The sequence below is a fragment of the Antennarius striatus genome, chromosome 13, assembly GCF_040054535.1.
Source record: "Antennarius striatus isolate MH-2024 chromosome 13, ASM4005453v1, whole genome shotgun sequence".
NCBI classification, from domain to species: domain Eukaryota; kingdom Metazoa; phylum Chordata; class Actinopteri; order Lophiiformes; family Antennariidae; genus Antennarius; species Antennarius striatus.
In genome coordinates this window covers 20,358,175-20,646,532 of record NC_090788.1, presented here as the reverse complement: position 1 = coordinate 20,646,532, position 288,358 = coordinate 20,358,175, and the positions used below count along the sequence as shown (strand labels likewise).

At 41.6% G+C, this 288,358-nt stretch overlaps 8 protein-coding genes and 1 non-coding gene across 23 annotated transcripts in view; 6 read left to right on the top strand and 3 right to left on the bottom strand.

The window, feature by feature from the left end:
• The window catches only part of LOC137606160 (organic cation/carnitine transporter 2-like), a 9,372-nt gene extending 296 nt beyond the window's left edge, over positions 1-9,076 (bottom strand). The window contains exons 1-10 of the mRNA XM_068331274.1: positions 8,597-9,076; positions 8,101-8,204; positions 6,890-7,044; positions 6,370-6,541; positions 5,337-5,463; positions 4,833-4,930; positions 2,751-2,965; positions 2,471-2,653; positions 1,051-1,186; positions 1-113 (exon numbers count right to left, since the gene is read on the bottom strand). The exon at positions 1-113 is cut by the window's left edge and continues 296 nt beyond it. Of these exons, the coding sequence (XP_068187375.1) occupies positions 29-113; positions 1,051-1,186; positions 2,471-2,653; positions 2,751-2,965; positions 4,833-4,930; positions 5,337-5,463; positions 6,370-6,541; positions 6,890-7,044; positions 8,101-8,204; positions 8,597-8,992 (1,671 nt within the window). The 5' untranslated portion in view covers positions 8,993-9,076 and the 3' untranslated portion in view covers positions 1-28. The remainder of the gene's footprint in view (positions 114-1,050; positions 1,187-2,470; positions 2,654-2,750; positions 2,966-4,832; positions 4,931-5,336; positions 5,464-6,369; positions 6,542-6,889; positions 7,045-8,100; positions 8,205-8,596) is intronic.
• Positions 9,077-14,175: 5,099 nt separating this feature from the next.
• On the top strand, positions 14,176-18,947 carry LOC137606300 (solute carrier family 22 member 4-like). Its single transcript, XM_068331504.1, has 10 exons — positions 14,176-14,565; positions 14,668-14,771; positions 16,063-16,217; positions 16,344-16,515; positions 16,652-16,778; positions 16,944-17,032; positions 17,153-17,367; positions 17,628-17,810; positions 17,956-18,091; positions 18,414-18,947. Exons 1-10 carry the CDS (start codon positions 14,176-14,178, stop codon positions 18,499-18,501), a joined length of 1,659 nt encoding a protein of 552 aa, XP_068187605.1. The 3' UTR covers positions 18,502-18,947.
• A 6,203-nt stretch (positions 18,948-25,150) lies between these two features.
• On the top strand, positions 25,151-34,345 carry LOC137606267 (organic cation/carnitine transporter 2-like). The gene is made up of 10 exons (XM_068331447.1): positions 25,151-25,558; positions 26,922-27,025; positions 27,101-27,255; positions 28,067-28,238; positions 28,505-28,631; positions 31,320-31,420; positions 31,619-31,833; positions 32,464-32,646; positions 32,806-32,941; positions 33,536-34,345. Exons 1-10 carry the CDS (start codon positions 25,151-25,153, stop codon positions 33,621-33,623), a joined length of 1,689 nt encoding a protein of 562 aa, XP_068187548.1. The 3' UTR covers positions 33,624-34,345.
• Positions 34,346-45,792: 11,447 nt separating this feature from the next.
• irf1b (interferon regulatory factor 1b) lies at positions 45,793-50,032 on the bottom strand. The gene is made up of 10 exons (XM_068330844.1): positions 49,902-50,032; positions 49,256-49,348; positions 48,734-48,833; positions 48,463-48,630; positions 48,280-48,320; positions 48,038-48,164; positions 47,726-47,836; positions 47,571-47,599; positions 47,244-47,361; positions 45,793-46,604 (listed from the first exon to the last, which is right to left on the bottom strand). Exons 2-10 carry the CDS (start codon positions 49,340-49,342, stop codon positions 46,513-46,515), a joined length of 873 nt encoding a protein of 290 aa, XP_068186945.1. The 5' UTR covers positions 49,343-49,348; positions 49,902-50,032; the 3' UTR covers positions 45,793-46,512.
• A 6,955-nt stretch (positions 50,033-56,987) lies between these two features.
• On the top strand, positions 56,988-80,863 carry acsl6 (acyl-CoA synthetase long chain family member 6). Of its 2 annotated transcripts, XM_068331478.1 has the most exons (22): positions 56,988-57,164; positions 57,272-57,400; positions 66,281-66,501; positions 67,409-67,523; positions 67,680-67,744; positions 67,870-67,971; positions 68,064-68,163; positions 68,292-68,470; positions 68,650-68,682; positions 68,920-68,971; positions 71,094-71,167; positions 71,329-71,406; positions 73,738-73,872; positions 74,157-74,291; positions 74,755-74,850; positions 75,374-75,446; positions 77,523-77,611; positions 77,777-77,893; positions 77,988-78,131; positions 78,275-78,376; positions 78,791-78,862; positions 79,042-80,863. In XM_068331478.1, exons 2-22 carry the CDS (start codon positions 57,355-57,357, stop codon positions 79,180-79,182), a joined length of 2,169 nt encoding a protein of 722 aa, XP_068187579.1. In that variant the 5' UTR covers positions 56,988-57,164; positions 57,272-57,354; the 3' UTR covers positions 79,183-80,863. The 2 variants fall into 2 exon arrangements, with proteins under 2 accessions (XP_068187579.1, XP_068187580.1); XM_068331479.1 differs by lacking the exons at positions 56,988-57,164; positions 57,272-57,400 and adding an exon at positions 57,456-58,323.
• A 585-nt stretch (positions 80,864-81,448) lies between these two features.
• On the top strand, positions 81,449-85,606 carry LOC137606630 (uncharacterized). Its single transcript, XM_068331970.1, has 8 exons — positions 81,449-81,608; positions 82,384-82,469; positions 83,025-83,289; positions 83,380-83,496; positions 83,897-83,927; positions 84,040-84,095; positions 84,596-84,627; positions 84,730-85,606. Exons 1-8 carry the CDS (start codon positions 81,518-81,520, stop codon positions 85,117-85,119), a joined length of 1,068 nt encoding a protein of 355 aa, XP_068188071.1. The 5' UTR covers positions 81,449-81,517; the 3' UTR covers positions 85,120-85,606.
• Positions 85,607-85,981: 375 nt separating this feature from the next.
• On the top strand, positions 85,982-119,193 carry fnip1 (folliculin interacting protein 1). 8 transcript variants are annotated; one of them, XM_068330591.1, is made up of 18 exons: positions 85,982-86,154; positions 99,096-99,225; positions 99,547-99,594; positions 101,584-101,684; positions 101,944-102,018; positions 102,315-102,406; positions 103,388-103,471; positions 104,990-105,061; positions 106,580-106,715; positions 107,684-107,885; positions 108,236-108,321; positions 111,397-111,543; positions 112,950-113,119; positions 113,787-115,503; positions 115,590-115,755; positions 115,894-116,094; positions 116,219-116,334; positions 117,060-119,193. In XM_068330591.1, the coding sequence occupies exons 1-18, from the start codon at positions 86,063-86,065 to the stop codon at positions 117,136-117,138; spliced, it is 3,714 nt and encodes a 1,237-aa protein (XP_068186692.1). In that variant the 5' UTR covers positions 85,982-86,062; the 3' UTR covers positions 117,139-119,193. The 8 variants fall into 8 exon arrangements, with proteins under 8 accessions (XP_068186692.1, XP_068186693.1, XP_068186695.1 ...); XM_068330593.1 differs by lacking the exon at positions 85,982-86,154 and adding an exon at positions 91,550-92,819; XM_068330596.1 differs by lacking the exons at positions 85,982-86,154; positions 99,547-99,594 and adding exons at positions 91,554-92,819; positions 93,879-94,449.
• A 1,250-nt stretch (positions 119,194-120,443) lies between these two features.
• LOC137605804 (rap guanine nucleotide exchange factor 6-like) lies at positions 120,444-226,194 on the top strand. 7 transcript variants are annotated; one of them, XM_068330585.1, is made up of 33 exons: positions 120,444-120,831; positions 143,470-143,540; positions 144,212-144,268; positions 147,530-147,613; positions 156,076-156,145; positions 160,811-160,954; positions 162,600-162,617; positions 187,945-188,076; positions 191,486-191,666; positions 192,518-192,654; positions 194,508-194,666; positions 195,172-195,324; positions 196,844-197,008; positions 197,993-198,100; positions 198,410-198,613; positions 199,967-200,075; positions 200,158-200,401; positions 205,001-205,158; positions 206,958-206,972; positions 209,153-209,393; positions 211,850-212,017; positions 212,100-212,315; positions 213,556-213,767; positions 214,347-214,470; positions 215,511-215,534; positions 216,916-217,136; positions 218,021-218,194; positions 218,294-218,440; positions 218,560-218,679; positions 220,038-220,296; positions 221,657-222,183; positions 222,597-222,938; positions 223,393-226,194. In XM_068330585.1, exons 1-33 carry the CDS (start codon positions 120,757-120,759, stop codon positions 223,413-223,415), a joined length of 5,082 nt encoding a protein of 1,693 aa, XP_068186686.1. In that variant the 5' UTR covers positions 120,444-120,756; the 3' UTR covers positions 223,416-226,194. The 7 variants fall into 7 exon arrangements, with proteins under 7 accessions (XP_068186686.1, XP_068186685.1, XP_068186687.1 ...); XM_068330584.1 differs by having other exon boundaries at positions 221,654-222,183; XM_068330586.1 differs by lacking the exon at positions 206,958-206,972 and having other exon boundaries at positions 221,654-222,183.
• A 51,936-nt stretch (positions 226,195-278,130) lies between these two features.
• On the bottom strand, positions 278,131-278,231 carry LOC137606776 (U6 spliceosomal RNA). Its single transcript, XR_011037921.1, has one exon. It is a non-coding gene; the product is annotated as a U6 spliceosomal RNA (small nuclear RNA).
• Between the last annotated feature and the right edge of the window lie 10,127 nt (positions 278,232-288,358).

Here is a 288,358-nt window from a genome sequence, read left to right as displayed (position 1 = left end):
TTAGCAGGGTATCGCTGGTGTTCGTGGTTCAGGAGACAACAGGAGACTTCCTTTCAGCACCAGTTTCCGCTTCCTCAGTTTGTGTGAGTTTGTAAGGCGTCTTCTGACAACATCTAAAGTCAAATAAAAAATATTTTAAACATTTAAACAATGCACAAAAAATGTCACAGTCTGTTCTTTTTAACATCATCAAGCTGTTAACAAAAAAAAACAAAACAAAAAAAGGATCCATGAATGTTAAACTATACATTAGAATATCTGTCATTGCACTTTCCACCACAGGGTGTCAGTTGTGGTTTGCTGTTAGACTTGTGACTTTTTTTCTATATATGAAAACAAGAACAGACAAATAAACAAAAAGACAGACACAGATTAGGAAATAACGCTCTAAAAATGATCTACAGAAAGACTATTAATACTAAAGAAAAAAAACATAGATACTAGTTAGGGAAGATAAGTGTATATGTACATTTATGTTTAGCTTTTAAAACAGTTCTGGATACAAAAAGGCATCTTTTATCCCTTCCTATGGATTTTTTATTTTTTGGGAGACTTTATGAATATGGATGGCACACATTTTAAAAATGTCCACCTGCTGCATTGTGTTTATTGTCCAGCCAAACCACAGTACATAAGCCACTTGGCTGCCATCTAGTGGATTAATTTATCTAGTGAAGGATCGCAACTCTACAAATTAACCAAACATTTTTGCATGCATTTCATCTTGCATCATCTTAAATTAAATTATTCATGTAAAACAATGTAGAAATGACATTCATGGAGCACAAAATAATGTTATTGGTTTTGTTTTGTTTTTTAAATCAAGTACCACAAGAAAACGGTAAGACCTTGAATAGAAAATTGTCATTGACAAAATCAGGAATAAGAATATATGAAGACCTAACATTTTGAAAGGGAGGATTTTAATTCTTAATGATAGAAAATGGAACCTCAACAAACTTACTCGAACCAAAGCAAGGAAACATCACATCTAAAAAGCAGTAGAATTGGTTTGTGGGATGCGTCATGACAGAGAGGATTCAGTCTTACCCAGGAAAGTCTTGCATGTGAGTGATTGTATCAGGAAGAGGCATTCCGTAGCTCTCGGGCAGCAGGAGACTCAGCAACGCTGACAGAACTGTAAGGCTTCCAATGAGGATGTAAGGCAATGAAACCGAATAGCTTCCTGTGGCAACACACCAAAGCAGGAGGCGGTGAAAAACAACTCCGGCCACAATGGTATCGTAAAGCAGTTAAAAACTAAAGCTGGGGAGACTTGAACAAATTTGATGTTGCCGTGTTGGTCATTTAAACCCTAGCGACTTGATCGTAAAATAAACTTTTCATCTTTTCAATTTCAACTGAAAGCTTTTGGATTTTCATCAACTGGTCTGTCCAACCTGATGCCTGGGATCAAGACTGCTTTTGTTTGTTCTAGCATGTTCTGTTCCTGTGCTTTGGATTCTGTAGAAGCACCAGCTTCTAGTCAGCCTCTTGTTTCTGACGCTGTGTTACTGCACGTTTTTCTTAATAGTGCGTCAAATCACTTCTTCCACCTGCACAAAGTTTTTTATACTGGATGCCCTCCTTGCAGCATCCCTCTGCATTTATCTGGGCTTGGGACCGGCCTACAGTTGACACTGACTTGTGCCCTCGTAGGGCTGCAGATGCCGGGAATTAAAGTGACAAACTACTGATATTGAGGAAATCCAGATTATTTCATGAGTGAAACACTGAAGCTTCAGTAGCTACATAAAATATAGTTTTATTTCAACTAAACGGATCTCTTTTTCATTTATGTGCCATCACTCTACATTATAAGAATATAAATCTACACATAAATGTGTATAAAGGTAGTTATAGCTAGTTCACACATTTGATGTCTGACTGAAATATGGAATTAATAAAAGGCCATTTGTTCAGAGATGAACGCCTGAGTCCGAAGATATCATGGATGCATATTGTAATTAAAGAAACTAAAGTAAATCAAGAAGCAGGTGTTCCCACAGCACCGCTAAATGTGATCCACCTCCCTCAAAAGGCAATCTCTTTTATATCAGCGAATTAAGTTTATCCTGCAATAGTATCTTCAGCACTTTATGAGTACAATGAGTATCTGATAAAGATAGCAAAATACTTGAATATATTTATAGCTGATTGAGGATTATCCACTATGAGGACATCACATTCATTTTTCTCTGAAACAATATTGCAACTTCTGACAGAAAAAATAATTCAGCAAACTCATAACTTAATCCACTTAATGATTTAATGATTAATCATTGATTCTATTTATGGAAACAGATAATACAGCTTACTGAATTGATATAGAGATTGGTACAGTATGTTCCTCCATCCTCAGTAAAAAGGTAGACAGTGAGCTGCAGTCAGGTATTTGTAGCTTTGCCTGCATGCAGCCCAGAGTCATGAGAAACATTTGAATAATGTGTGTGCAGAAGAGCATCCTTACTTAGATAAATGATGTATGGAGCAATGATGCTGCCTATTCTGGAGGCCATGGAGCAAGTGCCCAACGCTGTGTTCCTCAAAACCGTCGGGTAGACTTCAGCCGTGTACGCATACATGACAGAAAAGGCTGTAGTCACTGAGAATTTCCCGATCATCTCCAGCATTACGGCGATATACATCAGATCTAGAGGAAATACAGCAGCAGAAAAAATAGGGAAGGTTAGGGGCAAGTGGTCGGGCTACGGGGGAGAACTAGGACTGGGTTTTATCAGGTGTCCTACTTGCTGGTATTATCTGTGTGAGAAGTATAACCAGTCCTCCCATGAAGAGGGTGGAGAAGAGGCTGAGTCTTCTGGAGCACCAGCGGAACATGACCCATGACAGCATGTACGCTGGGATCTCCACCGCAGCAGACAGGAAACAGTTGAAGTACGCGTTACCGTGAAGGTTGGCCGTGTTCAGGGACAGGACGTAGTAGCTGATGGTCAAGCTGTTCCTGTGGGAATAAATATCAAGCATGAAGACATTTATTCTCTGCCACTTGTATTTATGTACCATCATTATGTCAGTTATAGTAGATTATGGTGAGGTACCTTCATACAAAGGCTTTGGTTTTAAATGGCGGTATAAAAAAATTGACTTTGACCTGTTGTAAAATAAACAACCTTTAGAATGAAAGCTACATATAAACTGGTGTGTATATAGAACTTATTAAAACAAAGTACAAAAAGCTTCACAGAGGAAAAAAAAAGTCTGATAAAATTAAACTATTCAAAGGGACAGAATTTGAAAATGTAATGAATATTATAGAACCTTAACTAATTTAAGATTTTTAAAAAAACATGAGACGTCCTCAGGCAGGTCATTCCAGAAATTCAGCGCCCTGATAGCAAAGCTTTAACTTCTTTCTCAGGTCAAAAGCTTAGTTGGGAAAAAGGTTTAAATACTTTAAAGGTGTTATAAAAGAAAACAGCTTAGATGTAATTACAGTGTTTTCCGCACTATAAGATGCACCTAAAAGTCTTTAATTTGCAGTGCGCCTTATATTGCAGAAAACACTGTATCTGTGCAAGTTGTGGTGGATTATAGATATCTACACAACCTTTCACACTCATAGTGAAGAAGACACTTGAAAGTCACTCCCTTCTTTCAGCTCATTTTGGATTTCTGAACTCCAACACGACCGTTCATTCTCTTGGTGAACTTAACCCTTTCAGACGGACATCAATGTCTGTTTCAAAGCTGTTACTGCCCCCACAGGCATCGCAGAGGTGGAGCAAGCTGACATCCCATGATGACCTCCCTGCTGTCAAATGGACTTTAAGGGTGTATATAAGCACTGAACTGCTTCCACACCACTCAGCTTCTATCTGGGCGAAGCTCTGCCCCAGAGTAGAGATGTGTTCTAACAAGTGTCTGAAGTTCAGTGACTGGGTCTAAATGACCCACCATGACCTCTATGACTGGAACTCACCAACAGCAAAACATAACCTTCTCCCATGTTTGTTTGTTGTTGTTTTTTGTAGTTTTGGGGGGGTTTGACTATAGAAAATTGGGATAAACTTCAAAAATAAGGACAACAAGCGGCTGAGCCTTTCACCAGAGGAGCAGCTCCCGCTCATGATTTAATTGAACGAAAAAAATCCTACAATTGCTTAAAAAAAAAAAACAACTCAAGACAGGGAACAGACCAACAGGAAAAGTTCAAGAGAAAAAACAAAATACAGGAAACACTAGAAATCTAAAAAGCCCAACAAACTAGGAGCATCGGAAGTGTAGAAAACAATCTGCATTATTACCACACGAAGCCAGTTGAGGATGTTCATCATAAGACTGACCTGTGTGCAAAGTTCGCATCGGCTAAACAAGAGAGACTAGCATCCCAGGCCTGTCCTTAAATAATGTAAAATTCAAAATACTAAAAGGCATGTCTATGGGATATGATTGAAATACATACAGAATGTATAGTTTGAAAATCAACTTGGTACTTATCTGTTCAGTCACATCAGTTATGAAGGGTTAACACAAATCCTACTATAAGACTGAATAGAAGTGTTTCTTAACCAAACACAACTGAAACTGTGTTCAGACTTGGCAAAGAAATGAGAAGGAGAAAAGTACAGGCATGCTGTGAAGTTACATAAACCTGATTTGGGCCTTTTTTTCATACTTCACAGCACATGACAGGTCATTATTTGTTGTTAGTGTGATGGACTGAAATTCGGTCGAAGGTGATGTGTGAACGGGCTGAAGCTGTGCTGCGCACTTGCAGCACGTCTGCATATGTATGGTTAGGTGTGTGTTTGTGTGTACGCGGGGTCACTGTCTGAATGTGGGGGTCAGCAGGGACAGCGGGGACTCACCAGACGACCCACAGTGTGAGAGACAGCCAGCGGATGTTTCCAGTCCGGAGAAGGTCACAGATGTTGTGGGCCTTCCTCCTCTCGGTTTTATGTTCTTTCTGTGGGACAGCAGAGCGTGACAAACAGAAAAACACTTAGCGAGCACATCCGTCATAACATTTAGCTATCAGACATCATCTGATGTGCTAATTCTTGTTTCTTACAAAGCATGCTGAAACATCATTTTAAGAAAATTACTCTTAAACTACATGAAAACCAATCAGTAACACAGAAATGCAACAAAAATTAGATTTAACATAAAATACTGTAACTTTGTGATGAAACTAGTAATCCGACTGCAATCTGAAGTCGCTCTTCAGATTGCAGATGCTATCCAGATCACCAAAGACCTAAAGTCTAATTTATTTTATAACCCCAAACAAATGTTACCACAATATACAGCAGGGTGCACAACACCTTTGTGTTTCTGCACTTGCAGAAGGACGACTTTCACTGATATCTCACATGCAAAGGACCAAAGATGACTGCAGGCGGCTCAGTTCGGTTCCTTTTGGCAGCCTGTTTCACGATGGCCTCCGCCTCCTCGACTCTGCCCTGAGACAGCAGCCATCGAGGAGATTCTGTGACGCACCTGTCTCGTTATTATACAATAGGGAGAAAATGTTCAGACTCATGGGACAGAAGAAATCCTGTGCAACAGAATTACATCTAGTTTTCTCTTTTCATTATCTCCTTATTTGAAACATATGAGATGCAAAGTCTTGATGAAGTTGCAACAGGTTGATGCTGTTGCGGTCAGACTGTTGCAATCAGTGTTAACTTGTTTATTCACACGAAACATTTTAAAAATAACGTCAGGAGTTTCCATCTGACTGTAATTAAGAATTGCTAGTGGTCATACAGCATGTTCTCTATTAATACATTTAGATAATGAACATAAATAACAACCAGATAAACTACTCTGTACAGTCCTGACAGTGCAGCATCACACACACACACACACACACACACACACACACACACACACACGATGAGTACCTGATGCGTGTTTGCTGCTTTGTATTTACTGATCACATCCTTTTCTACTGCTACCATACTTTTTGCTCATGAATCTTTTAATGTTTTACTGCTGAATCATTTGAAACATAAATGGAGAGTAAATAAGACGTTACTTCTGCTACAGATTTTGATTTTGGTGAGAAACTGGATCAGAGATAAAGACACTATATTTGAACGGAAGCATTGCAGACATGGAAACATTGAATAGATCACATAGTGTATGCAGCAGAGCTCTGCAGCCTATTGCTGATTGTCAGATATTCAGGCACATTCAGAAGGGCCATCTATATGTTTAGTCTGTAAAATGTGTATGAATAAAGATTTGCGGGAAATATCCATTCAAGTATTTTTACAACAGTTTGTGTTAAAGCTATTCTTAGTGTCGTCACTACAGAGGCCTCCATGGAAGTGTGTGAATTCAACCCAAGATAATGAATATTAAAATAAGACCCACACAAACAAACACAAACCCACCTACCACCAGAGAGGCAGAAAGAATACGCCTGGCAGGGCGAGGCCTAAGAGAAGCATCCTCCATCCTCTGATGAAGAAAGCCACCAGTGGCAGCAGCATGTACCCCACACAAAAGAAAAGATTTATACCCGCAGTGGAGAAAATTGTCCGAACACGTGGGGATAATATCTCTGTCCCTTAGCACAACAGAACATAGAACAATTCAAAATAAAATAAATCAAATACACCATCTTTAGCATTGTAATTACAGTATTTTCCGTACTATAAGGCACACCGGATTATAAGGCCCACCATCAATGGATAACCTATTCAAATAAATAAATTAACAAAATGTCATACACATAAAGCGCACTGGATTAGAAGGCGCACTGGATTAGAAGGCGCACTGGATTAGAAGGCGCACTGTTGGTTTTTGAGAACATTAAAGGCTTTTAGGTGCGCCTTATAGTGTGTAAAATACTGTAACTAGTTAGTAACTAAATACACCAGAGTAAGAACAAGACAGGAGGGGAGAGGACGAGTACCAAGCACAAAAGCAGATACATATCGAGAGACTTGTGCCACTCCTTGAGTAAAGAAGATGACACAGAACATGGCCCAGGATGAAGAGAAGACCTGGATGAAGGCGAACACTGTCTGGACTCCAATGGCAAAGAACAGCACAGGTTTTCTCCCAAACCTGTAAAAGATAGAGTGCAGGTAAATGTGGCTGATATGAAGGTCACCAAAGTGAACCTCATCCTTTCTGCCCTCATTTACCACCTCCCTCATTCACACAAACAGAATATTCCAGTATTTTTTCTTAGGAGTTAGTTAAATATCCACATCCAACTATTTTAAGCACAGCAGGAGGTTGTCTGCTGGCATATTAGCTGTTTTAGTGTTATTTGTAATTTTTTGGGGGGCGAAAGATTTCTTATCCAAATTCAACCAGTAGAACCAGAATGACCTATTTTACTTCCTACTAGCTCTTGACCTCTGCTGACCTCAAGCAGAGCTGAAGCGTGAACCTGATCAGCTCACACACATCATCTTCAAACTATGTCAGAAAACTCTTCCTGCTAAATGAGAGTTGTGAATTCTCTGAAGAATCGTACCTGCATCAAGCCCATCCCAACAACAGATTTACATTTTACAGAACACAGATGTTTACCCCCCGGCTTCTAACACCTCCTGTCTTCCAGGCAAGGTCGTCACCTCCAATGATTGATCCTTTCTAGGGTCAGTGTTATGTCCCTTACTGTATTAACAATGTAAAATCATGTCAGACCCCCAAAAGGTACAAGGACTCAACTTTAATGCACACTTATTTATTGTTTATTTATTAATTTTTAATTAATTTACTAATTTATTATTTTTATTTATTTGAGTTCCCATTTAACATCATTTAGGATTATGCAGCGTCAAGGCAAAAGTACAGCTAAGTAAATTCTGGAACGCTGGAAGCTGCTATTTGGATTTTACTGAATCTTCAAATACAGGACATCTCTGGAGAAGTTACACTAAGACGTAAATCAAATAAATCAAATCATGCTGTCTGAATGCCCACGCTACACTTAGTTAAAACTTTTACCAGGTAAATATCATGGTCATTCACAATGTGAAAGACTTGTTGCCATAGCAACAGGATTTGATGGTTAAAAATGCGTTAAAAATGCGTTATAACCGAGTACGTGCATGGATATTTTGCTTTGATAGAAAGAAAGATGTGATGAGAACATCATCTGTTCTTTACCTGTCAGACACTTGTCCTGAAATTAAAGAACCAAGGAGAACACCACAGAAGAAGACGGAGGTAGACATTGGTGTCTTCCATGTTTCATCACATACCAGGTCCCACTGCAAGACACACACACACACACACACACACACACACACACACACACACACACACACACACACACACACACACACACACACACACACACACACACACACACACACACAAATAGTAAATCCTGAACTACATCACATTCTTACAAACTGTACATGATAATAAAATAATATAAAAATACTAAAAATAAAATAATAATAATAATAATAATAAATGTAAAAATAATATGAAAACTCAGTGTTTTATTATTATAAAAATAAAATTATAAATTAACAAAACAATAAATAATAATAAAAATGATATAAAAACCATTTTATTATTATAAAAATCACAATAAAAATTGTAAAAACTCTGTTGCCTTCACGGTCCTTGAGTGTTGCGTTCAGGCTCCACAAACCTCTGTGCTGATGGTGGACTCGTAGGTCGTCCGGTCGAACTCCCACCCGTCCACGCAGCCCTCTGTCGCCACGCCGGACAGGTTGACGTCCACGCCGGGCAGCAGCCCCCTGTCCGAGAAGCTCTGGACGTCCCGGAGCAGGTACCTGCGGCACTGACTGGGTACCAGCGCGCCGCGGCCGTCTTCCTCCAGCGGGATGCTGCTGTTCCTCCACGCCGGGGTGAGGTTGACGTCTACGGGGATGAGGCAGCGGTGAGGCGGGGTGTCGGCGACGAACACGATGGAGAGGCTGACGAAGCCGTTGGGGATGACGGTCAGACACAGCAAGAAAAACGTCTGCTGCTGAAAACGTCCCCATTCCCCCAGGAAGTCGGTTTCTGCGTCAAAGTCCGTCATCTTGTCGGGTCTCTGATCGCTAAATGAGAAACAATCAGAACCACAAACCAGGGGCTCAACGTTATCGGACAAGCAGCCATATATGGGAACTTCCGCTGGCTTTAAAAATGGCGCCCACACGTCTCTGTATGAAGTAGCCTAACTGAGTGACTTCCTCTAGCCAATCAGAGAAGGTCAGAGAAAAAAATGTGACTGCTTCGGACCAATCACGAGTCAGATAGTCTCAAACTTCCTTGTTCACCTAGAATGGGTGTGTCAAACTCATATTCACCGAGGGTCACATCAACATCACGGCGGTCCTCAAAGGGCAGGTTGTAAATGTAACTACTCCTTAATGTTAAATCACTGAATTTATTACTTATTCAAGTTACAAACATCACAGTTACACAAAAAAAATGTGTTTCTCTGTTACAATAAATTCTTTTAATTTGTCAGGTTATTGAACCCACAGAACTCCATCAATCAAAGATCAAACTATTCAAAAGAATAAAAAAAACATAACATCAAACACAAGTTAGGACATTAACTTAACGTTTTTGTCAGTCAAAATGGGCTGAATGACTGCATTGTGGGAAATATAGTTTTGGTTAAAGTACACTTTTTTTATCTATTTATTTTTCTTTTATGCTCTCGTGTGCCACATAGAATGATGTGGTGGGCCACATTTGGCCCCCGGGCCTTGAGTTTGACACATATGACCTAGAAGGCAAGAAATGCTATTTTGTTCCTCACCTGGATCAATTACTTGAGCCCATGGTGAATTTCTCACTCACTCCCATAGGTAATTTTAGTTTTTCGAGGGTGGTCCTGGAACACTTTAACCGCGAGTAATGAGGGATTACTGAATTCCTCCAATTAATTTCCTTGACGAGGTTTCAGTTATGACCATCTTTTCAAATTGCCTTATTGGGTGAGAAACCGTATATGATATCTTCTGTGACCTTGATTCGTTGCCTAAAAATGTAACTTTCTTGTAACTATAATGTAACTTTCTTGTAACTGTAACTATAATTCTCCAGAAAACGATAGTTATCTTCTGATCATTCCTACTACTACGACGAAGACTTGTTGCAGCTCAATTATGTTAACCCATTTTCCTGGTTTACACATATATTTGACACACATTAAATCTCTACTAAGTCAAAAGACCTCAATACAACAGATAGAATAAACATCTAACTTTTAATGGCAAGTATTTTTCTTGAATTCTTAAGTGGTGTAGGTTTGATGACTGTCAGTAAATCCTACAAATTATTTTTATAACATCACGAAGGCTTTGTTACACACACTAATAAAATTTTTACAGGTTTTAAATTAAAATAATGGAAAATAAGTTAAATCCCAACACAAGGAATCCAAAATTCTAGTAAAATCAATTTATCAGACAATGCCAGTACTGTTTTGTTTTGTTTTTTTGTTAAATAAAGACCTCGATAGCCACGCACATTTATCAGGAGCTTTACTTTGTCAGCTGTTGTGGTGAATTTTAAAATCTTTAAAAATAATACTCTGTACATAGTGCTTGTGTCTAACTCCACACTGCTATCTTTGCTGGTTTCATCATTATTCTCCTTCATTCTTTATATTTTCTAGCTCAACTCCTTTCTTCTCTCATTCTTATTTAGGCTCTTTTGTCATTCTACTTTTCCTTCTTTCTAACAGATATGCTGTCTTTCCTTACAAAATATTCCAGAAAAAGTGAAAGGAACCCACCTTACGCAGCGATCTGAAATCTGACCATCAATGATTAAAGTTGAGTTGCATCCATAAATATGTTTGGACTTACAGAACCTACTTTAGTGCAAGGTAAAAGTGAAAACCGGGGAAAGTGAACTGTGTGAACTGAACTGACTTGATTTAGTGTTCTAAGAAAATGCACCAATCACAGTACAGTTCATTTTAGTGATTTTAAGATTGCCATAATGTTTACCTGCAGAGGCCTTTATCTCTGGAATGAGAACTAGGGCAAAAAGTCTTTAGCACAAGGTTTGAATGTAAAGCACTCTATCTGGAATTTTATTATTTCTGTCAGTGTTTCCTTATTTCCTCTCCAGACATGCAAACTGAAAGTCATACATTTACTGTGAGATTATATGAAGCAGCGCTGCAGAGTAAAGGGTTAATAAAGGTTCTGTGGTGTGTACAGGGTCATCATGAGCAGACAGTGGGTGGTGCAAAACGAGGAGGAACTTGTAACTGAGTAACTTAAGTGTGGCTCAGGTGACTCACATCAAATCAAATTATTTTTTTAAAGTCATCGCTGATTATTCTAGCGGTGATAATAAGTTGTTGTTCTTGAAATGAAATGGCGAATGAAGGCATCATAAATGAAATAAGGTTGCTGTTCCCACAAAAGACGGCAATAAAAGTTATAAATCTTGTCGTATGAACATAATAACCAATTAAAGATATGTTTAAATGTAATACAGCTACCTACAAAAGTCAAAAAGTAATGAAGCCAAACAGGGTCCAAGTTCAACCCATTACAACAATAGACTTCAATGGCATCAACATGTCTACCTCAAAGTAGCCCAATCTTGCAATTCTCAAAAAAGTGGAAGAAAATTTCTGAATCCATTCTTTTATGCGGATGCATAAATAGTAATTCTGATTCTGATTCTACCAAACCCAACACCTTGAGCCCCACCGTGCAATTAAACAACACTCTTTACATTTCCCATCTTTGTTCTGCTTCTCCTTCCATTAACATCATCATGCTTTTACTTATAATTTACCAACCTTCCTAGGAGGTGAGTCCTCTCCTTTATTTACCACCTCACCATTCACTTATTCCTTGTGTGCCATGACTCCAGACACCTACTGTACTTTGTAAGTTGTCTTAACTCTTTGCTTTGACTGCCACTTCCAGTGATTTTAGTTTCTGCGTCCTCCTGTGGATTCTGTTTGCTTTTCTTGACTGTTTTATGATCTCTTTATCATTTTCAGTTTCATTGAAATGGTGATATCTTCAGGCATCCCAGAATCCACTTGAGTAATCTGCATTTGGGTCATGTGATTCGTTGTTGTTTACGTGTTTCAAATCCTTCACACATGATCTCCTCGGTGGAGTTAATCAACTCTTTGCTTGTTATTGGCTTGATAGCATAACTATGAAAAAGCATGGTGGATGGAGGGTCGAACATCTCCCCAGGTCCTTCAGTCAGGCCCAAGGATGAACAGTTGCTGCCCCTGGGAGGCAAATGTTAAACTGATAAACAGAATCGGACGCTCACTGAAGCCCCTTTCCTCCTGTCGTCACGACGAGCAGGAATGGGAACCAGGAGACAATCATCCATACTTTAATCAAAAGAAAATCAAGGCAACACAAGCAAAGCAAAAACAACCTGGCAAGGAAAAAAAGAATAATCCGGCTGATAAAGCCTCAGATTTATCAATCTGATCCAGGTGTGGAGACAAGTGACAGGTGTGGAGACCAGGCTCCGCCCGTAAATTCAGCCCCACCTCCTGCTATGCCCCAGCACAGTAGATCAACACCGAACCGTGACATCTGTCTGACAGAAAAACAAAGACAGTATTATTTTATTAATATCAATTCATTCCTCTATCTATAAGTCAACTTTTCATCGACTGATCATCAGCTTCTCTTGACTAATAGGACTGAACTAAGGAGGATTTACTCAGCATGGACGGCTATTTTTTCGCAGGAGAACATCCTCACAAGACTTTATTATCACACATCTGCTGTGGTTAAAATCTTTTTTTTTTTTTAATTTATTGAACAGGTTTGTTAATCATTTGTTAATCATTTATTGTATGTGAGCCTTAATCCCAACTGGTCAGCAGTGTTCCAGCCGACATTTATGTATAAGTGCATTTTAATTAATTTTATTTTACGTGAAAACTCACTTTTCTTGATGTTTTCTGCAATTTAAAACATATCACCAGACCTTTTAAAGTGAAATTGTGTTTGCAATGAGTCAGTTCCACATTTAAACAGAAGGATAATCTACCAAACAGCTTATCTTATCCGTATACAAATAAATCAAAGGCTCAAAGTCTTAATTCTGTTGTGAATATTTAGCTGCTAATTATCTACCACTCTTTGGTCATGTAGTTGCACAAACACATCAGCTCTACACAAGCACACGTTGTTCCGTTCTGTGCAGACTCTGCGCCAACTGATCAATTATTAGTAATCTGAGTTATTAATTGTAGAACTTAATGATGGAATGTTACTGTAATTTATTTGGTGTCCCCAAAGATAAGACCCCTGACCCGATGATGCATCGACCACCTTTACCCACATTGTAAACATCAATGATGGTTTTGCTGAAAAGAAAGTAGTGATTAAAGGATACTGATAGTGCATGACCTATGGACACACTTTTGCATGTCCCAGTTTTGTCCCAAGATATACTGTAAATATGGTCATTCTTAATGTTAATGGTACCATACACAAATGGTTATAATAAAAGATTTAGAAAAGTAGAAACACCAAAGTATAATATTACTGTATAGTGTTGCATTCAAATGTAACTGAAGTGACAAAATAAATTCATCAAAAGTGTATTTCGGTAATTTTCGTTGGCTAAATTCCAACAGTAACTACAGGCGTATAATGAGGACATTTATCCCACAGTGTAAATGTGAAGCCAGGCTCACAGATTATCCTAATACAATTCAAGAACTACATAAAGTGTAATGACATCTTGCTTGTACACTGTGGCTCATAAATATTCCAATGATTTAGAGTGCTTCTTAGCAACATTTAGAGTACATGCACGTGAAGGTCTTTGGGGGTATTTAATAGTGTGGAATGTGCTTTAGACCACACTTTGACCACAGTGGTGAGGGGGTGGGTGTATAGATTGTTCACTCTCAAGCTTTATGTAATTTTCTTTGAGTAAATTATGTCACTTATAGATCTCTCAATTGCTGATATCAGTTAAGTTACTTCTCTGTCTCTTAATATACTCAGACATGATGAATCTAGCTGTAAGAAACTTCTAAGAAAACAAAAGGAGATTGAATTCTTTCTCTGGAATTAAAACTGAACTTTTTCCACTGTGACTCCATCCCACCAAGGGACCAGTTCAATCTGTCCCACAGAGAGCTCAACCCTAAAACTCTGAGGACTTGAAAAGGGAACCCATATTTCACAGTCAAAGATTTCACTGGATTTTTCTTTCTTCTTCTTCAAGATCTTTTGTTTTTCTACAAAAATGGGAGACTATGATGAAGAAACTGCATTTTTAGGACAGACAGGTCCCTATTTCTGGACCACTTTTTTCCTCCTTAACACAGTTTTTGTGTCAACTGGATTCAATGGACTTTACATGGTCTTTGTTGGGGCAGTGCCAAAGCACCACTGTCTTATCCCAGACTCTAACTTAACTGAGGACTGGAGAAATGCCATAATTCCCATCACACGAGTGAACGGTGAGGAGGTGCAGAGCAAGTGCAGCAGATATAGACTGGATGTGGTGAGAAATCTCTCTGCAGCAGGATACGTCCCCGGTCGGGATGTCAACCTCACCAGCCTGGAGCAGGAACGCTGTCTAGATGGATGGAACTACAGTAAAGAGATCTACCAGTCCAACATTGTCACAGAGGTTAGTATGAATGGTTATGAAAATTTGAATTCAAAAGGTTTTGTAATGTCTATTTTAATGTGCATAATACCCCCTTTTTCATATATGTATATATATATATAGTGGGATCTTGTTTGCGATAACCAGTGGAAAGTTCCCTTTGCTTCCTCAACTCTCTTCGTGGGGTATCTCTTTGGTTCCCTCATCTCCGGCCAGTTTTCCGACAGGTATGTCAGTCTTTGCTGAATGTTGTTCAATGTTTGCTTTTAAATGTAGAAATTGATCAACCTAATGAGGAGTTTTCTGTAGTGAATGTAATCGGAGCACAGGACAGATAAGCTCTTGGCTCCATCTGCTGTTGAAGCTGAAGAATCTTTACTTTCTGGTTTACCCACTACTTTGACAGGAATTGTTTCTTAAACAGTCAATCCTTTCTGTTTCCGATAAATGTTCTAGAATGAAACAAAATTAAACCAAGAGAGTAGTAAAAAACAGATTGCCCATATCTGTGTAACATAATGATGGATGATGATATATATGCTCAAGATTATCATCTGGTAGTTTTGCTCAACTAATGAAATTTGAAATTCAAATTCTCCTCACAGTTGTTTTTATAATTCAGCTATATCTCTTGCTTTTTTTGTTTGTTTTTGTGCGTCTTGCCCATGGATAAAACTCAAGTTAGCTTGTTCAAAGACGCAGGACATTCAGTGGGGACTATTTTATCACTAATTCCTGTGACATTAAAAAATTTTTTAGAGTTAAGAGTACTTGGTGGGTTAGCGCCGACAGACATGTCTGTTGTGTGTCTTTGTTGTGTAGCTGGATCATAGCTGAGCAGGGGTCTGCACAGCAGTGTGGAGATGGTGTGTGTTCAACTGCTCACATCTTTACAGCTGTGAAAACCCTCTGGTTGATGGTTGGGAATGCAGGATCATGTTACAGCTTTTTAATCACGTGTCACATGATTTTAAAGATGGGAGTGATAGTATATTGTCTGTATATATACGTATATATAATATATTTGTGTAAATATATAACTTTTTTTGGTATATTTGTAAAATGTCTATTTATATTGGTCTATTTTTAATCTACTTCTATTTTTCCTGCTGTTTTTCTTTCTAATACTTCACGTTTTTCTTTGCACAGAGCTGATCAGTGCCACCAGTGTTCAGTCAGTTTTGCTTCCATAACTTATCATGAGCAAAACTTGAAGAAACTGCACTTTGAAAACTATGAAAATATGTTGGATTACAAAAAGTCACTTGATCAGAAGACAAAAGTCACCACATTGGATCTCAAGTGAAACTGCTTTACAGTGCTGCCTCTCAACTTGATTTTGAATAAATGATTTAAACAAATTAAAAAGAATTAAACCCATGATACCTGAACAAACATTCAATATTTGCTTCTTCTCTGCTGGTGCAGATCTGTAGATGTTGCTTGATGAGCTCTTATCATTCAGTGCAGGCTTTCCTGAAACAGTCAGTCACTGGTTTGTGATTGTTTTCCACTCAGGTTTGGGAGGAAGAAGGCTGTTTTCTTCTCTCTGGCGGCCCAGTGTGTCTCCGTTCTGCTTCAGTCATTCTCTCAATCATGGAAGATGTTCTGCATCATGTACCTCTTTGTTGGAGCTTCCCAAATTTCTATGTACATTTCTGCATTTGTACTAGGTAACCAAACCTCATTCTATGTTTTTAAGACTTTTTATAATTTTAATTTGGCTTTTTAAGTCTAGTTTATCATTTTTGGTCAGATACTTATCACTAAACACATGTATATAACTTTATCTTGAATAGGAACAGAGTTGTTAAGTAAAACTATGCGAGTGATCTTTGCAACTCTCGGAGCTTTTCTCTACTACTGCATCGGGTACATGACACTACCCTGGATTGCATATTTCATCAGAGAATGGAGGACTTTTCTTGCCGTTCTGTCCATGACCTCTGTGGTCTACATCCCATTGTGGTGGTATGTTGACATGAAATCACTTTTCAAGTTGTATTTTGTGCATGACTATATTCATCTTTCCCAGACGCACTCATGACCTAGTGGGTGTGACGATACACACTTATTTTGTTATGGTTAACCCAATGTGATTGTGTAGGTTCATACCAGAGTCTCCTCGCTGGCTCGTCACTCAGGGACGGGTGGAGGAGGCCGAGATCATAGTGAGACATGCTGCAAGGAAAAATAAAGTCACCGCCCCACCCATCATTTTCACAGGATCTTTGGTAAGGTTTGGTTTTTGTATGACCATAATTATAGAGATGAATAGGATTTTGTTTCCAAAACCCTTTCACACCTGCATCAAATATTTTCTGGCTAAACTGAAACGTTTCTGTTTGGAATTCTGGGCTGAGTCTCCACATGAAATCAGTCTTGGTTTTACCCCACAGGCAATCTCTCCAAATAGGAAATATACAATGGTTGATATCATGAAATCCAACAACATCAGATGCATCACACTGATGTGTCTGCTTTTATGGTGAGTGTCTTCTTGTGTGTATGAAAGAACAAATTGACTCACTAGAACAAACTAGCGCAAAAAAATATGTCACAATGACAAAAATGCTCCTTTTATCTAAATTTGGTTTTATTTTTTTAGGATGGCTATTAACATTGGGTATTTTGGATTGTCCCTGAACACCTCCAACCTTAGCGGCAACCCCTTCATGAACTGTTTTCTGTCAGCTATTTCTGAGGTCCCTGCTTATATTATTTCAACTTGGCTGCTAAAGAAATGCCCAAGAAGGGTATTACTGACTGTGTTCCTGATCATTGGAGGGGGGGTTCTTCCTCTCATCCAGTTCATCCCTAAAAGTAAGTCCTGTTATTTAAACTACAACGTGACCACATCAAGTGCATTTCATTTACATTTAAATAAATATGTACAGTATGTTGTGCTGTATTTTGGGAATAAATTTGGTTAGGAAATTCTGATTGCATTTGATCAAAATTATACATAATGATTTTTTTCACTAGTAATAATATTTTCTTCTCCATGACTGCTTCATTTTTCTTCACCAGCACTGAAGTCCTTTCATAACTTAATCCAAATAGCTTCTATTTTTCCTCCTCAGCGCTCCACTATGTGGCTCTTGCACTGGAAATGACCGGGAAGTTTGGCTTCACCATGGCTTTCGGTGTCGTCTACGTCTACACTGCTGAGATTTACCCCACTGTGCTGAGGAACGTTGGCATGGGAATGTGCTCATCTGCTGCACGTATTGGCAGTATCACAGCTCCTTATGTCATCTATTTAGGTAGATAATGTAAAGGACATTGGTTATTCAGTGCATATTACCTGTGTATAAATATATTCTCTAAAAGAAAAATCCTCATTGATACATAGATGAATATTGTGAGTGTTTGAATTTCCAAAGTAGAATTTGTTTCCTTTATTTCTAGGGACTTATAATAAGGTTCTGCCTTATGTCGTCATGGGAAGTATCACACTCGCCTCTTCCGTGGTGAACTACTTCCTTCCAGAGACCCTCAATAGAGATCTTCCTGAAACTGTGGAGCAGATGCAAGATTGTCAGCCGTAGGTCCATTTAATTCAGATTACAGTATTTTTCATAATCATCAGCACTGAATTCAACAAGATGATGTTGCTACCTCAGTTATATGAACACATCCTTGAAAGAACATCACAGGAAAAAAAAAATTCTTTGGATTCTGTATTCTATCGATATCCTATTCTGTTTTTCTGCCTGCATGTTTTGCTGTGAATATCTTCAGAAACATAATATATCATGATAGAAAGATGACTAGTTTTCACTGGGCAGAGCAAACTGAAAGAAATTAATTGTTTCTGTGGTATCTGTTTCTTGTATTCTATATTTTTTTATGGGTTTACTTTGCAGGTTATGCTCTGGACCAAAAAGGAGGAAACTGATAATAAATGGAGGAAGAAGCGACTCTCCCCTACAAGAGAACAAATCGGAGATTTAAACATGATGTCTTTAATGCAGAGAGCGGGACATACCTCGTCATTTCTTGAAAGATAAAAATTCAAATCTGGAAAATTAAATCCAAAACATTCACAGTGGATTCCTCAAGTCATCTGTCAAAAACTGTTGGGTTTTTCTTTTTTTTAAATAAACATTTTTGTTTGTTTTTTTATTTTTTTTTACTGACTAGATACTTGCTAATTCAACTTTTCTCCAGAAAGGTTGGGAAAAAATGCCATATTTTTGATATTTTTTATGATATTAAAATGTTTCTTATGTCTGTCACACAAGAAATGTTAAAAGAACAATGAAACATGCTTATAAACATCCAAATTTGACGTCCTCTTTTAATTAAAAATAAAGGTCTGTGTTATCATGGTCTGAAAAGCACCCGACACCCATTGTCTTCACCAACTAAACTACTTTAAACTGCGTGTTTTGCTTCCGTTGTTCCATGAGGTGAATGGTTGGGATCCGTGGTGCACTTCACAGCGGTACACACTAGGTGGCAGTAGAGTTAATTAAGCCTCTCATCCAACAACCCAACCTAGATGTAAGTGCTCTTTTGAATTACAGGCCTATCCCCAAGCTTCCCTTTTTGTCTAAGGATGTGGAGAAAATTGTCGCCAGACATATAAATTTATTCTTACAGGATAACAACCTGTTTGAGGAATTTCAGTTCAGTTTCAGAAACAAAGCAAAGAAACTGCACTTTGAAAAAATAAGGCCTCTGGCCTCTGACAGAGGTCTCCTCTCCATCTTAGTTTTTTTAGACCTCAGTGCTGACCTTGATACAGTCGACCATAACATTCTTCTGAAGCAGCTAGAGAATGTTGTGGTTATCAATGGACAAGCTTTAAATTGTTTTCACTCTTATTTATCAGATAGTTTCCCATTGGTTCATATAAATAATCACTCATCAGAATATCATAAGTTACACTATGGTGTACTTTTTCCAAAGGTCCGTTCTCGGACCAATATTATTAAACATGCATGCTGCTGCTGGGTAACCTCGTTACAAAGCATAACATTTCCTCTCATTGTTATGCTGACGATACCCAGACTTACTTATCTTTCAAACCTGACAATACTCACGAGCTAGTTAAATTACAAATGTGTCTAAATGAGATCAGATCAGATAAAAATATCTCCAAGACAGCATTTTTCCATTCATGAAATATTGCTAAAATTAGAAATTTTGTACATTTTGCATGTACACTGACTAAAACTGGGAGTAGAGAGCACAGCACACCAGTCCTGGCAGCTTCACACTGGCTACCAATAAAATTCAGAATTTAAAATTCTCCTGATTGCTTATAAAACTCTTCGCATCCAGGTTCCTTTTGACGTTGAAGAGCTTTTTGTACCTTATTATCCTCTTAATGCCCTTTTCTCTGAGGATTTGGGAATTTTGGTTACCCAGTAAGTCTCTAAAAATAGATCAGGAGGTAGAAGTTTTCATTGCAGAGCTCCATCACTATGTAACTGTCTTCCTGCTGCAGCAAGGAGGGCAGACATCATTAGTTGATTTAAGGCTAGATTAAAAACATTCTTATTTCATACAGTTTACAGTCAGGAACAACCCATTAACAGTACAGATGCAATAGACCCAGACTGCTGAAGGACTTTGTTCTCTCCTGTTCGCGGGAGTCCACTTAGGGGCAGTCTGGAGCTTCTTGTCCTTTACCTTCCTTTGTACTTCCACCCAGAAAGAAACCTCTACCCACTGCACAAGCCATAAGAATACAGATATTTGTTTGTTAGGAAGATGCAGTCTAGAGAGAGAAGTGCAGAGAGTGCTTCTTGTCGTCATTGTTGCTGCATGTTGTATATTTACGGTACAATGTTTCTGTTACCAGTAGCCACAAGAGGACACAAGCCAGTGTCTTATTGTGCCGGTCCCAAGCCCGGATAAATACAGAGGGTTGCATCAGGAAGGGCATTCGGCGTAAAACTTTTGCCAAATCAAAGATGTGAATCAAACCTATGACTTCCATACCGGATTGGTCGAGGCCCGGGTTAACAACGACCGCCATCGGCGCTGTTGACCTACAGGGCGCCGGTGGAAATTGGATTACTGTTGGTCGAAGAAAGAGAGGAGGAAAGTGCGTTCGCTCGAATAAAGAGAATAGGAACACCAAGAGTATAGGACTGAGAGTAGGGACGTTGAATGTTGGAACTATGACAGGAAAAGGTAGAGAGCTGGTTGACGTGATGCAGAGAAGGAAGGTAGACATACTATGTGTACAGGAGACCAGGTGGAAAGGTAGCAAGGCTAGAAGTTTAGGAGCAGGGTTCATGTTGTTCTATCATGGTGTAGATGGGAAGAGAAATGGAGGAGGAGTTATCTTGAAGGAGGAGTTTGTTGGGAATGTCCTGGAGGTAAAAAGAGTGTCAGATAGAGTGATGAGTCTGAAGCTAGAAATAGAAGGTGTGATGTTCAATGTTGTTAGTGGGTATGCTCCACAGGTAGGATGTGAGCTGGAGGAGAAGGAGAAATTTTGGTCGGACTTTGATGAAGTGATGCAGAGCATGCCTAGAAGTGAGAGAGTTGTCATTGGAGCAGACTTCAATGGACATGTTGGTGCAGGAAACAGAGGTGATGAGGAGGTGATGGGCAGGTTTGGTATCCAGGAGAGGAACGCAGAAGGACAGATGGTAGTTGACTTTGCAAAAAGGATGGAAATGGCTGTAGTGAATACTTTCTTCCAGAAGAGGCAGGAACATAGAGTGACCTATAAGAGTGGTGGTAGGAGCACACAGGTAGACTACATCTGGTGTAGATGGTGTAACCTGAAGGAGATCAGTGACTGTAAAGTAGTGGTAGGTGAGAGTGTAGCCAAACAGCATAGGATGGTGGTGTGTAGGATGACTCTGGTGGTGAGGAAGATGAAGAGGGCAAAGGCAGAGCAGAAGACGAAATGGTGGAAGCTGAAAAAGGAAGAGTGTTGCATGACTTTTAGGAAGGAGTTAAGACAGGCTCTGGGTGGTCAGGAGGTGCTTCCAGATGACTGGACAACTACAGCTAATGTGATCAGGGAGACAGGTAGGAGAGTACTTGGTGTGTCATCTGGAAGGAAAGTAGATAAGGAGACTTGGTGGTGGAATGAGGAGGTACAGGAGTGCATACAGAGAAAGAGGTTAGCTAAGAAGAAGTGGGACACTGAGAGGACTGAGGAGAGTAGACAGGAGTACAGGGAGATGCAGCGTAAGGTGAAGGTAGAGGTAGCAAAGGCCAAACAAGAAGCTTATGATGACTTGTATGTTAGGTTGGACAGTAAGGAGGGAGAGACTGATCTATACAGGTTGGCAAGACAGAGAGACAGAGATGGGAAGGACGTGCAGCAGGTTAGGGTGATTAAGGATAGGGATGGAAGTCTATTGACAGGTGCCAGTAGTGTGATGGGAAGATGGAAAGAGTACTTTGAAGAGTTGATGAACGTGGAAAATGAGAGGGAACAAAGACTAGAAGAGGTGACTGTTGTGGACCAGGATGTAGCAAAGATTAGTCAGGATGAGGTGAGGAGGGCATTGAAGAGGATGAAGAGTGGAAAGGCAGTTGGTCCTGATGATATACCTGTAGAGGTTTGGAAGTGTCTAGGAGAGGTGGCAGTAGAGTTTCTGACTGGGTTGTTCAACAGGATCTTAGATAGTGAGAAGATGCCTGAGGAATGGAGGAGAAGTGTGCTGGTGCCCATTTTTAAGAACAAGGGAGATGTGCAGAGTTGTGGCAACTACAGAGGAATAAAGCTGATGAGCCATACAATGAAGTTATGGGAGAGAGTAGTGGAAGCTAGACTAAGGGCAGAAGTGAACATTTGTGAGCAGCAGTATGGTTTCATGCCAAAACAGAGTACTACAGATGCAGTATTTGCGTTGAGGATGTTGATAGAGAAGTACAGAGAAGGCCAGAGGGAGCTGCATTGTGTTTTTGTAGATCTGGAGAAAGCTGATGACAGGGTGCCCAGAGAGGAACTGTGGTATTGTATGAGGAAGTCTGGAGTGGCAGAGAAGTATGTTAGAGCGGTGCAGGACATGTATGAGGACTGTAAGACAGTGGTGAGGTGTGTGTAGGTGTGACAGAGGAGTTCAAGGTGGAGGTGGGACTGCATCAGGGATCAGCTCTGAGCCCCTTCTTGTTGCTATGGTGATGGACAGGCTGACAGACGAGGTTAGACAGGAATCTCCATGGACTATGATGTTTGCAGATGACATTGTGATCTGCAGTGAGAGCAGGGAACAGGTGGAGGAGAAGCTAGAGAGGTGGAGGTTTGTCCTGGAAAGGAGAGGAATGAAGGTTAGCCGCAGTAAGACAGAGTACATGTGTGTGAATGAGAGGGACCCAAGTGGAAGAGTGAGGTTACAGGGAGAAGAGATCAAGAAGGTGGAGGATTTGAAGTACTTAGGGTCAACAGTCCAGAGCAATGGAGAGTGTGGAAAAGAGGTGAAGAAGCGTGTCCAGGCAGGATGGAACGGGTGGAGGAAAGTGTCAGGTGTGATGTGTGATAGAAGAGTTTCAGCTAAAATGAAGGGAAAGGTGTACAAAACTGTGGTGAGACCAGCGATGTTGTTTGGTCTAGAGACAGTGTCACTGAGGAAAAGACAGGAGACAGAGCTGGAGGTAGCAGAGATGAAGATGCTGAGGTTCTCTCTGGGAGTGACCAGGATGGATAGGATCAGGAATGAGTATATCAGAGGGACAGCACATGTTAGAGGTTCTGGAGATAAAGTCAGAGAGGCCAGACTGAGATGGTTTGGACATGTCCAGAGGAGAGATAGTGAATATGTTGGTAGAAGGATGCTGAGTTTTGAACTGGCAGGCAGGAGGCCTAGAGGAAGACCAAAGAGGAGGTTTATGGATGTAATGAGGGAAGACATGAAGGTAGTTGGTGTGAGAGAAGAGGATTCAAAGGACAGGGCTAGATGGAGGAAATTGATTCGCTGTGGCGACCCCTGAAGGGAAAAGCCGAAAGGAAAAGAAGAAGTTTCTGTTACCAGTTTAACTCAATTTCAGTAACAACACTCACTATAGCTGCAAAGACAGAATCACACAATTCAAAAGCATTTGGTAGGATACTATAAAAGCAAGTAAAATGATTTTCTATGAGAATTTCCTGCTACATAGAATTATACCATATACCATAGTTCTCAGACTGTGTGCACTGTCCTTCAATTCACATGGGTATGAATGGTTACGTGCAGTGGCATATGTCCCTTCTATAGTAATGTAGGAAAATATGGTGTCAAAAAACATGTTTGGATCATCTTCATGTATTTATGTTGTTGGTGGTGTGAGTTTGTTGGTGTCACGGTTCTGTGTTTGTGTTGCTATGCTGGAGTGGGCCAGGGGGCGGGGCTGAGCCTGTGGGCGGATCCTTGTCTCCACACCTGTGCTTCATCTCCCGTCCCCACCTGTGGCTCCTCAGGCTGATTAGCCTGAGGCTTTTTAATCCAGCTTCTCCAGTTGGTCTGTTCCAGATTGTTTGCTAGCCTTCATGCTCTAAGTTTCTTGAACTTTCAAGACTTTTTTTTTTGTCCTGGATTTTGCTTGTCTGATAAAACTATGAATGAGAACTTGGTGTTCTGCATATGTGTCCTCACTACACACATGACAGACAGATAAAAAAAATCTTTATTACAGACTCAAGGTCCAGATTAAAAAGTAAATCAACAAATGTCATAAAACACTAAAATAAATGTATGATAAAACTTGACGATAAAAGAAAATATGAACCACTATATTTAAATATATTCATGTACATGTTATCACAATACACACAAACATCGGCACATATATACATACCCATGTAAACCTAACATATAAAACACTACATCAATGCCTTCACAGCCGTGATTGGTAAAACTTCATTCTCAGATTCATATAAGATAAGATAATCCTTTATTGTACCACAGTGGGGACATTTGTGAGCATCTAAAGGAGATTTCTTATCAATGATTTAAATACACCTGCTGACACAAACATTTCAATGGCTCTCACAGTGCAAGTTTTTTTTCAGTAATATTCTCATGGCATAATTAAATGCATATTGAATTCTCTGCAAACTTACTTTTCTGTCATGTGATCACAGATGTGCTGTCTATAATGGAAAACAATACAGGGACACCTTTACCCAGCTAAACACATACTAAACTTGTGTAGTAGAGTGTTTGCTCATGCATACATTTGCCAGTATTGTCTATATCATCATCATTTGACCTTCCAAAACACACCAAGGTCATTACCAGACAAGTGGAGTCTAGAAATTTTTTTGGGGGGGGGGTATAACATTTTAAAGCTTTCAAACCGCTACTGTTTAACAGACATTGTTGCAGCTACTTCCTCACTGTTGAAATCTTTTTTTTTTCATGCATGTACAATTTCTGCTTTATGACAGTTGCAATAATTCATTACAATTGTAAATGATTCACTCACATTTCAAGAAATTAAGCCAAGCTCAAGCGGTGTTATACAATGTTCAGCTTTTTTTTTCTCTCCTGATGTAACCACCCACTAGATGTGACGCTGTTAAGTAAAACTTGAGCTCAGCTCTGAGCAAGTGCAGATCACTCTCCCTCTTGTGCCCATGACAGCACTGACTCACGCCTTTTTTTCTAAACTCTTTTATAACTACTAAGGAGCTTTCAAGGTAATGACTGACCTAAAAATTAGAGACTATGACAGCATTACATCTTTTCTTGGATCTTGGGGACCCTTTCAAAGAAGGATCTTTTTGGCACTGGCCATCAGCATCTTACCAAATGGATTTATTGGTAACTATATAGTATTTGTGGGGGATACTCCACCTCACGAGTGCTACATCCCTGAAAACATCAACATCAGTGAGATGTGGAGAGATGTGACAATCCCACTGCAAACCGTTGATGGTATTTCAAAGCGCAGCTCATGCTCAAGACTTAACCTGGAAATGGTCAGCAACTATTCCCAAAATGAACTCATCCCAAACGTTGATGTGAACGTGAGTGAAATTCCTTTGGAGAGTTGTGTTGACGGGTGGATTTACAGCAAGCAAACATACCAGTCAACCATTGTGACAGAGGTGAGTGATAACTCATTGAAGGGTCTACAATCAATAATCCTAATCAGTCTGCCGTCATTTTACATCATCAAATCCAAAGAATTCCTGTCAGGGCTCCTCCCTGTGAGTAACGTAACTAAAGCTCGAAAGTTAGGCAACCAGGATTTGTCTGTCCTTCTGTCGACCTTCACTGCAGCAGATGGAGCAAATATGAGTCCTTTAATGATCCCTGTAGGTAATTTACTTTTTTTGGAGCTGATTAATAGAGATCTTGTCCAGAAATTACTAATACCTTTTTTTTATAATCTAAGATAAGATCAGATAAGATAAGATTTACTTTATTTATCCCAATCTGGGAAATGTAAAGAAATTAGGAAATTTAAAAATGTTTAAATATAAAGGGTGATGGCACAGTGGTGCAGTGGGTAGCGCTGTCACCGCACAGCAACATGGTTCCGGGTTTGAGTCCCGCTCTGTGCGGAGTTTGCATGTTCTCCCCGTTCTGCGTGGGTTCTCTCCGGGTTCTCCGGCTTCCATTGGGTGTATGTGTGTGTGTGTGTGTGCATGTTTGCCTGCGTCTCTGTGTCGCTCTGTGGTGCACTTATTACCATAAATAATAAGATAAATAGTTTGTCACTTTATTGTGGAATTTTGCTGTTGCGGGTTGGTTCCCAGAACGCATTAACAGGGAGGAACGAGGTATTACTGTACAAGCCAGTGTTTTTGGTAACAACCAACTCTGTTAGTTTGTGGGCTCTGAATCTTGGAGCCTATCCCATCTGGCTGTGGCTGACAGGTGGGGTCACCCCGGACAAGTTGCCAGTCCATCAAAAGCAATAAAAAAACCAAACCTGAATTGCCATGTTGTGTCCGTTTTAAACAATCAGCTCCACCCTTTTGCTAGTAAAAGCAAACATTTTTGGAAAATTTTCTAGTTTGGTTATTTAATGTTCCTTTTTTTAGCAGACCAGATGGAGAGTTCCAGATGTGTCATTTTTTAACCACACACAAAATACAATGGGAGGGAAAGTCAGTGTCACCAATTATATTGGTTATATATTACTCTCTCTCTCTCTCTCTCTCTCTCTCTCTCTCTCTCTCTCTCTCTCTCTCTCTCTCTCTCTCTCTACATATATATATATATATATATATATATATATATATATATATATATATATATATATATATATATATATATAAAATATAACTGGGTTATATCGTCAAAGTGGGGGCTGACCATGTTGCTGCCTCCATTCTCTTAAAAACAGTCACCAAATAATAATTTTGTTGCCTCTTCAGGGGTCCACATGACATAGACTTCAATAATATTTTCAATTATTTGTGGCTACAACTGGACTGATGAGGAAATGTGTTAATTTTGCAGTGGGACCTCGTATGCAAGAACGGGTACAAAGCTCCACTGACCACCTCTATGCATTACGTCGGTGTCTTTGTGGGGGCGTTTGTCTCAGGCCAGGTGTCTGACAGGTGGGTACTGAATGCATCTTCGTCTGAAATGTCCAACAAACAGAAATCATGTCATAAGTTCTGTTTCTTCTGCAGGTTCGGAAGGAGGCCAGCACTCTTCCTCATGATGTTACTTCAGACTGTGGCGATCACAGCACAGATCTTCTCCCCCAGCTGGGAGGTCTTCACCGTCACCCACTTCTTCGCTGGAGCAGGGGGCTTCTCAAACTATATCATCGCATTTGTGTTAGGTACGTTTTCCAGTACTATAGCATAGGATTTTCAGGATTTTCAGTGTTATTCTGGGTGTAATGTCACACAAACGTTCTGTGTCACCGCTAAAATAATGAAGGTCTTCACAGCCTCAGGTGCAATGCTGACATCTGATCCTGATTTCAAAGATACAGTTGCTTTTTAAATTCTCTACAATGAGAAGTGAACTTTCCTAATACAGTAGTATCTTGTCATACGAACTATTTGACGCATGAGTTTTTAGAGACCGTATTTTTCACAAATTTCCCCACTGTGGGACAACTCGTATCTTTTCGTTTGATACATGAGGAAAAACCTGAGATACGAGTTTTCCTCCAGGACACTCACTAGTTGGTGGATGGATACATCATCTGAGACCGGATCTCGTTTATTAACAGGTGTTGGCGGATGGATACAACATCAGTGAGATCGGATTTCGTTCTCGTTGGTGGAGTAAAAATGTAGTTCGTGTGTTCTTCTGATTTTTGCATTTCTTTTCACTCTTTATCATTGTTTCCATAACTTATATGTAATTAATTTTACACAGGTAAAGACTTCATGTCTATTGGTTGATAAAAAAAATATTATTTTTTTTCATAATTTAGCGAGTTTGGGACTTTTTCACAAGACTGGAACAGATTCAAAATTTCAAATTAATCAAAATTTGATTTCAGTTATTTTAAATGGATAAATGTTATTTGACGTGGAGCTCAGTCACCAAACGGATTAAACTCCTATCTCATCTGTCTAGCAATGTGTCTGTCTAATGTTCATTTTGATCAGTTCTCCATTGATTTTCTACACCAACAGGTACAGAAATCCTTGATCCAAAAGTCAGAGTGATCTTCTGTTCCCTTGGAGTCTTCCTGTGTTCTGCTTTGGGCTACATGATCATGCCCGCTGTGGGTTTCTTCCTCCGTGATTGGCGGCTGCTGGTGGCGTCAATGGCGGCCTCCGGCTTCATTTACATCCCTCTGTGGTGGTGAGAACTTTTAATGTCTGCACACTGACCAATCAAAAAGAAGCAATGACGTCTCGCTTGAAAATAAATTTAATAATAAACTGGTGACAACCTTCAGTTGAGGTCTGGACAACTACCTAGATAATATCTTTATTGAATACTGTCTTATAATAATTAGTGTTTGTCAGTCGTAAACAGTAAAATAATGTTACGGTCATAGCTGAGCATTCTGATTCTTCCTTACGGTCTCTTAAAAATAAAAGTGGCGTGGTGTTTCAACTGTCCAGGTTGCTTCCAGAATCTCCTCGCTGGCTCTTCTATCAGGGAAGGGTGGAGGAGGCTGAAGTCATATTAAGAAAAGCTGCCAAGACAAATAAAATCGAGTCTCCACAGGACATTTTTACACCAGCTGAAGTAAGTTTATCTGATGATTTTTGATGGATTAACATCTGTAAAGTACTCGTAAAACAAAAGAAAATTTGTGATTTTGGAGATTGTTACTGTGTTGTCATCATTTAATTTGTCAACGAATATTTTACCATCAAGAAGTCTACGTCCCTCTTAAACGGTGTCACGTCTGATCGGAACACGCATTTGTTTGGACACAACTTCAAGCTGGTGAGCCAAAGAATGTTTCTCTTGGCTCACGCCAAAGAAGCATTCTTTGGCGTGACCTTTGTACCATTCATGAACCATTGACCTGTGAACAAGTTCCACATAACAAGTGATGCCAGAGAGAGGTTTTAAAGTGGATATGGCAAAAGGATTCCGAGGTCTGCCACACTGTTTGCACTGATTTTGAAAAAAGCATGTGATGCCCTGGAACCTGTAGAGGATTACAACGTTCAGTGATGAACACGATCTGCCGTCAGCACCTGTTTTGATGTAGGCAGCGTAGTTGTGTAGCAGTAATCCCATATCTCCATAATCTGGCTCCATGCTCATTTAAATTGGCCACATATCTTGTCTCTGCAGATTTAAATCATCGTCCCACAAACATATGTTACTTAAAACTGTGGCGTCATTTAAATGGGACATGAACAGTCTTTCTAATGGCACCAGAGTTAGAACAGTGTAGTTTAATTCACGTTGCACAAAGAGGTTTGGAACTTTGCGAACAGCCTTCATGTTTTTCCCACAGGGCATCCTGTTAAAGCCCCTCTGCTCGTGTCAGACTGGCTTCAGTATTTTTAGTCCTCTGTGTCCCATTTGTAAAAACCAGAGCAACAGAAAATCCCTCTGTGAGTTTTGTTCCCTGACTTGTTTTTACAGCACATTTTCACACGCCGACTTGCTACACGTTGCATTGACCGATCCCTATGTTGTCCTGGATTCATTTCTTTAATGGTTTGTTCCCATGTTTTCACCAGGCGTCATAAATCCTTCACTGATTTATTACACTTTTTTTTATTTTCGAAATTTGATTGCGAAAAAGCAGCATGTCATGGGTTTTTCTTGAAATGCACGATGCATTTGATAAATATGATGTGACATATAAAATATAAGTTTTCCTAGGGGGAAAAATGTGCACGGATACCTCGTGATGGATTGAATTTGTAAATATAACAGATTACTGTAAACATCGAATTCATTCCAAACGACTGCTGAGAAAAGCATGAATGCAATGCGAAGAAGTTAAAGGACGTCGTCGCTCCTGCCAAGGCGAGGAACCCGATGAACCCACAGCTGCTCCAGCTGCCCATCCATCCAGTATTAGCATAATTACAAGCCCTTTGTATGTGTGTGTGTGTGTGTGTGTGTGTGTGTGTGTGTGTGTGTGTCTGTGTGTGTGTGTGTGTGTGTGTGTGTGTCTGTGTGCGTGCATGTGCAAGCTCCAGCCTGTATTTGTGTGAAAATATGTCCGAGTGATAAAAGAATTTTCCCTCAAGGGATTGACAAAGTCACGTTCTACAGTATTTATTAGGGCGGTAGTAGACGGTCTAGTAACAGGAGTAAGACTAGTAACAGTATACTGTACTACAAATAGTAAAGGCTGTAGTAGAATTACTGCCACAGAGACATTAGTTCAACAACTAAAGCTTGGATAGTACAGCCCAAGTTAAGACTGGAAATATTTTCTTCAGTACAGTACTGAAGATGAAAGGAATAGTTAAACGGTTACAGAAGAGGAATTGTAAAATTAAAATACTGTAGTTACACAACAGTTAACAGTTAAAAGAGTTATAGCAGGAGTAGTTCCTGTTGTATAGTTGTAACAGCCAACGCATGACTCAGTATCAAACAGATGAACTGAATTCTGTTTCAATTAAAACATTTAAAAAAAAATTAAAGCACCCTGACAACCACCTAAATGCAGTGGTGTTCCATTCATGTTAAAGTTAAAAATGACAGATGAATCTGTTTAAATGTGGCGTCCCCCAGACTATGGGATGAAAGTTAACAAATGGAGCAGATGAAGGGTGATCTTCATAGTAGGAAGTGAAGTTATGACAAACGATAAGTAATACTACTTATTTAGGTACACTTTTTTGCAATTTCCTGTTTCTATTTAAAAAAGAATTTGGTAAATTGTGGGGGTGGGGACAAGTTGTTTCTTGGTATGTAGAGTTTTTTTCTGTCACCTGTTCATTCTGAAAATGAATATATATTGTATATACCCCAGCATTAGAACCATAGATGCAATACACACCCATTTTTAAAAATGGCAAGAAATTTTATATAAATCTAAGATCTAATCATCGAAAAAAATGTAAAAGATGTCAAAAGTTGAAAAATATTTTTACCGATCCAAGTCTGGTAAATAATAAAGTTTGTTTTGTTTTGTTTTTCAATCTTATATACTCATTTGAAAGCAAAAAAGGCAATTTTTTAAATTAATAATAATATAATAATTTAAATATAGTAAGTTTTTACATTTTTTACTTTAAATTTCTTAAGCAATGAAGAAAGGCTGACTGCTATCTGCAGCCCAGAGCGTGAGGACAGGGATTTAATTTAAAGTGAAGTGGATGTGAAGGAATGTAGACTTCTCCAATCATTTTGACCTGACCTCGACGGCTCCATTCTGTGAGTTTGGGGTGTTTTGTGTCTGCAAAGATTCAGGATTTGATACTTCATGTTTAACTGTCCCCTTTTTCTCAGATTGAAGATGTGCTGAAGATGAAGGACAAGAAATACAACATTTCCATCCTCTTTAGCAACTTCAACGTGTTCTCTACCACAATAGTGTGTTCCCTTCTGTGGTACGTCTGCAGTTCCTTCAAAAATCCCATCAAAGCTAAGAGATTAAAAAATACGCACAACCTTGTGTCCCACATGAGACAGAACTCCTGATCAAATTAAATATAAATGGATTACATCTGGAGACACGATTAAACTGCACACAAATGTGTAGATTTTTCTTTCCCGTGTTTTTACTTTGTATTTTCATGTCTCTTCAGGATCATCATCGTCATCAGTTACTACGGTTTAATCCTCAATACTTCCAACCTGCACGGCAGCCCTTACATTAACTCCTTCCTGTCTGCCGTGGCCGAAGTCCCAGCTTACATCATCGCCATGTTGCTGCTCCAGAACTGTTCCAGACACTTCTGTCAGTCTTCTACTCTTTTCATTGGAGGAGTTATGATCCTCTGTGTGAATCTCATCCCAATAGGTAATGTCCAATGCTTTCAACTCCTGGGAGAATTTTCAGCACACAAAGTAGAAGAGTTTAAATTCACATCATGATCAGGGTGCTATTTGTTAGGGGGACACTTGTTGCATTCTTGTCTCCAATGATGCAACAAATCTGCAGCAGCTGTGTAAAGCTTTATTTATGATAAACGGTTCTGTCGCTTGAACGCAAACATCAGTATGCAAACATGGTCTAAATACTTGTCTCGGTTCCATGACTACCTTTATAAAGGGGCCACAGAATACATTACTGCTAAATTAAAACTCCTAAGCCCCCAAGTTAAAATATTGTCAGATCATTGCCGTTTGTCAGCGAGATGGAAACCCCAGAATAAGGAATTTGTGATTGGTTGAAGAGATGATGCCCTCAGAGAACGATGGATGTCCAAATCTTTGGAGCTGAACGTGTCATTGATAATAATGGATTAGATTTATATAAATATACAGTATGTTTATATTTAAATAGATTTATATAGATTTATATTCTGGACACTCAAAGACGCGTTACAGTGAATCCATCATGGTGATGGTAAACTACGTAGCTGGCCTGGGGGCAGACTTTAGTAACTATTATTTCACTATTAACTATATTATTCTCTGTTTTTCTTAGATGCACCAGAAGTGGCTGTGTTTCTTGAGATGTTGGGAAAATTTGGCGTCACTGCATCTTTTTGTGTGGTGTACGCCGTTTCTTCAGAGGCCTTCCCAACTGTTATCAGAAACACAGCGATGGGATGCTGCTCAATGGCGGCTCGTATCGGGAGCATCTTTTCCCCCTTCCTTATTTTTCTTGGTAAGATTTATTTAGTTTTCTATTTTGAGAATTTAACCAGAGACAATGTAGAGTATGTATATGTACTAGCTGAGTAAATGCAGACTCCAAGTGTTCTTTACATGATATATTGTAGTGTAATTGTTGCACAATTACCTGTGTTTTCCTTTTTTTGTGTAGGACAATACTACAAGGCACTTCCATACATATTGATTGGTAGTTTAGCCATTTTTGGTGCAGCTTTATGTCTGTTGCTGCCAGAAACATATCAGAAGGTTTTACCAGAGACCATACCACAAATGCAGCTGATGTGTGGGTGAGTGTGTACATGACACGGACACGTATGTTTATTGTTTCTTACCAGGAGCACAGATATAGTCACAGTAATGTTCGAAGCTTTCTTCTTTTATGTCAAATACTAACATTGTGTATTTTACACATTATTTGAATCTTGTTTCAATCTTGTTCTTCCTGCTAGAGCGCCCCCTGGAGGCCATTAGCCCCTAAAATTCTAAAGATGAGCAGCATCGTTGTTTAAAGCGTGTGATAAAAATAGAGGCTGACATTCTGGAATTTATGGTATTTTTGATGACGCTGTGGTTTAAAAAGAGCAGATATTTAAATGAAAAAGAACCACATTATTACTTTTTCAGCTGTTTTCAGCTGTCAGATGTTTGTTATACAGTTAACTTGTTCTGTCACTGCGACAAATCTTTTAATCCAGGTGTATCATCCAACCACAGTCAGACTGCTGAACCTGCACATCAGTGCACCAGCTACTGAATGTACACTGCAGACATTAGACCCGTTTAAATGGGCCACTGGTGCCCTTTAAAAGAATCTGATGACAAATCCTTTTTTTGATGTTTGTGTTTTTAAACTGTTGTTAAATGCATTTTCTATCTCACAGTTCCTGCAGGAGGAGAGGAAATAAAGAAAAGGAAGCAGAAAACGAAGAGAACGCCGCTGGTTATCAGTGCCAAGAATCCAGGATGTAGTCAGCTGTGCTCTTTGTGTGTTGCCTCAGTGTCTTGTGGGGCAATCTATTCAAGAAATAGATCTAAAAACTACCCAAAAACGGAAAACTCAAAATCTTTTCACAACTATTTTTACATATCTAGTTTGCAGACAAATGAAAGATTGTATTTTTATTATTATATTTCTACTCCAAGTAGAACCTGATATAAGTTGAAATCCATATTGGATGTGTTGAAAATGTACAACGGCTCCCTGGCAGACAAACCCATCTCACACACACACACACACACACACACACACACACACACACACACACACACACACACACACACGCACACACACACACACACACACACACACACACACACACACACACACACACACACACACACACACATCTCATTAGAAATACAAAATACTGGCAGCTGCTTCACTCGGGCAAAAGATAACACCTCATCTCGTAAGGAACAAGTCCATCTGATTTCGGAGTGCAAAGGCTCATGGGACTGTTAATTGTAAAAAGTGATGTTTTGGCGATGTTACATTTTTAGTTTGGTATGAAGGTTTCTAGATTTGTGTTTCTGGAACAGTGTTGAGTCTGAGCCCAGAGATTTGTTCCTAGCTTTCAGTCACAACAACTTGTGATTTCTATGGAAGCACAATAAGAGAGTTCCATTTTATTTCATCCGTCTACTTCATCCGTCATGTCTACTTTCTACCTGTATACAGAATTTAGGATCATTCCATTCAGTCTGTCCAATAAACGTTGTGATTTTCTGAAATCTTTGTCTTGCGGTATCTCTGGAACCAACAAACACGCTGTCAGGGTATCTGAGGTCCGGTGACATCTTTTATTCTAGGCCCTGACAGCGGTTACATTTTACTTGTTTCTGTTACAAGAAATGATGATGCACTGAAGTTAGTTAGAATATCGAACGCTCATTTCATGAAAACTCAAAAATCTTAAACAGAGACAATCAAAAACAGGGTGGAGCAGCAGGAGTGCTGCAGAAAGTCAAGGTCCTGTGAGGACAGTTGAAAAACAGACACACCAAAACCACCTCAAACAGAACACAGCAAACCTTGAAGGCACACCTTTAAAATCAGGAGCTTTTGTGATTCAAACATGAGTTTTGCACAACAACAATCACACGAGATCTTTAAGAGATAAGTACAAGACAAAACAGACTGAAGGGGGAAAAATATCCCTGATGCATCCTCAGTTGTTATGATCCGGCTCGTAGGCCACAAGAAATGGTGATGCACTCACGTTAGTTAGAATAATAAACACTTATTTCAGGGGGGTCAAACTAATTTTCACTGAGGGCCACATCAAAATAATGTCTGTCATTAAAGGACCAGATGTAACTAATAATTGTAACTAATTGTAACTCAGTGTAATGTAACATAAATGTAACTACTCCTTAATGTTAATAACTATAAATGTATTACTTATTCAAGTTACAAAAATCAGTTGCACAGAAAAAATGTTTGTTTGTTGCTTTGTTGTAAAAAAAAACCCAACAAAACTCCATCAATCAATGATCAAACTATCAATAAATAAATAAAAATAACCTCAAACACAAGTTAGGACATTAACTTTGTTCAAAACGTTTTTATCAGTGTTAAAATGGACTGAATTACTGCATTGTGGGAAGTGTAGTTTTTGTTCAAAGTGCACTTTTGGCCTTTTTATTTTAAGACACAAAATTTTTATACTCTTGCGGGCCACATGAAAACATGTGGAGGGCCACATTTGGCCCCCGGGCCTTGAGTTTGACACATGTGACTTATTTTGTGAAAAATCAAAAATCTTAAACCATAAAAACAGCTCTGGACGTAACACTTTAATTTATTTTCATTTTTGTCGTCCTTTATAAACGCTGTGAACTGAAGAAGCTGATCTGGTGTCAAACTGGTTTCACATGAAGCCTGAAGTAAAAGTGAAAGTGGAGCCTTCAGTCTGACGCAGAAGAGCTGCGGCGGATTCCTCCTCTGCTCATCCAGCGTTCGTTGCTTCCATCTGTGGTTGGATTTTATTCTCTGAACGCAGACACCGAATGGGATAGAATGATGTCATTTAAGGTGAGTTTTTAAAACACGTTAAACAGCTCAGATGGTTGTTGGTTCAAATCCCAGCCTGATACGTCAAAGTATACTGGGGCCAGATGCTGAAGTTGCTCCCAGTGGCTGTGTGTGTGTGTGTGTGTGTGTGTGTGTGTGTGTGTGTGTGTGTGTGTGTGTGTGTGTGTGTGTGTGTGTGTGTGAGAGAGAGAGAGAGAGAGAGAGAGAGAGAGAGAGAGAGAGATAGAGAGAGAGAGACGAGTCCAGAAGTCTAGTGCTTGTTGTATTTTCCATGGCACTACCTTAAAATGGACACTAGGTGGCAGTATTAGTCCATATCTAGACAAATGTGTCACGTTTGCCCAGTGGGTCAGACTCTGGTGGTGGGTAAAACGTATTGTAGTAGTTTTATACGTATTTTATACAATTTATAGTATGACTAAAATGCAAAGAGTAAAATCGAAGAAGAGGTGCAGCACTTCCCTCTTTTGCTCAAAATAGGAAATTCCAATAAAAGTTTGACAACTTCCCAGAGAGGGACGCTGATGGTCACATGCACACAATGAAATATTTAGAAAAAATTTTGCTGCAAGACTAAAATGTGCATTGATTTCATAAAAAGTTGACCCTCCGTTCTCTGGTGTTAAACGATGATAGTACATGCAGACAAAAAGCAAAGAAAATGTCTTTATGTGTTTAAGTGAGCCACAAAATAAAAAAGCATTTCTGTGCAGAGGTCAAAGGTACGTGCAGCGTCTCGCCAGAAGAGAGGTAGACGTTGTTCTAAATGCTGCGCTGTCTCACAGGTCCTTGACAGCTTACAGATAACAGAGCAGATGTCCTCCCTTTGGTATGCAGCTGCACAGTTTACATGGGCCATTAATTACCTGCATTGATTGATTACATGCAGTGAAAGATACTGGAAGGTCAAGTTATATCTCAAAGCATAAAACTTTCTGAATAGATTGTAAATATCTCTAACATAGAGGAGAGTAGGTCAGGGTCAAAGCCCGATGGTATCAGAACAGTGGCTTCATACACTGTTTTATGTGAAAAGATCATAAAACACAGCAACATTTCCTTTATGTAAACAGATTAGGATTGACTCTTCATGTTGTTTTTAAGCATGTTTGGATTATGTGCAAAATCAAGCCTTTGTGATGCGTTCACTTTTGATTAAAATCATGAATAAAATCAAAAATAATCAATAAATCAGTGGGCATTCGATCAATAGGGAGAGCAGTGGGTGGCGCTGTCGCCTCACAGCAAGAAGGTTGTGGGTTTGATTCCTTCCTGTGTGGAGTTTGTAATTTATCCCCACTTCCAAAAGCATGCAGCTTAGGTGAATTATTACTCCGAATTGACTGTAGGTGTGTGTTTGTGTGCGTGAACGAGTGTTTGTCCACTTGTGGCCCCGTGATGCCCTTAGCCACCTGGGACGGAAAAAACGTGGCTGAAGATCAGACGACTCGCAATCTTTTCATCTTCAAGAAGATGAATGAATGAAAATATGTGACGGATTAAGGTTTTACCTGTTATTCTTTTCATGTACAAAAGCATTCAGTTCATGCGGAACAAAAGGCTAAATTAGGAAACGTCTGGAACGCCCCCAGGTGACTTGTTTACAGGGAGTGGTAGAAATTTCATTTCCCACAACAAAGCAACGTTTCTCAGAAATGTTTAGCAGCCCTTTGTGGGCAGCAGCCCCACCTTGTGGTCAACAGGTGGAGCTGCATGTTGTGACTTCTGTTAAATCACGTGATTTATTAGAAATAGAGACTCCAGACCAGGTTGCAGAACAACTCGCCACTTTCATGAGTCAGCCGTTTCCTTTTTAAAGCATGAATTCTTTGAGTTTTATTTATTTTGGGGGCAATAGAACAAATAAAGCCTCTGTGACGGGGTATAAAACACAGGAGTCCATCTCTCAGGACTTTTTGTTTCACCCTGCATGAAGAGGGACTGAAGTGTTTTCTAAAGCCAGATGACCTTTACGAGCTTTACCTTTATTTATTTAATAAGATTTTTAAAAGTTAGCAGGTAAGATTAGAAAACAGTGTTAAAATAAATAATGTGAAGTTTGAACATAGAATGTTCCTATTTTATTGGAGGTTTTATGATGTCCAATGTTTTAATCATTGACCACATGTTGCATGAAGAATATCAGTGAACTGATGACATCATTAAAATCCAACCAGAGACCAAGGGTCATTGGTTTTATGTGGGCCTTATAGATAAACATTACAGTCCTGTCAGTACATTCCACTCATTAAAACCCCACTACAGTGGGTCACCCATGCATTGTCAAATTATTACTTTACACAAAGGACAAAAAAAGTCATGGCACTCTCAGAGAAACTCCAGAAAGTAGATGCTAGCCGCCTGATGCTATCTTTGGTGTTCCTGGTTTGTGACTGTAGGGCAAATGTGTCATTCATTTTCACTGAGGGCCACATCGGCATAACCACTGTCCTCAAAGGGCCAGATGTAACTAACAAATGTAACTAAATGTAACTCAATGTAATGGAAAATAAATGCAACTACTCATTAATGTTAAATCACTGAATTTAGTACTTATTCAAGTTACAAACATTATTCAAGTTACAAACATTATAGTTGCTTGCTTCTCTGTTTTAACATAAATCCTTTTAATTTGTCAGGTTATTAACTCCATCAATCAAGGATCAAACTATCAATGAATAAAGAAAAATAACATCAGACACAAGTTAGGACGTTAACTTTGTTCATAACGTTTTTGTCAAAGTTAAAATGGGCTGAATTACGGCATTGTGGGAAATCTAGTTTTTGGTTAAAGCACACTTTTTGAATTATTCATTTTAGAATTTTTATGCTCTTGCAGGCATTTTGCCCCCGGGTCTTGAGTTTGACACTTGTGCTGTCGGGTGTGGAATGACAGCCAGTCTGTCTGCTTTTGACCAGTTTCACATCTGTCGAATCATCAGGCATGATCTCCTCGCTTGACCTCATTCCACCTCCATCCTCTTAAAGCACCGAATAAAACACCAATCCCGGTTTCTGTCAACCAGAGGATTACAAATCTACAGAATGCCTTTGAACGCCTGAAGGTTCGGCGTCGCTACGCCTCCCTTTCTTCCTGTTTCCTGCCTGTGTTGTTGTTGCCGCGTCGTTGCATCTCTCACCATGACAGCACCTGACCGATGGCCCCGCCCACAGCAGACGCTTCCACCGTGAGGTTATCCGAGGTGAACCAGGGCAGTCATTTTAATTCAGACGACATGGAGTAGGACAGTTTTGCATGTTGAAACTTTATTTGTTTTCAGCGTTGCAGAGCGGCACCACCTCTTCTTAATGCTGACTCAGCACTGAAAGCAGAAAAAAACCACGCACTCCCTTACTGCACATTTTAAAATACTAAAGTGTTAACAAAATAAAAGTCTTTCATGTAATAAGGAGCAGGAGTGTTGCTGAGATGTTCAGGAGAAATCTTTGGTTTTTACCAACTGAGGCCGTAGACGTGAACCTTCAACCACCTGACATCTGCAGGGAGTTTCATGAAGCTTTGTGAGCATAAAGGAGGACGCATCAGCTGATGGCTACAGTGTCCCATGCTGACTTAGCATTCCACAGGTTCCCCATCGGTGTGTGAACGTCTCACCAAAAGCTCACCACAAAACCAGGAACCAATTTAATGTATATTTAGTCTCGAGCTCCACGGGTCGACCTGAGGAGGTTGGTGCTTCAGAGACGCCCCTACAGGAGGTGATTGGTTCAGAAATGCCCCTACAGGAGGTGATTGGTTTGCTTTAAGGAAAAAATAAGATGGATCAGAACTTGGAGGCTATTTATCCTCCACATTTTGTTTGTTTGTTTGTTTGTTTGTTTGTTTGTTTGTTTGTTTGTTTGTTTGCAGGATTACAAAAAAAAACTAGATTTCTGCAATATTTGGAGGAAAATCACAAAGTGGTTTCTGCTTTTGTATTCAGAGACTTAATTTTGGTGACGCCTCTTTGGCTGAGATCTCTGGTGTGAGGGTTGTAGTCATGATGAGGCTGATATTTGCATGCGATTCGTCTTTGATGCAAATTAAACCGCCGCCAGTTTAAAAGGTTCGTTTTTGGTTGGTTTTTTTTGTTCTGTTTGTTAAAGTGTTGTTGGCAATGTGGCAACCTGTGTGTGTGTGTGTGTGTGTGTGTGTGTGTGTGTGTGTGTGTGTGTGTGTGTGTGTGTGTGTGTGTGTGTGTGTGTGTGTGTGTGTCTGTGTGTCTGTGTGTCTGTGTGTGTGTGTGTGATCCTTCCAGTAATGAGACAACTCTACCAAACTGTCGTCTCCTTTCCTTTTCCTTTTCCTTTTTTCTTTCATAGGTTCCCACTGCCTGCACAGACAAACAAACACACACCCACACACACACACACACACACACACACACACACACACACACACACCCACACACACACGTCTACACAGCTAAGCAAAACTGGCTCACCAACACCAGACACGAGTTTGGTTTCCAGAAAGTCAGCTGATTTATATCCCTCCCTCTTCTTACTTTCTCAGCTATCATTGGTCTCTCTCTCTCTCTCTCTCTCACACACACACACACACACACACACACACACACACACACACACACACACACACACACACACACACACACACACACACACACACACACACACAAAAGCTCCCTCAGCTGTAGACTGCTTCACCAAAGGAGCTCTACTGCAGGTCTGTCCGTCCTGCAGCCGTCAGCCTGTATAACCAGCTCTGCTCCCAGCAGACCACACACACAGTCACACACACAGTCACACACACAGTCACACACACAGTCACACACACAGTCACACACACAGTCACACACAATCTGTGTCACCAGTGCAAGTTGGAAATTGTAAATAATTTTAAATTCTATATTCCTAAATATATGTATGTATGTTCGAATGTCTCTTCTACTACTGTGTCCTATTCTTCCACTCTCTCTGAATGCTGCTGCTCTGATCGCCTCAATTCCCCCACTGTGGGACGAATAAAAGATTATCTGATCTTATCTCATCTCATCTCATCTCATCTCATCTTATATTTTCTTATCTTATTATTGGATTTGAACATTATTCCTGAGGCTTTGACAGTACTGATGCTATAAACTGTATTTTTTCAGTTTTAGGTAGATGGTTTTAGCCCACATGAGTCAAACTCATGGCCTGGGGGCCATATGTGGCCCTTGACATCATTTTATGTGGCCCGGTTAAAAAGTCAGAGTGTGTAATAAATAAATAGGTCAAAAGTGTGCTTTGACCAATACTACATTTCCCACAATGCAGTAATTAAGTCCATTTTAAGTCTGACAAAAGCATTTCAAACAAAGTTAACGTCTGGACCTGTGTGTGTATATACAGTATATATATACACACACACATATATATATTATTTTATTTTTTTATTTTGTTTTATTTTGTTTTATTTTATTTTATTTTATTTTATTTATTTTTATATATGCTGTATACACACACGTTTGACCTACAACGACACAATCACCTACTCTGGCAACTGGAGAAAGCCTCAGTGTTTCTTGTAAATCTCATTAAAGTTATTGGTACTGTTACTATTGTTTTCACACACACCCTCACACACACACACACACACACACACACACACACACACACACACACACACACACACACACTTGACTCAGGCCTTGACTACCTGACAGAATTGCTCCAGCTGCTCCAGTTCAGTGATGGCCCTTAAAATGATTGAACAGATAAAACCCGGCTGACTGTCAGCCGCTCGACACTCCCGCCCATTGCGTGCTATCTCAGAATGAGAGTGACAATCTTGTGCCCGACCTTTGTCATTCACCGGTCCATCTCCTGCAGGAGGCCCTAACCCTACCCCGAACCCTAACTTTGACCTTTTCATTCCTACATTCTCTCATTCTGGCAAACATAACAGATGATATCACTTGTTGGCGACGCCCCTGGCTGTGCGTATCCGTAACGACAGAGTGGGTGTTATGGCGTACTGCTCCAAACCACGGTTGTGCACAGTCACAATGAAATTAACACATTTGCAGCAAATGATTGTTGGATTTGTTTTTGGGGTCATGAAACAGCAGGTTTGATTTTTATACCTGATGATTTAATTTTACACACTATGTAGTAGTACTATGAGGGCATCCAGCTCCACTGTATGCTGCTGGTATTCTTAAAGTGAACATATTTATTTACTTACTACTCATGAATCACGACTAAACTAGTTCCATAGTTATTCTAAGGATGCAATGTGAAAGTTGTGCTTTATTCTCATGACTTGTTTGGTTCAGATGACTACACATGTTCATGTGTGGGGATGAGGAACAGAGAGTGGATGTGGAAGGAAACATGAGACCGTCCTGGGTTGGGCCATAAACCACTATCATCCCAAATGATCATAACTTGTTGTGGATTCACATTCCACACGTGTTCACCGAGTATTCTGGTCACAAAGGAATGAAAACGAGGGCACGGCGAGGCACATCCCTGGATCGCTTTATTTTTAGTTTTCAGTCTAAATCTGAGTGTTTTTGTACAATAAATGGTTGAAAGATAAATTGCCGTTTTGACAGTGGTGTGTTAATGTAGAAAAGGGATATTATACACAAACAGATGTATTTGGAAGTGGTTGAATTTGGGTGGGAAGAAAGCAATGATGTGGTCACTGAATGCATTATGTGTCAAATCAAAACAGTGTTTTGTCCTCACCGACACTGTGAAATAATATATTTAAGAAAGTGAGTCTGAGTCATCTCAGAACTGACACAACAATGGCAAAAAGCCTTGCTAGCATTTGTATCAACACATTTTATCAATGAGGAGTGTATCTGAAAGAAAAATGCTCTAGTGCTACATTTAATATGGAGTTTGAACAGTCTATTTAAATTATGAACTGTTGACACAGCATTTTAGTTATTGTCATTTTTATCCATGAAAAACATATCTGAACACGTTTATGACTAATACATGTATTAATACAGGGTTTATGTCTATTACATGTATTGATACATGTTTAATGTCTAAAATATATTGTTATTATTATTATTATTTTGTATCAACACACATATTAGACTTTAATACATGGGTTAATACATGGTTCAATGTCTAATACAGTTATATCAGGTACTGAAATTTAGAAATACTTTGTTCACCGTACAGTCCTGCAGCCTTGTTAAAGTTCAAGGAAGTACAAAAAATCAGTAGATGACTAGTACTATTCGTTATAACCCCTATAACTTATTATTTTCATTCATTCATTTGTTTTCCAGCTCACATTTTTGTGGACTTTTTATAATGTTTTGTCATGCTTTTAATTTATTGTAATAAGGTATGCACAGCTTTAATAAAAATTGTGTTGCTTTAAAGGAGCAAATTAGAATTACCTTTTAAATTTTGGTCAGAATATTTGGTGAATCTTTTTTGACAATTTTGTGGACTATTCCTCGATGATTGTTTTTCTCAGCTTTTTATAATTATGTCTGTTTCTACATACTATACTGGACATATTTTGAAGGTCCATCATATCTGATCTGTCAGTTGTGTTTTGGGCAAACTGGCATTTCTTCTGATGCCAAGACAAACAATACGATACGATCCAGCCAGACTGGAAAAGCCGAAAATTGATTTCATACAAAAGATGAAGGTAAGATCTAACATGCACACCTTTTGTCAGCTTTAAATGTTTTATTCTGTTCGATGTCTCTTCACAGTGTAGTTAAAAGCGAGTAAACGGGTTTAAAATCTTAAAATCAGGTCTGGCTGCATTGGCAGTCGATGTCGAGAGGTCAGAATGGGTGTTCAACCATCCTATCTTCTGGTTTTTGTCAGGATTCTAAGAAAAAAGGCTGGTGACCCTAATAACATCACCATTGACCAGCAACACTAATGGATTGACTGATTCATTACAAATAAGAAATGCAAATTCCAACCCATTAATTTTTAACTATACTATTAATTTATTCTATGTGAATAAATGTTCATTTGACTTAATTATGTGTCATGCTGCATTAGGGGAACATGTCAGCTTGATATTTAATATTTTTCAAACTTGATGGATGTCAACCACGTATAAAAAAAAGCCTTCACAAAACATACCAGGGTGGCAGGAACGACACAGGAACCGAGTTTCAGGTTAGTGCATTTAAGGATTGTTAGTTTGTGTAGAAATAAAATGAGGATTTGAGATAAGCTGATTCAAGATTGAAGATCAATATTAATCATGTAATGGCAAAATTTAAGAATGGCAATATCATTCAAAATGTCTTTACTTCAAATGTATTTTATTTGATAAGTAACAGATATCTGGGTTGTTTTTTTTTTGGTATCAAAAGACAGAATATGTCACAAAATTACAAGTTTTATGTGTGATCTGTGCAAATAAATGAATGAGAAAACAAATTCCAAGTGATATCAGAGTCACGAGACGGGAGAAGTCAGGGAAATACCGGCTGGCTCGTCTCCCCCCTGGAAGCTTGGGAAACGCTCACAAGCACATTTCTGTTGTTTCACAACTGTTACAGCAGATCCTCCTTCTGAAGTCGCCGCGAGTAAGTTGACATAATGGGAAAGGTTTCTCAGACGGAAAGCACCTACCTGTACACACACACACACACACACACACACACACACACACACACACACACACACACACACACACACACACACACACACACACACACACCTTCTTTCACCTCTTGACATCACATCAGAGACGTGAAGGACAGTTTGCATTCACTTCACCAATTTAATGTATGTTTAATGTGTTTTAATGTACATTTCTTCATGTGTTTTGATAGAAGCCCCCCCTGACCTCAAGCCCTGGGACCCCCCAGGGCCTCAATGAGCCTCAACAGACCCCTGGGTCTCTGGGATGTCTGCAAGTGGCTGCTGTGCCTCAAATGCTGTGTTGAATACTGTAAATGTCCGTGTATTTTACTTTGATTTTCATTTAATCATGTATGCAAACTATTAGCAAACTATTCATGGATTTATAATGATATTAATGTTGTTTTGAGAAACGAGTTATTTATTTGTGTGTACCCCCAGTGTCACATTGACTATATTCTATGTAATACCCTCCCTTTAAAAGTCATTTTGGGGCAGTAAAGGCAGAAACCTGGAAGTTCACCTCCAGCACATCCATCAATCGTATCATTTTTTGTGGTAAATTAACATTTTCTTGAAGAAATACATTCCATGTGGTTAAAAATACACAACTGTGTTTTTAAAGGCAGTTTTTCTGGGTGGTTGATGTCATTTTAAACAAAAAGTCATATTTTTATTTTTCTATAACTTTCAACTGTTGACTAAAGTATTTTTTTGGGGGGGGGGGTGCAGTCAGCCTGCATTATGTTGAAACGGATTGCATCACCTCCAGCAGGTCTGGTCTTGTTCCACAACCTCAGCATCCGGTTCTCATTGTCTGCCTGATATGAATTAGTTTAACAAGGGGGCGGTCATCTTCCTTCCTCAACCTTTGGTCTGCAAACGTTGTAAGATAAAGAATTAAAAATGTCCAGCAGCACACACAGCCAGAGAAACTGATGGATAAAATTTAAACGGAAATGATGTGCAAATAAATAAACTCCCACCTGATGAGTCACAACAAGGTTTCAAGTTGTTTTTTTTGTCAGTCAAAATTTGAACTTATTTGTTACACATAACATGTAAACGGCATGCAGAGCTAATAGAAAGTCGTTTGTTCTTAGACGATGGATGCAGGAGATTATCTTAATGCAAATGTACATAAAATCCATGTCTCTGCTACACAAAGATATAAAATTTAAACATTTTATACAGAAATCACGTAAATCACCCTTTAAATAAATTAATTACTGTTTATTAAAATGAAGCAAGAGGGAGGAGAATAAATGAAGTCTATTTTATACATATATACTGTATACTGTATATATACTGTATATACATGTACATGAAATTATATGAAATCAATTTTAGCTTCATATACATATATGTATATACACACGTATGTATATATTTTCCAATAATTGTTTTAAAAAAAATAATTTTTCATTCATTTGTAGTGTCCACTCAGTTTATCTTCAAGACAAAAAAATTCTAAACATTGATGTAAACATGATATCATCATATACATTTTAAGAAAAGTTTGCCTTTTGTTCTCTGCATATTGTTAAAATCATGTTGATGTGTCATATCCAGTAGAACTTTTATTTGCCTTTGTATAAAAATATGCAATATTGCATTAAAAATAATGTAAAACATGATTATGTAGACCAGATATTTTCAACAACTCTTCAGAGTTCAATGCGTTACTCTCAGCCTGCAGTATTCCCATCACAAACACACAGATCAGACTGTAGAATTCACAGCAATTATTTTTATTTTAAAAAAACACCGAACATCTATTTACAGTAGTAATTTACAATAGCTCTGATGAAAGTGACGTGAAATTCTGAAGAAGTGCTTTAACCAGAAATTAGGTATGTACAAATTCTTATCCTTTACACTGATCTTCAATTTTGCATGTAACGGAAGAAAAGCATTAACTATTGTTGTATTTTTGAATATGAACAGAACAGATTATTGTGCTAGTGCAAACTCTAGGTCACAAAATAAGTAGCACCATAACACCTTATACCAAATGAACACATGCAAAAATGAACTGCAGCTGAGTAGTTTCCACACAGTAGTGTTAGGACTTGGTAATCAAGTAGGATCTCCAAACTGCTGCTGAGAACATGCCGGATGAATGATGGTGGTGAGTCCAACGAGAAAAACGATCGGAATAGAACTATGTCACACAGGAAGAGCTCCTATAGAGTCCAAAGTTTCACAGAACTGTCCTGCCCTCAATCCTCAGAGCAAAAAGCTCTTCCAAAGGTCGTCTGTGTGGTTTGTGAAGCCCGAGTTCAACGTCGTGTACTGAGGAATATCGTCTAGTTCGTCAACTGCAAAAGAAGAAGCAAATCCAAAGTGAGGACGGTGATGTAAGCAAAACATTTCAAAAACCAACATCCTGAGAGGGAGTCTGTCAGAGTGATGTCATCTCAGATTGGATGAGACTGTTCAGAGCAGGTTTAACACAACATGCTAATAAAGTTGTGGGTCATGTTTCTCTGCTTCCATTGCTGACAACACTAAAAGTGATGCAACAGCTTCAGTTGCATCCGTTTTGGACCGTCCTGTGTCCATCTGTCACTTCTAAGCCACCCAACTTTACAAAACTGTGATACTAACTTTACAAAGATAAAATTAAAGACACTAAAGATTTAAAGATACTAACTAAAAATACTAACGATTTCAAGATACTAATACTAGATTTAAAGATACTCACTTTCAATTGTGCAATTTCCTCTGGGATTAATAAAGTATCTATTCATCTATCTACTACATTACTAGAGCTCCTTGACTTCAAGACATAATATTTTCGGATGAATTGTGGAAAAACCAACATACATTTTTTTAGGTCTAAGAGAGGGGAGTTGTCTCCTTAGTGTGTTTCACCAGAAACAATTTCCAGTAGAAACACATGTAATAACATATTTTACACTTTAATTCTTTTCTCCCAGTCAGCTGACAACGTTTACCTGAAGACGAGTCGCTCCACTCGCTCCATGAACTGGTGCACACTTCATTGGACAGGAAGCCTTTGCTGCCCAAGCCGTCTGTCATCCATTCTGATTCTTTCTCCAGTTGCTCACAAATCTGAAACAGCAACACTGTACTGAGTATGATGTAATATTTTGCTTAATACATCACTAAACAGTCTGATCAATCGATTCTATTGATGCTTAATATAGTTATAGTAATTCATTGCTTTTTATTGGCCAAAGCGGCAGAATAGGACGACTGTAGGAATTCCTGCCAATGAAAAATGTTTGTTCTTGAGGTCAGGAGCCGGAGGCTGAGCTCACCTGTATAATGTCTTCTTCATAGTCGTGATCTAGAAGATCCCAGCAAAGAGAGACAAAGAGAGGAGCGGGTCATTACATAGTTCTGTCTCAAGTGGATTTCAGTCAGTCTTCCAACACGCATCAGCTTTTGCACGCCACATGTGTTGTTGTCTCACCAGGGCTGTGCTCCGGTGAAACTTCGAATCTGTGGCTTAGACAGACTGTTCCTGCAATATCCACCGACATGGACCACTCAGGAACCTTGGACGACTCCACAAACATGGGATCTGCAAATAAGGCGAACATTAGCCTCAAAAGAACTTGGTGCTCAAGCTTTCAACAGGAGATACATCCTAGGAAGATTATTTTGGCTTCTTTAATGATGATGGTGCCACAAGACGACACTTCCTGTTTATGTTTGTATATCGTGCCACAGGAAATTACATCATTATGATGTTTCTTCTGCAGCTCTGCTTGTTTCTCCTCACCTTGCTGCTGTGTGTTCACTGTGCTGTCAACTGTGTTCTCCTGAGTGAGCATGGAGTCTCCTGACACCGACTCATCCATGGAATACGCAGGAACCATCTTCTCTTCATGCATTTCAGCCGTTGGGCTCTGAAGGAAGACAAAAAAATTGCATGTGGTATAAATTAAAGAAACTTGTGACAGTGTGAAAAAACAGATAACACGACAGTCAGTATAAAAGTCATAAAATAAAAGATGAGACTACCTTCTTTCCTGACTTTATTTCCCTTGATTTTGTCCGCTTATCTGTTGAGTTAGAAGAAGACATTTTGATCACTTAAACATCTTAAGAAGAACAGGCTAGATTTAAAAAAATTTTTAAAAAAAGATCAACAGCTGTAAGATCTTCATTTAAAAATGCTTGTGTGCCTCCTGTCAAAAGTCTCACCTTTAGATTTAGGAGTAACGGGTAACATCCTGAAGACGCGCATGGCTTGGTGACCTTTGTTGATGCTCCTGTTTTTCACTTCCTCAATGTCAGCCAGTGAGTTCATGGCACAGCGGAAGTTGGCTTTCCATGTCTTTGGGTCACAGGGTTGACCTTTTATGTATTTCCCTGCAGAATACATTTTATTTAGTTTCCCACCTTCTTTAGCCCTAAAATGATTTTCTGCTCCTGGTTATAGTTTACATGTCTATATGCATCCATGTTTGCTCACCTGTGTGGATGGCCCACGCTTTGAACAGACTCGCATCTGTGTCCAGTTCCCATCCATGTCGAGCTGCGTGCTTCCAGGGAATCGAGAACATCCTCTTATCCTGCCAAGTTAAAAGAAGGAAGTCAAGTTGAAGCAAAGCCCACATGTTCAACTAACAATAGATTTTTTAAAAATGACTCAAAGGTTTTCAGATATCGCAAGAAACAGTGACTCAAAATGAGCATTTAACTTGTAAGTAAAAATATTAGGTATTCTGTCACGAAAAACATTTGCATTGCAGTCTGAATAGAAACAAATAAAAGTTCATAATAAATGCCAGCACTGAATGACAGAGCAGGATATAAAGGCCACGTGCAAAACTGCTGCAAAACTCCTTTTCCTCTGTAAGACTTGTTCTCTGATCCTACAATTAATACAATTCAAAATGTCTATTTCTTCACATACCTCCATAAATTCACTAAAAAATTTTGGTAAAAGTGTTTTCAGGTAAACATTTCAACTTGCACACAAGCAGTGTCTCACCTTGTCCACCCAAGTCAGACCCGAGATGGTGTTGGAGTCGATCATCTGCTCCAGCCATGGCCTCATCCTCATCCTTGTCACGGGCATGATGGCCTAAAATATTCAACAGAGGAAAGGAGTACAAAGTCTTTAGATGGTGAATGCTGTGAGTGATCATGAGAACAAATGAACACCCCCATCTGCCTCAGCTCAGGTTGACTGCAGCCTGCTGGAGGAGCAGAATGAGTTCACGGCCAGGGCAAGCAGCCCGAAACGGGGGCGTAACGCGTCGGAGTCACGGTTGTTATGAAGGTCACAGTAAATCAAAAATGGCCAAATAATTAGGAATTCTCAAATTAAATCAAGTCATAAATGCAGATTGACTACATTATGCAGTTCTAAAATGATCGTGACCATTATTTCTGCCTATGACGCGTAAAATGTGCGCGCCCAAGTTTCTCCCGACGCGGTAAAAGCGCACACCTCCTCATCCGCTGAAGGCACAAGGAGTAAGTTTGAAAAGCCATGAAACGGCTTTAAATACATAAACGACTGCACATTTCCACAATGAAAAAGTATTTATAAGAAACACCTGAAGGTAATAAAATGTTTAAATGTGAGCCTTTGCATTTCAGTAGAGGCGGTAAGTTAATATCTCATAACTTACAGGCGCTGCTTCGTATGATCCGTCAGAGAAAAATACAGAATATTAGTCCGGTAATAATCTGAAGAGACGCTTCTTCCCGTCTTGTACTTTCCACCTAATGTCTTGTCTTGATCGGATGTGTACTGACTGACTGACTGTTGACGCGCGTCGTCGTTTTAAGCCGTTCAGTGGGTATTCCCCGGTACGTGCACTGTAAAAAAAAACCTCCACGAAAACAAATGCAGCTCCTGCAGCGCTCTAACGCGTTTCTGAAAAGTCACTGTAAATATTTTCACATAAAAGCATCAGTGATCATTATGTTGCCTCTTTGTGTTCGCGCAAACTATGATAAAATAATAAAAATTAAAGTGTACATCACGGATATGGGTAGAAAAAAGGCAGAAACACCAATATGAGCATTTTTATATCTGAAATATTAAAACTACTTCATTTAAGAGACTGTAAGCGAAAACATATGGTTTAATCTTTGTATATCAATAAATTATTTACAACTGCATTAATTCCAAATATGATAGTAAAGGAAGAGAATTAATCCAAATAGAAAATTTAGTTCAGATGGGTATATTTTACAGTGCACTGTGTGCCCCTCCTGCCCCGTGGAGCAGCAGTCTCGTTTCCGAGAAATCATGCCTCTGAAAGCAAGGAGGAAGTTAATACTGTACCCACAGCAACACACACCGCCTCCAGCACACACTGATCACGGTGGACGGTAGCACGTAGACGCTCCGGCCTGACAGGAGTGTCATCACCATCATCATCATCATCATCATCATCATCATCATCATCATCATCATTATCATCATCATCATCATCATCATCATCATCATCATCATCATCATCATCATTCAGCTCTGCAGACCCCAGACTGAACATTTTACAGCTTTTAGGATATTTTGCGTTCACATAGAATGCAAAGCTGATGCAATTTATCAATAATTATTATAATAAACATATATTAAACTGCAGTAATAGTCCAAGAACAACAATAACAATAAATAAATAGTAATAAATTGTTAATAATGATGATTATAATAATATTCATAATAATATGTATTTTTCAGATTACGCAACTCCTTTTAAATGCATAAAATGCACTTAATTTTTAACTGTTGTGAAGCTCCCGAACACACACCCACACCCACGTCCACCCACCACATGCCAGACCGCGTGGGCTCGGCCGATTGTGATAAGAGGCAGCTCCTCTGAGAAGTCGAGCATTTCCCCTAAACGATGCAGCGCGTCGCCGCTAGGGGCAGTGTGGAGCCAGTATGGATGGGCAGTTTAGAGCGGTAGGTGCAGTGTGGAGCCGCTAGGGGCAGTGTGGAGCCAGTATGGATGGGCAGTTTAGAGCGGTAGGTGCAGTGTGGAGCCGCTAGGGGCAGTGTGGAGCCAGTATGGATGGGCAGTTTAGAGCGGTAGGTGCAGTGTGGAGCCGCTAGGGGCAGTGTGGAGCCAGTATGGATGGGCAGTGTAGAGCGGTAGGTGCAGTGTGGAGCCAAGTATGGGCAGTGTAGAGCAGTAGGTGCAGTGGGGAGCCGCTAGGGGCAGTGGGGAGCCGCTAGGGGCAGTGTGGAGCCGCTAGGGGCAGTGTGGAGCCGGTATTTCATGGAAGTAGGACTGACGGGAGATGACACTGCGAGAAATGGACCAGCTGTAAACGCACCGGACGGAGCAGTAAAGCTGTAAATAAATATAACGTTCTATTTCTGGAAAAAAATAAATTTTCTATTTATTGACAGCTTTACCTCACGCTGGATGAGAAATCCCGCAGGACGCGCTGAGCACCTGATAGATGTTTTGATGGGAGTTTGGGAAAACCCGCTCCAGTCACGTGTCTGTGGGCGCTGTCCAATCACGTGTCTGCGCGTCGTGCGGCGTGTGGGAGGGAATATCAGGGAGTTTTCCTGCAGCCGGTGGGAATCTCCGAATGAATCAGACCCAGGAGGGGAAGTTAACCGCCTGTTATTGTCGTACTTGTGAGCTGTGTCAAACACCAGAGTGCAGGATGTCCTCAGCGTGGAGACACGAACATGGTTCACCTCCACGAACTGAGCGGCTGACGCAAAACACGCAACTGCAGAAGCCGTGCCTGAGGTTTTATTGTTTATTATGGCTTAAAATCTTTCACGTCTCGATATAATATTTCATGTGATAACAAAACCAAAATGTCTGAAGCTACAAGAAGAGACTGTGAGGCGATAGTTACCGAAACCCCTTCAAATCGTTAACTAAATTCCCATTACAGGAGATGTGAACCAAGTTCAGACTGGGTGGATGTTTGAGACACACCCAGAAAGCCTGACCTTCTTCATTTACATTTCTTTCACAGGGTTTATGTGACTGTAAACTCCACAGGATGAGAGGTAAGGTGCTGTGAGGCAAAAACGGAAATGCTCTTGACGTGTTCTCTTTAAAAAAATAAAGTATTTATTCATTTATTTAAAAAAATTTTGTTCCCTGTTTGAGTTTATTTCTTTTTGTTTTGACATCTTTCATTTCAATGTTATATTGTAAAAAGAGCTAAAAACAAACTGCATAAGTCAGCATTTTTGATCATTGGTTAATACCGTTTGTTCTTTTGCATCAAGATATAGAACTTTATGTGTTTTATGTTTACGTATTATGTTATCTGTGTATTTGTGAATTACTTTTCTCGTACAGTAATTCTCTTTTTTTATGCTGGGAAATTATTATATATAAAGTCACATCCAGGATAAAATAATGAAAATCCAAGAATACATAAAGAATGTGGACTGCAGCACAAAAACAGGCTCTACTAGAGTTCAAACACAAGTTAGGACAATAACTTTGTTCAGATTAAGTTAAAATGGGCTTAATTACTGCATTGTGGGAAATCTAGTTTTTGGTCAAAGCACACTTTTGACCTATTTATTTTTTTGACACTCTGACCTTTTATGCTCTTGTCGGCCACATAAAATAATGTGGAGGGCCACATTTGGCCACCGGGCCTTGAGTTTGATACATGTGGTATAGGATGTTAGCTGGAGCAGCATACGATGTTATAGCATTACAACATTATGGAAACTGCTTTGTTTTCTTTGCCTACTTTATTCACTGGATTGCTGGTAATATGCCTGCATCTGTTTCTGTTCTGTTTGAATAATAATAATAAAAGTTTGATCAGGAAAAACTTTTTAAAACAATAGAACTTTCCTTTTTACAATGTGATAATTTTGTATGTGGTGATGGAGCCTATCCCAGCCGACTTGGGGCGTGAGGCAGGGGAGACTCTGGGCGTGACACCAGTGCACCGCAGAGCCACACAAACATGAACAACCTCACACCTACGGGCAATTCATCCATCCATTTTCTTGTAAAAGATTTAATTTAAATATAATTAAAGTTCACTAGTAATCCTGTTTTCTCACCTACAGTCCCGTACATTTACTCGATCTCGCATACCATGATGGTAATTCTGATTATTGAGGCCACCTGCAAGGATAAGACAGTAATTGGAGGCTTTGGGATGAGGTGGGCAGCTTGAGCATTCAATCTCCCCCTACACCATCTGCTGAGAGCTCAGTGACAATGGATCAAGTCAAAGCCCTCAGTAGTTAGCTTGTAATTGCACTCCAGTCCACAGAGGGTGGGGCAGTGGGAAGGTGTGAACAGCAGATATAATATTTTATACCTACTGATTAGAAATGCAATCAAAAATTTCCAGGTCAGCTTTAATTGGATTCACTGAAACCGTCCTGCTGAGTGTGTTTTTGTGAAGTGGAGACATCCCATCAGCCCAGAACATGAGACTAGGACTGGTGTCACTAATATCCTTCACTGAAGGAAAAGTGCTTGTACTAAACTGTATTCTGACACCATAAATAAATATTAATAATAGTGATAAGTTAATACACAAACAAAGCAGCATTATAGTGATGCAGCTTGTCAAATAGTGGGTTAAAGCTGCTCCGTTTGAAATTCAATATGTTTGTTTTAGAGGTGGCCAGTGTTCCATCTGTAATATGAGTCGACCATCGCTATAGAAACAAAGGAAACATGCATGTGAAGTCACGTTTAGAATTTCTCATCTTTATCTTATAGTACAGTGTTTACATCAGTTAAATAAGATGACATTAATTACTGGGGATGTCAGTAATTATGTCCCATAATTACTGACATCCCCAGTAATTATGGGATGTCTTTCTCATGTGGAGCTACTAACAAATCACAGACGTTTGAGAAGGACACAAGTGAAACGTTTCCTAAACAATCATGTTAATATTTGATTAATGTTTTGTTATTTTATGGCACGATTCAACATCTTTATTAAGATGATCAAGATTAAATATTGTCAACATGAATGTTTATGACACATGACAATGAGTTCTGTGCAGATATTAGAGCTTTTCATGACAACAAAATTATTGGTTTCAATCAGAGTGTCTGTAAAGAAAGAGGAAAGCAGGTAGTGGAGCTTTATTTTATTTATTTTATTTTATTTATCTATCTATCTATCTATCTATCTATCTATCTATCTATCTATCTATCTATCTATCTATCTATCTATCTATCTATCTATCTATCTATCTATCTATCTATCTATCTATCTATCTATCTATTTATTAATTATTGATAGTGAAACAGCTCCAGCTCCATCTTGCTCCCAATCTGTCAGCAAAATTTCAGTGTGGTTCTACCTCTCAAACTTGTGGGTTATGTTCACTACAATCAAATGTTCGGTCTATTTGAGGCAATAGGTTATTACAAATTGCTAAATGATTTTCGAAAATAATTACACCAGTCCAGAAGTCTAGCGCTTGCTCCTGTCCTACAAGGTGGACCTTCATCTTGCTGTAGAAAGCTGATGGTCCTCTGGTAAAGAAGTTCTACTAACTAACTAAAGCAAGAAGCTCAGTACACATTCCAGGAAGACAAGGATCATGTCTGCTCATTTCAAAAGACAAATGATAAGAAAGCAGGCCAGTGACATTGATCAATATTGATCAGCGGGGTCTACTGCTGGCCCAGGCAGCCCGCTCCTCTCTCTCCTGTGGTGAGACCTGATAGGTGAGGACGTTGAGGACGTTGGGTCCTCAATATTCACCTGGTTGGTACGTTTCAGGAGGAACGCCGTCGGCTGGCCTCCGTTTCTGAGTCCACCCGGTTGAATGTATTATAATCAAGGGTTTCAGCTTCCCTTTGTCCTTGTTTGACCACGCCCACTGATTTCCATTTCAGTTTGGTTTTGCATCTGAATCTTTTGCTTATTTATCATTTTCATAGAATTATTGGTTGGCTGTAAGGAACCCTAGGATTTTAGTATGGGCAGCTCTTCTTGAGACTTTCCCAGAGGAGTATTCTTCACTGCAAGCAACTAAACCTGTTTCTGATCAAAGTCGACACCACAAACTTGATTTGAATGGGTGGTAGGCTGCAAAAAAACAACAACAAAACATAACCACCCGTTGTCCAAACAACTAGATCTCAGAGCCGCTTATTCAGGAGTTAAACCACTAGTTCAACAATGTTTCAGGACTGATTTATATTAGATGAGGATTTTTCTTCTAATTAAATGTTTCCCATGCCAGAGGGCTATCTGTGGAAACTCCTCAAACTCTCCTCTACCTGCCTTCACATCACATCCCTGGATTGAAAATCACCACATCAGCCACCTGCATCCGAATTCCTAGCTGAGCTTTCTTTCTTTCTGGTGCCCAGGGTCTAAAAGGGCCGTTAGGTGAAACCCCCCCCCATTCTCATGCCAGCATCTTTAGCCATCATAGTTACACAGCAGGTTATACGTCCCTTGGACATTTAATTTTACCCTCTTATCTGATTACGATTGTTCTTACTCACCTGGAACCGTGTTATCAAAACTTTTCACATTATTAATCTGTATCAAAACATTTCTCATGTGGAACTGAGAACATGAGATGTTTTACTTATACTTGTGAAATACAATCTGATATTTCAGAAAAAACATGTGACCTTGGCAATTATGGAATTACCATTTTATTCCCAGAGTCTTACCTCTGAATGTTCTGTAGGGGCAGACTTTAAATAAATAATTCACCATTGTAATAAATAATGGGATTTTTTTTTTTTAAATTTGGCTAAGCAGACTTGATAATGGTAGGTGTTACTGCTGTAGGCATCAGGAGAGAGACCCTGAGGCCCCTCACATGAAAGCATCACGTTAAAACAGTGGTCAGGTCAGCCTGCCGTAGATACCTGCATGACGGTTAACCTCACACGCTGAGTCAGTGTAAATATTGTGTAAAGTGTAAATATTAGATGTGTTGTAATGCGGGATTGGGATATTTGTTCTATTTCCAAACAGGTGTTGCAGTGACGGTTTACTGCAGTCAAAAAATCTGCATCTGTGAGATTAAAAGTTTTGGAAGGGGTAGAATGTGTTGAGTGCAGGACTTTGCCCCTCACATAGAACAGATGTGTGTGTAGACTATTTTTTTTAATAACACATAAAATGGACAGATGATCTTAGATCTGTAAGTTTTCCAGGTAAATAAATCAGGATGGACTGTTTTTAGTACACTTTCCACATAGTGTCTTGCTGCCCACAGCATGCAGTGATGCAACAATTTATTGCTGACTGCTGTTGGCTGATAATCTGAGTGTTTTCCATGCACTCAGGCTCACAATACTAAAGATTACATCACTTTAAATGTGACGTCACAAGGTAATCTCAGTCTTGATTTCATTGTGATTTGTCTCATCTCTGCTGATACCAGTTGGAGTCTTTCTCGGGGTTACTTTAGTTCATAAGGGCGTGTCTTACTGCACCACGTGACTTGTGATGCAAAGTTACCCGGCGTCCAAACTGTGCTCAGCTGCAGGGACAGTCTGCATGGTGTGATGTTCCACGGACAAATCAACACAGAGACTATAAAGACTGTAAAAAAAAATTAAAAAATAAAGTGATATTTTAAAATATATACGAATAAAAAAAACACATAGGATGAATCACAAACAATCACATTTAATCTTTTTATGGTATAAAACGAAATAAAAATCCAAATGTATACTGCGTCTTCAGGAAAAACAAACAAACCCTGAATTGCATGAATATTTTACAATAATTATGTATATTAAATTAATGTCTCGTTTGCGTTTAGTGGAGCAATTAAACCTCCACACTCCTGGTGTCGATCGCATCTCTCGTCCGACCTCCACAGCCCGTCATTCCAGCAGGCGTGTCTGCGCAGCAGCCAACCGGGTGAAGGTGAGGCGCGCCGCAGAGGGAAGGAAGGCGCGTCTGCAGGTTGATCCGCGAGTTCCACGGTGAGCGTCACCCCCCCCGGGTGTCCAGCACCTCTTCTGTGGTCTGTGGTCTCAGATCTATCCTCACCCCCACATACCCCACCCCTCCTCTCTCCTTAATCTCTCAGATTGCCGGCCACTTGGTGCAGTCGATGCTGCAGTTGTGATCCGCTTCCTGCGCCGGGACCCCCCCTGACTCAATGAGAAAGACATGCTCGCATTCGTGTTGGTTTCTGGGACGCTCTGGATTATATTAGGTGAGTTTTTAAGGAGCTTCCTTTTTTCTTCTTCTTTTTTTTTTTTAGGTGATTTCAGTGTTCAGGGCTGAGATGGAAACCTGGGCTCCTGTCCGCCGGGTTCCCCACTACCGGCTTTTTCATTCATTCCCATCTTGAAGCAGCAATGCGTCATTCGGTGCTTTAAAATCACGGTAAAAAACACTCACTGTGCTTATGATTTTTAATAAGATTAGCGCAACCCAAGCGTTCAGCCGGCGTTCCGGTTGAGCAGGCTCAGCGCATTCCTGCTTTACCGTCCAGGACGCGTCAGAGCGCACGAAGACTCTTCTTCCTTTTCTGGTTCTATTTCTGATCAGATGGACGAGAATGTGGATCATCCCGAGCATCATTTTCCACGTCAAAGTCCGTGTTTTTACGCAGGAGATTCCAAACTCAAATGTCGCGTCTTTGCGCTCTTGGACACATAGACGCGCTGAAACGTGCGCATCTGAGGCCGGCCAGCTGCTAAGGTGGTGTGACATTGTGCGTAGAACCCGGACACACGTCATCTTTAAACCCTGTTAGGTAACGGCGTCTCTTTTGACGCCCCTCTGTGCGGCTTTTGCAGAAACCTGGATGTAGTGACGTGGAAACACCACCCGTGTTTTTATTAGATGTGTTACTGGATGTAAATGTGTGCCGGAACACCGGGGGTGAGACATTTTGTCTGTGGTGTCCTCTGCCATGGAGGGATGGAGGGAGGGCGGATGAGGCGCATGACGCGCGCAGATGGAGGCAGCCGATTGGACGGAGCTGTCCACGCGACGGGGGTGCTGAAATATTGTGGCCTACCGGCAAACCGGGCAGGACGGTGCGCTCCGGTTTTTACCGACGGCACCCCCCCGAACAGTGCGGGGTTCACCTAGAGGCACGACCTCTTATGGATTACCTTGGTTTTAATGGTAAATGGAACTTTTCTTTTCCCTCAGCATCTATATGGCTCAGCAGATGTTGTACATTATGGTATGGTTGCTAGGCGACGAGCAACCCCAACAGTTGGGATTTTAGTTGCTGCATTAATATTACATTGTGCTGCTGCATTTTTAATATCTGGTGCAGCCGGTGCAGAAGTGAAGCTCCAAACTGTTTAAAACTGACTCCGTGGTTTTATGTGAACCCCCGGCCCCCCAGAGGAGATTCATGACACCTCTTACCTGTCCTCGCATCCGCATCCTTGCTGCTCTTCATTATAAATAATTCATTTTAATCCCGTCTAGTGCAGCTCCTCATGCGGCGTGAACGGATTCTATACCCTCAATGTTTAATTAAAGGATAGTTGTGGCTTTGCCCCACTTTTAACCAAACTAATTATAGACTATTCTAGATATTTTAGGATTGTAAGGCCTCTGCTTGACACAAGGCCTTAATGAGAAATAATGACTTTAGTTTTAGTTTTGCTGTGTTGCCTCTGTGGCTGTTGGACAGGAAGTTGTGGGGATTGGCTAAACTTAAAGATGCAAACTTTCAAATTAAAGATACACTGCAGAGTGCACAGAGAAACAGGCTGTTAAATGTCACCTGACGAGTGATCGTCTGCTGTTGTGTTCGTGCGCTGAATGTTCAGAGGTCACGTTCTGGACAAACGTGGGTCACGATGCGGAGCTGCAGATCTACTCTACATACAGAGCGCTTTAAAGTCTCAGTCTTGATGCAATCAGCGATATCAGCCAATGTGAGTGCTCTCACGTCGACACGGCAGCTCTCCATATCTGTGCATTGTTGCTGTGTCAGCAATCATGTTGTACGATGCAGACCAGTAATGGTTTGTCTTGAAGTGCTGATACAGGTCTGCTGAGAAGGTTTACGCATTTCTCAACATCGACGCTTTTTTTTAATCTTCACTGTGAGTCTTTAAAATAAAAATGTCTTTTAAGGTTAAAGGTTTCAATTGAAGGGGGTCATAACTGTAATTTCAAATACAATTAATGTGTGTGATTAGCTTCAATATGTGGATGATAGTAGGATGAACAAAAGCATCTATCTTTATGTGTGTGTTCCTGTATGGGTATCATTTACTGAGGGGGAGGAGTGTCGCTGTGTGTTTAAGCAGGGGGAGGGTATGAGGGAGAGAGTGTGGTGGAGTGAGGACTGGTTGGGTGTGGTGAGAGAGTGCAGCATCCGACAAACCTGAGGGTGGTGTGATACGGTGGCCAGGCAGGCCCAAAATAGAGCAAAACGCATTTTGATGCCTCCGTCTTGCCTGCCTCAGCTTCATCGGGCTAGTAAGAAGGTAATCAGTGTATTGGACACACACACACACACACACACACACACACACACACACACACACACACACACACACACACACACACACCTCAGGCCTCGGCTGCTTTGACTCTTGCAGTTCAGTTACACATGTTTGTTTCATTCTCTTGCTCTGACGTGCTGAAGCTTCAGATTTATATTTATAATATAAATCTGTAAATTATTATAAAATTGTAATTTATAATATACATCTGCATTTATAATATACATTTATAATATCAATTTATTTATAATGTATAATATCAATCCTTTTATAATATAATATAAATTTAATATACATTTATTTATAATATAAATTTATATTATGAATTTATAATATTAATGTATTTTAAAAATTTATATTTCTAATATTTGTTGCCTGTCCTGTTTGAATATTTCCTTGTACTTCTTTAATCTGGTGCTTCTTCTTCTTCTTTTCCTTTCGGCTTTACCCTTCAGGGGTCGCCACAGCGAATCAATTGCCTCCATCTAGCCCTGTCTTCTGCATCCTCTTCTCTCACACCAACTACCTTCATGTCCTCTTTCACTACATCCATAAACCTCCTCTTTGGTCTTCCTCTAGGCCTCCTGCCTGGCAGTTCAAAACTCAGCATCCTTCTACCAATATATTCACTATCTCTCCTCTGGACATGTCCAAACCATCTCAGTCTGGCCTCTCTGACTTTATCTCCAGAACCTCTAACATGTGCTGTCCCTCTGATGTACTCATTCCTGATCCTATCCATCCTGGTCACTCCCAGAGAGAACCTCAGCATCTTCATCTCTGCTACCTCCAGCTCTGTCTCCTGTCTTTTCCTCAGTGACACTGTCTCTAGACCAAACAACATCGCTGGTCTCACCACAGTTTTGTACACCTTTCCTTTCATTTTAGCTGAAACTCTTCTATCACACATCACACCTGACACTTTCCTCCACCCGTTCCATCCTGCCTGGACACGCTTCTTCACCTCTTTACCACACTCTCCATTGCTCTGGACTGTTGAGCCTAAGTACTTAAAATCCTCCACCTTCTTGATCTCTTCTCCCTGTAACCTCACTCTTCCACTTGGGTCCCTCTCATTCACACACATGTACTCTGTCTTACTGCGGCTAACCTTCATTCCTCTCCTTTCCAGGACAAACCTCCACCTCTCTAGCTTCTCCTCCACCTGTTCCCTGCTCTCACTACAGATCACAATGTCATCTGCAAACATCATAGTCCATGGAGATTCCTGTCTAACCTCGTCTGTCAGCCTGTCCATCACCATAGCAACAAGAAGGGGCTCAGAGCTGATCCCTGATGCAGTCCCACCTCCACCTTGAACTCCTCTGTCACACCTACACACACCTCACCACTGTCTTACAGTCCTCATACATGTCCTACACCGCTCTAACATACTTCTCTGCCCCTCCAGACTTCCTCATACAATACCACAGTTCCTCTCTGGACACCCTGTCATCAGCTTTCTCCAGATCTACAAAAACACAATGCAGCTCCCTCTGGCCTTCTCTGTACTTCTCTATCAACATCCTCAACACAAATACTGCATCTGTAGTACTCTTTTTTGGCATGAAACCATACTGCTGCTTCTATCAGTGTCTAATTTTGCTCTTATCTGTCGGGGTGTGTGTTCAGTGTGAATGGGCTGTAACAGCATCTGTATACGTATGCAGCGGTGAGAGAAACAGGGAGAATTTGGGATTTGACTCCTCCAGGAGGGGTCTACATGGAGGAAGAAGAGGAGTGGCAGATATCAGTGTTTATAAGTGCTTAAAATCCAGTAGGAGAATTGGTCCTGATGATGGATGATGAAGAACTGAGGTTAAACTCAAAAGGAAGGAAACCTGAAAAAGACAGTCAGAGAAAGCTGGGTTGCTTTAAATAGAGAGTGAGGTTACTGCTGGTCATCACTCTCTGTGCTAATAGGCTCTAATCTCTCCATGCTGGGCTCTAATCGTTGGTGACGGCCCTCAGATGGCCTGATGGGGCGGGGCCAAAGGACGAACGGCTGTGTTTCCTCCTCGCTAAGCCTCAGAGGTCACAGGAAGTCTAAGCGGCCCTTTCAGGGGCCTTCATCCCCGCGTCGCTCTAGTGCTCACACTGAGGGAGGAAGATGAAGGTAACATAAATATAGAGAAGGAAGCTGCTTTAAAAAAGTGTTAACGCAGTGGTTTATTTGTGATTATTTGGATGGAGTGAACGAAACAATCCTGCGTGGGGAGCTATTACAGGTCCTCAGGGCTGTGACTGTTCAAAGGCACTTTAGATGTCATTTGTGAGGATGTGCCCCTCCCTTTTACAAAATACTGACACATCTGGGAAGCACGGAGCTTTTTATGAGTGGATAGAGCTGGAAATCCTTTATTTCTTGTACGGCACTGATTCCTGAGCCACAATTAAATTAATTCCTTTTGATTGTCATGAAATCCGATAAGATCTAGAATGATGCTGTGGTTAAACTCAGATTTGCAGCTGGTTCAGACGTGTGAAACACTTACATTTATGACAGATTTCATTGTCGTAGCTGAAACATCTCAGATCTCTGATAGTTTAGAGATGATGCTGATCAGCAAAGCAAAGCACCAAACCTAGATGTGTCAAACTGAAGGCCCGGGGGCCAAATGTGGCCCACCATATCATTTGATGTGGCCGGCGAGAGCATAAAAGGTCAGAGTGTCTAAAAATAAATCGGTCAAAAGTATGCTTTGACCAAAAACTACTTTTCCCACAATTTTAATCCTGAAAAAATAACATTTTGAACAAAGTTAACGTCCTAACTTGTGTCTGATGTTATTTTTCTTTATTCTCTTGAATAGTTTGATCCTTGATTGATGGAGTTCTGTGGGTTTAATAACCTGACAAATAAAAGGATTTATTATAACAGAGAAACAAACAAACATATTTTTTCTGTCTAACTGTGATGTTTGTAACTTGAATAAGTAACAAATTCAGAGTTATTTAACATTAAGGAGTAGTTACATTTATTTTACATTACATTGAGTTACATTTAGTTACATTTATTAGTTACATCTGGCCGTTATTGTGATGTGGCCCTCGGTGACACCCCTGGTTTATTACTTCATCAGCACCAGAACTACTGCTGAATGGATCCAAAGGTTGCATGATGGGTTTTCTTGGTGCTCACAGATTAAACTGGGAGGACTTTGAGTTCACAAACTGATAAAACTGATGGGGATGCTGACGTGCTGCTCCTCAGTCTGAGCAGCTGCAACAACAGCCTTTGTAGAAAAGCAACGGGATATGGCCCAAAAGAGAGGTGTGTGTGTGTGTGTGTGTGTGTGTGTGTGTGTGTGTGTGTGTGTGTGTGTGTGTGTGTGTGTGTCTGGGGTCCACAGAATACCAAACCAGGCCATAGCCTGCAGTGGTGACCCTGGAAACAGCTGGAAAAACAACTCTGCTTGTCAAAAAAACAATGAAATGAAAATGCGCGGCGTGATTTCAACTGTTGGTGTAAAATCAGAGCAGGATAGTCAGTCTGTCAACACCAATACAAAACATGTGACAAATAAGTCCAGGATTCTTCCCTTCATCACAAATGATGCTGTTGGAATCCATTTTTCCTTTGTCAGCCAGAAAAGAAGGTGATAAGTAAAGCCTGAGGCTGGTGTTAGTGTTTAAATACGGTAATGTTCTCGCTACCAACAACGTGGTAGTGAAAACATGCTGTTTCTTGATGGAAATATCTCAACTGTATAACATAGGGTGAACAATCTGCTGCTATGTTGTGGAGATCTGTGGTCCATAACAGTCCAGAACAACGGTGTTTGTGGACAGAAGAGTCTCTGCTAGAATGAATGGCCAAAGTTTGGAAGACAGCGGTGAGGACAGACAGGAGGGACAGATTAGAGACAGTGGTGATGAAAAGAAGACAGGAAGTGGAGCTGGAGGAGGAGGAAATGAAGATGTTGATGTTCTCTAGGAATTCCAGGTTGGATCGCATCAGAAATGAGTTCATCAGAGGAACAGCCAGGGTGAGATGTTTTGGAGACAAAGTTAGAGAGAACAGACTCTGATGGTTTGGACACGAGAGATGGTGAGGATGTTGGTGAAAGGGGGATGAGGATGGAGCTACCAGGAAAGAGGGAAACAGGAAGACCAAAGAGAAGGTGGATGGATGTAGTGAGGAAGACATGAAGGAAGTCGGTGTTAGAGAGGAGGATGAAGATAGACTAACATGGTGACACACCCATAATAATAATATTAATAACACTGATTTTCTGCCGCTGAATCCGCTGTAGCGGGTCACGGGGAGCTGGAGCCTTAAATCACGTTGATTCAAAAATGCCAAATTACAAGATAATCACGTTGACACAGAATCCAAAAGAGAAGAAGAAGGAGGTCAGACATATCAGATGACGCGATGTGAAATATTCACCAACCTTTATTTATTTGCCACTTTAAATCACTTTAAATGCTGAGACTCGGAGAAGAATCTTAGTTGTTGATCAATGCTGAGTCTTCAGCCTGAAGAGAGGAGAGGCTGATTTTTATTTACTGCTTCGGGGTTAAAGTTAAACCACACAGAAGCTCCAGTTCCGCCCCACAATGGTGTCAGTAGGTTATGAAGTGTTTCTATATTTAGAGCTGGCAGAGTGCTGCTTCCTCTCCTCTTTTCAATCACCAATTTATCTGCTGACTGTCGTCCCCGCGGGCCAAATTATCCACACAATACAACACAAAGACACAAGCAGTGAGCGACACACCATCACCGCGACACACCTCTGTCTGAGGAGAAGAACCAATCAGAGAGCAGATGAGGTGAGGGGAAAAACGCAATAAAGACCAGTGGCAAAACGTGTCCCTGACTGGGATTCGCTCCAGATGAGTGTGAAAAAAAACTGGTGATAAACACAATGATAAAAATATATTGGGTTGTAATTACAGAAGCTTTTCTCTTTGAATTAATTACATCTTAATGACTCAGAATCATGTTCATGGCCCAGTAGACCAGACAAGAAGATCATACTGGTGTGTGTGTGTGTGTGTGTTTAATGTTTCACAAAATACTGTTTTAACACTTTCCAGGGGGCTAAAAGTTAAATAAGCAAAACGTGTCAGCTTTAGATCGTTGATTTTTCAGTGTGAAGTCATTAAATGTCACACTCATTCCAGACAACTCCTTAAGAATACAAACTATATATAGAATTAAAATAATTATAAGATAATGTATGCAGAAAAGATCAGATCTGGTTATGTCTGTTTCTCCCATCTTTTTATATTTGAACTTTCTTTTTTTCTGCTGTTAAGAGAGTTTATGTCAGTCTTCTGTCTACTTCAGATTACTGAATCTACACTTTTACAGTACTATGTGTACTTATACTAATCTATATTAATGCTTCCATCTCTGTGCAGTACTTGAAAATGCAGCATGAGGATCAGACTCCAGCAGTGAGCAGTCAGACACACAGAATGATTATTAAGAGGTTTCTAGTACGTATTATAATACGCAACATTTCTCAGCATCTGAGCCCCCACACCCCCCGAAAAAAGTAAATAAAATCCTGGAAGATCTGAAAAAAAAAAAGACAACTGAGAAAGAGGAAATATATGAGCAGTGTTGAAAAAGAGAAGCAGGGAGTGTTGTGGTGTTCGACACTCAGAACAAAAAATAGTTCGTAAACCGGTTAATAACGTTCATGGAAAATATAAATAGGTAGGCAGCTTTAGGACTTTTAAATTAGTTTACATACAGTAGATACGTCCTTACAGTAAACAGAACAACAGCCCTGATCCAGTCGCAGAACAGAGGATGGAGAATCAGAGGAAGACGGAGAAGCTGAGGCAGCTTCAAAGCGTCAAAGCTTCAAAGTTTCAGAGCAAAGCTCAGAACTCTGTTCTGAAAATGACTGGCAGCCAATGAGTTAATGTCGTAATCAATCATTTTTCAGATTGACAGACTGCAGTGTTAACTGTTATTAATATAATCCAGATCCCTGACTGCTGGTGATTTGCCTCAACTTCTCTTTGAGTGAAAGACAGGAAGTGAAACGTGAGGTCAGATATTTTATTCAAGAACAAAAAAAAAAGGTATTAACGGGTTACTTTTATTCTGAACAACTGATTCTGTCCCAGAACATTAAAAAGTATAAAGTTTTTTGGTTTTGTTTTCATTCCTGGCAAAATACAAAAAGTTTCTGGTTTTCACTTTTTTTCCATGTACTGGTTCAGAGCCCTGGTTTAAGGATTATTTGTCTTTATATTTATATATATTCTTTATATATATTTTCTTCGTCTGTGTGAACAGCTCAAATGAGGGAATCAGATGGAATCAGATTAGCAGAGTAAACATAACCATTTGTTACATTTTGTTTTTGAATGTCGTGTATTCGACTTCCTGCTTTGAACAGTCAGTTCATACGATCCAGCTTCCATATGGTAAAAAAAAAGGAAGTCATCTCCAGAGAAATGAGGAAGTTGTGTTTCCCATCATCTCAGAGTGTTCCTCTACACGGCCTGTTGGCGTCTGGTGGGCCCCTCCCACACATGATCACCTAGGAAATGATTCTGTCTACTCCCAAAATGTAACGTAACCCCTTACCTTCCTGAGGTAAGGGGTTACATGCCTGGTGAATCGTGTCTCTTTGCCCCTCCAGCGCTGAGCTCCACCCTGATGGAGAAGATGCAGGCCCAGGAGATGATGGGGGGCCTGCGGGTGCCAGAGATGGGCGAGCTGGGTCACTTCTTCAGCTCCCTGCCCACCTCCACGCTGGTGGGCATCGGCGCCTTGACCGCCGTGCTGGCGTACTGGTTGGCCACCAGACCCCGTCCCATCAAACCCCCCTGCAGCCTGTTGCACCAGTCTGAGGAGGTGCCGGTAGGACGACACACACACACACACACACACACACACACACACACACACACACACACACACACACACACACACACACACACACACACACACACACACACACACACACACAAAGAGATGGGTCAGCAATAAATTAAGGCACCTTCGTTCACACCAAAGCTCGTTCTCCTCCCATCCGTTCTTGTCAAAATTAATGCAGCCCAACAATCCCGTGTTAATAAACGTGTAGAATTAGATTCTAAAATTCCATTCCACCTCTTGCAGGATCTTGGAGTGCTCCCCCTGCATTCATTACCAGCTTTTGTTTTTTTTAATTCTACTGTATACCTAAACCAGAAAAACCAAGTATCATATTTCACATGAGATTTTGTAACCTCTGCATCCTAAATCTGATATTTGAGCCGATGTTTACAATCTGACACATGTATTTGCCTTTTATAAAGAAAGAAAGAAAAGATAAATAGATAAATAAATTTAAAAAAAATAAATAAAATATATATATATATATATATATATATATATATATAAACACACATATATACTATATATATATATATAATTTTTATTTTTTTTAAATAAAAACTATTTAGTTCTTTTTTATTTATTGGTCAGAGGATTAAATAAACACTCCAGTTTTAAGAAGTTAAATTTCCTGATAATTGTTTCATGGTGCAGACTTTACAGACTGATTGATTTGAACGTGGGCTCTGAAGGTGCACCAGTCCACTCCGTGTGTATTTGGTTTTAAATTCAGTGTTGGGCAGACGACACAACACAACCACAGTATACATCTGTCTGTTTTATATTTACTCTATATTATCTGAATTTTCGAAAGCGATGCTATTAGACGTGAGAGAAACGAAAGTGATTTGTGACGTCACAACGTTCCTCTCTGTCTCCTTTACCACAGCATGAAGATGGAGGTCGCAGGTCCATGATGGGCGACAGCTCCAAGCTGCTGACTCATTACCATGACGACGCCAAGACCATGTACGAGGTCTTCCAGAGAGGCCTCCACATATCTGGTGAGTTTGGTTGTACACATCAACCTGTAATTCTGTATTCACCTTACAGTGTGTAACTATGTATTATATTTAAATGACATAATATTTAAAATTAAAGCTCTTCCACCTTGTTTTTATTTTACTTTACTTTATTTGATGTCTCTTTGTCTCCCCCAGGTGATGGACCTTGCTTAGGTTCACGACTCCCCAACCAGCCATACAAATGGATGTCTTACAAAGAGGTGAGTGTCAGGCGACAATTTATTTTATTTTATTGTATTTATGAAGTCATGACGTCATCTGTTTTCCTGGATGACTAGACTGTTTGGTGCTACCTGGTCCAATCGGATCACGTCTGTCTCCACAGGTGACGGACCGCGCCGAGCATCTGGGTTCAGGTCTTCTGCATCAGGGCTGCCAGCCAAACCCAAACCAGTTCATAGGAGTGTTTGCCCAGAACCGACCAGAGGTGACCCGCTGGTTTTCATGATGTCATCCATCAAACGTGTAGGAGTAAAAGTCATGTCTGACCTTTGACCCCTGTCTTGCCTGTGATCTTAGTGGATCATCTCAGAACTGGCCTGCTACACCTACTCTATGGTCGTGGTTCCCCTTTATGACACCCTGGGCCCTGATGCCATACGGTTCATCATTAACACTGGTAAGAACACACACACACACACACACACACACACTTGACCTCTTGTAACCATGGTGATCTGGCTTTCAAACAGTAAATATCAGTCTGACTGACTGATGACTGTTTCTGTCACATGACTGTCCCTCCAGCTGACATCTCCACAGTCATCTGCGACAAAGTGGACAAAGCCGAAGTGCTTCTGGGTAACGTGGAGCGGAAGGAGACTCCCGGCCTGAGAAGAATCATCCTGATGGACGCCTTCGACTCGGCGCTGGTGGAGCACGGCAGAGAATGTGGCGTCCACGTTCAGGCCATGGCGGAGGTGGAGGTGCGACAGGAAATCACTACCTGAGTGCTGTGTGAACTCTGATTTACGTAGTTTGATCAATCGTTGATGAAACGGTGTTACAATGACAGCTATAACGCCACATAACATACGTCCAAAAAAGTTTCAGTCCTCTACATGTTCATGACATTAATCAAATTTGCTCATTTTTTCTGTCACAGACTCAGGGCAGAGATCACCACAGAAACCCAATAGTAAGTACCCATAAAAACACACAGAGATGCTCAGATATTGTCGCTGTTATATTTAGTCCAGACTGAAATATCCTAGCAGAGACACAGTCTGCCAAAAAATGTTGCACAGGAGAACAAGTATTTGATCTCAGAAGATCGGTTCACTCACACAGAGGAACCGGTCAAGTCGTCTGGAGGTTGAAGTAGATTTTCTGAAGTCATGTGTCCGTCTCAAGCTGACGCAATATTTCTTCACAGCCACCAGCACCAGATGACCTTTCCATTGTGTGTTTCACCAGTGGAACCACAGGTAATCACCACGTCCGCCCACAGCCGGCTAACAGCACGGCTCATCCTTTAGTGCATAATGTGTCAAACTCAAGGCCCGGGGGCCAAATGTGGCCCTCCACATTTATTTATTTGGCCCACAATGCAGTATTTCCATTTTAACATCGATAAAACCATTTTGAACAAAGTTAATGTCCTAACTTGTGTTTGATGTTATTTTTCTTTATTGATTGATAGTTTGATCCTTGATTGATGGAGTTCTGTGGGTTTAATAACCTGACAAATGAAAAGGATTTATGTTAGAACAGAGAAACAAACAAATAGACATATTTTTTCTATGTAACTGAAATGTTTGTAATTTGAAGAAGTAATAAATTCAGTTATTTAACATTATGGAGTAGTTACATTTAGTTACATGTAATTTATTAGTTACATCTGGCCCTTTGAGGACAACCATGATGCTGATGTGGCCCTCGGTGAAAATGAGTTTGACACCCTTACTTTATTGATATGATAGTCAAAACTTACAGCCTCACTGATCAATACATGTAGTTTCTTCTCTGTTGTTCTGTGATGATTCACGTGCGTCTGCATGTCAATAATCCTCTGACACATCTTCAGTCTGCAATGGTTTTGTCTTCTCACAAAACGCACCGCAGAGACCTCTGCTGGATATTTGACCTGAATCCTGACATTCTAGTCAAGGGACTCATAATCAAGTAAACACTTTGTTTTCCCTTTTGTTTAAACAGACTTTCTTAGGGCAGCAGAGCACAGAGGTCAAGCAGGTCATCTTTAATTGTACTGCTATTAAATACCTATATGAAATTATGTTGGGGTTTTTTATAGAGACAAATACCAATATACTCAACAACTGTCTCATTCAAGAGTCTTTAGGGAAATATCCAATGCTGATTTCCAGGACTTGTCCATGGAATGGAGACAAAGATAGTGAAGTGGTGAAAGTTAAATACAATAAATATGCATTCATAACCATTACATTTCATTTAAAACTTAAAGTAGGAGTTCCAGAACTATTCTTCTTTATAAAAAAAGTTCCAAAAAAAATAAAAATAAAATAAAATCAAAAGCATGTTCAAAAAATATATTCAGTAAGAGTGAGAAGATAATTTCCCCAAGAGGGGCAATAAAGTGCGTTTGTTTTTTCCTCTTGTAGTGAACAGGTTAGACAGGACGGACACACACACACACACACACACACACACACACACACACACACACACACACACACACACACACACACACACACACACACACACACACACACACACACACACACACACACACACATGTATGCATATACAGTACATATGTGTGTGTGTGTGTGTGTGTGTGTGTGTGCGTCCTGTGTAAGTGTGCAGATTACACTGTCAAGACATTGAAAGGGTTGGTATTCCTTGTACCTGTCGGGATGGGAAGACTGAAGTTTACAGTAAATGAGCCAGAGGCTGAGCTCGTCCCCAGTTGCGGTGCCACCTGAGAATGTAGGCAAGAAGGAGCCGCTGTTGACTTTGACGGGACTATAACACGGTTATAACTGCAGCCCCACCAGAGTTCATCTGAGGACACTGGTGTCAGTTTACCAGCAGCTCCTGCTCTGTTCAGACAGGAAACTGTCGCCCCCTGCCGGCCACGAGCGACACGTGCAGCCGCGTCAACATGCATGCAGGCATTTCTTGAGAATTCACCTTGTTGCAACATCCGAACGATGATGTCACGTTGGGAAATGAAAAACGTTTGAAAAGCCATTGCTCCATAAAGACTGGTCTGTTTATAAATACGGTCTTAACAGTAAAAGAGAAATGATTTGCATTTCAGGGTTTTCTTTTTTTTTATGGACAAAGAGTTGTTTAAAATTGTGACATAATCGGTATCCTGAAATAATGAAGACATTTCAAAACATTTAGTTATAGGGATAGATAGGAAGTAAATTAAAAAAGATTTACATTAACAAATTATCATATATTGGAATTAATGAGTAGAAATGACATTTTAGGCTCACTTGCAAATCAATGAAAATTTAAAGTTTCCAAATGAGAAAAGAATTTAAACAGTGAAAACTTTTCTGTCTTTCCTTCATTAGAAATATACTATATTAAAAGCTGTTTTGTGTGCTTGGACAGGAAACCCAAAGGGAGTCATGCTCACCCATGGGAACGTGGTGGCAGATTTCTCAGGGTTCCTCAAAGTGACAGACGTGAGTGACCATGAATATCATTTTCTATTTTATCATGTTGACTCCTGGCTGTGAAGCAATTCTTCTATTATTTCTTCATTTTCCTTGCTTTTTTTCTTCGTCTTTGAATTAAACATTCCACATTCAGGTTATCTGATTGTTTTCCCTTCTGTTTCCTGCAGAAAGTCATTTGCCCAAACCAAGATGATTGCCTCATTTCCTTCCTCCCACTGGCTCACATGTTTGAGAGACTCATTGAGGTAAAGGATGCTAATCGAAACTAGTTGACCATAAGTATGAGATGGTTATTGGTTCAACATGTTTGAGCATGCTGGGACCAGAGGAGGGAGAAGAAAGGAAAGGTCATGTTGCATCAGGTTCTTGTTGAGCTTCCTTTCACACATGCTTCATGAGAACTCAGCTTCAGAGAATAAATGTCTCCGTGTGTTAAACCAGAAGTCAGGTGACTCCCCCATCCTTCTGTCCAGCTGATGAAATCCACTGGATTTTTCAGTTTCATTTTTAGTCAGGCACAAATTCCACTCGCCCCACAGCCCTGCAGGGTGACAGGAAGTGTCAGTCATGAACCAGAAAATCCCATCGTAATTTTTTTAATTATCTCCAGGCAAACAGGTTTCCCCGCATAAAAATCTAATTGTGACAGATCTGTCATCTTGGTTATTGAAACCAGCTGTGACTATTATGGGATATCAAGTTATTGTTTAAAACCACAACACACCGGCACTTTCCAAGGTCAATCTTAAAGAAGTTAAATGAACTGCTTTCTGGTTTTAGTTCCCCCCCCCCCCCCCCTCCATTCAAGGTTTAATAGTTTGCAAATAAAAAATAGCAAATACTTAAATTAAATAGATGAGAATATTTTTATTTCTGTGTTATTTGCTTCAGTTTTTCAGCTATTGTTTCCATCCTTGTTTTAACCATCATCTGACAGGAAATAGGAGATTTAGCCTCCAGCCTGTTGGTGAATGTTCAGTCAGTTGTCAGATTTGGATCATTTAAAAACATAAATACATAAATTATGAGGCTGAAGTTTTTCACTATGTGTCACGTGAGTGTGAGGCTGTTGGTCTGCTGGTGTCTGGCTCAACCTGTTTGCCTGTAGCCGTGTTGTTGTCAGTGTGAGGGTGTCACACAGGAAACCACCTAACGTCCCCGCGACGCAGATTATACAATCAGGACACACACACACACACACACACACACACACACACACACACACGCACGCACACACGCACACACACACACACACACACACACACACACACACACACACACACACACACACACACACACACACACACACACACACACACACACAACACACAACTTCAAATTCAATGGCATTTCAGGGACTTTACAGGACTGTTTCATGAAATTCAAGGACCTAACACAGCATAGTTTTAGATGTGGATCAAGATTAATTCCTGTGTAGTTTACACTTTGCACACTTTAAAATCTTCATAGCCAATAGTTGAACAGAGTGATACTTGAAGGTGTTAACACGCCCCTGATTGTGTTGTGTTACAAACAAGTCTGTTTTTGATTAACCATTGGTCCTGGAATTTTCCAGGCACAGCTCAAGGTTTACTCAGTGCTAGCGTTTCCTTGATTTTACAGAATCTGCATCAAATTTAATCAGTCGTGCAAGGTCGTTCATTAAGTCGTGACATTGCATGTCGGATCATGGCTGATAGAAATGCTGCGTTTAAAAAAAGAAAAAGAATTTTCATTCACAAAAGATATAGTTGGCTTTGTGACCCCAGACACAAGCTGCGTGTGTGGTGATCAGTTGTGTTTGTGGGGGAAACACCCAAATCAACTGTAAAAACAGTCAATCTAATGTTTGGACTGGATTTGTCAGTTACTGAAGTCAGAAATAAATCTAATAGTCATCAGGTTATGTGGTTTCTAAGTTGGCTGCTGGTGATTGAAGGCAGAAGCTTTGGTGGTCAGACTGGAAACAGTCACTGCTCAGGGTGTGTCGCTGTTACAATCATTAATAACAATAATAATTACTGTACTTTACTTTTTTCGACTCTACTTTTATTTATTCATCTTTTCCGCCGCTGGGAGGCGCTCTCTTCTTTAAGGCAGCCTGAGTCATAATAACAAAGAGTGTATGTTAATTTTCTTATTTTATTTGACTCTATTTTAATGCTTTATTCCTATACTTGTACTCTATGTATCCTTTATTTTCTAGTCCTGTAGAATAATTAATGCAAAAATACAGACCAGATTCTTGGAACAATGGTAATTTTTTTCAAATTTCATGCAAAAACAAATTTCAATTTAGTTCAATTTCACTCCTATTAGCTGTTTTGTGAACACTCAAACTTTCAATGTGTGCACATTGAAAGTTTATTTATTAGCTTAAAATAAATTTTAAAAAGTTATGTTTTAAGTTAATTTATTTACTTTAAACATAATTTTAATAATAAATGTCATAAATTAGTGTCTGGGAACATTTTCCTTGACATTTTTTACTTTGATGCTTTCATAAATGTTGCTGATAATCGTTCTTTGCTCACTGACACCTTGCTAAAGACATGGGATGCTTTCTGTCTCTGCAGTCGGTGGTGTACTGCCACGGAGGACGGATAGGCTTCTATCAGGGGGACATCCGCCTCCTCCCAGACGACATGAAGGCCCTGAGGCCCACCATTTTCCCAGTGGTGCCCCGGCTGCTCAACCGTATGTACGACAAGGTGAGACGAGCAGATGAACTGCTGGAGATACAGATGGGTTCCGGCAGCTGTGGGTCAGGGATAGAATCAAGTGTTTGTTTTGAATTAAATAATTCATCGAGTATTTTCATGAGGCATTTACGTTGTGTCATCAGAATAAAGCGAGAGAGGAGAAACTATGCATCACTGATGGGGTGTTTGGTGCTTCCTGTTGAATCTTGGGCAATGGAAATGAAGTAAATTTGTATGTTCTTAACGTGGATGACAAAAGAATGTCCCAAAATCAAACCTGGTCGACCCCACAGATCTTCAGCCAAGCTAACACCCCACTGAAGCGCTGGCTGCTCAACTTCGCTGCTAAAAGAAAAGGTGCTGAGGTCAGCAGCGGGATCATCCGGAGCGACAGCATCTGGGATAAAATCTTCTTCAGCAGGATTCAGGTGAACCGAGTCGCTGCCCCCTGACCCAAACAACACTTTGACAAATACACAGAAAAGCCTTTTTTCTTCTTCTTTTTTTCTCCTTCTTTTTTTACAGTGCGGTCTATTGAACTTTCAAATCCTCTTTTTAAAATCCTAAAGTCAGCTGATGTGAAAAGAAAGTTGTTGATTTTTACTTTGATGTCATGTTAGCACCACACTTTTTGTCATTTGTGAGGATTGTTCCATTACTACAGGCTTAAGGCCCACTCAGATGTGGTATTCCTCTGTAATAGAATGAATGTCTTACCGATTATTAACTACATCAGCAGAGATGTTAATAACTGACTGTCATCAGAGCCTGATGCCAGTGTTACCAAGTGGAACTCAGAAATATGACGTCACATTTTCATGTAAAATCACCAGTGTGTGAACATTTTTTAAATCATTAGTACGATAGGATTGATGTTTGTGCTCTGAACAGGCCAGCCTGGGAGGAAGGCTGAGGATGATTATAACAGGAGCAGCTCCTACCTCACCCAGTGTGCTGGGATTCCTCAGAGCAGCCCTGGGATGTCAGGTCAGACACACACACACACACACACACACACACACACACACACACACACACACACACACACACACACACACACATGCACACACGTACACACACACACATTACTTCTTATATTTTCAGTGCTCGATAGCTCCTCTCTGACGATTGGTCCTCACGTGACACCAAATTAATTCTAATGTTGTTCTGTAACTTCTGAATGAGAAATGAGAGAGGCGGGGTACACCCCAGTTAGGGTGCCAGCCAGCTCATCGCAGGGCCACACATAGACAGACAGCTACTCACGCTCACACCGATGGACAATTTAGAACTGCATACAAATTTAGAACTTGAATTGCCCACACTTTGCCCTACACTGCCCCCTAGTGGTCAAAGGGCGCCAATGTTAAAGCTAGGTGAGATCTATGGAGAAGTCTCCAATGAAGCCATCTCACTCAGAAGGTGAAATTTGTACAACACAATTTACAGTGTGTGTGTGTGTGTGTGTGTGTGTGTGTGTGTGTGTGTATGTGTGTGTGTGTGTGTACAGGTGTACGAGGCCTACGGGCAGACAGAGTGCACAGCCGGCTGCACCTACACCACACCTGGAGACTGGACCTCAGGTGAGATTCAGAGAGAATATTTTGTCTGATGAATTATCTGTGAGAGACTTTGTGTGTTTGAGTCACGGCTGTAAAGATAAAGGACTCCTGTAAAAAGAGAGTTTTTGATGTGACAGTAGATATTGTCACAGATTCTCATGTTTGATTGTCTCCACTCCCAGTTAAAGTTCACTTGATCCCACACAGTGGCAATGATGCAGAGAGAGAGTAAGGAGGAAGTTGTCCTATAAAATACAGTCGTACCACAAGATACGAGTTTAATCTGTTTATGACTGAGCTTGTGAATCAAACATTTATCCATTTAAAATAACTGAAATCATTTTAATATGTTCCTGTCTGTAAAAAAGCCCCTAATTATCAAAAAACAAAAGATTTTTATCAACCAATAGACATGCAGACTTCACCTGTGTATAATTAATTAGCGTATTTTCCGCACAATAAGGCGCACCTAAAAGCCTAAAATTTTCTCATAAACCCGTAGTGCGTCTTATAATCCGGTGCGTTTTATATATGGATTAATATTCATATTAATATTGGTTAAAAACATGATCGCTGAAAAAAAGCCGGCAGTCTGGGCGCCAGTCATGCCGCACTCCGCCACCAGGGGGCCCCCCTCACAAGGCACTCGGGCCCACGCCCCCTAACAACGGTAGTCAAGGGGCGTCACCAAAGTCCCGGCTCTGACTGAGCTGCTCTCAGACGGTAGAGCAGACTGTAGGAGCACCGGTGGTTACGTAGAGAAACATGAGGAACTTTCAACAATTCTATGAATAAAGTCTGACTGACTGACTGATCTCAGTATTTCTAACTATTTGGTGTCGGAAATAACCCACTTTAATCTGAATTGGTCTCAAAAAAATGCCATTGTGCTGGAATCTGGAATCTAGTGACGGTCCATTCTATTAGTCTGTGGAAACACACGGAGAAACTGGCATAAAGGTGAATGAAAGACCCTCAAAGCTGAAATTACAGCCTTTTCTGAAATTTCAAGAGCAGAGTCAGTTCTAGGAGTAAAACAGCGTCACGTTTGACAGTAAATTATCAGCCTGACATTAAAAACTAGTTAAAAAACTGTTTAGGACACACAGCAGCAAATAGTTGCACCTCAGCTCCGACTGGACTACCGATCGATCGAAACAATATTTAGTTAATAAAGGAAGACGAACGTCGGAGCTTAATATCTGCTTCGAACTTCAGATCAGGAAATAATCCGCTCTGTTCGCACTGACTGCACTCGTAATGAATTTAACCAGTTTTTAATGTCAGGTTTTTTAGTATGCGTGTTGATTTCTTTCTAAGATGGCAAAGTGATCAGGTTTCCTTGATGAGGCTCAGAATGGATTATTGATATAACAATAGGGGTCATTCAAAGGTAGTCAGGAAGTCATGAATGCAATCATGACTGTCTGAGCAGCGCGGCTCCATCTAGTGGACGGATTGCGCAACTACAGCCGCTGCAGTTTATCAAATACATTTTATTTATTTTTTTATTGTGTACACCTTATATTCCGGTGCGCCTTATATATGAAATAAATGATAAAACAAACAAATTATTAAGGGTGCGCCTTATAGTCCAGTGCGCCTTATAGTGCGGAAAATACTGTATATACTGTATACGTTACATAACAATGATAAAGAATTATGGTAAAGAACGAGATCTGGTCTCAGCCAACTCGCGTTGGTTTCCTGAAGCACGGCTCCTCAGATTTTGCTCGTAAGTCGAACAAAAATATAGACAGCAACGGCTCGTATCTCAAAAAACTTGTAGGTCGAGCAGCTTGTATCTAGAGGGGGAAAAGTTTGATTAATAAGGGAGGGAGAGCCAGTAAGTCACATTATATACATGATATTTTTTTTGTTTTTATTTATTAACTTCTGTTTTGATGGGGACCACTACTTAGAGCCGGATCTGTGCAGAAAAACATCAACTCCTTGATGTAATCACTAATGCACAGTAAAGTTCATTACAAGTTCATTTAATTTCATTGTGAAGTTGTAAATTATTAAAACTCCAACATTATTTGTTGGACGTCGTTCCAACTGTACGCTCAGTATTTGAGTTCTGATTGTGAACAGGTCACGTCGGGGCTCCGCTGCCATGTAATCTCATCAAACTGGTCGACGTTCCTGAGAAGAACTACTTTGCCTCCAAGGGAGAGGGGGAGGTAAGTGACGGGGTTTTAAAGACCACCAATAACATATTTAAATACCATATGTGTAGCAGCATCCACATAAAAAAGGACACTAGAGTAGAAAATTATCTTTGAGTATCTGATAGAATTAATTAAAATGTCAATAATGTATCCATACGTTCCTGTTCTTCTATCTAGGTTTGTGTGAAGGGACCAAATGTGTTCAAGGGCTACCTCAAAGACCCCGAGAGGACGGCTGAGACGCTGGACGCTGACGCCTGGCTTCACACCGGAGACATCGGCAAATGGTTACCAGTAGGTGTCCAGCTCACGTCACACGCGTCAGGATGTCAGGATGATGGGGTGGTGGATTGAACTTCAGTCTCTCTTTCACGTTGTTTCCTCATAGAATGGCACACTGAAGATTATTGACAGGAAGAAGCATATCTTTAAGCTGGCCCAGGGCGAGTACATCTCCCCGGAGAAGATCGAGAACATCTACATCAGGAGTCAGCCTGTGGCTCAGCTCTATGTGCATGGTGATAGCCTGCAGGTAGGAGCAGTGACACACACACGCACGCACGCACGCACGTACGCACGCACGCACGCACGCACACACACACACACACACACACACACACACACACACACACAAAACAATCATTAGTAACTCTAGTTTGTGTTTCCTCTTTCCAGTCGTGTTTGGTGGGTATTGTGGTTCCGGACCCTGATGTCATGCCAGAATGGGCCAAGAAACAAGGCATACTAGGAACCTACAAGGACCTCTGTAAAAACACAGTATGTGGAACACAAACACACACATAAAAAAGCCTCTAAGCAATACAGCTAGTCCTCTAATTATGAATACGATTGGTTCGGAGAAGTTTTTCATAGGTTGAATTGTTCATAAGTCGTCACTTATTGAATTTCAATATATAATCATCATTTGAGGTTATTTAAATGTCATTACTACTCTAAATACTAAAGTTTTATTCCCCAAGACTGACCAGAAATAATAACAGGACATAAAAACAAGACATAAACTAAACAAAATTCTGAATTACAATAAAGTCATTTACCTTTAGGCCCCAAATTTTTCGTAGACCCCGCATTTTCGTAATTCGGATATTGGTATCTTGATGACTACCTGTATTTATATTAAACTCTTCCAAAATATCTGAATTCTGAGAGTGACTTTATTCTTTGTCTCAGTTGTTAAAGAAGGCCATCCTTGAAGATTTGGTGCGTCTGGGCAAAGCCAGCGGACTCCACTCTTTTGAGCAGGTAGACAATTTGATCGTTTTTTAAAATTCCACTTGGAAAATATTGCATGACCCTAATGTTACAACACGTCATGTTTTCTGTATTAAATATACATTTTTCAAATATTAATGAATTGTAAAGCATATATTATTCTTACATCTTTCTGAAGCAATGACATTCTTCAAAAACTGCATTTAAAGGTGAAGAACATCTACATCCACAATGAGATGTTCTCCATTAGGAATGGTCTACTAACGCCAACACTCAAGGCCAAGAGACCCGAGCTGAAGGAGTTCTTCAAGGAGAAAATCGACCAGCTCTACAGCAGTATCTCCATGTGATGGCAGGAAAACCTCACCTTCCTTCACCACTAAGATCTGCATCCATCGCTGACCTGCAGTGAGATGACGATGCAACACCTTAGGATTAACATGCGAGCCAAACCAGGTCCTTCACCGGAAGATTCAAAATGCTCGAAAATCAAAAAAAAAAAAGAATCAAAATACAAAACACATAATTATTTGTTTGTCATTTTATACATAATTGTGTCATGATAGCATAAAGTGTTAAAACTTATTTCACTTTTTGCCTGAATTTAAAAAAAAAAAAATTGATATCAAAGTGGTGCGATTCGGTGTTGTCCAGCAGAGGGCGACACTCACCTGATGAGATTAACTATAGGGAGCGTCTATTCATTTTAATGGGTCTATGCAATGGAACTAGTTCTCCTTTTGAGATGAACACACTACAGTATCAAGGCCTAAATGAAATCAGTGGCTGATGTTAGCCACGACTCTCCTTCACATTAAAACATTTTTCTCATTGACACTGTTTATTCCACATTCAATCACACATGTACTTGAATATTTAAGGGATGGACTGTGCCACAAACAATCATTGTTGACGTCTGTATAAACCCCCCCCCCCCTGTGGCCTGAAATTGATCACATCACAATTTAAAAAAAAACAATTGAGAGGTAAAAGCTAAATAATGTAATCATTAATTTAAAATTTAAATGTTTTGAACAGACATATGACGTAATTTCATATGATTTTGTTGTTTAGGTTGTTTTCGCTGAAGCATTTTAAATCTTCCATGCATTGCTACTTGCTATCCACCCAAACAACCACCAACCTCAGACACCCATCACACCTTTAAGTTGAGCGGTCCATTCCTACTTCCTGTCAACCTCCAGCCTCCATCAGTGTAAACCTACCAGCCAACCAACCTGAAACCAACAGTCATACGACAGCAAGCGTGATGTCTTTGTTAGTTGTGTAGGAGATGTCTAGATCTGTGATCATGCTGACACCTTGTGGGTCAGAAACTGTCTCTGTCCCCGGTGGAAATCTGTAGATCTTCATCCGGGCTGCTGGCAGCAGTACCTTTATCGGGACCTGATGAATCTCCCCTGATTCAACACAGTTTTAAACATGCATGTTCGGGGTTCGCACTCCGCTGCTGATTCTTCATTTGCATCCATTTCAGCTCAAAGACTTTGTGGGATTAACATAAAGAGAGGTGATGCAGGTGCAGAGCTCAGGGCGGTGCATGCAGTTTGCCCTGTGATGCTGTGACATCACCATTCTCTCTTTGTGGCATTAATAGCAGGTTTTTTGCAGCTGCCCACGCTCACTGCTGCTGGTTCAAGGTTTTGTGATGAAGTCAAAGCTGATGGATCCACTCACTGAAGGAAAGAAGATCAATCATCAATGTTATTTGGTTTTTTGGGAGCTGACACGTATTAATACTGTATAGGCTTTTTAATTTGATTACTGTCCCCTAGCATAAACAATGTGAATGTACAGAAATGAGGACAGCTAGATGTAACCATACTTATTAAATCAAGGGGTTGAATGATTATTTTTTTCTCTCTTGGGTGTAGTCAGATGGATTGTACTTATTTATTTATCCACTCTGCTGTAAAAAGGAATCGGCACCATATCCTTGTAATGATTTAGTGCAGCAATGGGGATGATGGAGGGATGGGATCAGGACGTGGGAAATACAATAAAAGATGTTCTGGAATGATTTCAAACACGCGTGTTGTTTCTTCTTTTAGGGATGTAGTCAGTGATTTTGAATATGATAGAGAATGGTTTCCATAGGGCTGCTGTTTGAAATGAAAGTACTTGTGTCATTACGTGACAGTCCCTCATTAAACTCAGATGAAGTACCGACTACAGTAAGAAACATAAAGTTGAAGCATTTCAAAATTTACCAGTTACATGCAGTATATTTAGTATTTTCCATTATACTTATAAATTATTCACTGTCAATGGCCGGCTGTGTATTTTAATACAGACAGTGGGTACATGTATTATGTGGATTTTGATGATATTAAAAAGGTTAACAGGAAACTATTGCTGGGATGGAAAACCACACATGAGGGTTTTTAAAAAAAAAGTTTATTTCAACTTAATTAAACAAATCTTACCTTACATTACAGATTAAAAATATTAAACATTAAATCTCTTACTATTTATTTCCCCAGAACAGTTAACGGCGGACACGCCTCTGATTGGCTGCTGCTGATTGGCTAAACCGCCTGCAGCTGTTGTCGGTTGCGTCGCGCGGAGGTGACGTCAGTCCCAGCTGAAGTTTAACGGGAGCTGCACGGCTGTAACGTGGATGACATCATTCTGTTAGCCGGGGTCCATCCATCACACTGGGACATGAATCGGAGGAAGCGTGGAGGCGGGAGGGGCAGCGGACCCCCACGCAAACGAGACACCCCCGTGAAATCAGGGACGACCCGACGTGACAGTAAGAAACACCAGATCACGTGTTGCTTCAGAGCCCAGTTCACTGCTGCTACAGGATGTGGGTGAAACAAATCACCCACATCTGTCTGGTTAGAATATACCACATCAGAAAGCAGTGGTTTATTTTATGACCAACTTATCCAAATATGAACAAGGCAGTCAGAGACTGCAACATCCCGCGACGCCCCTGAATTCAAATTTTTACCTTGACCTACTTTCACCTACTTCCCCCAGAATTGTGCACCCTAAAAGATACAAAAGTGGTAAGTTGACATTGACCTAGTTTTACAAAAGTGGTCATCATGACTTTTTTGTGCCTGAAAATGTTTTTTGTTTTGTGATTATATCTCATCAGCTTTCAGAGATGTGTACCTAAAAAGGTATAAAAAGTGAAAATTTGACCTTGATTTAGTTTTTTCAAGGTTGTGATCAAATTTTCATCCCCCTGCCTCCATGAATATAACGCCTTTTGTTTCGTCTTTTTATCTTATCCGGTTCCGGAGATATGTGCCAAAAAATGTACAAAAGTTGAAATCTGACCTTGACCTAGTTTTCTCAAGGTCATCATCTCATTTTCATCCCCTTTGCTGCACGAGTAATGTGCTTTTTCTTTTATTGTTCTATCTGCAACGGTTGTGAAGATATTTCGTGGACAGACGGACGGACGAACACACATACACTGACAATTACATCACCGCTTTGCAGGATGCAACATTTCCTGGTTCTTGAAGCTAAATTAAACTCCATCAAAGTGTTTTTCCCCTTAAACTTGTCAGAATACAAGAGATTCGTGGTGAACCCGCGTCTTGGAGCACTACCAGAGGAACCTGAGGTGATGAGTGTGAAAACCAGCCCACTGGTGGTGAGCAGCAAAGATAATGGGGAGACATTCACTCACTGGAATGATAACGTTTATTGTTTATTTGGGTGGGGTGTGTTGGATTAAAATATTAAGCTTTTTATTTGTTTTCATTATTTATAATGCTAATTTTAATTTACTCAATGACAAAACAAAGACGTAACAAAAGTGTAATTTTAAAACCCTGAAAACCAGGGTGTTGCCATACTTCAGTGACCAAACCTTGGAGGTTGAGAACCATCATTAAACCTGTTCTACATATTGAAGAGATGTAGACATTATACACATGTTATTTTCTAATGCTATTTGCATACATCTGATTGTAAAATGAAATAATGGTTTACTCAAATTTGGCCCGAAACAGGAATACACTTCTAAATTGGTTTGATGCTGGCATGTGTGAACCCCCTTAAATTTGATAAAATACAGTTCAAATTCTTGGTGTATTTTTGTTTTGCTGTTTCAACTCCTCCAGTCTGTCGGTTCATTTTTCACATGTTTTGCAGAGGTTTTAGAAACATGTTACGTTCCCCTCATTTCCGTCTTTGTCCTCCACAGATGAGCAGTGAACCTGTCCCCGACAGCGAAGCCTTCCTCCCCGCTCCGCTAGCAGCTCACCCAGCTGTCCAGATGCCTCCCAACACAGAGGATGATGATGTTACAGAGGAAGAGCAAAACTCATCATCGACCCCAGAAAGCAACACGTCTTCTAGGATGGAGTTAGAAACAACTTTTATCTCTGATGATGATGATGATGAAGAGTCTTCTGACTCAGCAGAGTCCACTCTTCCCTCCCCGGAGATCTTCAGAAAGGATCATTATGGTGTGTGTTTGTGTGTGTTTGTGTGCACACGTCCATTTTTTGTGTGTATCCATGAGTTATTCCATTCTATTTGTTATCTTCTCTCACCAGAGAACACGGAGGAGCTGCGTCGTCTCCATCTTCACATCAAAAACTCCACCTTACTGGATGTGAGCCATGCTGAGAGCATCCGCATGTATCATCCCCCCAACCTGTCCTCCATCATCAGTAGGAGTGTTAGACACACACACACACACACACACACACACACACACACACACACACACACACACACACACACACACACACACACACTATCCAGACTTTTGGCCCGTATTGTATGTTATAAGTTGAAATATTTCCAGGAGGTAAGTTGTTTCTTTATTTATAGGGGATTCTGAGAAACTCAACTTTTTATAAATAAAATGTACACATGTATTTACAGTGTATTAACTAAACTTCATCATGGTGTGGTTTGTTTATTGTTCAACTTTATAAAAAATCTGCCGTATTAATGAGAAACTCATTTTTTCTGGGAAAATGTATTTTTACACCAGGAATAGCTTTAGTAGCTTTGTGTCTTAAACAGTCATTGATTGTCCGATACAAACTAAATCTCTGTCTATAGATGCCTCTACTGATGAAGACTGTAAGCGGTGGTGAGTTTTTTTGGTTTTACATATTCCGGATGAGTTAAGATGCTCCACAGCAAACATGCTCACCGTCTGTTGGACAGGCAGTCATTCTGTTGCTTTCTGTTTCTCTTTGAAGCCCACATGAAGAACCTGAACCTCTGACCAAAATACATACAGACTCATTCAAATCAGGTAAGCGTTTTATCTTGAACACGTAATTATCAAAAAAATTAAAACATAAAAGAAGTGTTTATTTGTAACGGAATTAAAGTTAAATGGTGACACGTTCACATATTTTAGATTTATTACATATATCTTTTTATTTCAGTCAGGGCTGACATCATGAAAATCAAAAATGTTGCATTTCAAAATATGAGAACATTTCCCAAAATCAGTCAAAAAATTATTTACAACACAGAACAGCCAAATGTCTGAAAAGTGCATTGATTTATGCACTGAATGCAATATTACATTTAAAAATTATAGTATAAAATTGAGTTTATACTATAGTTGTCACTTTTTAAAGTAACTGACCAAAAATGTGACTTTTCCTTGATAATCAATTTTAATTGGATCCAACAGTACGCTCATGTTGGACCCTACAATGTGGAAATGAAGGTTTTGCTTGAGATTGTATGAAACGTCTTTACAGTGAATGTTATTTAGAATATGGATTTTTCTTCACTCAACAGATAAAGACGTCAAGTGGAAAACGCCTCTAAAAGTAGGGAAGCCTCTGGCCCATACAATGTTATGTTTTGATTAATTTAAAAATAAAAGGGTTTGTGGTCAAGGTCAAATGTATTTTTGTCCCCCTCCCCTCCAGCTCACCAATAGAAGGCAAATTTTGCTCAAGAAGAAGGTTTGGTTCAAAAGCCCCGTGACTGTGGAGACCTGTGAAGCACACCGCACCGCTCCCACCAAATTAAACATCGACACGAACAGGCCAGTCCGACTGTCCAGTCCTGCTGAACGGATCAAACCTGATGTCGACACATCCAGAGCAGGGGAGACCAGTCCTGACGACGAGACGTCAAAACTAACGGTGAGGTTGAACAGGCAAGTCAGAAGGAGCCAGCCGACAGCCAAGTTTTTTGACTTCAACAATGATCATGAAAGAGATGCATTCTTTCAGATGATGGAGGAAAGGTGTGTCAAACTCAGAAGTGCTCCTTCATTTCCTCTCTCGTTTGCTAATATAGAAAATGTGCTGTGACATAGTAAACAGGAATGATGCGGCCCGTTATTTGGGTTTTGTCCTGAAAGAAGTTAAAATCTAGTAAAACAAGTGTGTGATGCTGTTTTAATATCTAAAAAGTTAGTTATTTATTATATAAAGAGTCTTCTATGTGGTTTCCCACAAACAGTTTTTGTGTTTGTGTGATCTTTTCTGTGTGGATGATTTATCTGCCTGACTCTTGCTATTACAGTGTCAACTGTATAAATTTGATCATTCCTGCTCGTTTTTGTGAAAAAAGTATTATGCTTTCACTCCCTCCATGCAGGCAAAGTGTTTTCTGGTTGTATAAATAATTAGACAAGTTTGGTGCGACACTACCACTAGATGTCAGACTTGCATTTTCTTAGGTAGACAGGTGTATTCTGAACATTTTTTTCATGTGAAATACACGTTGGTTATCTGTTTTTCTACTTTTGTGAGAATATGTGTAAACGTAATATGAACATGGAAAATAAAGGTGAAGTTAAAGTGCAGTTTTGGCCCTTGTGTTTTATAAAGCTTAATTTTCTTACTACATATCCAGAAAAAAAATGAATGTACAGTAAATATGAAAATAAACTTTTTTTTTTTTTTACGTCTTTCTCCTCTTTTCTCCTAGCTTGTAAAGAGTTTTTCCAATAACACTTGTATGATTTTCAGGGAATAAATTTCATGCAGCCACGAATCCCGACACAACATCAACACAGCGACTCCGGTGACCACGTGGTACCGAGACAAAAATAACCAGCCAATCAGAGATTTTGTAGTAGAAGCAGCGACTGGTCAGCCAATCAGAAAAATGTAGTGGGTTACCAAGCGGCTCCCGTGACTAATGCCTGTCATATGACTGTGACACCCATGGAGACAGTTACAAGTCTCGAGGTTTGCGCTTGGATTTTTAATTAAAGAGACCTTCTGTACCGACTTTTCCTGGTACAAAATGGCTCCGACTCTCTTCCACAAACTTTTCAACAAGAGAAACGCATTTTCTTCACCGCCTCCGAGATGTAGCAAAGAGGACCCAGCTTTCAGGTAGCTGTTGGTGTGTTTCTGCTGTGTGGTTGTTACGTTAACGTGTTCCGGACGTAGAATGGCGGCGTTTGTGTGTGTCTGAGGGAACGAATGTTTTTCAACTCGCAACCGCTTCTAAAACCGAACGCCGTCCTTCGGTTCCATTCGGAGCGGATGTGGAGGGACGGGTGATCCTGATGCACTAGCTAGCATGGTACTCAAGCTAGCTTTCAGATGTTAGCCGCTGGGTCACGCGCTCGCTCCATGGGTCACGCGCTTGCCGCCTTTCGGGACTCTGCTTTCCTCGTCGTCCAGCGCTTCTTCCGCGTTCCCGTCCAAACCCGTGGGGCTGTTTGAAGGGATGATACGCGCGGATTCCGCAGCGTGGTCCGATCGGCTCATCGGCTCCACCGCTCGGAAGTTGCAGCGAGCGGCGTCCCGCTTCTCCTTTGTCTCATCCGTGTCCCCGCTGGTTTCTGTGGTAACGGCGGCGGAGCTGTGTTGTTTGCTAGGAGCCCACAGACATTCGTGTGTGTGGGCTGCATGAAGCCGGTCACCACCGGCAGCTTGGATCGAGACGCAGGTTCGCTCGTCTCCTCCCTGCATTTGACTTCTTGCAGAGAGGACAGATAGCTGGATGAGCCACGGTGTCTCTGGACCGGAGCACCGACTGATAACCGGCCTCCTGCCTCCGGAGGCAGGCCGGTCTCGGATGCTCAGAACACTTCCGGATAGTCGTGTTTTCAAAGCTGCAGTTGAATCCATGAGGATACAAATGAAGAAGTAGTACAGTAGTAGACTTCATTCATCCCTGTTGGGAAATTGTTTTCCACTCTGTCTTTTCTATTGTCACACATGTGTGTATATGTACTGGCCCCTGCACACGCACACACACACAAGGGGGCCTGTAGGCATGCAAATGGTGAAAGCGTGGCCAGCTACGCCGTGTTGTGCCCGAAGAGAAAGTTGTTTGATTACCTTGCTCAAGGGCACCTCAGCAGTGCTTTGGAGGCGAACACTCATTTTTGGTCCACACGGGCCTTGAACCGGCGACCTTCTGGTTCCCGGGTCAAGACTCAGTGGACTGAGCCACTGCCGCCCCAAGGGTTCCAAGCATTAACCATGACGTCTGAATACTGTATTAGACTACGCAAATTCCACGACAGACTATTTACTTGATTTAAACCGGTCACACAAGATATTAAACTATCAGCGTTTAACACCAAACCAGGTGAATGTATCTGACATTTAACTTGAACAATGATTACTTTAGACAGTTCTTTAATTATTATCCTCAAAACTTTCATGTTCTATTAGGACTATTAGAATTTTAATGACTCATGATTGCATTGACGTGTTGTAAAGCAAATTTGATCCTGTAGTGACAGGTTAGGTTTCTGCTGTTTTTTTAAAATGGATTGATTGGTAAGAAAGTAGATTATGTGACAAATTTTTAAATATTTTTTTCTTTAGAATGTGAAGCTAAGTGTCTGAAGTATGACAACAGTATTTCTTCTAACACACATTGTGGGTCAGGGTCAGATGTTTCAGCAGGGGAGAGTACTCATATGTTTTCAAAGCACTGGAAAATATTGCCCTGGACTTGTCACCCAATGATGGATGTATTTATCAAAGGAGTGGAAAGCTCCCCGCCTTGTAATGGGACAGGCGCTTTGGTCCATATCTATGCCAGTGCATGTTTCATGCTTTTGAATTATATTGTGTGCCCAGCAGTATAAGCTCTCTGTGTGTGAGAGTGATTTCAGTGATAGATCTATACTTCAATCATAGAGAATGCTCCTCATGCCCTGGCATGACTGTGTGGAGGGCACAGAGTAAACATAGACAAGGAGAAAGAGGGATGGATGGGTTACACACGTGGGTGGTATTAAAAACAGACGAGGGCACATGACTTATTATAGTGATAAGTTTATAAATTATGATGGTTTCAGGGTGACTGAAGGTTGATTATTAAAGAGACGATTAGAGCATCTGCAAGTAGAAGTGAGGTTTTGAGAATCTTTTGAAGGTCTTGTTGGATGGGTAAGGGGAAAAGATGCAATCGAAATGGGGGTGGGGGGGTTGTTTGGTCAGACATCACACCAGCAAATTTAAACCCTTAAAGAGAGAACGGGATAAGTTTTGAAGGGCGACCAACAACAGAACTGGAGTCTGCAATATTCCATTAAGCCAAGATTGACTGTTTTCGTTTACACGGAGGCTGATCTACTTCTCTAGTTATTATCACTCAGGACCACTTGTGTGAGAGATGACATCATAAATCAAGTTTGGAATGGTGCTACGATTCTTCTGAAATACAAAATTGAAAACACAGACTTCATTGTCGTTGGAAGGTTGTCCATGTTACATAAAAAGGAAGTACTGGCACATTTTATTCAGAACTTCCTTAAGATTTGATCATTTCTCAGAATCAGGAGAGCTTTACCTCAGTATCTGAAGACCTTGTGCTATGACCCGGCATTCTTTGATAACTAATGGATCAGAAACGGTGCATACTCTGTCATCATGGAAATCACCGCTGTTATGTTATTTATACAGAACTGACTGATAGTATTCTGCAGAGCTGGGAGAGCAGCATGTAATGTGAAATATGTATTTATATTGTTTTTAGTGTATTTGAATTGCATCTGTTGTGAATCTAAAAAAAATTGCAGACAACTTTTTACAATCTAAATATCAGTGTAGTCATCAGCCCGGTGCTGTTGGGAGGTGTTGCCTTTATGTCATGTGCCATTAAAGTGGATTGCTGGTGATGAATAGTCTTTTTAGGGTCTTGTCCAGCAAAATGCATCTCCCAAAGTCTTGTCACGATCCAGCCAAGAGTCCTCCAGAATACCACATAGGGCAACAGGTCAACTGACCCTGGCAGGAAAGCCTAAAAAGCTTCTCCAGTTTCCCTGGCTGTAGGACCTGGTAAGGGACAGCATACTGTACATTACACCCAGAGCTCCTGGCTCAGCCTCCAGTCAGGCAGAGGCCTGATCATTAGCCAGGAGCTTTGTGGTCCCCACCCACAGCTTGACTGCTTGTCCTGGCTGATCCCTCTCTTTGCTGCCTGTTGAAAAAAATTCCTTCTTGACCTGTGCCATACAACTCAATATAACTGTGTTTGTGCTGTGTGTAAGCGAGAATAGAATATACTTTATTGTCATTGTATCAAATACTATGTGTGAAATACAACGGAATTAGAGAAAGAGGATGGTAGGAGGTGGTGTGTAATGTTCATGAGTTCACACATTATTTTGTATGTCCTCAAAGTCCAAATGAGGTTTTTCTTCTAAAATAGGAAAAGTTATTTTATATCTAATAACAGATGTTTTAAAAAAGTGAAAACAAGGTATTAGTTTTAAGTTGTGTCCCAACCCAAAACTCATTTTTTCCCCCCCTGCACATTGAGATTTCAGATCAATTTGAATTAGACACTTCCTTACCTGAAGCTAACACCTTGTGGAAACTCATCAGAATAATTTGTATTGACACTGTTTTGTTGGAAGTTCACAGAAGAAGTTGCGTCTCAGGTTCCTGATTGCCACGGCGCCCTCCGTCCAGTGCGCGCTTTCATAACTTGGTGTGTCATGTGAGGCCGCCATCAATCTCGTGCTGTCATGTTTGCGGGACGATCACATGGCTGCATTCTCATTCACTGGCATAAAGACATGAGCTGGATAAGTGGAGTTCGATAAGATGTGTGCGTGTGTCTGCTTGCCTTACACTCGGTATTTTTGAACTTGTGCATATGCAGAGCATCTCAGTGCAGTGGATTAATGCATATATCATATCTTTGAATTGCCTGGCAGCTTTCTTATGTTTGTGTATGAATACTGCGGGCCTGCCATGGTTCTATTAAGACAGCCGCTGTCATCAGGTTCCTATCTGGGCTATTTTAAGTGGGCGCACTCTGGCTTCTCAGAACTGCAGGGTCATGATAAAGATATAGTTTTACTTGAAAGTTGCACACACATCAAACACATGCGTCACATTCTGGAGAGTGCTATGTTAATGTAATGTCTAGATAGACCTGGATGTCCTTTTACCTTGTGAGGACGTCTGCTCAGATGCTGCCCATGTTAAGCAGACTTTGCAGACCTTTGGGTTGGTTGTCGTTTGTTGTATTGGAGTAAACTGATAAATGAACATATGTTGAGTGTCTTCACAACTTTTTAGCATTCACAATTGCTCACAATCAAGTTTCTTTTGTAATACATAAAGACAAACAATGATGTCTTGATTTGGCTCAAGTTTCTAATGTGTGTCTTTTGTCCCAACATTTATAGTGTGTTTGTTTGCGTTGGGTAAGGTAACTATGACGACAACCTTTATCATAAGTAATATGGCATATTGACTTTATTCACCTGCAATGTAAGAGAAATTTCTTGGAATGACGTGCAACCTTGCTAAGTAAATCACTAAACATTATTAGCACAGACACAGTGTGGGATAGAGTGTCCATGGATTAGCTGTAGGGTGAAGAGTTGGTCGTCTGGGATCCTGTGCGCTGTCTTAAAGTATGATTGCTTGAAAATTGAGTCACACCTGTCATGTGACGGTGTGATCCTTAAAATGAGCGAAGTTTGCTTTCATGTGTACTACTTGCCTCAGATGTGAGGGAAAATTGGACTTTCTGATTTCTGCGTAAGTGTCACCACTCCTGTTCAGTTTCAGCTTGATGATACCCTTGTGATTTTTTTTTTTTTTTTTGGTGTGCCAGTCATACACTTGTCACTGCCTTTCTGTCATGAGTTCCTTATTCAAAAGAAGTTGTTACACAGGAACGTTCAAACGTTGTCATCAGACACCGAGTGTGTCAGTTTCGCCCTCCTCAGGATATGTAAAGGACACCATTCAAAACGAGTCCCTCCAAAAACAGAACTCATTTTCTACATAACTATGTAAATATTATTCTATATCTTGTACTCTTTATGGAGTATTTTTGTAAGTATAAATTTTTTACATATATATTCGGTTATTGTACTTTTGCTTAAAATATCTTTAGGTTTGCCTATGTTGCAATCAGCAGGTACTCAGGTAGTCAGGTGCTTCTTGAGTCATGTGGGCAAGCTCCTCCAACAAGTTTTTGCTAATGGGAGTGCAGTATGATCTTGTGTCAGTGTGACTCCAGGTAAATAGTGCATTGTGTGTAACTACATAAAAATGTGTTATACACATTTGTGTTACACAGTCTATGATATATAGACTGAAAATAGGCCCCTATTTTCAGTATATATTTTCTATATATCACTACACAGGTAAAGCCTATCTCCAGATGGAATGTGTGAGGATGCTTTGTGCTGAAAATGTTTTTACCAGACTGAGCCCCCATAAGGCCACAGATATGAATGATTAGATGGTAGTTGGTGTTCTTATGTCACTCCAGTGATCCATATCTACCAGACTATTGCACCTTTTGCAGGGGACAAGTCATGCGGTGGCACAGAGCGAGCCACAGCTTGCATTTAACAGATCTAAGACTCTCAAACACATCTATTAATTAAATGCATGTAAACTTTAACACATCAGACATTTCATCAGGTGTCAGAGACCAGTGTGTGAAATGCGTAACTAAACACAACTTAGCTTTAAGAGAAGTGAAATATCGTTTTGGCAGCATCGCTGTGAAATGTTCTCTCATGACAGGTCACATCAGCAGTCATCAGTTACAGAGCAGACTTCCCACATGGAAGACTATCCTGCTTCATTGGTGCAAGGTGATAGTGATGTACAGTAGTACTGCTGGTAATGTGGGCATATAGCTGGTGTAGCCATAGGCTGCCTGCTGGTTTTAAGGCAGTTCTAAGAGAAACCACTGGCACAGAAACATTTAACCTGGATGGTGGTCAGATGTTCCAGTGGCTCTGGAAGGCTGATGTCAGACTCACTGCTTTTGTTTCTATTCCACTATTGCAGACGCCATGTCCCTTTGTTAAATTATTTTGTGTCATGGATGCAGGGATTATGAAATATAACACTCATGGTTGGGTTTCCCAGTACATCACAGTGGACACCTGATGTCTTGGATGTAATCTTTATATTACCCACGTATAATTCATGATCATTCTCTGGACACACAATTGTTGTTAAGGTGTTGTGTCTCTTTGTGATCATATGGATTTAATTGCTCTATGTTTGACAATCACGACTTGGCAACTTATTGATCAATTAGATGTTTGAAATCTTGCTCTCTTAGAGTGTTGGTACGTCCTACTGATTCACAGGTCTATATCTACTAATTGACATACTAACTCATAAAGGTTGAGTCTTGTTTGCACAAATGGAGTGAGTATGTCAAGGGAATCGAAATGGCTCATATGGCCTCTTTATATTAAAATAATCAGTCATTAAGTAATATTCAAATGATGCTGGAGCACATGGACACATGCAAATAAGGGGAGAGAGAACAAAAAGAGTGGGATCAGGAAACGGCACAAAGAACTCCCTGCTGTCGCCCTCTCATCACAGTTTATGCGTTTGGCGGTCCAGGCACGCTGCTGTTGCTGTGTCTGTGCTGTCCAGTGCGCACTGGGCTCCTGCGATCACCTGACAGTCTCATGTTGTTGTGTGAATTTAGTTCACTGCTATTCTTAGACCTGCTTTGGCTAGGAGAGGAGAAGAGAGAGGAGAAAGGGAGAGAGCTTTGGAAAGACTGGCAGACTCACAATGATACCCAGGTAGGAGTCGGTAATATTTAACCAGGTATGTGTGCATCCAGTGGGTATGTTAGTGTTGGGGAGACGAGACTTGCAGACAATTTTGTGTTGTTGTTTGTGTAAAATTTTGTCCAGACTACTAGGGTCTGTTGTCTGCTGGCCGTAGTTTAAAGCATCACGCATCGTGATGATGACCAAGATGATTTATTTCATTAGAGGTCAATGTTATGTACTGAAGAATGCTTGTTTGTGTGCAACAAAAAAGTGTATGGGAGATTTTGATTGTAGTTAGAGTCGTCGGTCAAATAGTTTTGTTTTTTTGTCAGAGCGAATAACCTGTAAGTCACTGAATAGCCTGAATACCTTTAAGACAGTGCTTATTGTCTTGAAATGTAACACGATGAACCGTTTCCAGGGATTTCCTGTGAGACCAGCAGGTGGTGGAGAGAAATGAATACATTTTTGGTTCAGACAATGGAGGTTAAAGAAGTAGTATGGAGTCATGTGCTGCTTTTATGAATGACTCCTCTCTTCTGTCAGCGCTGTGACTGTCACAGGCTCACTGATGGCATACTTCCTCCTTGACTTTCACCTCGTCTTTCTCTCAAAAGTGTATGGATATTGTTGTATTTCTCTCATCTCATCTTCATTCTCTTTGTTATCATCCACTCTTTAGTTTGTGCTGTACTTTCTCTTAATTTCTTCATGTATCCTCATTTTTTTGTTCTTTGTGCCAATTACATTTCTCTGTCAGAACACCATCTTGGTTTCTTTCCCTTACTTTTTAAAAGATTTTTCATTCTTTGCTATTTCTTATTCTAAATAAGTGTTCTGTCAGCTGTTTTGGCTTTCAGTCATGTGCTTATTCCTCCTTCCCAGCATCTCTCCCTCTGTGTTTTCTCTCTGTTTGGTTTTAAACAAAGAGAGCTCTGAACCTGTTGTCGACTTATGCAGATCTTCTGTGGCTTGAGTCTGATAACAAGACATCATTTTATTTTTGCATCAGTACATGCAGATTTGACCGGCTAATGATCAAGACAACGTAATGAGTACTGTTAAGATTATTTTCTCTGACCACAGTGTCAACCAAACCACACGATGATGCGCAAAGCTGAACACATTGAATGCAGGCAGACCACAAGTTACCATACTATGAGAACCACACCCAACAGAGGAGAAAAGGATCTGCTACACGATACTCAACAAAAGACCCCACAATTGGAAGAAAAATGATTTAGCAAGTTTTTGGTTTTCAAGTTATGCCAGATGTATTTCTTGTGAAATATTTGTACGAGCTTACACAAGCTGTCAATAGTGAATCCCACCTCACAGAAGCAAAACGTTTGTTGTTTACCACCTTTCTTAAGTGTCATTGAGGTAAAAAGACACTGCACAGATAATTGTTGAAAATGTTTGATTTGGTTTGATAGTGCTAGACAGTTGGCTTTCTTTGTTTTTTAGATACGTGTCTACTCCATAATATTAGGAAAGTAAAACCCCGGGAAACAGACAGTTAGAAATTTGTTTGGGTGACTCTTTGAGAGTGGTATCTGTGGTGAGAAAACCAGTAATATCCGAGGGATGCAGAGAGAACCTGCCTCGCTGGACTCCAACCAGACCCTGGATCATCAGCGTCAGTGTCCACCATTAGGTATGATTTTGTCGCATCCTGTCTCAGTCTCCTCCTCAGGCCAACCCATAGCCTAATATTTCTTACAAGTGGTTTACTGGGCTTGCGCTAGCCATTTGCCACTTCGCCATAGGCGAATTTACTTCGCCATAGGCGAAGTAAATTCCAGATTGGCAACGGGGTCTCACTGTGTAGCCACAGTGGCGTTCTTATTTTTACAGAAAAAAAGGCTAAAACTTACAACTTTTTTCCCGCTAGCGCCACTATTTCCGCTGGCGCCACTCGGTGGCGCCGCTATTTCCGCATGCCGATGGAATTTAGCCGAAGCATGCCGACGAAAATAGCCGAAGTGACCCCCGGACTCCCCCTTTGGGGGGGTATCCCCCCCCCCACACACTCCACGACAAGTGTGGTTTTATACCTCCCAACAATTGAAAACTTGCATTCACTATGTGTAAATACAGTCATACAAATATATTACTCAATGTTTACTTGTAAGCTTTACTTAATATTATAGCAAGCCGCTGTCTTGGACACAGAATGTGGCTTTTTGTGGCTTACTCAATTCTTGTACACTGAGCCACAGTGGCTTAGTCATACTAGCTCCTGGTGCAAGCCCAGGTTTATGATAACCCTTTGCCTCTGCATCTCCTCGGGAAGTGTTACACTGCTAATGAGATTCGCTCAACTGTTACCAGAAATGCATTTAATGCATTTTGGCTACTAATAAATGTAAAATTGAATATCTTCTTATTGCCTGAAATTTATATGAAACTTTTGTAGTGAATAAATAAATGTAATTTTAATGTGTTGTTTTTATTTTAGCTTTATTTAACCAGGAAAAAGTCCCATTGAGTTGTTACAACTCGTCTCCCAGGGAGTCATTTCCAAGACAGATGACAGAGTTACACAATACACGAAGGACAAGACAAGGCCACAAAATACACCATAAATGACATCCTGTACTACACACTCTGGAATACAGTAGATAAGACATAGGCATAGAGGTAAAACAGTTCAATTTATATGTCAGTGTTAATTTTAAAATGTTTTTAAATGTATGCAATTAATTCTAGATTTAAGGTGGCTTGAAGTTCATTCCAGACTTGTGCATATGAATAAAACACTGTTTTACCAAGTTCTGCTCTTGTTGTTGATGAGTTTAATAGTAATTTTTCTGATGACATAGTCCTTTTAGACTTTTAATGAACATTACAGCTTATTGGCAGCAGAGAACATCATAAAGAGATATAGTACAGCAGTGTGCACACAGCAAACTGCATTGATTACGAAAAAAAAATCAGATTGTGGTTTAGGTCCGCTCTGGCTGGTGGACCTTCTGCAAGTTGACGGTGAGCTTCAGGGCTGAATACTGGGAAGGCTTCCATGTGCCCCTAAAACTTTTTCAAACGATTGAATGCCTGTCAAGGCCTGGTATGACAAACGACTCTGGTTTTACAACTTCACACAGCAGCCGGTTGCAGCACATGACTCCCTCTCCTCCACTCCCCTGCAGATTCATTCTGAACCATGTCAGCTGTCGTACTGTGACACCAGTGTTTGGTAAATAGTAGCTGAATGCCTGTGGATGTACACACAGAAGCTGTGTGTCTCTCACCCTCACAGATGTACATATTTACGAGACCAGTGCTCGAATAGATCTACCTCACACGTAACCAAAGGATGGGACCCAACCCCCACAACAGAAGGATAGCAGCGCAAAACAGCAGGCAGTCATCGATTAAATAAAAATCTTTGTAGAAATCTCAAGTAAAAAATATTTAAAATACACCAGGGGCAAAATAATGACACGGATACCTAGTCATACTTACTTTTCATGAGGAAAAAGAGCCGGTCGGGTGGATAAATGTACAAGATACAAAGGATCAGGAGAGGGAGCAAACTACACGTTCCTTTGCTGAAACAACACGTGTTCTATTGAACATCTCCATATCTCTTGCTGTTGTCCATACCACATCCCCTACATGAAGAACAATCCCAGGATGTCACACTTCTGCCATCCTTATAAGAAAGAAAACAAGACACAAGCAGTGGCGTGTAGGCCTAAGGGAGCTGACCCTTCAGCGAGGTCCTGCTTCATATGTAGTGCACCATGTGTCCTCCTCTAACATTCAACAGCAAACAAAGATACATACCCAGAAAAACAATGTTAGCTTCACATGATCGTGTTGTTGTGATGATGTAGTTATCGTCACACCCTACACAGCTGAAAAAGATATCCTCGCTCCACCTCACTGAGACTCACCAACTATGTAAATGCTGTTTTTAAAGGTGAGCCTATGCTTGCTATTTGCTCACTAGTAAATGGACTTAACTGTTCCTTTCCCCACTCCCCATCAACCCATTTACTATAAACACTGGTGTTTAGGGAGCCTCCCTGCTCCCCAATAAAGGCTATAATTAGACCCAGCTCCATGCCCATCTGTCTGACCCATCTATCCATCAGATCAGACAAAAATCCTCCACTGTCTGTCGCTCAGCTCCCCTGTCATATTTATAGCCCCCACTAAATCAACAGTAGACAGTTACCCTAAACCAGGGGTGTCCAAACGTTTTGTAAGGAGAGCCAGAATTGATAATGTGGATGTGTCAAAAGGCAACAGCCCCTGACAACAATATCAAAAACAATTAAAGATGCACATATATATGCTGTTATTGAATATTTTCATATATGCAACAAACAATGAAATTACCAAATGTAAGCATTTAAATGAACACATCAGGACATAAAAAATTTCTGAACTTGCAGCAGTAATAAAAAGAAACTCTTTAAAATAAAACTCTGTGTGATAACAGATATGTTGCTCTGATAAGAACTCAGCAGATCAAGAGTGAACCTGAGGACTGGACCTCTACGTATGGCAGGTCTTGTGATAGGGGAGTGGTAGACATGCCTTGTCACGTAAGTGGGAGTTATGTAGTCTCAATCTCAAGCAATTCTTGTTCAAGTTCATAAGTCTGCTCACACAAATATGTGGAGCCAAACAAACTGAACACTTCCTTGGAAAATGTGTGCCTGTCTAGAAACTTGTCGTCATCCATCTGCCAGTAAAATGACACGAGAGGGCTGCAGGTGTTTCTGCATAGTTCACTGTCAGAGTGACAGTCCATCAGCTCTAACAGGGGAAGTGGAGTCTCATCAGGGTCCACGTTGAAACGAGAGGAGAATAACATTTCCTTTTTGATCACGGCAAAATCCCTGAAGTGGGCATTGAACTCACCAACCAGGAGAGCGATAATCGCTGCTTACCGCTTTGTTTGCTCACTTGTATGGCCTACCATGACATCTGAGTGACAAATGTAATTTCCCCTAGGGGATCAATAAAGTGTATCTTATCTTATCTTATCTTATCTTATCCTACAGAGCTCGGGTATGCGTGGTGCAGGATTCTGTTAGTGACTCTGGAATCATTGTAGCTTCGTGCAAAAGGCTGTGATATGTACAACTAGTTAACTCACTACTGCATCTTTTCCTTGAAAGCACATTCAGATGCTTTCTTTGTTGTTATGTCAACCAAAAAAATCCAATTCTACCATTCATTCGGTGTTTGACAGTTCTTACATCTTGTGGTCCTTTTCAGCCAAAAACTGTCCACTTTGCCCATTAAGGGAGAAAGTCACTGCAGTGTGGTTCTCCTACTGACCCACCTCACATCGTTGTGATGGATCACATCTCCATATCCAACCTGTGTTTGAGTTCCTTCAGATTTTCAGCATGGTAATTCTCAGATAGGTTGTCGTATGTATTGGCATGTACAAGTACTAACAGTATAGCAGACTATATATCAACTTTCAGTGAAAAAACTATTGTAATTTTCATCTTTCCTTGAAGCAGTTTCCTACATTGTCAACTTTAGATTTTGCACTTGCTGTAGCTTTGACAACAGAACAAAGTTAATTCAGAAAGCTAAGTGTGGGCTGCGAACACTTGCAGAGCAGTCTGGAGTGACAACCTCTCCCAAACAAGAGTACCGGCATCTCACAGCATGGGCTGTGATTGGTCTATTATTCTGTCTTCTTCTTTGATGGTTTATGGCAGTTGACAGACTTCTGTTACACCACAATGCGTCCATGAGTTGAGAAAAGGAACTGCTTGATCAATGTGTGCACCATATGGAGAGCCAAATATAACCAGTTTTTAGACATAATGCATGGGCTGTAAAAAATCCAATCTTGGGCCGCGATTGGCTCGTAGGCCAGACTTTGGACATGCCTGGCCTAAACAGTACAGTACACAGAGCATGTTGTAAACATGCCACATCCTTCACTGAATTGCAGAAGATGACCTGAATGAAACCACAAGTTACCAAGCAAGTGCTATAGAGCAGAAGTTGCCAGTAAGAGGAGCTTCACTGCTGGACTATTACTTAACCATGCAGCATATAAGTAACATAAGTGGTGGTTTATACATTTGTTGTGTTTAAACTGTAGACAAGTTTATTTCCCTCCTCTCCAAACTGTTTCAGAGCATGCATTGCATATCACATTCATCTTCTGAAACATCTTTTACACCTGATTGACCTCTGATCGCATAATTTGTTTGAATTTAATTGGATTGTATTATCTATAATTTTCTTCACCATGCCTGTTTTGCTTTGTCCACCGTGTGATCCCTCTCTCATCCGTCCACTGTTCCCTCCATGTAGCTGGCCGATCCCCCAGCTGGAGCCCAGTCAGATCCGACTGATAGTATACCAGGACTGCGAGAGACGCGGCAGAAATGTCCTCTTCGACTCCAGCACCAAGAAAAGGGTCACCGAGGAAACCTCCATAACAGTGAGTTTAGTGCTTGTTTTGTGCATTGTTGTTGTTGTGGACGATTATGAAGATGGAACAGTTGTTTAGGTTTTATCCTAATATCATTCAGCAGTTTCATGGCGTTCGAAGGACATGAGATGCACAGTAGCATTCCTATGGAATGGTGCAGGAAGCATGTCTGTCCTGGTGCATTTGTTGAGTTCCTTCTTATTCACTATTATTTTGACAGGGCAGTGGTCAATGAATTGATGGGATTTCTCTAAAAAGAGTTATGTTATCAAGTTAAGTTGATTTTTTTTCAACCTGTAAAACTAAAGGTCACTTCTCCAAACATGTCAGTTTTCCAGGCCAAGACTGAAGAAAGATATCACACTTCATGTCAAACAGGTATCCTCTTTGTGTTCCTCAATGATTGCATGACACCCGGCGTTGCTTCATAGTGAACACACCCCATACCAGTCAGTGAAACATGATCACAACGACTGTTTTACTACAGCATAGCTGTCAGTACAGCACAACAATAGCATTGAAACATATTAATGATGTGGTTTATCTACCAGCCTCGCCCAGCACTTATCCTGTCAGATTTCTTTTAATAAACTGCGTCCCGCTGTTTTCTTCGTCTTTGTTTTGAATGATGTGCCTGATGTTGTCATGATGCTGCTTCGTGTCTCTCGCCAAACCTGACCACTTTGTTCTGGTGCTCGTAAATCATGGCCTCAGGGGATTGCTCAATTATAAGCAAGCAACATTTTTTCTTTGTCACATGACCAATCTCACGTGACGACCCACTCCCTGTCCGTCATTCTGTTGGTTTCTGCTGGCTGTTCTCAAACATGTTTAATGTTTGCTGTAACCTTATAACATTTCCTTGTCGTGTCTCTTCTGTCTCTCCTGGCTTTTAAACATTTCTTTTATAAAAATTGTTCTGTAACTTCATCTTTCCTTTCTTTCTCTACCTTATTCTGTCATTACCTGTGTTGTTGTTTTTTTCTCTCTCAGCCCCTTTCGTGGCTCAGTTCCTTTTATTTCTTAACCGTCACTCCTTCTTCAGCTGTATTTATTCATTGATGGGTTTTTATTTCGTTGTTTTTATCAGTTCAGACAAATCAATTTAAGAAAGATTGTCAGGAACAGCTAAGCACAGATGGAGAGAGAGACGTAGCAATAGAGAAACAAAAAATGGACGGTTGCATTGGCTAGGTGAGGACAAAGTCCTGGTAAAGAATTAGCTAAATAGAGGAAGAAAGAAAAGGAGAAACTTCTGGTCCCGCAAAGAAATGGGGATGTGATACAGGAGAAAGAAAGCTGCAGGAAATCAAGAGCAATGAAGCTGGATTGCTGGAGGGAGCAGCAGAGAAGGAAGAGGAGGAGGAGGAGGAGGGTGGGAATGATTGCAGTGCTGTTTTGATCACGAGTTCTTGAGAGTCATATGACTGACAGTCACATGCTGCTGGCTTCTGTGTACACACCTCAAGTTGCACTGCGGCCTACACACACACACATACACACACATGCGCGCATGAGTACGTGTGTGCATGATTTGCACAATTACTCCTACAAGTGAGCAATTAAAGAACGTAAACAACAGCTTTGGAGCAGGAATGAAGCAACAATCCTGTTTTCACTCTGCTTCTTTTTCTCTGGTTTTCTTTCTGTTTTATACTGGAAACAACTCGGGTGAGCCATTAACACAGCCGAGTTAAAGACACACACACACACACACACTCACACACACACACACACACACACACACACACACACACACACACACACACACACACACACACACACACACACACACACACACACACACACACACCACACACCACACACACCACACACACACCCCCCACCCACCCCCCCAGATGCATTCCTCCTGAATAGTCTGCCAAGTTGAGGAGGCACATGACTCTGACTGCTTGAGCTCACATTGCTTTTAGTTTGCTGTTGACATACAGTAAGTGGCTCTGGGCTATTTGTATATATTCTTTTTCTGAATAATTCAACTTTATTTGTGTTTCTCTGTTAATAATTTTTCTTTCTGTTGAGATGTTAAACTGTTGTCATCATGGTGGAGTTAAAATGCCAAAGCCAAAGAACTATGGCTTATTAGATGTGCAAATTTGGGCTTTGGGCTTTTCTCTTGTGAGTGGACACAAATACTCCAGAACATTAAACGCAAAGAAGTCTGGATGTTTGTGTTTTTTCATGTAACTGTACAGAGTTCCATGTTTTCCTGAATGTCTGTTCTTCCAGTGCCATCAGAACAACCTTCTTCATTTATTGTTCTCTAAGGCCAGCAATTTTTAAGATGTGTCGTGTTGTCCTCTCCTTCCTCCTCCTCCTCCTCCTCCACCTAATCCTCCTCCTCAGGGTTCGAGGTGCTCTTCGGATGTGGTAATGCTGGGAGAAATGATGTTCGGTTCAGTGGCGATGAGCTACAAAGGTTCCACACTAAAAATCCACCAGATCAGGTAGAGATCGGGGATCATGCAAGACCTTTTCCTCAGTTGATGATGTTGATGTCCTTTGACCAGGAGTCTTATTTTATGTTTAGTTCAGAAATCTGACTTTTACTACTTGTCATGGGATTATTTTTCTTATTTGAGTAGCAAGATGGGTAAGGTGTAGCAGAGGAACACAGGAGCAGATTCTTTAGATGTGGGTGGAATAAGTTGAAAGTGAAAGACACAGAACTGATGATGTTTGTCCCCTGTGCTATCAACATGTCAGATCACCGCCTCAGCTGATGCTGAGTAAGGTCTTCACCGCCAAAATGGGAGGCAGTGTGTATGGCAGCCTCAACACGTAAGCACAAACACTCACTCATTCATTCACTCACTCACTCACTCACTCACTCACTCACTCACTCACTCACTCACTCACTCACTCACTCACACACACACACACACACACACACACACACACACACGCCTACCTTGCTCTAACTCCCCTGACTTCTCTATCCTCTATCTGTCTCAGATATAGGCCGTACTTTTTTGTTGCATTTATGTTTTCACATGTACATGTATTATATGAACATTATAAGTATATTCACAGTATAAGAAACTGGTGTTCTTGTTTCTACGCTTCTGTGTGTGCAGGTTACAGGACAGCCTGGAGTTCATTGGACAGGACAACAACACCCTGAGGCCAGATCAAAACACCGGGGCCAACAGTCTTCTAGGGAACATCGGTAACCACACACCACCCAACTGTTCAACCCTGTCATGAGTACACTGAAGAATCATAATCATAGGATGTGCAGTATATATTCAATCAATCGATCAATCAATCAACTTGTATTTGTAGAGTGGTTAATCACATAAGCAAACATTTCAAAGAGCTTTAGAAGAAGAAGAACAAGAAGAAGTATACTTTATTGATCCCCGCAACGGGAATTTACAAAGTCACTCGGTTAGACATCTGCTCTACCGCTGAGCCACTACCGCCCCTAAATTCAAGTGGAGATGCCAACAGACAGAAACCCAAAAGAACCCTCCAGACAAGCAGTAGCAACATGTTAAAATAGTTTATTATTTGGCACCAGTTCCTGTCAGTGCCTTTATGTTCCTTTGAGAATAACCTCCAGTAGAATCATGGAGGAGTTCTTGACTTTCATTGATCGCGTTGGTAGATCTGTTTGTTTCACTCTCACCATCAACTTTCCTGTTTGCATACAAACCACGTTGGATAGACTCTACCAACAGCTCTCCCTGACTGATCCCCCTGCTTTAAACCTTGTGAAGAGTGAACTGGCATTGCAAGCACAAATTCTCTCCGTGACTTGGCTCAATCAGCTACTGTCCTCTTTGTGGGAAGTATCTGCAGACCTGTTTTCCAGTGTAGTCTAGCTAAATGTTTGAAAAACTCCCAATATAAATTAGATACAAAGAAGCTGTTGTTAAATTCTAATCTTTGTGGTTATTCTTTTCATTATCATATAATATAAACCAGATGAATTTGTACAAATGAGAGATGTAAACTGTCTTTAGTTGCTCAGCTGTGTCTTCTGTGAATGAGACATCCCTTTCTCACCTGAATGACTGCTGACCTCCCTAGAGGATGGCCATTATTTCAGTCTAAAAATCCCTTACTAACTGTGGCTCATGTTTTTTTTGTCTCTTTTCTCTCTTCCCCCCTGTCTCCTTTTACATGACGTGTTTGTGCCGCACAGGATTTTCTCAGCTCTGCAGCCCTCGAAGGGCCTTCTCTGAACAGGGCCCTCTGCGCCTCATCAAGAGCGCCTCTTTCTTTTCAGGTTGGCGCTTAAAAACTGGCCATGACTAACGTGTGCCAGTTTGCATGCCTGTGTGGTGATGTTTGCACTAGTCGTAGTAATAGTAATGGCATGCAATTTCACAGCACTCATATAAAAAACTTGGGTCAGGTAGAAGCTGCAGACATAATTCCCTGAGATGGCTCTGGTGCTGGATCCCTTCAGTTCAGTTACCGTGACCATTACAGAGCTTTTGGTGGTTTTCAGTGGGCTTGTGTTGTTTTATTTGGCTCACGGCAGAGCAAAATAAAACATCCTCACCCATCAGTCTGTCAGATCCATCAAACAGATCATCAATAGATCTGCCAGCAGAATCTGACCCAGGCCTGTAGGTTTATCAAACAGAGGGTGTGTACAGGTTCTCACTGGTGTTAGTGGTTCTTCCTCTGGTCCTCTTCCTCCTCTTTTCGTGTTCTTATCTCACAACTTGTCTTGTAATCATCCTGCTCCGTTCCTTCTTTCCTCTTCTTTAAGACAAATCGTGCATGCACACAATCAGTAGTGTCCTCTTTTGCATCCATACAGTTGCAAACTGTTCCAGGGGGTTTGTGGTGGGCTACATACCATTAAAGTGTTTTTTCAAGGGGATTTCTATCTGTACAAGACATGCATGCTAAACATTGTTCACATAGCAGAACTGTGAATAAAAGTAATATCCCCTGATGATCTTTTGTTAAATGATATTGGTGTTTTCCAGTAGAAACAATCAGCACCTATGAGTGTCTTTTTTTAGACACAAAAAAGTCTTGTAAACAAAATTGGAACTGACAGAGCAGTAATGAAATGAGGAACTGAAGAAAGCTAAAGTCAGATTCCTGTCACTGGTTCTGTCCCGCTTATCAGAGCTCACACGTGTCAGTGTCGCTCTTCCGCTCTTCATAAATGAACCCTCTGAATGGCCTTAAACTGGGGTTAAGGTTTAGAAAAAATGTCAGTCTACTGTCCTGTGTATAGCTCCTTTATGTTGGTTTGGCATGTAACACGCACGCACACACGCACGCACACACACACACACACACACACACACACACACACACACACACACACACACACACACACACACACACACTGTTCCTGAAAAAGGAAGTTAGATGACAGCTTTAGCTGATGCAGGTAGTGACAACCAGTTCATCAACGACTCGTGTTAGGTGTTTTGTGCTGTATACGCTTTGCTTGTGACACTTCCTGTTGTTTGGTGCCACAAAAGAATGCCTTACTAAAGTCCATGACAATCATCAACGACCCACGGAGTCGTGCTAGAGGTTTGAGCCGCAGATTGTGGTCAGATATTGTTCATAAGAAATTATTATATGAAACAAGCATTTCAGACTTCACCCAGGAGCTCCTCAGGCCATTATTGTAGTTCCTAGTTGGTAACATTTCGCTTCCTCCTCATCTAACAGACTCTCTTCACTGGAGTGTGTTGTATATTTTCTTTCTGTCATTTGACTCCCCCCATCTCATTCCCATTTCTCTGCTCTCCCTGCTGTCTTCAACCAGGCCACAGCCACCCCATGGACATGCCAGGCCGGGGGCTTTATGACGAAAGGGACAGCGGCATTGCCAGATCAGGTGAGTTAATGAGACTAGGAGCCAAAGCCTGGATTTAAATGGACTCTACATAGCTGCCAGCCTGACACCTGAGCTTTGAGCTACATTCACAGTTATCCTCTTTAAAACACGGGGTGATTGAGTTAAAATCCAGATTATTGACAGTCACACTTTTGAGAGGTTGTTATATTGTAATATCAATTAATAATAATAATACAATTTCCTCCGGGATTAATAAAGTATCTATGTATCTATGTATCTATGTATGTATGTATGTATGTATGTATGTATGTATGTATGTATGTATGTATGTATGTATGTATGTATGTATGTATGTATCTATCTATCTATCTATCTATCTATCTATCTATCTATCTATCTATCTATCTATCTATCTATCTATCTATCTATCTATCTATCTATCTATCTATCTATCTATCTATCTATCTATTGATCATAGGAATTCATTTGATGTTATGATGCCCCACCTTGGACAAAATGGATAACAACCTCATTTCTATTCACTGTTCAAGGACAAGAGAGAGCAATTATATAAACTCCGGTTACTTTAAGCCACCTCACCTCACTAATGCGGCATGCAGACGCACATACATGTAGCTTTTTTCCATTCATTAAAATGACACACAGGTCTACCCTCTGGGGGCTGATGGGATATGTCAGGAGAGAAAGGTGAGCTGTAAAACACACCGCTCTCTCTTTCTCTCCTCCGGTCCTTCATACCCCAACACTTTGAAGTATTTTAGCCTAAAACCTGTAAGGGAATAGGAAATCGAGGGTTGGATGACGGTGTGAAGGTGTTTACAGGGCCCCCAGTGCCCAGAAAACCTTGTGCAGTGGAATCTGACCCTTGCCCCTGACCCCCCCTATGAACACCAACATGCCCCACTGGCATGACTGGTATGAGGGGAACTGTGTTTCTACTCAAACCCGGGTCACATGCAGAAGATTAAATATAGCAGCTCCCAAACCTGCTACAAGTAAATGGGCTTCTAATTCAAGCCTTGTCCTCTCTCTGTCACTCTCTCTCTCTCTCTCTCTCTCTCTCTCTCTCTCACACACACACACACACACACACACACACTGCTTGAACTGTATTGCTCTTTATCTCGCTGTTTTTCTTGTGTACAGCTAGTCAGCACAGTTTCCTCTTCATGCAGGCTCATTCATGTACCTTGTGACGCTTATCTATCTCTTATCGGTTCACACACATGATCACACCATCTCGTTGGCTCGTGTGAGTATTGATCAAAACTGGTGCTGTAAATAACCTCGTGACCAGGGTTATATTCTGGGTGTATGCGGGTAGGTAGTCCTTATCAGTTCAGCCTGGTGTGAGACCAGGTCAGCCTAAACCTGAAGCATGTGACTGTTGACAGGCGGGTACAAATTCAGGAGATTTCAAAGTTGTAGACAGGTGGATTTCTTTCTGCCTCTTCTCAGTTGGTGCTATTGAAGGAATAACCCTTGCTCTTGTTTCTGCTCTCACCCACCATTTCCTCCCTTTGTCACCCCCCCCAGCTTCTCTGAGCAGCCTGTTGATCACTCCCTTACCGTCTCCCAGCTCCTCCCTGACCAGCAGCTGTGCATCCAGCTACCAACGTCGATGGCTGCGCAGTCAGACCACCAGCCTGGAAAACGGCGTCTTCCCCCGATGGTGAGACGCTAGCGACCACACGTACACACTCCTGTGTAAAATTAATGCTCTTGACTTGCACCGATTGAAGGGACGTGTACTGAAGAACACACACTCTTAACTCTTTGGCTGCCAGCCCTTTGTACCAATGGATCCCCTTAGGTGGACTTTCTCTGACACTCCAGACATTTATTTGTGTTTTCTTACTTATTCTGACCGATCCCAATATGCATCACTCAGAGTGACACCGTGTTCACTCGCGGGTGAGCTTTGACATATTTCTTTCGTTGCATCATGGGAACTTCAGTCTTCCTCTGATTCTCCATCCTCTGTTAAGTAACTGGATCAGTCGCCAAGGCACTAAATTCCTTAATGAAGTCTTTTCATTTCTTCCTGCCCTGGACGTCTGTCAAGTTACTGTAAAGTTTATCCTAGAAGAACTTCCTCAGAATCCAGACTCTGCTTCTATGCACTAATAAATGCACTCCCAGAGACACTAGCGGCGCCATGACTGGACAGCATGCCGTGTCGGTCTTCTGGTGAATGCATCTGTCAGCCTCTGAGTGCTCTAATCATCCTGGCTCAGCTGCACCAGAACATCTTGTTTACCAACTAAAAAAAAAAAAGACTTTTCATTGGATAGATGTATCAGCGTGTCCATCACATGCTCAGAAAACTGACCCTGAAGATTTTCAAACTGCACAAATGCTTGCAGATATTTCACTTGGACCATGAGTTGATCTGTCAGAGATCTTTTATAAGTTATTTATAGTTTTTGAAGTGATTTTGTTTTTAGTAACTTTTTCCTGCGCAATTGTTGAATCATGTAAATGTACCTTTTTTAAATGCAGAATTTTTATGTAAAATCTTATGGGTAGCTAACAATTTATCCTCCTGTACGAGTGCAGTTTGAGAATTTATTTAATATGTATGTGAATAAATTGATAAAATTCCTGCAGCTGTCACTGACTGCTTCCTGTCCTGACCAGGTCGGTGGAGGAGAGCTTCAACATGTCGGATGAAAGCGGTGGGCCGAGCCTGGGTGTGGCTCGGAAGAAGAAGATTGCCATCGGAGTCATCTTCATGTTGTCTCTCCACCCCGAGGAGAACAATCGCTTCCAGGATTTCTTTTTCTCCCACTTCCCTCTCTTTGAAAGCCACATGAACAAACTGAAGAGCGCTATCGAACAGGTGAGTATAAGATGGCTGTAATGATAGGGGCTTTTTTCCCATAATGCCTTTCCTGATCACCTCCATGACTGACTCTGGAGATAAACCTGTCAGTGAAACCATTTGAGCGGGGACTTATGAATAGCCCCAAATGCATACCTTCCACTCTATCTGTTGTTGTAATGAGAGGCGTTGCTGTAAAATGTACGAGTCAGGGGTTACACCGATTATCTCTGCTTACCTGTCGACTGGTGTCTATTGTTGGTCTAGTCTTTCATCCTCCCTCTGTACTTTCCCTGTAACTTTGTCAGCTTGTGAGCCAAACATTTCATTCATTTCTCACAAGGGCATTTTTGTGTGTCACTCTCAAGGCCATGAAGATGAGTCGGCGGTCAGCTGATGCCAGCCAGAGGGCGTTGGCTTACAGTCGGATGGTGGATGGACTCAACGAGTTCAGGTCAGGCAACAACTCACCCTGTGACAGTAAACAACCAGCTCACGTGTTTGTTGTTTGACTGTTTCTCTCATGTTCATTGAGCTATAAAATCAGATTGTTTTCCTGATTTTATAGTTTCATTGTTCCGTAGCTGTGATTATCCTGGAATATAACGTGTGTTCAGCGAGCTCTAACCTAGCAGGATGTTTTCTCTTGGGTACAACCACAATTTTCTGTCTTTTGATTGGATGTTTATGAGCAAATATAAATACGCAGCTATTCAGTTTCTATGTACTGTGGTTAAACAACATTCTCTCCCTGGGTACATACCAGTGCCTGACATTTACCATCTGTTTCCCGGGGGCAGGTTCTCCGAGGTTAATCGTTATAAGATCCCGACTTCCACTCACACGTACATTCGATCTCCTTTGATTTTCTTATTTAACCCCAGCATGAATGACTGCTTCTGTTTCTCAGTCTTCTTGTCGAGACATTCGTGTTAGTGATGGAATGACGTGGAGGGTTCACACTGCTCAGTATATTGTTTATCCCAGGCTGAGATCCATTTAGGTGAAGTTAAATACACCAGTAATGCTTAGGTTCCTTAACGGAGGACACCAAGTCCTCATGGCTTCCTCTTCTGCTCCTCATGATGAAACAATTTACTTACCCTAGAGGTATTTTCCACATGCCTTTCTATCACAGTGTGTGGTCATCAAGCAAAATTTAGGATGTTTTACCAACAGTTCATCAAGCACTGGACTGGAGGGCGTCTAAATTATAATCTCAGCAGTAACTAGTAAATATAATCTCATATTCATCTCTGGGATGAAGTGGAGTAGAAGTGGACTATATAAAGACTACAGTAGTGTACTTCATTGTAAGTATGTTGTCAGAATTGAATTATGGGATGTGGAGGTGACTGAGTGGAAGGATTTCTGTAATTCTGTCCAGCCACTGATGCCCTGTGCTTAAATGTCACACAAATAATGAATTAATCCTCGCTGGTCTTCTGTGTGAGGATAGTGTGATGTTTATTATTCCCTTCTGGAAAAACCTGAATGATGACGCACGTCTTGTAAAATGAAGAAAAAAACTTCCTGTAGTCACTGCAGTGCACATTGGGGTTCTGGCTCCAGGTCGTATGGAATTGAAATGTATGTGACCAAAGTTTTTAGGAGCGACCAGTTGCTCCTCATTTCTCTGCCACAGCTTCTAATATTTATGGACGAGGACAGGAGATATGAAATCATAAATTCTTCCTGATTATGTTCCAGAATTGTGGTTGTGTGTCGGTAATTTATGATGATGGGCTATATTTGTACTTGTAAAATACACAAATTTATTTTGTGGACTGCTTGAGCACACATACCTGTCTCCACCACTACTTTTTCTTGTAACACACACACACACACGCACACACACTGCAGTGTAGGCAGGCAGAGCCTCTCCTTGCTGCCGTCATATGCCTATTGGCAGCCGGCCACGGCAACCCAAGCCCGTCGAGTGGTAACCCTATCTGCCTGCGCCACCGGCCACGAGCACCAGAATAGTAAATAATATGCGAGGTGCCAGCAGGAGGAACGCGATTACTGAGGACAAACAAAAGTATCTGCAAAGCCTCACCTTCAGACCGCAGTCCAGCAGACGCGTGGTCACCTTTACCGTTAGAGGGTTTCACCTCATGGAACATTACAGGAGGGAAGGGGAAGAAACGGCCACCTGGGTGGGTTGTTTGGGGGGTGGAGGGGGGTTCAGTAGGGACACAGAAATCACCACATGTTCACGCAAAGATAAGCTGCACACTTCGCAAAAGCATGTGTACATAGACGTGACAGCAGCTTATATTGGGGTCACATTAAAGGAGCAGTCAGCACAAACAGTCCACCGGCGTGTGATTCTCATTTTACCTCATAAAAAACAGGCTCCTCTCACCCGCTGGAGAACAAACCTCCAGGGTTGGTCATCCAGCTCTCCTGACACCATGTTTTTACATCTGGAAATGTCGACAGTGGTCTGAAAAACCTTTAGTTAACGATCACTCAGTCTTGTTCAAGTTATAAGACAGTAAATTTAGTTTTATCACGGATTTGACTGCGACCTCTTTCAAAAAGTTTTCATATATAAGGCACACTGGATTATAAGGCGCACCGTCAGTTTTTGAGAGAATTAAAGGCTTTTAGGTGTGTCCGACAGAGAAGCCAAGGGGCCTTCTGACAGCAGAAAGAACCTGGAGCGAGTTTTTACTTTCCGGTTTGATTTGTGATATCGATTGAGTTTGCAGGGATTCAGGATAAATGTGTAAAAGCGTCTCTGAGCCGTCTTTTGTTGGGCTGTGCGTTCCTGCAGCAGCTGCGGTCTGTGTGTCAGCTCTGACTAAAAACTGCCTGATCCTCCGCATTCCTCCGGCTGCAGAGGTTCCCCTCTGTCCCGGGTCAGACCTTGGCCCCCAGCCGAGACATGCTAGCTAACATACCCCCCCCCCCGCGTTCCATGGAAACTCCAGTCCCTCTCAATGGACAAATGCCCCGACTGAGCCGCACACAGCCACACTTGACAGAGCAAGAGACAGTTTTGTGTGTGTTTGTCGGGCCATTAAAAAACACACACACACACACACACACACACACACACACACACACACACACACACACACACACACACACACACACACACACACACACACACACACACACAGATAAACACAGAGGACTTCTTCTCTCCTCAAGCTAACTTTGATTAGCATTATTAAGGCAAAAGGGTACAAACACTTTGTTTGGCTAATGGCGCTATGCCAGCATTACCGTTGCCGTGACAATCACAACATGCAGTTGTTCTGAACATCGTGAGCGTATATCCCCAGGTTGTGCATGGATGTTAACACACACACACACACACACAAACACATACACACAGCCAAGGGTCCTGCAGCTCAGACAGCAGCGCTCTGTGAACTGAAATCTCTTTTGTTTACCCCCAGAGACAATGACGCGTCTGTTCTCTCTGTTTTCTCTCTTTCCACTCCTTTCGTTTGCTGTCACCATGTCCTCTCCCATCTTTCATCCCCCCTCCTTCTTCCCCATTCTTGGTCTCCAGGATGACCATCTGCGACCTCTACACCATGCCCCGCGTGGCTGAGCCCGTCTGGTTGACCATGATGTCCGGAGCGTCGGAGAAGAACCTGCTCTGCGGTCACTTCATGAAGGAGTTCTCTTCGCTGATGGAGCAGGCCTCCAAGAACCAGTTGAGTGTCCGCTTCAGGAAAAGAGTCCCAGATAGGGATTCCCAAACACGTTTATCACATGCTGCACACAGGGTCTGTTCTGCCTCCCCCTTCCTTACACACTCTGAATGTGTCACCAGTTTTTGCCTTCGTGAAAGAGGAGATCCCTGCCAGCCTCTAATTGCTCCTTGTTTGGGTTACAAAGCCAAGTCAAGCAAACCACTGCTAATTGTGTCTTCATGAATTGGTAGCAAGGCGTTTATTGAACATTCAGTGCAGCAGGTTTAATTTGGTTTCAGTACACTGAGCTGCTTTATGACATCAACCAGCATGTTTGAAAGGGATGTCGTTTCTAATAACCGTCCCCGAGTGGTGCCGTAGACATTTATCAGTCCACAAATCATCAGTCCTATAAATAAAGTGAAACTAATGATTTTCTGTTCAATTCGGTTACCTATCAATAAATGAATGAATCTAAAGTGTTGCAAAAGTTGTAATAGCTTTAATAATTGGACATTTCACAGCTGAAATATGTTTATTTAAAATAACTAAATTAATTGATGCAATATATTTGTCATTTAATTGGTCTTTATTCAAGAATTACTTGTTTTAATTCTTGAATTACGCGTCTGTTCCCTGTGTAGATACACCAAAAGAAATAATCAAATATTCTACAAACAAACAAGCAAATACAATGAACTCAGCTTAAATATCCATTCTCTTTGCTTAATAAATAATTTTAATGAGTTACAGTAGTGATTGTGTTCAGTGTGTTTCTGGTACTGAGTAACTCTCCTGAAGCAAATAGAATTTATAATAAACATAAAAAATAGACAAAAACAGTTAAACCTTTAATGTCTATTGACAAAGAACACACTGCTGTAGTGTGTGTGTAAAACACACCGCTGTGGTGTGTGTGTAGAGCACACTGCTGTGGTGTGTGTGTGTAGAACACACTGGTGTTGCTGTAGAAGCTGTTTTAAATGCTATAATCAGTTATAAAGGCTGCACCCTATGTCCCTGCGTGACCTCTGAGTGCCGACGTAAAGAAATCGGATATCGATACATACACCATGCAGCTAATGCAAGTGAAGAATCGTCTTACTTATCACATTGTGTTTTTGTGTCAGCGTTCCCATGATGCTGTAGGATGGCTGCAGGGCACGTAGGCCTCACAGCACATGACTGAACTCGACTCAAACCACCGTTGAGTCATGAGACAGGAACAGAAGAGGATGCTTGTGGTCAGCACTGAGAAGTGAATCATGCCAATAGTAGTGTGTGTGTGTGTGTGTGTGAGAGAGAGACATCTGACATTTTTCTGTGATATGAGACTCCGACCTAAACTAACTTTTGACCTTTGTGCAAACAGGAAATGAATGTTTGGTTGCTTCTCTTCTCTGACCAGCCCATTTCTGAATTCCAGATTCCTCCCTGCGTTACTGACGGCCATCTTGACCAATCATCTGGCTTGGGTGCCCACCGTCATGCCCAATGGGCAGCCTCCCATCAAGATCTTCCTGGAGAAACACTCCTCCAAGAGTGTTGACATGCTGGCGAAGATGCATCCTTACAACCCCCTCTGGGCACAGCTAGGTGAGGCCTCAGTCACTAGTACTAGTACAGTAGTAGTATAGTAGTAGTGTGTACTTTGGATGTTAATAAAAGACCTCTGTGTGTTTTTATCTCAGCTGGAGCTTGAATCCATCCTGACATCATTCATTACGACACAAAGACGAGGCAGAACAAGAATACGTTCTGTGCATGCTGCATCGTTTAGCTGTCATTGTGTTTAGTTGTAGTGATGTTGGACGTTTATATTGGTTTTAATTTCCAGTAGAGCTTTTGGTTACTGCTTTTTGGTACCAGTGTCAGTAGTTGCGTGTAGTTTAAGATCATCTACAAAGACATGCAAACATCACACACACGAGTTTTTATTTTTACTGTTCTCCTCAAGTCACATGGGAAACAAACAGTATCTGGTGACACCTAGTGTTCATAATGGAGAACTGCACCCTAAGCAATCAATATCCATGTGGAATCTAATATAAGAATTGAGTTTGAATTAAATAACTCTTGCGTACATACCTTCTTTCAATTCGCTTGTTCTTTCTGAATCTTTTTCTGCTTTAAAAACCCAAGTTTCCTCTTTGTAGGCTAAAAAAGTGAATGACAACAGGACTTAACCCATTTAACGACACAGATTTGTCATGTACCCATTGAGGGATGCTGACGTTCACCATATCTTCCTCGCTGTGTGCAGGAGACCTCTACGGGTCTATCGGGTCGCCGGTGCGACTGTCCAGGACGGTGGTGGTGGGACGCAGACAGGAGCTGGTCCAGAGACTCCTCTACGTCCTCACTTATTTCATCCGCTGCTCCGAGCTGTTGGAGACCCACATGCTGGACAGCGCTGAGGATGAAGCCATTGTGATGCCGGGCTCCCTCATCACTACCTCCCTGAGGAAAGGAGAGGTGGAGGAGTCGGACTATGTCCTGGTGACGGTCCACAAACCCAGCGGGGACTACTTATCCCAAGAAGCTCAGGACCAACAGGCGGAGGTGGAGGACAGTAGCTACCGGTCAGATAACAGCCTCCAGAGCAGCACCTACACGGACACGGATGCCGAGCATGGCGCCGTTGACACGCACAGGGAGGAAGACGACGAGGAGGAGGAGGAAGAGGAAGAGGAGGAGGAGGAGGAGGAGGAGGACAGCAGTGAGAGTCAGGTATCCAGGAGCAGCGTGCTCCAGACCAAACACATTCGGGGCGACAGTCCCATCGTCAGGACGACAGACATGTCAGAACCCCCCGAGCTGCACAGGGAGTTGAGCAGCCCACTGGCGGCGGAGCCCCGACTGGAAACGGTGCTGCGCGTCTCCTCGGCCTCCCCCAGGGAGCAGGTCTGTGTGCTGGACGCAGAGACCAGGACCGACGCGAAGCTTATGCTTCCAGCTGTGTCCACGAGTCCACCCCCACCTCCTGTGAGCGACTCCTGGACAGAAGCTGACCCGGATGAGGGCTTGGGGGGCCAGGTGCTCAGAGTGCCGACGCCACAGCCGTTGGGGATCAGTCTGGAGAAGAAGCCCCCTGATAAGAGCGCAGCCGCTGCGATGCCAGTACCGGTGATGTCGGGCAGCGCCGCCGCGGGGCCCATGGCTCTGGATTTAACAGGAGACGAGGAGCCGGCTACAAAAGTCACTTTCCTCATCGGAGACTCCATGTCGCCGGAGTCGGACACGGAGAGCCGCAGACGGAAGGTGGAGGAGGAAATCAAAAAGCACAAGAGAAACCTGAAGGACAAACATCTGCTTCACCAGCAGCTGCTGCATCAGCAACACCAGCAGGCGGAGCCGCTGCTCCGAGGGACGGATCCCAAAACCAGCAGCGCCGCCGCATCAGAGGACCAAAGCAAGCAGAGCGGCCTGCAGCGGGTCTCCAGCAAGATGCCGCAGTGGAGCCAGAACTGCATGGACGACTTCGACGAGTATTTCAGTCCAGAAAACCCCGTGGAGACGCGGACGATAGACGATGTGGTTAAACACCGGGAGGCCAGCAGAACAGACAGTTTACGCAAAGAAACGCTGGACCCCTCGGGGGGCCAACAGCCCTGTGGACTCAGGGAGGGAGACGACGGCTTTCGGGGTTCGGGTCTGTGTTTACATTCAGGCGATGTAGAGGTGGGATCCAGCAGGAAAGGGGACCCCCTGCTAGACGCCGAGAGGAGATGCAGGTGCGACTCCGCCGATTCGTCCGACAACCGCTGCAGGGGCTGGTCCACTGAGCGGGACAAGGGGCTCCTGTCGGTCCCCGTCCTCCATGATGGGACCAGCGGGGGCAAAGAGGACCAAAAGCAGAAAGGAGCGCCCCTCAACGACTGGGAGATCCCCCGAAACGAGAGCTCAGACAGCGCGTTGGGGGACAGCGAGACGGAGGAGACGGAGGACTGGCAGGAAGAGGTCCTGGTCCCCTTCCCTGGGTGAGTGGGGGGCCGATGCAGTCGCCGCTTCCTCATGTCGCTAACGTGTGGTTGTTTTGGTCACATCTCCTGTCTGTGATCCATAGGTCAAAGTTAGTGGAGAACTACTCGAAACCAAACATCGCCAACTTCGGTCGGTCTCTGTTTGGGGGCTACTGCCCCACCTACGTGCCAGACTTTGTTCTTCACGGGATGCCGAGCGACGAGAAGCTGCGGCAGAGTCTCATGTCTGAGCTGACTCACGCCGTCCAGGTAACACCAGTCAGACAAGACTCTCCCTGTGTGTGTGTGTGTGTGTGTGTGTGTGTGTGTGTGTGTGTGTGTGTGTGTGTGTGTGTGTGTGTGTGTGTGTGTGTTCGGCGGGTTAACCACGGATCCTGTCGTCTGCAGCATCCCGTTCTGGACGAGCCCATCGCCGAGGCCGTCTGCATCGTAGCGGACACGGACAAGTGGACGGTGCAGGTGGCCAGCAGCCAGAGACGAGCCACCGACCTCAGCAAGCTGGGGAAGGAGGTCCTGGTGTCCAGCCTGGTGTCCAGCTTGCTGCAGTCCACCCACCAGCTCTACAAACTCAACCTCTCCCCCAACTTCGTACGTCTCCCCTCGCTCTGCTTCAAGCGTCGCTTTCACTGATCGTCTGTATGCTTTTAGGAGTCACTGCTGGCATTTTTTGTGCTTCACCAACCGTCTCCCTCTCTCCTCCTCTCCCTCATAGTGTATCATGCACCTTGAGGACCGCCTGCAGGAGATCTACTTCAAGAGCAAGATGCTTGCTGCGTATCTGAAGGGCCAGACAAGAGTCCACGTGAAAGAGCTGGGGATGGTCCTGGGGTAAGCTGTCAGCCAATGTGATATATCATTAGGGTGACCTGTGGAGTCCAATAAAAATATAAAGTAATTGTAATTTAAATCGGTGGTCTCCAACCTTTTTAGCACCACAGACCGGTTTAACGTCAGATAATATGTTCATGGACCGTCCTTTAAGGTGTGGTGGATAAATACAACAAAATAAAAGATAGACCAGCATAACAGCTGTTTTCTCTAACTATAATAATAGTAATAATAATAATAAACATTGATCTGAAGTGTATTAACTTTATTAACAGTGTCCTCCTAACTTCGCACCAGTTTTTTTTGTTGGTTTTGGTAGTTTGGGAGTTTCTATTTAGCGGTAATGTATTCTGTGTAAGCGGCCGGAGTGACCCCTTTAAGAGGGTAGTCATGTGACCGAGGCAAGCATCTCCACAAGAGTCAAGAGTGACTCACAGACAGATGTGGAGGAGAGAATTCATTTACAACAAAACAATCAAAATCAGATCAGAAAGAAAACAGAAATAATGTGAGTTCTGGATTCTTTCTGTGTGACCCGGTACCGACTGACCCACAGACCGGTACCGGTCCACGACCCGGGGTTTGGACAACACTGATCTGCAGTGCTTTGAAATGATGAAAATAAGCCTGTTCAAGGTGAATCAGAAGTGGGTCCAGTCTAATGTTGAACCCGAGGAAATGGTCGGGTGTGTATTGTGATTTTTTTCGTTCTGATGTGGTTGCAGCATCGAGTCCAGTGACCTCCCCCTGCTGGCGGCGGTGGCCAGCACTCACTCCCCCTACGTGGCTCAGATCCTCCTATGAGACCACAGCGGCACGTAGGTCTGAGCAGGTGAGCTGCCCCCAACCAGCCGTCCACACTCAGCAGCTGACCTCCAGCCTGGTTCCCTGACCTGCGTGCCACGGGGGTTTCGTGGGATGTCTCCCCCCCTCACTGCCACCGCTGCTGAATTTATTGTAATGTTGACGTTCCGCCACTAGGGGGAACTAGATGCCACAGTCCCACAGATGGAGCGGGCTCTGCAGGAGACTGAAGCATCACGAAGACGACCTTCTGTTGTTTGAATGTTTCTTTTGAAGCAAGAATCTTTTTTGGACAGAAAAGCCAAAGACTTTTTTATTTTTTTTTCCTGTTTAGAATGAAACATTAAGACAACTTTGGTATAATATTGTTGGAATTTATTTTTTCTTTCTCTGTTTTCTGTACAATCTTAAACATGGTCCTACAAAGTGGTGGACTTCAGTTTTAGAGGACGCAGACCGACATTTTTAAACGCAACTTTGAGGTGATACAATTTCGAGCAGCATTCATCTCATACCTATTATTATATTTGTTTACAAGCCAAATTTTTAGTGGAAACACAATTCAGATCTTATTTAAAAGCCCATATTTGGCCTTAAGGGGGTTAATTTACTCTCTGAAAGCATTTTTTTCTTTAGTTCCACAAACTGGTTTTGAAATGGGTAAAAGTGGCTTTGACTTTCTTATCATAGGTACAGCACTACCTCAGACCTTCATACGGGCAGTAGATGACACACCCATTTCTATTTGCCCTACAGAAATCCCTGAGGTGTACTTTTTAAAGAACTTTAATCAGAGGAATATCGGCATCAACTGGAGACTCTATGCTGTGTTTCTTGACAAAGGGAAGGCTGTTTAATTCTTAAAATGATCATTATGTAAAATTAGAGGGAAAGTGAGAAGAAGAGGTCCCTTACTACTGTGGAAAAGCTAAATCATGCATAATTTGTGTATATTTAACACCTAAATGCTGAAATATTCTCAATGTTCTAGGTTCTGTTTACGAATTTGCTGGGGTGGAGGAAGATCGTAGGTCTTATAATGGATTGAAATATGTTAATGGTTAACACTATTTTCAAACATTTCTATGAAAGTTATAATAATGAAAACACAATGCAAAGCTAGAATTGTATCGTTTTTCCATTTTTTTTTTGTTTGACTGTCAGTAACATCAGTAGGTACATTATACTTGGTCAGATGTTTTAACCAGGGTGCGATTTTTTTATTTTTATTTTTTTCTGTTGGGTGTTATTTGAATCTCAAGTTGCTTCCATAGCTTCCGGTTTTATATTCTCTCCTAGGTTTAATGTGTAACCTGCAGCGGGGCCAATAGGACATTTTTTATCGTCATTATTGCTTTGTGTTGTCGTCTGACAGCAGTGGGTCAATCCATATTTTATTTGTCTGATTGATGATAAAGTACGGTCAGCCTAAAATTCCCAAATGACAAACACCATCAAAAGTTTCTCCACACAACAACTTCACAACAAATGTATTTTGAAGGAGTGAGACTTTCAGGCTGACAGACAAACTTTGAGTTACTTTTGGAAAGTAGTTTCCAAAAATATCTTTAAATCTTTAGGATCTAGCTTCAGGGACACTATGTGTGGACATGTATGCTGAGATTATCTTATATTGTTAAAAAAGCAGCAATAAATAGGAACCCTGAGAACAACAGTAGTTTCTGTCTGGGGGCTCCAATCGCACCCTGTGTTTGACCCAAGTCTTAACAGAGAGCAGGAATCATCACACGCTCCTGGAATGCTTCTTCTGCAGGTGAAATTGATTTTACATCATTACTGTATTGAAGATGTGCTGCTGTATCAGCCTACATTTTGTACATCCCAGCCATTATTTAAAAGGTATAAATTTATATCTTTTTTTTTTTCTCTTTGTACATAAATGATTGAGGTACCCAAGGTGTTCATGTAAACTGTACATACGCGGTTTATTTCCATGTGTTTGTACAGAATGTCTTTTAAGAATTGTCTCCTCAAATTATTTTTTTCCCAATTTTATGGGAATGTTGTGCAATAAAGATGCCGATCTTAAAAATACATATGACTTGGAATAATTTGTGTAATGGAATCAACGGGAAAGGTAAAGGAAAATAAAGTCTTGCTCTTCCGCCCCTTCAAAATTCACATTCATAATATTCAGTGTGTAAAATGCCTGGTTAAAAATACACTGAATTAATTATACGTCTGTTCAAACCATACAAGAATATTGTTTATGTTCAGACTGCCGGTGGTGCAACATCTGGATCACACATTTTTCCACCTTTGAATTTGCCACCCTGAAACGACTGTGACTCCGCCCCACCGTCAGCCCAGCGCAGGTAAGACAAAACGAGCACACAACACAGTTACGCAATTAAAGGAGCGTCCCTGCCGAAAGCAAACGCAGTGGAGACCGTCGCTGAAATCCGTCTCTGCACGTGAAAAAGCAAAGATTGAAACATGACAGAAACACTAAAACACGTATGATCCAAAGGAGGGGAGTCGGGACGGAGTTTGACGTTCTACCTTGAACAGAGCAGGTTTAATTTGATTAGAAAAACGTGCTTTAACGTTTGTTTTTCACAGTAGCAAAAGACGTGAAAGTTTTGAGTGACCGGCTGCTTTAAGGTGCACAGCAGTAATCGGATTATTCCACATTTTGAGCAGCAAAATGACTTCATAGGTGTCAACAGTAAGAGGGAGGCCCTGCTGCATTAAAGGACTCCTACATAAAAAAAGACATTTGAACGCCAACACCGGCAAGCGCGGCGCATCGCAATAAAACTACACTACTGTATACTTACAATGACATTTTCAAAAAATAAAGTACAATACCTGTCATACAAGTGGAAGCTTGTATTAAAAAAGTTGCAGTCTTAATAACTGATCATATGAGACACAAGCATCTCACTCCACAAAGAAGGCGCTCCTGACAGAATTTATAGTTCTTTATTTAGCTGCACATGTGAGGCTAACACATAGAAGTAGTCGTCTTCAATCCGTATTTTAAGAAAATAAGACTGTAAAAATAAATCACAATGTGATGTTATTTGTGATGCAGATTCCTTTTCACTTTGAATTAAATTAGAAAAACAACGTAGTCTATATATTTCAAGTCAGCTTTTATATTTGTATTCCTATTCACATTCAGCAATGTAGTGTTTTGGTTGGAAATCGCGGGTGCAATCGCTCATGTGGCATGAGTTCCCTTATTACCGACAGCACCTGAATGCAGCACCGCTACGGGCAGACAGATGTCGTCAACTCTCCACGGTTCGATCTGGAAGAGGAGGGATCTAAATCTGAACTCCTGGATCTGACGGACGCTACAAGCTGAGGAGATTTACTTCACCGAAGATGTTAATAATTCAGGGCAACACATCCCAAAGATGTAACTTTCTGTCACACTTTAGCTGGAACTACGCTTTTATGGACGCGCAGTAGTTTTAAAGTGAAGTTTAGTTCCTGTGGCGGAGCTCCTGTCGGCCCGGTTCGGAGTAAACTCCATCCATGCTCGGCTCGGGGAGGACGCGATCCACGGGGATGTGAGTTTGTTCACCAGGGAGTCGTGAAAGTACAAGTAAAGTCACCTAAAGCGTGTACGTGGATTGAGCCGAAGTTATGAAAATGACCGGAGCTATGGAAACTTCTTTCAAACTGGCGTTGAAGAAACCGCCCTCCCTCCGGACGGCAGAGGTAAACAAAACCATCGCGTCTTTAATTAGCATCGCCTTGCTAATGTTAGCAAATATGTAAGTGTTGCTACACATCTGTGTCAGTTCTCTTCTCCCACTGGTGACTTTATTCACACTGAAATGGACTCTAAGGGAGTAATTTATGCACAAACAGTTTATTTAAACAAATTATCCTGTCACAGGCCAGTTTGTACACACTGTACACAACTTTATTGACAGTAACAATCACCAATCAGGCTTGTTGCCCCCCCCCCCAAACCCCAACAGCTAACAGCCTGCAGGGGACAAATAATGATAAAACATAAATTTATTACTTATTAAAGTTACAAACATTTCAGTTGCACAGAAAATGTATGTTTGCTTGTTTTTCTGTTGAGATATAAATCTTTTTAATTTGTCAGGTTGTTAACCCCACAGAACTCCATCAATCAAGGATCAAACTATCAATCAATAAAGAAAAATAACACCAGACACAAGTTAGGACGTTAACTTTGTTCAAAACGTTTTTGTCAGAGTTACAATGAGCTTAATTTCTGCATTGGTGGAAATGTAGCTCACTTTTGACCTATTTATTTTGAGACACTCTGACCTTTTGTGCTCTCACGGGCCACACAAAACAATGTGGTGGGCCATGTTTGGCCCCCGGGCCATGAGTTTGACAGGTGCCCTAATGTCTTCAGGACAAGATGAAGAAAAAAACAAAACAAAATTGGTGTAAAAACCTCTGTCAGTTCACATATTGTCACATTTTTAATGTTCATTCATTTCCAAACTGCTTCTTCCGCTTTCGTGGGTCAAGGGGGTTGCTGGAGCCTTATCCCAGCCAGCGGGCGAGAGGCGGGAAGACGCTCCGGATATGTTGCCAGCCAAATTATTAGCGACATCTATGGAGTGTGACTGCTCGATGCCGTCTTGTGGAAGCGCCTGACGTTGATGGACACATAATTTAAAACATTAATTTTCTTCTGCAGAGAAGAACAAAAGGACTTTTTTCTGCGCTGCTGCACAGCCTCATAAACTATAACCCTTCTGAAACGTCCTGTTCAAGGCGGGACTTTTTTCTACCTCGCCTTTACATATAAACATTACAGAGAATTTATGGCAAGTCGTTGCTTCGCCTTTTAGCTGAAGTGGAGGTTTGAACACGGCCACATGGATGTCTGTGTAAACAGAGTTAGCTGGTAAAGATGGTTACTTGGGGAGTAACACCATTCCATCCAAGATGACACTCTGGAGTGTTGTTGTGCTGCTGTTCCTGGTTCCATTATGTTAGAAGTGGTTCGTAGATGCTGCTATAAAAAAATTCTAGGTATTCTTATCTTCTTATGTCAAGATGGAAATGTCTGGGGCTCAAGCCAGGAACTGAGTCTTCAATGACTTGTGTGCATTCAGGGAAAACTTCATTTTATTACTCTGCATTCTTGAAACTATGTATTGAAAACTATAGCAGCACATCATCACGGCGTTCCAGCGGAGAGCTGATGCTGAAGCCCAGGAGATAGTCTGTAAACGTCAGCTTGAATGAGGCCAGTTAAACTTAATCACCGCTGCTCTCTCATCCCTCCTCCTCCTCCTCCTCCTCCTCCTCCTCCTCCTCCTCCTCCATCGTGTCCTCCCTATGTGAAGCTGTGGAAACACAGCTGGCTTGTCATGCCTTCAGTACGCTCTACCTAAAAATAGCTCACACAGTCCAGCTTCCATGATGGACTGGAGGTAATTGCTCTGAAGCGCAGGAGCTTTTCAAACCTCATCGGTTCTGAGGTGTTTCGATATCCAGCGAGCCTTCAGCTCGGCATGATGCTTTTGAAAAAGGCCTCTTTTTATGGCTCTGATCCTCTGTTTGTTTGTGGGAGTTTGGTCGATAGAAAGCCTCTTTCACACCTTCACAGAGGGCTTTTGTGTCCTGCTGAACAAACCATAACAGCCATGTTTAGTCCGCGCGTAGCTGGAAAGTTGAACTGCAGTTCATGGTGCTGATGGGGGAACAAATGATTCTTCACATCATCCTTCAGTTTGCCACAAGAGCCGTGTTTTCTTTGAGGATGCTCAACACTCTCTTTTCCTACTAACCAACACCAGAGACTTTTATATTCTTATTAAGTCATAGATTTAAAGGTACAAGTAACATCAACTGAGCCAGTGTAGCATTAGCTAGCTTTAACTAGCCTTCCACCGTACACCCATATGGAATCATTGAACGTCTCCATACTGAGACACGGTCAACAACAACGAACAAACCTCACATATGAACTTGTTAGCATGTGATTGAGCATGAGTGTGTTCCCTTGAGTTACACGTTGATATGTACACTAACAGCATTGTGGATGAACCAGAGGCTGTGGACTTGAATGAGTCTGGATTTGTTCGCCGACACAGGAGCACTTGTTCCAGAAACCTCTGCTGATCTGAGTGTTGTCTGCTGTGGTTCAACCTGTGGTAACATCAGGGCTGAAGGCAGCGCCAAGATTATGTGTCAAACTGACCTGTTTGAGAAATGTCAGGAGATTTACTAAAGTTTACGGGTGTAGCATCGATATGATGTTTGTTTTAGCACAGAGTCGGGTGATGTCGGGTAGAGTAGGGTGGTGTCGGGTAGAGTAGGGTGGTGTAGTGTTCCCTCCAGGTTCTCTAGTCTTCCTCCTACTAACAAAAACATGGGGTAGAGCTGAACCGCCAACTTCACATTAAGTGTGAAGGGATGTTTGTCTTTCTGTGTCTCCCTGTGATGAAGTGATGACTTGTCCAGGGTGAACCCCTTGACTTGTCCAGGGTGAACCCCTTGACTTGTCCAGGGTGAACCCCTTGACTTGTCCAGGGTGAACTCCTTGACTTATCCAGGGTGAACCCCATGACCCTGAACAACATGAGTGGTTCCACAAAGCCCTCACCCTATACCACAGGAACCATTCACATTCGTGAGTTGACTGTGAGCTGCAGACATGAACAGAAGATGCTCTTTGACTGATGAATGTGGTCTCTGAGATCTCACAAATAGTGTCCACCCTGGTAGGCAGCATGTTGTTTTTATTGAGAAGTAAATCCAAAGGGGACGTGGTGACTGAGGAAACACCAACTAGGTGAAAACCAAAAGGCTTTCAGCAGGAGGGATGTCAGGACTGTTTTTGTACTCTTCACGGTTCCACAGGTTGTTCCTGTGCAAACATGTCAAATTTCGTTATGTTTGAATCCCTCAAGAAGACACGTGGAAACACCCTGTGGTCATCAGTTTTTGTCTCAGTAGCAGGAAAGAACTGTCACCCATTTATCAGTCTGAACGTCACACCAGTGTCTCCCACCAGCGTTAATTCTTTTTCTGCGTGACATGTCACAGCTAATGCGATGTCTTTAGGTCAACTTCAATAATGGTCACCACATGACAGCAGGAAATTACTCTCGATGTTTCACTAGACCTGCTCCTGGTAGGGCCCGTCATCCTTCACGCTAGGTGCGGTAGGTCTGTTTCTGTGAACGTCTTGGCTCTGAGGCTAACGTCTCAACTCCTACCGCAGGTTTTATGCCTCATCAAGCTTTCTCAGTTTCTCCGGTTTTCCGTCCAACTCTTCCTCTCTGCCGACACATCTCAGCGTCATGCAGACAGACAGCAAATCATGCCGGGTGATTTATGGTAATCTCAGCTACACCGAGTACAGATCGGACATTTATGGGAATTCCAACCATCGCAAAACCACAGGCTCCCCAGGGAAGGTGAAAATGAGGGAGAAAGAGAAAACAGACTTTGGTAGGAACTTTCTTCTGTTTAAGCTAGCGGTGGACAGAACAGGGGAAACACGCTGGCGAGTGAGGCCACATCTACTGAGTGTGATCAGCCTCAACTAATTCATAGTACAGTACTCGTGCTTCTTTTGCTCCTTTTTTTAAGGTTTGTGCCAGTTGTCAGGTATGAACACAGTCCATGGAGAGAAGTCTTGATGTGTTGCTCTCTTTTCTTTGAGGCCGTTGGCTTCATTTGCAATCCCACATGATTTGTTTTAGGATAGTGTGCTTACAGACATTAATTTAGAATTCAGATGTGATTTAGAGCTGTCGACATTAATGCTTGTGATTCATCTGGAAAAATGTCATGTGGGAATTCTTATTTAAGGTAACTTAATCAATGAACCAAATTTCACCCCAATGACTTTCTGTAATTCCACTGAAGCACAAGTGTAAAGTTTCATTCCCTGGAGCGTGAGGAGTTTGAAGACAGGAGCAAGGAGTCTGCTGTCAGTGACTACACAGTGTACAGTGTTACTGCACACTAAATAAGTATAAAAACATATAATATCATATTATAAGCCCGCAGAACCCCCCGTGACCCACAGTGAGGAAGAAGCAGCTGAAGGTGAGACGAAGACATTTGTCTGTACTGTATTAAAAAATAGAATTCAATGTTTGTGAGCTTAAAATGGATTCATATTCACCAAATGTTATTGAAAATGCATTCATGAATAAAGTACAGAACAGGAATGGTTATCTTCAGTTTAGCCTGGAGATGAGTTAATTTGACTTACATAATTTTTTGACTTATGTTGTGTCTGCTTTAACCAATTAATGACTGAAGCTGGAGTAAATCTATACTGAGCCTTGCAACCAGTGTACCTGTCTCCTATTCCTCTTTGTAAGTTTAGATTATATCATTAACATTTCACAACATGAACATTGTTTTTGAATGACTTCTGCGTGAGTGTTTTTGACAAAACTGGATATGTCCTCTGTCACGTCCTTGACTGACACACCCTGAAGCTGGGTCAGTCTATTCCAGAATGAAGACCGAGTGCTGAATGTGTAGTGATAATAAAACAGGTTCTTTGTCAGAGCATTTGATTGTTTCAGATACATTAAAGAAAATCTGCACAAAACATGTCAGTCAACGCGGAGATCTCACGAAAGAGATGAACGTTTAATAGTATTTTCTAAAATTAAAGGTCATAAATTGTTAAATTGGATTTGTGTTTAATGTACTGTGATTGGTGAACAAAACCCTTCATAGTTTAGCAGAGATGATGTTTCTGTATGAAGTCGTTCCAGGGTGTTGACTTTAGTCTTTTAATTTATTCCGTGTTATTTAGTGTATCCATGACGTTCTTATTTGTGGTCATCTTGTGATGATGAGTTTAATGTTCAGAACTAAAATCAATTAAATATTACGATTGTACATGATCAAAACATGTGGTTCAGATCATGCCGCTTTAAGACACAGATGGGATCATTATTCATATCAGCATAGACTAAAATTGGATAAGTTAGGGTCATAATCATTTAATAATTTCCTTCTTTGGCTTTGACTCTTTGATTGGCTACATACGACTAGTAATAGTCCAAAAACAGTGAGGGCTACTGTCCCACAGATGGACAGGGACTGGAGCAATAAACAACAGTGTTGTGTTCCTGCCATTGTTATTCTGGACCAGAGTGAAACTGTGTGTCATATTTGTGGAAAAGTGAGCTGTGATCCTGGTCCAAACTCAAACCATTCTGGGTTCCTGTGCTGCGTCATTGTTCTAGTCGGTTCCATGTGTTCTCCTAAAATGTGAGCAAACATACATGTTCGCACACAGCCAGGGCTAAAACCAGTTTGACACCAGTGACGTCTTGACTGAAGCCTGAGGCCTCATTTTTGAAGCGTGGCATTGGTTCAGCCTGACTTGGACTTATTCCTCTTTGCCCCCATTGGGGCATAGGGTCTACAATCTGCCTCCATCGTTTATCGAAGTGTCTTATTGAAGAAGAACACTTATACACATGATCATTTTGTAAAATATGTAAAATACGTGTTTGCTGCTCAGCGTATTACCTCAAGATTTGTTGAACTTGTTTTCAGTGTACTTCATATTTGAATATTCTGACTCATCAAAATCTCAGACACCCACCCTCGTAAAGCAACCGGCCTACAAACTCCTTCCACTCAGTAAACAGACTGAATGTTAGTTGTTACCTGATACATTTCCAAACAGTAAATTTGTTAGATCTTTTTACGTGTGTATCTTTGCTGCCAATTAGATCAAGGTTGACTGCATTGGGATATAAAATGGTTTTCATGTTTGTTGTGACATGTTTAAGAACTGGGTCACGCCAGGGCTTTGTTGCTTTGCCTTGAAGACAAATGTGAAGAGGTGGATCACCCGGAAGAGACGCGAACCCTCCCCACCTTGTGTTTAAAGACAAGGACGCATGTGTTTTAGCGCATGTCTTAGCTAAAACATTTAAAATGGTGTTTGCAGACCTGCTGCAGATCTTAAGTCCTTATTTTGTGTTTGTTTCTCGCCCAGTCGGTAGGCGTGGTGACACTTCCTGTCATGGTAACTTAATGACCAGCCAGATGACTCATTTGATAATTGAGTTCTTTGACAGGCATATAATTGGAGCAATGGAGAAAAACATGAAATGATTGAGTTTTGAGAGTGTTGTACTTCCAAGAAGAAGACGGATGAGAGGTATTAGTAGCTAAACGATTCGGCTGGGAGATATGTGAGACAGAAGATACCAAAGCTTAAGTTGACAAAGCTGTCGAGTCAGAGCAATTCCACTCCAAATAATCAAAAGCTGGGCTGAGAGAATGAGATGAGAGCAGCTGAGACGGATGATCAACTACATTTGATGTGAAACTTGATAGTGGTCAAAAGTGTTAGAAAAGGAGCGAGAGGTTGGGTTTACCTGGTTTATGAGGTGAAAGAGTGCATTTAGAGATTCAGAGAATCAAAAAGCAATTTCACTACTAATGGCACCATTTTCCACAAGCAATGGACACCTTAATGGGGGAAATGCCAGCATGTATGAGTCAGCATCAAGGTGGAGCACAGCACAGGATATAGAATAGAGTCTTGTTCACAAAGCAGCTCAGAGCGGGGCTGTTTGGATTGGTTGGATATTGATCAGGAAGTGTTCAGGAAGACTCCCTGAACACTCAGGATGTCCAGTGTTCATAGAACATCCTTGAATTTTTCATCTTATGTGACTCAGCTGTTAATATGTGAGCTCTTTTATAATCTGTTATTGTGTTAAAAGTCTGTTACTCAAGTCTCTTGGATGAAACCCCTTCAGACCCTAAACTAGTTTAGTCTTGTTACCATCACCTGATGGATGAGTAGCTGCATGGTCAGGAGTAGGTGGCGCCTCACATGGTGGAACGCCGCCATTGCATCAATGTCAGTGTGAACGTAATACACTTGTCAAGCACTTTGAGTGGTCAGCCAGACCAGAAAGGCGCCACATAAGTGGAGTCCATTTTCCATGATGGACCGTTTGCCTTCTTTACTCAATGCAACTGGGATACATCTGGGATTGGTCAGAAGTTGGACGTTTATGGTAGAAGCAGCTAATGTAGCCCCCAGCTGCAGTCACAGTAAGAGTCAGTCTTTGTCACGACTTTGGTGACATCACTTGAGGCATTATTAGAACACAAAAAAACTTCCTGTCTTCATGTCCCATTAGGGTCGACACGGCGTCTCGTCCTTTTTAGATGTTCGTATTTGTTTGGCAAAGTTTTTTATGCTTTATGCCCTTCCTGCCACAGCCCTCTCTGCATTTTCTTGGGACCCCCTAAATAAACAAAAATCAGTAGTTAGTAGTTATAGTAATGAGCTCAACTCTAGGCTTTTACTTTGAAAGTCCACATCCAAGACGACAACCATGAATGGGTTAAAGAATCTCATGTTCACCAACATGCATCATCAGCGTGTTTGCGACAGTGTTCTTCCAGTTAAGTTTCTACAAACCTGTCATGACGTAAAATCAACACGACTCCACACACACACACACACACACACACACACACACACACACACACACACACACACACACACACACACACACACACACACACACACACACACACACACACACACACACACACAAGCTCCTAACAACATCAACAAACCTGAATGTGCCAACAGACTGCAGGCTTGACAGAAAGCCTGACATGAAAAGGATACAGAGGAGTCGGTGTGTGAAACAGGCCCAGAAGGGAAGCCGGTGTGTTTGTGTTGGTGTTTCAATGGGTGAATGAGCCCCCCCACCCCCCCACCCGACCTGCTGCACTGAAAGCCCTCCTTGTGGAGCCGCTGGAGGCTTCTGGACCCAACTGAAGGGCCCGAGGGCAGGAAGGCAGGCAGATGCTGACGAACTGGAGCGATTCCAGTTCATTCTTAACTCTGCTCTGATCTAAAGCCACGTATTAATTAATCAACCTGAACCAGAATCAATATCTGTTTGATTGAGAGACTTCCAGCAATATTTAATTGTTTCTTAGTTGTTGCAGGAAAGTTTCAGCTTGTCAGGTGTGTGATTTTGACGCAAAGGGAAATAATACAACATTTTACAGTGTTTTATAGATCATGCAATACAGTAGGACCTGGAAATATGACCAAAATCTGAGACATGAGCCGTGCTTCAGGACACCACTGCTAGTCGGCGGATGGATACAACCTCAGTGAGACCGGATCTCGTTCTCGTTGGTGGAGTAAAGACGTAGCTCGTGTGTTCTTGTGACTTTGGAATTTCTTTTCATACTTGTATATTGGTTGAATAAAAAATATTATTTTGTCATAATTTAGGGGTTTGGGGCTCTTTTACAAGGCTGGTATGGATTAAAATGATTTTAGTTATTTTACAAACTCAGTCAGGGAACGGATTAAGCTCCTATCTTGAGGTACTACTGTACTGTAATTCCATGAATCGAACCATGGAGACTTATTACTTAGCATTAACGTTCTATTTGTGTCCATTGCCTTAATGATTCTTCAGCCTCCACTGTTTGCTTGACTTATTATTTTTGAGTTTGCCAGTATTCCAGATTCTCTTTCCGTCCCTCGTCCAGCCTTCACCTCTCCTGGTTTTGTTTGAACGTGAACGTGTTCGCGTACCCTCTGGGCATCGCCATCCTCGCCACCCAGCAGCCTGGCGTTCCCTGTGTGGGTGTATGTTTGTCTACGTATGCTTGTGCACACAGTGGAGGTGCCACTGTGTTCATGTGAGTCATGTGCTGGTACATTCCACACATGACAGCAGGCGTGAACGGGCAGATAGCGTCAGCTCGGACCTGCTCTGTTTGGAGGGAATGCAGTCCGAGGGTCAAACGGTGACGGGTATTTGAACATCACGAACGTGTGCTGATCGCGTTTTCTTCACACAACCACAAAGAGTTCCTCTGGTTTGTATCACTTATTGTCCCAAATACTTTTTAAGGTTTCCAGGATATTGCATAAAACTGCAGCCTCATGTCTGGGTTGCAAGTATAAAGATTTGTGTAATAAAGATTATGGGATGTTGATGGTTTTCTTCAAAGCCATATAGTTGCTCTGGGGTTATTACTTCGGTTTGACGGTTTCATTTCTGAAGGGAAAAAAGCCACAAACAACCAGCAATAAATGTTGTTGAATTATTGTCAGTGAATTGTTTGAGCACTAAGAGATTAATCCCTCCATCCTTGCGCTTTACCTTTTTGGATTCCTTCCCAACTGTTTGCCAGAGTGCCCTAAACGTAGTTTTATTGCCTTGCAAAACTAGTGTGGAATGTGTTCAGCTATTAGCAGAGTCGCCTAGCAGCGCACTTCTGTCCAGACTTAAAGGACTTGAGTTCCTTCAGTGGAACAATTTTTACCATTAAGAAATAATCTACCAAATGTTCACTGGAATAAAGTTTAATAAGTAACATCGTAGATTTGCCTTGTTCGCAATTTTCTATTTTCTTCCTGTTATGAAGAAATTACGACCGATGTTGGCCAGAAAGTACTGAAAGTTTTTGTCTAAAATCTGAATAAATTTTATCTTTTCAATAAACCATTTCAGATGTCTAATAGTGAAACAGATATTAGTGTACAACACATTTGTTCGAGTGCGATTTGCTCACTACAGCGTCTGATAATGATGTGTTGTAGCAGGAACGCTAACCGCCGCTGGAGGTTTGTCCTTCTGTTTCCTACTCAGCATCTTTTCCTTTGTGAGAACGTTTTAATGCTGCTGTCATCAAATGGGAAATTAAATTTTACTATTTTTTTGTTTAGTGGATCAAAGAGAAGGTTTGATCCCAGGTTGATGTTTTCTATGTGTTGAGTGGGATTAGACTTATGGAGCACTTTTGCACGCAACATGCAAAGTCACAGAAATCCTCATGAATGTGTATCCCAGATGTCAGCAGATGTGCTGCTACTTCATGTGTGTTAGCTGTGCTGCTATGCAAGCTGTGTTTTTATAAGCCTGATGTCATGCTTTGCAGGAAAGAGCCACTGAATTGAGCCCTAGTCGTGTTAAACAGGTCAAGGTTTCCAGGACTGTTTGATATCACCTCAATCTAATATCAATCTTAAATTCCTTATAAAAGACTTGGGAAGAGTTGCTCAAACAACTATTCTCTCTTTAAACCCACTTCCTTTCATTTACAATATGTTCTTCAATAAACAACAAACAGTAAGTCACACATTTCTAAGAAACAATAATTTGATATATGCAACATTGATAATTTAAGAAGACGACAATAAAAAGTAGAAATGAAACTGACAATATAGTCAGTTGAGTGAAGCGAAAGAGAAAGAAGTGATTGAAACCTTTTTAAGTCTGCTGTTCTCTATTCATTAATGAGACTTGAGCCAAGCTCTCTATCCCAGCTGTTCCTAACATACAGCGTCTGTCAGATCAGCGCTACACCCCCCCCCCCAACATGCTGCAGACACGCCTGTTCACTGTGTCACGAGTGGCTCTTAACCTTACAGGTCTGGATTCTTTAGTCTGTTGTCCCTGCAGTAAAACATGTCCCCTGTCTGTATGTCTGTGTGTGTGTGTGTGTGTGTGTGGGGGGGGGGGGGGCACATGTCAAACACGCTGGCCTGTAAATCCCTCAGAGATGAGGTTGTCATCAGCAGCGTCGACATGCCTCACGGTAGCCAAGCAGCGCCGATACCCGAAGGAACACCAACTGGAAAAAAGACGCTCCCGCCTTTGTGTTTCCCAGTGGTTGGTGGAAAAGTCCGTCTGTAGGTGTGTGTTCTGTGTTCTGCTGAGATGACTCAGGACTTTAAAGCCTGGGTGATGTAAATCTGATCATGTGTCTTGATTCTGTAAAGCTGCGATAGATCAAAAACATGTTTGGACGCTGATGTTCACAATTTTTTAAATAAAAGCCAGTTGGGTTCATCTAATTACAATGTATATGTACAGTATATATATACACACACACACACACACACACACACACACACACACACACACACACACACACACACACACACACACACACACTGTTCATCGTTAACACGCATGTCTGGTACCTCCTGTCTATAAATCATCTTGTACTATAGAACATTGTGTCTCCACAGATTCATACTGCAGGTGTTTTTCTGCGCTGGCGTCGTCAGGCTAGAATCTTCCACAGAACATTACCGTGATGAAGACACAACTCTTAACTTCATCATTTGATATGACACAGCGATCTTATTTGGTTGGAGTCTTCTTGTTTTAAATATTGGAACTCTGCCTTTCTACATGCTTTTCATGTGTTCTTTGGAGGCAGCTTTATGGCTCTTGGCTGAGGCGTCGGGTTCACACACCTGCTCCACATCCTTTGTATATATTACATTTTCCGGCCGTGGACCATGGAGGTGTAGCCTCACCTAGGGATTTCTGCTCTCTTACTGTTATTCCCATCTGTGGTCAGAGCTGCTATGACCTGTGTCTGACCTTGACCCTCAGCAGTAACTTCTAAAGGAGGCAAACATGAAGCCTTTGTTGGGGCCAGAGGGCTTGTTTCTCCAACCAGGAAAAAGGTTTTAATGAGGAGTGAAGCTCCGTTACGTTTACGAGGACAACACCAACACTATCCTAAACTAATGATCGTATGTTATCGACTAAAACACTTCTATTTTTTATTTTTTTACTTTACTATTTATTATTATTGTTATTATTTCTTTTGTTATTTTCATAATTTTTTTATACTATTATTTTTTAACTATTTCTTTTCATTATTATTTTTTTTAATATTTTTTGTATTTTTCTATATTTTCACTTATTGAACTGGTTTGTTAGACGATGGAAAAAGATTTGGTTTTGTTCGTCATTTGCAACATTTTCCAATCATGAATTATTGATCAAAGCTTTCATTCAGCTAGGGTTTTAAATAAAAAAAAAGAATACTATTATATCGATAATGGAGTTTGGTTTATTTTAGTTTATTTGCTTGAACTCTGACCTTGATATTTTGCTCTCATGTTCAGGAGCGGATGGGAGAAAATCTTTTTCTGACTTCTGGAGCCCAGAATAAGTCTTTTATAGAGCAGGAATACTATGTCTCCCATCATGAGCCTCGATATTTCACTTCACATGCTCGACACACTGAGTCTGACAGCTTATTTTAACTTTCAAAGACTGACATGGGTTGATATATTGAATATGGAGCTAGCGGGTAGAAGTAGTGAGTTGTCTTTCAGATAAATCCACCAGATTAGAACACAATACTTTGTCCACTGAAAACATGACAACTGCCACAAAGGTTTGTAGTGACAACACTCCTTCTGAGAGATTGAAGCCAAGATTATTTGCATTCTCCTTCTCACATATTTGAAGACAAGTGAAGACTAAGAATGAAGCGGGGCAAGAAATGACACCTGCAACTTTCTTCTACCTTGTTTTTGACACACAATACTACCTCATGTGTTGATTTCATTGCTGCGTATAGATATATATGCTATCAGGATACAGGAATGTAACATGTTTGAGGAAGTGTGTGCAGGAAGTTTACTTCCACAAAAGGCTCATATTCCCTTCATGTAAGTCTGAGGCCTTCCTGTTGAGGCTGGAGGATTGAGCAGCGTGTATTCCCCTCCATTTACAAATGCTCTAGGGTCGAGCACGTTGTGTAAATTGCACAAGGGGATGATGAACTGCATGCAAATGTAATCACGTAGTGTGAGCAACACGGGAGCGTTTGAACACAGTCGTGACGAAATCCTGAGTCACTCTTTTGCTCAATCCCTCTTTATTCAGTTACTGACTCACTTTTTTAGTTATTCATTTGCTTACCTGCCACATCACGCAGCGCGTTGTCTGTTTATTCACTATCAGTTATTAATTCATTCTCTGACATCTTGTTCTGCGGTCTTGTCCTTGATTGGTCGGACGCTGGTCGATGCTGCATCCTGTTTTCAGTTGTCAGTCAGTCGTTCTCAGGAGCTCTCGTCATGTTGTGCAGTCAACACCTTTGTTGACAAGTTTGAAAAGAATGCAGAACATTCATCCTTGGAATGCTGGGAATGTGATGGCGGGATGCCATGAACTTCCCGCCTTCTTCAGCAGCACAACAGGATTTAACAATGACTGTAAAAATGGTGGAGATTGAAGTATCGCCTTGAGAAATATTTGTTCAACCTCACAAACTTATCACATTTCAGAGTCATTTGTCTCTCATTAAAGCTGCACTAATATGTCAGCCAATGGGATGCGTGTTCTGGATATACGTTCTACTTGACTTGTTTCAGGATTAAGTCACCAAACTTCATCCTGAAACCATCTTCATTGAGACTCAATCTGTGTTGGAGTCTCACCCTAATCCCTCCTTCATGCGTTTTATTCCCTGGACACCTGAACAACGTTGCTGCTTCCAATCCTTGTTTCCAACCCTGTGAGCATGCTGTATAAATGTACAGCGTGCTCCAGTTTCATATCATTTAGCCCATTTATCACGACAAAAACAGGAAACTTGAAGAAGAACTTCAATCATCCTGCCATGAAAACAAGCATCGCAGCAACGCGTGACCTCTGAGCGCCGTCGTCAGACACATGTTCATGGATGCAAAGTGAAAAACTGCTAGTCTTTGTCACTTTGAGTGATTTTGAAACCCAACGTGTTTCCAAGCCGTTTGATCTCCCATAATGCCATGGGAACTGCAGCGGAGGTCACAGTCTGGAAGGGGAACCCGGGTTCGGGTCGCTACCCTCGTTGGGTCTGTTGATGACTGTCGGATCAGCCTTGGTTGTCTGGTTAATGGTTTGGGACGAGTCTGGTTCAGTCTCATGACTGAGTTAGCCGTGAACAGAAAGAGAAACTATCTAGACCTGATGGAGATGGACCTATCTCTTTATAAGGAAACAACTTCCTGTGGGAAGTGATGTCAGGGATTACTGGCTGTATCTGTTGACTCTGCATCTATCTGATTATTGAGGTATATTAATGTGTTCTTAGGTCTCGGCTCATTCTATTTATCTTGAAACGCTTGTCCTGACGCTGTTAACCGCAGGGCTAAGTTTTCCACAGCTGGTTGTTCTGCGTCAGGCGGACTGGGCTCCCTCGGCTTTTGTCATTCGGCTGCTGCTCAAAGCAGAAACTATATTTGTCCAAAGCCTGAGAACATATCAAGTATCAGGAGCTGAATGAGTGAGGAGTGTGTTTTTCTTCTTTTTAATCTGCTGTTTTCCTGCTCAGTCAGGCCGTCTCACGCCCAGTCCGTCCGCTGTTCCCTAGAAGTTACATTAGGTTGTGTCTACAGATAAGAAGCCATTCAGCAGCAGGCTTTTGTGTAAGGACGGAGGTTTGTTGTGTAACTTGGTTGATCCTTTTTCTTCCAGTTTTGTGAATCAGCGTGACAAACCACCGTGTTTTCCATGCAAATAAATCTGAACCGCCCTGTGTGTGTGTGTGTCATTGTCGGTACATGCTCATGCACACACTTGTATTTTCTGGGGGGTGGGCAACCCCTAACAACTCAATCTAAATGCTTGTTTAAAAAAAAAAAAAGTGAACTTTTGAAAAAGAATACTTCATACACATTTTACATTTTATTCCAGCGTCTGAACAAGCTGCTTTAAATCCAAGATTTATTACTTTTTACCCCCTCAACCAGCACCTGAGAGTGCTGTTCTTCAGCATTGGTGATCTTGTGGAATCATTATCCATGATACCACAGGATCATTTTGTCTGGGTCCTGTCTGGAGTTTCTTCCTCAATGAAGGAGTTTTCCCCCCGCCGCTGTCGTTTATGCTCGCTCTGGAGCATTCAGTTGGGTTTTTCTGTCTGTTAAAGCACTTTGAAATATCTGTTGCCATTAATAAGCGCTTTATAAATATAACTTAATTGATTGGACTTGATTGATAGATAAGATGTTTGTCCAGCTCTCACCAGACAAACAACGCGTTTCACATTCACCGTGTTTCTACATCTGTATGAAACTAAAACCTGCTAAAGCAGGGGTTTACTCTTTGTGAAAGCTAACAACCCCAAGTCCTGACTGTGTCGTCCACCAACTTCTCAGCTGTGTGTTGGTGGTTTTGGGGGGGGGGGGGGTTGTTACCAGCAGAGCGGCGCTGCCTGTCTGAACAGATTGGTAAGGAGATCAGCTCTGAATCTTGGCTACCTGACAGCTCGCCTGTGGCTAGAAGGCCGCGTTGACGACGACAGCTACGACCGAGCCAAGTTTGTGCATGCATCATCCAGAGCTGCAGTATTTACATGTTTCTTCTTGTTTGTTTCTGCACATTTCTGTTTGCGTCTAGGCCTAACCCCCCCCCCACCCCCCAACATACTCTGCCAGTCAGCTGAAATCTGTCTGGCAGGAAGCTGCAGTAACTAAATTCAGCTCCATTCTCTAACATCTGCCGCTCTGGCCAGACGAACCTCCCTGGGAGATGCGTTCTCTGCTGCTGTTAGAGAGAGTGACGGGTAATGAGGGCAACGATCCAAAGGCACAAGCATGGAAGAAGAATGAGTTTAAAATCCCAGTCAATGAAAAGCTGGTGTCGACTTGTCAAAACTTCAGGCTGGAACAAACAAGATTAAGTATGGAATAATGTGACATCTGAGTCAATGAGAGCACGCTACAAAGGTGCAGAACACACTCTTGTCAAGCAGGAGAGTGATAGATGGGTGCAAACTGAGCTACTAATGAGAGGGAGCAGGAGGGAGTGCATAACACTTGTGAAAATATTTTTAGCACATCTGAGTACTTGTTTGAAATTTGTGTAACCCGACTGTTAGATTAGTGCAGTGTAATTACAGCTGGCACATGGGAATGTTGACACAGCGTTTAACGTGGAGCTGTTCTAATGTCGATTGGAATGAAAGGAAGCCGTGAAAACAACAGTTTCACTTTCCTGTGTGTCAAAAACCAGCAGCGAGACGCATCTGGACTTCATTCAAGGAGGAACGTGTAGACAAAACAACAATGGCTGAATGGGACACTGTGGATCTCTATGTTTATATTACAGTAGTACCTCTAAATACTGTGGATCTCTATGTTTATATTACAGTAGTACCTCTAAATACTGTGGATCTCTATGTTTATATTACAGTAGTACCTCTAAATACTGTGGATCTCTATGTTTATATTACAGTAGTACCTCTAAATACTGTGGATCTCTATGTTTATATTACAGTAGTACCTCTAAATACTGTGGATCTCTATGTTTATATTACAGTAGTACCTCTAAATACTGTGGATCTCTATGTTTATATTACAGTAGTACCTCTAAATACTGTGGATCTCTGTTTATATTACAGTAGTACCTCTAAATACTGTGGATCTCTATGTTTATATTACAGTAGTACCTCTAAATACTGTGGATCTCTATGTTTATATTACAGTAGTACCTCTAAATACTGTGGATCTCTATGTTTATATTACAGTAGTACCTCTAAATACTGTGGATCTCTGTTTATAGTACTGTAGTACCTGTAGATACTGTAGATCTTTGTTTATAGTACAGTAGTACTTCTAGATACTTTGGATCTTTATGTTTATAGTACAGTAGTACTTCTAGATACTGTGGATCTTTATGTTTATAGTACAGTAGTACTTCTAGATACTGTGGATCTTTATGTTTATAGTACAGTAGTACTTCTAGATACTTTGGATCTTTATATTTATAGTACTGTAGTACTTCTAGATACTTTGGATCTTTATGTTTATAGTACTATAGTACCTGTAGATACTGTGGATCTTTATATTTATAGTACAATAGTACCTCATAATACAGGTTCAATCCATTTGTGACTGAGCTCTAAGTCAAACAACATTTCACTTCAATTAAAATAATTGAAGTTAATTCATTTAAAATAACTGAAATCATGTTAATCCATTCCAGACTTGTAAAAAAAACTCTAAATCATGAGGAATAACACATTTTTATCAACCAATAGACATGCAGACTTTACCTGTGTAAAATTAGTCCATCCGCCGACTAGCGGTGTTGTCCTGAAGCACAGCTCAGAACTCGGATTTTCCTCGAATTCTGAACAAAAATATGGATGGAGCGACTTTCTTATCTCAAATCTCTTGTATCTGGAGGTCCTACTGTATATGAAATATAAATAAGCCAGTAGAATCTTGTGTGTTGTGTGATGTTATGTTATGTGTAAAGTTCCTAAGCTGACTTCATTAATTTAAAAAAAAAGAAAAAGGAAAACTGCAGCTAAAATGAAGGGTCATATTTTCCATTTCTGTGTGTGGTAGAGTTTTTGTGCGTATGTGTGTGGTTGTTTGGTTTGGCTGATGGATCGGGGGTTTGTGGGGGGGGGGGTGCAGCTGGAGCGCTGCTTTCTGGGGCCGGACGAGCTTCTCGCCCTGGTTTCTAGCAGGAGTAAAGAAGCTGCAGACGTTCCCAACACAAAGTCTGAAATTATAGGACAGCTCTTCCAAAGTGACAGCGTGATGTTTGTATCTACAGCGTGGTGGAGGGTTTGCCACCCAACTGGCGTTGTTCCTAGTAGGAGGGGGGGGTGGGCAGTGACTCATCAAGTGTGACCCCCCCCATCCATTTCCATCCATTTGAGCCATTCATTTTCTGCTAAGCTGTGTTTGAGGCTTTTCTTCAGCTCCACATGTTTTACTGGTGATTCACAAACTTCTACACTGTAAATGTGGTCGTTTGGGTCCGGTTCTATTTTGTGCCGTTGACTAACTCCTCTTCTTGCTTCCCTCTCTTTCCATAACCTTCTCCACACCGGCACCACCGCTGTCGTCATTCGGCTTTTTATGAACTCTTGAGGATCCAGGACTGGCACCGGATTTGTTTCCATCATGTTTTTTTTCTTTCTTACCACACAAAACAGTGTCTCTCCGTGCTTTGAACAATTTGCCAAAGGATCAAATTCATGTGTGTTTAATTCTGCTGGATCCCACTAAAGTGAGCGGTTTTTAAGCCCCTCACTTTGACCCGGTTTGCTCCTGAAAACGGTTTCTTTGTCGAGGCTGAGCCGTGAGCATCGAGGAGGGATTTAGGATGTAAGCGCTGAGATTGTGCTTGGAAACTCACACTGATGCTGACAGCGATGGGGCCGTGGATCCGGGGATGGGATAATGATTCCACAGGATCATGGCTGACCTCAGAGTCCCCTTTAGGCTTTGACCCCCATGGCTTTAAGGATATTCATGTAATACTGAGCTTGATGCAAAGCTTTCACTTCAGCATTTAAATGCATGTTCAGGAAACTGCACCCAGTGATGATGATGCATTTGAGGTTTAACAAAGAATAAACTTCCCGTCATTCGTCTTCACATAATGTATAGAAATAAGTCTACTTATTTAATTTAGGATATAAATTAAGACCAGCAGGATGTTTCTATACTGGCCTTTAACTCATTAGAAAGTACGTGGTGCACAAATAACAGCTCAAATTCCCTCCAGCTCAGGAATGAAATCCACGCCCCCAGAGCCAGCATTTAGTTTAGTCCGACAACAAACATTTTCCTGTTTATTTTGTTTTTAATGTATTTAAATAGTTGTGTAGGAGTGTCTCAACATACCATGGATTCTGTGTCAATAGGCCTCCGCTTGATGGGAAAAGGGAGAAAGTTTGTGGGTGGAACAACAGCCACTGTATTACAACAGCTTTCCTTTCTGTGACTGGTCCTGGGTTTGCCACAGCGTGTGTGTGTGTGTGTGTGTGTGTGTGTGTGTGTGTGTGTGTGTGTGTGTGTGTGTGTGTGTGTGTGTGTGTGTGTGTGTGTGAGGAACAAGAAAACATGTCAGGGAACACGTCATGTCTGATCGATGGTCTTCAGCAGCTCTTTACTGATGCAGAGAATAGTCACACTCTTTTTTTCTGTATGCTCTGACCATATGTCGTTACCCTTCATCAGGTAGGGCCTGCACAGTGACTGTATGACCAGCAGGTGGCAGTACAGACCTGTAGTCGCAGTATAGAGAGTCCAGATTCTAAATGTGTCTGCGGACACTTTCAGAATTTACATTTTAAAGAAGCTTTTTCTGAGTGGAGGTGTGATTAGATTCTGTTTGGGGCGCCATCGGTGCTGTCTGACAAAGACACGAATCAGCAATCACAATCTGACTCACAAATGTCACGCTTATTCACTATGAGTCAAAGTCAAAGTCAGCTTTATTGTCAAATGTATCATATATGTACGACATACAGCACAGATGAAATTGCAGTCCTCTCAGACCCATAGTTAATAGGCAGTACAACACAGGCAGTACAACACAGGCAGTACAACACAGGCAGTACAACACAGGCAGTACAACACAGGCAGTACAACACAGGCAGTACAACACAGGCAGTACAACACAGGTAGTACAACACAGACAGTACAACACAGGCAGTACAACACAGGCAGTACAACACAGGCAGTACAACACAGGCAGTACAACACAGGCAGTACAACACAGGCAGTACAACACAGGTAGTACAACACAGGCAGAACAACATAGGCAGTACAACACAGGCAGTACAACACAGGTAGTACAACAGGCATTACAACACAAAGCCTATGAGGCTTTTTGATTTACAGTCGTTTGAAACTAAATTTGAGAAACACACAGCTGCAGTGTGAGGATGAAGCTGGGATTGAAACCTCCAAAAAGGAAAATTGTCACTTCAAAATTGATATTCAACGGACATCACATTCTCCAAAACATTTTTTTCCCTTACGGGTTCAGTTTTGATCATGATGCACAGATTTGCATGAAACGCCTCTGGCTCAGCTGGCTAGGACTTTAATGGCTGTTCCTCCTGAGGGTGTGATGTGAGGAGGTCCTGATCACATGAGGTCATCAAGCCGCAGCACGACCCTCCGGGGAGGACGAGCCAGACGTCGGATGTCACTGAGGATGGTTTCTGCTCAGTGGACCTTGAGCCGCTAACGTGAAGGATGTGGGTTGGATTGGTTCACATTCAAACCCCTCACAAAGGATTTGAACTTCATCAAACAGGAACAGGAGAAATGATGTATAGACTCATTATTCTGTCTGTGTTTAGATCAGTCCAGGTTTGAAACGTCGCCATGGGACTCAAGTGGAGTTCCTGTCTGGAAACAAGCTTGAATCCTGTCTTGATTTCCCAGCATACACCAGATTGTATGTTTTATTTTATTACACTGGGGTCATTTCCCTTCTGTCGCCCACCGTATCCCACCACCACACCCTCAGCTTGAGTCCCAGCAGTGTATTTTTGAAGTGTTGAGGGCAAAGCGAGGCAGAGATGGGCGTGGGCGGTGATCACATTACCGTCCTCTCTCTGATTGAAACGCCAGAGAGGAGATCCTCTCCTGACATCCTGCTATCTGTCCGTCTGGGGCCATTGATGACCTGCTTTTCACCAATCAATACGTTAATCTGGGGCGGCTGGCTTCATGGGTGCGTGTTGGATAGCTAGTAATAATGTAGGGTAATAGATCGGCTTCCAAACTGGTGATGGTTTCTCATGCGTGTCTTCAGCTGAGCTGCGAGTTGTTTCCTCGTGCATCAGATGGATGGAAAAGCAGCCTTCTGGTTAGAAATGCTTGTTAAGACAAGTTAATTCATTGATATGTCAATCAAAAATTGACTATTTGCACTTTTATTAGTGTGTTGACAACCAAATAATGGATTCGATTAAAGGTTCAAGCCTCGTAAAAATGTTAGATGTCCTTCTTTTGGTCCGTTTAGTTTCATTCAGCGTGAAAATAATGGGCAGATTAATCAATGATAGAAAGTAGTTATTCTAACTGTGTGTGTGTGTGTGTGTGTGTGTGTGTGTGTGTGTGTGTGTGTGTGTGAGAGAGATCACACGTGCTGTCCTTGAATGAATGCAGTGTGTACCAGTGTGTTAGGAATCAGAGTGGAATTTGGTGTCACCTAAAATGCTAACAAGCGGAGTGACGAGGACGTTGTGTGCTTTCACACCTAATCAGAACCCCAACACTGGATAGTCGCCCCAGGCCTGTGTGCACGCTAACACACACGTGTGTGTGTGTGTGTGTGTGCACAGCAGCATGACAGTAGTGCTTACTCCAGCAGTTTGTTGTGCTCACTAACCCAGTTAAGTGTGATTTAAAGTCGATACAGTTCCACTTCCTCTCTCCCGTGGCGCGGATTTCTTTCACGCCTGTTCTGCGCTGTGATCCTCTCGCTGCGTCCGCCTGTGAAACAGTAAATGGAGGCTGCAGCTCTCTCGCTGTGAAGAGGCCGGCCAGGTCGAGCACTCTGTCCTTCAGAGTTTAAATGCATTTACATGCTGACAGAGAGCCCGTTGTCAAACAGGGTTGTTCTGCTTTCATCTCAGAACTAAATGCTTCCTCTTCCCAGTGACCAGATAGATCTACTCCAACACCAGTGACCTCTGAAGCATCCGTTTGTATGACCACGATGAGAAGAGTAGTTAACTGGTTATCACCTCCTTCCTTGGTGTCTGCAGGTTGTTTGGACTGCAGGAACCTTCCCCAGAGGAAGAACTGAGGAGCTGAAGATCATTTACATGACATTGGTTTAGTGACAAATTCAGGTTTTATATTTGCATTTTTAAATAAAAAAATACTTGCAAAAGCATTACAAAAACAATATCAATTATTCAAATCATTTTCATAGTGTTGTAGTTTGTATGCCAGGCCAGTAGGGGGTGGTGTAAAGTCAACACACTGCATTAAATGGTAAAAGATGACGTCCATGCACAACCTGGGGATATACGCTCATGATGTTCAGAACAACTGCATTTTGTGATTGTCATGGCAACGGTAATGCTGGCATAGCGCCGTTAGCCAAACAAAGTGTTTGTACCCTTTTGCCTTAATAATGCTAATCAAAGTTAGCTTGAGGAGAGAAGAAGTCCTCTGTGTTCGTGTGTGTGTGTGTGTGTGTGTGTGTGTGTGTGTGTGTGTGTGTGTGTGTGTGTGTGTGTGTGAACATAACCAGTCAGACATGCAGTCCACCTGTTAGTAGGAACCCATTGTGTTTGTTCACACTGACCGACGCTGATATGAAGCTGTTCCTACACACACACACACACACACACACACACACACACACACACACACACACTGGTCAGCCTCTTAATGTTTTGACAGCTGACCCTGATAGAGGACTATTTTCAGGCTGTGGGTGGATTTATCGGCCCCCGTCTGGCTGCTGACATGTTCGTTCATCAGCGCTATGCTCGCCTGTCTGCATCCAGGGTGTCAGTTTGACAGGCAGTATTTGGCACACGTAGACTAGCCTCTGCCAATGTGTTGCACTAGATGTGATTTACACGGTGCTGAAGCATTCCACACTTTCTAAACAATGGGCCAACATTGTGAGAGCTCTCTCTATTTTAAATACTCAATGCTCCCAGCAGATCTTGTATAAATATATTGTTGTTCAGCATGTGTGAATGCCAGTCTTAGCTTGTGAGTTTTACTCTAGTATTTAATAGCTGGTTCTATAATCTCTTTTTGTGTCTTTCGTCCTGCAGGACCTGCACACCATCTACTGCCACCTCTATCACATGGACGTCCTGTCTCACCTCAGGGAACATCAGCTAAGGTCGATCTTTTCCTCCTCTGAAGACACATCTGCTTGTATCTTAATAATCGCAGTTCATTTCTATAGGAATATAGAAAAATCATCTATTAAAAATATAATAATAAATATATTAGTACTATTATACAAAATTAAAACACAAAACAGTGAATAAGACAGCATAAGGAATACAAAAATAATAAAAGTGACATCTGAATGCAGTCCCAAATCTTTTTTGCTCCACAAACAGCTATAATGTCAGAAAAAAAGAAAAAAAAGAAAATTAATATGATCAGCATTAAAATTATTTTTTCCTAAATATAATAATAAACTAAAATCGAAAGTAACAAAGTGTATTTATTAGCATCTTCCTCCTAACACCACGCCGATGTTGCTTTGTTATTATTATTATTATTTTTTTGCTAGCTTGGGAGTTTCAATTTAGCAGTAATGTATTGTTAGCATCCAGAGTCATGTGATCGAGGCAAGCATCTTCAGAAATGAACCAAACCTCTATGCAGATGACCGAACGCTGTTTAGCTCAGTCCACTAAACACCTGCCAGTGATGATAGCGTCTCGAATCGGAGTCTTTTTTTGCTCTTTGAGAACAGAATGAGGATGGATTTGTGACATTTGTGAGAGCTCAAATGAATTATAATGACAGGAGAACTTAACGTCTATCTTTCTGTCTCAGGTCCATGTGCACTTCAGCCAGGTATGAGAGACATGAGGCCAACCACATCCTGTTCTAGTAAGTAGAAGCTTCTTTTTCCTTCAGTTATTTGCAGGGAAAGCAGGTTTTATTCACTTGCAAGTTATTTTTATCAGAAATATTTACCTTAACACACACTTCCTGCTTCACAATCCCAGGATCTTTCCAGTCCAGAGTCGGTAGGGTCCCCGGATAATAACAGCATATCAGTTTGGACCATCAAGTAGCTGCAGTAATACAAACCAAACTACACTCAACACAGTTGACTCAGAATAGTTAACCAGTTGGTATCTGTTATTTCGGCTCAGATAAAGCAACACACACTTTTGACATCACAGCCACGACTACGTCCTTCTGCTGGAGGCAACAGAGCTCACATTGTTCACATCAGATTAGTGATCAGAGCAGTGGATCCACTGATAGTGAGTAGTGGTGGTAGTATGTGAATAAATGGGTACTAGAGAGGCCTGGACAGAAAAAAACAAAGTTATTTTAGAATACTGCACAGCAGGGATGTATCAGAAAAAGATAAGAAATGACAGCTGAAGAGGGAGAGAGAGACGCCAAGTGGCAAACAGATAGAAGATATGAGAACAGAGGACTGTGGAGGAGGAGAGGAAACAACAGAGGATTACGTTAAGAAGAGGTTCAGATGGATGTGAGAAGGAGGATGAGGAATCTGAAGAGGATGAGGCCTGAGTGTGTGTGACGGTGGGAGGACAGAAATGAGAGGAGAGAAGCCTCACAGGCTGCTGTTGTGTTGTCGAGCTGCTGGGGTCACATTAGTGCCTCACCTGTTTCATTTGTCATCAATTAAAAGCTCTATTGAACACTTTTAATTGATGAGAATTAAAAGTATTCTGTCTCTCCATCAGGAGCACCCAAACTCTCATGTAACACATTTTCTTATCAGTGGTTTAAACATATTTTACACACTATAGGACACACTGGATTAAAAGGCGCACCTTCAATGAATGGCGTAATTTAAAAAACAATTCATATATAAGGCGCACATGATTATAAGGGGCATAGAATATAACATACGGGACTTTACACTGTGAAGTATTCGCTTGTGAGACCTGGTGAATATGTGATTTTGTTGCTGTACAACAGATAATTAACAGACATGATAAGGTAATCGACCCATTATTCATTTGTTAATAAATGGGACAAATAAACTAACCACCAGTGTGTGCTAGAATAGAGTGGATTAACAATTTCCGACTGGATTAATAAAGTTGATTACATTTATATTTACATAACTGATTTGAATTCTTTTAGCTCTCCACTTGTTTTTTTTCCTCATTTTTTCTCATCATTTCGGAGATACTTTTAAAAAGGTTTTGCTTCTACTGTGTGGCAGAGGAGACTCTTCTATCCATCACCATTCTTCAAACCATTATCTGATATTTCTGATCAATAACTTAAACACATGAAGTGATGTGATGCACGCAAAAGAAATCCCCCTGAGCTGATGGCGGACACAGTGCTGCTGTGTTGTAGTTGATGTATGGTCCTGATGCTGCGCTGTGACAGTGTGCACCCGACTGATGCAAACAGATGATGTTGAGAGAAATGATAAAGAGAAAGAGCAGAAAAGAATCAACTGGAGATGTTTGACCTCTCATCCAACAGGCATCTTCCTCTTCTTGATGTACGTTGACCTGCTGACTCAGAACCTACACACACCTCTCTGGGTTTATTCCTGACATCCTGTGACTTCATATGTCACAAAGTAATCTGATTCAATTTCCCCAAAAATCAAAACCTAATTCAGAAGAGTTTGAGTCAGTCTGAGATGATGAATGAAGAAGGGAAGCAGAGGTGATATTCAGTAAAATATTAGATTCTACCGAGAGTGTGATTAATGCAGCAATTTAGAGCTTCATGCCTCTGTCTGTCTCTCTCTCCTCATCCAGATATATACAGTAGTATGTCAGGGATTTATCAATTTCTGTTGATGCTAAAAAGTTCTATTCACTGTTGCATTATTTAAATTGTAATATAACTGCAGCTGTATGTTTTTTTTCTTTCTTTCTGTGTTCCTTCATTTCTATATTTTAGTAGCTACAGTCTAAAGCCCCTGCTTTGAGGACTGGTCCATTAGTCTGTGTAGCTTTGTGCAAACAAATCCTTTATTTTCTGCCTCTTTTGAACATTTTCATTGAGTGCAGTTTGATTGGCTGGGCTTGCACCAGGAGCTAGTGTGACTAAGCCACTGTGGCTCAGGGTACAAGAATTGAGTAAGCCACAAAAAGACACATTCTGTGTCCAAGACAGCGGCGTGCGATAACAGCAAGTAAAACTTACAAGTAAACATTGAGTAATATTTTATTTGACTGTATCTTCACATAGTGAATGCAAGTTTTCAATTGTTTGGGGGTGTAAAACCACGCTCGTCGTGGGGGTGTGTGTGAGATTCAACAATTGAAAACTTGAATTCACTATGTGAAGATACAGTCATACAAAATATTACTCCATGTTTACTTGTTAAGTTTTACTTGCTTTTATAGCAAGCGAGGTGAAAACACATTTACATCATCGCTGGTTATTCCTGCCGGTCATAGGGATCAAAAGTCTAGGACTACAAACAAGTATTGATGATATCTTTCATTGACCTTCTGATCGGTCTATCACCACTCCTCCCCCCTCTCAGCATTCACCATTTGTTGTTCAATGAGAATTTTAACACAAAATCTACCATAAAACACTCTATTCTCGCCGAAACGTCACGATCCATCCATGAGGTGCTGATTCTCATAGCCAGTAACACACACTGTGTGTGTGTGAATACACAACGCCTTTCTGCTTCAGTTAAAGGCAGACAGCTTGATGCGATTTGTTCTACCGCTGTTTCGTCCAGTTCCTTCAGGTTGATTCTCTGTTGTTCAGTAAATCAGGGCTCTGTTGTGCTGCACATCCTCCAATGCAGCACTGGGGATTTCCTGATGTGGACCATATGTCCTTTTAGAAATCTGAATCTAGAGTTCTTTCTCCCATATTTATCATAAATTGAAATAAATGCACCCCAAGAGTGAATTAAATGATCCTTTCAGGCTAATTGAGACATAAATGTCTAGATGGACAGGAAGTGTAGGGCAGAAGTTGAGCCGGTAGGAGTCTCTAGAATCTTAAGAATTGATCGTGATGCTTTCTTAAATACATGACCTCACATGTTGTAGTGACAAAGTATTTGATGGTCACTGTAACATTCCTGTTCATGAAACGTAGTCGCAGGAACGTGGAACGTTCACCCTACCTGTTGACACGGTGACCAGCATGTTGTTCATGTCTCTACAGCCCCGACAGCATCGCCTCCTGCTGGTACATCCTGCTCTCTGGGTCTGTCTTCGTCAAGGAGCACATGTTCCTGGCAAGGTGCTGGTAAGTTAAACACACACGCACACGCACACGCATGCACACACACTATGCTCTGTGAGGTGGTTTGACCCACAAAACAGGTGTCTTTTGTCAGCCCTTTGGAACACCCAAGAAAATCTTAGACATAAATACAACCAACAACCCACAAGGGATTCTGAGAAGTTGTTTGTGAGTTGAATTGTTCATTTGTTATTTATTAAATGTCAATCTATAATCACTATTTGAGGTCATTTAAATGTCATTACAACTCTAAATACTAAAACTGACCAGAAACAACAACGGGACATAAAAACAACACACATGTCGGGACGCGGTTGTTTGTATCTACAAATGTTTGTAAGTCAGATGTTTGTAGATTTGAAGGAGAGCATCTGCACCTGTTCCAAGAATAAACTTCAGATTATAGTGAATATCGTGGTCTCCCCTCTGCTCCATGTTTACCTTCCCTCTGTTGTTATAGTTAGAGCGAGAGAAGAATGGAGAGGATGGAGTTCTCTCTTCATTAATGTCTGAATAAATCACAATGAAAACATCTCTTTACAGGAATGTCCATTTGTCCCTCTGTTTGATGATTAGAAAATATTATTTTTGAAATACCAGTAAATTTAAAAAGAAAGGGCATGCCTCGCATGAGAACGTGGAAACGTGTTTTCATGGATGATTGTGTTCAGTCATGACCAGAAGCGGAGCTTCTCTCTATCCCTTCAAGAAATCTCAATAGGATGTGTCACCAAGCGGGGGGAGTCACGATAGTTTTAGTTTACGATCAATCCTGAAGGCTTCCACAGATGCTCTCGGTTGAACGATGCAAACAAGATGTTTTTTCTTCCCTTAAGGCCATCTATTTAAAACAAACACTTGAGTCAGATTTATTTTACTAAATTTAGACAAATATGACGATAAAATGTTTTAATCTGACTTGAGTTATGTGGTGGCGTGGACGAGGAGCTGAAATGCGTCGCCTTATTTCACGTAAATAGTCCCCGGGACGTTCCAGAATCATAAAACTTTGCATGATGAATTGTCAGATTCAATAGATTTCCACCTGATTCTTCTGTTGCTGTAACGTCTGGCGTTACAACAACTCTGGTCCTTCAGTTTCTGTGACTGAAGGACCAGAGAGACGTTTGTGGTGAGACGTTCAGCAACTGACCGCCGCTTATCAATAACCTGAGGGCAGCGAGCTCTGATTGGGAGCGTGTTCATTCCAGCTGGGGTCAGCTGATAACAGGGGTGTGTGTGTGTGTGTGTGTGTGTGTGTTGAAGTGGACATGGGGGTCACAGACTGTTCCGGTGGGGTGGGTGGGGGTTGGTGTCGCTTGTGTGTGTGTGTGGAATGCGGAACCCCTGGCAGAACAGTGGCGGGCCATGTGTTCCTGAGCAGCCTGGAGCCCAGAAACACATCCAGGCAGGAAATGAGCAGGCTACACACACACACACACACACACACACACACACACACACACACACACACACACACACACACACACACACACACACACACACACACACACACACACACACACACACACACACACACACACACACACACACACACACACACACACACACACACACACACACACACACATACACACCATCAGAGCTAACAGATAGAACAGAGTAGAGCGGGAGGAACACACACTCCTCCCTCAGTGAAAGAAAAACCACCAGGCTTTACAGTCTCCACTTCTGCTTTCTAAGCAAAACTTCTCTTTTGATCGCTGGAGTTTTAGGCAAACACGGATCTAAAGTGGATTACTAGATTACGGATCTTGTATTCCCTCTGTGGATAATATGCTGGATATCATTTCACCTCCAAGACATTCAAAGAAGCGGACCCCTACAATCCCCGTCCCTGGTCAGTGAACGTTTCTCCTGTTGGTCTTCCTCTAATGTAAACATGATCTGAGACTTTTTCAAAACTCCCTCTCTCTGATGCCGTGTGAATTCCTCAAGCCGGTGAGATCCATTTCCTGCCAGCCATCATTTATCCGACTGGATGGCGCTGTGGCGGTGTAGCACAGACGTTGTAGTTGTGTACTGACAGAGCTAGATGGTGTCTGTTGATGACTTCACGTGTGGTCAAAGGTGACAGAAACAACTCATCCTGAATTGGAGTCTGAAGCGGTCAAATGAAGTTACAGGATCGTTCCTGGGACGAATTGAACTGGAATCGAGGTACCGCTGATTTAATTGTAATTTATTTTGAAGACCACTGTTGTAAACGTGCAGGTAAAATAAGCATCACAGACAACACCAACCGCTGACTTCATGTGTTCATGTCATGGGAATTTGAGCCGTTCAGAAGTAGTGCTTGTGTTCAGGTTGTGGTTGAATGAATGTGAATGCTGATTTATTTAGTGGTTGGACTCTATGACTTCCCATCTGAACTGACTCTTTGAGTTCTGGTTAATTCAGTCGCGCATGATGAAAGCAGATCGTAATGGAATCAGAAGGATCAGAGAGGATTGAGATTCGATGGAAATGAATCAGTGTGTTTACATCAGATTAGTCTTTAACTTCAGGCTTCAGGACAACCAGCCTGCTCAGTTTGTTTGATCAACTTTTCTGGGAACGGGTTGCGTTACAAGAAAGTCAATTACAGTGAGATTATCCGTGTTCGTACACAATGAGTGCTGTTTATCCAAGAACACGTAGGTGTGTCTGCGTGAGCTCATTACAGCCGACTGCATCAGAGTCAAAGCTCCGGCGGCGCTCCGCTCTGATGCTGAACGGGTCCTCCTGTTGTTCTGTAAATGAACCGTAATGATTGTGAATGAACCGCTACGTCATCAGTGTGTGTGTGTGTGTGTGTGTGTGTGTGTGTGTGTGTGTGTGTTTGTGTGTGTGTGTGGTCCATCTCCAGAGCTGACTGCTGCTGGCAGACTCAACTTAAATATGTGTGTGAGTCACAGTGGTCAGCGTTAGCCAACCAAACACTAAAACTGGGAGAAACACTGGCCTAACTGAGTGTGTGTGTGTGTGTGTGTGTGTGTGTGTGTGTGTGTGTGTGTGTGTGTGTGTGTGTGTGTGTGTGTGTGTTTGAGGAAAGAGAAAGAGAAAGAGAAAGGGAGAGAGAGATTGGTGGGGTTTTTCTTGACTGTTGTCATCCATTACCATGGAAACATGGAGGTCAAATGGACCCCGTCCTCTGTTGGGGTTCAGGTTTTGACCGAATCCCTCTCAGACTGCCGTCTCCATCCAGTTCAGCATCACATAGATGCTCTTTTTGGACCTGATGCTCTAATTGGCATTAAAAACAGATGTTCTAAGAGGTATAATGTCAGACCAAGTAGGTGCTTCATTCATGGGACTGAATTTTGCAACTGAAGCTGCATTTTTCTGACCTTTGTGAGACGAAACCTGGGCCCTAGTGAGGGGAACCCAGGACACAACCGATGCAGCTCCTCCCAGCTGTTAAGTCTGATCACTCCGTAAAGAATGCGAATGCAGGTAGTCCTCAAACTATCAACACGATAGGTTCAGAGAGACTGTTCATAAGTTGAATAGTTTCTAAGTCCTTTTTAATTAAATTTCAATCTATAATTGCCGGCAGTTCGCTGGCGCGGTGGGTGGGTTCTCCCCCGTGCCTGAAGGGTTGTTTGTCTTTCGTGTCCCGCCATAGTGCACCAGTGCCTTTCGCTCGTAGTCCACTGGGTAGACTCCGGCAACCCCCGTGACTCACAAAAAGCAAAGGAAGCAGAAGAAAATAGATGGGTGGATGAATCTATAAAAAAGTCTAAATCTAAAAAAAGTAGTATTCCCCAAGACTTCCTAGAAACAATTACAGGATACAAAAACAACACAATGTCGCTTTGTGCTCGCTCATGGGGTTAAAGTTCACTTAACTTCACATAAATTAAATAAAATACTGTAGTACTGTAATGTAACCTAGCTTTAGAGCAAAGGAAGAGGAAGAGGATGAAAGATTTATTGCCGGTGAGAGGCAGAGTTGTCATCCGAGAGATCGTTGTGTCTCTTTTCCATCACTTGCTGAGGCTTTTTTCCAGCACCACTAGCGTTAGCCTTTGCTTTATCAGCCATGATAAACAGTAAAGTACACGCTGAGATGCTCACAGATACAGCAAGTGTTTTAGCTGCTAGTGTTTGAGCTGCGCAAAGGCAGCGGTGCTGCTCGGCGGGGGTTGTGGTAGAAAGGGGAACTGCAGGATAATAGTCGGATATGGCTGCAAAAGTTTGTTTGTATCTACGAATGTTTGTAAGTTGTATCTTACGGACTAGCTGTACGTGTAATTTGGAAATTGTTGAGAAGCACTCTGTCTAGTATTGCTAAAGGAAGCAGAATAATTCCTGGATCTGCCCTTTAATCCGGTCCAACCCCAACGTTTAATCAGTTCTTTCCTGCCTCCATCCTGAGACAAACCATGAAAACAAGCAAACCAACCAATGAGCAAAGGCGATAAAGTCATCAGGGAAGGAAAATATATCAAAGGAATGATTGATCTCTTTTCAAACAGCATAATAAACATTACGTACCAAACTCTGACCTGAGCATTAGGTGCCAAATGATCATGGTTGTCATGGTCTGAGTTTTAACTCTTGATCACATCACGAGGCTTCTGACACCATCTGTACATACCTGGGGCGGGGGGTAGTTTCTGTGCCAGCTGTCAGGCGTTATTGCCCTGGGTGCTGCAGCTGTCATTGGACGAGGGCTGAACCTGTTCCTCCTCATCACCTGCTGTAATCCAGCATGGATTTTACTCCAGTGCTGCAGGAGATTATTCTGATGTCTCCTGTCCAGAGGATCATTTAAGGCTCCTGTCAAACATGAAGGGCCCAAACATAAAAACCTTTCAGTCATTAGTAATCAATCACTCGGATGAGCGATCCTGATCAAAAGAAATTGATCAAGAATCGACAAATCATGAAAATCATCCTAAATCTGTCGGATGTTGATAATTTTTCTTGGACAGATTTAATTCTGCTATTACTTCATTTTATTTTTCTCAGTCATTTCAAAAAGCATTTCAACACCTGCTGTTTCTTGTGGTTTCCATCTCCATCTCCTTTCATGTCATTGATTTTATTAATTATTTAATTATCAATTACATAATTATTAATTAATAAATTCTTACTGTGGACATTCAGAAGTTTCTGACATTTTAGCTCAGAATGAATTTCTTTATTTCTGCCTTATCTTTAATGCAACAACCAACAGGTTTGTCATTAACACCAACAATCATTTTAACCTTTAAAGGTAAATGTATGTACCTTCTATATATACACAGTATAATACGCACATGCATCTGCATTTTCCAGGTGAAAAAAATCTGGATTTAGCCATAATTATACAACTTAAAGCTCATATATACACATTTTTGAAAACTTTTATTTGATTAATTTGTCAGATTTCAAATATTAGATTTTTCTAAGATTTTTTAAAGGGTTAAAATGTTTAAATTTACAAACTACAACACTTTCTTATACCAGAGGTAATAATCTTGCTGAAGTAAAGTCGTGAGTCATTGTGTTCATTTGTTGGAGGAAAGCTTTGGTTGTTGTGTGGATTTATTTCCTTTCTTTGAGAGTTCACAGCAGCTGACAAGAGAGTTTTCCTCGGTAAAGTCAGTGTAACTTTATTTGGCAGGTACACACAGACACACACACACACACACACACACACACACACACACACACACACACACACACACTGCTCCTTGTGCTGCTGACAGGGACCATACGTCTCACCTCAGTGGAGTGTGGAGGGATCTGTCAGGCGGGGTGACCTCTCGGGGCGGTGAGAGAACTCTGAGCCCAGCAGACTGCATTCCTCCCTGGGAGATCTTCATACCACAGCCCGGCCGTTCGAGTTTAGAGTATTTATGGAAACAAATAACAGATTTCCTGAGCTGTGAAAGGATTTGTGGGATTTTTAACTGCTGCTACTGGAGCTACAGGTGGGGTGTCTTCACTGACACGTCAATGACAGGCGGCAGTAAAGCCCTAAAACAGAGGTCTACTAAAACAGAGGTCACTAAAATACGTCTAGCTCAATCCGTGTAGATGTCAGAGCCATTAAACCTACGCACACTGATTAAAATAATCCCAGATCTCTCACTGCTGCCTCCCTTTTAATAAAACTCAATAAATTATTTGAAAAATGTTTCCTGATTGTACAATGTAAAAAAACCAAACAGCTATGTTGTGTTAAAGGTAATTTCCTCATTTCATTCGTTCATTGACTAAAGTGCATGTTTTTGGAGGTGGGAGGAACACGTAGAACACGGGGAGAACATGCTTCTTCATTTTAGAGCCTTAGAATTAAAACACCCCTCCCTAGAAAGCAGAAAGAAAGCAGGAACTCAATATGAAGACAAGTCCCTCAGTTCACCTGGTCTGTGTGAAAAGCATTTAATACGTTGTACTTTGAATGAATAATTTAGTTTCCTGTAGAAACCCCCTGCAATAATCCTTTTAGACTTAATTGTGTTGCCAAAAAGCATTAAGGCTGCATCAGCAGTGACGGACGCGCTGAAGGAAACCTCATTCCCACCTCATTTGGGGACACTTGCTTGTGAATGTGTGAATATGAGTGGATGGGATGTGAAATAAATCCACTCACTGTTAATTTGGCCCTCGTTCAGCTCAGGTGAAGAAGGTTTCCTGAGCAACAGTTTGCGTTAATGGAAGCTGAGTTGTGGATATGTCTGTGGAGGAATCAGTCTGACACACGTTTTAAATTTTACAGCTGCATTCTTTCACTGTTTGATGGGAAATATGTCATTCTTGACAAAAAAAATAAAGGTATGCAATCCTGGAAAATAAAAATCAGCTGTCATCATTGTTTCCATCGTGAAGAGAGGCTCTCGTCTGAGGAGGTGAAATCATTAGACCAGAACTGATGAAATTGATTGCAGAATGAGATGTATTGACAAGGGATGAAATCAGCAAATAAAAATATGATTTTGATGCTGACAGGATGCAGGAAAAGAAGGACAGCTGAATGTAACAGAAGATGTTTTTGAAATTGAATGGAGCGGGGGAGGCAGAAAAAAGGCTGAAGAAGTGATGGAGCAGAGGTCAGCAGGGAGACTGAGAAGGAAGGAAATATTTAAAACAGCAGGGGGTGGAAAGAGGCCGTGCAACAGAAACAAGGAGATGGCTTAAAAATATGACCTGAATTTGATGTGAAGGGCGAAAGAAAAAGATCTAAGAGAGGAAGGAGAGAAAAATCAGCAAACCCGGGCAAAAAGGAAGTAAACATTGAAGAAGACGGCGTGAGAGTGAAACCAGGGGAGCTCTGAGAGTGAAAGTTTGGCTGTTTCCCAGCTCAGCACACTTCCATAATTAAAGTCAGCCACTCCTCCAGTCCTTAAACAATGCTGAGTCGCCACTTTTAGCATGGCAAAGGCTGGGAAACGTGTTCGCACGTCAAGCCTGCTCCAGGATTCAGCGCTCATCGATGGGGGGCACGAGGAAAGCACCAGAGCTGACAATTAAGAAAAATATCACTAAAAATATCACTAAATAAAATATAAGTAAATATGTTTACTTAACATTCCAGAACATATCAGGTTTCCTGTAACGTGGCTGTGAGCAGGGCGCTTCTTAACCCGCTGCTAAGATCAATAAAAACTGTCTGAAATAACTTTTTTTTCTCATTTAATTGGTTTAGTCATACATTATGTATTATGTTGATTTTTTTAGTTTTAGTTGTTATGATTTGTTTTTGCCCAAAAAAGACTTCAGAGCGTTGAAAGTACAGGTAGTCCTCAAGCAACAAACACACTTAGTTCTGAGAGGTTGTTGTAACCTGAATTGTTAATAAGTCATTATTATATTTATTACATTTCAGCCTATAATCTCCATTTGAAGTCATTTAAATGTCATTACTGATATAAAAACCTGAGTACTATTTCCTAAGACTGACCAGAAACAATAATAGGACATAAAAACAACACATTATGAAGTAACTGACCTTTAGACTCCAATCCCCGGGTCGTGATCCGGTACCGGTCCATGGGTCAGTCGGTACCGGGTCCCACAGAGAGAATGGAGTACAGTACTAACATTATTTCTGTTTTATGTAATGTTTTGTTTTAAATGAGTGGATTCTCTCGTCCTCGCCCGTATGAGTCACTCTTGACACTTATCGAGATGCTAACAGGAGAGCGGATACATGAACGACTCCCAGCGGTTGAGCAGAGACTGAGTCTCTGCAGGCTGGAGGTGTCAACCGTGGAGACTTATTGATCCTCACTCTTCTTGCAGTGGTTACAGCTTCACCACAGACTGTTACCAGCTCTCACAGTAAATACTGGGGAGACGTTTGAGCCGCTTTAGGACCGTCACACTGGAGGTTATACTATTCATCAGGTTCAACCTTCATTTAAAAACATCCTCGGGTTGACCGGTTCTCAGATCAGCGTCCTCTGACCCCCCCCCCCGAATGTGTGTGTCTGTTTAACCCTTTATTTTTGTGTGTTCTGTCTCTACAGTTTCGGTAAGCAGCTGGGGGGCAGACGAGGCTGTGAATGCATCACATTGGAGCCGTCAGAGATGATTGTGGTGAGCAGAAACACTAACACCCCCCCTCCCATCTCATCTCAGCAGCCCCCTTTTCATCCTCTCTCCTCTCCCACTCTCCATCCTTTGATATTCTTCCTTTTTTCCATCATGTTTTGAAGTCTGTCACCTTTTTCCCCCTCTTTTTTCCTGGATCATTTTCTCTCCATCTTTCATCTTTCTCTACCTCCCTTTCTCCATCATCTCTGCCCCCCCCCCCAGCATATCTGGGTTTTTGTCCTCACATTCAGATCCTCTGAGCTTCATTGATAGGGCTTGTTGCTGTTGAAAACAGGAGCCACTGAATAAAATAAAAGCAGAAGGGCTCTCTGGGAGCTCAACCCCCCCAGAGCTCAGCGTGTGTGAAAGTACCTCCAGAAGCGTCGGTCCGTGTCACCCCCTTCATTTAAAATCAACCTGCTAGTTTTCTGTATTCCTCTAAAGTACTCAAATGTAATTTAAAATAACACGTTATGTATTTTTCACGTACGCTGTCAGCTGTACGGCGAACGGAGTGAATCTTAATTTAAAAAAAAAAAAAATGCCAGAGACCAGGCCCCAAAATGTGTTTTCATTATTGTGTGTAGACCAACACGCGTGTCTTTTATTCCTGTTTTCTGTTCGTCTGTTTCGGTTAATCCGTTCCAGGAACCACACGCAAAAAAGAAAAATTCCGCGATATAGCGACAAACTATTTATTGTATTATTTACGGTAATTTAACCGCTTGTGAACCCCCCCATACTGATATTAAACCACCTTCTATCTGTATTACCTTTAAAACACTCTGATAGATTGTTTAAAACATTTACATTAAAGAAAAATGTTTCTTTAATACACAGAAGTGAGCTGCGTTCCATGAGTCGGAACACAGCTCACTTCCGCATGTTATCAGCCAACCGTATGCAGGTACGGTATCACGTGACTTACTACTAAAATCCATGATGAGGTGGGAATTTGTAGCCCAAATTAGCGAGGGATTACTGTAATCCTTTTACGTAGACTTTTTCAACAGGATAATATGGATCTAATAAAATAACCCAGACAGTATCTCAATTATTATTATGTAGATATTGTCACTGCAGTGTGTGTGTGTGTGTGTGTGTGTGTGTGTGTGTGTGTGTGTGTGTGAGTGTGTGTGTGTGTGTGTGTGTGTGTGTGTGTGTGTGTGTGTGTGTGTGTGTGTGTGTGTGTGTGTGTGTGTGTGTCTGTGTCTGTGTCTGTGTCTGTGTGTCTGTGTCTGTGTCTGTGTCTGTGTCTGTGTCTGTGTCTGTGTCTGTGTCTGTGTCTGTGTCTGTGTCTGTGTCTGTGTCTGTGTCTGTGTGTGTGTGTGTGTGTGTGTGTGTGTGTGTGTGTGTGTGTCCTGCCCCTTTGCCTGTTTTTGTGAAATTGTTGCTCCAGTGAAGGCTCAGCTGACTCTCTACCCTGGAGAGGAAAGGATGAAATCAGTTTGAACCTAAAAACTGAAGGAGCATCCATTGTGGGCGATGACACACAAGGTGGATCAGCTGATCAGAGCTGGAGGGGGGGGAACATGAGGTGTTTTTCCTCTGATAGAGATGTTTCTGTATTCATCTACTAGTATTTGCAATCCTTTCTGGGAAGCCAGAAATGTGATTGAGGTGGAGTTTCTGTTTCTGATAGGATGTCCGTGTTGGATGTGATTGGAAGTTTGGACCTGGATAACCAGGATAACCCTCATGTCACTGAAAACATGACAGGAAGTACCGCGTGGAACTGAACCCCTACAAAGACTTGTCTCCCTGACGCGCTTCACAGCTTTGCTCCAAATGCCTCTAATGTAACAGAACCAAATTATCTTGAAACAAAACCTGATTTCTCTTTATTTTTTCCTCGTATCTCGACAATCCAAATGTTGAGCTTGTCTTTTGTGTTTATGGAATGATGGAGAACACTGAAGATGTTCACCATCTTCACTGCTAATACCGATCAACCTGCTGACAACACAGCAACATATTAGAACGCAACAAACACATCGACATCTATATCAGGGGTGTCAAAATCATGTTCACCGAGGGCCACATCAGCATAACGGCTGTAATCAAAGGGCCAGATGTAACTAATAAATGTAACTAAATGTAACTCAATGTCATGGAACATAAATGTGAGTCGGAACACAGCATAACACATAATAAATTAACACAATAATATAATAACACAACATAAATTAAACCCATAGAACTCCATCAATCAAGGATCAAACTATCAATCAATAAAGAAAAATAACATCAGACACAAGTTAGGACGTTACTTTTGTTTAAAATGCTTTTGTCAAAGTTAAAATGAGCTGAATTACTGCATTGTGGGAAAAGTAGTTTTTGGTCAAAGCACACTTTTGACCTATTAATTTTGAGACACTGACCTTTTTATGCTCTCAGTGCCACATAAATTGATGTGTGGGTGACATTTGGCCCCCGGGGCATTGAGTTTGACACATGTGATCTATATGATTAGATGTTTGGAGTTTTCAGAAATAGGAAAATTATCTGAAAATTATCTGAAATCTTCTCTTCCATATCCTCTGGCAGAGGATTTGATGGTGAAGTCCCAGTTCCTGTGTTTGTGTGAGCAGCTGGTGCAGGTAGATAACCACGGAGAGTCAGAACCACTTCCTGGTTCTTCTGAAAGCGTTTTACCGTTAAATCCCCTCTGACATAACGGTATCGGATGCATGTTAGGCTTCAGGCAGCAGCTTACTTTAAAATATAGGAGGAAAAACGGGGTTGTCAGCTTGAATAGACAAACACTGAAAAAGAAAACAGCAGAACATCTTTTTCCAAATCCCGCGGGACGGCGCAGTGACGAAGGATTTCTCAGCAGAGTGAGTTCCTATCATCAGTGATTCCACCAAGGCTGAGGAAAAACCTGTCGAGAACACAAAACACGAACACACACACATTCATCCTTCAGTATAACTGTATAAACACACAGACTGTGGTCTAGTCATGCTGCATTGCAGCCAATCAGCTAATTAGGGCCATGGGAATAGTAGAGGGGGTGGAATTTGTGGTTCTCAACATGACTCCGGTCACAGGATGGACAGGAGCAACATTCACAGACTGACAGGGTGGGGTTGTGTGTGTGTGTGTGTGTGTGTGTGTGTGTCTTCTTGGAATGTAAAAATGGATGAGTGGAGCAAAATATGCAAACAGGAGGAAAGAGGAGATAGAACCGGAGGAATGCTTAGAGATGGAATGAGATGTTAGTCACACACACATCTTAACACGGGCAGAGGAAACAGGAAATACGGTCACGCTATGGCTGGTGGTCATGGGATGGATGGAGGTCACATACAGCGAGGCGATGACACAGTGAGACAGAAAGGAACTTTAGAACGAGGGACGGCGCGTTTCTTTGAATATAAATTAAAAACACGTTGTCATGTGATGAGATGGACAGAGAAATACAGGCAGAGGATTTCTAGGTGGTGGATCCCAGTAGAAAGACACGATGAAGACATCAAGGTGAAGCTTTTTGAAATGAATTAAATATTGGATGCGGGTTAATTTAAAAGGATTCTGGGAGATGACTCCAAATATAACCTGATAAAAATGGATGTCTTTATTTTTAAATAAGCATTTGGACATTTTTGTTTTTTGAAGGAAACAAAGCAAGAAAGGAGAGATAATACTGACACAATAAATCAAGAAACCTTTAGTTTAGCAGAAGAAAATAACTTTGCAAGTTTGATTAAACATAGTTTGAATACTTTTTTTATTTTTTTTTATTTTTAATTTTACCATTTCTAACTAAATAAGACAATTGTCTCACTTTACATAAAGGACTGGAGAAGGAAAACAAATTCCTGCTGCGACAACAGACCGGCACACAGAGAGCCTATCGGGAGCGATTGCATGGCCGGAATCTGTGTTTTTTTTCTGCCTGACAGGATATTGGTGTATTTACGGCTTCCTGGAAGAAACTCAGGGCTTCAGTCTTTTCTCTGTTGCTCGCGTCTGATGGAGCGAGAGCGCGAGCGAGGAAGCATGTGAGTCAGTCCGTCGTTACGCGACCGTGTTGAGCAGATGAACTCTGTCCTGAACTTTTTTTTTTACCCTCAGAAGAGGATGACTCTCCCCACGGAAGAAAGAATTAAGGACAGACAATCCACTAGTTTGTTGGTTTAAGTGAGGGAGTTTCTGGGGTTTTTTTTGTGGATGTCAACGCAAAAGGATGTCATGTCAGGGGACCCCATGATTTTGGACTTTTTAAACTTTGGGCAAAACAATTCTCTTAACTTTATCTTTGCCTGCGTTGTTTTCATCATCTTTCATGGTATTTCCTGCTTTTATTTGCTGCTCTGATCGCGTCCTTGCGTCCGGATGAGTGTCCTCCGCTGGCATCGTCTCTCTGTCCTCTGGAAGAACTGGATGTTCAACCAGGAGCCAACAGAGGAGCAGATCCTAGAGGAACCCCTCCAGAAGGAAGGAAATACATTCAGTCGTCGGAATTCAGACGCTCAGGCCGAACTTAAGATCCAAAATGTAGATAATCAGAACCGGAAATCAGATAGCGAGAAGCATCCAGATCTGAACCAAACGTCTGAGCCCTGCTCACGGGCTCCCAGCTGCCCCCACACACCTGAGGGTTGTGGGTGCGAATCCCGTAGGAGCTGCTGTTCTGAGGATGGTGCTGACTCTGTATTGCAGGTGGATAACAGCAGCGAGGGCGACGACAGTTTCCTGCAGAGAGAGGGGTCGCAGCGGAGGTCCAGGCGGCGCTTCAGGAGGGTGAACCCCCGAGGAGAGCGGGAACTGATCACCGACGGTCAGGAGCTCGGCGGCTACAACACGGTAGGAGGAACGTCGGTCCCGTCAACGGGAGGAGAAGAAAACAGGAGTCAGTGTTTAAACACCTTAAATCAATCTGAAACAGGAGGCAGGTCCTTAGTGCGAACACATGTAGACGGTCACACTCTGACCCGTCACTGAACTGATTAGCTTTTTAATTTAGCATCAATGGGCTGTTTTTTTAATTCGAGGTTATCAATCAAAGTCAGATTTCATTAAACCCACTGATATCTCCATTACAGTACTTTTCACCCTATAAGGCGCACATAAAAACCTTTAATTTTCTCGTTCAAGGTGCGCCTTATAGTCCAGTGCGTCTTTTAGTGCAGAAAATGCTGTACTTGTTGCTTTAAAGCTATTTCTCAAATTCTACTCGTCTTGGGTTATATTTGATTCTTTTAACTTGTGTATTTTGTGAAATAATGATGCTTCAAAAGTATAAGAAAAACAAATAGAAGTGGAAAAGTGCTTTATGTGTATTGTATATGTACGACCCAGAGGTTGAAACTATCGTCACTCATGAAACTCACTTGTGTTGTAATGTCGCCGACATTTTTACATTTTTTAACACTGAGGGACTGTTTACCAGACAAAAGATTTATCTTACAACCTCTGTTTGTTTTTCATGATGTTGTCGGAACCTGAAATTGTTCATTTTTAAAAGGAGGCTCCATTGCGCCAGTCTTCTGAAAACACCGTCGTCATGGAAACAGGAAAAACACCCCTTTTCTGAAAACGATGACAATGCGACGACAAGAAACGCTGAGCTAATGAATGCTCTCTCAGCGTAGACTTGTTGCTTCTTATTCTGTGGTGTTTTGAAGGTCACACTGCCACCTACTGCCCTGGCATGAATACTGCAGCGTTGTTTTTTTACTTGTGTACGTAGATAATTAAACACAAGAACTTTGTTAAAAAGGGGGCAGCACAAGAAGGTCTGTCTGACCGCATGTCTGTCTTTCTATCGGCCCTGCAATAAACTGGCGCCTGTCCTGGGTGTAGCCTGCCCCGTGCCTGTGTCAGTGTCCCTCCCTCTGATAGAATCACCAGACCAGCAGTGTGTCGGTTACAGTTTGGACTAATCAACAGAAGCCACACACAGCAGCACACAATCATGAACACACACACACACACACACACACACACACACACACACACACACACACACACACACACACACACACACACACACACACACAGCTCTTGCCCAGATCCCCGGGGGTGTTCCAAAGGGGCTTAATGGAGAGCTTTAAGTGTCCTCTGCCGGCCCCCGTGCGCCTCTGAAGCCTCTTGGTGATTGTTCCACTTTTTAAAATTACGTATCTTAGCCTTCAGCGAATCCCAACTTGTTCTTTTTTTTCCCCCCCCGACAGCGCTTATGTTTTTGAAGGCCATATTTTTCTGATTTGAAATTAGAAGAGCACTTTTTTTCTGAGAAGCAGGAGAAACAGAAATCTGAATGTCCAGGAAATACTGAGGGTGTTAATATTACTGCAATGAATATGGATTGAAGGGCAGCATCAGAACACGTCAGGGACCGGTGTTCTGCTCATTGTTACCTGAATGTGAAAGTAGACATGAAGAACGTGCCCCCCCCCGTTGTGTGACCGTGTCCCGTTTCCTTCTCTTTCATGTTTCCTGCCTGCAGGATTATGTCAACAACCAGGTAGGACCACAATTCACATTCTTGACGTCTGACTGCTGAATCAATGTGTGTGTGTGTGTGTGTGTGTGTGTGTGTGTGTGTGTGTGTGTGTGTGTGTGTGTGTGTGTGTGTGTGTGTGTGTGAGAGACTGTGTGTGTGAGACTGTGTGTGTGTGTTGGTGTGTAAGGATGTGTGTGTGCCTCTACTGCAGGCACCTGTTGTTTCCAACCAGGGAGCGTTGCTAAAAGCGGTAATGCTGAGGTTGCCACACACACACAGATAGGAAGGAGGGGGTAACTGAATGAAAGAGATGCATGCTGGGAGCAGCAGCTGGCTGACGTATGAAGGCCAGGGCTGTGTTTTGACGTCTGGAGCTGACGGGACAGGGACAGGTTCCACCCTGAACGTCATCATTTAATGGTGTTTTACTCACATTCCAGGTGTGTGTGTGTGTGTGTGTGTGTGTGTGTGTGTGTGTGTGTGTGTGTGAAAAGGAAAAGTTGTCATTCCCACAGTCGCTATAAGAGCAGAAACAAAAAGAGATGGAAGTAATAAGACTGAACTGAAATTCTTTCCTAAATGTTACATTAAATAATAAACATTATATAATAAAACATTATATAATAAAACATTATATAATAAAACATTATATAATAAAACATTATATATCGTAGCTTCTTATATTACATCAACCTCAAAACTGAAACAGTGAAGTCGGACAGATATATTATTCCTGTAACGTGTGTGACTCACAACGTGTGAGCTTCTGGTCAGTCGTCACCTGTGGGATTTTGTCTGTATGGTGATATGTCGTTGTGGCTGACATGTTGTTGGTATGTTGTTGGTATGTTATTGATACGTTGTTGACACGTTGTTGACACGTTGTTGACATGTGTTGACCTGTGGAGGTTTGTGTGTCGGGTCATGTGACTGAAGTCTGTGATGACGCTCCGACGACGGATGGAAGTGATCGTTCACACATCCGTTACTATGGTAACGGATCAGAGGATGTCGTTTAGAGGCCTTATTAAATCACTATGACATCAGTGATGAATTCCCACTGGTGTGCAATAGTGTGTTGTGCGTCATTTCTTTTATAATCGTGTTCTTAACGTTTGAAATTGAGGTGGAACCAAAATGTCGCAAAATGAAGCATCTTTTGTAACCTCAGCAGAGAAAACGACCCGACAGCCTCTACCTACAAACAATGAGTCAGGGTGTCAGAGGGCAGACACACACACACACACACACACACACACACACACACTGCTGATGGTGGAGACCTTTGGTCCTTTATGACACTTGTTTTATTTACTCAGATGACTCCCAGTGATCCAGAAACCTTCCAGAACAAACCACTGGGATTCAGTAACGACCGATGCTACACACTCACATCCAGAGGAGCTGCGTGCGAGATAAACAGAAACACACACACATCCACACACTGATGACCACTTCATTAAAGCGTTTGACGTCCCGCTGAGATGCCGATTTCTTCGGAGTCCAGATAAATGAACTCTTCACCTCATTTTCTTCGCTAGGAAAAGCTTCTGTGAGGGTTTCCCAGCAGGACGCTCCGTGACGCTCCGGGTCATTCATTCTACATCAGGTTCAGACGTCCACACAGTACAGTTACCTAGGGAACAACAGTAACACACAACCTGCAGTGTGAGGGTTGTTGGTCTGAGTGAACTGGGCTGTGCTGGTGTCTCAGAGACAGACCAGGTGTTTGCACGCCGTGTTGGTGTGACCTCAGTGTGCTCATGGAGGCGTTCAGAGCGCGAGGCGGCCGCACACACCGACAGGAAATGGCTCAGCCTCCTGCAACGTCTGTGGTTGGTTCACTTCCTGTGTTATAAGGCTAAACGTCTGACATCTCGGTGTTTTTAGACTCTTTCATTTTCCCCTCTCCTGCTCTCCTCTGACACGTTAAGACGCTCTGCACACCCCCACACTGAGAGTAGCTATACAAGCTCCCCCCCTTACTTGTTTCTCTGTTCTAACATAAATCCTTTTAATCTGTCAGCTCATTAAACCCACAGAAGTCCATCAATCAAGGATCAAATTACCAATCAATAAAGAAAAATAACATCAGACACAAGTCAGGACATTAACTTTGTTCACAACTTTTTTGTCAAATTAAAATGAGCTTAATTACTGCATTGTGGGAAATGTAGTTTTCAGTCAAAGCACAGTTTTGACCTATTTATTTTTAGACACTCTCACCTTTCTATGCTCTTGCGGGCCACATTTGGCCCCTGAGGCCTTGAATTTGACACATGTGGGGCTTAAAGGCTGACATGCGTTTGTCTTTGGTGTATGGTGTTCTATCTCTCACTTTGCCACAGCCTTTAGAGAGTGATCACGATGGGGTTCAGACGCACCTGTAAGCTGTTTATTTTTCAGACCGCTGGTGAATCCGTCTCTGCAGACGATCTTCTGAACCGTCAGCTTTTATAAAACACTTTAAACACGTGTGGGAGTGCAGCCTGACGGCGGCGGCGGTTTTGCAGAAAAATCCCATTTCCTGTGCTGACGGTGTTGGAATGAAGTTACCGCCGTTGGTCAGTTTTATATAGTTCTTCTTGGCATCATGAGATGACAGCGTTGTTAACACAACCGTTATAATTATGCTTTCTTTGTGCTGCTTAGTGTCAGAAGATATATTTGAACTCTGCAAGTTGAGCAGAATGTGTTCTAGACTTCTCAGTGTTTGGGTTTGTGGCTTCTGGCTCTGAGCAGTTGTGTGAATGCTGATCCATGCAGTCTGTAGGGGGGGTGGGGGGGTGCAGGCATCAGAAGGTGGGCTCCTTTTGTTTCTGGTGAAAACCAAACAACTTCAGTTCATTTGTTCGTCCTTTTAATTCCGTCTGCACCAGGATTTCTGTCTCCTTCTTTTGCCAGCAACATTTTTCTCCCCATCGGGTCCTGTCATCACCGTTGTCGCCGTGGAGATCACTATCATCAGTTTGTGTTACACTCAGCTGAGGAGTTTTGATAAAAACAAAAAAAATATGCAACACAATTCAGAGGGATGGTCATCGATACCGAGTAAATCACGATGCATCTGCCTTTCACATCACTGCAGCTCCTCTGCCCTGGAGAGATGGAAAATGTTTGCTGAGGAGTGGGGGTGGGGTGGGTGGTGTGAGGGTGGGAGTGTGTGTGTGTGTGTGTGTGTGTGTGTGTGGGAGTGGGGGGCAGGAGGTGAAGGTTGTGGGAAGGTCAGAAGGGGAATTTTAATGGGAGTCAGGAAGGAGTCAAGAGGAGGAGCAGAAGAGGGAGAGGGATGATGTCATATGGGAACCGATCCAAAGGGTTAATTGTACTACAAGTAATGTCTGAATATGACTGTCTGGGGGGGTTCAGACTGAAACCTTTAATGAAATCTGATAACAGCTGGAAATAAATAATTATCTATAATACAGTGTATCAATATAATAATCTATTAGTAATCTATATTTAAGAAATAAAGATGGTAAACAGAACAACCATCTGTTGTTTCTGAGTGATTCTACACAGATCAGTTATTTCTGTAAGGTTAAACCTTTAGTTTGTGTTGTTTAGTCAAAGTTAGCAACTTAAAATAACAGTAAAGTCAAAATGAACCAGGTGTGTGTTTGAATTACAGAATTAAACAACCGTTTTGGTGGCATTCTTATTTTTTTATCATCAATGGGGATCTTTGACAGACAAAATATATCATCAGTTACGACGCACTCCCTTAATTTCTAATCAGCCAATCACATGGCGGCAACTCAGTGCATTTAGGCATGTAGACATGGTCAAGACAATCTCCTGCAGTTCAAACCGAGCATCAGCATGGGGAAGAAAGGTGATTTGAGTGACTTTGAACGCGGCGTGGTTGTTGGTGCCAGAAGGGCTGGTCTGAGTATTTCAGAAACTGCTGATCTACTGGGATCTTCACGCACAACCATCTCAAGGGTTTACAGAGAATGGTCCGAAAAAGAAAAAAATATCCAGTGAGCGGCAATTCTGTGGGCGGAAATGCCTTGTTGATGCCAGAGGTCAGAGGTGAATGACCAGACAGGTCGAGCTGATAGAAAGGCAACAGTGACTCAAATAACCACCCGTTACAACCAAGGTAGGCAGAAGAGCATCTCTGAACGCACAGTATGTCGAACTTTGAGGCAGATGGGCTACAGCAGCAGAAGACCACGCCGGGTGCCACTCCTTTCAGCTGAGAACAGGAAACTGAGGCTACAATTTGCACAAGCTCATCGAGATTGGACAATAGAAGATTGGAAAAACGCTGCCTGGTCTGATGAGTCTTGATTTCTGCTGCGACATTCGGATGGTAGGGTCAGACTTTGGCGTCAACAACATGAAAGCATGGATCCATCCTGCCTTGTATCAACGGTTCAGGCTGGTGGTGGTGGTGTAATGGTGTGGGGAATGTTTTCTTGGCACTCTTTGGGCCCCTTGGTACCAATTGAGCATCGTTGCAACGCCGCAGCCTATCTGAGTGTTGTTGCTGACCATGTCCATCCCTTTATGACCACAATGGACCCAACTTCTGATGGCTACTTTCAGCTGGATAATGCACCATGTGATAAAGCTGGAATCATCTCAGACTGGTTTCTTGAACATGACAATGAGTTCGCTGTACTCAAATGGCCTCCACAGTCACCAGATCTCAATCCAATAGAGCATCTTTGAGATGTGGTGGAACGGGAGATTCGCATCATGGATGTGCAGCCGACAAATCTGCGCCAACTGTGTGATGCTATCATGTCAATATGGACCAAACTCTCTGAGGAATGCTTCCAGCACCTTGTTGAATTTATGCCACGAAGAATTGAGGCAGTTGTGAAGGCAAAAGGGGGTCCAACCCGTTACTAGCATGGTGTACCTAATAAAGTGGCCGGTGTGTGTATATAGCGACAACATTATCACATTCATTTACCACATAATCATCTCAGATGAAGATGTGTCACTTCATTGATCGTATTGATCTGTAATGGCTGCCCTGATTGATTCCTGATTGATGAAGCGACGGGTGTTGTCGATGACGCGTGACCCCACGTAACCCCACGTGACCAGGAATGATGCCAGACATCAGAATGTTTTTTTTATTTTTTATGTTTTCATAACGATAAACAAAATATACATTATATGTTACTTTAAAATGAGTTTAGTGTCTCTTTAATAAATGTATGTTTAGTGGTAAGGATGGAAAGGTTCCATCAGTGAAGTGGTTTCAGGGGTGATTTCCCTACATGCAGCTCTTAAATACGCCTTCAACTGTCAGATGTGAATGTGTGATGAGGTGTGTGTGTGTGTGTGTGTGTGTGTGTGTGTGTGTGTGTGTGTGTGTGTGTGTGTGTGTGTGTGTGCGCACCAACTCTCAGGCTTCATTCGGTGACTGGATCAGAATAAAGATGTAGTTCGTCTCCGTCAGTGATCGTTATCCAGTCAGTGACTCTGATATTGAGCTCATTCTTGGTTTGACTCTTTTAAACAGACGATCAATCCGTTCTGGAATCGCCCCGCCGTCGTCCTTCATGCACATTTCAAACGCATTCAGACTCGTGATGAATGCGTTCTCATGTCCATCCTCCTAGTCATGCAGGCCATGTCCAGCATTCATTCCTGGTGTCCAGCAGGAGGAGAGTCCAGCAGGATGCTCTGCTGTTGTTATGGTTTCTAATTTTAGGGATTACATCAGCAGCACTGAGATGAACCTCCTCTCTGTTTTCATCTCTCCTCACTCCCTCCTCCCCTTACCTCTGTCCTTTATCCTCCCATCATCATTTCTCTCTGCTCCTCTTCTGTGTCTGACCTTCATCCTCATGGTTTTTCAGCCTCCAGATGCGTTAAAGACAGTGTTCTGAAGGCTTTTGTTCCTGTACCTTTGGTCTCTTGTTTCTCTTAGATTGCGCTATATTTATCTTAGGAAGCATAAAAGTTGTGAATCTTTTAAATCTAGCTCATTTCTGACTTTAGTCGTCCGTTCGAAGAGAATGACTTCATGTACAGCTGAAGATCACAACAGAAGCTGTTTTCCTTGAGGGATGGAAGATGTCCCACCATGAAAATCTTCTCCTGTCAGTTAGCTGCTAACTGCTAATAGCTCAAACCTCCAGGTTGTGGGTCAAACATATTAAAACATCACACCCCCATCCTGTCCCGACATCTTTTCTTACACAGACGTAGATTTACATGATCTCTGAGGTGGAATCCCCCCCTTTATAACCTTTTCTCAGCATATGGAGGATGGACACGACATCAGTGAGACCGGATCTCGTTCTCGTGTTCTCCTCACTTTTGAGTTTCTTTTCATTCTTTATAATTGTTTATGTAACTTATGTATAATTATTATAACTACTGTGATTATTCACAGGTCTATCTATTGGTTGATAATAAAAAAAAACCTGTTTTAGTTCATAATTTAGTGGTTTGTGGCTGTTTTACAAGTCTGGAACGGATTAAGATGATTTTTAGTTTTAAATGGGAAAAAATTGTTTGACTCATGAACTCAGTCATAGAAATGAATTAAAGTCTGAATTAGAGGTTCTACTGTATTTAATTTCCCATGAGTGACATTCAGACATATTGAGTATAAATACATTTTTTCATCAGAATTTTTTCTGCTGTCTCTCGTCTTGTTTTTTCTGTATCTCCAGCTCCTCTGTGATTGAAGCTGTGTTTCTGTCTCCTTCTGTGGGGACCAGTCGGAAAGGGAAGGGCTGATTTAAATGGCAGGAATTCCTGTCTTGTCCCTCAGACACACACACACACACACACACACACGATCAGATGCTTGCACGTTCGTTCACATAGCTGTGCATTGTGTGGTTTGCGTGAACAAACGGGTCACATGCTTTTGTTTAGCAGGACTCCGTCTCCAGTCAACAGGAAACCATCAGATTATCTCGGCTTTAAGCAGACTTCATATTTAAGTCGATGTTATAAAACTGAAGGGTCTCTGAATACGACAACGATGCAGCACATCTGTGTGTGTGTGTGTGTGTGTGTGTGTGTGTGTGTGTGTGTGTGTTCACGATCAAGCGTGTGTGTCGGCGCTGCAGTCGGTCGGCTGACTGTTTCATTAATCTGACAGAGCTAATTAGGCGTGAACAGCGGCCTCTCACACCCACAATGCAGTTGGACACTGTGAGCATCCCTGGGTGGGTGTGGAGGGGGGCATTGTCCCAGCAGCACCAGGACAAACGACAAAAGAGAGACGGGACCCCTTTGGAAAATCACTGAGGCGTGACAAGACTAACACACACAACCGTTCACACCGACTCGTCTATGCTGACTAATGTGTGGAAAACACGCCTGAGTCATGTTTTGCAGAAAATATAAAGAAGGGATTTCACTTTCTTTTTATTTTTTATTTTTTTATCACGTCTCTTTGCTCTTTTTCTACTTTTATTTGTCGTTTTCTGATTTTTCCCCCCGCGTTCCGTCGTCACCTGACATCACCCGCCTCGTGCTCGCACACGATCACACACTGTTCCAGGAAGTGTTTCCTGTGTGACGTCGTTTCCTGTTTTGTGTTTTGCAGACAGAGGTTATGTCATGGGTGTGTGTGCGTGTGTGTGTGTGTGTGTGTGGGGCTGTTCTAAAGTCACGCAGGATGAGACTCATGACTGTCGTGGACGTGTGTGTGTTTTAATGAGTTATCCTCAGAATGTCTCATGACCGTTTGAGTCCATTCCCATTCGTCCTTAAAGTTCTGAGGTGTGACGCGAGTGGATATTTAACTTTTAGTGTTTTATCCTGTCGTCTCCTGAATCTCTTCTTTTTAATCTCCTGTTTCTTTATTCTTTTCTTTTTTCCCCACCAACACACATTAGAGAAACGTCTCTGATGAGGAACACTTTGACTTGTTGGTTTTGGCTGCAGCAGCAGCGAGTCGTTGAGGTACTTATCTCTTTGTTTTATTGCCATTCGGTCAATAAATTTATTTATTCATTCTTCATAACAGGAGAGTAAATATTTAATCCAAACTGTTCATAAGCGGCACTGCAGACCTCATTAAGACAGAAGAGATTCTATTTTCTCTCATATTTAGTGTTTTATTTCTCTATTTCAGTGTGTGTGTGTGTATGTGTGTGTGTGTGTGTGTTAAGGCTGGGCTCTGACAGCGGGGTAGTGATGATGTAGTACTGCGTACATTAGCGCAGCAGAGAGAAGCGACTGCGTTCTCATCTCGCTGCCACGACACGCTCTTCATATTTGATGTTCATCCTTTCTCTCCTCCCGTCTCCACGTCTGTCCATCCAACTGTCCTCCTCCCCCGTCTCCGTCTCTCCTGTGTACACAACACTCCTCTGAAGGCAGGGCTCCATGTGCTCGCTTCTGATTGGCTGTGGAGTGAAAGGATGATGTCATTCTTAGGAGGCGCATATCGTTCGCACACGGAGGAGAGAGAACCGACGGTAGAGATCCTGGTTTTCACGGCACCGAGTCGAATTTTCTGGGTGGAGAAAGAGAAAACGGAGAGAGATAAAAGTGTGGTTACAAACAGAATAAAAAGAAGCTCTAGCTGCAAAAACAATGCAGGTAGAGATTTATTTAGAGTCTGAGATGGGGGGGGGGGGACCAGATCTCCTCTCTGAAGCATCTGGTAACAAGAGCTCGTCTCTCTCCTCCATGGGGGGAGAACCAGCCATCCAACCCAGCAGACGTCTGCTGTCTCTGCCCCCCCCCCCCCATCAGTCCCTCCTTTCTCATCCTTTTCTCAACCCCACCAACAGAAGAAAGAAGAGAGGCAGTAAATTCTCTCAGCCCAGAATAGAACCTCATTATTTTAATATTTCAGTGATTTCCGTGTGATGTGTGAAAATGACACCTTTAATGTTTTCAGAAAGTAAAGCCGGACGCACCGTTAGCCAATCGGGACGCTTAGTAGAGCACATATTTTCTTTTTTATTTAAAAAAAAAGGAACTTTTGAGGTTTGTGAAGTCGTGGTTTGAAGTCAGGATCTATTTCTGCTCTATTTTCTCTCATTAAAGCGGATCTGATTGTGATCAGGTATTGATCGTTAAACACACTTCTAGTTGTCAAGGCTAAACGTAAAGCGTGTTCCAACTGCGTTTTCATGGACTTTGTTAGTCTGATTATAATTATTGTAGTTCCAGTGACAGCAAACAGCACAACCGGCCTCGCTTTTGGCAAATCCTGTTTCAAATCACTAATTTTTATTTATTTTTTACATTTTTTTGAGGGGGGGAACCCATCATTATCTGGTGCTATTGTGTCTCATGCTCATTTCCAAAATGCCACCAGCGTCTGATAGGACTCTAATTTATGCCCAACCCATTTTTGTGTAATTTATGCAACAAAAGAGATGATGGGGGGGGGGTGCCCTCAATCCTCTCAGCTTTATGTTACCAGCCGATCAATAAAGATGCTCCCTCCCCTCCTCTCCATCCATCCCTCCCTTCTCTCTCTCTCATCCACATCTGCTCAGCAGCCAATCCATCTAATGCAGTTTCCCCCTGCCTGCTTTTGCTTCATCCACACCCCCTCCCCTCCCACTCTCTCTCTCTTTCACCCCCCCCCCCCCGTCTCTCTCTGCACAGGTGATGTCATTCTTTTTCAGCTGGATTCTCCTCCCTTTTCCCTTCTCCCTCCCTCCCAGTCTCTCTCCTCCGCTTCCCCATTAGCGGCTGGCTTTCCACAGCGCAGCATCCGACCCGCCGTAGCGTCTCCGAGGGTGGGGAGAGAAGGGGAGGGGGAATGCCGGCGTGAGGAGTGAGCGCTAACCAGGGTAAAAAAAGGATCTTGTATGTGGGGGGGATCATTGGGCCCTGACATGGAGCTGGGTGCACACACACACCGCCGGACCTCTGGAGAGAAAGAGTTGCAAACGGAGTTTGTCTGACGGGGGGGACGGAGCAGCAGACCTGCACCCGCCCCATCCCGGCTTCCAGGGACTCTTTAGGTTATTCCTGCTCAGGAGAGATGCTTCAAATGCACAGATAAGCCCCCCCTTTTTTCTTTTTTCTTTTTTTTTTGCTTATCAGTGGTGGAACCTCTTTTTAAAGGACGCCGGAGAAACAAGACAGAAAAGAAAAACGAAATTACATTTTGCTTTTAACTTTCAACAATTAAATTGAGCAAAGTTTGGATTTTTTGCGTGTTTTTACTCGTCCACTGGGATTACTTTGAGTATTCTGCAGGAGCAAGCTTTCTTTTGAGTGTCTCAAGCTTCTCTGACACATCTGCCTTGACTTGGAAGTGTCCCTCCATCGCGACACCGAGGAATTTTCTGGACAGTTTCCTCCTTTTGCAGCAAAGAGATCTGCGTCCGCTCCGGCCCTCCTCTTTTTGCGTATTTATTCATTTTTTCCCTTTTTTTATTCTTTCATCTCTTGGTGATCGGGGGGGGAAACTTCCCCTGGTTAGCACCCTCCCTCCTGTGGAAATGGCTTTCCTGGTCCGTTGCTATGCCAACTGCTTGCAGCCGTGGTCCTCCAAAGTAAGCGATGTCGTAATCCTTTTTTCTGACCAGAGCCTCTGGCGTAGGATGCCGAGTGTGTGTGTGTGTGTGTGTGTGTGCGTGTGTGTGTGTGTGTGTGTGTGTGTGTGTGTGCGTGTGTATTTGTAATATTTATTCTGTTTGTAAATGCATTCATGCTTTGTAGTTAAAAATACTGCTATCCACAGCAGCTGTTACCAGGTCAGAGTTTCTCACTGTAAAAGGAGGATGGATTTAAAAATAGAACTGAGTTACCTGCATCTGTGAGGCATCTGTGAAAAAGAGCCACATTTAGAGCCACAGAACCGATCACCTGAAATATAAACCCAAGAGACTGATGTCATAGACATTTTTTTCTGTGTTTGCACCAGTAATTTATTATTCCTAGCAGCTTCTCTTTATTCTCCGGAGGGCAAACTGATCCAACACCCTCCAAACTAACTAATCTAAGGAAGCCCCAGATATTCACCTGAGACTGGTTGTGTTTATTAAATGCTGCTTTGCTTTTGTTGCCGGTACACTAATAGGAACAGCTTTGTTCTTTATTTTAAGGTGATTTATTTTGCCAAATAGTCATAATTGGAATGCTAAAAATTGAACATATAGTGCACGTGTGTCAAACTCAAGGCCCGGGGGCAAAATGTGGCCCCGCACATCATTTTATGTGGCCCTCCAGAGCATAAAAGGTCTAAAAATAAATAAATAAAGATTATTTATTATTATTAATAATAATAATACATTTTTCTGTGCTACTGTAATGTTTGTAACTTGATTAATTACATTTATTTTACCTTACATTGAGTTACATTGAGTTACATTTCTAAGTTACATCTGGCCCTTTGAGGACAGCCATTATGCTGATGTGGCCCTCAGTGAAAATGAGTTTGACACCCCCAAGTGAATTTTATTTTCCGTCTTCGTCGTGGATTTGTTGCAGGAGTTCCGCTGGAGGCCCAGATGTCTAACTCGCTAATGGTGATGGATCATTTTGATTTACGTAACAAACCTTTTATTTATCGGCCCTTTCATTACAAAGCTGTGCAGGAGCTGTGTTGTGAACATCTCTGCAGCTCTCAGACGTCTCATAATGATGCAACCGTTTGCATACATTTTAGTTTAATGTCTCATTTTCAGGTGTTCACACTGATATATCAGTTATCCCGTTCCTTTGAGAACATCGTGACGATGTGTGTAAGGCGGCTGCCGTGCACCAAACATGTGGCGAGTTTTTTTGGGGGGGTTGAAGGTTTGAATGACGACGTGCTGGGACCCCTCCGTTAAAGGGCTCATTGGCTGTCTGACTGGGGGGTAGACCCCTGTGTGTCTGCCACTGTGGGAGTGACTGTCTGGGTGCCTAAAGCCTCAGAGATGTTTGTCTTCATTATGTGTGAGTGCTCACATGCTGTCAGTGTGATGTGTAATAATTGGGCCCCTGGAGATGAAAGAGGATGAAGTAAGAAAATGTTCAGAGTAAGAGAACATTCCATCAGTAGCACACGCAAGTACTTATTCTTGTAATTATTCGTAATTACTTCCCACCTCTCGTGTGATCCACAGAAACGCAGTATTTATAGAACGTTAGTTCTCATGTCCCTGCAGATTAATCAAACCCGCGGAAACTACATTCTGACGACTTTTCTGTTTTGTAATGCAGCTTTATTGAAGCTCATCATTGATGCAAAAAGAGGAAACTTGTGATTCAAGTGTCGTTGTGTCACATGTTGTTGCATGCCTTGTCTTGAGATGCTATATGTAGATATAGATAATAATAAAAAGACCAGTGTTTTGGTGACCACTAGGTAATGTCCATATTTGTTTTTAAAGAAAAAAAGAATCTGACAATTTTAGGTCAGATATATGTCAGGATATAGATATCCCGACATTTTGGATAAGGATGGCTTATATTTGACTCTTATTATGGCAGAAATATGCAGAATATGATAAAGTAATCTCTCATTCCTCGCGGTTAATGCGTTCCAGGACCACCCGTAAAAAATAGAATTACGCAATTTAGCTCCAAACTATTTATTTCATCATTTAGGGTAATTTAAACATTGATGAACCCTCCCCATACTGATATGAAACCACTTTCTATCTGTATTACCTTTTGTCCAAACTGATAGACTGTTTAAAACACTTTTGTATTAAAGAAAAGTTACAGACCACCTTCTAAAAATCCACAATGTGGTGAAGCTGCACATCTTGAAGCCAGAATAAGCGAGGCATTAGTGTATTTTATCATTTTTAGATGATTTAATAACTGATAAATTGACACACGCGACTTGTTCTAAACACAGTTTCTTCAGGACCTCAGACCTATCTGTGAAATTTTAGTTTTCACAATTCTTTATATTGGCTGCTATATACATTTAAACCAACATATAGACGGATCAGTTTTGACAGATCGAGCATTAGTGTTTTTTTTAGCACAATTCCTGCAGCAGACAAGTCATTTATCCTAGTTTTTAAAATCTCAAGGCCCAACAGCTCATCCCTAAACTGGTGTTTTGTTAAGTCAGTGTTTACTTATTGGCATTGATTACGATCAATACTACAGGCCCAAGTCAACACATTACTGGCCCATCAGTGTTGCAGGAGTCCAGCGCCTCTGTCCTCAGTCTAGAGTTAATTGCTTGGTGTGTGTGAAGAGTCCACCTTTAACAGAGGTTAATTAAGTTTACCTTTTCCTCATATTCGCTAATGTGTGCGCCGTCTGGAGATGCTTAAAGCAACCAGATCAGGGTTTGAAGGAAGCCTGGAGAAGTGTGAGGGTGGCCTGCGAAGGGATTTCAATTCCCTGACAAGATTCTGTGAATTAATCCTGGTATCCCCTACGAGGAGAGGAAGAGGAAGAAAGAAACAAGAAGAGCTGGGCTGGAAGCGGATTTGAAATTGGAGGGAGGAGAAAGACCAAAAAAAAAAAATCACAGAAAACAAAGAAAGATTGAAAAGAAAACCTAAAGCTGTTTTTTTTTTTTGGTTTTGATTGTTTTTTTGTTTTTGTTTTTTCACAAGACGTTTTCACAGTTTTATCGCTGACAGTCTTTTCAGAACGGCAGCCAATTATTTCGCTGGGAGTCAGAGCCTTTGATTTGTTCTAGCTGCCGCTGGCAGGGACCGGGTATTCTTCTCACCGTACTGATCTTGGATTCCTCTTGAACGATTCTCCACCCTGTACGCCACCAGCTTTACATTTAATTACTTTTTCAAATCCAGAGTCTTAACTAACCTAAATGAAAGTTTGAAGAGAGCCAGTTGCATTTCTACGGCTGTATCATCAAGTTTTTTTTTTATTCATGTGTAAAACCTTTTTATTTCTTTTCCTCTACCCTGTTTGCTGCAGACTTGAGAATTTAAGAATCCTGTTGGCTGAACTGTTGTTAAAAACATTTATTCTACCACGTAGGGACGTTTGCCAGTTGCCACTGGTCTGACCTGCATCTCCTGCCATACAGCACAATTTTAGAGGGTAGTTATTGAAATATTGACTGTGCGGCTGGAAAGTTGGGCTCAGATGACACAGATGAAGATGTAGGCCAGTGAAGCGTCTTCGTTATTTGTGGCACTGAGCGCTCGTGAGGCCTGGACGGACCTACATCCTTTTCAAACATCACACACTCTATCTTGAAAAGAGAGACCGGACCTTTACTTGAGAATCTGCAGGCCTTTTCCGCTCTTGACGTCTCTCCTTCATCTCATTCTTGTACCGTGTTGTATTTATGGGTGAACGGTCCCTTTAAATCAGGTTCTGTTTGTCTCAGTGGAACTCTACCCCAGGTCACACCCTCCCTCAGCTGCAGGACTTGTCAAAATGTTCTGGTGTTGAACTCTTTGACCTTCCCCGCTGCCAACACGGGACCCGTTGTCCACCGAGTCATCCCAGCGTCTGTTCTGTTACTCCTCTCCCGTGTCAGCCCTCGTCCACTCTTCATGTGTCTCTTCGTCCATCTCCTCCTCGCGGAGCGGGGGCTTTCTTCTTCTGACCTCCTCTTTCACTTCTTCTTCATCTGTTTTTTAATACGGGACGCTCATTTCCGTACGACTTGTTTGTGTCTTTTCCTCCCTCACCCTCTCTCTTTACGCATCTATTATTTAAACATCAATAATGGGGCTTGTTGTTGTTGCCAGCCTGATGCTGCTGTTGCTGCCCTGCTGGGCTGTATCCTCATTCATCTGCTGCTTCCTGTCTTATAAATCACACCAACTCCTTCGTACAGCTTCTAATTCCTCCTGTGTTCAACCTTTCTGCACTAAATACCTCGTATTACTCAGTACCTCAGATGCCCTGTATTTCCTCTACATTCCTTAGTGTTCTGTTGTACCAAGAGTCTGTAATTACATTAACAATTCTATATTTGCACCACATAGCAGATTAAATGACTTGTTTGTCTTTTTAACACTCTTTTAGCAGTCATATCTACTTGAGTAAGAAACACCTTTAAACTTTGTAAAAAGAAATACTCACAGAGTGAAAATAAATATTGAGACATGAAAAACAATGTATGGACTTATTTCCTGTGGTCTTTGCTCCTCCGTTGAAAGACTGCTGAGTGAACATTTCTTAAAATGTTCACTCTTGTTTCAGCGAGAAGATTCCCCATCATAAATCCTTATTAGACAGATAATCCTTGTCTAAGAAAAACAAAAACTATCATAAAACAGTCAGTTTACTCTCTTTTGTTTTGGGGGGATTTAAGCTCAATATGAGTAATTAAGTGGAAATTATTTGAATAATCCTCCTTTCTAAACTGCAGACTTTGTCTGGAAGATACAAACTCAGATTGACCCGGGCTGCTGCCTTTGCTTCTTCCCAGTGATCAATAGGCCTTGGTTAATTGGCATAATCAGCATGCGTGGGCCCATGCTACGCTGAATAGCAATGAGGCTACGAAGGTTCTGGATAAGTCTTCCTTTGGGATGATGGCCTCACTGCCAAGACATGAAGGACATGGTGAGGCAGACAGACGACACATCTAGCCCATCTGAATGAGCGTTGACTGGGGTGGGTTACCTCCGCCGTCACCTCATACTCAGCCGTCACCCGTTAGACGTCAATACTGTATGTTCATACAGAACAGCAGAGCAGACTAAAGCCCCACCTGAAACAGGCAGTGCAACAAAGAAGTCTTTCTGATTCAAGCGACAGTAACTAGCCGACCAGTCATCATCAGAGCTGATAGGATGGATAGCTACATTAAACTGCAGCACCCCTTTGGAGAGGAGTGAGGAGACTAATTATTCTTCAGTTAAGTCTACTGACCTTACGTCTCAGTGCTGTGGCTTCTTGCCCAGACATTATTAAGAGACTTATTAGCGCCTCCAAGCTTTACACTTTCTCCAGAAGGAACGTGGTCAGATGTGAGACTGAGGGATTAAGATTACTCCCCAGACATGACCACACTAATTTTAATTTGACAATGAAATAAAGCAATTGTTGGCATTTAATTTGAGGAATATTAAGGGTGAGAATTGACCCATGATAGTATGTTCATGGGAAGCGGATTGATTTGGTTCTAATTGGTTGGCGAGACTCTCATTAAATTGACTAATTCCATGTTTGAGTCAACAGAGTACCTTCATTACTGTCTCAACAAGAGCTCAGGTAAGTCAGACTTACTAATTGTAAGTTAGGCTAAGCAGGTTTGCTGTGTTGGGTTAAACTCAAGTTACATTAAAAAGTTGAAGCGCTGTTTTCAGTAATTTTGTAATGATGGTATTATTTGAAAGACGCTGAGGCGGACAGGTTTACGCTTTGATCATAAAATCCACTTTGAACGGTAATACTCTGCCTTATCAAATCAGTGGAAGGAAACCATTAAAGAGTATTATAGAGCTGCCGCTCGGCTCCCCTGGTGCAGGAAAATGTTGACGGAAACATTTTTTGTGAACTCTGTGTTTGATGTCTGTCAGGTGATGTAACACCAGTCACTTCATCGGTCTGAACAGTTTTACCCCGACCTACAGTCCACAGACGCTCTGATTGACAGACTCACCAAAACTCATAGGGTATCAAGGAGATTGGGGGCAGGGCAAGTGTTGGGGTGTTCGTAAGAGAACGGGAGGGGGAGAATCTGAGGCAACAAAATGGAGAGAGTGCTTTCAGCATACAGAAAGAGGTCTAGGATATCATATACACAGGAAGTGGGGGTGATAAAGATCAATATGGCTTGCATTAGGTGAAGCCTGCATTACTCACCTCCCATAAGTCATTAATCTTTGTGCGACCTTAGAAATATTTCTAATTATTAGGTACATCCCAGGATGTCTCTGGATAGAATTAAAATAAGCAGGTTGTATTTACGTTACCTCCCGCTTCAAAGTGGTGATGTAGTGTAATTGTTAGTGCTCGTGTGTTCGTCTGTCCATTAGTCCATCAAATGTCTTCGAAACCATTGCAGATAGAAACTGAAAGCACATTACTCAGGCAGCAAAGGGGATAAAAATTAGATGATGACCTTGACCTTGAAAAAACTAGGTCAAGGTCAAATTTCAACTTTTGTACACTCAGGAACGGGATAAGATAGACAGACAAGGGAGAAGGCCAGTGTGACTAAGACCATGAATCACAGCTAGTGCTCTGACCTACTGTCATAGATCAAAGCTAGTTCTTTGATCTATGACAGGATCTTTGACCTACTTGCATATGTCAAAGATCAAACCTAGTGCTCTGACTAGCACTTGATCTATGGCAAAGCTAGTGCTTTGATCTATGACAGTAGGTCAGAACACTAACTTTGATCTTTGACTTATTCAAATAGGTCAGGGTAAAATTTTGAATTCAGGGGTGTCACGGGATGTTGCAGCCTGTGACTGCATTGGTTCTAGTTTTGAAAGTGGAACCAACTGATGCATTGCCAGATTTTGTCCTCCTCCCACCCCTAGGTGCACTGCTAAAAGCTAGACCAAAACTGACTTGACTGATACGCTTCGCTAGCAGGAAATGCACTCGCTCATTTATTTGTTTTCCAGACAGAAAAGAATCTGTGCTATTTGATTACTCAGTGTTGGAATAATTGCTGCCAGTTCTCCAGGATGGGCTGGATTTTGAGGGTATCAAACCCACTCAGGCCTCAGTGCATTAACATGCATGGCTGGTGGTCAACTTTACTGAGAGGGAGGCGGTTCATGTGGAGATGCTCCACGGCCACAAACACACTCGTCTGGTGACGCTCATGCATGTGGCTTGTGTCGTTGCTGGAATTTCACCCTGGGCTACAATTTGATACACACACACACACACACACACACACACACACACACACACACACACACACACACACACACACACACACACGTTTCATTGCTCTTATCTTGCTGCTATTGATCCCGATATTCCTCCTCTGATGGTAAAACCTCTTCTGGATATTTTCCAGACGTATTTCTGAACACACCCTGGATGTATAGCTGATTGTTGGGCAGGTGTTGGTGTGGAAACCAGAAACCGCTGCTGTGAGGCATAAAAACAGATGTGAGGGAGGTCAGTTTAGCCAAGCAACATCACCAAACTGATAAATGCTGATAAATGATTGGGGTTTTTTTTAGCAGTTTTTTGTGTCTGGCATTACTTACAAGACAAGGTATTTTATTTGCTTACAGCTGTAACTATTATTTTTATTATTATTATTATTCAGGAACTCAGCCTGAAGTCAGCTCCGTCGGGGCTGAGGTGAGGTCGGCAGGGTGGAACACGGTCCAGCGTTTCACAAAAGCACTGCAGGAGAACCACAGGGTGGGCCCTCCTCCTGGCCCCTGGGTCAACCTGTAGGGGTGCCAGGGATGCACACACACACACACACACACACACACACACACACACCGCACACACACACACCGCACATGCAGTGTGTGGTGGTGTGTGTGAAGCATCATGGGTTGGGACGCAAGGGCAGGAAGCATCTGTTAACAGAGGGGAGGCAGGAGACCCTGAGGTGTGTGTGTGTGTGTGTCTGTGTGTGTGTGTGTGTGTGTGTGTGTGTGTGTGTGTGTGTGTGTGTGTGTGTGTGTGTGTGTGTGTGTGTGTGTGTGTGTGTGTGTGTGTGTGTGTGTGTGTGTGTGTGTGTGTGTGTGTGTTAAAGCTGGCAGGACTGCCCATGGCCCGCTTTCCTCAGGGGCCAGACAGAGACGCCTGTCTTCCTGTGCGCACACACACAACACACACACACACACACACACACACACACACACACACACACACACACACACACACACCAAAACAGAACAAAAGAGAGTCTTTACAGCCTTTAACGAACATCAGACCATCAGAACCTCCTGGATCCTCCGTCACAGCAGTAGACTGTTTTTACTGTCCTCCGTCATGAGGAAGATATAAGAGAGGTCGTATAGAGAGGGGAGACGAAACAACAAGGACTGAGGGAGAGGGGGGGTGATGTAAAGAAAGGGCTGAACTATCAAAATACACCCCCCCCATTCTCCGCCATCTCCACCTGCTGGAAGAGGCGGGCGACATCAGACCATCCATCGATGAAAAAACGTTTTCGCTGCTGGTCAACCTGACACCTTTAAACACTTTGAACTTCAAGTCGGGTGAATTTTAATCCTCTTTGGACATGTCTACACTGAGTTGAAGGGAGGTTGGTGGATTTTCTTCCACATCGCATCACATGTCCTTTTCAGAGACATGTAATGCGATGTGGAAGCAGCTCCACCAATGCTTCTCCAGGAGCCTGCAGGAGGCAGTTTGTAATGGAGACTCTTGTAACGCCCTCAGTCGTCCATTGGGGAGTCCTTGACGCAGATGCTAATTACCTGAATGAATGAACCACTGAAAGAGTGAATGACGAAGCTCCAGGCTGGTAGCAGGATGGAGATATTATGGGTTGAATCAAGATTTATAAATCATGTTCTTTACTTCATTTTATCACGAGTTTCTTCACTATTAGAATTCATCAGGCAATCTTGTCCTCAGATTTTCACTTTTTATATCTCGTGACTTTACAAAATAGAGGTTTAAACTCAGTATTTGATTTTTATTCCAGTTACTTGACTATTTTGTCACACAGCCCTAACATGCAGAAGAGTTTGGTGATTTAGATCAGCAGACAAGCAGGTAATGACTTGTTCAGGCCCTGAAGCAAATAGTTTGGGGTCTTGGAGGTTACTTGGAGCTGATTATCTGTTCAGTCTGAAGACTTGTGACCTGCAAAAATATATATTTTCCATCCATGCTAGGATAAAGACTTTTAATTCTTCTGTGGATAAATCAATACTCCTTACAGTTCTGGTTGGAGCCACAGTTCAGGTCTAAGGCTTCAGGGTAGTGGTCTATTGTTTCAGAGGTTTCTCTGATTCCATAGCATCCAGGATTTTAGAATGTGTGGACGAATCATTTAACATGAAACAAAGCCAGAGAATGCAGACACAGCGTCTTCTTCGTTTTCCTCTTCCCTGACATTCCTGTTTCTTTTGTGTAGCCTTCCTCTCTCATCTCCCTCACTGTGACTCTCTCTTTCATCAGTCTCAGACGAACGGGAGCAGAAGTCAAGAGCCTTTGGCAGCGTTGGTGACGGTACTCTTCAGCATCCCGTCTGTCACCACACTTTACAGCCTGTGGATGCTGCCAGCTAATGGCTGTTTATCCCCTGTAGAGCCCTGCCAGCCTCTCTGTCCAGGCTCAAGTCTAGCCAGCCCGAAACCATGGAACCTTTCACCTCATGGGGTGACGCTTGCCAAATTATGGAAAGCACTTTTTGTTCCGAAAAGTAAAATCAAAGTTTCTGAAATGTTTATAGTCAGTAATTTGCAATTCTTTCTTTCAGTTTGCCACTCTTTCAGTTTCCAACCATTAGTGTTTCATTTTTCGGATCCAAAATAACTTTTGAGCTTGTGTGGCCGTTACAGTTATTTACATCCAGTTGGACTGCACTTTAAATCTTTCAAATGTTTGTTGATACTATTTTCTCAACTTGCCTCTTTTTTAGTATTGATAGAAATACTAGTCTCACTCCCAAAATTGTCTCCAGTCACTCACAATTTAAACAAGGCAGTCAGAGACTGCAACATCCCGCGGAGGGTAGGTCAGGGTACCCTGAAAGTGGTACCTGAAATCTTTCAGGTATCTACCAGGTATCTTTCTATTTGCAACCGTTGTGAAGACATTTGGTGGATTCACTAACGGACAAACCCTGACACTTACAATACATCACCGCTTTGCGGGATTGTTTTTTTGCGAGACACAGATTTTGCAAGAAGAGTTGTCAAAAAGAACGCGGCTGAAACTGAGATATTGTGTTGTTTAGTCTGAAGACCTAGAATGTAAAGCAGCAGTAACACATACTTCATGTTGGATGAGACGTTCGCTGCAGCTCAGAGCCTCATCTTCGGTCTCCGTCTGTCTCTCGTCTCTTCACGCCCTGTCTCTGTGGCGTGTCTTCTTCTACAGTTGTCACCTTTAATTCCAAATTCAATTCATTACACTCTCATCTTCCCCCTCTCCCGCTTCGAGAGGGGAAGATACAGTGAGTCGTGTCGCCGTGGCACCAGAGATAGACTCAGGTAGGAACTGGATTCTAGAGAAAACGTTTGAGATTTTCTTCTTTATCTCGACTCACTTTCAAGTCAGCATCTTTATTTCTCACACTCAATCATTTCAATCATTTGCTGCTCTCTGCCTCTCACGGTTTCTTCTGAGACTCTTTTAACTCTCTCTGACTCACCGTCCACCCCTTCTTTACTCACATTCTCCCTCTATTTCCTCCCCACCTCCACCTGTCTCCCTGCGCTGTGTCTTAATCTGTAGACTAGCCAGAGGCAGAGTGGAGCTTGACTGTGTGCTGAGCCTGTTCAGTAGTCTCACTGTATGTTTCACTGAATGGAGCTGTAGAAGCTTTCAATCCAATAATCCATTGATGTGTGTGTACAGTTCTGTGGGTTTATATTATTCTCTATGTTCTTGTGGGCATTCGTTTTAACGTAACTTAAGGTAACTGATGGGCGATTTTAGACGGAGTAGGCCAAGTGACGCCAGTGTTCTCACCTGGTTGCTCTAATCAGGTAGCTGAAGGTTTTTTCTGCTTCCTTTCGGCTTTTCCCTTCAGGGGTCACCACAGCAAATCAATTGCCTCCATCTAACCCTGTCTTCTGCTATACATCTTAAAAAATTGTGTTATTATTCTCTAAATCAACAGTTCCTGTACAGATTCATTCATGATTGAGTTGGCAACACTTCACTCACGCCTGTCATTCAGCTTTTTCCTGATACCAAATTTGTCTTTAAGTATTCATTGACCTTTGTTGGTGTCATTATTTGTAAACGCCAACTATCGATCGATCAATCATTTGCTCCAGTCATACCTTTTATTATTTATCTCTCTGTTTTCCTGCACCTCTTCGTCTTTGTCTCATACTGAGTGTTCATTCGACCTCTTTGTCTTCAACTCTGTAGAACTCTGTTGTTCACCAGTGGTCTCAGGTGTGTCCTGTTTATCTGTCCTAACAAAGGTCTATAGTACTCAATGAGACAGAAATTTATTATTGAATAATTCAATCAAAGCTGAATCAAAGGTAAAGGTGCAGTACTGTTTCTAATCTGATTAGATATCATTTTTATGACATCTTCTATCTAGTGGCTTAGCCCCTTCTGGGACTCTTAAGGGTCCACTTCCAGTCTATTATGAGAGACAGACCAGACATCATCCATTAAAGTATTCAGTGTTTCCCAAAACATCTATTGATGCATTGACCTACAAAGTAGTAGAGATTATCCCAACGCTAAATTGCCTTTGGGAAACCCAGTCTCTGGTCTATGTAGCTAAATGGCCAGCCTGGGCTTTATAGCCCGTTTTATAACTGAGGACATAGAAGCAAAAAACCACTCAGGCCCACAGCTAGTTAATCTCACATTTAGAATCAGACGCAGTAAGTGGAGCACGGTTGGTTTTAATAGAAGGAGGAAAATGCAGACCTCACACTTATATATGTTTTGGTTTGTTAAGCTTTTAGTCAACAGGAAGACAAATTAGCTCATAAAGTTGTGTTAAAAAATAGTGTGTCTGCTTGTGTTCTTATTCATCTCTGTGACTGTAGGCGTCCTCATGGAGTCTTTTCTAGCTTCATTCTGAACCAGCCTGCTGGTGACGTGACTGCTGTGTCTGTTTGACACCAAGAACCAGTTTGATCCCCCCATCATTGTTCCCGTCTGTTGACATGATAAAATTTTACAGCCGAAGGAACTTTGCACATTTATATTTAATCTCCCAACTCTCATCCTTAATGCATGAGGGGAATGGGAGACCCCTTACAGCCCCCTCTCTGCCTGCCGGTGGGAGGAAAGAGGGGGATTAGGGCAGGATTAAGTGTATGGTGTGAATAGAAGCCACGGGAATCTCCACAATTATTCACTTCCCCTGTTACACCCCCCCCCCCCCCCTTCCAACCTTCCCTCACTCAAGAAGCTATTAACACATAGACTCTCCGGTCTGTCCTCCCCCTATTTTAATTCGTGGCTCCTCCAAAACAATCAGTGTTCAAGAACGTTTTCCATTATATTTAATCCTAATCTGATCTCTTCAGTCTTTTTTTTTTCTCTCCAGCAAGCATAAACTGAATTAACGGATCGAGCGTGTCATGAACATGTCACTCAGGAGGATTTAGAGACACTCCTAGATTCTCCTGGAAATGCAAGATGTGGATTTTGTGTTCAGATTTTCATAAACTAATCAAATAGATCCTAATCAATATTTTGAATTAACAATATTATCTGCCAGTATTGACTAAAATTAAAAATATTGATGTATAACTCTACATACTGAGTGTGAATGTGACGTATTTCAGTCACATGGCACCGCCTCTCAAGAAATCCTGCAGACAGACGACCACGGAGATCACATGACCTCCTCCAGCTCCTGACAGATTATAGAATACTTCTCGATCAATAAGGCTGATACTGCATCAATAAAGATGTTGTTATAGATAGAGTCGGCAGCAGTTTAACTCTTTAATAATTAGTGTGTATGTGAGTGTGTGTTTGAGTAATAGGATCAATTAATCTGAACATCAGATATCTGATATCTTGCTCCTCCAACTGAATCCACACTGAACAGATGACTTCTGGGTAATGAATGCCGATATCTTCTCATGGCAAATTCTTATTACCGTATTTTCTGGACTATAAACCGCTACTTTTTTCATAGGTTTTGAACCATGCGACTCTTCTGTGGTTATTTCTTCCACCACTAGGGGCGCTATAACCGGAATTACAATCAAAATGGACACAGAAATGTTTCCACACATTTGCATTCACACATATGCAGGGTGACCTATAGGGACAAGTGTGAATGTTTAGGTGTTTGGATAGTTTTGTAACGCATGTTCTTTACAAAAGGGTGTGTTTTAAAGGGTTGATCTTTGTTCTGCAGGATTGTGAGCGATTGTGTGTTCATTAAATAGCGTGTCACATATTAAGAACACGCTATTGCACTTATTAAACTCCACCCCTCAATTCTGTGGTTCCATGTGGGTTTGGATAGGGTGGGGGGAGGGTTAAGTGCTGATGGGGTCGTCCAGTAGAAGAACAGAGTACTGAGGGGGCAGCACCCCCCCACACTCAACATCTTTAATATTACATGTGGGCGTCTTGCAGGTTCCATGTTCACACGTTCCGTAGTCGGTCTTACGGTTTGGACGTTCATGCGTGTTGGGGCGACCCGTCCGTTGTGTGTATGGAGGAGGTGGGCTTTGGCTTTGTGCAATGTCGCAGGAGGACCTCTTCTCTGACCCTCACACGACCCCGCTGTAAACGGGTAAGGCTTGGACTGGTTGGGATTTTCCAGCCCCGGGTGATGGACGGGAAACAGTGTGTGTGGCTTCTATTTGTTCTGTCAGGTCCTCTGATGGTGACCTTCCACTGGCCAGCTAATTGCTGGTGTAAATCAGTGTGTTAATGAAGAGAACACAGAGGATGCTATCATTTATTCAACGGTTCACAAACTGGCCTTCAGGACATCTTTACTGTAACGGCGTGAAGCCGGGACGCACAGACAGGACGGACGTCTGTCAGAGGTTTACTGACTGACTGAGAGGACTTTATTATTTAGAAACAAAAGGCTTTACTTGAACAGAAAATCTTGATGATCCAGACTGCGGAGTTTGCAATATTCACTAGAAGTGATTAAAAAATAAGAGGAAACAAAGAGATTTCGTCTGGACTCGTCTCTCTGTAAATTGATTAGAACTTCCTTCAGCGAAGGAGCTGACTACAGCAAAATAATTTGCTCAATGGAAGTAATTTGTTTGTGGTCAGCTTGAGTCTGAGTTACTTTAACAGAGACGCAGTATTTGTGTGTGTGTGTGTGTGTGTGTGTGTGTGTGTGTGTGTGTGTGTGTGTGTGTGTGTGTGTGTGTGTGTGTGTGTGTGTGTGTGTGTGTGTGTGTGTGTGTGTGTGTGTGCTCATTTCTGATTATTTGAGTGTGTGTCTATTGGTTTTGTGTTTGCACGTCACATGTCTGCAGAAAAGAAAGCAAGCCAAGTTGCTTTCATGAGAAATAAGAAACCATTTCACTGTTTGATTATGGTCACATACATACTGACAGTCCTCTCACCTGTCGCCCTGTTCTGTGTGCTGATACCTGATCAATATCCATCCTCTGATCATAATTTACAGCCGTCTGACGCATCTTCAGCCTCGTCTTCCTCATGTTAATCATCTTTTTTCGAACAGTGCCAAACCACATTGGCTTTCAGGCTGATGAAACAGTCTTGTCTCGTGTGTGTGTGTGTGTGTGTGAGTGTGTGTGTGTGTGTGTGTGTGTGTGTGTGTGTGTGTGTGTGTGTGTTATGTTGATAGTTTATCTTGTATAATCTGTATGGAACTCAAACCGTCTCTTTTTTTCCCTTTTCTCACTCTCTCTCCACCACTTCCTGTCTGTCTGAACAGCTTCCTGCAGATCTCAATAAGATGCACCTAACAGACCACGCCCACCAACAGGTGATGCACATGCCTCCGAGCCAATCAGGGTGCAGCATCGCAAGTGACTCTGGGAGCAGCAGCCTATCAGACATTTACCAGGTTAGTGCTTCACTGCTGTTTCATCTCAGCTTCAGTTTCTCTTTCATGTTTCAGTTCGATTAGGAATAATTTTAACTTTTCTTTTCAGTTTCTACACCTTTCCCCTCTTTTTTTTATTGTCAGGGTGACATTTTATTAAGACGACATTGTTGAAAGTTGTACTTTTCTGAAATAAGTACAGGTAGTCCTCAACATACGAACACAACTGGTTGAGAGGTTGTTCATAAGCTGAATTGTTTTTAATTTTTTTTATTAAAATAAAATCTAATCACCATTTGACATTTAAATGTCTTTACCTCTCTAAATACTAAAATACTATTCCCCAGAAACAATTACGGGACATAAAAACAACACATAGTAAATAAAATACAAGTAGATCGTTTTGACTTAATTGTTCTTGATTGCATGTTGGTTTTTCAAAAAAAAATACATTAAAACATAAAAATAAAGTTGACGTCATTTCACTCGACAATGAGTGTTCGGTGGGGTTGTGGCAGAAAAGCGAACTGCAGGACAATCGTCAAATATGGCAGCGCCCAGTTGTTTGTATCTCTGAAAAATTGTAAGTCAAACATTAATAAGTTGGGGACCACCTTTAAACTTCTTCAATTTTTAAATTACTTCTTCTGTCTCAAGTTAGGTGGGGTTGGAATATCCTTTTGCTTTAACTGCCATTGAAAATCTGGAACATTTTAATCCCCTCATTACAGCAGTACGTACAGTATGTCTGACCAGCCTGAATCTCTTCCACCTCCAGCCTGCTACAGATTTTCCGCCGCTCTGACTCTGTCAACCTTTGGCGCATCCGTCGACCTTCTACCCTCCCTCCTTGTAACGTGTGGTATCTGGCTAATTATTGCGCATCCTTTCCTCCTCCATACTTCCCGTTGTGGGAGAAAGGTCACCTGCAGGAAATGAACCTAACCTTTTAAACTGTGTCTATACCTCAATTTAGAGTCTGAGATTTTAAATATAAATTAATTTGATTACTCAACAGCCTTCATTCTGTGGTTGCATTCGTGGCGATCGCCCAGTTTAATGCAATACAAATAAATGTTTTCTGTATTTTAATGGTATTAAAGATGGACTAGAAGGTTTCTCATAACTCTTACCTTGGCTTGACATTTCTGAGCATTCAGTCGCTCAGTGGGACTTGAATGCCCCTCTTGAGGGAAGGGTGTTTAAATGGCACTGAATCAATACGGCACACAACGCTGCCGCCTCATGATTTCAGCAGCAAAATAAGAACCTTTAGGTAAATTTGCACTTCCTAATATCATACTTGTAATATTCCTCATACGTGTTTGTGTTTGCTTTGCTTGAGACGAGCTCCATTTGTGTTGTTAGCATTCATCAAAGCTCCATTTGTTTCAAACTAATGAGGAAGTCACAAGCTGTTAATGAGCTGCTGTGATCATTGTTCACTGCTGGCCTCAGAATAATGAGCAGCATTTGGTCAGGAATGTTAATGATGCTCAAAAATACTTTTCTTATATTCAAGCATACAGGTTGTGTTTTTATCAAATTTTAGGGAGTCAAGATGGATTTAAGCCACAAATCAAGTGCGGGGACTTTTTACCGCCAGATTACCCAGCTGCCTGAACGATTTAAAATCCACCGTTTCGTCTAATTTCATGATTTTCATATTTACATGGATTCCCGCAAACAAAACTTGGGCCCAGAAATGATGAGGAGAAGATAAAGTGATGAAGATTTAAAAAATATAAAGCTGTGTTAGGGTTGACCGTACAAAAATTATAGAAGCTATACTTATTTAAAACTGTTTAAATCAACTCACTTGACTTTAAGAAAGTTTCTTGAAGACGTTTCACGTCTCATCAAAGAGGCTTCTTCAGTTCTAGTGGTGGTTGGTCTCGTCTCAGCTTCTGGTCAGTGCTATTCGTAATCCAGTCGGGACTCGTCTGGATTGATTTAAACATCTTTGTATATAGAAGCTATTTCTCATTTTTAGTTTCAAAAATCACCTGTATAAAACCAGATAATCACATCACTTCAGATGTATGTGAACATCCTCATTACCCATCACCGGTCCTCTCATCGCACGTCTGGGAAGCATTTACAGATGGATAGAAGTCAGGTGACCCCGGGTCAGACGTTCAACACCTGAGACCTCATCTCTTCATCCTAGATTAGATGTTAATTGCAGCGGTCTGAACCCATCAGCTTGTCGCTGACCCAACTCTGGGTTTGTTGACTGCTGTCTCACAGCGCTGACCTCCAGTCAGCTGTCATCAGCTGTCAGTGCAGTGGGGGCGATATTTTTGTTACTGGTAGGCCTTCATTTTCTGGACACTCATTTTAAATCCTTCATGTTTGAGCAGAACTAGGTTTATATTTTCATTGCAGAAAAACACTAGCAGTGATTGGGTTAGTTTATTTGAATTTTTATTGAACTTTTTATTTGTTATATATTTGTTTTTTTAATGTCTTTTTATTCATATCAAATATTTGTATATTTAGAGCAGAACAACACAGAAACAAGGAACTACGGGTGTTTTTGAAAAGTCCATTAAACAGTTTGCTCAACCTCATTTCTGAACACAAGGGTGGAGCTGTGGCTGAACTCCAGATGGACCACGAGCTTCATCCCCTGGCTTCAGAGAAACCTATAAAAGCTTCTGGCCTTGCACCAAATCCCAGAAGAACCACGCAGAGATTGCATTGTTGGTTAGGGATCCCATCTCATACTGCGTCGAGCAGGAAATTAACTTTTAACAACCAAGTGAATCCAAGGTTTTTCCATTCTTTTTACACCAGAACCTTCCTAAGTGCAGGTGCATGTCCAATGAGATATTTCTCATTCATAAAATAAGTCACACAGTTTTGTTTTCATACATCTGAGTCAGTATTACTATTTTATACATTAAATTTACTAAAAAAAATATTTTTTCAATCCGAGACAACTTGCTTTTGTTCTCGTGTCCACCTGTCAGAGACACAGGTGGTGTGTGTGAAGCACAGCCACAACCAATGAGGAGTTTCTATTCACCACCTGGTTGGATGAATTCCCACCTGCCTGTGAGGAACCCACCAACTGTCTACCCCCCCCCCCCCCGCACAGGGGAAATACGGCGAAAATAATTTATTCTGATGGATAGCTCAGGGTCACAGGGACAAGATTACTGAAAACAAAAAAATCTGGATTATTTATGTGAAACCATATATAATTTAATATTAAATCAATAACATTGATACTATTGGCTGCCTTTTCGATGTCTAAAATGCTTTTTCTTAATGTTAACTATGATTTGCTGCTGCCTAGTTTCTCTCAGATCCCCCCCACCCCTTCATAGATGACCCTGTACAGTTATCATACATGTATCATGTGTCATTAGCTTCCATTAGCGACCCCTCCCACCACTGAGGTGTCGTCTATTCTCTCTCTCAGGCCACAGAGAGTGAGCTGGGAGATGTGGACCTGTCCGGACTTCCAGAGGCTGCTGTGGACAGCGAGGAGGAGGAGGAGGAAGACGAGGACCTGGAGAGAGCCTCGGACACTCTAGTGGGTCGAGACCTGGTTCGAGAGTGTCTGGAAAAAGACCCGGCGGACCGCAACGATGACGACATCGGTCAGTCTGTCTGTCCTTCACCTGGAACTGTCTGATCCGGAATCTGAGTTTTTGCTTTTAGATCTGGTCCTTATAGTTTCTGTGTGTCTTTCATTAAGTACAGAGGAAGTACAACCCCCCCCCCCCCACCATGGTCTCCAAACACCGTTGCCCTTCCAGTGTGTATTTTTAATCATGCAATCATAGTCCCAGCTTCATTAACAGGGCCCAGTGGGGTCCTGGAGGGGAAGGGGCTACATCAGAGAGCCGAGAGGAGATGTAAGGGCCCCCCCGCCTGCTGCGAGCCGGTTGGGGGGGTTTGGCCTTCTCAGGGCCTTCATCACCAACTGGATGTAACACACTGTCAGTGAAAGAAAGACCATAGAGGGATATGTTGTGCACTTTAGTCTTATTGATTTATAGAATTTCTTTGACCTTTGCACCATTAATGTGTAGATTATTTGACCCCCTCTGTAAATGTAATGTGTGTGAAGACGATCCTTCGTTTTAAGACGTCGATAGCGAGGACGGAACCAGTGCTTCAGCTGTAATCACAACCTTTAGATTGATGCATCCAATCGATTCCATTAATATCTGAATCATACTATGGTGTTGCTCGAGTAGCATTATTATTACTATGGAAGAACTTTAGATTTTGACAAATTTTCTCGACAATTCTAATCAGGATAAATTCCCCTATTTAAAATTCCTCTACCCTAAATTGATTTGTAATCTAAGACAAAGTCCAGCCAAAGACGATGTTAGAAACACATTTGCTGAGGATGCTGAAGTGAAATACTCCCCAGGTATTTTTTTTTCTTTCTATTAAACTTCTTTCTTCTCTCTCCTTTGTCCTGTTTGTTCAAACACAGAACAACTACTAGAGTTCATGCACCAGCTGCCCGCCTTCGCCAACATGACCATGTCTGTGCGCAGAGAATTGTGCAGCGTGATGGTGTTTGAGGTGGTGGAGCAGGCGGCCACAGTCGTACTGCACAACAGACAGGAGGTATGAGTGACATGTATTACAAAATACATGCTTATTATACAATATTTTTTTCTATTTTTTGCACTAAAACAAGGAAATGATCTACTTTATTATCACAGTTGCACTGAATTCCCAATGAATGTTTCACTTGCAGACCCGCTGATTCCTAAATTGTTGTTAATGTTATTAATATCAGTAATGACATTTGTCTTTCTGAAAAAGTCACCTTTATTAACTGAAAAAATACACTAGAGCATCATGGCATCATCGCAAGTTTCCGTGTGTGTATAGACACACACATTCTCATCTTCCTCCAGTGTATCCAAAGCTAGTTCACGTACAGGAAGTGGTTCTCATCCGCAGAGTGGCTGCAGAGCAGAAAGCCGTCAATCACCTGTTACACACTTAATTAATTAACTTACATGCCTGAGAGACGGGAGCTCCGTCACGGCTGTTTGGCTGCACACAGCAGCATTCAGACTGACAGGGTGATGAATGGAAATGAACCGCCGACAAACCACACACATACACACACACACACGCACACACACGGGTCTCCTCCACTGGACTCTGTGAGGAAGGTCAATGAGAAGCTCTTGACTTCTCTGTCAAGTGAAAAATCCTCTGCTGAGGGAGTGAAATTGGGAAAAGAAAAGAGTTTGCAAATGTAGAGAGAGAAGGAGAGAGACATCCAACAGGCTTCCTTCGCCGTTTTATTCAGGACTAAGACACCCAGAGTATAACCTCATAGTTACGGTATACGTTGGCTTATGTCGTTTTGAGTCATGTCGTTTTTAATTAGACGTCGATTTTTCACAAAAACCGTTTACGTCATTTTACTCCACTTCACGTCTGTCCACCACAATTATTGGAATCGTAAAAATCATTAGTAAACCATTAAAAGCACTTAATATCATGTTAACGTACAATGAATCAGAATAAAAATATAGAATATATGATTAGCCTGTAGCAACCCCCCGTGACCCACCATGAGGAAGAAGCGGCTGAAGACGAGTTTTTTTTTTACTACAATTAAATTAAAAAATAAAATTTAATTGTTAGAAAAGCTTAATAATAATAAATGTGTTCTAACCAAATATTATAAAAATGTGTTCATAAATAATTTTCAGTACAGAACGGGGAATGGTTTTCGTCAGTTTAGCCTGGAGACGAGTTCATGCTCTCTCTAGAGAACATGGAGATAAATCAGTGAAACTCTGAAGGATTGAAGAAGAAGTGCAGAACTTTGGGAAATGGGGGGGGGGGGTAAATTTTACAAAAAATGAAAATTCTGCACTTTCCCTTATTATGGCAGACGGAAAGAGACGCTGAAAGTGATATAAACTGAGAGCTGCAGACAGGATGGGAGGATTTGCAGGGAGAGAAACAGAACGACAGAATGAAAAGACAATGAGCAGGAAATTCCAGGTGTAGTGGAGCCGGGAGCCCAGAGCTCCTCCACCTCCTCTCCGATCCCTCACACTGAGCATGAGCGACTTGTTATATTATGGCTGCGAGCGTTTTCCTTTCTCAAACGCTTCCACTGGAGACACAATATCCCTTCAGCGCTGTGCCCCCTCCCAACACCGTGTACATTACAGTCACAATACCTGTGTATTAAATATCAGCCAGTCATCCATCATCATGTCATATTAAATGATAATAACTTAGAATTTCTTTAACGTACTGTATGTATGGACTAAAACCCCCCATAAAGATGTTAATGAAGAGAATAATGACCTAAATCTGATGTTTAGCATCATTGCTTCTATACCAGCCTGAAACACTGAACCCATTTGGACAGACTGATGCTGTTTATCTGTGAAAGGAGGCTTTTCTTCATGTTTTAAGCATTGCATGTTTGCTGTGTTCAGCTGGACCTCTGGTACGTTATCCTGAACGGCGCCGTGGAGATCAGCCGTCCGGAGGGCAGAACCGAGACTCTTTGCATGGGCAACAGTTTTGGAATCTCCCCCTCCCTGGATAAGCAGTACATGAATGGAGAGGTTCGCACCAAAGGGGACGACTGCCAGGTAAAATAACAGCATCTTCTGTTCATCAAACTGACTGCCACTAATGTACTTCATCAATAAATGACCTTAGCTTAGATTTTTCTCAAAGGAGTTTCATTTTTATCAGGAAGCTTTCTTACATATTTAGAACTGAGATGTGGTGGTAATAAAGGTCACAAAAGTAAAATATGTGCTTGTTATAACCTTTATCCACACTCCCCAGTTCCTCAACTGCACGCATCACTTCCTGTCTTCAGGACAGTGGTCAAACTTTGTGAACCAAATGCAGAAATGAATGAATCAGTCAAGAGACGAGGAGCAGCGCTGTGGGATAGAGCCTCTCTCTGATCTAATGGAGTGTAGTTGTATTTGAGAGATTCCTCCTTCGTTCCCGTCCCCCCCCATGTCTCTCTCTGCTCGCTGCCATGCTTCCTCCGTCTTGTTGTTGGAGTACCCGACTGTGGTGCGCAGCAGCGTCTTGCTGTACTACCAGTTCACCAGCTTTCCTCATGTCGTCCTCGACCAGTTCGTCTGCATCGCGCAGGAGGACTACTGGCGCATCCTCAACCACGTGGAGAAGAACACACACAAGGTGGAGGAGGAGGGGGAGATCGTGATGGTGAAGGAGCACCGCGAGCTGGACCGCAGCGGGACGAGGAAGGGACACATCGTCATCAAGGTCAGGCTTATGTAACTAATGAACGTAACTAAATGTAACTCAGTGTAATGTAAAATAAATGTAACTACTGCTTAATGTTAAATAACTCTGAATTTATTACTTATTCAAGTTATAAACATCACATTTGGACAAAGAAAGTGTTTGTTTCTCTGTTATAAAATAAATCCTTAAAATTTGTCAGGTTATTAAACCCACAGAACTCCATCAATCAAGGATCAAACTATCAATGAATAAAGAAAAATAACATCAAACACAAGTTAGGACATTTTATGCTCCTGCGGGCCACATTTGGCCCCCGGGCCTTGAGTTTTGACATATGTGTGTGTGTCGTGAAGCGTTCACTAAGACCCAGCAGCAGAGTAAGATTTGTTAATGTCACGACAAAATTCTGTTTCTGTTTCCCCCAGATTTAACCCGTCCTCATTGACTTCACATAGAATTACATTAAACTTTGTTCAAGGATATTTACTACTTAAAGTCAGGGATTAGAAACAAGGAAGATTTAATTTGCAGAGTTAAGATAATGTATCCTGGCTGGTTTAAACTCACCTTCATCTGATTTAACATCACATGACCTCTTAGATGTTTAGAATACGATTTATGTACTAAACTCACAGGCTGGTCAAACCTGTATCTGCAGTATGTTACAAAGACATCAGTACATCTTTGCTGGTTGTTTGTGGGCACCGTCACCCCCATCACTGTTCACTGGAGCATTTTCTTGTGCATTACACCGGGGCCCCGAGGCCCTTTGCTCCACTGAGCCTCCAGAGACAAGCAGGTATTGATCAGATAATGGGCCTGAATGATTCTGCTGGCCGACAGCCGTCCAGTGGAGACGAGTGGAGTCGCTAGCGTTAGCGTTTCAGCTTCTGTTTTCTGCTTCGTTGTGTTTGTGTTGGACTGAAGCGAACATGTTTGTAGTTTCTGTTCCCTGTCAGACGAGTCGTTTCCCCCAGAAACCTTTGCTGTTATTAGACAACAAACCCGTGGAAACCAGTCCAGTTTGGGTGTCCTCGTTATCGATTCAATTATAAAAGATTCTGTACGTGTGTGTGTGTGTGTGTGTGTGTGTGTGTGTGTGTGTGTGTGTGTGTGTGTGTGTGTGTGTGTGTGTGTGTGTGTGTGTGTGTGTGTGTGTGTGTGTGTGTGTGTGTGTGTGTGTGTGTGTGTGTGTGTGTGTGTGTGTGTGTGTGTGTGTGTGTGTGTGTGCATTGATGGGTGACTGGCAGCTCAGTTCAGTAGCGGCCTCTTGATGTTTATGTCCTTGTCACTTATATGATTAATGTTGAAGTGTTCAGACTGGTGTGTGTGTGTGTGTGTGTGTGTGTGTGTGTGTGTGTGTGTGTGTGTGGTGCTTTCACGCCTGCTGTCTCTAACATGTGAGTGTGTGTTTGTGCTTTTAGGTGATTATTGATTATGTGTACCTTTGTGTCATTTCATCAGTCTTACACGTGTGTGTATGGGCGTGTGCAGTGTGTTCTCCTGTCCTGAAGCGTTGGTGTGTGTCTATGCTCAGGGGACCCCGGAGCGCCTCATCATGCACCTGGTGGAGGAACCGTCGGTCGTTGACCCCACCTACATCGAGGACTTCCTGCTAACCTACAGGACCTTCCTGTCCAGTCCCATGGAGGTTGGACAGAAGCTGCTGGAGTGGTTCCAGGTGGACAGCCTGCGTGACACGGTGGGTTTGGGTGGGCGTGGTCAGCTGGTGGGGGGGTGGACGCGCTCTTCATGTTTGGTATTCATGCATGATGATGGAAAATTCATGTGTTGTGCTCCTTATGCTGATCAATACAGTTTCAACCAGCTCAGCTGTCCTTGAGCCCAGTAGTGATTCGTTCACACTGTGTCCATGAAGACTTTAAGCTAAGATTAGTCCGCTACTGTCGATAGTCTTTATGCGCTTTATAATCATATTTATTTTATTTATTTTTATTTATTTTTAATTATTTTTTAATTATAATTTTTTATTATAAATAAAATAAATATTATAAATAAAAATAAATAAATATTATAAATATAAGTAAATAAATATTATAAGTAAAAAATAAATAAATATGATCAATAAATAAAAAAATAATCTTCATCTCCATGAAACAAGATTAACTCTTTGTCGACCAAGAAGGAAGATACAGTACGTGTTACGACAGAGGGAGCGATGGTGTGAGAAAGGAGTGCAAAGTGGGCATTGATTTATGCGAGGAGTTGATTTATTGGTCTCCGCTTTGACATTTTGCAAAGGTCGGCATAATGTTACCACCGGTGTAATTTTGAGTTGTTTCCAAATGCTGCTTGCTTTTGTTTTCCTTCTGAGTTTTACAAGAGAAAATGAAACAATCAATCATTAGTTTAACTTTGTGTACAGTCACGATGTATGCATTCTTTCTTGAATCTGTAGTATACAACCAGAGATTATTTTAATGACCATTAAGATGGAGATACCAAAAAGGGAATCTGACATTAAGGTCACATTGGTTAAAGTGAGGATTTGGCAGTTTTGACACCACGGTAGCAGAGATGTACTTAGAATGCACATGTTGTCAAGCATTTCGTGTCCTTGAACCTGAAATGAACCTGGGGTGACAATAAAGAGTCACAGGAAACCACCTGGAAAATAAGTGTGTTTTGTGTCTCAACTGAGTAAAGCTGTTGTTGTGTCTCCTAGGTAACGAGAATAGTGCTGCTGTGGGTCAACAACCACTTCAACGACTTTGAGGGCGACCCAGCCATGACACACTTCCTGGAGGACTTTGAGAAACGCCTAGAAACAACAGTAAGATGAAACATCAGTCCACATTCAGGTTTTACTCAACACAAATTCCGTTAAACTTGTATTTGGTTATTTTTTTACTCAAACAGTCATGAAACCGTACCATGTGATGAGAGAATAGCAGCGCCGTCAGAATAGTGTTTCTGTCATTGTCTCATCTCAAATCCGGCTCAAAGCATTTACACCTAATTACATTCACAAGCTGTTTTGCATGTACATCTGCAGCGCACACACACATTTGGGAAAACAAAAACTAATTTAAATGCACGACTGCTCAGGCTCATCTTTTTCCCATTTCTCATTCCTTGTCAGAAAATGAAGGGCCATTTACGGCTGCTCAACATAGCTTGTGCCGCCAAGGCTAAGTGGAGACAAATCACCCTGCAGAAGGCGTCCAGGGAGTCTCCGCTGTACTTCAGCGTTCAGGGCGGCAGCGAGAGAGGCTTCGGCATCTTCGTGGAGTCAGTGGAACCCGGCAGCAAGGCTGCAGAGGCTGGCCTCAAGCGGGGAGATCAGGTCAGAGGACGAAACACCGCGGCTCCATCAGATGGTGGGGTTGTGAGAGGGTTGTTAGATATTACATAGGACTGCTGTGTATTTTAAGAATGATGTCTGTTACAGTAGACGAGTTTAATCTGTCCCGTGACGATCCAAAACCCCTAAATTATGAAAAAACACATTTTTTAATCAACTAATTGACGTGCAGACTTTACTTGTGTATAATTATTTAATTGATTAATTATTAATTTTAATATTTTAAAATTTCAATATTTTAGAAAATAATGTTTTATTACATTTAGTTTATTTTAACATTTATTTTTTATTATTATTTATTAATTAAATACTTTATCATTAATTAATTGGTGAATTTTATTTATTTTTTAGAGATTTAAAAAAAAAATTAAATTAACATGAACAATGATAAAGAATGAAACTAAACACAAAAGTCCGAATAACACACAAGCTACGTCACACACACAAGAAAGAGATCCGGTCTCGGCTGATGTTGTATCCATTCGCCAACACATGATTAAAAATGAGATCCGGTCTCACTGTTGTTGTATCCATCCGCCAACTAGTCGTGGGGTCCTCAAGCACGGCTCGTATCTTGGATTTTACTCGTATGTCGAACAAAAATATGTTCAGAGTGACGACTCTTATCTCAAATAACTCGTATGTCTAACAACTCATATCTCGAGGTTCAGTACTTCTAATAATTTCCAACAAGTCTGCAAATAGAGCCGTCTATCAACAAAGAGTAGAGCACTGCTCTCCGCTACCCAGTGTGTGTTCTCTCACCAACCACAACCCGGTTAGCTTTGAAAGAAACAGCCTGTAATTTCATATAAAGCACTTAACACTCCACACACACACACACACACACACACACACACACACACACACACACACACACACACACACACACACACACACACACACACACACACACACACACACACACACACACACACACACACACACACACACACACACACACACACACACACACACACACACACACACACACACACACACTCTGCAGCTTCTTTGCAGTTTGACCAGCTCATTCGTCTCTATCAGGCGGCGCTCTCGGGTTCAGGAGGGAGTGATAAACATCTGTCTTAATTAACCGTCTTTGGCTCCGATCCCCGACCAGAACCCCCCAGCGCCTCGGCGGGAGTCAGAATAATTAAGTAACTTTGCGTTGAGTTAACTGCTGAGTTTACATATACATACCAACATATATGCTGAGTCAAGATTTGCATCACGACCGGCAAATTCCAGCCCAGCAAATGAATTGATTGCGTTTCGGTGGGCTTCGTTCCAGACACATCCAGCCTGTGACCGTTACTGCATGTTGTGTTTCAGATCATGGAGATCAATGGTCAGAACTTTGAGAACATCTCCATCTCCAAAGCAGTGGACATTTTTAGGAACAACACACACCTCTCTCTCACGGTCAAAACCAACATATTTGGTGAGTTCTTGCATATTAAGAGCACAATCCAGGTAGTTACATTATCCACCAATTAAAGTCTTCCTCCTGCTTCTCTGGACAGTTTTCAAAGAGCTCCTCAGCAGGATTGTGCACGAGAAGAAGAATGGGGGTCCTCACATTCCCAAGATACAGGAGAAAAAGGGCAGTCGCTTCTCCATCCCTGACCTTCCAGGAGACATGGAGTTCCCCACGGACCACAAGAGCACCAGGAAGATGAAGGCCAACACCGTGTCAGGAGGGAGAAACAAGATCAGGAAGATGCTGGAGAAGACGCGCTTCAGCATTCTGCCGCCCAAACCGTTCAGGTACGAGGACTCATGAGCTGTCAGGGGGTGTTTGAGTGGGAATGAAATAGTTTACGACTAATACTTCAAACTAAATGTGTTAAAGAAGCTCTGGTTCGTGAAAGCTAGTCCACCCATGAGATTGACGGTAGCATGTAGGACTACTTTACGTTTAAGCTAAAATCTACATTCCCTGCTGAGATTTTCCAGGTTTTTTAAGATGAGCAACTTCAGTTCTTTGCATCTAAGAAAACCACTTCAGATTAAGTGGCTTCACTCTGTCATTCCTGTACGGATCAGCCTCTGCATCAGTATTAGAGCAGAACATGAGCACCTGCACATCCCATCCTTCTCCCACAGTTTATATGTGCAAAAAAAATTAAGATTTTCCCCAGTTTGGCTGAAATCCTTTTCTGCTCTTGGAAAGTTGGGTACCTTAAGAACTTTTTAGGAGTTCCGTCTCATTTCACAGCCTGAACGTGAAATTGATCCAGTTTTTGTGTTGGTCTGTGACAGCATCTCATTGTCAGCTTCTGGAATCTCGATAGATTCCAGCCAAACGGCGAGAATGTGAAAGGCATCATCATCATTATCATCATCATCGTCATTAAATAACCATTGTCATTGTCGTCCGTAACCATCCGTTGTATTTGGAGCATCTGGAGCAATCGAAGGCGATTGTACATTCAGTGTGGGTCCGTAACGTGACGATAGCGCCATGATTTCATTTCATCATTTCACGCCTCTGCAGGCCTCATTAAGCTCCGTTCTGTCAGGCTGGGAGAGAAGACGCCGCTCACGCCCTGTTAATTACACATTCAACCATCGGTACTGTTCTAGTGTATACGTCACACACACACACACACATCCATCTCCCCTTACTTTCCTCTAACCCCGCCTCCACTGGAACACTTTCCTGCCCTGCAGTGATTATGTTCACAAAGCTGCAGCGTTTATGTGATTGTGTTCTGTGACAGAACGCAAAGCAGCCCATCACAGGGTTATTGATCCGTCTGCATGCATCCAAAGGCTCCGCTCCCGCATCGTGTTTATCGACCGGACCGGAGCCTTCATCGCTTTTGATTTCTGCTGCTCCGCACCATTCAGACCACTCAAAGGAACTGATGGCTGATTAAAGAGAGAGAGGGGTGGGGGGGTCCGACAGGATCCGTCAGGGCCGGATGCTGGATCAGCATCCGATCAGAGAAAGCACTGAGAAGTTTGTACACATGTGGATGCTCAAGTGTAAAACCACATGTTCATTTAAATGACACTTTAACTGGTATGGAACACTCTGTAGTTCCAGTTTTACGTTCCGTTTTTGTGGATTACCTTGTTTAGCAGCTCTGAATCTGCTCTGCTCTTCAGACAAGGACACTTTGGTCATAAACAAGTGGGTTTTTTTTGTCAGTTTAAGATTTCCTGTCCAAACTGTGTTGCTTCACACCTCCTATATTGACCCACTGTGGTGATTTACATTCTGCAGATAGGAATCAAATAAAAACTGATGGAGTGACTTTTGAGGCTGTGGCCAGTTTCTAGTCTGAGATGATTTAGTGATGATTTAATGATGATCGGCTCGTAGACCCATGATGCCATTTTCATTCTCTCGTAGGTTGTGAATCATGAACACGTGTTCCATCATGATGCATAACTCTATAACTAGTGTCACCAAGTGTTCCAGCGTTCACCCTCCACACGCTCCTGATAGATGGAATAGAAGGATGGATTGTAGACCTGATGTAGCTATACTTACATTCACACAATAGGTTCCTCATTTATAAGTAGACTTGAATGTTGAACCATAAATCAATAAATCGTTAAAAAACGTGTTCTTTTGATAGGAGATGTCAGCAGAAAGTGTTCAGACTTTGTTTCAGTACTTGTAAATGTGAAGCTTCCTTCTTTCTTTTCCTGCTGATTTCCCTTGTTTCCAAAAGTTTCTGATTGTTTGTCTGTTTGTGTTGTTTTGTGTTTGAGCGGCTTTGCTATTCTTGTATAACTGAATGAGTTCAGCAAAATTCTGTTTTTTTTGTGTGTTTGCTTGTTTTATTTTCTGTTTCACTCTCTTCAATGTTGTCTTTCTTCCCCGTTGACTCCGCTGCGTCAGAGGCCTGTTTGGGTAAGCCCTCCCGTGTAACTCACCATTGATCACTAGATTCCTGATCCAGATCCATCTGCAGACCTGCACACAGCAGGCAGCCATCCAGTCACACTAACACCTGCAGGCCTGCATTGAAATCCTTCATTCTAACCCATTTACACAGCAGTTACATCATTTAAGGCGGGGGTGTCAAACTCATCTTCACCGAGGGGCCACATCAGCATCACGGCTGTCCTCAAAGGGCTAGATGTAACTAATAAATGTAACTAAATGTCACTGTATGTAATGTAAAATGAATGCAACTACTCCTTGATGTTAAATAACTCTGAATTTATTACTTATTCAAGTTACAAACATCACATTTAAACAGAAAAAATAGATTTGGTTGTTTCTCTATTCTAACATAAATTCTTCTGTCTGTCAGGTTATTAAACCCACAGAACTCCATCAATCAAGGATCAAACTATCCATGAATAAAGAAAAATAACATCAGACACAAGTTAGGACATTAACTTTGTTCAAAATGTTTTTGACAGAATTAAAATGGGCTGAATTACTGCATTGTGGGAAATGTAGTTGTTGTTTAAAGCACACTTTTGACCTATTTATTTTAAGACGTTCTGACCTTTTACGCTCTTGCAGGCCACATAAATTGATGTGGAGGGCCACATTTGGCCCCCGGGCCTTGAGTTTGACACATATAATTTAAGGTTTTCTTCCAATTTGTGTCCAGATAATTTCTATTCATTTCTTTTTCCTGCAGTCAATTTTAGATGTTTTACTATTCAACTATGGAATCAAGGCTTTATCAGCCACTATTATTGTTATTATCGTAGTTATCACGTTATTATTAATGCTCATTAAATTTTTATTGCTAACAATGGTCCAAACTTATTTGAGCTCAGCACTGACCTGATCTGTGTCGGTTTTACTGTTATCCTAGTAGTAAGTCTCGTTTATCTATTTTTATCACTCTGAACTTTTTAATCACTTTAGTTTTTCTTAGTTCCTGACTCTGTCCTCAGTTCTTTTCCTGTATTTGTGCTCTCCATCTTGTGGGCACAGTATGTATCAGCTGGGGAATGGAGGAAGGCAGAGGCTTTGCTGCAGACGCTCCTTAGCTCTGCAGCACTGCAGCGAGTTCAGAACAAACTGTACAGACACGCAGGGATGTACCGCCAACCACCGGTTAATACCTGACATCAGTTAATCACTACAGAAATTAAACTCAGGTTTTAAATCAAATTCATTCCATTCATTTTATTCTGCTTTTATGATTATAGTTCATTTTAATGCTAAAATACCACAAATTCGGATTAATAAAGTTAGTTGTTATTACAGGTCTTCAAAACTTTGTTTCGGTTTTAGTAACATTTGTTCTAATTTTTTTTCAGTACAGAATTTATTAAATGTTTACATGAACTCACATAAAAACTCATTTTTATTCAGTTAATCCATCTTTTGTTTTATACAACTCATCCATAACCAAGTTTCTTTAAATGTACCTGATCGTACGATGAGGAATTATTGTAGTTTAACGGTCATTAATAATTGATCGCTACAGGCCATATTGTTCATGCTTTGTTTTGTTCGTGTGACTGCGATAGAGGGATTATATTACATCCATGGATCAAAACAAGATCTTTAAAAGTGCTAAATTTAACTGCAGAAGCCTGGATTGATTTGTAAACTAAGAGTGATCTGACCTTCACGAAGGCTGGTCCATTCAGAATCACAACACACACGAAGGCAGATCCAGGCAGTTTAATTTAGACCTGAATCTAAAGGTCCGTGTTTGCATATCCCTGAGCGGCGGTGGCGACGGAGCAGGTGAACCGGACGTCACTCCAAACCAGTTTAGCTCCATCATGTGAGCAGTTAGAGGAGACAGAGTTTATAGAGCTCAGAGCAGCAGAAATAACACACACTAAACACCTGAACGAGCTCCGATCCTCATTATCATTACATCTCATGTACGTGTGTGTGTGTGTGTGTGTGTGTGTGTGTCTGTGTGTCTGCTCCTTATCAGGTTCCTCCTTATGAAAGAGTTCCAGCCGTGTCACTGCTGGATATGAGAAGACAAATGTAGTGATGTTGATATCTTGTGTTCTCATTTTGATTTCATCTCTTTTCCACACAGTTATTAGAGGGAGGATTTCATATATTATCAAAACCAACAGATAGAGCGCTCTTCTTCTGACGTGTGCGCTTTAAACTCATGTAGCAGAAGAGCAAAGAACATTCAGGCGTTTTTATTTTCTTTGAAGAAATGTCTGCTACTGCAAAATACAATGAATTCGTTTTAGATCAATACTGAAAAGATGTGTTGACAAAGAAAAAAATTCTACATTGAATATTATTTTTATCATATTTAATAAAATAATATTTTTATTTTTATTATATTATTTTTCTATAGTCTTCTATATTTTTTCTATATTATACACATCTTTTTTAAACTCTTCCTCTTCCCAATCCATCCATCTCCCTCCCCTGCTCCTTGTCCCTTCTTTTCCTAGTGACGGGGGCGTGGGTCAGTCTCAGGACGACAGCATCGTGGGGACTAAACAGTGTCGTCACAGCGTGGCCATCATGCCCATTCCCGGCAACCTGTCGTCCAGCAGCCCCGACCTGCTGCAGCCAGCCACCAGCATCCTGGACTTCTCCAACCCTGCAGGTACGGAACCAACGGTTCACCGTCGTGAAGTGTGTTTCAAACCCTTCACTGCCGAGTCTTCCATCAGGGGTTTTGAGACGTCCTTCATTCATCCCTTTTCTTGAAGACGAGACAACGTAATCGTCTCGTCTTTGACCGCTTATAGGCCTCCCGGGAAGAAATCATGAACCAGAATATTCAAATGAACCGTACACACGCCAACTTCCTTTAAACTGAAGAGGAAATCGTATTTTTGTTGGGTTGTATGTGTGGCTCTAACTCTCATCTCTGTCATGGAGATATTTCTCTGTCATAAAGCTGTTTGTTGGACTTGACTTGGGGCCTTGGTCTCATTTGATCAGTGAAGGACACAGGTGGTCAGAAACAGCCTGTCGCCCTTGAACACGATCACATAAAGCAGCGATGGGAAGACGGAGCGTCATTCATCTTTCTCTCTTTCTTTGAAATGAAAGCCAACTCCTCAGAATCACTTAGACTGTTGCTAACAAGGAAACACAGTCAGACAAAGGATGGAAGGTGTGTGTTCACATGTTCACAGACCTTTATGAAACACCTCACGGCTGTCAGACATGAACTCACCTCTGCTTCCATTACGGGCTGAAGTGAAGGACTCTGGGTGTGATTTAGTGGGATTGTTATCTTGAGAAGGGGCAGAACCATAAAGAGAAATGAAATATGAAAGATATTGACAGTGAATATCGTCTAGATTTATCCCACAGACTATTAGTCACCCACTCCCTCGATGCACACACGTCTTTCACACCTGCGTTCATGTAACTCCCTGCTTTGTAGAGGATTAGGTTACATGTGGTTGTGTTGTACAAACACACACCGACCGCATGCCATTAATCATCCCCCCTCCCGTCTAGTTTCCACCGGTCCTCTGGACTCTCATTAGTTCTGATCCAAACCTGCTTCCAGAGGGGCTGCAGTGCTTTGAGTGCCCAAGAGCTAGCATAGCTAACGCACCGCTAGCAGCTCAAATGTAGATAAAACCACAACCAAATGGAAGAGAAGAAAGGACCGAGACGGGTCAGATCTCGGGACAGGGGTCAGAGGTCACCGGCTGTTCTTTGACCAGCTCGCTGTAAGCGTTTGGCAGCTGAGGTGACATGGCTGTCACAGGGGACGTTATTCAGAGGTTTTTCTTAAATCGGTGACCCCCCACCTCCCCACCCCCACCGTGTTTCAGAAGGACTGCACCTCATTTTATAATATTAACCTTTTTATTCAAAATTTCTCTGTTCTTGGACACTACATTTGAGAAAAGCTAAAGTGTTTCTTTCTAATTCTAATTCATTTCTGAAGATGTGACGGGTGATGATGATTTATAAATTTAAATTTCTTATTGAAATCTTAAATCCTGGGTTAGTTTTAGCCGACAGGAAGCAGGTTTTGAATCCTCGGGTTATTTGATTTTCTGCTTCAAATTCTCAGATGTTGAAATCTGTTTCATTTTTTAAATATTATTCTAACATCAGATTCAGTATGTCGGGTTTTGTTGGTCACTAAAGCAAACAGTTAACAGATTCTCCACGTGCACATCAACAGGACGTCCTTTTGGTGACTCTTTTTCTGTCTGCTGTGTTTTTCTTCCTCTCCTGCCGTCCTCTTCATCCTCTTCTCTCCCTCTTGCTGTAATGTTAAACAGATGTTCTGGAGCTGACATGATGAGTCACGCTCAGTCCGTTTCTACTCTGGTGTAATGTTTTCAGTCAGAATCCCTCTCTGCGTTCTTCCCATCCCTTCTCTTCCTCTCATTCTAACACTATGTCTTCTCTTCCTCTCTGCTGGCCAAGCCCTGGGACTCTACTGTAAGTACACAACCCCGTAATGCCACAGTTCTGTGCAACATCCCTCCACGTCCTGTCTTCCATCCATGACTCTATTATCCGCACTCCATCTTCACATCTCAGCATCCATAACTGCATCCTTCATGGTCTGGGTTTCTATTTACATTTCTCACACTTCTCGTCTATTTTTGTGAGAATACATGAATATTTTTGCTCAGGGGTTACCTTCACGTTGAAACAAGCATGTTAAGCATTTTTTTTAACCAAAATACAGCTGTAAACGGGAGTGGAATCCGTTTGCCCCTCACGTTGGGTTTTCTGGAGGACAACTCTGTGAGATGGATTCATTTCAGATGAGAGTTTCTGAGCTGTAACTGAAACTCCAACATTTTCTGAAAAAGACTTTATGACAAAGGGTCATTTGATATTTTTAGAATATAAAGCATTCTTACATAAATGTACCTTTGTCTCAGGTATGCAGGATAGAACCCCCTCCTGTCCTTCAGTTAAAGGAACCTGTTCAGCTCCTGTACCCCTCCAGTGCTTTAAACTATAATGTCCTGCCTTATTCTGCGCTGCATTATTTTTCATGTGATTTATGTCTTTCGATTGCATGATGGAGTGACTCATAAACGCTTTGACAAACAGCAGAAACGAGGGCAGGAAGGATGAGGCTGAGAGAAGAGAGCAGCATTTAAAAAAAAACAAAACTTGTTTTCCTGTGTAGAAATCCTGCCTGGCTTCATTCCATGATCAAATCTTCTGCTGTTGTATAAAATGATACCATCTGAAAGGTGATAACTGATTGGATGTTTGACTGAATGGGCGGTGGTCGTCCTTCCGCATGCAGGTTGGGGTCACTGCTTGTTCAGAGGATAAAATACGATTAAACATCAATACGTTCACATTTAGGGAATTTAAAAATATATATAATTCCCACCTTGCACAAATCTGATCCATGCATTCAGATCAAGAAATAACAGAATGTCTGCTTAAATGTGCATTTTAGTATTTTCCACACTATTGTCTGAACAGGAAAGGGACTGCATGAATGTGTTCCTGTCAAAATAAAATGCAGGATATAAACACGTGGACAGATCCAGACTCTCTAAAAACCGATATGGAATGAACCTCGCGTTTTAAATGAAGGTGATTGATTATCAGCGTTTGCTTTAGTCCTGCTGTTATGAGCGACACCATCAGAGGTTTTCTCATGCTCACTGTGGCGCTGCTTCTGTCCCAGTGATGATGAAGATGAGAGAGGTGCTTCAGCTTTTGTCATCTAAAAACAGCACAGAGACGGATGAGAGCTCTCTGTCTAATAAAGTCATGAACACACTAAACTATTTTCTGCCCGGTAACCAGGACGATATAAACCTATCAGTAAAACGGAGCTTTGACGGGAAGATCTCTTCATCATCACCTGGTTGAGGTGATGGGAGTCTCTGGCTGCCTGTGTGTAATGGGCCGTAGCCTCTTCCTCTCTCCATCCCAGGCATCTTTAATGCAGTGTTTCACTGGGGGGGGGGACGTCTCCATTATTTAACACACACACAGCACACAGTGTGAGTTGCGTGCTACTGCTCCAGCATCAGCTGCTCCAGAGAGATGCAGCATTCAGGGATCTGATAATAAGATATATATCTCTACAATCACACAGTAATGAGTGTGAATGCAGTGTGTTATCATTGGTTATGAAATATTTAATTGTGTATTCAGAGCTTTTAGTGGTGCATTACATAATGTGTCTCAGTAAATAATTTAACCTTTAATGGTTCTTTATTGAATGACGGTTTAGGGATAACTCAGTTTTGATTTGTTTTGTTTTTTCCTGATGTTTCTCTGCAGATTTTTTATAACTTTTTTTTACTAAAAAAAAAGGTTATTAAAACCAGCAGAGAAACATCAACAAAATTTGTAAAAAAAAAATGTTTTAATTACATTTTTTAAATTTAATTGTTTTTTCCTGATGTTTTTCTGCAGATTTTTTTAATAACTTTAATTACATGCATTCCTGATTATTCTAGAAATAGTGGCTCTGCATGATGAAAACGAGTCATCATGTGTAGATACGTGCATGACATTAAAGCTGCATAAACTGAAAAGCAAACTGCATGTAATGATGTTTTACCCTAAAATCAGTGAATTAGTAACACAGGCTTTCATGGACTGTAATTTTTATTCGTCTCTTCTTCCGTCAGACATCCCAGACCAGGTGATCCGGGTGTTCAAAGCTGACCAGCAGAGCTGCTACATCATCATCAGTAAGGACACCACAGCCAAGGACGTGGTCGCGCACACCGTCAACGAGTTCGGCTTCATCGCCGCGCCGGAGACCTACTCCCTGTGCGAGGTGTCGGTGAGCCCGGAGGGCGTCATCAAGCAGCGCCGGCTGCCCGACCAGCTCTCCAAACTGGCCGATAGGATTCAGCTCAACGGCAGGTAAGAAGTGTTGATCACGGACATCAGATCCACGGTGGGAGTCTGGAGCATCAATTTAAGTAAACTTATGTCTAATCAAAGCCTGGATTGACTAAACCCAAGGGATGAGCTGCAGTGTTTGGGCTCCAAACCCGTTTACACAGCGCTCAGTATTTGTGATCTTTATTATGTAAATTGATTTTTAGCTTCTGAAGAAGAAGTTAAACTGAAGCCGGTCCTTTTCAGGGAGCTTTTTTCTCCCGCTTTGAATCTCAGAGGTACGAATCGGGTCCTGACGACTCAGAACTTTTCCCTTGTTTGCCTTGTTTGCCTCGTTTACGAGTCGTCTGACATGTGTGGTCACATCGGTACGATGACGCGTGTTTGTTTGGAACCAGCAGTCGCAGGCGTGTTTTTGCAGATGTCTCGCAGCCCGTGGCGGAATGGCGCCGCCGTCTTGCTGCTGGACGCATTCCACTTTTAAGATGAAAGGAAGCGAGAACACAAAGGATAATTGGACCGCAGCCGTAAAGTCTGACTCAAAAAAACGACTCGTCTTAGTTTTTTCACACTTTCCTCCCTCCACCCCCTCCACCCCCCGGTCTCCTGCGGTCCCTCTCCAGTCCCCTCCCCAACTAGGTTAGCATGAATATTTCATCCTCTGTCATGGGCGGAGGCCTCGGCAGACAGCATGGCACGTCTGGAATTATTCATACACACACACACACACACACACACACACACACACATACACACACACACATATGCACAGTGATACAGATGCCTTCTTATCCGTAGTCATGCAGTTACACACAGATAGACAAGTAAATAAAGTGTTTACACATCCATATGTATTTATATGCGTCAATATCCGCAACTCACACACTCACCCGTAAAACACTCATGGTGTGACCCCCCCCGTGTGTGATGGATGGCTGAGCATCATGGGAAAAAAATGTCAGACTGAGATTGGTAGCAAAGAGGTTTAACCGTGGAGGTACGAACACGCAACATCTAAATGTAGCTTTAGCCGTACATGTCTGACATGTAGACGATCACATGTTTGTCTGCCGTGTTTTTTGTTGTTGTTGTTTTTTAATAAGATTTATTTTTCATAAGATTCACATTTAGTTTGTCTGCAGCTCGTGTTTTTATGCCGAGCAGCAGGGGAATATTTCTCCTCCGTCACGCCGCTCCCTCTCTGCAGCTGATTGACAGGAGGGTCTGACGGGGGACACAGCCCTGCCAAACACACACACACACACACACACACACACACACACACACACACACACACACACACACACACACACACACACACACACACACACACACACACACACACACACACACACACACACACACCATTAGCCAGTTACACTGGGTTTGCTCCAGTGATTTAGCATCATTAATTTATTCTCCTCCATTTTTACAGTATTGTGTGTTTATTTTTTGGTTTAATATTTAATGAGTCTCCAGTTTTATTAGTCTGAATTAACTGAAATTTAATTAGCTTGTGAGTAACCACCACTCTGTCTCTAAACAGGATCTGAGTGTGTTTGTAACCTCTCTACCTCCATCCCGTCTAGGAAGTCTTCCAGTCTGTGTTCGAGCTCTTAAAACACTTGTAACTTTTGCTGAACTGTCAAACATCCTCTGTGCTTTAAGCTAAAAGTACTTTGAGTTTGATCTGCACCTCGTTTCCTCACATCTCACCTTCCTCTCCGGCTCTCCTGATGGTGTAACGGAAGGTATCGTAGAGATCCATGCATTCCAAAACACTTCTGGGGGAGCTGCATTCCTAAATGACCACATTAGAGATTATTAAGAGAGGAGTTTAGATTTATAAACACAAAAGCACACAAGGAGATAATATAGATGACCTGCTGCTGGAAACTCCCGGAAAATTCTGAAAATCAAGCTCAGATTTCTTTCCTTCTGCTCAGTGACCCTCTCTCGTCTCTCGCTCCCATCTTAACCCCCAAAGTGAAACATAGACACGATTTTATCAGTTCCACCTGAGTATTTGTTCCTTTTCCTCAAACTAATCTCAGGATGGAGACAGAAATTGTTTCCCTGAAAGATGAAATGTAGATGAGAGGAACATTTAGAGAGATTTATCAAGGTTTTATTTTAACACGCAGACAAAGTTATGGATGGAAACCTGGATCCTGTCCACCCACCTGCCTGCAGCTCGTATCAAAGCTTCTGAAATATTCAGCAAATCCAGAAACAGATAACATCACTTTGACAATATTTTACTTTACTGTAGATTTTTTTGCAGTATTTCTGCTCCTCCTGAGGATTTTTGATTCTAGCTTTGATGAATCCTCAAGAGATGATCTGTGAATATCAGATGAACGACTTTAATGCCTTCGTTTCGTTGTGGCTTTCAGATGTTTGACTCCAGAACAGGAGTTTAAAGTTAAAAATAAAGTATTTAAGTTTTATTGTGTGTCTCTTTTCCCCCTCTGCAGGTACTACCTGAAGAACAACATGGAGACGGAGACGCTGTGTTCGGATGAGGACGCCCAGGATCTCCTCAGGGAGAGTCAGATCTCTCTGCTGCAGCTCAGCACCATGGAGGTCGCCGCTCAGCTCTCCATGAGAGACTTTGAGCTCTTCAGAAACATCGAGTCCACAGAGTACGTGGCCGTTTAGGCATTTAGACTGTTTCTAATGACCGAAAACTCGTGATGGAACTCTCTGTTCTCCTTTTTTACCCAGGTACGTGGACGACTTGTTCAAAATCGACTCGTCGGTGGGAAGTGGTAATCTGAAGCAGTTTGAGGAGATGATAAACCAGGAGACCTTCTGGGTGGCCACGGAGATCCTGAAGGAGCCCAACACGCTGAAGAGGATGAAGACCATCAAGCACTTCATCAAGATCGCGCTGCATTGCAGAGAGTGCAAGAACTTCAACTCCATGTTTGCTATTATCAGGTGAGTGGCTGTACTGCCGTTAGTTTCACTCTCCATCCTTCAGTTCAGTAGTTAACTGTGATTTTCCCAGACCACACAGGTCCTTCCTCAGCATCCTCCGAGCATCTTAAAATATCTCCCATAGCGACGGCTCCTCTGTCTGTTTGCTGCTCTTGTTAATCCCTCTGGTGTGTTTGGGTTGGGCTCCGATGCCTGTTAGCTGAGGATGAACGTAGTGTGGTCCAGTTATGAGGAGTAACATCCACACCGGAGGAGGAAGCCTCCTATAGATGTGAACATGGAGATCTGACCATGTTTGAACCCACAAATATCTGCATACAGGCTAAACAAATAAACATGAGAATTAATAGGAGTACAGAAAACTACTGTAAATCTCAGTTACCACATAAAATAAGAATCTATCTGAATCCTGCTGAGAACATCCTCAGCTGTCAGGCTGCTATTGATCACCCAGATGGATTTGTCCGTACCTTACAGGAGAATTAGCATCAGTGTGACGGCCGGCGTCACCGAGACCTTCCTGCTCCATGTTTGCTGATGTAATCCCAAAAACAACAGACTGTGTTCTGTCTGTCGCCCAGATTAGCAAAGAGGTTGTTTAAACACGTAAACGTTGTGTATGTTGTATGTATTTTGCAGTTTGATCACGTCTATTTTCATAGTCGTTACATCCGGCGAAGCCGTGATGTATTGTGATTGTCAGCATCCGTCCGTCCAGCAAGTATCTTTAGATACTTGCAGATAGAAAGATTAAAGAAAAATTACATGACTCAGGCAGCAAAGGGGATGGAAATGAGATGATGACCTTGAGAAAACTAGGTCAAGGTCAAATTTCACCTGTAAATAATAAGATAAATAGTTTGTCGCTCTATTGTGGAACACATCTCTGAAACCTGATGAGATATAATCACAGCACAATATTTTCAGGAAGCCAGAAGCACAAAAATGTGTAGGTCAGGATAAAATGTTGAATTCAGGGGGGGTCGCGGGATGTTGCAGTCTCTGACTGTCTTGTTAATTTTTAAAAAAAAGTCATCGTCTGCAGTGCAACAGCAGCAGAGATCATCACCAGACGTTTAGGTTCCACCTTAGAGTCCAGCTCTCACTCGGCTGTCCTCATGGGGGGGTCATTCCTTTTAGGGAGAGGATTGGGAAAGCAAGATGTAATTCCACTAACCTCTCATTTCTACCTTGTCCTTCCATAACCCATTTACCTAACCCCCCCACACCCCTCCTGTAGTGGTCTGAATTTGGCCCCAGTGGCTCGACTGCGTGGCTCCTGGGAGAAATTGCCCAGTAAATACGAGAAGCTGTTTGGAGACCTGCAGGACGTGTTCGACCCGTCCAGGAACATGGCTAAGTACCGCAACATCCTGAGCAGCCAGAGCATGCAGCCTCCCATCATCCCTCTGTTCCCGGTGGTCAAGAAGGACCTGACCTTCCTCCATGAAGGTGCACAAACCTGGAGTTTATCTCCTGACTGTACATGATGAGTTATTATATTAGCTTGTTGCTACATTTCCCTTCAGCTGACTAGAAACCAAGAAAAAAAACCAGAAGCTTTTCTTGAACTTGATTTGTCATTCTGAAAATTCCGATATCCCCCAACTTCCTGAAACGACGGCGATCATTTTCAGTTTCACGCAAAACCTTTACTTCCGCTAAAGAGTTCTGCATCTGGACACAGTGAGTCAGTTCGTCACTTCTCTTTACAGCTTTCTCTAAAATGTTCAAGGAAACTAAAAGAAAGTTTCACTAATTGGGCAAGTTGCAAAAAAATAAAAAAATCCTCCAACATCCCAGCGTGAGTCAGAATGAAAGACAAGACGCCACTTTGATCTGGAAGAGGAATGACAAGACAAGTCTGGAGCGAGGAGAGTTTTTACTTTGAAGATTCGCCTCAGAAATGTTGTTCGATCTTATGAAATGTCCCAAAATATGAATCATTTATCTCCTTCATGGGTTTAACATCTGACTCTACACTTTGCGTGTGTGTGTTTGTGTGTTTATGCTTGTGTTTTGTTCTCTCAGGCAATGACTCCAGCGTCGACGGCCTGGTCAACTTTGAGAAGTTAAGGATGATCGCCAAAGAAATCCGACACGTGGTGCGGTTGACCTCAGCCAACATGGACCCGGCCCTCATGTTCAGACAGAGGTTGGTTGTGTGTTGGCATTTGGCACAAAATCAAAGTGGTGTATAGAGAGAACTTAAGAAGTGACAGGAAGTGCTGACTGTGACAGGTCTATAGCCTCGGTATGTGGAGGTCTTGATACCAAGAGTCCTAAAAACCTCAATTTTTTTCGCATCTTGACTCAGCAGATTTCACAGATCTCTCTTTAAAACTCTATCTTAAGTAAAAATATGTCTGAAGTTCATATCCAGTAATTTGTTATTACAACTTTTTTTTAATCAAATGTGCTGGAAAAGGTTTGTTTTGTGGCTCAGAAATGATCCCAGTGCACAATTAATGACTGAGTCATCAATCAAATACCTGTACTTTTCCAGTAAGTGATGCCAAGTCATCGTCTTCCTTTAGTTGTTTGTATCTTTGAGTTTCAGTCTTCCTGTTTCCCGTCATTCAAGACTGAAGCAAAACTCTTTTGTCACTCAGAGGTTTGAATAAAGTCCTGAGTTCAGCCGTTAGAGAACAGATCATTTCGTACGACAAACAAAGTGAACCACAACACATCCTACCTGCACCAGCTAACCTGTAGCCTCCACCAATCAGATCAATCCGTTTACTTCCTGTCCGGTCGATGGCTGTTGTTGATTGGTTGCACAAAGATACATGCATGAAGCGAACGAGAATTTATGCCAACCAAAGTGTGTGATTTTGTGTCACTTAGTTTGTGTGTGGGTTACAGTGTTGTCAGTGCAGCGGGGCATGACTGCCCCCTGCAGACACTCCTCCTGTACTGCAGGCAGAAGACTGGAAACTCAGATTAAACATGAAAACCTGTCACAAAAGTAGTTGTGAAAATCCAAAAGGAGTTTTCCTTTGTGAGAGGGCGATGCACAAGGCCGCGCAGCGCTCTGCAGGTCGATATGGGGAGATGTCATGTGTCTGGTGTCGTCTCATCTCCAATCATCTCCAGTTTGTTTGTCGTGGCATGACCTCTGCATAGTCTTGTCCACCCCGACACCTAAATCTGCCTCTGAGTCACACTTCAAATCTTCACGCCTCTCGCTTGCAGGAAGAAGAGGTGGAAGAGTTTAGGGTAAGTGTGTCCTGGTACTGGTTTCAGCCTGAACTAGAAGTTCCATCCAGCCTGCACCCCAACCACCATTACCTCTGCATGCCCCCCCCCTACCTTTACCTGAGCGCACGTGTGTCCGCCTGAGCTTGTGTGATTAACCCCTTCCATTCACAGTGTCCATTCACCCGAGCGACACTGACGTCCATCACTGACACCATTCATTGTTTGTCTTGTTGGAGTCATAAAGCAGCTTCAATGAAAACTTTACCAGAAAAAAGGTTGAGTGGAAAATTGTTTTAAACTCAGGTAATCGTTGGTTTACTGTACGTCGTTTTGAGTCACGTCGTTCTCGATGCTGCAACGTTTTTCAAAAGAAAAATACACAGAAAAATAAAAGTTTACGTCATTTTAATCCACCTTACATCAATACTGGACTCTTAAAATCACTAGTAAACTATTAAAAGCACTTAATATCATTTTACTGTATAATACATCAAAATAAAAACATAATATCATATTAGGAGGAAGAAGCGGCTGAAGACGAGACGGTGACGTTTTTACTGTACTATATTAAAATATAAAATTTAATTGTATGTTATAGTTCAAATAGATTCATATTAACTATTATTGAGACTGCATACATTAATAAAGTACAGACCTGGGAATTGTTATAAACTGAATTTACGTCGTTTTTGACTTTCGTCGCGTCTCCTGGAACCAGTTAACAACGATTGTTGCCTGTATCTGATTTCTGGTATTTAATCATTCAAGTGTGTCATTGATGTCATATTCTATTGGATGTTTTTGGTCCTGATGAGAACATAAAAGAATTTAACAGAGAATAATGAACAGAATAGAATAAATGCTGTTAATGGATTTAAAATGAATACATTTGGTTGTCATAACCAACCAAGTCTGAAGATGAAGGGATGTGTTTTTATCAGAGAACCACGTGAAGTATTGACTGATGCCATCTGACTCAGGTTTGGCTGTTTTTTTTGTTTGTTTTCTGCTCATATTTCCATCCTGACATAATATTCCCCATATCAGATCTTGTGCATCTCTTGTTTCCTAACCCTTTTGCCCCCCGTGACAGAATGCTCTGCTGTATTGTGATAGCATGGCACATGAGCGAGTGCTGCCCTCCTCCCAGTTGCATGGTCCTGTTTTTAAAATGCTATGCTCCAACAGAGACAGGTTTATAATGGAAAGGTATTTTATCATAAAGGTGCCTGATTTTGACTGATTGTTTGCTATTCTTTCCTTCTGACTTTTTACTTCCATGTGCTTTTATTCTGTTCCTGTCTTCTTCACTTATTCCTTTATTCTCTTCCATCCTCCATCTTCATCCATCACACCTCCATCTTCCTTCCTACATCTCTCTCCTCCTCCTCTTCATCAGATCTCTGAGTCAGGGCAGCACCAACTCCAACATGCTGGACGTGCAGGGCGGGGCCCATAAGAAGCGGGTGCGCCGCAGCTCGCTGCTCAACGCCAAGAAGCTGTACGAGGACGCGCAGATGGCCAGGAAGGTGAAGCAGTACCTGTCCAACCTGGTGGTGGAGACGGACGAGGACAAACACCAGATCATGTCCCTCCAGTGCGAGCCGTCCTACAGCACCTGTGAGTGACTCCAGCTGATGGTTCCAATCCAGAGGTGTCAGGTGGCATCAAGTGTTTATGTCCATCTCCATATATATCTATAACTTATTGTTGTTATGATGTTGGGAGAAGAACAAAACGTGTCTATTTTTATCAAGAGGCGTTGCAGCAGTGACAGCCGGCGGTGAGGTGACACTGCCCCCTAGTGGACGCAAATGTGTCCTGCAGAGAAGTCAGAGTTGGGTCAACCAAACAAAAACTAAGTAGAGTAATCCCATCGCATTCGTGCTTCACCTCATCGCGGATTTTTAGCAGTAGTCACGTGATATCGTACACGCATTCTATTGGCAGATAGTAATACAGATAGAAGGTGGTTTAATATCAGTATGGGGAGGGTTCATAAATGTTTAGATTACCATAAATAATAAAATAGTTTGTCGCTATATCGCGGAATGTTATTTTCGGGTGGTTCCTGGAATCGTGAGTAATGAGGGATTACTGCATTCCCATGCATGAGTTTATGACCAGACGTTCTCGAGGAGTGATTCCCAAATATAAGGGTGCACACACTAACGTGGGCGTGGTGAAATCCCAGAGGGGGGGTGGGTTAATGCGTTCCAGGAACCACTAGCGATTTAGGAATCCGCGATCTATTTATCTTATAATTTACGGTTATTTAAACGTTGACGAACCCTCCCCATGCTGATATTATTCCCACACTCTGATAGACTTTTGAAAGCATTTTTGTGTCTCACGTAAGTTTGAGACTCACAGAACGTAGCGCACTTCCGGATGCCGTCAGCCAATAGAATGCGGAGTTTGGGGGTGTTTTCCGAACAGAAGACGATCGAGTTTCCTCTCTGAAGGCGCGAACTGACGTGTTTTCTTCCCCATTCTCCTTCTAGTGTCGAAGAACCTGAGCGAGAGACGTTCCACCAAGTCGGACATGTCTCCCGTGTCGCTGCGATCGGCTCTGCCCTCTGGGAAAACACAGAACAGGGTGTCACAAGTCCTTCAGGTGCAGGTCCCCCTGAACCCCCTGAGGAAGAAGAGCACGGCGAAGGACATTGGGACCCCCAGTGAGTACACCTGGACTACACTTTGTCTCGTTTTAACGCAGGATGACCAACCCCTCTTCATCACCTTCATCTTTCTTCTTTTTTTTTTTGCCCCCTCAGACTCCAACTCCCCCCAGGTGGTGAAGAAACCTCCAGTGAACCCATCAGAGGAGTGGAACCCCAAGAGACCGTCTGATGACGCCGTCTCCACCGTCTCGTCCCTTCACTCCAGCCCCACGGTGTCGCCGCAGGGCTCCCCACGGAAAGGTGCTCTACGGGGGCTGATTTTATCCTGGGGGGGTTAAAAACTGTTAGGATTGCATATATTTTCTGCTATCCCATCATCCCATTGTTTGATATAAATCCCGACCCTTCCTTCTTTCCAGTGGGAGGTGTCGCCAAGTCCCACAACTCCAGCCAGATGAACTTGTCGGGCTCCTCTTCGTCGCTAACCAGCGACGCCAGCACAAAGGCCGGCACGGTCAGCCTGCGGAGCTACGGCATAGGTGGGACTGTCCTCCACAAGAGGGTTCTACTGATGACCAGGAAGCGTAGCAGGGAGGGGGACGCTCAGGAGGAGGAGGACGAGGGAGGGACATCCCGTCAGGCAGAGTTTAGCGCGATGCTGCAGAGGAGGAGAGCAGGAGGGGCAGGCGTGAAGTCGGGGACGTTGTCACCCGTCACACCCCAACCAGAATCCCGAGAGCCCCCCGTCAGATCGAGGATGACATCTCCGTTCAGGTTACTGAGGGAAAGGAGTCGGTCCAGGGAGAGGAAGAGGACAGTCAGTCCCGTCCTGAAGGGGGGGGGGACGATGGCGGCGTCTGAGAGACGAGGACAGGAGGAGCAGAGAGCCAGGAGGTCGATCAGCCCGAACGTGTTCCTCTGGCTCTGCAGGGACAGACACAGCAGGAGGAAGACTGTCTGACACACACACACACACACACACACACACACACACACACACACACACACACACACACACAGACGAAGGAGTTGCAGCTAAAGGAAGAAACAAACTCTGTTGTGATGTTTTTGTTGGAGTGATGAGGACGTGTCCAGAGACATCTCACCACATTTCATTGGAGTGTCAGCGAGTCGGTACCAAACTGTACTGGAAAATATCTGGTGTGTGTTTTGTGTTCTGCTAAATCACCAGATTGGTTCACAGTTCAATGTGTGTGTTCACCAAGTTGTCAGACACAGTTTGAGGGTCAAACGTTTGAAACGTTAGTCGTATTCAGAACAGAAAACTGTCACGTGAGGCAGGAAGTAAAGACGGTGAGGCGACAGGTTTTTGAAGCCAAGATGAATTTTAAGATAATCCCATCGGCTTCTCTCAGTTCTTTCTAGCATTTCTGTGTTTTTTGGGTTAATTATGCTTTGAATGTTTCAGTGTTGATGCGTAAACAAACTGTGAACTGAAGCGACGCGTCTCATCGTGTTCCAGACTCATGAGATCTACATTTGAATGTATTTCTATTGTTCTTTTTTATTGACTCTTAGAGGTTCTGGTCTCTGATTTCATTCTTTGTTGCCACATTCATGTTTTTCCAGCAGACAGAAATTTGTTTCGGTGGGTTTTTGTTGGATACAGGTTTAAGTGTGACCCCAGCGATGACCTTTGAACCACCATCCTGCTGTACTGTATGAGCACTGATGGAAAGAGCTGTAAATGCCATCAAGTTGATACTGGATTAACACTGTTTAAGTGTTTTCTATTAAAATGGAACAGAAAAATCAGATTGTCCCTCCATATTCTGAAAACAGAACCTTTCTACTCTTCTTCACCTCCATCTGAATTCATCTTCACTGTTTATGGTCTGTATTTATTCTAATGTCCTCCGTGTGTCTTTCCGTTCAGGTTACACCCCCCTAACAGCCGGTAAATCGGACAACCTGTCAGACTCCAGTCACAGTGAGATCTCGTCCCGCTCCAGCATCTGTTCCGTGGACTCCGTCCCGGCTCCGGGGCCCGAGGAGCGCTTCACCAGCGGCAGCAGGGGGGGTCCTGCCGGCGCTCTCAGCATCGCTGCACCTCCAGCCGCAGTAGCGGCCGCTGCCGCTGAGAGCGCAGCGTCGCATTCACACGGAATCGCTGATTACAGCCAACCCAGCACAAGGTACCAGCAGAGATCAGCAGAGATGTCTTTTTAATCCATTTATTTATCATTTTTAAATTATTATTATTTATTATTATTATTATAATTATTATTATAAAGATGTTTTATTTTGAAAGTCACAGAAAATGCCTGCGTCTGTGCCTCTTGACAGGTCTCGGTCACGTGACAGGTTACCAGCCGTTACCCCAAAATTAAGCACCCACAAACTAGCAAAAATGATATTTCTAGATTAAAATCAAGTCAGAATATCCTGCATTGAAAACCAAACCACGCAGTAGACCGGACATCCAGAACACACTTCTGGTGTCATTGTCTCCCGTTACCCCTTGATGGGACCAGTTTTTTGCAGAGAAACAAACTCAGAGCTCCCATTAATTATTATTATCATTATTATTATTATTATTATTTGATTGATTATAAAAATGATCAATATTTCTCCTACGTTCAATACACTGATTTATTTCAAAATAAACCTCATCAAGTTTTTTTTTTTAAATAAAATTATATTTCTTATTAAAAAAGGATTTTCGTTCTAAAAAAATAAAATTCCGTTTTCTCAGATGTTGATGATCAATTTATGAAAAAAAGGTTGTTTATTGTCCGTTTGACGTCTGCATTTGACATTTCTAATAATAAACCGCTGCGGAGGATTTATTATTAGACTACAGCTGCCGTGGCGTCATTAACGATTATGGAGCGGATGAAGGCCGGTCCGTGAGAATGTTGTCTTAGATGAAACCGGTTTGTGCTGCAGCTGATTTGTCGTTGGCCGACAGAATGAAAGAAGAAGTTTGTCTTCTGTCTGCATCTGGATTCTGATTGTTCCTCAATCAAACCCTCAGAAACCAGCGTCAGAAAACCCGACGGCTCTTTCCTGGCATCACGTTTCCTGTCCTCCTCTTTCCTCCTCCGCTGCCGTTTATTTACCATCGGGTGATTCCGTCCCACAAAGCGCCGCCGTTAAACGTCACCAGAGGCCGTCGTCTGTCTGCTTGCGTCGTGTTATATTACCGTCACACACACACCCCCCTCCCACCCCTACCCCGCCGCATAAAGACGGCCGGGTCGATGAAATATGGCTCCGATTCATTTGGTCGACCTTTTTGTCTAATAAAACCACACCAGTGAATCAAAGAGCTGCGCTGTGAAAAGCACCAGAGCAGGAAAACCTCGTGCACGTTTTTCTGTGTGCAGATACATTTTTAAGGACTGAACATCCACACGAGACGTTTTATAAAGGTTAAACGACAAGCGTTGATTTTCTTTTCTTTTTTTGTCATTTCTCCTGAAACAACGACACAAGAATCTGATTGTGTGTGATTTTCACCTGAATGTCTTCCCTCGTTCCTCCCCGCAGCAGCTCCCTATCGTCAGCTCGGGGGTACGCGTTACGAGCCTCCACCTTCACCTCCTCCACCTCCACGGAGGAGCTGACCCCCGACCACACCTCCCTGGACTCGGTGGCCGACAGCGGCCGCGGCAGCTGGACGTCCTGCTCCTCCAACTCCCACGACTCCTTCCAGAGCCTCCCCGCCTCCTCCTGCCGGCCGTGGGACCACGGCATCCACGGGCATCCGCTGGCCCTCCCCCAGACGCACCTGGGCGGCTTCAAGCACACGCAGCTGGCCGCGCCCATCGCGGAAGTGGAGGACAGCGGCGCCGCCGCCAAGCAGCACTCCAGGAACTCCAGCTCGGATCTGTCCAATCAGTCGCGGCAGAGCTGGGCGTCGTCCAGCTCGCTGTCCGACGCCTACGAGGGGAATTACGGGACGATAAAACGGCGAAACACCTCGGAACATCCCTCCTCCCCGACCAACGAGGAAGGAGGGCAAAGCACAGACCCCGCCTACAAAACGGTGACATCAAGCACAGACAAGGGCCTGATAGGTGAGGGGGCGAGTTGCGAGTCTGATTCCCTGTAAATGTAGTGAGTTTGGAGAATCAGGATTCTGTACATTTGTTGACATTGAGAGCTCGGCTCTGGGCTCAAAACAATCGATCGATCAGTTTGATAGATTAGTGATAGTGACCTGTAGTGGCAGCTGGAGTGTGTGTGTGTGTGTGTGTGTGTGTGTGTGTGTGTGTGTGTGTGTGTGTGTGTGTGTATCTTCATCCTTCACCTCATCGTTTTGTTTTCAACACGTTTTGATTTCCTGTTCGGTTAAAAAGCGCCCCCCCCCTAATTTAATTTCTCATTGTTTTCCTTTGTTCATCCCTTCACCCCTCCCTCACCCCGTCACTCCTCCTCCTCCACCTCCTTCTCCATCCCTTTTTTTCTTTCGATTCCCACCTCCATCCAGTGTACTGTGTCACCTCCCCCACCAAGGATGAGCGTTACCGAGCTCCCCCTCCCACCCCTCCAGGCTACCAGGGTCTGGCTCTGGGGGATCTCAGCCTCCCAGATGGGGGAGGTCTCCTCCCCAGGCCTCCTCACCTCAAACCTCCAGACTACAGCGTGGCCCTGCAGAGGAGCAAACTCCTGCAGAGCCCCGGGGTGGCGGGGGGCCTGGCCGAGGCGCGGAGGCTGGCTTCCAACCATCACCTCCCCCACCAGGAGTCCCGGACGGCCGGCTCCCCGCAGTACCGCTCCAGACCGCCCAGCGTCTGCCTGCCCCCACAGGAGCTGGGTGACAGCGAGGACGGTACGTCACACGGGGCGGGGCCGCCAGAGCAGCTAGGGCTGATGGGCGGGGCCGAGGGGGCGGGGCCCTGGGTTCTATAGTTAAACTGCTGAGGTTAATGTGATCGTTATGTTCTTGTTGAGAACACTGAAGGTCAACTTCCTGTTTTGACTCATGTTAACAAACCTTGTGTTCCTAGGGGGAATGTAGACATGGAGGCTGCCACCTAGTGTCCTGGAGGACACACGGCATCGATCCCCCCCCCAGAATGCATTCTTCTTATTTATCATGCAGTGAGGCTAAATTGTTATGTTCTGTTGGGAATTCTGGAAAAATAAGTCACAGTGACAAATAATTTGATCATCCCCCTGATGAGTCATCACACCGATAATCAATGAAGTACTGTAGGGTATTAAAATGCCTTATTACAATCTGTAGCCCTCAGCCAATCACCAGCCTCTCCTCTCTCTTCCAGATGAACAGGTGTCAGCTGTGTAACCATGGTGACGTCACACATGTCCTCACACGCGCGGACCAAACGGTGTTGATCAGGCGTGGGACTGGACCAGCAGCCTGCCATCATCACGTATCAGAGCACATCTCCAAACCCCCAGACGCAACTCTGTGTGACATCACCATCACCCATGATGCATCTGTGGACCAGAGCAGGGGGGTTACATGACTTCTCACCCCCATCCCCAGGACTTGTACAGTCATTTTTTTTTTTAAACCCAAGAAGATTTTAGATGCTTTTTAAGAAACTCTTGAACGAACCGGTGAAACCAGTTTGATGAGTCACATCACGCAAGACGGACGTTAAAAAAAAAGGAAACGCGAAGGATAGAGCGGCGAGGTCAGCGTCTGGCGAAGGTCAGCGTCTGGCGAAGGTCAGCGTCTGGCGAGAAGATGTCGGCCAACTTGGAAACAGACCACCTCGTACCTCCATTTAGCTTCAAGCTGTTTTTGTTCATGTTGATTTTGACAGTTTAGAGCTGTTGTCTAAAGATGTTTGTGTGTAAATATTTGTCTTTTTTTTTAAATCTGTGCAGACAAAGGGACCGACAGCCGTAAACGCTTTACGCTGAAGTTGAGTTTGTTGTTAATTTGCTGTCAGCTCAGATTTTAATTTTTAGAGCTCCTCGTGACACGATGATGTAAAAATAACATCAGTTCCCATGGCAACTCCCACTCTACAAAAACTATAACATTACTCACTCAAATACAAATTTTGTCTGAATCTGATGACAAAAGAGCGCGAGCGACACAACGCATGTTTGTGTGGCGCTTTATATGAAAACAGATCCTTCACGCCGCTCTGCGTCCTGGCGTCACGCCCCCTCCCCGACCCACCCGGGTTGCCTTTTTTTTTTTTTTTATTGCTCGTTGGTTTTGTGACGCGAGGTACTTTAGCAGCATGCCGCCTCCCGGATGTTCTATAAAAACTGTATTATAAGTCATTTTTTAATGAGCTGAAGAACAAACGCCTCGCTGCTTCCTGTAGAGTAAACCGCTTCTCCTTATTCTAGTGCAGCAACTGTAATAAACCATGAAATAGCACTGTGTTCACACACACACACACACACACACACACACACACACACACACACACACACACACACACACACACACACACACACACACCAGAATCTTAGTTGGTGCACATAAAGTTTAAAGACAGTGTTTACACCGATGCTCACTAGTTTTGTTTACAGTGTTTATTAGACTAGTTGTGTGTTTATTACATGCTGAGTCGTTAGAATTCCGCAGCTTTGGTTGTATATTTGTTTCTAATATCAGGATCATGTGACGCAGTGTAAACCCTGAGTGTGTGCTCACAGGTTACCTCTCATATCAGTTCTTATTTACAAAGAACAAAACAAGTCAACAAAAATCTCGCCAATCCCGTGTCGACGGATCATTTTTGTAGAATATTTAAAGGAAGTGCTTGAAAAATGATTTGTGATGACTTGTCAGGTTGTGTTTCTGCGCTGCAGCGGTGGTGGAACTGGAACTGGAACTGGAACCAGACGTTTACTCTTCCTTCCTGTCTTTACGCTTCTGTGATGCTTTCTTATTGTTTTGCCACAAAAGACTTGAAATAATTACTGCTAATATATACATGGCATATATATGAATTTATACATATATTTTTGTTTGTTTTGCATAAATTAATGTATAGATGAGAGAAGAGAGTCCTCTATAAAGGATATTTTTGAATATTTTGTTATAAGAAATAATCGGAGGTTGTGATTTTTTTTCCCCGTTCTCCTTTAAGGAATCTTGTTTCATGTTTTTTTCTCTCTTCACCCGTTGTTGTTTGTGTCATTTCTGCTCTGTCTAGTTGTAATTGCTGCTGTGTTTTTGGAATATGATTGCGTGTGTGTGTGTGTGTGTGTGTGTGTGTGTGTGTGTGTGTGTGTGTGTTGTGGAGTTATATTTGCGATATTGAGATCAATTTACCTTAAAACAGATTCCATCTTGATGCGTTCTGGACTTCCAGCACATAAATGCCACATAAATCTCCACTGTGACCCTCACCTGAGTCCTTTTTTTCTTTTTTTAAAAGAATCTCCATAGTAGAAACGTTGGAATAGACTGAGACTGACAATTTCTTTTTTTTTTCTTTTTTTTTGCACAACTATATTCCTCATATTCTTTACCATTTATCAGTATTAATCCTCTGCATGGATGATTTGTCAGATGAGGTGATACAGAGTCGTAAGTTTTGCACCTAAGATGAGGCGCAACCTTTTTCTATCTGATTGAACTTCAGCTCCAGCACACCGGTTTCAGGAGGAACCGGCATTGAGCATCTCTCTGTAATGTGAACACAACATTAACCCGGAGAGGATCAGGGCTGCCGTTTGACCTGGAATGCAATAAAAAAAATAGTTGTGTGTGTGTGTGTGTGTGTGTGTGTGTGTGTGTATTTGTGTGTGTGTGTGTGTGTGTGTGTGTGGACATCTTCTGGCATTACAGCAGAAATGCACAACAATAAGCTTAAATATGGTGAGTGTGCTGCACAAACTGTACAGAGGTATTAATAACTCGGTCTGTGGCTTAAGGTTTGCTTTCGTCTCACATAGCTGTCGTAACTTATGTCTTTTAGAAAGACAACATGATTTTGCTCATACGCTTTCTATGTATTTTTTTACGAGCGATTGTAAATAGTTGTTATATTTTTCTTTAAGAGAATGTTTAAAAAAGGAAAAAAATACCTTTTATTTCTCCAAGTCTACTGATATGAATTTGGACAATGAATAAAATGTTAAGCAGAGAGGATTGTGTGTTTATTCTCTTCTCTAAACATGGGGATATTTTAACTCTATTTACTCTTAAACGATGTTTAAAACCTCTGGAACGCCTTTGATTCATGTCTAAAGATGATTTCTAAATGTTTTCCCACAGCGTCTCCTGCCGGCAGCTGAGTCCTGGTTCTGATGCAGCTTCTGATGCCCTTTGAGCAGAAGTTCAGGTCAGAATAGATTCTGGTCTCGTTCACATGAGAAAATAAAAACAAAAGGTGTTTTACTGTAAGACCTACCTTCAAATGAAGTGGAACCTACTCATTCAGTGATGTCTGTATCAATAGTAGTTAGAATAAATAAATGTATTCCATTCCTTTGACACCTGAAATCAAATCCATGATTTTTTTTTGTGACATTAGTGACGACAAATGGATCTGGTTGTGAACAATGATGGAACGCCATGACTTATCCGGGTCTTGGAGTTTATGTATTGAATATTATTCTAATAATAATAATGATAATAATAATGGTAATAATAATATTTAAACAAAAATGGTATTATTTACTATTATTAGAATTTTATTAGTTATTATCATTATTATTATTATTATTATTATATATTGATGGGGAGCCCTGTAATATTTTAGAAATTGAAAGTATTTTATTTATGTATATGCATTTAATTTACGTATTTATTTAAAACCTCACTAACTTCTCTTTCACCATCTTTTGTAATCACAAGGTCTGTGTTCAGGAGCCTAATCTTGAGCAGCTGGAGTGTTAGGGTTAAATTTTATTTATAAAACTGTTGGAAGCTTGAAATTACTTTATTTCATAGTTCTGAAGCTAGTGGAACAAAATAATCCAGATTCCACATTTCTACCTGGATCCACCTTAAAACTGGGAGAAAGGTCGAATCTCTTCATTGACCTCAAGAACCACCCGACATAAGAGGTGATCAAAAACCATCCACTGGTTTTATATTCAGTCACTGAAGAACTGGAGGAAGTTTCTTCATGTCTATACATTATAAATAGGTTATAATAGGTTAATAATAATAATAATAATAGGTTATTAAAAGAAACAACTTACTACAGGTTCACCGTTTTGACAACAGGAAACACATGAAGACATGAAGCCCCTCCAGTGAGTTCTGGGTGGACCTTAAAGTCTCCTCCCTCTACCAGGTGCAGCAGAAACCTCCAGAGGGGGGCGCCCTGGAGGCATCTTAATCCCACACTTCACGTCTGCCGACTCTTTGATGCAAACAAGCAGCAGCTTGAGTCCAGCGACGCAGGCAGGAAGCTCGTTCCTCATGTCTTGTCCTGGACAAGAACCCGGGATCCTTAAATTCCCTTACCTGAGACAGGAAGTGATCCCCGCCCAGCCGGGGCAATCCGCTGATCTCCAGCAGAGAGCCACAGCTCCAGGTGATCTGACCCCCCCCTCCAGCTGCTTCACATTCAACAAAACAACCAGATCAATGTTGGAATAACTTGACTCCTGTTCCTCCCTCTTGTTCAGCTCCATCCCAGCTGTCGTCGACAAGCAGACAAGAGGAGAACCTGCAAAGTTCCTATAGAAAGATCAGCTCCATATGAGAATACAGTCTCCTGTTTGGAGGCTCAACTTTGCCCCAAAAATGTGCACCCCACATGAATTTAAATAAAAGTGTGAATATGGACGGTTGTTTTCCTGTCGTGAGCTCTTCATCGTCCCTTCAGCAAACATCATCATCCTCCGTCCTCGGCCACTGGGCGTCCAGCTTCCATAAAGAAGCAGCAGCTGCTTCCTGGTCACACAAAATCAATTTCTAATTTCATTCAGACTTCCTGGTTGAACTAACATTATAAATAAATATCTTATTGATAACTGTCGCTCTGACTTTGTCCCTCTCTCCTCTGCGTCTTCAGATAGACGGTGTGTCCCATAATGCAGAGGGGTCAGGGACGATGGTGTATGTGTGTGTGTGTGGGGGGGGGGTGTTAACTCGTCTTTCCACTTCAGAGAGAATATTTTCTGCACGATGAGAGAAGTTTAGCTCCGAGTGGGATTCCACTGGAAACCAGTTGGTGAAATTACACACAGCTTCAATTATACATCACAAAGAGCCCCGCTGGATGGGGGGGTGCTTGGGTATGTGTGTGTGTGTGTGTGTGTGTGTGTGTGTGTGTGTGTGTGTGTCACTCCTGTGTTTTGACTTTGAAGTGGTGACTTGTCGGGAGCAGGAGGCAGGAGAACCGAGTCGTCGCCACCTGAGGGGTCTGCAGGCAGATGGGGGGTGGGGGGTTTAGCTTTTAGCATATTCCTGTCTAAATGAAAATTTATGAAGTAAGAGGAAAAAAGCAGCTTGGAGAATATTCTGTCACCTGTTTGCTCTCAGGGACCCCCCCCCCCCACACACACACACACCGACAGTGTGAATGAAGAAACGTCTCCGTCTCCACATGCAGCCTGTTTGCTTCATGTTTTCTGCAGCATCACACAAATAAGTTGTTTGGACTCGACCGCTGCTAAACTTTAAACGTTTGCTCTGTTCTGTTTGTTCATCTTGTTTAATATGCAAGGAGGAAATCTCATTAAAAGAGTGCACCTGCGCTGAAGCAGGCTCCTACAAAATAAAAGTCCTTATAAAACTCCTTCAGATGTCTTGTAAAATGGAACGTCCTTCAATAAGTAAGAATGTCTTCATGCAAAGCTCTGACAGAGACAAACTACACAAGTCGCCCTTCGGGGTGACGTCATGTGACACAAACAGGAAACACTTCTTGGTGATTGGACGTGATGATACTGTACGATCAGAAAGAAGAGACCAGATAGAGGTGGACAGCAGTGAACTGGTGTTCTTAGTAACCCTCCTTCACATCTCTCCTTGACCTCTTGACCTTTCCTGGTTAGGTCACGGGAACATCATCATGAAAAGTCGTTTGTGCTTCGACCATCGATCACAGGGACCGGCCGCACCCTTCAGGTGTTCTAATTTACAGAGGTTTTGTTCTTACATGACAACTCCAGGACAGGTCAAAGGTCAGCCAGTGATCAATGAGGGCTACTCTTCATCTGTTTCTTCCTCACCTGCTCTGCTTTGTGTGACACGCGATCAAGGTCAATCGTTTCCATCTACTTTCTGACTCCAGAAGTTCAGGCTGACCAAACTTCATCTGAAGGACTGTTTCTTCTGCTTGTCGCCTGCTTCAGAGACGAGATACGACCTTCACCCGCCTGTTTTATTAGCAGCCTTCAGTATTTATACTGTCCGTCGTTACTTAATCTCATTTTGTCATTGTCGTTAATGGGGTTTATATCATTCTGATTACCTCTGTATGGTATCTCATTATTTTATTCTCTTTTCTTTTTAGTTGTTATCTGTAAATTTTCAGGTTTTATACCGACTCGGCTTTTATTGTTGTTTCAGTCTTTAAATCTATTTTTCTCTCTTTCACATCTTTTGTTTCATGCTTCACTTTTACAGCACCTTGAAAAAATTCTACATGTTTGAACGAGTGTTTGCTAAATAAGTTTGTTTTTTGCTTGCTTACTTGATTGATTGATTGATTGATTGATTGATTGATTGATGGCAAAATCAATCAGAACTGAAATTCAGTGTAGAAAAAAGCCACTAATTCTTTTATGCACTTAATTAACTGATTTTTTTTAATCATGTCTCCAAACCCACCTGTGTGGGCTGCTGGGGGGGGCCGGGAGCCACATGTTGAGCAACCCCCTCCTGGGTCACTCTGCCCATTCGTCACCAGTCCTCAAGGCTTCTTGCGGCGCTGTAGAGAGGTGGAGGTCGGCGTCCTTGCGGCTCACTGTCCTCAGCAATGTCAGCAGAGCAGCTCAGATAAATGAGCTGACAAAGACCACAGGAAGTAATCCTGTATTAAAAAACAAGTAATCCTTCAAACGCCTTTTCTCTTTCCACTGCTCCTTTGACTCATTTTACTCCTACGCTGTCCTCTGTGTGTGGAGGACATGGAATGTGTCCTGATTTAGTGACAGAAATATTTTTTATCTAACATAAAATCAGAAATAACTAATGGTAACGCTTTCAGATTACAAAATTGGGTTTGTTGAAAATAATCTTTATTACCTTTTGTTCTTTATTATAACAATCTATGCATTTATAGAAGAAAACCACCTCTCCTCCACATTATTCCAACATTGAGACTTTTTAAACCTCCCTTTCAAACCCACAACTTCCCTCCATGACGGATTTAAAGTGTATATTTTCAATTACTTAAATAATTTACACCATTATTACCAATGTCTGTCATTGATTTTTTTTAAACTTATTTGAAGCAGCAAACAGGAGACATTCTTCTGACCGTGTCAGCAGGACGAGCCCCTGCTGTTCCACTGGTCGCCACAGGGGGGCAGTGCTGCATCGGCAGAGCGCTGCTCGTCATCTGCATCTTCACAGCCGACAGGCAGTAAGCAAGATTTGTGAAGGAAGGCTATTTGTGCACATCTCCCCCCAGAGATTATCCGTCCTATTAAGGTGCAAATTACCAACATGTTGTTGGTGTTTGAACAAAGCGATCCTGGCTTAGTGGCGGCGATCATTAGATCGCTCTCAGTGTCTCCGAGTCTCCTCACATCCCTGCTGGTAATGTGGTTTCTGAAGGGGAATGGCTGAGGTGTAATTATTGTTCCTACTGACTGGTTACTGTGTGTGTGTGTGTGTGGGTGTGTGTGTGTGTGTGTGTGTAGAGAGAGAGAGAGTCTTATCATCTTCACCTGTTGATCGTTTCTTCAAACCTTCATCCAAACCCTTCTGAACACTTTGTGCTGTTTTCAACATTTTCAAGATGGCATTTGAAATTGTGTCAGCTCTTTTCATCCTTCAGTTTGCATGTATACACACACACACACACACACACACACACACACACACACACACACACACACACACACACAAGAAACTTATGAAAACAGACTCGATTGTAATTTGATGAACACACCACCGTCAATCAGTCAATCAACCTTTATTTTTATAGCGCTTAATCACATCAGCAGACATTTCAAAGCACTTTAACAGACAGAAAAACTCAACAGAGCGAGCAACAAGCGACAGCGGTGGGGAAAAACCCCTTCATTGAGGAAGAATCTCCGGACAGGACCCAGACTCTGGAAGGTGGTCATCCGCCTGCTTTTTTTCTCTCTTTGTTTGTGTGTGTGTGTGTGTGTGTGTGTGTGTGTCTGTGTCTGTGTCTGTGTGTGTGTCTGTGTGTGTGTGTGTGTGTGTGTGTGTGTGTGTGTGTGTGTGTGTGTGTGTGTGTCTGTGTCTGTGTGTGTGTGTGTTCACATACTGTATTTCAGTGTAATTCTTACAAGCAGAGCTCCTACAGCTGACAGAGTAAAGTAGCTGGACGCCACTTTACTGATTATTTGTTGAGGTCAAAGGTTGGGGGGGGGGGTGTGATGGACCACAACATGCCTCTACACACACACACACACACACACACACACACACACACACACACACACGCACACACACAGTTGTCGTTGCTGTAAAGTCATTACCAAGTAATCCCAAAAAAGCTGAGTTACCTGTAACTAAGAAGTAACTTCCATAAAGTTTACAGGTAGCGTCGTGTATTTTCGCTGCATCGCCGCAGGAGTCGAGTTCCGTCTGAGGAGGAAGAGAAACAGAAGAAAAACAGAACAGAGAGAAAGAAGAAGGAGAGAAGAGAGAAAGTGAAGCGAGAGAGTGTCAGAGGCAGAAGCTAAATACCCCCCACTGAGGAGGGGGTGCAGAGAGATGCATGAGAGAGCAATGGGGTGGGGGGGGCTCTTAGTAGGAGTCCCCTCCTTTGAACTGGGTGTCAGGAGGGGGGGGGGCGAAGGGGAGGAATCTCAGAGCAGATCAGAACGGAGGAGATTAAAGAGGAGAAGTAGAGAGTGATGCTGTTCGCTTCAGCAGCGCCACGCAGGAGGAGGGGGGTGGGTGGTGGTGGGGGGGGGGCGCTGAGGGTCTGACCCCCCCGTGTCTCTGAGCTGCAGGTCTTTGATGCTGCTCCTCATTTAGCTCCACCGTAGGAGGTCGTACCGCTGCGACGCAGGAGGAACACCTGACGTACAGAGAGCTGCAACACACCTGATGACCTGTCTGTCTGTCTGTCTGTCTGTCTGTCTGTCTGTCTGTCTGTCTGTCTGTCTGTCTGTCTGTCTGTCTGTCCCTCCGTCTGTCTGTCTGTCTGTCTGTCTGTCTGTCTGTCCCTCTGTCTGTCTGTCTGTCTGTCTGTCTGTCTGTCCCTCTGTCTGTCTGTCTGTCTGTCTGTCTGTCTGTCTGTCTGTCTGTCTGTCTGTCTGTCTGTCTGTCTGTCTGTCCCTCTGCCTGTCTGTCTGTCTGTCTGTCTGTCTGTCTGTCTGTCTGTCTGTCTGTCTGTCTGTCTGTCTGTCTGTCTGTCTGTCTGTCTGTCTGTCTGTCCGTCTGTCCGTCTGTCTGCCTGTCTGTCAGCTCTGGTCTCATGTTGTCATTTTTCCACACACACTAACATAAATGTCAAACCTTCCTCCTGTTCTCATCATCGGTGACGTCTGCGTCCATCAGATGATTGATTACCCAGAATGCTTCAGGTCGTCACACTAAGGAAATAAAAAGTGCAACTTGTAATTTGGGGTTATTTTATTTGTTTCCTTCTTCTCCTGAAGGACAGGGTTCACCTCCGCGTCACTGAGGGGTTTATAACGCTATAAACTACACCATATACTTTATTATTAACCGTCACATTAATAAAATATAGGGTGGAGGAACAGTTACAGTATTTTCCGTACTAAGGCGCACTTAAAAGCCTTTAGGTGCGCCCTAAAATGCAGAAAACACTGTACAGGTTATATGAATACATATCAGATGAATGTAAAATTTGCAAGAAACGTATGAATTCTTGATATTTATTTTTGATAAATTGAAATTTTTTCCACTGGAATTAGAAATGACGGGTGGACTAATGTTCAGGTGTTCAGACGCACCTGTGAGGGGGTGTGGACCAGGGACTCCCAGGTGAGACTCAGGGAGGAGGAAATTAGATGTCCAGTAGCACCAGAGGTGAAACCTGGGCCACTAATAAACTGACTGGATTTTTTTTTTGATCGGATTATGGAAAATCCTTCCTGACAGCGTGAGATGCGTGTAAAAAAAAAATCACGTCGGAGGAATCCGTCCAGACGGAGCAGAATATCATGTTGGATGATTGGATTCCACCAGGAAGTGTTCGCCTCATGGATCACCTGTCCTTCAGGTGAGACCGAACCCGTGTTGTTTTATAGTGACTCGTGTGTTCCCGGTCGGGAAAGTGGGCTTTTTCTTTGACAATTATGCGGATTAAATGTATTTTTTGTGAACTATCCCGAAACGCGACCGTCAGACGCGTCTTTACGCGTGGACGCGCAGCGGCTGCTGCGTAAACTGGATTGAAGGGATGAAGTTTGTGGACTGTAACCTCTCCGGGGAAAAGAGGAATTCTGTTTATGAATTAATTTCGTTTAAATAGTCAAAAATACACGGCGCCGAGTGCGTGTAACGCAGGTGGTGTTTGTTTAATACTATATCCTACACATATCCTACAAATCTCTATTTAAGAATTTAGCTTTCATCCCACAAAAAAAAAGTGTAGTTGTTATAAAGAGTTTAAGATTTGTGGAGTTAAAAGATTTGAATGTGAACGCAAACACTTCTGTAGATGATGTGTATTCAGGTTGTGTGTGTATCCAGGTTGTGTGTGTATTCAGGTTGTGTGTGTATTCAGGTTGTGTGTGATGGAGGTCACACCTTGTCCACAGCTTCCTGTTTCATGTTGTCCTGTTTGTCCTCACACTTGTCGGACCCGGGCGGGGTTAGACAATCAAACGCACCCTCTCAGCTGTGATTGTTGGTCTCTGCTGTTAAATGAACAGATTTATTTACAGATACTGTGTCAGGCTAACTTTAGCCTGTGTTGTTCTCCTGATGGGGATCTCATTGGTTCCTTATTGCTGAGGAGCATAAAATAAACATTATATAATAAACATCATAAATAAACACCTGTTCTCAGCCATTAAGTGCAAAACACACTCTGAACCCACAAACTGCTCCTGCACTTATTTATAAATGAGTGGAGTCCTACCAGACCAATCACTGCTGTCTACAGTCATAAAGCAGAGAGATGGAGAATATATGATAAAATACACCAGAGAGAAACAATTGCTGCTGAAAAACACCAAGAAAAATGCAGCAAAACAAATATGAACATGACATTTTATGTATGAGTATATTTATCACAATGACTGCTCTGAGTACCGTTTAATTTCTGACACAACTCTACATTTAAAATTGAATGATCAGACAAACATACTTAAATATTTAAACTTACTACTTATTATGCTCATTGAAGTGAATGAGTGTGGGTGACGTCCAGAGAGAAAAAACAACACACACACATTGCTCTAACAGTTAAACTAGAATTATTTACTTCAGTCAAGCGTCTCACACATGGATGCCGTATCCATCCGCCAACACGTGATAAAGAACGAGATCCGGTTGTGTCACTGATGTTGTATCCATCCGCAAACTTGCAGCGATATCCTGAATTACGACTCGTATCTCGGATTTTGCTCGTATATCGAATTATAAAAAAGTTTAAACAAGCAGCAAAAAACAAAGCAACAGAACAACCAGTAACACCCCCCCACCCCACCCCCCCCGGGGGTGCATAACAATGGAGATGTTGATTGAAGCTGTTAGAAAAAAGAAGATTCCTGTATTTCCTCAGGTTTCCCCCTCATACCTGCTTTTTTCTGTGTGTGTGTGTGTGTGTGTGTGTGTGTGTGTGTGTGTGTGTGTATCTACCTTAATTTGACTCAAACAGGACAGATTCTTGTTGTCTGTGTTGTTTAGAGGCTCAGTTCCTTCCTGCCATCCCAGAGTGTTGCAGAGCAGAGACAAACGTGTCCAATCTCATTAGTAGAGATTGTGACATGCTGCTCATAACTTAATAACGTGTGTGTGTGTGTGTGTGTGTGTGTGTGTGTGTGTGTTCTAGTCAATCAGCCAGCGGTTGCCGTGGCAGCAGTGATTCCTGTGGTGATGGATGTTCTTGTGCACTCAGAGCTATCCACACAGATAGATTGGCAATCCCCTTTATCCTGTTCCTCCTCATGAGCCTTTCCTGTGTTTCCATCCTCCTCCTCCTCCTCCTCCTCATGCCACCCCCCATTCCTGCTAACTCCTCCTGTCCGATACGCTAATTGTTGTGAAGGAAGGACGAATGATTCCATCAGAGCAGCAGCTACTTTTAGTCTAAAGCAGGGGGGGGTCAAACTTATTTTCACCGAGGGTCACATGAGCATAACGGCTGTCCTCAAAGGGCCAGATGTAACTAATAAATGTAACTAAATGTAATGTAAATGAATGTAACTTCTCCTTAACGTTAAATAACTGAATTTGTTACTTATTCAAGTTACAAACATTACAGTTACACAGAAAAAAAAAGTTTATGTTTCTGTTCTAACATAAATCCTTTTAATTTATCAGGTTATTAAACCCACAGAACTCCATCAATCAAGGATCAAACTATCAATCAATAAAGAAAAATAACATCAGACACAAGTTAGGACATTAACTTTGTTCAAAATGTTTTTGTCTGTTAAAATGAGCGTAATTACTGCATTGTGGGAAATGTAGTTTTTGGTCAAAGCACACTTTTTGACATTTTAAATTTGAGACACTGACCTTTTATGCTCCTGTGGGCCACATTTGGCCCCCGGGCCTTGAGTTTGACACATGTGGTCTAAAGTAATCTTCTTCTTTTCCTTTCGGCTTTTCCCTTCAGGGGTCGCCACAGCGAATCAATTTCCTCCATCTAGCCCTGTCCTTTGAATCCTCTTCTCTCACACCAACTACCTTCATGTCCTCTTTCACTACATCCATAAACCTCCTCTTTGGTCTTCCTCTAGGCCTCCTGCCTGGCAGTTCAAAACTCAGCATCCTTCTACCAATATATTCCCTATCTCTCCTCTGGACATGTCCAAACCATCTCAGTCTGGCCTCTCTGACTTTATCTCCAAGACCTCTAACATGTGCTGTCCCTCTGATGTACTCATTCCTGATCCTATCCATCCTGGTCACTCCCAGAGAGAACCTCAGCATCTTCATCTCTGCTACCTCCAGCTCTTTCTCCTGTCTTTTCTTCAGTGACACTGTCTCTAGACCAAACAACATCGCTGGTCTCACCACAGTTTTGTACACCTTTCCTTTCATTTTAGCTGAAACTCTTCTATCACACATCACACCTGACACTTTCCTCCACCCGTTCCATCCTGCCTGGACACGCTTCTTCACCTCTTTTCCACACTCTCCATTGCTCTGGACTGTTGAGCCTAAGTACTTAAAATCCTCCACCTTCTTGATCTCTTCTCCCTCTAACCTCACTCTTCCACTTGGGTCCCTCTCATTCACACACATGTACTCTGTCTTACTGCGGCTAACCTTCATTCCTCTCCTTTCCAGGACAAACCTCCACCTCTCTAGCTTCTCCTCCACCTGTTCCCTGCTCTCACTGCAGATCACAATGTCATCTGCAAACATCATAGTCCATGGAGATTCCTGTCTAACCTCGTCTGTCAGCCTGTCCATCACCATAGCAACAAGAAGGGGCTCAGAGCTGATCCCTGATGCAGTCCCACCTCCACCTTGAACTCCTCTGTCACACCTACACACACGTCACCACTGTCTTACAGTCCTCATACATGTCCTGCACCGTTCTAACATACTTCTCTGCCACTCCAGACTTCCTCATACAATACCACAGTTCCTCTGTGGACACCCTGTCATCATCTTTCTCCAGATCTACAAAAACACAATGCAGCTCCCTCTGGCCTTCTCTTTACTTCTCTATCAACATCCTCAGAGCAAATACTGCATCTGTAGTACTCTGTTTTGGCATGAAACCATACTGCTGCTCACAAATGTTCACTTCTGCCCTTAGTCTAGCTTCCACTACTCTCTCCCATAACTTCATTGTATGGCTCATCAGCTTTATTCCTCTGTAGTTGCCACAACTCTGCACATCTCCCTGGTTCTTAAAAATGGGCACCAGCACACTTCTCCTCCATTCCTCAGGCATCTTCTCACTATCTAAGATCCTGTTGAACAACCCAGTCAGAAACTCTACCGCCACCTCTCCTAGACCCTTCCATACCTCTACAGGTATATCATCAGGACCGACTGCCTTTCCACTCTTCATCCTCTTCAATGCCCTCCTCACTTCATCCTGACTAATCTTTGCTACATCCTGGTCCACAACAGTAACCTCTTCTAGTCTTTGTTCCCTCTCATTTTCCACGTTCATCAACTCTTCAAAGTACTCTTTCCATCTTCCCATCACACTACTGGCACCTGTCAATAGACTTCCATCCCTATCCTTAATCACCCTAACCTGCTGCACGTCCTTCCCATCTCTATCTCTCTGTCTTGCCAACCGGTATAGATCAGTCTCTCCCTCCTTACTGTCCAACCTAGCATACAAGTCATCATAAGCTTCTTGTTTGGCCTTTGCTACCTCTACCTTCACCTTACGCTGCATCTCCCTGTACTCCTGTCTACTCTCCTCAGTCCTCTCAGTGTCCCACTTCCTCTTGGCTAACCTCTTTCTCTGTATACACTCCTGTACCTCCTCATTCCACCACCAAGTCTCCTTATCTACTTTCCTTCCAGATGACACACCAAGTACTCTCCTGCCTGTCTCCCTGATCACATTAGCTGTAGTTGTCCAGTCATCTGGAAGCACCTCCTGACCACCCAGAGCCTGTCTTAACTCCTTCCTAAAAGTCATGCAACACTCTTCCTTTTTCAGCTTCCACCATTTCGTCTTCTGCTCTGCCTTTGCCCTCTTCATCTTCCTCACCACCAGAGTCATCCTACACACCACCATCCTATGCTGTTCGGCTACACTCTCACCTACCACTACTTTGCAGTCACTGATCTCTTTCAGGTTACACCGTCTACACAAGATGTAGTCTACCTGTGTGCTCCTACCGCCACTCTTATAGGTCACTCTATGTTCCTGCCTCTTCTGGAAGAAAGTATTCACTACAGCCATTTCCATCCTTTTTGCAAAGTCAACTACCATCTGTCCTTCTGCGTTCCTCTCCTGGATACCAAACCTGCCCATCACCTCCTCATCACCTCTGTTTCCTGCACCAACATGTCCATTGAAGTCTGCTCCAATGACAACTCTCTCACTTCTAGGCATGCTCTGCATCACTTCATCAAGGTCCGACCAGAATTTCTCCTTCTCCTCCAGCTCACATCCTACCTGTGGAGCATACCCGCTAACAACATTGAACATCACACCTTCTATTTCTAGCTTCAGACTCATCACTCTATCTGACACTCTTTTTACCTCCAGGACATTCCTAACAAACTCCTCCTTCAAGATAATTCCTACTCCGTTTCTCTTCCCATCTACACCATGATAGAACAACTTGAACCCTGCTCCTAAACTTCTAGCCTTGCTACCTTTCCACCTGGTCTCCTGGACACACAGTATGTCTACCTTTCTTCTCTGCATCATGTCAACCAACTCTCTACCTTTTCCTGTCATAGTTCCAACATTCAACGTCCCTACTCTTAGTCCTATACTCTTGGTGTTCCTCTTCTCTTTCTTCGTGCGAACGCACTTTCCTCCTCTCCTTCTTCGACCAACAGTAATCCAATTTCCACCGGCGCCCTGTAGGTCAACAGCGCCGATGGCGGTCGTTGTTAACCCGGGCCTCGACCGATCCGGTATGGAAGTCATAGGTTTGATTCGCATATTTGATTTGGCAAAAGTTTTACGCCGGATGCCCTTCCTGACGCAACCCTCTGTATTTATCCGGGCTTGGGACCGGCACAATAAGACACTGGCTTGTGTCCTCTTGCGGCTACATTATGTGGTCTAAAGTAATAATAATATGTAACAACTTTAAATGAATTAGATTATAATCTGATTATTTGGAGGTGAGACTCTTCTGCAAAGTGAAGGTGCTACTCTATTTTGAGCCATTTGGCTTCAGATGATCAGCTCTACTTGTCATCTTTTATTGATCTAATACTGATAAATATCAACTGACACCATTTTCCCATCCATGCACCTGTGAGAGGAAGGAAAGACAGACTCTCTCCACTGGACAGGAATGCTGGTGACACATTTAATAACTGCAGAATTGACAGTTTGAGGAATTATTCTTCATTTTTATAACCAAAGCAATCGACAGTCAGTTCAATTTTTGTCTGAGAGACAATCACGATTGGTTTTATTGGAGTCCCCACTGAAAGCCCACAACAACAACAACGTTTATGCGCTGATAGCTTTGCTTCAGTGGGACGTGGGCAGCAAGGCTGTAAATCTGTGCCTTCATCATTAGCCGAGGCTGGAGACTCATCATCCTCAGCATCTAATTTACTCGAGTATGATCTGCGTGTCGAATTCAGGGATGTCTCAGCAGAGCGCTGCGTAAGTCCTGACTTTTAGTGATAAATATTTATGATAACCGGGTGCTCACAGATTGAGATGTCTGCGTTGGTGTCACATTTTTCAGACATTAGCAGCCGATATTCTGTAAGGTACACAGGTAAATGCTATGCTACATGCTACTACATGCTCCGGCAGCCCAGAGCCGCCCTTTGGCGGTGACTGAGCCCGGCTGAGGCCTGCAGGAAACACCTGACATGTCAGACTGACCATGTGCTCATGTGTGATAAAGATGCACCATTATGGGCTCTAAGACGCGGGCAGATGGAGTGTGTTTCTGCTGTTGATGCACCTGTTGTGCAGGTGGCCCATTCCTGCTCATCATTATAACCCGGTCTGAGGAGGAGAGGCTGATATTTCACTGCCTTGGAGTCCCTGAAGTCCACCCTTTGTGAGGGTTTCCTCCAGTTCATCCTCAGGCGTTCATCACGCCTGAATAATCTGCCTCTCAGTTTTAATCTACTGCAAACTGTGTGTGGGTGGGTGGCTGTGGAATTAGGACCACAGCATCTTTATGACAAACTGACAGGTTATGTTTATGGGGTGGTGGTTATGTGAGTTTGTTTTCCTGCTACCCGTGAAGCATTATTATAAAGATTTCCATGGTAGGGACCACATTTTCCTGATGTGTCTTTGGAAAGCTGGTCCAACAAGCTTCATGGTGCAAAACAGGGGCAAAAATAACCATGCATTTTAAAATAACCTGCAGGTGCATGGTGTTCGGTGGTGCAATGCACCCCTTCCATCAACTTTTAATCATGCAGGTCTGCCCTACCCCCCAGCAAACCTGACAAAATGGATTAAAAGTCATACTTACTTGTTCAGAGAAGCCACTGCTGCTCGGTTCTTTACTGGTTTTTCCTTTCTGATTGGAGATGTGATGGATCAGACTAGCTGCTGTGTGGTGAATGTCCTTATGTCTTATAACAGACACACATCGTAGATGGATCCGGTATCAGAGCAGAGAGACCAGCTCAGCAGGAACCGCAAACCCGAGTGATCAGAGGCCTGAAGGGAGCCTGAAGCAGAGGTGAGGTACGCCTGTGTGCAAGGAGGTAGAGGTGAAGATGTCCTACACACACACACACACACACACACACACACACACTTGGAGTCATCTCAAAGCCATGTCATTTTCCTTCAAGCTGACAAAGGTTGTTGATCTGCAATCTGAAGTCTCTTTCTCTGCTTCACTTTGATAGATTTTGGGGTCCAGCTCTCTTCACAAGATGCTCTTACTCCTGACTCGCTCTTTCAGCATCCTGCTGTAATGTTCTGTTGCTGTCTTTGTTTGTAGTCACCTCACATTGTGAGGAAATGTTTTTTGTAAAAGGTGTTGGATCATTTTTATCACAGAGGAACCAGACAAAGGACAGAATACTTTCATTATTACCAGAGTTTTATGCTGTTCTTTATAGCATAGATTGTAGATTTGTTGGATGTGTTGAATAAATGGAGCTAAAACAACACAAAGAAACAAATGGAAAGTCCTATTTGTTAGCGTTAGCTTCTCAGTTTGTTCAGTAAGCCCATCTGGTTTATACGATGCCAGCTGAGTATTCATAAGTTACTGTGGATGAGAGGAGACTGTACTGCTGAAAGTCAGAGACGTCAGAGAGGATTGAATGACTATTTTTAGGATCAGGTCTTATCATTTGGTGTGCATGGCGGCTCACTGTCACACTGTCACAGCCCACTGAGACACCTGAATGGAATGGAAACAATCTCAATGTTATTGGTAACAACTTTTTTTCTGCCATGACAAATAAAAATGTCTGCTGTCAAAATTACTGATTCGGAAACGGCAGTTTTTCAACACGAGGTCCAAAAACGTCACGTCTAATTTTGCTTATTTATCTCTCTTAGGATAAGAATTATTAGAGTTAAAATCACTAAAGAATATATTCAATCAGTAATATATATATAATATATATATACACACACACATTGCGGAATTTTGGTAGTCATGTGATACCGTATGCGCATGCTATTGGCTGACAGCATCCGTGTGTGTACTGCATTCCAAGACTCACGGAACACAGCCAACTTCCGGGTATATGTGTATATATACAGTATATATATACTGTATATATAAAAATATATAGAGGAGTTCCTTGAAATACAAGTTTAACTCGTTCCGTGACTGGGTTGGTAACTCAAACAACTGGCACCTGAAACACATTTTCCCCATTTAAAATAACTAGAATCACGAAATACTTCCTGCTTCACTGGGAGAAAACCTGAGTTAATGGTCTCAGACTCTGCTCTTGTCAGATCTTAGAATGTGAGTATCGTTCCAGATGAGATCCGACGGGCCTGTTCAGTCACTGATAAGTCATCTTCAACCTATTCGTCTGGGACGTGTGTGTGAACAAACTGCTTCCAGTTTTTCTTCAGCATCCTGCTTTAGTTTCTGTGTTTTCCCAGTACATGCATAACTCTCTGTCCACATCTTCAGCTGCGGTGTTTGTATTATCCTCTGCTGTACAACAAATATTTTTTAACCTTTAACTCGAAGATCCTTGCACTCCCATCTTTCTTGTTTGTTTCAGACCTCTTCACTGCCTGTTATTATTGTAGTATTCTCCTTACTCCTAGTACTCCACTGACTTTTGTGAACTGTAGGATCAAAGATAGATAGATAGATAGATAGATAGATACTTTATTAATCCCGGAGGAAATTGCATATATCCACTGCTCAGGCATTACTTAACAAATAATACTGGATAAACACCAGGAGAAAAATGGTTAGGGTTAGGGTTAGGTGCACTACACCTATGAGACAAGGAATAAACTAATTACAGATTACAATAAAGATTTAAACTACCACAAGAAATAGACGACTAAAAACAAGAAAATAAAGACAGAAAACAGGAAAACAATCCAGATCCACAGGAAGAACGTCATCAAGACGGAACGGGTTCATTCTTTTCAAAAATGTCATCGAATGTCCAGCAGACAGCTCAAATTAATAATAATAAATTAATAATCCACTCTCGTTCCTATCCTGTAATTACTGGTTAAAGTCAGTCAGCTGGGCTGCTAACTAACTAGCTAACAGCAACTAAGCTGTAAAAAGCTTGTTTAATCAGATCCACCAGTTCCAGCTCGAGTCGATTTGTTCTTGTAAAGCACCATTGAAATGAGATTTGTGTGAAACCTTTGAGTTAACACTATAAACCTACTATTTACTAGTTCACGTCACAGCAGGAAACGAACCCACAATGCATTTCTGTTCATGGAGACTTTCACCATGGAGACTGAAGACAATTCAGGTCAGGTTGAAAGTTAGAGAATTAAAGTGGACGATAGACTACCTGTAAGAAAACTGTAACCACCTGCTGTTTGTTCATATTTTATTGATTATTGATTATTGACGGGGTCATCCTCCTGTAGGAACTAAATGATGTAGGAACTAATGTTGGCCGGGTCAGGTTTCTGTCTGGAATCATTAACTGACGCTAACGCTGAACTCTGAATGTTTTGCCATTTGTTAAGTATTGGTGGAGTTAACTGAGAAACTTCATGAAATCAAACAGGATCGTCAAACATAAAGGGGCGTGTCTGATTTTTGATGACCAGGAAGTGACATCAGCGCGTCATTCACCTCAGTGTGGTGGAACACCTCCGTGGATTAAAGCTTGGCTTAACATCGTCAACCATCTAGAGATGTAAAAACCAGCAGGGGGGATGATCCCCCATCCCCCCCAACAAATCACACCCTGCATATTGTTTTACACTGTTGAGTGATCTGTAAGATTTAAATCAATTTATACCAATACAAAGCAAAGCTGACTTTGCTTGAATAATATTGCAGTTTTTATATTGGGTCAATGTTTTCTGCTGGAACGAAGACACAATGTTGTTACATCTAATAATAGAAGATCCTCCTGCTGGACTGCAGGAACAAACAAGCAGCAACACTACTCATCAACATTTATGAGGTTTTTATGTTGTGAGCATTAAGTTTACTTTAAAACAATTAAAACAAAATATTTCACCAAGTTAGAGCCAAGTTACACAAACACTGACAGTAACTGAGAATAAGAGCGTCAATATAAATATTTGACAAAGAAGAGACAGAACTGATTAAATGAGAAAGACCTCCCACTTCTCTTGTTTATACTGTTTTTTTTTTTGTACTTGCCAAAATGTATTTATGGTCTGGCAGGTGAGAAAATGAGCACAGATACTCATCTGGCATCAACACATGTGGAGGTGAAGGCAGGAGAAGAGAGGGAGAAAAGCAACGAGAGGGAAAATGAAGTGGAGCAGAGAAAAGTTCCTGAGAAAACAAGAGAAAAACCAGAAATAAATACAGATTACAGATGATGGAGAATAGAAATAAATTATTCAAAAGGAGAAGAAAACACACCGGCAAGGCAGTTCAGTCAACATTGATTTATAAATGATTTTGTTTCGGGGCGATTTTTTTTTTTTAACGTTTAAACTCTGCCTGACAAATAACAAAACAAAAACCAACAATGACACTTTTTTTTTCTGAGAATATTGTTGTTTGTGTCTTTTTCATCTCTATACTATTTTCCATTAACACCAAAAACACACATGAGACTTGAGCTTGGGTGTCTTTCATTAATCAGGGAAGCTAAATATAGGATGGCCTCAATCATTTTGTATTTATTAGAAAGTCATATCACACACACAACCGACAACATACAGGATGTAATGATGGTGAGTTATAATTTCACTGTAGGCAGAAATAACAGTCCATGAATGTCTTTAGATGACTTACACCATTGGTGTGTATTTATCCTTCAGGAAAACTGAGATCCCAAAGGTTTGGTCAACCATTAGTTATTGTTTCAAAGATAATCATTATAATGATTATCAAGATTGCACTATTATATGTATTCAGTATCACATATACAGTGAGCATTCGCGCATTAACTCTCGCGACTATAATTATCCCATCATTCCTCTGCCCGCTTTGGGCTTACATCAGCATGACTGTTTAGAGAAAACCTTAAACCTGGTGAGGTAAAAAGAGATTCTCTGTAATTAATGGGCGACTAGAATTTGCAATATTGTCTACACTTCAACTGATAATAAAATCTGTGGTTGTGTCTTTCTGCCAGGTCTGACTGTGAACTGAGAAAGCCAGCCCAAGAACGGAGTGTTTTTCTCCATTAGCTGTGCATCAATAGCACTTCCAATGCACGCCAGAGCTAATAAGTGACCAGCTGGTGCTTAGAAAGCCGGCGCCTGAAGCCTTGTCAGGAAGCCCGCCGTCACCCTCAAGTCCTCGCACAAAACAAATTTCTGGTGACAGCATGACATATGCTTTAAAAAGAGAGGAGCACAGCAATCCACTTTGGTGCTCACTATTAATTAGCAGAAGGTGTTTCAGTGCCAGAAGTGCAGACCGTTGACACCTGAACCTTATTAGATTTTAATGGGGGTAAGGAGACATGTCAAACGTAGGCTTACACCCCTCCAAAAGCTTCATTCTAATAGGTCTTCAATGGGAAGGCAAAGCAAGGACAAAAATATAGATCTCTAGATAAAGCGCTCACACCACACTGGGAAAATAGTTCTAAGAGAATCATCACAAGTGGACTTAAACTACAAATAAAAGCATCCATTGTGAAGTAAAATGTTTCATGTCTGTGTTCCATGCCTGGTTTAATGTTTTCATGTTTGGAAACACTTGTGGTGCATTAATCCAAGCAGTTTAATCTGGATTATTACATACGACCCAGAACCGTTTTGCTGTGAGGCAACAGCGCCACCTTGCTGCAAGGAGGAATTCAGTCTCAATAAAAGTGACTCATTTGAATATGCCATCTATCCATCTATATTTATAATACTTTTTTTTTTTTTTGCACTGGTTAAATTCTTTGTTTGTTTTAGTTATTTGTAAATCCTTTCTTTCATGTCAGATATAATCCAGTGACATTTCTGTTAGGACCCCATTCATTCCTGACCTCACCCTTCGGGTCCCCTAAAAAGTGCTGCCGGTGGAGTTTTTACTTTTCCCCAAACCAGCAGCTTCAGAATATTTCTCTAATGAAAGCCCCTTCTTATCTCTCCTCATGAATTTTAATATAAACCCATAGATTCCATTTTTGTAGACACTTCAAGGCCAGAGGAAACACATTTCCAAGATTCAGATTGTATGTATACAAAAGATATATATGAATAAATCAGCAATCCCATGGAGGGATGAAGCACAGTTAAATGTTACTCCAAAGTGGAAAAAGTGAAAACGGTGAATTCATCATAAAAGACATCCTGCTTTCAAAGTCTGCAGATTTTTGGATGGTTATTAGATTATTATTAGTGATTTTTTTTTTCATTCTCAATACAGTAAATAATATTTAAACGGCACTGATTTATTCAAGACAGAGTCATAGGAACGTCCACAAACATTGATCTTATTTTCAGACATTTAAATATCTTTATTGAACTGAATACATTCATTAATTCATTCAAATATAGAATAATTAAAAATAACATTTTACAATTAATCTTAAAAAAAAAAGGAAACACTCCATGTTTAACTTAAGGTCAGTAATAAAGTTTTGTGGTTTTCAATGTTAAAGCTACAACATATTAAAATGAAAACTAATCCACCTGTTTTGTATATTTCTCTGCATGGAGCTGCTGGATCTATCCCACCGACACGGCGAGACGCAGAGTTCATCCTGACAGGAAAATCAAAATCTTTGGAAACAAAAACCGTAACAAAGATTTAAAACATTTTCAGAGCAAAATACTGAATATTTCTCTATTTCTATAGATTTTGTTCTGATCTCTCAGTCAGTCTGTGATTAACAGATCCTCTAATGTTCTGAATTACTGTCCCCAATAATCGATGAAATGACACACTGTCCATTTCATCCTCCTGATCAGTTACACCCAAACATATTTTACCCACAAATGAGTTTAAATGTTGGAAATTATATTGATTTCCTATGACCATATTGGGAAAATACCTCAGTTTTGTCAGTGATTTATACGAGGCTCTTTTGTAAAATTAAACAGAAGATAAATCACAATCCCAGTAACACCAGTATAGCTTGAAATTTCCCTTTTTTCTGTTTCTTTCCAGCTTCTCTGAGTCACACCACACAGCCTTGACCACCATCTCCTTCAGTGTCATTGCCAACTGTGAGTTTTCCCTTATTCTCACACCACATCAAAAGCTTCTCTTTGTTGCCATGCCGATGAGAGGATGCCTATTTGTCTTGTTTAATATCCCCAGAAGATCAGATGCTCTCAATTCTTCCATTTTTAGTGTCAATGGCGAGAGGTCACCTCGTCCTTGACGATGAAAAACAAGTTGCACTTAGCTGGAGAGACGCGGCAGAGCGTCAGGAGATGAGTCGCTCTACATTTGGAAAGCAGCTCAGGGACCGGAGCATTCTTAGTAACACAAACATATATGACAAGGGAAATTACTGCCGCTGAAAACGTGTGAGGCTCCACACACAGACGACATACACACACACACGCACACACACACACACACACACACACACACACACACGTACACACATGGTTGTTGTCTTTCACACAGACGTGGAAAGACATGCGGCCGCCTTCTGCCCTCTTATCTGCCCCCAGGCGACTCTTGTTCGTCATTCACAACCAGAACCGAGATGTTTTCTGACTCTCCTTCGACTTGTGGAAATTTCTCCTATTCTCAATGTTCAATTACTGACCCCGGGAGAAAGGGACAAAAAAAATTGCGAAGAAAGTCTGACACCGTCCCCACCATCTCAGTGGAGGTCCAACTAATTTTTTTATGTGTTCACCCCCCCTATGGAGCAATGGCATATGCTGGAAAGGCCCCATATGCAGCAATGGAGGAGTGATGATGTGATTTGCCATCAGTGTGTGTGTTATGTGCCACCCGGCCGCTCAGAACACCATTTAGATTACTTTCACCTCACGAGCCCCCACACACTTGGCTGAGGCCACTGGGACATTCTCTCCTGAGGATAGATGTTTTCATTGGTTCACAAGCATATGTTCCTGTGTGTGTGTGTGTGTGTGTGTGTGTGTGTGTGTGTGTGTGTGTGTGCAGCGATTGGGACTGAAGGAGAAAGAAAAACCATCTCTGGAGGTGAGGAAGAGAGAAGGCAGGGACTCAATGATAGCAGGAAGTCCATAAAAACAGAAAATTGTCTGTGGACATCTGAAGCGTCTGAATGTCACCACGGCCCGTCTCACAGAGGAAAATACACCTGAAACAATAAAGAAATCATAAATATACATAATGTATATGTAAATGTAGTAGTGCAGAAAAACAAAAAGAATAACAATTTGAGATAAGAATTACTGCATTCAAATTATTATTTTTCTTAAATGCTAAGAAAAACACCAATGAAAATCGATTCTCTTGGTAGATAATTTTGATTCTTTTTTTCCATTTCAGTATGAAATACTTTTCTGATTGTTAACCAAATTTTAAAAAAAAAGTTATTAGAATATCATTAATTTGTTTCATTCTCCAATTCTAAAATTTCTAGTATTTGTGAACAGATCACTGCGTCACAGCTGTTCCACCTCTTGGTTTTATATTTTAATATCTAGTTTATTATTCCACGTCCTCATAATACATATCACATGACCTCCATTTCAAATCACATGTTTCAGTATAAACGTTTAATAACCAAATCATTAACTCATGGATATCTAACACATCCGCAGTGCACTGGCGTCGCGCCCGGAGTGTCCCCTGCCTCATGCACCCAGTCGACTGGGATAGGCTTCTGCACTCGTGACCTGCGACAGCGGATGAAGTGGGTTTGGAAGAGGAATGAATGAATGAATATGTAACATGTTTGATGACCACACACACACCTTAGCAAAGGAAGGTCATGGTAAACACAATCCTGAGATTTAGTATTTACTCAAATCTGACCATATATTCCTAAATCTGTGACCTACATAAAACTATAACCATTAATAAAACAGCATAAAACTTGTTGAGGCCTTGTAATTTAAGGTTTAATAGAAAATTATCTGCTTTGGTTTTCATTAGTCAATAAAAGTTGCTGCCTGCTATTTCAATGAGGCAACTCTTTTGATAATGGATTAACTCGGCCACTTTTTTTTATTGTCTCTTACTTTTTTTTTTGACTTGTGATTCAAGACACAAAACAAAAAAGTAAATACAATAAGAACATATAACAGACATTGAGTCCCAGCAGGCAGTACACTTAGTTAACCCCTATGGAGACACACCTTCCCACAGCTTCCACAGGTAAACAACACGTTTTTGAAAACGGCATGTTTTATTTGTCATTATTTCCGACCCCTTCTGGTCAAAATACCAACTGATCAACACTAAAGGAAATCTATAAACCTCCTCAGGTCTTTTCAGAAACTTTTCTAAATGATTTATGATTTATCAAAAATTAAATGTTCACCTGCTTTTCATTACAGCACAATGAACGTATTCTGGGTTTGGTGACTGAATCCATCCTGATGTGTAGTTTTAGTTATTTTCTGGACAAGTTATTATCAGTTAAATGAAAAGAAATTGATATAAGTACAGTTAAAATTGTGACTGGATTGGACAGCATCATCAGCATAGAGCATGACCTTTGCATGTACACCACAAATGATAGACAAGATCATTATGTTGGAGAATTAATGTTCTCCTCTGGATTTATCCTCTGGAAGGTGTGTTAGATGTTGTATCCCATTCATCCCCATCCAGTATACACTAACTTTCACATCTGATCGTTCTGCATTTTATATAGCAGTGCTTCATTTTTTCCTTTGTGCATGTTTTCATCTGAAAACATGAAGCGGAAGCTCCGGCAGTGTGAAACTCGACTGTAGGGCCACGGTTTCTCACCCACACAAAATGTGAACCTCAGTCTGAACGCCAGTCCACCAAGATTGCGGGGCAAACCAATTTGATGCCGTCAATCACACCACATTTACTGAATATAAGTAATATTTTCTGTGGTTGCCCTCTAAACGACCCTGAGCCCAGAGGTAGCTGTCAGCACACAGGAGACGGCCGGCTGAGATACATTAGAGCACTTTAATTTTTTTAAAGTTTGCATCACATCATCATTTGTCCCCATTTTGGCAGGGGGTGTGGGGGGTCACGGGAGATGGAAGTGGACGAGCCATCAAAGGTTGACGGGTCGACCTGCAAATATTAAGTTCAGTCCTGCAAGTGTGTGATAAGTGTGAGCTGGTTCTGTTTACACAGCTGCTGTATGTACTTCATATATATACTGAATACATGCAGTGTTTTCATTAAGTTTCACTTTCATTAAGCTTTTACCATTACATCGATTTGTAGCATCAAGGAGAAATGGATCGCGCTTGTTATCTCCACTCATTAAATCCATTCTCCTCATGAGAAATTGATTTTTAGGAATTATCTAAATGGAAACAGATATTGACCTTTTTTTTTTTTTTTTTTGCCAGCCTTGTTCAACGTGAACTGATGGTGTTTAGTTCGGCTTTTTTGTGTGGCTGCAGTGCTTAAAATCATAATGTCTTTATTGGCCGTGTGTAATGAATGTTTCACTGCCGCTGCAGAGACATCATCGTGCGATATATGACTCATTTTCCTGCATGGGATATTGACCGCCATCCTTTTTCATGCTGATCTAGAGGAATTGTTGGATGAACAAAGATGTGTTCTCGATAAGGGAATGTGCATTCTTTTATTACAAGTACTGAGCCAAGACAAAACAATGTTAGCAAAGAATATTTATGTCGAGACATGCAATGTAATGATGCATTGAATCATTTCGCATCCCGTGCAAAGGCAAGCAGCCAGTGTCTGAAACCAAATTTCCAATCATGTCATGTGAGCTGCTGCTGCTGCAAGACAGTGTGCTATCTTTCATAATGCAAACGGTGCTTCGCAATGTTCTCCAGTATTGTTGCTTCTTGCAATTCTGACACTCATTTCTTTGTACTGTATAAACCCAGGAGCCCCTCTCAAGCCGATAAAAGATGCTGCACTCACCGGTTCAACAACAACCCCGTATGGATGACAGCAGAGAGCCGACACATCATAAAACCTGTAGATAACTTTTGACCATTTTTACAACATGGAAGTCAGTCACAGGCATCCGTCAGACCCTGGACACACTTTTTTCAGGGAAGCTTCCATCATCGGATCATTGGATCATTGGCTTCTATTAGACATTAGAGATCTAGAACCACAGCCAACCTAAAGAAACCAACAAACATCGAGATGGCGCTCAGTTAATGTGACGCTTTGCATCGACATCCAGCATCAAATCAAAGTATTGTCTGATATTGTGAAACAGGTAACAAAAGCAGAAAACTGGGTTTTACAAGCTTCACCAGAACACAGGGTCTTGTTTTCCACAAAAATACAATTCATTCAGATTTTATCAGAGAGGATTTACATCTGTTTGCAGCAAATAAAAAATATAATATTTCTCATCGTGAAACATCTTCAATCATTCATTGACTAAAAAAAAAAAAAAAACATAGAATGAAGGCCAAAATGTCAAAAAGTAATCAAGTCACCCATCAGCCACATGAAAGACAGACAAACACACACACTAACAATGTGGTTTGACCCATTCACTTAAGCTACATGTTTTTGGTGGTGGAAGGAACTTGGAGAAACTGGAACGGGGAGAACACACACACACACACACACACACACACACACATACACACACACTCCACACAGAAAGGAATCAAACACACAACCACAACAAGAGCTATGAGGCGACGGCGTTACCCGCCACACCGCCACGGCGCCCAAAACACATCATTAGAAGATGTTTAAGTTTGTGGGCTACTCTATCAATAATGCAAAAGCACCTCAATTCAATGATTTAATTTTCTCTTTTAGTTTAGTTCGTGTAATACACACACACACACACACACACACACACACACACACACACACACACACACACACTGACTTACATGTATTTGTTTCGTTGTTGAAGGACTGTAAACACAGAAACACGGGTTTTTGGTGTGTTATTTGTGTGATGCTGTTCACTCAGTGTTTCCTCCACCTCTTGCTTAGTGTCATCGTTCAGTTCGGCATTTTCAGTGATGCTGAATGTGACCGTGTTCCTTCAAAATAAAACTGCACCTGTATGAATCACCAGGTCCTGAGGCGAGTGCTTTTTGCATGTCGGCTCTTCTCTCCTGATGGAGTGTCTGGCTGAACCATCAGATGTCAGTTAGATGGTTTTGATATTCCCTCCATTAGATGAGATGACTGCAATTATCTCATTTAGATAATTTGCCAAAAATTGTGTACTAATATTTTCAGCTTTATCCTTTATGTTGCTAAGCACTAATTTAAGTAACAATGATATTTGGAAAGAATATGTTGAAAATGAAGGTGAGACATGAATGTAATGACACATCACGTAACATCACCTCCAAGACAAACAGCCAGTGTCTGAAACCAAAGTTTGAATTGTGTGTATCAACTGCTGCTACAAGTCAACAACTATTGATCATGTTTTTATAAATGCATGGTGCTTCATAAAGTCCTCCAGTATTGTTCCTTCAGATGTTTGTGTTCACAGCTGATAGCAGAGCTGCAACACCAATCAACCATACAAGGCCATCAAGAATTAAATAAGGACTGTAATATTCTCAGCTTCATCCTTAAGTGAATCCAGTGTAAATTATCAAAGCTTCAACATATAAATAATAATTCAATGAGGCCGAATCGGGATTTAAATGCATATAAATAATAAATACAGCCATAGCTGCAGAGTAAGATGACCTAATTTTGGCGATGAAACAGTGTTTTATTCAGTCAAAGGATACCAGTGAGGAGATGACCACATGGTTTACCAGACGACATAGAGTAACCACGGTAACTGGCATGTTGAAAGTCACAGTGTTGCACATTTTGAAGCCATGAAATCGGTCTCTCCTGGAATAGCCTTATTCGTTTTTGAGTTTTTGAACTCCTCTACTTTTTAAGTTTTGCCTCATGGAAATAATGAACATTTTTCAGGCAGTATCACAGTTACTGTATGTACATATGCATCACTGAATGTTGATGGAAGAGAGAGTTCACAAATAATCAGTAGAAAGTCATGACCCCACCCAAATGGTGCCATTTTCAGCTTTACTATGATTTTTATGAAAGCAGAAGGAAATAATAATCCCTGTACCATCATTCCCTGCTCCAGACTTCCTGTGTGTTTGACACCAGGGAGGGATGCCGGGGGTCTTTTTGACGTCTACACTCTGAAAGCCTCCCAAGAGCACAGCATAGGTGCTGAAAAGGCCACTGAGGAAGAGGAGGAAACAAGATTGCTGCTAAGTGCGTGGGTTTTATGTAATTCTCCTGTGAGAGACAATACAGCGTTTGGCCGGGTCTCCTTCAATGTCCTCCATAATGAAAACGGCAGTGTGCTTTATGGAGTGCAAAGTGAAAGCAACTTCACTCCTGGTTCATCAGGAGATGGTGGGGAGGCATCGATGGAACCGGACCCTTTGATTATTTAAGTTCACAAGCTGTTAGCGTGATGGCTTTTTAATCGTTGATAATGGAGTTCCTGCTAATCTAAGCACTCAGTGGGAGTTTGGAGGGTGAGTGTGGCCTTCGCCTCCCCCCATCAATACGTGGATCACCTTTCATCCGGACTAATTTTCGTTCTTCCCTCCTCTTGCTCTTTTTTTTCTTTACCTTTCCCCTTGGTTAAAAATGTTCTGGAAATGGAGTTTCTTTTAGGTGACTCATAATTACTAACATAGAGACTTTAGACTTTTATAAAAAGCAAACACAATGTTGTTCAGGGTCCCAAAGTGATGTATTAGTGGCTCAAATGTAGAGAGAACACCACGGATGACAGGAGCCGGACAAGTAAATCTTAGGATATCTTTATAGACAGGGACAATGATCAGCCATAATATTAATGCAATTGATAAGTGAAGTGATTGTGGGATAAATTAGGCAACTGAACATTAAGTTTATGTTTGATGGTTTACAGCACCTGTGTCAAACTCAAGGCCCGGGGGCCAAATGTGGCCCGCTACATCATATCATTTTATTTGGCCCGTGAGAGGATGGAAGGTCAGTGTAAAAATAAATAGGTCAAAAGTTTGCTTTGACCAAAAACTACATTTCCCATAATGCAGTCATTAAGCATATTTGGACATTGACAAAAACGTTGTGAACAAAGGTAATGTCCTAACTTGTGTTTGATGTTATTTTTCTTTATTGATTGTTAGTTTGATCCTTGATTGATGGAGTTCTGTGGGTTTAATAATCTGACAAATTAAAAGAATTTATGTTAGAACAGAGAAACAATTTTTCTGTGTAACTAAATTTTGTAACTTGAATAAGTAATAAATTTAGAGTTATTTAACATTAAGGAGTAGTTTTATTTACTTTACATTACATCGAGTTACATTTAGTTACAATTGAGTTACTTCTGGCCCTTAGAGGACAGCGTTTATTCTGATGTGGCCCTCAGTGAAAATGAGTTTGAGACCCCTGGTTTACAGGATGGGAAGGTGTTCCTGATGACTTGGTACAAGATACCACAGCAGACCTTCAGTGGCCTTTCAGTCCATGCCTAAACAGGTCAGACCTGTATTTGGTGGCAAAATGGTACCAACACACTATCAGGGAGGTGATTAAATGTTATAATTAATCAGTCTACAATTACCACAATCTGCTTTCTGCCTCTTTTTACTGCATAACTGATGAGATTTGTGCTGCGGCCTTAAGAATTCGTGCTGAGGAGTTAGTGGATAAAATGTGAGGGAGAGGAGAGAATACTGTTAGGAAAACTTTAAGTATCTCAGGAAGGAAAAGGTAGAAACAGCTTGTTAACACAAACAGGGTGAAAATACTGTCATTCTGACGGACAAATCAGAGAAGTTTCATGAGAAGAAAACGCAAACGCTGCTTCCTTTCCAGAGGGAATGTAGGAACAATCTGATCGCTGCTGTGACAAATACTACTAATGGTGTGAACATCCACTAAGGTTGAGTACTGTACCACAAGTATTCTTCATCTAAACCTTCACATGAGCGAACTAAGACTCTGCATACCTCAATGGCTCACCCCCCCCACCCCTTGGAACCATGACCCAGAGTTCATTCATGGGATGCGCTACAAAAAAAAAAAAGGTGCATCCCAAAAATAATAACAGAATATACAGTAGAAACCAATATTACAACATGAAAACTAAACTGTTAATTGGAATGATTTTATTAATAATGACGTGATAACTGTTTAAGTACACAGAAAAAAAAAGTAAAATTATATATTATCAAAATATTACAGCCCTGGTAGTCATTCTTTTAAAAAAGTTTGGATTTAGATGTAATAGTTTTTTTTCATTTTTGCTTTTCAGTCAATAGTTTTCTTTACATTTAGTTATATACATATAATATATATATACATATAATATATAATATATATATACATATTTTATATATATATATATATATATATATATATATATATATATATTTAATCATATATTCTCCTGTAGACACTGCCTTAAGTATTTAAAGCCTGCGTCCCGTAAAGCCTGGGCTATTAGTCTCCCAACAAACTTCTCACACTGGTTGCACTGACGCACCAAACTTTTTCAATGGAACACAATGCAGCTGCACCCAATAATACATTAATTTCTTCATCTATTATCTAAATGACTGTAAACAAGAATGAAGGTCCAGATAAATGTTTTTGTCCGTCCGAATGACGGCACAGTCAGCAAGAAATTGTGATAACCTTAATCCAATCAGGACAGACAAGTGAATGAAGTAAAGATAATTGTTTATCGCTGCAGAGACGAGATAATTAGTCTGGCAGAAAGTAGTTGGCACTCAGATTCTTCAGGGAGATTGTTTTCAGATGACATCTGCCCCCCCCCCCCCCCCCCCCCCGAGCAGCAGGAGATAAATGTCCCAATGGTGGAGGCTGGCGATGACACGGATGAGACGGATGACGGAAGGATGCTGGTGAAAGCGACTCCATGTTGATCGTGGCCCCTGGTGGAGAACTCTGTGATGGAGGACGTTCTCCAGGAGGAACGGCGTTGAATTTCCACACGTCCCGGTCGTCTGTCCTGTCATTGTCAGCATTGTTCTGCTTATAAACGTGTTGATCAACACACTGATGCGGTTTTTTTTTGAAAACGCTGTCATGTGGACGCAAATTTTTTTCTATGCGGGGGTGAAAAAAGTTCCGGCACCGTGTGGTCGGGGCCTTACCGTAGATTTTCTTGGGTTATTCCTGCTGTTTCTAATCTCATGTATTAAAAGCAAACATAGACTGAGATTATGACACTGGATTCTGCGTGGTGAGAGGTCTGAAGGTTGGAATTATAAAGCTTTTGGGTTTCTTGTGTTTTCAGTGAGGTTGGAGGATTCTACCCAGGTAGGGGGCAGGTTTTTCTTGCCACTGTCACCAAGTGCTTGTTAGTTCTCTAAATAGAAAGAATGCTGCTATAACTTCTTCTTTTTTTTACTTGGAACTATAAAAATAAAGTGAAAAATATCTGCTTGCACCAGTTTGTATTTATACTACAGTGATACTACAGTATATAACCATTTTCTGTCTTTATGATTCAGTGTTCAGCTCAGCTGGGCTCACACAGTGGTGGTGGTGGTATTAAAGAACAGCCTATTCATAGTTCTTCCTTCTTTCAAATGTGTATTAATGGCTGCCACCCCACCCCTAATTACCTTCAGCAGTACTGTTCTTATTACCCAGAATAATTCCAGGTATAGGTTATCTATTTTAATAATCTGATTAAATGTCTTTTGGCAGCCATATTGAATATCCTCAAGGAATCTATTTGATATGTGCTCAGAGTCCATATCTGTTACATCATCTCGACTGCTGTAGCGAGATATTAGAAATCCATACACTCAAAATATGATCTATGGCTCAGCGGCCGTGGAATTGACTGGGGCTTTGGTGTGTTGCAACACAATTTCTTTTTCTAGGGGAGAAGAAAGGAAAAGGGAAAAATTCATAGGCTTCAAAATCGAGAATAATTTGCACATTCAGTAGATTTGAAAAGGTCACACCCATGAGACAGCTTAAAAAAAGAGGCTATTAGTCCTGATGAGGACAGATAGCATGAATCCACCGGCAGCTAAGTGGCACAGGTGACTGTTAGACAGCATGGCTGGAGGTAATTTGGCCAAATCTTTTCTATGTATATGCTACCAGGGGTAATTTCATCCTTTCATCTTTTTAATTTAACTACTTTACAGAGATACGAACACACAACCAAAGGTTTGATAAGTGATGCTGTAGAAAGGTTGTAAATGGATGATATTCAGATGGTCCAGGCTTCTCCACCTCTTCTCCCTCTTTTTCTGTCTCCTCATGTCCATTTATGATGAGGAGGACATTTCTGAGTTATTAATGAGGCTTAAAGAGAAGAAAGGAGGACAGAAGAGACAATTAATGTTTTCTGTGCTACTGAGAGCTTTTTAGGATTTTTAGATGGGAGTGTGGGATATTCATTGCATAAAGCCTACCTTGATTTTGTCATGGGCACCTGACTGTTACACATTTTTTAACACTAGTGCGTTCATATAAAAGCAGAAAACTTCTGTTTTTTTAAACGTGGTGTTGAAAACTTTAAAATAAGCTTCTCGTTATTCTCTTTGCTCCACACTCGTCTGATCCCACATCATCATCTCCTGCAGGACTCAGTCAGCTGCTCTCTATTAATATTGAAACCCTTGTTTGAAGCGTTTTGAACAGCCGTGCTGGAAGATTTAGCCTGTTTGACTGCAAACACATGAAGGAGAGAAGCAGAACATCCAACAATAGATTAATGATTAAAAGGTGAGAATGATAAAGTTATGTTATATTAATATGTTTTATTTATTCTCTTACTGTTCCGATAAAACTAATATTGGAGTTTAATTTCTTTTTGTCTTCTGTGCTAAAACGACCCCAGACATCCTGGTCCCAAACTGCTTAATAAATGTTTGTGATGTCATGAAATGATATTTTTTAAACGTCAAAAGCTCTTTCTTAACCTTTAAGTTATGAGGTAGTTATTAGATTAAGATGATTTTAACATCCGCGTGCCATCCCACTTGGGTGTGTGTGTGTGTGTGTGTGTGTGACTTCAGGGTTATGACGGTGGGATTACCTCACTGTTTTACCGCTGCTCCCCAGACACACATTTGAAGAGGCCGTCCGGTAACTGCTGCATATGCCGTCCTGATCCGGTCCCTCTGCTACACCAGGTGTGCAGCAGCAGGCGTTTCCGCAAGGACACCCAACTTTGTGGAAACTGTGCACTCAAGGCAAAGCTAAGGGACTGCAGCGGCATAAATCCTCTTGTAATTGTGTGGTAAACAGAGATGGAACAATAAAGCTTTGTTCTGATATTCTCTGCAAAGGCGTAGGAGGATCAACTTTAAACAGATCGCTTCCTCCCGGCCCGCCGGCGGCCTTCTTTATTCTCTTTTTGCAACTGCTGATGGAATGCTGGTGATGTTGGTTTCCATGTGATGGATTAGTCCACAGGAGACTCTTATCAGATGGCCGTGCTAACTAAGCATCTGGTGCTCCAGAAACAGGCAGCAATGCAGTCAAATGCTGTCCTGGTCATTGTTTGAATGTGTGAATCATCAGTTAGAATGTCTGCTTTCATTGAAGGCATCAGGTAGGCTGGAGCACGGGTGGACTAGATTTACCTGAGATGTCTTCCATTTTCAAGGTTTACTGGTGGTGCTTCTAAATGAGCTGTTCTAGGCTAACATTAGTGGAGGATATAAGAGATGTTTGACGGTCTTATAGTTCTGCAATAAATAAACATCCAATTTTTTTCTCCCATTGCTTCCTTAAATGTTTTTTTTTGCTGTTTATCAAGGGTGTCAAACTCAGTGCCACATCAGCATTATAGCTGTCCATAAAGGGCCAGATGTCATTTATAATTACAACTAAATGTAACTCAATGTAATGTAAAATAAATGTAACAACTAGTTAATGTTCCATAACTTTGAAATTATTACTTTTTCAAGTTACAAACATTAGTCACACAAAAAAAAAAATTTTTTTTGTTCCTCTGAATCATTTTAATCTGTCAGATTATTATTCAAGTTACAAACATTAACTTGAATAAGTAATGTTTGTAACTTGAATGCAATTTTTTTTGTTTGTTTCTCTGTTATAATAAATCTTTTTAATTTGTCAGGTCATTAAACCCACAGAACTCCATCAATCAAGGATCAAACAATGAATAAAGAAAAATAACATCAAACACAAGTTAGAACATTAACTTTGATCAACATGTTTTTGTCAGAGTTAAAATGGGTTTGATTACTGCATTGTGGGAAATGTAGTTTTGGTTAAAGCACACTTTTGACTCATTTAATTTTAGACACTGACCTTTTATGCTCTCGCGGGCCACATAAAATGATGTGGAGGGCCACATTTGGTGCTTTGAGTTTGGCACATGTGCTGTAGAGAGTCTTGTAGAATCCCACTGAGGCTGGAAGGATTTTGCCAAATTCTCTTCATCTCCATTGTCAACAAAATACTGATGTTCAAGTGTGGGTTTCAACAAACAGAAGCACTTAAGAGGCGTAAAATGTCAGTAAAATATAATTTCCCTGTCAATACTTTGTTGACATATACAACATGGGGGAAAAAAGGAGGCACAGCTGTCAAATGAGTCACCGAGAAAAGATTAGGCGTTTAAAAGTTTATGAGATTCATACAAAATACATTCTTGCTTCTGCACTTTCTTTTTGTTTTCTTGTCAGTTTTCTCTTTGGATAATTCAAGTTTGCATTTAAAAAATGTATGTGTTCCAGTAAAGAAATTGCAATTTGTAGCAATCTGCGCTCACAATCTGGCAGCCAGAACGGCCTCTGAGCTGTTTGCAAAATAAATCCCAACATGGATTTTCTTTTCATGTATCTTCCTTTAAAGATTGGAAACAATTATCTGTATCTAATTCTGTAATATTGGAACAAATTCTACATCTACCTGTGCCAATTACCCCTTTTAGAGTGTCTAGAAGTCCATTGCTCAGCGGTAATCTAATATTCTGCTGAACAACCGGACCGAACTATCTTTATACATCTTTGAAACCAATCATCTTTTCATTCTCTCTGCAGCGGCGGGGCAGAGCAGGACATCTTGTTTGAGCTTCCTCCACACTGACCCAGAGTCTTATCTCCGCCGCGCCGAGGGAGATAAAGGCGTGAAATGTGCTCTGGCCCCGGCCCGATAGATCCCCATCTCTGAGATCGCCACTCGTGTGCCTCGTGTTTGTTTGAGGATGTGAAACGCTGTCGGCTGTTTTGCTGATTATCTCTCCAGGATTGTGTCTCCTTAACTCGCCTTCATGCCTTCTGAGGTGACCGAAGAGGAATCCTCGTGTTAACAAGAGAGAACACTTAATTCTGGGTTGTTGTGTTCAGGTTATCTCGCCCATCCGTGACAAATGGTCTCACTCCTCTGGTGCGATAATGCGTCAGTTTGATCTGTCAAGGTTGGGTCTTTGGCTGGTGTGTGTTGTGAGCACACAGAGTTAGCATATTAGCATGAATATCAATCCAAGACATACTTATTTTGCACAAAATTCAGCTTTAACTCACATCTGACTTTTAATGAGCTGGGAAATATAACTACTAGACCTTTATTTAAGGCTGATTGACCAATATGAAACCTTAAAATTCATACTAAAAAAATTCAAAGTATAAATTTTGGCATTTTCAGGCCACTTTGTGGCTATTCAATAGTGATTATTTCACTATAACCCCTGGTTTGATGTGTTTAACTGGTATTAATATGTTTTTTTTTCTTGGTGATCGTGCATTAAATGACTTCAAAACTAAAAGTGAGTCAAAGAACTTTCCACCATAAATTAAATTGCAATGACAATCAGAACTTTAATTTGAAGAATAACCCCTGATTAAATGTTTTTATTATAATTTCTTTTTAATTTCTATGCTTTTTTTTTTAAACCTTATGCTTTACATGGGAGTTTTTTTTCCCTTCCACTGTTCAGCGGGAGTACTGCAACTAGTAGCTGCTCTGTAAAGTACTGCAACTGTAAAGCTGCTCTCTTAACATGACTGAAAATGTTTTAATTGATAAAGTTTTGCTCTTGGATGTATTTTTTTTTAAATCCTCTGTCAAAGCCTTTATTTCATTTCATTTCCCCCTACATGGGCGGGCACCACAAACCAGCCACAGTTACTTTTGATGGACAGGACAGAGAAAACGGAAGAAAGGAGTGTCAGACATGACAGGAAACATGGTAAAATGTTTTTAAAAAAATGTCTTCATGTTGAAATATTTATTTTCAAAATGTCACTGAGGAAAACATTCTAAGAAAAAAAAGAAACTTTACAGAAACAAGAACATCATGTGAACCAGAATCATTTTTGAGTATTAAAATAAATAAATAATAATTTACATTTTTTTTTATTGTAATGTTTACCTATTTTTTCCAAACACCTTGATGGGGTGAAACTTTGGATGAGCAGATTTCAGTTAACTAACATTCTGTGGGCATCCTGCTCTCCTGCTCAGCTACTAACGTGAAATTAAAATCACTCCTGGCAGCGACAAGTTGGACTGCATGTCATTACAGCACAATCTAGTAATTAATATAGTCTAAAACAGACAAGATGCTCTTCAATTCACTTAAGCGTAACTGCTGGATCACTAAAATCATCCACATACCTTATTCTTGTTAAAAAAAACCAACTTGCCGGCATTGAACGCCTCCATGAAACAGTGGCACCAAAGGCAGCCATCTGTGTCATTTAAACAATAAATCTGATGTTTTTTTGTTGCAGAGACAAGCAGGACAGGATGCTGCAAATGGGCCGCATGTAAAGATTTTGCTGTCAAACACCAAAGAAGCAAATTTATGTTCCAGGCATCATAAAGCATAATTGAAAATCCCAGTAAAGCACTTATTAACTATCTATTTCCCGGGGACAGTGGAGAGTGACTGACGTATGTAAAAATGCTTCATTGGCTTGTAGTTGCAGCATATCTGTGTGATAACCAACCAACCCTGAGAACACTGATCATTTTATTCCTTGAGTCTTTGTAAGTGGTTGAAGACAAATGTTATAGTAGCAAATAACAAATACAATAATAATTTATAAAACCAACACAGCATTGGTCATTTTAGGGATACCCTCAACTAATATTATAGATAAAGATATGATTTATTTACTCAGAATATTACACCTCGTCGCAAAAAAATGTGTGATGGCTGCTTGGCTGGACCAACATCCCCCCAGAATTAACAGAATGGGGGGAGAGAGAATAAAAAATGTAAACTCTATGGAGAAAATCACTGCAAAATTACAACTGAAAACAGAAATTTATGTCAAGATGGATACCAATTATGAAGGCTATGCAACTCTATCTATGAATGTACATGAATATATATACGTACATGAGAAAGGATAAGAAGGTATATGTATATATATAAAAACACATTTTCATTTGCTTATTTTTTCTTTTAAACAATTGTTTTTTTTGCAATTTAATTTATAACATTATGGAAACTGTTTTTTTCAATTTGTATTGTCATTTATTTGTACCTCTCCCTGTCTTTGGTTTAATTGTTGAATAAAAACTAAGTTAAAAAAAACACAAAAAAACTAATGTAGTCATTTGTGTTTGAACCATTTCACCATCATCAAATCATTTAATGGCTCACGCAGACTTTGCAGCTGAATATCTCCATCATGAAACCTTTTTCTCCCCCATAATGTCAGTCCTGTCATCTTTCACATGTCTTTGTTAGAGAAGATGGAATAAATGAATTGCCTTGATATTAATGCACTAATGCGCTGACTATCATTCAAACAGCAAATGTGATTGTTTACAAATGTCATCATTTGAGGACTGAGAACTTTGGCTTTTTTGCTGGAGGTGTGGAGTCCGTCCATACAGCAGGGAAGAAACAAATCACTCTGCATAATAAGGTGATCCAGGGCATTTTTTGAATTACTGGAGGAAGGCTAATGGGGCTCAATGCAAATTAGAGTTGGCATTTGGTTCTTCTCGATGGACCTGAAAGATGGGGTGAAGGGGGTCAAGAGGAGGGACGGCCATTATCATGACTCATGTGAAGGCCGTATCTATGTTCCTCGCATCTTTTTGGCCTTGAGGGGAAGGAAGAGAAATTAGAGGGCATAAAGAGGTCGTGGAGTTAGCCAGGGGAAGAAATTGAGAGTAGCGACATGCGGAGAAAATGAGGGAACGAGAGAAAGCTGGGGGGAGAACGAGAGAGGGAGAGAGACATAAACAGATGATGGAGAGAGGAGGAGGAGTGATTAGTCACTCCGTCACAGCTCCCTGGATTCATGGAGCGTTTCCTGTCATGGTGCTGCTTTTTAATTGGCATTAAAATGCACTGGCCAGTTTGTCAGCCCCCCCCCCCCCATCTCCCTTTACACCCTCACACACTATCTTCGAATCTATTTGAGCTTGACTGACATTGCCTGTCATTTACATACACTGTGGCGTGACAGAAACGTACATCTCATGACCGGATGTGAAGGCCGGCATTTTCCTGCTATCAGGAATGCTTTGCTTGTAAAACCTCGTTCTGTATTCTGCCTATCTTAGACAGGCAGGAGCTCCTGCACGTCAGCGTCATACTTCACGGTCTTGTCATGTGTAGGAAAAAAATAAAAAAACGTCCTCGTGCAAAGAAGGAAAAAGTTCACGCCCATGGGGAAGGCGATGTCAGCTCCCGCGGGTGCAGCGGAGCTTTCAGTTATCAAAGGGAGGAAATGGAGAGTTAATCCCTCTGAGGTCAAAGGGATGCAGATCCAGGAATCAGGAAGTCGGCACGATTAGGATGGAGACGACGTTTTGGTGGAGGTGAGGAGTGCAGATTGAGAAATAAACCTCAGTTTTATCATGTAGGAGACGTTGCTGTATGCTGTCTTCTGCAACTTTTCTGCAGCAGAACAATGTCTGCAAGACAAACAAATTGAAGTAATGTAAATTTGATCATTTCACATTATCAATTTTTCAGACCTGACCTGACAGAGACTTCTGTAAAATCTGCATCAAACCTTACAAACATGTATATGTTAATGAGAAAACCTGATTTGAAAGCAGAGCTACGGATAGACAGACAGACAGACAGATGGATGGATAGATAGATAGATAGATAGATAGATAGATAGATAGATATGCAGATGATGAACTTCTCTTATTCTGTTTTTATTTACTCAACAAACAACTAATAAAACACTTGCTGTTTTTTTTTTAACTCTTTAATGGAACCCTTCCATGTTTCTGTCTCATTGCACGTTCGATAGTTTTTGCAGTTGGAGCAGAAAACAACCTCGCCTCACTGTTTTCTGCTCCACGTCCTCTGATCAATGAATGAAATGTTGGGTGGGGGGTGTGATAGAGTTGGTCTGCTTGTGTGATCAAAATAGGCCTTTATAAAATACAATATGGAGTGTGTTAATGGATGCTGGATTGCATGTGGTTTTATTCAACGTGTGCTTGCAAGTTCTGTGACTTTGCATTTCTATGGTTTCTGCCTTTTACGTTAGCCTGGTTTTATGCAACAACAGTTCTCCTGACCAACCCCCCCCCACACACACACACACACAAACACACACCCTGTGCTGCACTTCGTAATGAGTGGGTTGCAGAGGTCAGTCAGTGGAGTCACTTGATGGATCGATGCTAATAGGCAAAGAGCTGAGAGAAAGATGGATGGAAGGACGGACAGAAGGAGACAAGACGGCAATGATGGATGAAAACAGAGACAAACAGATGAATAAAGGGAAAAATAAAGACGGAGATGTGGAGATGTTTGGATGTTATACTATTCATCCCATCAGCCCGAGTTTTATCAAGGACACGCTCATGAGTACAATGATCTCTCATACACACATGTAGAAAACACGCAAGCTGAACACGGAACACAATCTGTGCCATTACACAAGCACACGCACACGCACACGCACATGCACACACACACTCACACATAGAACAGAGACAGATGAACCAGTTAGCTCCCCATGCTCTGGGCAACGATGATGATGATGGTGATGATGATGACATTACTTCTTTTGCAGCTGTGCCACGCAAACACACGTGTGCTGGACATGATAGAACTACATTACCTTTGAACCTTTGCTGTGTTTTTTTATTTATGATGGTTTGGTTTCATTTCTAAAAATGTGTGTTTGATCTCAGTCTGAAGATCCTTTCTGACAGTGTGCTGATGCTGGAATTGTTAAAGGCACCTAACATTAAATGACCTTGCTTTAGTAGAATGTAAGAATATATTTAAGTCCTCCTCAAATACAAAATTTATTGTATTTTTTAATAAATTAGACCTCATGACAACATCTTCAACTCATTTTCTCACTTGTAACTCATTCCAGACAGAAGAAAATGAGGATAAATACCCCCCCAACACACATTTAAACTGACTTAAAAATGTAAAGACAGGTGGATTGGTGAGATTTCATTTAATTAGACATTGTTAATGATGTCATCTTGCATCATAAGCACTTCATCCACCCACAAGGAAATATCCTGGCAACTCTAATTTGTGCGTGCTGTATTTGTTTCTATGAACTTTTGTATTGAAACATCACTCACATGCCACACACACACAAGCTACAGTAATATATGAAGAAAATTACATGCAAGACTGCATACTGTGCTTAATGCACGTTGCATCAGTGATGTATTAACAGTTGTTTTATTCATCAAATCAAACTATATTCAACACCCTGAGTTAATCCGCTTCACACGTATTGCACATATTTTATATATTTTTAAATTGCACGTATATTTTATAATTTATTTTTATACTTATTTTGTATTTTATATTTCATATTTTATAGACAGAAAGGCCCAACAGAACCCTCCAGAGCGAGTAATTTGTTGGTTTCTGCAGCCCCCGTGACCCCACACACCACACACAGTCACAGAGAGTGAATATAAATTCAAAAGTGCAATGCTTTTTAAAAAAAAATGATGAAAATTGTAGTTGCTAATATGGGTTTCTTTTAGTGTGGAAAGTCTAGACTTGTCTTTGGATCATTCTCTGCTTCTGACATAATCTCTCTCATTCAGCTTTATTCTCACATCGACTCCACTCAAAAAGAAAAGCCCTTCTCCTCCCTTTTAGCAATTTGTACCTTTCACTAAGAAATGGTCTGGACAGTCAGTTGTGTTTGTTTGGTCATTTATTCTCATGCCGCTCTTACAAAAATTGGCTTTGGATAAGAGTGACAGCTAAATGCCTGAAACGTAAACACCTTGTGGTTAGCGTGAATAGTTTCCAGCTTTCAGACATTCTGGCTGCTATCGGAGATGACAGATAATGAAACTGACAAGTCCTTTTCCAGTTCCTGTTGCAGCTTATTATTCTCACGAACACCCTCTTTTAGTGAGCAATTATTACATTCAAATTCTTTTTTTTGGGAAGTGTGGGATTTTAATATTGCACATTTGCTGTGGTGTCTGTATCCATTATGCCGTGGTGACGAAGAGGCGAGCCGATCAATGAGCGAGTGAACAGCTTCATATTTGATGGTGAAATGCTTTCTTTCTTCTTTTCTCTAAAAACATTTCACTGACCACATTTTGGATGACTCTAATGTCATACCTTGACATTTTAATCTTTTCTGTATCTTATCTTGCAGGAACAAAGTTCAGAGTAGAGCCTGAATGTGGACATTTGTGCTGTGTGAGTACTGACTGTCCTTGATTACTTAATTATACAGTATTCTAATTTTAGTGGTTTGGAAAATGTGACATTGACATTTTCAAAATATATCCTCTGATGTCCTTGTGAGAAGTTTAGTTAAGTTTAACTTAAAACAGAATTTAATCTTGATTTTTTTTTAGGCCAAAAATGGTGACTGCATTTGGGCCGCTTATTTACTGACCAAACGAAGTAACAAAAATATTAAGGAACTAACAAACTAACTAACCTACCAACCAACTAACCAATCAACCAGCCTAAATAGATAGAAACTTCTGGTTTTGTTTTGGAGGCGGCTCAGCTCATTGACATTCCTCTAATGTAATTCAATAAGTAGTGACTAGAACCTACAAGAACAATCAAATGAGGAACTGAATATAATGAAGTAACATTATTTATCGTGAAACAGATCAACATCTTTAGCAGTGCAGAACAGGAGGAAAGAAATGCCCCACACTGTAAAATAAAATATGCTGACTTCATTTTAAAAAATTATCCAAACTCATTCACTTAAATGACTTAAGCTAAGTCAATTAAGAAAAGTGAGCAACCTTAACTTGATTTTTTTAAGTGGCCAAAACTTAAAACTTTTAAGCTCATGCAACTTAACAAATTTTAAGCCCTGTTGACTTAAAATAATCAAATTCAGGTAACTCACTTATTTTTAAATTGACTTAGCTTAATTCTTTTAAGGCAATGAGTTTGCATAATTTTGTGAAGTTATCCCAGCCTATGTTCAACCCTTTACTTATGGCCTCGCTAGCTGCCAAGTGTGGGTGCACATATGGTTCATTAAAGGACGCTGTCCAATGAATCAGGGCTTCTCGTGAAAGGAAGAACCATCATTCCCCTGGTGGTAGTGATGGGTGGAACTCAGGGATCCTGTGTGTTTTGTCTGATATCATGACTTTTATTCTTTTTATAGTGTCACTCTCATGTTGGATTGGGTGTGGGGGTCCATTGAGACCCTTAGACATACAGAAGCAAAGACTTTCCTGCTCTCAGCTCCAAACCGATCTTGACTCGTGCTCTGATGCCGTTGCCGTTGTTTCTCTGGGGAGCTGAGATTCAGCAGCGATGCAGAAGCTGTATTTTGTTGATGTCAGCATATAATTGGGTTTTGTGAGCAATCAGTGTCAATCAATGACACAGACTGTTCACACGCACCGTTCAGATGGCCACCTTGTCTTGAGCTTGGAGCAACAGAACCTTGTAAAAGTATTAATCTGTGACATTTCCACATGCATTGGTTTCTGCTGGTCTGCCCTCTGTCACCTATTGATGAACACAGATTGACCCACAGCCTCATCTCAGACCTACGGACAGCTTCCAGTGTTTGATTTCTGGCACCAACATTCTTCTTGCAGTTACAGACTATCCCTGATGATGAAGTATTAGTGGATTATTAAGTATTAATTATTAGACCTTACAGTGAGCTCAACCTTTATCTCCACAACAGTGATGTTTATCTTGTGGCTGTTGAGGTATTTATCAGAGCGGTGAATAAGAACCATTAGAGTAGAGAAAACTCAATGTGCTTTGAAGGATGAGAAATACTTCTGAACTTATTAGCCGTGGAGAAGATGAGAAAAACCAAAAACTTTTATTACTTCCAGTCATTGATAATTTTATGTTCTGATCAGATATCTCTGATACCCCTAACCTCTATTCCTTCACATTCTTAATTCATCTGTTTGCTTTCAGGTGTTTGCAGAATTTACAGAACACTAAAGTGACATTAAAAGGATGTAACAGAAATAGTGAAACAAATGAAACGCAGCAACATGGATGAATGATGGATGGACCGATGGAAGTATGATGAATGGATGGATTGACGGATGCACCGTAGAATAACATTATTACATTTTGCAATTACATTAATCCATCCGTGATTCATTTCTGCGTGGAGTTTGCATGTTCTCCACCGTGTCGACGTGGGTTCTTTCTGGCTGGTGGCTTTTAAATCACTGGTTTAGAGTTGCTGAACCTGTAGTTCCTATTTTTAGAATACCTTTAATGTCATCATACACAAGTGCACAACGAAATTTTTTTTTAGACAACTCTCGGTGTGAAAAACCATTTCCATTTTGGTTGGACAAATTAAGAAGTCAAATGTGTCTTTTTTGCAGAACATTTAAATTTGATAGACCTAATTAATTTGATTGGATGTGACTGGCAGCACGGTGGCACAATGGGGTCGCTTCACAGCAAGAAGGTTCTAGGTTCCATTCTTTCCGGTACAGTTCATATGTTCTGCTCGTGTCTGGAAGTTTCTCTCCGTTGTCTTCTTCAAACCTCCAGGAACATTCAGCTCAGGTCAATTCATCGCTCCCAATCCATTTTCTAGTAGACGAGACGACATAATCGTCTCGTCTGCAGCCACTCGTCTGCCTTGTGGGTCATGGGTCATCCATCCCATTTTCAGCCAGAAGCTGTGCTGGATATTCATCTATATGACCTGAAGCAAATGTTTTTCTTGGTGTTACAGTTTTTAATAGTCACAGTTTTTAGTTTGCTTGGAACAAGTATGGCTCAAGAGTTGGATCAGTCATCCACCTGTTGGATGGCTGGTAGTTTCATTCATTCATGCATTCATTCATAGGACGGCCTATTTTGCTAATGCATTCTTTAAAGTATCATTAAATACAAAATGCATGCTGTAGATTAAAATTATAGTCACACAATTTGAATAAACAGTAAAGGAACAGCTCAAATTGTGTATTTATTTCTTAGTGATAAACTGCTATTCTAGAGTACAGTGTAAGTAAGGCAGCACGATGCAGGTGTAGCTCACTGCCACTTGATTAAAGAAATTTTACAAGAGGAGGTGTTGGAAAAACAAACTATGAAGACCTTTCTCTGGTTGCTCAATTAAATTGACGTCTACAAAATTGTTTTTGTGATGACGATTGAATCGTCTGCCAGAGTTCACGCCTAGTCTGCTTTTTTGAGACGCCTCTCCTCGTTTCCCTGAACATTTACTAGAGATAGTCCAGCCTATCCAATCGCAGCGCTGCCACGTCAAAGTCAAACTCAGCTTTATTGTCAACACAGGCAGAACAACAGGCAGTACAACACAGGCAGTACAACAGACGGTACAGCACATGGGACTAATCGCTCACGCAGCCATGAACTTAGAATAAATGTGGCACAAAGCGATGAAATAATCAAATTTGCTTCATGTGTGAAATTCTTTAAGCCAATAAATATGGGGGGAGGACAGAGAAATGCTGCGTGAAGCACAAGACAAACAACAAGTAACAAGCAGAGCAAAGTTGTGGCGTCCATCACCCACATTCCCATTTAAACAATATTATCTGTGGGCCGAATGTGAGTCAGGTCTTGGAATCATTTGTCAAGCTGCTGTTGGGCAGCGACAGCCTCACCGACCTTTACTCATTATGTCCACTGCTGCAAAGTCAGGCTGACAGAGGCTTCTCTGACAGGGACACCCCCCCTCCCTAGCAGAGCTACTCGTCCACACCTCTGTTTGGGTCGGATCATGTTTACCCAGATATGTTCCTGCTGCTAACATGAGTGAGCAGGCAACTCACTAGCAGTCATTGTAAATAAAACTTAAACACACTGAAGCCCTACAGGGAAAAATAACACGCTAAGCCACAGTCACATGACAGAGTTGACACAGTTTTACCTTCTTTTTTTTTTTTTTTACATTGAACCAAAATCATTACAATTCAGTGTTTCTCAGTGACCGATAACTCTGTTATTCGCACACACGGTAAGGTCATTTGTCAATAATCAATAAGCTGCTGCTGTTCCAAAACCAATAAGGTAAAAAAAAAAAAAAAGCTCCACACAATAAGAGAAGAATGAATGATGAGGATGTTTGTTTGAGGGATCTGTAACTCATCAGCAGAGGACGGAGGAGCGTAATCATCCTAGAGGACGTTAACGCCTCATCTTATCCACAAACGTCTCTGGGATGAAGACCAGGATGAAGACTATGCCCTTGAAACGACTTTGACATGCTTTTTCGCCTCAGACACACACACACACACACACTTTTGAATCACGTTCTCCCTCGATGTGTGTCTCCTTGCTCTCTATTACCTGATATTTATTCATTTCTCTATTTTATTTTATCTGTAATGGCCTATCTGTCTCTTTCCGTCCTCCGCTCTATCCATCTTCCTCTCGCTCTCTTTGGCTGTTAGTAACTATCCATCAGGTAACGGCATGAGCTGGCCTCTACAAACCTATCTCAAGTGCATAAAGATGTGTGCGTGTGTGTGCGTGTGTGTGTGTGTGTGTGTGTGTGTGTGTGTGTGTGTGTGTGTGTGTGTGTGTGTGTGTGTGTGTGTGTGCATCGTCTGCTATATATCCATCAAGAAAACCCAAACTTGTGTTGTTTGAGCGGAAAAAGGGCAGTTAATTTTGACTGTGACATTTGAGATTGAAAGAAGAAAAAGCAAAAAGATTAAATAAATATCTGCTGCTGATCCAAACTGATTTTTGACAGGAAATGTTCGATTTGAAGTACATTTCAAGTGTTTGACTGCAACTAATCAATGAACAAAATGCAAAATCACCTCCTTCAGAAGGGATGAATGATCGACCATCACAGCAGAGCTGATTGAGGCTCGACTGAAGCCACTGATTGTCTGTTAGGGATTTCAAGTCATTTCACTGTTCACACACACACACACGCACGCACGCACGCACGCACGCACGCACACACACACACACACACACACACACACACACACACACACACACACACACACACACATTTGTGGACTAAATATTCCCCTTAGATAAGTCATGGTTGCGAATCATGATTGGTCAGCCTTAAATGAAATCGTTTTATCTTATTAGGGATCCAGAAACATATTTTTAAAGGAGAATTTTCTGCAAGCATCCATCCATCCGTTTGTCTGTCGTTCCATCCATCCATCCATCCATCCATCCATCCATCCATCCATCCATCCATCCATCCTGTGAGCAGGACCTGCCAGATGAAGTATTATACTAAAACATTTTAATTTTTTGATCTTGCATCATCTCCAGTCTGTCTGGGACTTTGGCAAAATGTGATGAGACAAAAAAAGTTGAACTTTTGAAAAAGTCTTTGGGGTTTTAAATTAATGATCAGTGACTGATTTGCATTAAGAAGGAGATTGTGTGTTTTAAACATGAGAACCATGAGGCAATGCGTTGTAACGACAGCTGTGTGTGTGTGTGTGTGTGTGTGTGTGTGTGTGTGTGTGTGTGTGTGTGTGTGTGTGTGTGTGTGAGTGTGTGTGTGTGAAAACTTCAGCTGCTCCTGAATGAACTGACTTTATACATACCAACCACGCACACAAAAACATTTAAATGAACCAATTTTACTTTACTTTAATGCACATTAATACAATATGATGTGACTATGATCCCTAAAATGTTAATAGTAGTATTATCATTGTATTCTTTATAATTTTTTAAATTGTTTTTCAGACTCTCTGCAGCCTTATTACTTCAGTAAAACTTATTTTATCTAATCCATCTGGTTTATGTTTTTAAAACATAAAATATTATCATGGTAGGCTGGTTTTGGTGTGTTTACATGTTTAAATGACAAGTCTCGTGAAAAATTTAAAAGAAAATGACCCTCAATCAAAATGATCGAAATGAGTTACATTACAAGGAGCATTAAAAAATCATTAAAGGTGTGCAGCAGTATAGATCTATAGTTGTGATCCATTGCCAGTGGTTACAATCAATATTTATGTAGAACCACTCGTATGTCTTTCCTTAGACATCCCCCCCTCTGTTAAACCTACACCTAGTAGGGTCAGTTTTGATCTATGCATCACTGAACAGACCTTCTGCATTTTGCTTTTATTCTGTCAACATCCTCTCAGACGACTGTTGAGGTCATATGAGTCAAGAAATTAAAACCAAGTTCTTAATATGCTGTCAGAATATAAATCTCTTTTTTTTGTGTGTCCTTCATTCCCCCAAAACGACTCTGACTCATTTCTGCAGACACAGGACCTCTGGGGGTGACCTGTGTTGCCTGTCTAAATTAGACACATGAGGTAATTTTTATTATTAGCATTTATTGCTTAGTCAGCTTTGACATTTGGTCACTCATGTGAACTAAACCTTGAGGAACATTGGTCATCGAACCACCAAATCTCCTACTAGACCAGAGTGGTCCCTACCACGTCATACCCAGAAGAATAGGTCACTATCTGGACCCCTGCATTTGATATATTGGGAAATAAATGGTGTGTTTTCACGTAACTAAACCATGGAAGTACTTCTGCCAAGTAGAAGTGTGATTGACAAACCTCATCCAGGTCTTACCTGTACAGCAGCATCCACATGAATCTGAGGAGAATTGGAGTTTAATGTAATTCACTTCCCTTGTCAGCGGTTGCCATGTTGTGTCTGATTGATGAGTATTACTGTATATAATGCTCCTTTAACTCTTAATGAAAACAGCCGAGGCTGAGGTCAGACTTGGTGGACTCCAAGAATTGATGTTGTAGTTAGACCTGGAGTCGTCATTACTGAGAGATTAAGTGAGAGGGGTCATCACCTACTAGTACCAAGCTAATATGGATTTTCTGCCACTCCCGCTATTGTTCAAGATTTTTCTCCCAACCTTTTAGATTCTCTTTCCATTCATCCCTGCCTTCAGTATCTCTCTCTCGCCTCCATCCTGGCTGCATCCAGTCTGCAGGATTGCAGGCCCGGTTTGTCCTTATGAATGTCGGGGAGGTGGAAAAAAAGAGCTGGAGCGCTGCAGGGTATGAACAGAAGATTGGCCTATATATCATGAAGCCCATCATGAGCTTGACCCTCTGTTATTACATTTTATAGGTTATGCATTTGCAGGGGCCATCTTTGCTTGATACATCTTTTTTTTTTTAACTATTACATCTGCTGGCTGTGAGAGTGTTTTCACCACGATCTGCAGTTTTGTACCTTTTTGGGATGTTTAGAGAACTTCAAATGAACTTCAAACTCAGGACTCTGCTGAGGGTTTGTTTGCTGCAGCTGTAGATTCTTGACTGAACCTGATAAGATAAGAAGTTGAAGAAGCTTGAAACACTGTATTCTACAATTACACAACGTGGCAGGACTGTTGATAGACGTCTCAACCAGGACACTACCTGTCACCTGCAGCTGCAGCTCTACTTTGGTTTTCAGATAAAAAAACAGCACAAAAAAAAATTTTGTGTACATTTTGCATGCAAATACCAGTAAAACTGAAACATAAACTTCTATGCAATTTTTATAATGTCAACTATACCCAGTATTTTGAAGGCTGTCATACTTTGATTGACTGCATGTACCTTATGAAGTGAAAACAAGCATTATTCTTTGACATAATAACTTGACATAAATCAGGTTTACATATTTTTTACTCCACTTTACGTTTGTCCGCCACCAATTTCGGAATTGAAAAATCCCTAATAAATAGTTAAAATCACATAGTATCATGTTACTGTACAATAAAAACATATAATACCTTATAATTAGCCCGTAGCAACCCCAGTGACTCGCAATGCAGAAGCAACGGCAAAGTTTTTTCTGCACTATATTAAAAATAAAAATTTATTGTTTATAAGCTCAAAATAGATCCGTATTAACCAAATATTATTCAAAATGCATTCATAAATAAAGTACAATACACTTTGGTTAATTCAACTTGCGATGTTTTTCTACTTAGGTCTTGTCACCTGGAACCAGCTAATGACCTACCTGTACACATGTCAGAGTCGAAAACATAAATGTGGTTCAAGTAAATTCATATTTAATAACTGAAAATACAGGCTGAGTGTGATTTACTCACAGGAAAAGATGCTTTGGTATTTAACACATTTTATTTGGGGGGCTGAACTTTCTAGCCTCTAAACCAACAACTCTGTTAGACTTGTGTTTTTCCTGAACTCTCTTGTCTGAGACACGTTGGAAGAAGTATGACAAATAGTACGACTTCTACAGTGACTGTGTGTGTCCATGCATATCTGAACCTGAATATGCGTAACAAAATTATGAAACGCTATTCTGCTTCCAGTACCAGAACTGCAGAGCAAAGCATCATGGTAGATTGGCCACAGATGAGTGTTTCCTAGTCTCAGCCCTGGTTTTCTGCCCCTCTCTCTTTTTCCTCATCTCTCCCAATGTTTGGTCTTCAGGCCTGAAAAGCCTCAAGTCGTCCCAAATGGAGAACAATGACCGGGTTCCTCGGAGGAACGCTGGGCGCTCACGCAAAATGGGAGAAATGGAGCAGCAAAACAAAAGAGGGAGAACAAATTTTGAAAGATGAATGTGTCATGAATGGATGGAGGAGGGTGGCGAGGGTGCTCAGTCAGGCAGTGTGATGTAGAGGAGGGAAATCTTTCTCCTTAGATTCTGTAGTTTGCCTGTTCTGAAGACAAAGAAAAGAAGCACAGCTTATGTAATCGGAGTTCACGGTGTTAATATTATATACATGTGTGGTCATCATCATCATCATCATCATCATCATGGTTCATCATCATCATCGCAATAGATAGGTGAAAAAACAACTTCCTTGGTGGAGTTATTGATGGAAAATAAAAATGATTCATATCCTTAAATAACAGTTAAAGGTTATTCCAGTTAATTGTCACTGGGAAGAATCTAAATTAAATATCCAAAATGATATAAGGTAATTATTACTATAAAAGAGTAAAACAAAACCCAAACAAAAAGGTAATACACAAAGTCATCAAAAATGATTCCAACAATAAGTGTTTCATGTTGTATCTGACACAGACTTCACTGAAACATGCTCAACTGATGATTACGATTCCAATAAAGTTTTAACAAGGCAACAATCTCCGTTTTCCTGGATTTAACTTTAGTTTATGTGTCTTTCCTCCAACATAAAACGGTACGACCCAATAAAGTTTACCACGCTTAACTCGGGCTGTCGCTCCCAGTCCCATAAAGTTTGTCATTTCCTGAAAGCGTTAGCAGACCCTGTGCATACATTTTCACCTCAGAATAAAGTTTCAGCATCTCTCATCTCCCTCGTTTCCCATCGTCCTTCCAGCCCACTTTCCATCTGTCTCGGTTCTCTGTTTCTGATCTGCATCGTGGGGTTGTGCAGCTTTATGTACCCTTCAGAAAATCAGTGTCACGTCTCTTGATGTAATATGAATAGACAGCATTGTGTCTGGGAGAGACAAAGCACCCAGAGACTCTGTGAAAGTAGGCATAGTAATAGAGGGACAGAGGTGGGGCAGAGAGAGAAATCAAAGTACAAAGCTGGGGAGAGATAAAAAGAAAGAAGGGAAATAAGAAACAGAATGGGGGGTTGGGGGGAGTTAAAGTAGAGACAAAACTAGAAAGGGACGGCGACAGTGGGAGGCATTGTCTGAAAGAGATGAGACCATTCAGTGAGAAAAAATTTGAGGACTGTGAGAGAAAGATGAAGGGAATCCATCTCCAAGTCCAGCCTTTAAAGCCTCTTCAGCCACTCCGGAGCTCTGGATCCCTTCATGTGTGTCTGACTGACTGTCTTCATCACTGCTGTCTTCATCACTGCAGAATGAAGCTGTTGGTGACGGACTAAACATGCTACTGACATGTGTCTCCAGCCTGGAGACACGGTTCCACGTGAGCTTTAGTCGGTACCACTAAATCATAGAGCAGAACCGGGGAGCGTTGTCTGCTCACTGGTAACTGTTAACACTTATGCATCATGTATGAACTGTAGAAACCTGACACGTGAATGACGCCTGTCTTTATGTGCCGTGACAGGTTTCCATCAGCTGCTGTCCCTGGATGCTTGAATTCATTTGCAGTTTCTATACTGTCAGCATTAATAGTTTGTTCATGGCGGGTTGTCAGTGCTCTGGATAAAACAAATATCTCACATGAGACTCTAACATGTAAATTTAAATGTTAATATTACGCAGAAAATAACTTCCCAAATTGTGAAGTAATGACAAAAGAGTCAAGGAAGTTCGACAATCCTGGCTGTCAATGCACCAGAGGATGAGCAGAACAGCATCGATGTATGGATTCCATAGCAGTTTTTTTTTTTTCTCATGGTTATCTTAGTGCAGTCCAATTTAATTTAATTTTATTCCAAAACCACAATGATAAAGCCAATGATAAAGTCTATCAGCTTCCTTCGTCTTCAGTAGATGGCACAATGCAGTCACATCCAGATATGAGCATCAAAAATGAAGTCAAAAGTCATCAAAATAATGTTCACGCTTCAACGAGTTGATTCAAAGATTTTGTAGTATTAATAGCAAAAAAAAACTTATTTGAAATCAGTGTCCTTAGGTTTTTTGTATAGAGTCTGTTGGTGCTAAAATGAAACCTAACAAACATCAACACTCAATGCCAAATTCATTGCTTTCTGGTCGCTGATAAATCTTGTTTTCTTGTATTTATCCAAACTTTTTTAGATTGCATGAAACAAACTATAAATAAATGAATAACAAAAACCTTCATATAATCATCTCTGTCACATTGAACCTCAAGGATGCCTCGACCTGCAATGACAAGAAGAAAAAAACCCAAAACAATATAACAGCAGCAAATCAATAGTTCTATTATGAAATGTTTATTCTGGCATTCCTGTCCGTCTCCAAGGCGCCGAGGAGAAAAGTTATACCTGCATGCCATTCGAAAGGCAACGGGGGGGGGGGGGGGGGTAAATGGAGGGATGGATGGAGAGATGAAGGGAATTGATCACAGAATGAGCGCAGAAGTGAGGGAACCGAGGGGAGAGAAAGAAGCGGAGTAAAGCCTCCCTGTGGACCGGCTGCCGGTGCTGAGCTTCATCTTGGATTTGTTTGTTAGGGGCAGAAACATTCGCTGGATGAATTCTGGCTGCAGAGTTTGTTTGCAGGTTTGGATCTGAAGCGGTTTTGGACCTGACGTTGTTGACACTGTAGGAATATATGGATAAAAACTGTTCGGATGTATAGGTGTCTAATTATTGATTAAGAGGAATAAAATATAGCTGCTCATGATGCTCTGCAGCAGCTATGGGTAAAATGAGATGAGGATGTTTGGATTGAAAAGTTGATGAAGGTTCACTATTGGGCAAGATAATGACAGATGGATTGTTTGGAAGCTAACATGACAAATAAATACCACAGAGTAGAGACAGTAGAACTTTACTGATCCGTTAAGGAGGTTCCGTTTGGGAAATTAGCTTCTCAGTCGCACTACACACAGCACAGAGTACACAAAAACACTGAAAAAGCACACAGGAAGCACCAGCACATAGGAAGTAGTACCAACACCAAATAGAAAGAGTAGTAAATAACTCACCAATATACAAATAGAAAGGCATACATAGGCATAGGAATAGAAAGGCATAAATAAACAGGCCTAGATAAGCATGGGTAGAGTGAAGCGTCTATTGTGTTTGCATTGTTTTTGGTGTATTATGTGTGTCATCCCTCAGCTCTCGTGTGGACTGTTCTTCTTCTTCATCTCCCCCAGATATAGGTTTGATTGGTATAAGATAGGTACAAAGATATGAGATATATAAGATTGGTATAAGATTGGTATAAGATAGGTATGATTGGTCAACACTGGAACCAATCTGGCTATATAGCTGCTCATCCCTACTCTGCAGCAGCTATGGGTAAAATGAAATGAAGATGTCTGGATTGAAAAGCTGAAACTTAAGGTTCACTATTAGGCAAGAAAAGGACAACTAGATTGTTTTGAAGCTAACATGACAAATATATACCATAAAAGACTGGTCAAAGCTGGAACCAATCCAACTATCCTCTGATCCTCAAGTCCTGGTGGACTGAGCTACTACCGCCCTAAAAAGGTGGAACGCTTCACAGATTTGCGTGTCCTTGCACAGAGGCCACGCTAATCTCCTCTGTGTAACTCTAATTATAGTATGTGTATTACTGAAGTAACAAACTTCTTCTTCTTTTCCTTTGGGCTTTTCCCTTCAGGGGTCGCCACAGCAAATCAATTGCCTCCATCTAACCCTGTCTTCTGCATCCTCTTCTCTCACACCAACTACCTTCATGTCCTCCCTCATTACATCTGGTCACTCCCAGAGAGAACCTCAGCATCTTCATCTCTGCTACCTCCAGCTCTGTCTCCTGTCTTTTCCTCAGTGACACTGTCTCTAGACCAAACAACATCGCTGGTCTCACCACAGTTTTGTACACATATCTCATTGTATTTATTTATAGAAGTAACAAACAGAGCCTTAAATCTCCACTTCTAACATAAAGTGAATGGTTCCATTAGATGCATTTCCACTACAAGGTACCGGCTGACTCAAATCAAATCTGCTCCAGTCGGTCTCGACTCGACTTTGGTATCAGGACTTTTCCTGACATAGTTTTAAATCAGAGGATGTGTGAAACTCCTATGACACACACACACACACACACACACACACACACACACACACACACACACACACACACACACACACACACACACACACACACACACACACACACACACACACACACACACACACACACACACACACACACACACACACACACACCTCCTATCTCACTTATCTGCTATCCAAGACAGGAAATTATGCATCTCATCAATTAAGTAGGGTAGATGTTTAAATATGGATACATGGAGAAAAAAAAACTGACTGATTGCAAACTGGTATGGAATAAATCTTGGATAAAGTTTTAAAAAAATGAACCAATTGCTATTATAAGATTTGCATGCCAATTAAGTGTCATACACACAAGTGTCACTGCTGGGGCGCTGATGCTAATATCTCAGCCAGCTTCAGTTTTTCAATATATGGCTGCTGTCAAGTAACACTGAGGGTCTCATTGATGTGAGTGTCTAGTTTTATCACACCACAGTGGACAGTGAACTTAAGCAGGAAGACATTCAGACTGAAACTCCATTTCAAAGCAGGAGTTTTTATTAATCCAGTGTGACATTTTAACAAATATGAGTTTAGTGCAGAAAATCTGGATTACTTTATTATTTCTAAGCTGCCTTGTTGTGTTTTCTTCTGTTGGCTGCAGCTTCGCCTTCCTTGTATTCCAAGAAGCCCTGCTGGACCGCGCTGTATGCTCAGGGAGAGAGCATTAACATTTATATAGAAACATGAGGCACTTGTTTGACGGACGATAAATGGGATAGTTTGGTAAGTCTGTTTCAAATGGAACAATGGGGGCAAAACTCGGAAAAACATTGTCCGTTGGCACACAGTAACCCCGGCTAAGAGCTACATACATCAAGACAATGGCCTTTATTAGTCTGCCTCTTAGAATTCATTGTTGGGCCGTTTGTATGTGCGGGTTGGGCTTGGAGGGGGCTGCTGCTGCAGAGGACTGAGGGTGGTTTAGAGGACTGCTGTTGTTGGGTGTGGTAATGGCAGCGGAGGGGGTTGATATATAGGCCAAGCCCTCTTCAGTCGATGGCAGCGGCAATTTTGAAATAACAAATGATAAATACTGTGAGAGAGGGGTGTGAGTGGGAACAGACACAAGATCCCAGAGAGGGACGATGTAATAAATCATAAGAATTAATCTCACAGCTGACCACTAGGGAGCACTAATGAGCCAAATCCAACCTCTTCTCTCTCTCCCTGCATTTCTGCAAACATGCCAATTAATTTTTTTAAAAATCTCTGCATTCCCACTCACTCTCTCTCCCAGTTCTATCCTCTATTGCCATCTTCTCTCTCATTCCCTCTCTCCCTGCCTACTGTTTCTGTCTTTGGCTCCATACACCCAATGCACACATACAGTATGCTGCACTTGGCCTTGTAATGAATTAATCAGACCGGAGGCAGCTGTGTATTTGAACAAAGCCACCCCAAGAAGTTGGCTGGAATTCTAAGCATCAGTGTGTGTGTGTGTGTGTGTGTGTGTGTGTGTGTGTGTGTGTGTGTGTGTGTGTGTGTGTGTGTGTGTGTGTGTGTTCTCATGTGAGTGGTGTGTGTCAGTTGGGGGAAAGCAACTAGTAGTGATGTAGACTTCAGGCACTCGTGATTCCGGGGGTGGGTGTGTGTGCACACAGATAAAGCTGACCTGCAGACCCCTACAAACACAAACCATAAGAAGAATTACCCATTTGGTGAAACAGTTCTTGCTTTCATTAAAAGCAACCTCCCTTCTAATATTTCAAAGTCAAAATGTTTTCCCTACTTTGTTACATCCTGCAAAGCGGTGATGTTTTGTAACTGTCAGGGTTCGTGTGTTTGTCCACCGAATATCTTCACACCCGTTGCAGATAGAAAGATGAAAGAAAAAGCACATTACTCAGGCAGCAAAGGGGATGAAAACGACAAGATGACCTTGTTCTTGAAAAAACTAGGTCAAGGTCAAATTTCAACTTTTGTAAAAAGATTTTGCACATATCTCAGGAACCTGATGAGATAGAAAGACAAAATAAAAGGCGTTACATTCAGGGACGCAAGGGGGAAAAATTAGATCAGAACCTTGACCTTTAAAAACTAGGTCAAATTGTCACTTTTATGCCTGTTTAGGTACGCATCTCTTAGACCTGATAAGATATAATCTCTCAAAAAGCAACATTTTCAGGAAGAAATGTCAACTTACCACTTTTGTATCTTTTAGGATGCAAAATTCTGGAGACAAACAATAAAAACTTAACAAATAATCAGAGGTCAAGGAAGCAAAAACAATATGATGACCTTGACCTTGGAGAAATAGAATTCATTGCTGTGACCACTATGAAAGTAGATCAGGGTAAAATTTTGCAACTGAAAATTGCAAGTCAGCACTGTCTGATGCGGTGGCAACAGTAGGGGATGGTGCCCCCCCCCCACCTACCCACCCACCTGTCTGACTATCACTGAATTCAGTTAAGAGATGGCCTGGTGTGACCATCCTGGACGGCTGGTTGGTGTCATCACACTGGAGACCATTGAGGAGATGGATGACATTATCTTGACAGGTTGACAAATAACACAATTATATTTGCTGTTTGAGTGTGTCCATGCTGCTTTTCTCCCACAAGCTCCAAATTTCCAAGATGTCAGTGTTGGGTCCCAAACCTCTCTGGGCCAGAAAAGTAGGTCTGATACAAATCCAGGGACAATTTAGCCATTTTTTAAGCAGGTCCAGGCAGCTTTCCAAGCAAATTGCAACCATGGATGAGACGTGAGTTCATCACTTCCAAAAATGAAGGAACAAAACAGAACTTTGGAAAACTCTAAAGCCCCAGATACCACAAGATTAATACCAATTTCTGGGAATAAATGAGAGTTCTGAAGGTGAACTACCTGGAAAATGACTATAAACGTACTGTTTGCCATTGTGACGAAAAATGAAGCTGCTGTTGACCATCTTCAAATGTAGCCACAAGAGGACACAAGCCAGTGTCTTATTGTGCCGGTCCCAAGCCCGGATAAATACAGAGGGTTGCGTCAGGAAGGGCATCCGGCGTAAAACTTTTGCCAAATCAAAGATGCGAATCAAACCTATGACTTCCATACCGGATCGGTCGAGGCCCGGGTTAACAACGACCGCCATCGGCGCTGTTGACCTACAGGGCGCCGGTGGAAATTGGATTACTGTTGGTCGAAGAAGGAGAGACCATCTTCAGGAGGTCCAACACGTTCACCTCCCAAAGGACTCAAAGTGTAAAAATAGACGGGGATTTATTGTCACTAAAATAAATTAATCATTTATAGCCTGATTATTAAATATTTGCCAGAAAAAGCTATTTTTTTTTAAAAATAAGGTCTTAATTAAACTAAATGAAAAAAATGTAACATACATTTGTAAATTTGTATATATGAGCTTTAATTTGTATAATGTTTCCTAAATCTGAAATTAATTTGCATGCAAAAAGCAAATGCATGCGTCTGATTGTATTCATGTGGTTTTCTGGGGGTGTTGTGGGGGGGGGATCAAACTTATGATGTAGAAGTCTGAAAATCCTGAAAGACCAATTGCATCAAATACTGAATGAAACACTTGGCTTTAAAGGGTTAAATATACATATTTTATTATTTCTCAGTTTTTTAAAATATATTTTTTAATAGAAGTTTTTTCAGAAATCAACAATACTGACAGATATATTTAATTTGCTAAACTATCAAAAAACCCACATTACTAACAACCTTGGACCTGTAATAAAGCATTCATTAGGCTGCAGCTGAAGAATGTGTCACTAATGTCTCTGATGCTGTTTTCCTTTGTCTCCTTTTCACTACAGCCTTCCAACCGAAGCGTTTTATCAGGCTCCTGTATCTGATTCTCACCTCTCACGTCGGTCTCTTTGTCGATGGCTGTTCTTTACCGCGTTTTATTGAACTAAACTCCAGGCAATCGAGGAGGATTTCACAGATAAGCTATCTCGCCCTGAAATCAGACACAGAAACCATCAGGCCATGAAATATGTGTCTGGATGAGTCAGGGTGGCAGCGCCGAATGAGGAGTGGGTACTGATGTCCCAACACACACACACACACACACTGACACACACAGACACACACAGACAATCAAATATGATAGCCCGTTCCACGTCTGCCACCTTTTTTTTGAATATTAAGCACACAACTAAACCCTAGTTCAGTATTTCAGTCAAAGCAGTAAATGAATTAACACACAGAATATGATAAATTAAAGTCAAATGAAGGTTGGATGGGAAACAAGATGCAAAGTCTTCTGCAGCAAACAACCAAAGCCTGCAGCAGACATGACGGGTTGTCCGCGGTTCGGATGCCCTTTTGCCCCCATCAGCTGATGATGGTAAATAAATAATACCACATTATCCTTGTTAAATAATGTCTCTGCATTGTTTTTCTTATTTCTTTTCATACCCTTTAATAAGCCTGTCTTGTTTCACTGCTGGCTGCATGTCAGACAACCTGAAACACACCTTGTTCAGCAGATGGCCAGTCTGCCCAGTGAAAGCACTGGAGGGGCAAGAAAAGACAACAGAACGCGGGTATTTATCTCTGTAGCTCAGATTACAGTATATTAACTGCTGGCTGAATTTTCTGTTCATGAGTTCTTTATGTGATGTTTTGTCATTTTAATTTGCTGCATATCAACAAGGAGAATGTCAGGCTGCTTGTGTTCACATTTAGTTTGTATTATCCTAAAGTTTACACAGTGTAAACTTTAGAATAACAATTTAAATACTCAGATTAGATATTCTTTCTCAAAAATGAAGGGAGCGTTGGTGTCGGCATTAAAACTAAAGTGATGCCTCATTATTCTGAGTTTTAGGAATCCTCCTTAACCCTTACAGCCCTATGATCACGTGATCAGATCACATGATTTTTTTAAACCATTCTTAATAAATAAAGTCTGTCATGTGGATTGCTCTGCGCATGTTTACGTGACAGTATAGATGTGAAACTATCTTTCGGTATTTATTTGGAACCGATTGACCCAGAAAATCGTATATATGACCGTTTACATTTGACCTAAGACAAGCGGTTCAAACGGCTTCTTATAATCAGATGCAGGCGCCGTGTTTCTGTCCATGTAGTCGCCATCGTACAAACGGGGATGCATTTATTCACACGAACATGTCTCGCGATTCGTGCATTTTGTCACTTGTTGCAAACATGTACCGTGATTGGTGCATTTTGTCATGTGACGCAAACGTGCGTCTTATTTTGAAAAACTCCTTTGAAGAGTGGCATAAGTGACACAAACTGTATGTAATTATGTCAGAAGCCTATGGCAACCTTTTTGGAGCTCAAAATCAATTAGATGAGCAAGTTTTTGGTTTTTATTTGCAGTAAAATCTAATTTTTCCATTTACGACTGTGTGTGTCTATTTCGCCCCAATATTGCCATATTGGGGCGAAAACTATCTCTTCATATAGCTGAAGTTGTGCTGAAGATAAACATACCAAGCATGGGTATGTTAAATCATATCAAAAGTACCAAAAAACGGCCAAAATAGGTCAGGATTGTAAGGGTTAATATTGTAACGTGTCATTGCTTACCCGGGAATGAGCGACACTCACTGGTAGCGCGTGCTCTTCCTGGCTTACAGTACGTGACCACCAGGTTTATTTCACCATCATTTCTAATTAAATCTTTTATGAAACAGGGAACTGGATTTTTTATGTATTTATTTTTACCTATGATTTAATTTATTGTTCCCTCAGTTGGTCCTGATAAGTATAGAAACACATTAACTCACACCCCCACCTCCTCCCCTCTTCCCTCCACACCATCACCAGCTCCTCCTTTTCATCTTCCTCCCTCTTTCTTTTTTGCAGGACATGTGTGAAAATATTGAAAACAGGCCTGCTAGGCATTAGAATGGAGAAAAAAAACAAATGGCATAATTCAGGAGAGAGGCTCAGGACTCCAGGCTGCTGGGCCTCACCAAGCTTCTCTTTCTATAATTCGGCTATGTTTTTAAAGTGTAGCTATGGTGTCGCCACAAAAATAAGAAAGGGAGATATAGACAGATGGAGAAGGAAGAAAACAAAGATATGAAGGCACATCAGGGAATGAAGGAGGAAAATCAAACACTGATGTGATTGAATGGGTTTTAGCGTGGCGGTTTCCTCACTCTCTTTCTTTCTGTAATTCCCTTTAAGGCTCTGCATGAGAAATAGGAGCCTGTTCAGGAAGGGCTGTTGCTTATTCTTTTATTTCTTTCATACTAAAATGTTATTTTATATTCAGGTCAACATGAAAGAATTAAAATGGGACATGAAGCTGCAGGGTTTGGTGGGGAAGTGAAACAGAAGCTGAATGTATTGATAAAGCAATAATCCAGAGCCGAAATAATCGTTTTACAATTTTAAACATATCAGTGAAGGCAAAATTTTTCGAGGTGACCCATTTGCCCCCCCAGTACACAACCAATTTACATAAACTCACTCTTGATACTGAATCACTTTGTATTTGACATTTTATTTTACTTTTTAAAAACACCAATTGTAGCAAGGAGATAATAAATAATAAATTAGAAATTAAACAAAAAATTCAAATATCCTGCACAAATTATTTTTGTTTTCAGACACACGACCCACATTTCCTGGTTCCCATGTGTACACCTGCATATTCAATGCATACCTGGATTCTGCACCCCAGGCCCCCCACATGTTGATGCCATAATTTGTTGGCTTGCTTGGCATATACAGTTGGAAAGAAGACCAACCTGTTTATATTTTAAAAAAAAAAAAGAAAAAAAGAAGAAGAGAGGGATTATAATCATTGAATGTAAGTGCAGGATCAAAGATGTTAAATCACAATAAAATATAAATATATTTCAGGTATGTTCCATTGCATATATAAACATAAAAACAAAATATTTTTTAAATAGAACCAAATGCTCTTGTACTGTGACTCCAGGCCCAAGATTTTCTCGAACTACACTCTGCACCTACATGTAGCCTCGCCACGGAACCTTAATACACCTGCTAATATCAAAACCCCTATCAGTATGGGGAGGGTTCATAAACATTTAAATTACTGTAAATAATAAGATAAATATTTAGTTGCTACATTGCGGATTTTGATTTTCCTGGAATGCATTAACTGAGAGTTAAGAGGAATTACTCTACATGTTTCTAATACTGTATTTCTGTGTCTTCATTGCGTGCTGACATGTTGAATATTTTTTCAATCTGTTCAACATGTTCTTACAAGGTTGTGAAATGTTCTATGTGATTTTATTTCCTTAACAATCCCTTCTGACTTGTTTTTCAGTGCCTGTAGCAAATTCATTACAACTTGTTTGAACGTGTATTTTTAGTTTTCCAAAGCTGCAGCTCAACCAGACATAACTTTTATCTTTGTGCGTTGCCATCGCTCTGCACTCTTTTAACGTACGATAGGGTATGAAATATTTTATCTCTATTCAGAGAAAGAATAAGATTTTTTTTACAAACAAATTTCAATCACAGTAATGCAGGTAAAGTTTCACATTTATCAACAAGAAAGTGCTGAAGTGCTTAAAATATGACAATCATGAATACAAGTAAAATTAAAGTAAAATACATCAGTGTTACAATTAATGAAGTAGAAAATTGACAAATTGTGTAAATCTGTTGTCAGTTTATAAAAACTGAAGTCTAATCTCAGGCTTCATCTGGTGTTTCAGTGCAAAACTGAATCTGACTTTTGACCGGATTTGTCTTCCAGTTTTGTTTTTTTCTTTGTTTGTGTTTTCTGGTAAAAAAAAACAACAACCTAATTTAACTTAAATAGAAATAAAGTTGAAAAGTTTCTAGTTTTAAAAAACATATGTTTTCTTGTTTTTTTCACTATATATACATTTTCCCATACCAGAAGTTTCACTGAACAAATTAAAAAGAGATTAAGTAGAATCTTCTTCTTTTCCTTTTGGCTTTTCCCTTCAGGGGTCGCCACAGCGAATCAATTGCCTCCATCTAACCCTGTCTTCTCATCCTCTTCTCTCACACCAACTACCTTCATGTCCTCTTTCACTACATCCATAAACCTCCTCTTTGGTCTTCCTCTAGGCCTCCTGCCTGCAATTCAAAACTCAGCATCCTTCTACCAATATATTCACTATCTCTCCTCTGGACATGTCCAAACCATCTCAGTCTGGCCTCTCTGACTTTATCTCCAGAACCTCTAACATGTGCTGTCCCTCTGATGGACTCATTCCTGATCCTATCCATCCTGGTCACTCCCAGAGAGAACCTCAGCATCTTCATCTCTGCTACCTCCAGCTCTGTCTCCTGTCTTTTCCTCAGTGACACTGTCTCTAGACCAAACAACATCGCTGGTCTCACCACAGTTTTGTACACCTTTCCTTTCATTTTAGCTGAAACTCTTCTATCACACATCACACCTGACATTTTCCTCCACCCGTTCCATCCTGCCTGGACACGCTTCTTCACCTCTTTTCCACACTCTCCATTGCTCTGGACTGTTGACCCTAAGTACTTAAAATCCTCCACCTTCTTGATCTCTTCTCCCTGTAACCTCACTCTTCCACTTGGGTCCCTCTCATTCACACACATGTACTTTGTCTTACTGCGGCTAACCTTCATTCCTCTCCTTTCCAGGACAAACCTCCACCTCTCTAGCTTCTCCTCCACCTGTTCCCTGCTCTCACTGCAGATCACAATGTCATCTGCAAACATCATAGTCCATGGAGATTCCTGTCTAACCTCGTCTGTCAGCCTGTCCATCACCATAGCAACAAGAAGGGGCTCAGAGCTGATCCCTGATGCAGTCCCACCTCCACCTTGAACTCCTCTGTCACACCTACACACACCTCACCACTGTCTTACAGTCCTCATACATGTCCTGCACCACTCTAACATACTTCTCTGCCACTCCAGACTTCCTCATACAATACCACAGTTCCTCTCTGGACACCCTGTCATCAGCTTTCTCCAGATCTACAAAAACACAATGCAGCTCCCTCTGGCCTTCTCTGTACTTCTCTATCAACATCCTCAAAGCAAATACTGCATCTGTAGTACTCTTTTTTGGCATGATTCGCATCTTTGATTTGGCAAAATTTTACGCCGGATGCCCTTCCTGACGCAACCTTCTGTATTTATCCGGGCTTTGGACCGGCTCAATAAGACACTGGCTTGTGCCCTCTTGCGGCTACATTAGATTAAGCAGAATAAGAACAGAAATAAATGAATTTCATGATGTCAGCATGTAACTGGATCCTATCCCAGATGGCTACGGGTGAGATGCAGACCACATCCGGATAAAACTCCAGCTCATCACTGAGCCACACAAAAGACAGACAACTGTTAAACTCACACTCGTACCTATGGACCATCTCGGAGTGACCATTTCAGCTAAAGTGCATGACTTTGGAGACAGGAGGAAGCCAGAAAACCTGGAGAGAACCCAAGTCACTCTGTAAATGCTGCAACATGTTTGGATGACATCATTATGCAAAGAGGCTCTTGAACAGAGCATGTGCAGTGGATGGCTCAGAGGAGACGCACCACCGATCCACAGCTGTGTCAACTGGTCAAAGGGGGGCACAGTATCTGAAGAACCACTTGGGTGGTGGGCAGCTGCATTCTCAAAATAAAGGGATTGCAAGGAAGTTTGTAGCAACTGGTTCATGATAGAAATGATATAATTCGTTCA

Bases quoted from the DNA above. Each gene is read 5' to 3' on its own strand.
- LOC137606630 (XM_068331970.1), top strand. From the start codon at position 81,518: ATGAATCGGAGGAAGCGTGGAGGCGGGAGGGGCAGCGGACCCCCACGC. The intron at 82,470-83,024 runs GTGAGCAGCAAA...TGTCCTCCACAG, and splicing joins TGAAAACCAGCCCACTGGTG to ATGAGCAGTGAACCTGTCCC. The intron at 83,497-83,896 runs GTAGGAGTGTTA...CTCTGTCTATAG, and splicing joins CAACCTGTCCTCCATCATCA to ATGCCTCTACTGATGAAGAC.
- acsl6 (XM_068331478.1), top strand. From the start codon at position 57,355: ATGCTCGCATTCGTGTTGGTTTCTGGGACGCTCTGGATTATATTAG. The intron at 67,745-67,869 runs GTGAGTGTCAGG...CTGTCTCCACAG, and splicing joins AATGGATGTCTTACAAAGAG to GTGACGGACCGCGCCGAGCA. The intron at 68,972-71,093 runs GTAATCACCACG...GTGCTTGGACAG, and splicing joins TTTCACCAGTGGAACCACAG to GAAACCCAAAGGGAGTCATG.
- LOC137605804 (XM_068330584.1), top strand. From the start codon at position 120,757: ATGAAAATGACCGGAGCTATGGAAACTTCTTTCAAACTGGCGTTGAAG. The intron at 188,077-191,485 runs GTTAGTGCTTCA...TCTCTCTCTCAG, and splicing joins GCCTATCAGACATTTACCAG to GCCACAGAGAGTGAGCTGGG. The intron at 198,614-199,966 runs GTCAGAGGACGA...GTTGTGTTTCAG, and splicing joins GCCTCAAGCGGGGAGATCAG to ATCATGGAGATCAATGGTCA.
- irf1b (XM_068330844.1), bottom strand. From the start codon at position 49,342: ATGCCCGTGACAAGGATGAGGATGAGGCCATGGCTGGAGCAGATGATC. The intron at 48,165-48,279 runs GTAGTCTCATCT...GTCTTCCTTCAG, and splicing joins AAATAAAGTCAGGAAAGAAG to AGCCCAACGGCTGAAATGCA. The intron at 46,605-47,243 runs GTAAACGTTGTC...CTTCTTTTGCAG, and splicing joins GTGGAGCGACTCGTCTTCAG to TTGACGAACTAGACGATATT.
- LOC137606300 (XM_068331504.1), top strand. From the start codon at position 14,176: ATGGGAGACTATGATGAAGAAACTGCATTTTTAGGACAGACAGGTCCC. The intron at 16,516-16,651 runs GTATGTTGACAT...GTGATTGTGTAG, and splicing joins GTCTACATCCCATTGTGGTG to GTTCATACCAGAGTCTCCTC. The intron at 18,092-18,413 runs GTAGGTCCATTT...TTTACTTTGCAG, and splicing joins CAGATGCAAGATTGTCAGCC to GTTATGCTCTGGACCAAAAA.
- fnip1 (XM_068330591.1), top strand. From the start codon at position 86,063: ATGGCTCCGACTCTCTTCCACAAACTTTTCAACAAGAGAAACGCATTT. The intron at 103,472-104,989 runs GTTGGCGCTTAA...GTCTTCAACCAG, and splicing joins GAGCGCCTCTTTCTTTTCAG to GCCACAGCCACCCCATGGAC. The intron at 115,504-115,589 runs GTGAGTGGGGGG...TGTGATCCATAG, and splicing joins GTCCTGGTCCCCTTCCCTGG to GTCAAAGTTAGTGGAGAACT.
- LOC137606267 (XM_068331447.1), top strand. From the start codon at position 25,151: ATGACTGACCTAAAAATTAGAGACTATGACAGCATTACATCTTTTCTT. The intron at 28,632-31,319 runs GTAAGTTTATCT...CCTTTTTCTCAG, and splicing joins ACATTTTTACACCAGCTGAA to ATTGAAGATGTGCTGAAGAT. The intron at 32,942-33,535 runs GTGAGTGTGTAC...TCTATCTCACAG, and splicing joins CAAATGCAGCTGATGTGTGG to TTCCTGCAGGAGGAGAGGAA.